General features: G+C 36.1%; 11 protein-coding genes, 8 long non-coding RNA genes and 1 pseudogene across 28 annotated transcripts; 10 read left to right on the top strand and 10 right to left on the bottom strand.

The window, feature by feature from the left end:
* Nucleotides 1–29,202: 29,202 nt before the first annotated feature.
* LOC146723830 (uncharacterized) lies at nucleotides 29,203–35,340 on the bottom strand. Its single transcript, XM_085481019.1, is given in 6 exon segments — nucleotides 29,203–29,545; nucleotides 29,547–29,791; nucleotides 31,955–32,107; nucleotides 32,110–33,107; nucleotides 33,797–33,984; nucleotides 35,300–35,340. Coding segments are annotated over 6 exon segments (1,968 nt in total).
* On the top strand, nucleotides 35,339–37,171 carry LOC114944885 (uncharacterized). The gene has a single exon (XM_029320933.1). The coding sequence runs from the start codon at nucleotides 35,339–35,341 to the stop codon at nucleotides 37,169–37,171; it is 1,833 nt and encodes a 610-aa protein (XP_029176766.1).
* A 70-nt stretch (nucleotides 37,172–37,241) lies between these two features.
* LOC146723829 (uncharacterized) lies at nucleotides 37,242–39,311 on the top strand. Its single transcript, XM_085481018.1, has one exon. It carries the CDS (start codon nucleotides 37,242–37,244, stop codon nucleotides 39,309–39,311), a length of 2,070 nt encoding a protein of 689 aa, XP_085337144.1.
* A 29,868-nt stretch (nucleotides 39,312–69,179) lies between these two features.
* Nucleotides 69,180–73,592, top strand: LOC146723828 (uncharacterized). Its single transcript, XM_085481012.1, is given in 3 exon segments — nucleotides 69,180–69,535; nucleotides 70,282–72,734; nucleotides 72,737–73,592. Coding segments are annotated over 3 exon segments (3,312 nt in total). The 5' UTR covers nucleotides 69,180–69,348; the 3' UTR covers nucleotides 73,409–73,592.
* Nucleotides 73,593–76,264: 2,672 nt separating this feature from the next.
* On the top strand, nucleotides 76,265–77,236 carry LOC146723827 (uncharacterized). 2 transcript variants are annotated; one of them, XR_014924340.1, is made up of 4 exons: nucleotides 76,265–76,524; nucleotides 76,609–76,808; nucleotides 76,903–77,074; nucleotides 77,152–77,236. It is a non-coding gene; the product is annotated as an uncharacterized LOC146723827 (long non-coding RNA). The 2 variants fall into 2 exon arrangements; XR_014924339.1 differs by having other exon boundaries at nucleotides 76,271–76,524; nucleotides 76,958–77,074.
* Nucleotides 77,237–77,364: 128 nt separating this feature from the next.
* LOC146723826 (uncharacterized) lies at nucleotides 77,365–78,445 on the top strand. Its single transcript, XR_014924341.1, has 3 exons — nucleotides 77,365–77,654; nucleotides 77,856–78,089; nucleotides 78,212–78,445. It is a non-coding gene; the product is annotated as an uncharacterized LOC146723826 (long non-coding RNA).
* Nucleotides 78,446–80,721: 2,276 nt separating this feature from the next.
* On the bottom strand, nucleotides 80,722–216,206 carry LOC146723817 (uncharacterized). Its single transcript, XR_014924338.1, has 2 exons — nucleotides 215,879–216,206; nucleotides 80,722–80,864 (listed from the first exon to the last, which is right to left on the bottom strand). It is a non-coding gene; the product is annotated as an uncharacterized LOC146723817 (long non-coding RNA).
* LOC146723825 (very long chain fatty acid elongase AAEL008004-like) lies at nucleotides 114,188–139,235 on the top strand (the record flags this gene model as incomplete). Its single annotated transcript, XM_085481010.1, has 3 exons — nucleotides 114,188–114,514; nucleotides 115,960–116,262; nucleotides 138,844–139,235. Coding segments are annotated over 3 exons (813 nt in total), but the record flags the coding sequence as incomplete, so codon positions are not given.
* LOC146723824 (uncharacterized) lies at nucleotides 153,794–155,472 on the bottom strand. The gene is made up of 3 exons (XR_014924335.1): nucleotides 154,435–155,472; nucleotides 154,208–154,344; nucleotides 153,794–154,115 (listed from the first exon to the last, which is right to left on the bottom strand). It is a non-coding gene; the product is annotated as an uncharacterized LOC146723824 (long non-coding RNA).
* Nucleotides 159,748–163,107, bottom strand: LOC114945795 (uncharacterized). Its single transcript, XR_014924334.1, has 4 exons — nucleotides 162,905–163,107; nucleotides 162,609–162,692; nucleotides 160,534–160,892; nucleotides 159,748–160,433 (listed from the first exon to the last, which is right to left on the bottom strand). It is a non-coding gene; the product is annotated as an uncharacterized LOC114945795 (long non-coding RNA).
* LOC146723823 (uncharacterized) lies at nucleotides 167,429–170,453 on the top strand. The gene is made up of 7 exons (XM_085481015.1): nucleotides 167,429–167,475; nucleotides 167,842–167,940; nucleotides 168,205–168,378; nucleotides 168,869–168,995; nucleotides 169,128–169,326; nucleotides 169,464–170,195; nucleotides 170,285–170,453. Exons 1-6 carry the CDS (start codon nucleotides 167,429–167,431, stop codon nucleotides 169,970–169,972), a joined length of 1,155 nt encoding a protein of 384 aa, XP_085337141.1. The 3' UTR covers nucleotides 169,973–170,195; nucleotides 170,285–170,453.
* Nucleotides 193,829–196,337, bottom strand: LOC146723822 (uncharacterized). Its single transcript, XM_085481013.1, has 5 exons — nucleotides 196,160–196,337; nucleotides 195,854–196,051; nucleotides 195,501–195,739; nucleotides 194,304–194,463; nucleotides 193,829–194,026 (listed from the first exon to the last, which is right to left on the bottom strand). Exons 1-5 carry the CDS (start codon nucleotides 196,326–196,328, stop codon nucleotides 193,920–193,922), a joined length of 873 nt encoding a protein of 290 aa, XP_085337139.1. The 5' UTR covers nucleotides 196,329–196,337; the 3' UTR covers nucleotides 193,829–193,919.
* LOC146723821 (uncharacterized) lies at nucleotides 196,483–197,107 on the bottom strand. The gene is made up of 2 exons (XR_014924336.1): nucleotides 196,778–197,107; nucleotides 196,483–196,670 (listed from the first exon to the last, which is right to left on the bottom strand). It is a non-coding gene; the product is annotated as an uncharacterized LOC146723821 (long non-coding RNA).
* Nucleotides 197,710–199,587, bottom strand: LOC146723820 (uncharacterized). Its single transcript, XM_085481020.1, is given in 2 exon segments — nucleotides 197,710–199,162; nucleotides 199,165–199,587. Coding segments are annotated over 2 exon segments (1,224 nt in total). The 5' UTR covers nucleotides 199,193–199,587; the 3' UTR covers nucleotides 197,710–197,966.
* Nucleotides 199,935–200,813, bottom strand: LOC114930168 (uncharacterized). Of its 2 annotated transcripts, none has more exons than XR_014924343.1 (3): nucleotides 200,707–200,813; nucleotides 200,481–200,547; nucleotides 199,935–199,980 (listed from the first exon to the last, which is right to left on the bottom strand). It is a non-coding gene; the product is annotated as an uncharacterized LOC114930168 (long non-coding RNA). The 2 variants fall into 2 exon arrangements; XR_014924342.1 differs by having other exon boundaries at nucleotides 199,941–200,406.
* Nucleotides 201,895–204,051, bottom strand: LOC146723819 (uncharacterized). Its single transcript, XM_085481014.1, has 3 exons — nucleotides 203,874–204,051; nucleotides 203,190–203,368; nucleotides 201,895–202,575 (listed from the first exon to the last, which is right to left on the bottom strand). Exons 1-3 carry the CDS (start codon nucleotides 204,049–204,051, stop codon nucleotides 201,895–201,897), a joined length of 1,038 nt encoding a protein of 345 aa, XP_085337140.1.
* On the top strand, nucleotides 214,521–215,011 carry LOC146723818 (uncharacterized). The gene is made up of 3 exons (XR_014924344.1): nucleotides 214,521–214,617; nucleotides 214,712–214,883; nucleotides 214,961–215,011. It is a non-coding gene; the product is annotated as an uncharacterized LOC146723818 (long non-coding RNA).
* Nucleotides 216,207–224,302: 8,096 nt separating the features above from the next.
* LOC114938684 (fatty acyl-CoA reductase 1-like) lies at nucleotides 224,303–227,703 on the bottom strand (annotated as a pseudogene). Its single transcript, XR_014924337.1, has 7 exons — nucleotides 227,267–227,703; nucleotides 226,620–226,869; nucleotides 226,259–226,404; nucleotides 226,082–226,191; nucleotides 225,491–225,686; nucleotides 224,790–225,038; nucleotides 224,303–224,642 (listed from the first exon to the last, which is right to left on the bottom strand). The product of XR_014924337.1 is annotated as a fatty acyl-CoA reductase 1-like (transcript).
* Nucleotides 227,704–233,252: 5,549 nt separating this feature from the next.
* On the top strand, nucleotides 233,253–255,772 carry LOC114933651 (acyl-CoA Delta-9 desaturase-like). 7 transcript variants are annotated; one of them, XM_085481009.1, is made up of 8 exons: nucleotides 248,948–249,153; nucleotides 249,217–249,333; nucleotides 250,145–250,430; nucleotides 251,850–251,980; nucleotides 252,050–252,255; nucleotides 252,441–252,623; nucleotides 252,744–252,967; nucleotides 253,056–255,772. In XM_085481009.1, exons 3-8 carry the CDS (start codon nucleotides 250,163–250,165, stop codon nucleotides 253,082–253,084), a joined length of 1,041 nt encoding a protein of 346 aa, XP_085337135.1. In that variant the 5' UTR covers nucleotides 248,948–249,153; nucleotides 249,217–249,333; nucleotides 250,145–250,162; the 3' UTR covers nucleotides 253,085–255,772. The 7 variants fall into 7 exon arrangements, with proteins under 7 accessions (XP_085337134.1, XP_085337133.1, XP_085337131.1 ...); XM_029306255.2 differs by having other exon boundaries at nucleotides 253,053–255,772; XM_085481004.1 differs by having other exon boundaries at nucleotides 248,946–249,153; nucleotides 252,744–255,772.
* On the top strand, nucleotides 236,704–244,922 carry LOC146723816 (uncharacterized). Its single transcript, XM_085481016.1, has 2 exons — nucleotides 236,704–236,875; nucleotides 244,270–244,922. Exons 1-2 carry the CDS (start codon nucleotides 236,704–236,706, stop codon nucleotides 244,920–244,922), a joined length of 825 nt encoding a protein of 274 aa, XP_085337142.1.
* Nucleotides 255,773–265,084: the final 9,312 nt, after the last annotated feature.

Below are 265,084 nucleotides of genomic sequence, written 5' to 3'. Positions count from 1 at the left end.
CCAACAACGATTTTAAAATTTCCCAAAAGTTGGGGCCCCCAAACAGTCCCCATTTCAAAAAGAAAAGGGGCACCAAGTTTCATAAGTCTCAAAAATAAAAGCGGACGGGGGGAAATAATGGGCCCGAATCGCGTTACATCGTATTTTTTGAGCTCGATTCATCTTCATCTTCATCTTCATCATTATTGTCATCGTCATCGTCATCGCCGTCTTCATCAAAAGGGTACGATATCGACCTCCATCTCCTCAATGTCATCCAGGACGTTGTTCGCCTCCCTGTCGTACACAGGGTCGTACATCGCAACCATCACTGTCGCTTCTCGCGTCGTCGTCTGAGATGGTTAGACCTCCATCTCGTCATCGGGGCGACGACCACCTCCATCTCAATCGTTTCCCTCTTACCGCGCTGCGTTTTCTCCATTTTTTATCACAAAAAAAAATTTATTCTCGTCATACTATGCCGAAAACTGTCACCTTACTTCCCCGGGCGTGGCTGGGTCCCATTATATACCCCCATCCCCCTTTTGTTCTTAAACGATGACAATTATCTCCGAAAGATTTGCTATTTCCCGAAAGATTTGCTATTATCTCCAAAGTTCTTCGCCGAAAAAAAAAAATAGGGGTGTTGTCATCGACATTTTTTTCCCTTCCGCAAAATCATACATATCTACTCCAAAAACTTTGACATCTCTTCACATTTTTTAAACCCCTATTTAATCAACAAAAATCCCCTGCAACAGAAATTGACGATGAGATGATGACGAAAATGGTTGGCTCTTTTCTCTCCATTGACCCTTTTTTCTTGGCCCGAATCATATCAATATTGTGTTTTGCATGATACCGGGGGTAAGGCATATCCTGTCGGCAAAATAAAGGGTTTTCACAGTAAATTTTCCGCAAATTTTTTGTAGCGCCCGCTGATAACATGCGACTCCTTGTTCGTTTAAGCGATTTGGTGCATTTGGATAACCCACCAGTCACTTTTAAAAATGTCTTCGTGCTTTTCCCGGGGAAATAGGAAACACCCTTTTTAATGCGGTTTGTGCACCCATTCGCGATTTCTTACAATTGCAAAACCGAAGTCACCGCTTCACTTTAAAATAAAAGGGGTCTTTTTTTTTTTTTTCATCTAAACATTCATCGGAGTCTTCCATCTCTAAACATTCTCAAAACCCCTCGAATATCTTTTTTCCCCCCGCTTCTCCTTTTTTTTGATTCAAACTTTTTTCACAACTTTTTACCTTGTAATTTTCCCCCCTATTTTTTGGACATTCGCGCAAAACCCTTATCATCGGTGCTGGGCCGTCAAATATGCTTTTTGCTCCACGGCCGATTTTAGTGTTGGGGGCGACAATGTCTGAACCTCCGGCCTCTTTAATTTGCTCCCGGGAGTTTTTCCCACAAATGCTCTACAAAAATCCGCATTTGCGTAAACAATCTTCGAATTTGTAAATGTTCGGCACTTAAAATGAGAAGTCGAAACCTTGATATTATTAAAACCTTCTGCACCCCGAAGAAAAAACGTGCGTCGCCAGTGGTACTAGGCCCGGCACTGCATCGGTCCTCATTTTATCCCGATCATCCCTTGTTTGGGTGATGATGCTTGTAATTTGCGAGAAATATTTGTGCTACTTATCTTGGATTTTCAAGAAATTTTAAAATCGCTATAATTCTTAAAATACATAGAAAGGCCGCCCGTTACCTTTTATTTTTCACCCCGTCGGTTGACACGTCGGGGTCCAAACCTGGATTGACATTCGCAACCCTTTTGGACATGTTCCAACCCGTTGATTGTCGGCAAAAACCCTTTTTTCTTATAAATTTCCCAAAATTTTTTTACTTTTCTTGGATTTTTGGAGAAAATTTTTGATATTTCTGTAATAGATATCGCTGTAATAATATCGCGTAATAATCTTACTTGGGGTTTTCAAAAAAAACTTGATATCCAATTTTCGGCGCTTGATCCCGCTTGGATTAAGAAACGGCGGCGCCATTTTTTGAATTTTTTCTTTTCTTTTTGTTTATGAAAATTAGATATCGCTCAAGCCCTTTCTTTTCTTGAAAAATCCCCCAAAGCGGCCGCTTTTCTTTCTTATCTTTTTTAAACATATCGGTAAAATCCCCTTTTCTTCTTGTTTCAAACATTCATTTTAAAATGATCTCCTTATAGGTTAAAAATCCCCTACAGGGAATCGATAGTTTTATAAACAAAAGATAAGCTTATCTACTGATAAGACCCCCTCCCCCGCGTGACGTCACCCTCCTCGCCCCCGATTCCCCCCGCCCCGCACCCCCCCCCTCATTGCCCCTGGGTTAGAACCCCCATATTATATCTACTGCCGTCTATGTCCGGGTCACCAAGCGAGATGGCCCGGGTGGAGGTGACATTGCTGACCGCCAGAGCCAAGGTGGCTTCGGTCAAGAAGCAAAGTTTGCCTTGCTTGGAACTATGCGGAGCTGTTCTAGTGGCTCGCTTGCTGCACCGGGTGGCTCATGACCTGGATTTGGAGGACGTGCCTGTCGTTGCCTGGACAGATGCTAGGGTCCGTCCTTTGTTGGCTGCGTTTCCATGCGTCGCGCTGGCGACCGTTTGTGGCGCATCGAGTGGCAGAGGTACAGAGTCTGGTACCGGGCGAACGGTGGAGACATGTTCCGACTCCCATCAAACCCGGCTGACGTGGCAACCAGGGGATTCCGGTCTCGGAGCTTCTTGGTTTAGACTTGTGGTGGAGAGGCCCCGTCTGGCTTCGGGGACCAACCACCGCGTGGCCTGTGGTGGGTGATCTCGGGTGCCCATCACGAGGAAGAAGAAAAAAGGGCGGTGCACCTGGCCGTCCCAAAGAATCCGGAGGATCTCTTTGAAGGGAGATTCTCCACTTTGACGCGGCTTGTACGCGTAGTAGTCTACTGTTACAGGTTCTATCACAAGGCTCGAGGTATGAGGGACCAAAGCGATTTCCTGTCCGGCGCCGAGTTGGAGGTGGCTCTATCTGTGATGGTGAGGCGGACGCAGCGAAGGGAGTTTCCAGGAGAGCTGGGAGCGCTTACGGCGGGCGGCCTATTGCCCGGTGGCTCGTCTCTCGCGAGCATTAAGCCCGTTCTTGGACGAGGATGGGTCCTTACGAGTGGGCGGTCGACTTCAATCGGTTCACCTGCCTTCTCAGAAAAGCACCCGCTAATACTGCCAAAAGAGGGTTACTTTACCGAGCTGGTCCTTCGCGACGCGCATACGGCGACCCTGCATGGAGGCCCTCAACTCATGCGGAGCTATCTTCTCCGTCGCTTCTGGGTCGTGGGGGTGGGCCACTCGGGCCCCGAAGGATCGCCCGGGACTGCGTGCGCTGTGCCCGTTTCCCCGCGCGGAACTAGCGCAACAAAAGATGGGTCAGCTGCCGCCGGAGCGCGTACGCTCCACCAGACCTTTGCAATCGGCGGGGGTCGACTACGCAGGCCCTCTGCGTATTCGAGCCCACAAGGGACGAGGCCACGCTGCTAGCAAGGACTATATTTGTTTTTTTGTCTGTCTAGCAACCAGGGCCGTGCATCTGGAGGCCGTATCGAACCTGTCGACAACCGGCGTTTTATTGCAGCATTCCGCCGATTCATTGCCCGTCGAGGGTCGTTGCCGTCTGCTGCTCAGCGACAACGCGACTAATTTCCGGGAGCTGACGCCGAATTGAGAGCCAGATTCCCGTGCCGCCTCCGACTTCTACAAGGAGGCCGGAGAAGTGCTAGCCAAGCGACGGGACCGAATGGAGGTTTATCCCGCCTCAGGCTCCTCACTTTGGAGGCCTCTAAGAAACAGGGATCCGTTCGGTCAAGCATCATCTGCGCCGCATTCTCGGGACCATGCCTTGACCTACGAGGAACTATTGACGCTGCTATGCCAGATTGAGGCCTGCCTTAATTCGAACCGCTGAGTCCGTTAAGCGCAGACGCCACGGATCTGGTGGCGCTAACGCCTGGTCACTTCCTCGTGGGCGATGCCTCGGCACTATAACCGGAGGTCCCGGTGTCCGATCTCCATCCAACATCGCGCTGGCGGTTGATCTCCGCAATTAAGGAGTCCTTTTGGAAACGATAGCACGAAGAGTACCTGCATCAATTGCAGCAACGCTCCAAATGGACCCGAGAGCGGACCAACCTTACGCCGGGCATGCTGGTCTTGGTGAAGGACTAAACTGCTGCCGCCGGCTAAGTGGCCACTGGGTCGGATCGTCCAAGTCTTCCGGGGCCGGACGGCTGCGTGCGCGTGGTGACGATCCGCATGGCAAGCGACGGAGCTGAAGCGGCCCGTCGCTAAAAATCTGTCCTTGCCGATCGCACCGGACCCGGTTCCTCCAAGGAACTTGGACCACCCGCCTGACGCGGACATGGAGCTGGACGCGGCATTGCCCTGACGGAGGCGTGATGCTCGCGGAGACGCCACGTCGTCTATTAATTTTTTATTGTATTAAAATTTGTTTTTTTTTTTGTTTGTTGTTTTTCTTCTTGATTTTATGTATGAGTCGCGAACAATTATTCTAAGTTTGTCTCTATTTATCGTTAGTTAGAGTAGTTTGCCATCAATTTCTGTTTATAGTTAGCTTATAGATAGCTAAGCCAGCTTGTATTTCGTCGACCGGACGAGGCGGGCGGCATGTCCGTTATTGAACGGATTTTTTAAAATTTAAGCATTCGTGTCATATTATTTCGGTCTCTATTTGTCCGCCTCTGCCTTCTTCCCTGTCCTCCCCGTCGTGCTCGGTGGATCGAGGAGCTGGGAGCGATGGGCGAGGCGGGGAAGGGGAGCATCGCGAGTGTCGCGCGTTGACGGCACTCACTCTCGTTTTGAGACGATCGAGTAATTACACGCGACTCGCTCTTATATTACGTTTCGATCCTTAAAAAGTGTTAAGATTTCCTATAATCAAGACGAAACAAAATCTTGTTGCGCTTCCGCGCAAGGTGTTCAGTTTTTTTTCGCTTATCTTTTGTTAATGGCAAATAAGTGAAGTTTGTGAAACTAGAACATTAGTGTCTCTTATAGATACTCCTTCAACCACGCGGACGTTCTCCAAGCTCAAAGCCATTTCGAACCGAGACTTTACGCGAACAGTGTGTGTGAGACAAACCTCCATAGCGTACGAATCGTTCGGTTTTACTCGAGATCAGTCGGAAGCTCGGAGTTCGTACAACTATTCTGGTCGGCCTTTGATCGGTCTAGAGAGCCTTGTCTTGTTAAATCAATAGTGTTATTCTGGTGTTAAATATATAGGTTTGGTTAATTAACCCCATGACTCATTATTATCCCACCCGCGACAAGTGACAAACCGGTAATAATAAAGGTGTTTGCGCGTACGCTCGATTGCTGACGTTGAACGCTCACAGCACCGAAGCTACGGCATCCTGCTGACAATACGGGTTTGTAAATCCGATCGTCGATATCCGTCCTCGTGGTATGTAAGAATGTGCACAGGAAGATTCAAAGTGGACTGTATCTTAAGGAGGGTGGACGCGCTCCGATTGGTGCGCAGGATGGGTAACGATTTAAGCACCACGTGCCGAATCGAGAACCAGAATACGGGAATTATATGCACAATTACACAAAAACAATCCAATTTATTAACTAAATTTTGTCCGAGAGTCACAATGTACATAAACGCAAATTAATTTGAAACCTTTACATAAAATCTTTATCTATTAACGAATAAAATAGTCACCGCGAAAACACGTATGACGTGGTTGTTAAGCAGTCCGAATGTCTCACTATATGGTATCTAGCATGTGGTTGCATGGACACCACCGACAAACTATTTGTTGCATAACAATTGCTAGTTACGATGAACACGCTCGAAACTCGTGTATCGAATCGTTCGAATCTCACATTAAGATTCGTACACGTTGCCGATTGCGGCGAATGCGATATTAAATCGCGAAACGAAATGTTTCAATTAACATGGAGAATCACTGATCACATAAATGTTACAGTGCGTTGAGCACCACGGGCTCGAAGGGATGAAAAAAAGGAACGCAAACACAATCACGACATCAGGTATCAGTCCCAGATGACTGATCACGTGATCTGCGCGCTCCAACTCACGTGATCTACGCGTGCCAAGCGAACACGCGCGAGCCTCATGTATACAATTATTACGTTCGTGGAAACAATCGGACTTCGGCCACCTTGATTATTTCACCATTGCGTGAATTCTGGTCCCAAATCACTGAATTCCGCCTCGTTAACACTGTTTGAGCGGCAAACTTTATGTCGCGTATATAACGGCCGCACCTTGTTGCTACCGTTAATTAGCGAAATGTCCAAGTGAAACGTATTTTTTCACTCTACACTTATCACGAATCACAGCAGAATATCAATCGATTATTTTTTTTAATTAATCAAAAACGAACTACCGAACAATTAGAATCGCGACGGAAAACCCAATGTGACTAATCGCAAAGCCGTGCAAGGAGCGAATGCCAGGTTCGATGACGAGGCAGTAAGCCCGATAGATTCGATAATCGAACGCTGACGCGCGGCGCGTGTAGGTTCAGTGCGTGCTGCCCCGTGCCCGGATTAACTCCAAAAAATATAGAATTTCAAATTATCGACCTACTTCTTCATCTCTTTGAAAAATAAAAAGTATTGATCCTGGGTCAACTTATTCTGAACACATACTTGTTCTTTTCTATTTCATTATTTTATGAATTTATGAGAATCTAAAGAAATCAATACATGTGTTCCTTACCTAAAGTTATTTGGAGACTCGAAAGGAAAACGGTTACTGCACTGCGTTTAATCTCTGTCGTTTCTTTGTTGAATGCACACCGTCCTTCCAATTCCAATCTACCCTTCCCCCCTTCACACAATTTTCCCTCACTTCGCCTAATCTTTAACTGGATCCATTTTCTTTTTATACATTCCTATTTTTCTTTAATTAAAAACAAATCACTCAAATTTAACCACTAATTTATTATATATATTTCCCCTTTCCTTTTCTTAACCAATTTTTCTCAGTCACGGGGTTTGAGTGGTGTGTGGTGTGTGACGATCACAAAAAAAAGAAATAATTAATATTGTTAATATCAAATATTTTCTATGTAGATGTACAGTTATTGCACATGTTTTATTTATATGGACATGTAAAAATCTTATTTACTACGCGAGATTTATTCGGCATATATGTATATGAGTATAGAATATGCATATATTCTTCTTATGAGTTTAGTATACATTAAAATTAATGAAATATTTAGACAAAGAAATATTTTTAGATTTTTTTTTTTGATACATTTTATACATTTATTATTATTAATTTTAAATATATAACATTTTACATACTATTTATATATCAATATAAGTATCAAAAAAAGTATGAGAAAAAAAGTAATATAACCCAAGTATTGTAGTAAACAAATAAAGGTATATAAAAATGTTTAAAAACTCATTTAAAACTGTATTTCAAAGATATTTTAAAAATGTGAAAATATTTGGTCCCTTTTTATTCATTAAAAGAACGTTTATTTTAACGTCAATGTAATTAAATATTTATTACGTTTATTAAATATTTATTTTGTTAATGTAGTCGGTTAGATGTGATTTGATATAGGAGAAGACCCGGATAAATGACGGAGTCAGGGTCAGGAAAGAATTTGGATCAAATAGGAAATTATTATTACAATATAATCTGTTTATTGCGAATCAAGATGCTTTTGTCGTCCAAGTCCGAAATGTTCTCGTATCTTTTTCTGTCACCCTCGATATCGGTGATTTTCTGCTGATCGTAAGAGAGTGTTCGGAGAGTCCGTGAGTAAGTGTAAGTGTGTCTATACCAAAAAATCGCCGATATATATATCGCTCCTAATTTTTATCCCTCCTGTCAGGCTTGGGCCAATCGCTAAGCGACAACTAAACAGTGCTCTGATTTGTTTTTCGAATGGTCGCCATCTGTTGTTTTTTTCCTAAACTGATCAATTTCTTATTGTCGCACACCAGTAACATAAATATAAATAATCGAATACGAGGACAAAACGACAAGGCGCATTCGGCAGTAAACGTGATAGCGCGACACGACAATACATTTTGAGAATAATAATCGCACCGCTCACATTAATATTTTTTGTTAATATTTTATTAATAAAATTAAATATTTAATAACCTTAAATAAATAGTTATATTCCAGTACTGTTAAAATAAATGTTTTTTTATTTTAAAAAGAAGGGACTTAATCAATTTTTTTCACATTTTTAAAACTATCTGAAAATGAGTTTTAAACATTTTGTTTGCTATATTTGTTTGTTACCTCGGAATATTAGTAAAAATATAATAAGGATAAGATATAATAATGAAAATAAGCAAAAAATGGTAAGTATTATAAATAGTAATAATTATTTTCAACCATCCGTTAGTCATAATATTTTCTCTTTATTTTCTTTTGCTTAAAAAATTTTCTTACACAAAAATAAAGTACATAAAAATAGTAAAAAGACATTGATAAATAGGATGGTATTAGAATGGATAAAAAAATCGAAATGTTAGTAATATGGCTTAAGGGTCGACAGGTCGGTCGCCAAATTCCGAATTGATGTTGGAGACCTCGCGCGTGACAACGCGAAACTCCGATTTCAGTGTTGCCAACGCCGAGAACCAATTCTCGGGTTTTATGTAGTGGTGCATGTCTGTACACGTACATACACCATTGCATTGCTCACGCGGACGCACCGTAGAGAGACAAGGACCGATAATCACGTGTTCTCCTTGTTCCTCTACCGTGCCGTTATACGCGAGATGCCGCTGAAATGCTTTCTGGCCTTTCCGTAGCAAAGGCGTAGCGTAACAAGTGTAACTAATAAGCAACCCACTGTTTGGAAATTGTATATATGGGTTGTCACATATGTGCAGACGTATATATTGAACCTATTATATAAGGCTTAATCAACGACTTGACACGCGACTTAACTAGCATTTAATTTGTATTATTTACGACGTTTCGACCATTTAGGTTGTGGTCCTTTTCAAGTTAAATTTTAATCAATTAAACCGGGTTAACATAACTCACACCGTGTGTTATTTGAAATGCAAGTGTTAAAGACGTTAAAAGAGGAACCAGCGTCCCCTCGTAATGATGTTCTTCAACGACTTCATCAGTCGTTGACGAAACCTCATACGATGGACCGTGTTCCGGTCTTTTAAAAATGTTTGTCACTTTACATCATAACGATGGGAACGTGTTCACTCTTTTAAACGTTTAAACTTCGATTTCAAATAACAGGGGGCGGTGTGATGTTATGTTAACCATCGATTAAATAAAACTTGATGACATTTCCTTGAAAGGACCACAACCAATGGTCGAACGTCGTGAAATAAGCAATAAAATTGCGAGTACGTTTGTATCAAGTCGTTTAAGCTTATATTTCACCACTAGCGACAAATATTCGCTTTTGTCTTGATATTCCTTTTAATTGAAAAATTATACTATATATCGTAATATCTAATCTCTCTTCATACCTAAAAGGGATCTGTTTGATTATATCTTGTTCTTTTGATATTTGAGGTTCTCTGTATAAATTTTCTCCAAATACTTCTAACGTACCTAACTTGAGTACATTGTATAACATGCAAGATGTATTCAGTATATCAGCCCTATATAAATAGAGTTCAAATAATAGTCAATATCAATTTTTTTAATAATATCTATATAATATATATATATATCATATATATATATTAGAATATAGAAAAAAAGAAAAAGGTGTAAAAAGATGATATTCGGCGATTTAAAATTTTTTAATATATTGAAAATTTTTAACGTACATACACCTATATATAAGTGTAACCTCAATTCAGAAAATAAACTTTAATAAAAAGTCCACATACCAGCTGTGGGCATGTGTGCAATTTGTGATTTATTACTATTACTTGAAATTTATTTAACGGAAGTATTTTTTGCATTTATATAGTTTTATAGTATCTGGTAATTGTAAATGATTAAAAATATTTTCAATAATCGAATTTTGTAAGTTTTATCGCCTATATAAAAAAATATATTTCTATGATTGTCTATATTCCAATATAGTTATAAAAAAATTGATATTGAATATTTGAACTCAGAGTTTTTTACGGTGATTAACAATTTCTTTGTGCATGAGCCATCATAGCGTACTCGTAATTCTTTCAGCTTCACGTCATAAGTACTTATGTAAGCAGAGAGAAAAAAAATGAGAGTTATCTACATAACATCCATAATCTTAGATATTATAATCTTATATATTAATAGGCTATATAGATATTTCATGGTTATTTATAAAATACACTTTATAAATAAGTAAAATATTCCACAGACAGAATTTTACCAGATGTTCAGTTGGTTGCCATAACACGCTTCAATCAATAATTACATTACGCCAATGAGTAATAATTCACAATAATGTTGGTTTATAAATAGAAATAAAGATATTGAATATATAAACTATTTTTCAACAATTTGTTTTCCCACAATTAATTTAAAGAATATTTACCTAATTTTTTTATATTTTAAAATATTCCTTTGCCCTCAATTAAGCTAAAAAATATTTTAAAATCTTTAAAAATCTTTAAAACTCAACTATATATTAATATAAAAATATTGTTTGATTATTAGATTGGATTATTAATAATGAATGAAGCTAGAGCTTTTAAATATGGCAGTAGCGTTTTTTTTTTTTGTTTTTAAGTGGGGGAGACCTTTCAAAAAGGCATTCCCGTTCTTTTTTCCGGAGTAGTGTGAGTATCTTACGTCACTGACGCGGCCCACTATACATAGGCGTTTACCTGCCTACGATATAATGGCGTAATGATCAAGATACCAGCTCCTCCTTCATTGAAAGTGATCCGCACCTTCATACTCCTAAATCTATCTGCACAAACAACTCTATGCTGCAGAAAGATAATAAAATAAAAAATAGTTATTATAACATCTGAAAAAAAAACAATGTAAATATATAATATTAAAATATTAATTACTTAAAATCGACATCCAATTTTATTGCGCTTATCGGAACAACAACAATAAAAGCGCTACAACAAAACATATTGTTAACATATCTTAAATCTATCACCGAAAATGTTATATATAATATTTAAATACAAAATATTTTTAAAAAATGTACTATAAAGATACAAAAATAAATAAATACAGAAATGTTAATAAAATCTGATATTTCCTTTGTTTTCAATGCAATAAACATCTATGAATTATATATTGAGTGTATTTTATTTTTGAGATCTTTTTCATTTTAAGTTTTTAAATGTAGTACGATTGGGGAATACTCCTCAAATAATAATGTGTTGTGGGACATAAAGATATATGGGATAATATGTATACAATGTACGTAAACATAGCAACAATGAACATATTAAACTACATTTGTAGCCAAATCTTTTCTAATAATTTGAAGTTAATAAAAACTTAAATTTATATGTAATTGCTATTGTTTCTATATCATATTGAATAAAACACACGCATTAATATAATTCGAGGGATGGATCGCATTTAAACTAAGTTACATGATTGCGGGTCAGCACAGTGACCTCAACCATATTATGGGAAGTATTACTTGAATATAAAAATATTTTTTTACGTGTATATGCACTTTGTGTTATTATGTTTTTCTATCTATACTTGTACTTGTAATTTATCTATCTATTACTAAATATTTTTTGAAAATAGTAAGGTTGCAAAACAAAACCTATTCTGATATATTACACTTTGCCGAACGCAATCACCTCAGTTCACATTGCGAGTGGCTAATAATTTTGCAATGCACTTTATTCGAAACAAACGTAGATACATAAATAATTGTCACAATAATTAGAGGACATATATATATAGGAAGGAGTGAAAGGACAATAATCGCCTGTTCCCCCGCCAACGCCCATTCTCGGGAGACGCACCAATATGTTTTATCGTCCTCGGCTCGTTTGGATGGGAGCCTAATAGGGCGATACAATGACGAGTGCAGATCACTTCTAACCATCTTATTTGTAGATTGCTTATTTTTTGTATATGGCAGTCCTAAAAGCTTTACAAAGATAATGAAAAGAGTAATTCGGGAAAGTCAATATTTGTTACTTTCTAGAATGTTAATTAATGGAGTCTCATGCATTATAACGTTAGTAGAATATTTTTCATTACAAGAAATGTCCTTTCAAGGCTACATTTGTAGCGAAGCCGGGCAGCACACAGGAACGTCCACAGAGAGGGTCTACAATCCGGTTGTGTTTTGCCTTCTTCGAAAATTATATCATATTTGGTGTCTTCCGGATAACGAAGGCGAATATTATTCTTTGGGGGGTAGTCTTTAAGCAGCCAATGTGTCGTACGTAGTACCAGGATAGACCTTGTCGTTACACGTGAAGTTTGTGCCATCAAAATAAATACATCGCCAATGAATCTGTGCAATGTCCCCATACTTTGTAAGCTTTTTATTACTACTACGACTAGCTTTCCAATTATATGCGGGTAATTCATATATAACACACGTGGGTTCAAAGCAAGAAGTTTCCCTTATTACGCGGAAAAATAGATCTAACGATTCATCATTTAATTTCTCTTTATGGGCAATACATTTTTTCTTCACTAATAAAAGCGAAGTATTATTTATCTAAAACATTTTTCTTTGCTTATTTTTTTATATCATCCTCAGTGTAGATCTCGTTTGCGTTGTGAATTAATCATTTATAATGCAATCGTTCCCCACATTGCTCCATTTTCTGGATAGCAAACAGTGGGAACGTAGTGTTTTCATAACAACTGTCCACTTTTGTCATTTTTTTTAGGCGACTTGTGCTTCGATGACATACTGGCGGTGCTCGAATATGAATATTTCTTGCCGCTCTACTATCCTATTATTTCAGGAACCAAGCAATCTTCGGTAGAAAATCGTGTAAAGCTGTGATACCATTTTTTGTTTCCCAAAAATCCTGTTATCACGCTCGACCATCGTGTACGTTTCAATCCAAGGGGTTTCCCACACAGCAAAATCAATAATTTCTTTGCGTTATGTGGAGCGTCCCTGACTTGGAAGTAGTAACATGTGGTCTTTATTCTTCTAAGTGTCATCCTTTTAAAGAAAAAATCAAATATTCCTTATGAATGTCTGAAATTCTATTGACATGCCATGCGGTGGGAGACACTTGCCTGCGCCGGTATAAGACAGTTTAATCTACAACGATAGTATCGTCTCCGATACGCCATCAGGCGTCGCAGCAAGAATGGAAGATTTTCACTCAATAAATTTCCACCATTATAATGTTGATATCCCCAACTTCCTCCTTCAATTGCTCACTGCTACATTTCTTTTTCTTTAACCCCACTCAACACCCGCATTCCATCAGTGAGGAGGATAAGAATTGTTTTAACTAAATTTTTTGCACCGAAGTTGTTTTTCTCCTTCTACTACAAACTTTTCCAAAGTGTGAAGCAGTGAGCAGATTTTCGCCAGTATGTTGTGCCACACCGGGTTTTTCCATGCTGATCCCGTGTAGCACACTCCAATACAGCAACGATTACTTAGCTTGCGTTTTGAGCTTTTACATTTGATAAGATGTAGATGTTCACTGTGTCGTACATATAACTTTCTTACATCTGACCGTTCCGCATTTGGTCCATAATTCTTTATCAGATGTTAAGTTGTAGCAAAATATTTAGATGTACGAACCGAGAGAACTAATTTTTGCTGCGTGTGCGCGTTCCCTGGGAAGTATTAATTCTTTTTTATATTTCGATTTTTTGTTTTCTACTATTTTGGTACGGTGCTGGTGGTTTCTTTACCCTTACCTACTAAGTAGACTCATGCCTTCCCCAGTATTAAATTGTACTACAGAAGCTTTTAACGGCGTGGTTTCATAAGATCCTCTCCTGCAAAATGAATGTACGTTTTCCGCCATATTTACTACTAATTCCTTGGCAACTTTCTCTACGGAATTACTAGTAATTGATTAATAAACTATCATCATTTTGTTCTAATGCTTTCAATGGCAACTTCTATGTTTAAAATATAAGCCTGGCTTTCCTTTTGTAATTTGGGCACAAAGATTTCTTTCTTCACCTTCTTTTCGTTCACCAGTAAAAAATATTGAAGAGAAGGCAATCTTTATGTCACCAAATACATGGCCTAGGTATATTTTGTAAATCTTTAATTTAAATCCAGCATTTTTTGTTTCCAATATGCGTTTACTATTGCGGCGAAACGTTAACATTACAAAAACAACAAGCCTGTACTATAAGCGTTTCGAATTTTCATCGAGCTGGTTCGAAAGATTTGTCTTAATTTTGCGATATTTCTACCACCACTACTACCCCGCTGCGCGTACTTTATTACATAAATTGGCGGAGAATATGATTGGTGCATTCCAGTCTTCTCCACAAAATATTCGGGTAATGGTTGAAAATCTCTTCTCAAATTTTTTTGGCTACATTACTATCCTCCGCGCCAATATTTTACTATAATTTCCTCATTTCCTAAGCTATGTCGGAATGCCTTCAAGGATTATATCACTTTCCATCCTTTGTCGAGCTTGATTCATTTCCCCATTTTATATAACATTTTATGTTTCTTTTGGTTTTAAAAAAAAGTTTAGCTGCTCTTGCACAGAGGATACAATATTTATTTCGGACACCGACAAATAAACTTTTTTTTAATAATATCCCGTAAATAATAGCTACTCCAGATGGAGAATCGTAACTACCAGAACGATAGAATCGCTCATTCCTCATCCACGAGCCGTCTGTTATCACGGTTATATGGCGGACTGCCATCTATTAGACAGCTCCTCTTTCAAATTGCCAAACGTTTTTCCCTCTTCGGCCAGCCACGCGCATTTCTTCTTCCGCGGCGGCGGCCGAAGGCTTTCCGACTTTTCGTTGTGATGCTTTATATATTTTTTTATTGTTTCTGGCATGCAATATCTGCAAGCAGCAAGAGTTCTTCAAGCTGCTTATGACCAGTCCCTGTCATGATAGTACCGCATACTATACCATATTGACATCCAATTTTTGTCGGTCTTTTGTGTTCCTCAAAATTCCCTGTGGTGTGACCCAATTCGACATTTGACCAGAAAATTGGGTTTTCAGACCGTCAGTTCGTTTATAGCGCAATACGAGTCAGTAAAACGACATCGCCGAGCCAATAGTGGAGTCTTTTTGCAATTCAGCAAAAACATGCCCAAAATCGACGATATGTCGTCCACTAATCTCTTCAGAATATAACATGATCGTCATATTCATCCTTCTGTATGCACACAATATTTTCGATATCTCTTCGACGTCTTCAACATTTCAACGTCTTCGATGTCTTGAACGTCTTCGACATTTTTTTTTCAATGTGTTCAGTGTCTCGGATAATCTTTGAGATTGTTGGCATACTTTCTGATTCTATTCATGAATTTGCAGAATGATCAAGAAATGTAAAGACTGTGGTGTCAACGCCATCATTATCTGTCCATGACATTGTGCTCACATCTGTATATACGTACGGCTTATATATCGACAAACTTGTCAATTCTCAAAAAATTCCACGAATATCTGATTAATGATCCCACAGAAGAAATCATCATCGAAAATACTTTTGTCTGATTGAAATTTTTGGTGTGGGCATCCATCGCAGATGATTGAGAAATGTTTTCAGAAAAGATAATGATGTCGACATGGTGTTTATCTACATTTCTGTTATCATCCTCGCATCTAATAATTGGTGTGATTTACCCTGGAATTTCTAAATACGATCCACAATCTAATGATTTTTTTCGGAGTCCCTCATCATTTCTCTTTCTTGAGTCGTAAAAGAATTGTCACAAAAAATTTTGTCACGCGCTTTGTCGCAATGCGACTCCATTTTTTTGTGATATAGACACACTTTGCACTACTGTTTTATTCTAACTAGATTTAAGGCATAATGATTGTACAATATTCTCTAAATAATACTAATAAAATGCTAATAAAAGATAGAATACTCTGCTGCACTGAACAACAAACACTACTCTGTACAACACAATACTCTATGCTACTAAATCACCATAAAGGTAGGTCACGCTTACGTTGTATGAACGATATATACTGCACATCGAAAACCGAAGACATATGTGTTTTGCATAATGGCGAACCGTGAACGTGGTATTAATTGTTCTCCTTCATTTATATATGTCTATTATATATACGTACATATTATTCCAAATATTTAAAATATTGCAACATTTATAAAGTATTCATTTATAGGATCTTTTCTTTCTTCCCCCTTCTCCGTATAGCAATGATTTTGTCTACCTGTATAACCTCTATTTGACCTTTGTATATTTATATCAATGTATATACATATATGTATATAAATACATATGCAAATCATATTGTATGCATTATATAAATTAACAATTTTTTGGTCAGGCAATACCGATTGCCGCCCATTCCGGCGACTTGTCCAAGTGAATTTTGTGCCGCCGTTCCTGCCATATACCGTTGCCCCGAGGATGCATAATTTTTGTGGGTGCAAGCACCTCCAGCGTTAGATTTTTATAAAATAAATGTATTTAGAGAGAGAGAGAGAGAGAGGAGAGAGAGAGAGAGAGAGAGAGAGAGAGAACGAGAAAGAATAAATTTTACTAATTATTTTTTTTAGACTCATCAAATGGATCGTCGTCGACGTTATCGCCAAGTCGTCGTGAGCGAGGCGACCAAAAAACAAAAAAAAAAAAAACCCAAAACAATCAACGGAGCAAAATGCTTTCCGCTAGCCCAGCCGCCGCCAGCACAATATATCCGCCGCGCCGCCACCGCCAACAATTTCCGTGCCGCTGCCACCACCAAAGTTCCGCGCCGCCATCACAATATCCACCACCACGCCGCGCCCCCACCGACAATTTCCACCGTCTCCGCCACCGCACAATTCCAGCCTCCCGCCACTCCACCAATCCAATTTTGAAAATAGGGTTGGGGGGGAAAGAAGGGGACAAGAGGTCGAGGTGAAAACCAAGGGAGAAAAATGTTTCAATTCCATTTTCATTATATTATTACATAAAATAATATTAATTAAAATAGAATTAAAAAATTTTTCTTCCTTACCTTAACTCGCCTTCTGCTGATGTCATAATAAAAATGATGATATAATAGTATAATAAAAATATACTTTGTATACAAGAACTGAAAACCTTATTTTCTTTACCAAGTCCGTATAATTGCATGTTAATGAAAATTAATGTGTATATGCATTACAATATATTTAATACAATATCTCTTAATTTGAACGAAAATTATAAATAACTTATGCGTAACATATATTTTTGGACTCCTAAATAAAAATATATTATATTATTTACAAAAATAAGATAAAATATTTTTTATTTGAATAGTCTCAACTGCTCTTTTAGCTGAATGTTTAGAAGCAATGAAAAAAATCGAGAATCTACGAAAAATTTAAGTACATTTCTAGAATTTTTTATATGATAAAAAAAAATATATGGTATATAAATTGATTTTTTAATTTTTTTATTAATTTTTAATTACACACAACACACACAAAATAGATTCTTATTATTTAAAATAGTTTTTATTTTTGTTCTTTATTTACATATGCATACATATACAAAAAAATAAAAATAATATGATAGCCTTTTTGCTGACATTATCTCTCAATATTTGCATCCGTGTGCTCACGTATTAGTGTTTGTACCTACATGGACGCTACTACATATGCGATGTAAGAGAGACAAAGATGGAATGATGCTCTCTCCTTGTCAAGCAGTCAGCATGTTATCACAGACATTTCCCCTGCTCCTTATGAATCTAGTGAGAATCTTATCGTCCAGATATTTCATAAAATAAGTGACATATCTTCGTGAATTTTTTTTAATATATTCTTTATATAATAAAGCAGTCCTCTAAAAGGCCGGATTTTACATTTTCGCTCTTAAAAATTTATAATAAATAAAATACGGACTCGCGGCTAACCCAACCTTACCCGTTCCTAGCTGTGCATTCCCCCAAGTTTATTAAAAATTTTTATTTTTATCTTTTTTTTATAAAATAGCTCTTTAAAGGACTACAAATGAGCTTACTGATTAAGAATATCCTAAATTTAATAAGATTTATTCAATACTTTCGCTAATATCTGGAAAATAAGATCCGTAATTCCCGGCCGGCCGATAGGCGTCTCCACCATGTCGCCTGTCGACCCTTAAAATAATATTTAAGGGGATGCTGGAGCGTTGGCCGAACTCCGACGGGTTAGCGCCCTCATTTGAGAGGAACTAAAATTGTCGATAATTACCGACAATTTTAATTCCGCTATTATCGACAGTAATATATATATGTCAAAAAGCCATTTTAGTGTGTTCAACATATTAAATCAGACAACATAATATATTTTACTGTCAAATCATCTCGCACACGCATCTAAGCGTGTCAATGACAGTAAACATACATATATAAATGTGTCTCTTTATGACATAGTTGAACACAATTTCAATATTGCTCTTTTATATATTTTGGGTGGAGTTCCGAATAGGTGAACCCTCCGATTTTTTTGAAACTACACTATTTTTTATATTTTGAACGCTGATTACGAATATGATAATGAAAATTTGCGACTAGGTCATTTTCAAGGTCAAAACATCAAAAAAACTGACATGACCAATATAAGTTTGTTAGAACATTATGTGTTAAATATTTAAATGTAAGAAAAAAATGTGTTAAAGAAACAGTTGTAGGTGTAGTTCTGTGTAAAAAAATACATCATTATCTCCGTATACATTTTTTGCGTAAAAACTGAAAGTTTATTGAGAAAATCGATGTTAAAGACTAAAAACGGCGGGTAAAGTTCCGAAAAGTGCTCTTCTCTGATTTTTTGAAACTCAGTATTCTTACGTAATTTTTGATGCACTGATTACGACATTATAGTGAAAATTGGCGCACCTTTCATTTTCATAGTGAAAATCAAGAAAAACCCATAAAAATTATAGTTTTTTAACAGTTATTTTAGAAATACGAACAAAATCATGATAAATATTTTAGACAAAAGTTTTAGATGTCTTACAGAGAAAAACAGTTTACGGTCCCTATTAATTTTTACGTACGAATGATAGTTTTCAACAAAACGATGAAATCTAAATACTTATATCTGTTCTCTCCCTCTAAGCATGTACTTTGCAATACATATACGATTCTACATAGGTTTACAAACTTTCCAACGTAGAGTGAGGTTCCACGCAAACCTATTTGTCTATTTTTTCGATAGTGGAGCCCCTCGCAGGGGGGGCGGAACGCACTGTTCCACGCATAAACTTTTCCACGCGAAGCGAGATTCCACTATGGGGTTGCAACTTTCCACGCAGAGCGAGGTTCCATCGCAAACCTATTTGTCTAGTTTACGGTAGTGGAGGCCCCCGCAGGGGGGGCGGAACCCACTGATTCCACGCATATACTTTTCCACGCGAAGCGAGATTCCACATGGGTTTGCAACTTCCACGCAGAGCGAGGTTCCACGCAAACCTATTTGTCTAGTTTTACGGTAGTGGAGCCCTCCGCAGGGGGCGGAACCCACTGATTCCACGCATATACTTTTCCACGCGAAGCGAGATTCCACATGGGTTTGCAACTTTCCACGCAGAGCGAGGTTCCACGCAAACCTATTTATCTAGTTTTACGGTAGTGGAGCCCCCCGCAGGGGGGCGGAACCCACTGATTCCACGCATATACTTTTCCACGCGAAGCGAGATTCCACATGGGTTTGCAACTTTCCACGCAGAGCGAGGTTCCACGCAAACCTATTTGTCTAGTTTTACGGTAGTGGAGCCCCACGCAGGAGGGGTGGAACCCACTGATTCCACGCATACACTTTTCCATGCAAAGCGAGGTTCTACGTGGATTTGCAACTGTCCACGCAGAGCGAGGTTCCACGCAAACACTTTTCCATGGGAAGCGAGATTCCACGGAAACCTATTTATCTAGTTTTGATTCATGATACATTTTTCGTTGCGTAGGGGTCTTGCTAATATTTTCTGTACCTAATACTTTTAGTATATTGTTGACTCATCATATTTTTAGTAAGGTAAAGATTTAATAAATATAAACTCTTTGCGCGCACATATCTTGCGACTTTTCATGCAAAGCAATGCTTACCATCCATCGTTTGATGCAAAATTTATTATTACAACTGCTTTACATGGGTTTGCGACTTTTCTTGCAAAGTAAGGTCTACCTCTTATTGTTCTGTGCTTCGGATGCAAAACTAGGTTTATAATTATAGATAGTTTATATAGTTTTGCGACTTTTATGCAAAGCGTAAATTTCGAATAAAAGTTTTGGAGCCTAATTAATAAGGTTGTTTCTTTTAATTTTTTTTGTTACGAAAAAAATGGATAAAACATACAATTTGTTTTTATTGGCGTCTATTTTCAAAATCGTTCATCAACTCTTCAGTGGTTGAGAGAAGTTGGTTTGATTCCAACACAAAGGTTCTGCAGTCATCATAAAAAATACATGAATTTGCTAGAATCTGATCTTGAATGCGGAAGATTCCTTTGTATGAAAAAAGGAAAGTATCGACATACTGCGACTGTTGCAGAGGATACATGGTTCGAGAGGTGTCATATTTCTCCTGCGGCATGTATTCTCATAACGTACTGTTTTTCTGTCAATATGTCGTTTAATCAAACGATTCGAGAAAGCAGTATTATTGATGGGCAGTATATATCTCGTGAAACTGTAGCCGATAGATTTTCTTTTGTCGAGAAGTCTGCATGGCTGCACTTGATGAGGAGTTTCAGGAAGAGGGTCTTTTGGGAGGTGGAATCATAGAAATTGACGAGTGTAAGATTGGTCGTCGGAAGTACGAACGAGGACGTGTTGTTGAGGGATCATGGATTCTCGGAATGATTTACCGTGGACATGCTACTAATTATCGGCTCGAAATTTGCCCGGACAACAAGAGAGACAAAGATACTCTTGTAGCTTTAATAAAAAAACATGTGATGCCTGGGACTGAGATCCATACGGATTGTTGGAAGGGATATATAGATTTGGAACATCATGGATATGTCCACAAGACGGTGAATCCATTCTGAATTTTTTGTAGATCCGGAAACTGATGCTCACACTCAGAATATTGAGTCGTCCTGGCGCTGGATGCGTCGTGAATTATCTCGCGGTGGTGTTCAAAAGAGTTCTATCGCTGATCATTTGTGTGAATTTATGTGGCGTCGTCGACTTCGACGATTGGGTCAAGATCCTTTCAAGCAATTGATTATCGATATTAAAAGATGTTATCCGGGAAAGGAGTAATATATTTAGCGTTTTATAAATAGTTTTGAAAAATAAAAAAGCGTTAAAAAAAACAATTAAAAATGTAAAAAAATACAAAAAATATAAAAAAATTATAAAAAATATTAAAATTATAAAAAAATTATAAAAAAATATAAAAATTATAAAAACAAAAAAATGGAGTCAGTTCTTCGTCACGTCCTCGTCGTTGACTCCGGGTTCGGCTGAGAACGAAGAATATATTAATGTTTGAGAGGGTTTTTCTTATCTAATTTTTTTCGAAAACTATCAGTTTTACGCAAAAAATTTATAGGACATAAATGATGTATTTTTACAAGAACTACAACTTTTATTTGAAACATTTTTTTCTTACATTAATATTTATCAAAATAATGTCTAAAAAGTTATATTTTTGTCAATTTTTTTGAGTTTTGACCTTGAAAATGACCTAGTCGCAAATTTTCATTATCATATTCGTAATCAGTGTTCAAAAATACAAAAAATAGTGTAGTTTCAAAAAAATCGGAGGGTTCACCTATTCGGAACTTTATCCTATATTTTGATGATATATGCATATTTTCATGTATTTTTCAAAGGAAATATACAATCTACCATATATATATATATATATATAGTGTTACGTCCCTGGTTTACATCCCCTGAGCACCTTCATCCCTTTTCATCTCCTAGGAGGGTTGTTTATAGACAACCGGCGTTCAAATGTTTTGGGGCGCCATGATTAGATTTGGTCTAGCTGTCGCACTGAGCGGACGCTTACGAGACCGATGGGCATTTTGGCCTATTATATATTGTATTTCTTTGCTTTATTGTATTGGGTCGTTTCATTAAAACTCCTTTCCTCATTACGAGAATTTATTCATTCCGGACGCGAGTGAAAGTGTGAGTGATATCTTTTTGTGAGACAGCGCAAGAGACGTCGCGAGGACGTAACAATATATATATACAAGGTGGTTCAAAAGTCCGGCAACGGTCAATTATGTCCAAGAAATAGTGGTCTTATGAATAAAATATAAAAATTGCAGGGTTCAACCCGGGAAAAATTTTTTATATATAATTATATCTAAATAATTATATAATTATACATAATTATATGTAAAATATGTTTATTTTATATATAATTAAATTTATTTATAAATAAAGTATGAAGTTCATGTATAATCTCATGTTAAGTTATATATGAAACATTATATATATTTATATATGTGAATACTTATTTATTATATATACAATATATATATATATATATATATATATATTTATATAAGTATATGTATATAAAAAGCTCTTTTATCTAATTATATATAGACATATTTCATATTTAATTTTGCAATTATATGTATAATTTTATATATTTCTATATATAATTTTATATTGTTATATATAAAAATTGTTTCTAGGAAAAATAAGATATTTTATGGTGACCTTGACTTTGACGTAGGGGTCAAATTTAGAGGTCATTTCAAGATCAACTTTTATTAAACAAAACCTATTTTTATTAGATATTTTTGTAGCTTATCTCGAGAATTTTACAAAACACTAATAAAATATTTTTTATGTACTTATTGAGTTATAAAGGTTTGAAGTGAACAATTCTTTTATAAAATTGACAATATCTTGTAAAACATTCAATTTTTATTATACATTTATACTTTTTATGCACGGAATAATAAGACCAATCAATAGGTGCAAAGAAAACACAGTTGCAAAAGACGTATGTAATTTTCAAGAAGCAATTGCCCAGCAAACATTATAATTGCTATATAACACGTAAATAACGTGCATGTAACATGTAACATACACGTTAGTTGTAATTTCCCACTTATGGATTCTATTATTTATTGTAATTATAGATAGAATAGTGACTTAGCGAAAGATTATATTTTGGCATCCTACAATATCGATGCTATCTGGGATGTAATTACAATATATAAATAACATATGTCATATTACAAATGTTACATCTATAAGTGAGAAATTACCGTATATGTTACATGTAACATGCACGTTATATAGTATTATATACATGTAACATAGCAGTTATATTTTGTGTTTGCTGGGTGCATTTTCTTTACACCAAATTGGTTTCATTATTATGTGCATAAAAATAAAAAATATGATAACGTAAAACTGAATATTTTACAAAGATATAATTTAATAAATTAATATAAATTGTCGCTCGTGTATTGAAAACAAAGTGATAAATATAAGGCCAACTTATCGAGCTGAATATTCGAGATGTTCAGTCAACTACCATTTATTACATGTATAAATTATAAAACTACAGTCATTATATTATATTAAAACTAACGCAAATTAACGCAAATTACAATCATTCTATAAACGTTTCGACCGCACGCGGTCTTCTTCAGTATAATTATTGAAAAATAAATTCTTACAATTCACATGATATCGAAATTTAATTATAGTTATTCAGAATCGAGAGTTTTTGAGCAATTAACGCGTGTTTCAATCCGTCCTGTCCAACAATGTTCGCCTCGATATGATCTCTGATTTTGTTCAGATCTCGGATGATTTCATCGTTAATATGCGAGAAATTAACCCGTACCGTAGGCGCTGCGATTAATAAGAAATTACCGATCAACGTATGTCCAAATTATAATATATATCCCCTACAATTGGTAGTATGCTTACCTATCATCGTTCTTCTTGACAATTTTGCTACTTATTAACAGTTATTAAGGATGACACTTAACAAACAACAATACAGAAAGACAGCTCATTTTAAACTCTACTTGATCGGAGAGCGTGCGTGTTTATATATGATCTAATATCTATGTTTTACTCGTTAATGTCCTATTTGTCCTATTATTATTTATTGTTCGCTAATATATCCAAAATATCAAAATACGACTCGCTAAGTAACTCAGTATCTTTGTTTAAATTTAGTCCATTTTTTTGTTCCTTGATATGTAGCATCTCAGAAATGAGTCTTTTATAATAATTATTTTCGTTGTCCATGATCTTAACATTGTCCCAATTAAAAGTATGATGTTCATTTGAAACTTCACAACCGACGAAAATATCACAAAATTCTCTCAGGGCAATCACTAATGATGCCAAGGAGATCAATATACACATTGAAGCCAATAAATTTCTCAATGATACAATTAACCCTTTGGAAAATACTAATAAAAAATGGTTTGTTAATCTATCCAACACAGACATTCCGCCTAACGTATCTAATCTGTTGCAAATGGGTGATAAATTTTGTCTTCCGAATATTAGTAAAAAAAACAGCGATACATGAATTTATCAAGGACATAGAGAGTAATAGCAAACGAAATAATATTAATAATCTCACAACGATCAGAAATATCGCGGTTCCAAAATTTGCACAACTTCTTAACACGAAGGATAAAAATGACGTAAGTCAACAAAAATTACTTGGTGCACACAGAGATTTAAAAAAATTTTGTAAAGACAATCCGAATGTTCTATTCACACGCGCGGACAAAGGTAATGCTACGGTCGCGATGGATAGATCTTATTATATTAACAAAATGAAAAACGTTTTAAAAGATGTCAACACTTACACTATTGTCAAAAAAAATCCGTGCAAAAAAATAGAGAACGATTTGAATGGTTTGTTGAAGAGATGGCTTAAGGAAGATTATATTTCAAAAAACGAATATTATAAATTACGTTGTAGTGATTCTCTCCTTCCAAAAGCGTATGGATTACCTAAAATCCATAAGGAAAACTATCCGGTTAGAATCATAGTTTCATCGGTTGATACGGCTCTATACTCGCTGGCTTCGTTTTTACAAAACACCTTACGAACTAGCCTACCCAAAGCGAAAAGTCATATTAATAATAGTTTTGATTTGTACAGCATATTGTCTGGTAAAAAGATTGATGAGAATGATAGGATGTTTTCCTTGGATGTGGTGTCTTTGTTTACGAACGCTCCTCTGGATCTTGCGATTGACGGTATTAACGATAGATGGGATCACATTGGAATAAATACTAAAATACCGAAAAACGAATTTTTTGGGGGTATAAAATTCATATTGACTTCTACATATTTTACATTTGATGACATAATTTATAAACAGACGTTTGGGACCCCTATGGGGTCACCGTTATCACCAATTATTGCAGACCTGGTTATGCAAGATCTTGAGGATACAGTTCTCAAAGCGTTGAATTTGGAATGTTTGTTTTATTTTCGTTATGTGGATGACATAATAGTGGCCACCTCTATGACTAATATGACTCAGATTGTGAATAATTTTAACAACTATCATGAAAGACTTAAATTCACGGTCGAACAAGAGGTTAATCATAGCTTGAATTTCTTAGATTTATCACTTAAAATTATTAATAACAAAATATATATAGACTGGTATCAAAAAGAAACCTTCTCAGGAAGGACGTTATCATTTTATTCAAACCACCCATTATGCCACAAAATTGGAATAATATATAACCTTGTAGACAGATGTCTATTGCTATCACATCCACTATTTTTTAATAAAAATTTGGAGTTAATTATTAATATACTCAGAAGCAATGGTTACCCTCTTGATCTGATTTTTAACAAAATTAATCATCGGATAGAACACATCATATCTAAGGGGAGCATTTTAGAGAGACAGGCCAACATAGAAAGAACAAAAAGTATAAGAAATGACTCGGTTAATAAAAAATTCTTTGTCATTCCGTATATAGATAGGGTCTCAGAAATGATTGTTTCCTCGGTGAAAAATAAAAATTGTATGGTAGGGTATAGATGTCTCAACAAACTGGATAATATTATTAAAGCACAGAAAGATAAAACTAAACATCCATGCAATTCGAATGTGGTTTATAAGATCAGTTGCAATAATTGTAATGCATCTTATGTAGGCCAAACAAAGAGGCAATTGCAGACGCGAATAAAAGAACATAAAAATAATATTAGGTTGGACTCAACGAAACATTCAGTAATTTCTGAACACATAATAAATGAACATCATACTTTTAATTGGGACAATGTTAAGATCATGGACAACGAAAATAATTATTATAAAAGACTCATTTCTGAGATGCTACATATCAAGGAACAAAAAAATGGACTAAATTTAAACAAAGATACTGAGTTACTTAGCGAGTCGTATTTTGATATTTTGGATATATTAGCGAACAATAAATAATAATAGGACAAATAGGACATTAACGAGTAAAACATAGATATTAGATCATATATAAACACGCACGCTCTCCGATCAAGTAGAGTTTAAAATGAGCTGTCTTTCTGTATTGTTGTTTGTTAAGTGTCATCCTTAATAACTGTTAATAAGTAGCAAAATTGTCAAGAAGAACGATGATAGGTAAGCATACTACCAATTGTAGGGGATATATATTATAATTTGGACATACGTTGATCGGTAATTTCTTATTAATCGCAGCGCCTACGGTACGGGTTAATTTCTCGCATATTAACGATGAAATCATCCGAGATCTGAACAAAATCAGAGATCATATCGAGGCGAACATTGTTGGACAGGACGGATTGAAACACGCGTTAATTGCTCAAAAACTCTCGATTCTGAATAACTATAATTAAATTTCGATATCATGTGAATTGTAAGAATTTATTTTTCAATAATTATACTGAAGAAGACCGCGTGCGGTCGAAACGTTTATAGAATGATTGTAATTTGCGTTAATTTGCGTTAGTTTTAATATAATATAATGACTGTAGTTTTATAATTTATACATGTAATAAATGGTAGTTGACTGAACATCTCGAATATTCAGCTCGATAAGTTGGTAATATAATTTAATGTCAAACAATTGCTTCGAATCTTTATAATTCAAAAAGTACTTCATGAAAAAATGTTTTATTATAATGCTTCGGAAAGCTGTCGAGATAAGCTACAAGAATATCTAATAAAAAATAAAGGATTTTAAAAAGTTGACCTATAAATGATCTCAAAATTTGACACCTAGGTAAAAGTCAACACCTTTAGTATTTTTTTCATAAGACCACTATTTTCGGAGATAATTGGCCATTGCCAGATTTTTGAATCACCATGTACATATTATATATATGTTTATGCATGGATATATGCATCTATATACATGTATATATATGTATATATTTCTTACATATATAAATGCATGCATAAATGCATGCATATACATATACAAATACATATACACATACATGTATACACATACGTGTATGGTATAAGCATACGTGTATGATACGTATATTGATATTACCTGTAATTTTCTATAAATTACAATGTATGCAGTACGCACAATTCGCTTTTCTTCTCTTATCAATAATTGAGAAAATAGCAAATATATTCAAATAACCAGCTGTATATTTTTATAATATAACAGAATATTATATAATATACAAAACATTTTTATGCATATATAGAATGAAATGGGCCTTCCATCGCCCATTCCCGTGAGAACGCAACCATAATATATGTATTTTTTTCGTCTCTCCGATTTTTGCAAATGAGACATTTGTATTAGACACTTTTTTGCAACAATATTTATTAGAATTACACATTTCTAGTATAATGATAAATTTTCATTAGTTAGGAAAAGGTGACAGTTTATTTTCTGCTATAATTTTTAAGAAATGTTGTCTCATACGTTTAACATCAGCAGAATATGTCTCATTACAAGGATTTCCTCCTAAAGCTATAGTTGTAGCAAATGCGGCAGCAAAGATTCCACAACATATACCATCAGGTTGTGTTTGAACGTTTTCAAATATTATATTATTTTTATTTATTTGTGGATAACGGCGATGAATGTAATTTTTTTTCTTTAGCCTTTAATGTTTCGTATGTACAGCCAGATAGACTGTCGTACACTCAAAGCTTGGTGCCGTCAAAAGAAATACATCGCCAGTGATTACTGCAATTTCCTCTAATAATTTGTAAGTTTTTATAGAAAATTAAGAATTCTCTCTTATGACGCGCAAAAATTGGTCCAATGATTCGTCATTTATTTGACTATCTAAAGGTAATACATTTTTCTTTACTGAATCAAAAGGAACAACCCAATTATCAAAAAATTCTTTTTGCTTTGCCATATCGTATTCTGTTAGTTCTGTATTATTTGAGTAACTAACTACGATGCAATCATCTTGTTCTGCATTCAAAGCAGTTGCTTCCATTGATGAAATATTTGATTCGATACATTTTTTTTTTTTGACAATATTTTTATCTTCTACATTACACTGTGGAAGACTCGTTTGTTTTCTTTTTTTAGCTACTTCTTGTTGAGCTTCTATTATATAGCTTGGATTTCTAATTGGCATATGTCGATTATGCCGACTGTCCAAGATTTCCGGAAGCATGCAATGGTAATAGAAACGTGTTAAAAAAGGCAGCATTTGATTACTCCAAAATACAGTGTCCCTATTAACACGTACTATTTTCAAGCTTTTTGGCGTCCACACAGCGAAAATACAATAATCTCGCTGCGTTATATTTAACTGGCCTTGAATTTGATAGAAAAATCGGTGATTTTGATTCATTTTATCTGGATTTTTCTTATCAAAGATGCCTTTCAAATGGGGCAATATTTTTATGGCCTCTTCCGCTGTTAAATGCTCAGCTGATAAAGGACATTTTATTTCTACCAGGCCATCTTCATCTATGAGTCCGTCTGGAGAAGCACCCAAACACGGATTTTTAATATCAATAAATAATCCGCAAATTTTTATCTCCTTTTTTAATGTTACGGTCAATTCTTTTCTCGCAATTTTTTTCCATTTCGCGGCCATATTTTATAGCCGCAGTATCAATAGAGGGAGGAAATAAAATGTTTTTTACGGTTGCGGCGCAAGACGTTGTCGGTCTCATGCGACATACAGTTCCAAAATTAGACGCCGTCAACAGTTCCTGTCTCAGTGAATGCCACAAATCTGAATCACTTTGCTCTATTGTATTACGTTCAATTTGTTTCCAATTTTTCCCATTTTCAAACAACTTTTCCAAATGATTTTGTAGAAGTTGTTCAAAAACCTCGGGTAGAAGATCAGGTTTTTGTGATTGCGGACCGTAATGACAATCTGTTCCTGACTTTCTTTTACATTTTTGTCGTCCATCAATTTTCCGAGATTCTCTAGTTCTTGCAACTTTAATTTGTCGTCGCTTTTCCAGAATCTCGACAGTAGGAGGAACATTTTTATCCATGCTTTTATGCATTTCCGTAAGATCTTGTTTCGAATTATATTGCAAAACTGCCCCCGCAACTTTAGCATTGTAAGAGCCTCGGTTACTAAAATTAATGCGCTTACCAGCAATTTCTTTGCAGATTATCGAATTGAACGACTCTACAGGATTGTTGGTGTATTTGTACAACAAACCGTCGGAATAAGCGCTTAAATATATGATAGCCTTCTCTACTCTTTGGTAAAGATCGTGTAATTTGAGAAACGGTACATAATTTTTCTTCGTTTCATCAAGGTCACATATACGACCGCGTTCCTTACATCGTTTATGTTCACCAAATATATGACTAGGAATGTTTAATATCCCCCAAAGTGGAGAGGGCAGCAATGGCACTACAACGCCTGCTGCCCAATCTCGGGGGACCTGGCGGAAGTGTAAGGAAGTTGTACGCCGGGACTGTACACGCCATGCTGCTGTACGGGGCCCCAGTATGGTCGAAATGCCTGGGGGCTGCCCGCGGTCCCAGAGATGCACTGAGACAGGTGCAGAAGCGGGTAGCCAACAGGATATGCAGGGGCTACCGTACGGTTAGCTGGGCGGCGACGGGGGTGCTCTCCGGAGTGCCCCCCGTTGAGATGCTCGCCCGCATGTATGCTGAGGTGTACACGCGCACGCGTGGATACCAGCGGGCGGGCATCACTATGACGGAAAGTCTCCGGCGTACTGTGAGGGTCCACTCCCGACGGGCGCTGATCCAAAGTTGGAAGGAATTCCTGGCGGACCCAACACTGCCAGGACAGCGCACCGTCGGGGCCATACAGCCCTGTCTAGAAAACTGGTTAGACAGGGCCAAAGGTGGGGTATCCTACCACATGACGCAGGTGCTCACCGGACACGGGGTGGTGGGGACCGGGGGGGGGGGGTACGACTTCCAAAGGAGGAACGCACCCATGAAAGGAGGGGCCGGGCCCTCTCTTTCCGCGCCGCCGATGGGCTTGCCCGTTCGTGGCGGCGTGGATCGGGGGGGGGGTTTGTCCCAAACATACCCGCGTCAATAATTGACGCGAGATAAGGGTTCCGGGAAGGGGCGGGGACAACTAAGTCCCAAGGGCCCTCCCCCCGGGAGCCTCACGCGGGCCGGGCGCGTGGGCGCGTCACCCCACTATGGGGGGGCGCCCTATGTGCCCGGCTAGGGCAAACCCCTCCGGCCGCGGCCGATCACTTGCTCTCAGAGGAGCGGGGGGGGGGACGCGGCTGGGGGGGCCGAGGGGGAGCCACGCGTCCCCGGCGGGTAGGCGCTGTCTGTCAGGCCGGGGCGCCTGGGTCCCCCTCTGTGAGGACGTGACGCGCGGGGCCCTCTCGCCGGGAGCCAGGAGGCACCGGCGGGAGGGCAACGCCGTCCACGGAAGGGGGTTCCTCTCCTTCAAAGAGGAGCCCTCTGGTGAGGGCTCCCCTGGTGGAACGCCGAACCGGGTCACCCTCTAGGGGGTCCGGGGGTCGCGACCACCGGGGGGGCGGGGGGCGATGGCTCGAGCGGGAGTTCTCGAGCCATAGCCCCGCCCCCAAACTCTTTGGGAGGGCGCGGTGTGGGATCGGTGTCGCCCTGCGCCGCAACCAGGACGGAACCGCGCAGTCATTGACTGCGCGGTCGGGGAGGGGTCTTGGCCGCAAGGCTAAGGCAGCTCCCCGGAGATGGCTTGGCGGGGGGGGCGGCGGGACGGCATGGGATTCCAGCATCCTCGCCGTCCCCTATCCAACGCCCGAGATGGACACCCGCTGAGGTTTTAGTGAGGTAGGTCTTGGGCCCCCTGGTCGAACCATTCGTGGCTCGACCAAGGGGAACAAGGAGTCCCACATAACCCACACTCCTACCCGGGGGTGTGTGGTACCATGACGGTTTCCCCAGCGTCACAAAAAAAAAAAAAAAAAGGAATGTTTAATATAAATATAAATTTAACATATATAAGATAGGCAATAAGAGCCAAATCGCGGATGACAGTGCGTTATTCTAAACGAAACTAAATTTTTTCGTTAGAATTAAATACCTGTGCACAAGGCACCAAATTTTTTACTTGGGCACGGCCAAGATATAAAATTGGAATAATCTCTACAAGAGATTTTTAATTCCATGTATCTCCTATTCCCCCTAAAGAAATAAAGTGCGAGAGAAAAATATAGATCCGAAAGTCGCAGAATCGGGAATCGAACCCGAGACCTTTCGCTTGCCGGGCGACTGCTCTTCCAACTGAGCTATTCAGATCCTTTCGATTCTATACTTTTCTCTGTTATATATATTAATGTTGGTAAATAAACGCCTTTAAGCCAGCGTGTATAAATTAAGAGTTTAACTAGGCTCTGTAATATAAATATAAATTTAACATATATAAGATAGGCAATAAGAGCCAAATCGCGGATGACAGTGCGTTATTCTAAACGAAACTAAATTTTTTCGTTAGAATTAAATACCTGTGCACAAGGCACCAAATTTTTTACTTGGGCACGGCCAAGATATAATATGTTTAATATATCTTTTTGTAATTCTCTAGCTTTATCATGGTGAGGTTGCTCTTGTTTATTTCGTAAATCAATTGCTTCTATCACTTTTGTTCGTATGTTCATAATGTTGTTCTTTACAACATTTTGTAGCTGGACAAAACCGCGCTTTCTATGCATTTAGTCGGCTGAGTTGTCCCTGCTACCGCCTGCAGCTTTTTGCATAGATTGCGAAGCAAATGATTGGTGCATTCTATTTTTTTCACGGTCACCATTTGTTCCCGATATGGTCTGCTATCAATGATGGCCTGATAGACGCTGCTATCGCCATCGGCAATAACTGTTCTAAAAATTAATCCATGCATTTCCAGGCTACTTTTAAAGCCTTCTGCAATGGCGTCGCTCTCCATACTTGTGGAGCTTGCGTTACGATCGAAATTTCTATAGCATTTATGGTTTTTTGGTTCAATTCCGTTTCGTTCCGCTACATCGCATATCGTACAATATTTATTGCGGATACCGATAAAAAGAACTTTTTTCGTGTGGTAACCAATTAAAGTACCAACACCGGAAAGAGAATTGTAGGCGTGGCCGTACAATCTTTTACTCCAACTACCATCAGCTATTACAGTTATGTACGGAATACCGTTTATAACATCGTTCCTTTCGAGAGCCAGTTGCTTTTCAGTTTGGCCAGCCATTTTCATATTTTCCATGGCTGTTTTCTCAAACTCGTCTACTAACATATCTCGATTTTGAATATAACTTTTATCGGACATACATTGAATATTCATAGCTGCACACAGCTCTTCCAATTGGACATAGCCAATTCCCACTGTAATAGTTCCTATTGCAGCAGCCATATCAATACTTAATATTTTCGGATCTTTGGGTTCTGACCAGAATTCGGCTTCAGTATTGCACATTTGGCATTTGAAAGTAAAATGCGTCTTAAACTTTTCGGTTTTAGTTTTTATGAGTTTCCAATCTTTAAATTGGCACTCTATTCTTTTTATATTATTATTGAATACTCTCTGGAGTTCTTTCCATACATGAGAAAAGTCGACAATGCGACGGCCTTCAGGCAAGCTTTCCTGGATACGATTTATATCCAGAAAGCCTTTCTCGATAACAAAATAATCATCTTCGCAAAGTTCGATATCTTCATTACAAATATCTGTTTCAGAAATTGACTCCAGACATTGCACTTTTTGAGTACTAACTTTAGAATCTATTGTATCGAAATCCAATTCCACCGATTTTTGAAAATCGATGGATTCATTGCTAGTATTCTTATATGTGCTATTCCTAGAGTTATTTTCCTCTTGGCCTTCGGTTTTAGTTTTTATGATTTGCCAATCTTTAAATTGGCACTCTATTTTTTTCATATGATTATTGAATGATCTCTGGAGTTCATTCCACATATGAGAAAAATTGACGCCCTTGAGGCATGCTTTCCTGGATATTATTTATATCCAGAGGGCTATTCTTGATAACAAAATGATTGTTATCTTCGCAAAGATTGTCATTTTCATTACACATATCTGTTTTTGAAATTGACTCTAAGCATTGCACTTTTTGAATACTAACTTTTGAATCCATCGTATCAGAGAATTCCACCAATTTTTGAAAATCGATGGATTCATTGCTAGTATTCTTATATGTGCTATTCCTAGAATCATTTTCCTCTTAGCCTTCGGTTTTAGTTTTTATGAGTTTCCAATCTTTAAATTGGCACTCTATTTCTTTCATATGATTATTGAATGAACTCTGAAGTTCATTCCACATATGAGAAAAGTCGACAATGCGACGCCCTAACAAAATGATTGTTATCTTCGCAAAGTTCGACATTTTTACTACACGTACCTGTATTTGAATTTGACTCCAGGCATTGCATCGCGGGTACTAACGATTGGATACTAACTTTTAAATTTATTGTATCAGATAGCAATTCCGCCGATTTCTGATTATCAATGGATTCATTGTTAGTATCCTTAAATGTGCTATACCTGGAGTCATTTTCCTCTTGTCTCTCTTTCTTCAGCATCCGTCGCCTGCAAAAAAAAATAATGTTAAAATATTGTTAAAAAAATTAAATGTATCAATTATTATATAATTATCAAAAAATTTTTGAAAAATAAATGCAGTCTCTTGTTTATAAATCTATATCTTATTCAAACTATATTATATTATACAATAAAGTTTCAATATAAATGTTTTATTTTTATACTAACAATAAGCAGAGGATACATAAACCGTATCTGATGTAAAAAAGCAGTTTACGAATAAATAAGTCTGGCATAAAATATCTTCCAGAACGCACATGCAAATCGTTCTGGGAAAAGATATTTTAGAAGCAACTAACAGACGAATAAATCGTCTCTGATATAAAATATCTTTTTTTAATAACCAGAACGCACATGCAATTCGTTCTGGGAGAAGATATTTTTAAAGCAACTAACAGACGAATAAATCGTCTCTGATATAAAATATCTTTTTTTAATAACCAGAACGCACATGCAATTCGTTCTAGGAGAAGATATTTTTAAAGCAACTAACAGACGAATAAATCGTCTCTGATATAAAATATCTTTTTTTAATAACCAGAACGCACATGCAAATCGTTCTGGGAGAAGATATTTTTAAAGCAACTAACAGACGAATAAATCGTCTCTGATATAAAATATCTTTTTTTAATAACCAGAACGCACATGCAAATCGTTTTTCTTTTTTTTGTCACTACTGCAACTTTATAACTATTAGTATTACTATTGTACTATTGTAACTACTACTTATTATTACTATAATATTTCTACTACTAGCAACTATTTAAAATAAGCAAGAGACTGCTTTATATTTCAGAAATTGTTACTTTAGAAAATATGTATATAATGTAAAAAAAATTTATAACAATTGAACTCCATAAATATTGAATAAGAATATAATCTATATATATATATAAATATATATACACACACGCGCGCGCGCGCACACACACACACACACACACACACACATATATATATATATATATACAGAGTATCCCAAAAAGATCGGAACACTGAAAAATCTCGAAAAGTATACGTTTTACAGAAAAAAGTTTTAGACAAAAGTTATAAAAAATCTATTTATTGATCTGATCAGTTTGACCTTGGACAGTGTTACCAAGGTCAGAATAAGGTTACCTTAAATTTCTTAGATGTAATCCTATATTTTTTATTACATATTCTTGTAACTCCGCCGGTCGAAGCGAGAGGTAATCGCGGCGCGGTGGCGTTGTTTGCTTCGCAAGAATTATCGCATCGAACTCCGGTACTCCTTGCGACGGCGCGAGTCACGGTTCGTTCACCGGCGGGTCGCGACGCGAACGTGCGAGCGTAGCTCGATCCGGGATCGGAGATAACCTTCATGTCCGCTCGGCTTGCGCAAACCTTAAGACTGCGTCGTTTTCAAGATCAGTTTTCACTCTCTGCCATCTGCGGTCTTAAAGCGGGTAACTGCAAGTTTGCAACTCAAATTACGATCTCGCCGCAAAATAAATCTGAGCTGAGTCTCACAATCACTGCGTCGATTTTGCCTTCACTCGCTGATTACAATTCGGGGCTCGATCGAGCCAGATGCAACTGGAATCATCTCGCGGATTTCGCTCTAGCAGATCCTCACTTCAAAGGTTCTGATCCCATTGAGCTCCTCATCGGCGCCGATATCTATGGCGAGATATTCCTTGGCGAAATGCGAAAGGGACCTCGCGGGCAGCCCTATGCATTAAATACCATTTTTGGATGGGCAGTATCCGGCCCTACGAGTGTGTCAATTCAATCCCGCCGAACAATCACTGTTCAACATTGTTTGGCCTCAACGTCGCTTGCGCTCGATCGCGAACTGAGAAGATTTTGGGAGATCGAGGAAGTTCCGCGACAGACTGTACTCGGCCCGGAGAAACAACGATGTAAGGATTTCTTCATGACCACTCATTCGCGTTGTTCCGACGGCCGATACATTGTGCGCCTTCCATTTAAACGTGATCCTCCCATTAATATCGGTCGTTCTCGCGATACCGCTGAGCGATGTCTAAAAAGCTTACTTCGACGCTTTGAAATTAACGCCGAGCTAAAACAACAATATTTCAATTTCATGCGGGAATACGAAGCTCTGGGACACATGCGAAAAGCCTCACCTCTCTCAGAATTCTTTCAGTGCGTGTATATTCCTCACCATCCCGTCTTTCGCGACGGTAGTGCGACCACACACTTGCGCGTGGTATTCAATGCGTCGAGTCTAACGTCAAGCGGGAAATCGCTTAATGATAATTTGCTTCCAGGACCGAAACTACAAACGGACTTGGCGGCAGTCGTGATGCGATGGCGACAGTTTCGCTACGTATACTCGGCCGATGTCGAGAAAATGTATAGGCAGATCGTCGTTGATCCGCGTGACACAGATTATCAACGCATATTATGGGTGGATACCGAGACGGAGCGCATGCAAGATTATAAGCTCTTGACCGTGACGTACGGTATGGCGTCGGCGCCGTTTTTGGCGTTACGAGTGCTGCGCCAACTGGTCCGCGATGAAGAGCATTCCTATCCGTTAGCCGTGTCCGTCCTGACGGATAACATTTATGTTGACGACGTCTTGTTCGGCGCCGAAGATATCCCTCTGCTTCGGCAGGCGCGCGATCAAGTATGCTCACTGCTGCGCTGCGGCCAATTCAATTTGCGCAAGTGGTCCAGTAACTCGTCGGCTCTTCTGAGCGACATTGATGACAGCGATCACGGTTTAGCCTGCAGCAAGGACCTTCAACCAGGCGAAAAGGTTAAAGTCCTCGGGATATGCTGGCACCCCGCTCAGGACGTGTTTCAGTTCCGCATTTCCTGCCCTCCCTCTGTCTCGATAACGAAGAGATCGATTCTCTCGAATATCGCGCGAATATTCGACCCGTTGGGGTGGAGTGCTCCGGTCACAATAACGGTAAAAATCTTTCTTCAGCGACTGTGGCAATCACAGCTCGACTGGGATGACCAATTTCCCACCGATCTCGCTGATGAGTGGGAAGTTATTCGGGCGTCGCTCCTGTCCCTTGATGGCCTTCAGCTCGATCGATGGGTTCGACGCGGATCGGATACGACGGCCTGCGAGCTGCACGGGTTCGCGGACGCGTCCTCTCAGGCGTATGGTTTATCTGAGGCTTCTTTCGATCTCCGGAGAGGTCTCCTCGATGCTCCTCGTCGGAAAGTCTAGGGTCGCGCCCGTTAAGTCACTGAGCATTCCGCGGTTGGAGCTCGCAGCAGCGGTGCTGCTCTCCAGATTAATGGAGTTCGTGATCACGTCCCTCCACCTTTTCGAGGTTCCGTGTTACTGCTGGACGAACTCCACGGTCGTCCTTGCGTGGGTTACGCAACATCCGTCAAGGTGGCGAACGTTCGTGGCAAATCGCGTCGCGGAAACCCAGACCCGACTTCCCTCCGCTTCGTGGCGACACGTGCCTACCATCGACAACCCCGCCGACTGTGCGTCTCGCAGAATTCCCGGGCATCAGCTCGCATCCCATCCGTTGTGGTGGCATGGTCCATTGTGGCTTAGGCTTCCGATCTCCGACTGGCCGGTGACTGTCGACCCTCACCCTGAGACCTCAATGGAACAAAATGTAAAGACGCAGGTTCTCGTCGCAATGCCGAGAGACCCTGTTTTGTGGGACCTAGCCGCGCGCCACTCGTCGTGGCCGAAGCTAATGCGCATTACCGCCTACGTTATGCGATTTATCTCGCGTACTCGCGGACGTATTACTTTGCCGGCTGGGCGCATCGAGAGTCCCTCATCCTTGACGGTTCACGAAATTCAACGCGCGACGAACTTTTGGGTAAAAACCATTCAAGCGGAGCTATTCGCGCGCGAGCTGACCGCGCTTCGAAGGGGAGACGCGCTCTCGTCGAAAAGCGTACTGTTGCCTCTCGCGCCGTATTTGGACGAAGATCAAATAATTCGTGTGGGTGGGCGGTTGTCGCGGGCGCCCATCCCGGCTCACGTCAAACATCCGATCGTTCTCGCGTCCCATCCTCTCGTCCAGCTCCTCATACAGGATATTCACAGGCGATATCTCCATGTCGGCATCCAGCTTACTCTAGCTACGCTGCGGCGAAGGTACTGGGTGATCCGAGCTCGCGGTGCGGTCAGATCGGTCATCCATCGGTGTGTCGCGTGCACTCGCGAGCGAGCTGCCGTCCCGACACAGCTTATGGGGAACCTCCCGCAATTCAGAGTCTCTCCTCCCGCGCGCGCATTCATTCACTGCGGAATGGATTATGCCGGCCCGATACTAGTTCGAGCGATGTCTGGGCGCGGAGTGGCCTCCCGAAAGGCCTACATCGCCATATTCGTGTGTATGGCAACGCGCGCAGTACATTTGAAGTTGGTCGAGGGGTACGCCACTCCGGCATTTTTGGGGGCCTATTCGCGATTCGTGGCTCGACGGGGTCTTCCGACGGCGGTGTACGCCGATAACGGGACCACCTTCGTCGGAGCGGATCGCGAACTCACGGTCGCGTTTAGAGCGGCTCTTCGCGATCCCGTGTTTTTGAACAGGACAGCTTTGGACAATGTTGAGTGGCATTTTCTGCCTCCCTCAGCCCCTCATTTTGGCGGCCTATGGGAGGCCGGTGTACGAAGCGTGAAGCACCACATTCGCCGGGTGGTCGGAGCGCACACGCTGACGTTCGAGGAGTTCTCCACGCTTCTTTTTAACGTCGAAGCATGCCTCAAATCTAGGCCCATAGCACCGCTCTCCGACTCGATAGATACATACGATCCGCTGACCCCCGGGCATTTCCTCATTGGTGCTGCTTTTAACTCGAGTCCGGAGCCTTCCCTGTTACAAGTAAAAGAAAATCGCCTATCTCGATGGCAGTTGGTTCGGCAGCTCACCGAGCGTTTTTGGAAGTTGTGGCAAAGCGATTATATTAACATGCTGCAACAGCGGGGAAAATGGCGACATATTGAGAAGCCAAATATTCGGGTGGGACAGTTGGTTTTGCTTCGCAATCCACTGCTTCCACCGTGCAAATGGGAGCTCGGCCGCGTTGTTTTGTGTCACCCGGGTCTCGACGAATTGGTTCGCGTTGTTACGGTAAAAACGGCGTCGTCCGAATACAAGTGTCCGATCGGTAGACTGTGCCTTCTGCCGATCGATATTGAGCAGTCGGAAAGCGCCGACAAGCGATGTCAAGTCTCGCCTCGACGTGCCGAACGCCTCGCTCAATTCTACTCGAAACCTTTCCTGCCTCATGAGTCACTCGCATCTTTCTTTCGAAACTATTATTTCAAGGCGGGCGGTATGTTGAGAAACAGACAAATAATTTTGAATGGTAATTTCGTGTTAAATTAATTGTAAGTAAAAATAAGCGTTAGAGGTAAGACCCCGCTTTTTCAAAACAAACTTGTTATTCCCCGCCAGCGAGGCAAGGACAGCAGTTATCAATATTGATCGGTATGAGCCATCATCCTTTGACCGCGTGATTTTGGTTCCTTCACTCGGTCGGAAATCAATACCGGCCAATCGTGATTCTTTGAAAAAACGTGCGTCTCCTCCAAGAGGTTCGTGTCGAGATCTCGCGCCTCTGCGAAGAACGCCCCGACTCTAAGCGTTCTCTTCTTCGTCAAACTGTAAAGTTAGCGACACCGAAAATCAGAACGACTACAGATCGGTTGAGTAATTTCGGAAATGATTTATAAGACTGAACGTGCCCTCGATAAATAAACTAATTTGTGATACTGCATTAGGAGTGTTATCTCCCAAAAGTCCTCTTGTCATCGCAAATACTTGGTCTCGCTGAAAACTACCGGTGCTCGCTACGACGGTTCCGTGCTACCTGACCACGCGTGTCACGATCGGCAATCTCACGGATCCAAGGGTGGCTCGCTCTTTGTCGCCCTCTCAATCAGCTGCTCAGTCCTTCGCGCTCTTTCTGAGCGACACCGGCGTCCGCGGTCAACGCGAAGAAAAAAAAAGGGGAAACCCACTTTGCGTACGCGACAAATATAATGATTACAAAGTTTTAGTAGATAATTTTTTGTAATAAATAAATGATTTATATGATTTATTCTTATCTAAATACTGCTCTGTTTTGATAATAATAGCATTATTATGTATTCAATCTCTAAAATACTTTTATATAAATCATTACAAAGAATTATTTACTTTATAATCAATTATAATTATTATAGATAGACCTGTTTATACATACACAGACATATATATATTGTGTGTGTGTGTATGTGGATAAACAGGCTTATCTATAATAATTATAATTGATTATAAAGTAAATAATTCTTTGGAATAAATGATTTATATAAAAGTATTTTAGAGATTTAATACATAATAATGCTATTATTATCAAAACAGAGCAGTAGTTAGATAAGAATAAATCATATAAATAATTTATTTATTACAAAAAATTATCTACTAAAACTTTGTAATCATTATATTCATAAAAGATTTTTATATATTATTAGATTATAAATTTAATTATTTTTACTTTTGTAATGTACATTATTTTTAAAAAATTATTATATACGTGTACATATATAAAAGAATGCAATGTAGAAAAGAGAGAAGAGATAGATAGATCGATCGATAGATAGATAGATAGATAGGTTGATCAATAGATGATAGATAGTTCGATAGATAAACATATTGCTAAATAAATCAATAGGTATGTGTATATATTATATACATATATATATATAGATAGATAGATAGATATTTTTACACTCTAATATATATGTGTATATATATATATATATACAAGGTGTTCTGCAACGTAATGTCCACAGTAAAACTTTATATTCTTGGGATCATTCTAAGTCAAAAAGTACACGTATGCCCTAAAGTCGATTACAGCGAAAAGACGAAATTGCATATAATAAGATAAATATTATTTATTGAAATTAATTAATGAAAGGCTCGTATAAATTAAACAAAATTAAACAATCATATATAGTAGGCCAACTAAACGAGCAAATAAATAAGATGTAAAAAAATTTTTTTATTAATAGTTAAATCATTAAATTAACATTCCGTTACAGAATCGATATAAATTGTAAACGTTTCGACTGCACTACAGTCTTTATCAATACATAAAAATGAAATATTAAAATATAAAGTTAGATGTTAAAAATACAAAGTTAGTTAAATATTAAAATATAAAATTGAAACGATTCTTCGCTGTTGACCAATAGATATGCAAGGCGATTGGTCTGAGATGCCAAGTTATGCGACATTTGAGCATGCTACGGATATAATACGTGAATTAAATCAATGTCAGAGAAAATTAAAAAATCTTTCAACTTACATTATCGTTTTAACAAGTCCTTTTCCCCGATATTTCAAGTGTGTGTTGCGAAGTCTGAATACCAAATGTCAAAATAGAGAGCGTGATGTATTTATTTATTACCAATGTTTTTTTTAAATTATGATTCAGCAAATTTTTTAAGTATGTCAAAATAACTACTGTCTAACAATTCGGTGTCTGTATTTAAATTAATTCCATTTTTCTGTTCTTTAATGTGGATCATTTCAGATATTAGTCTTTTATGGTAATTCTTTTCATGATCCATAATTTTAATATTGTCCCAGTCAAATGTATGTTGTTCGTTTAGAATGTGTTCCGTGATAACCGAATGTCTAGCAGAGTCTAATTTAATATTATTTTTATGTTCTTTAAGTCTCGTTCCTAACTGTCTTTTTGTCTGTCCGACATATGTGGCGTCACAATCGTTGCAATTCAATTTGTAAATAACGTTAGAATTCGTGGGGCAATTATTTTTGTCCTTTTGAACTTTTATGAAGTCATTTAATTTTTTAATGCAACGATATCCTACCACTACGTCAGGTCTTCTTATTGCTGAAGCAACTTTCTCAGATATTGATTCTATATATGGTATGACAAAATATTTAATGTTAGTATTAGTATTATTAGTATCTGTTATATTGTTATTATTAGGCTTGTTAAATTTCTTAGTTGAGAGATTTTTTAATCTGCGTTTTATTTCTGTGAAAATTAGATCAAGAGGATAACCGTTGGATAGCAAAATGTTAATAGCTTTCTCTATATTTTTTTTGTGAAATTGCGGATGTGATAGTAATAAAGCTCTATCTACCAAGTTATAAATTGTTCCTATTTTATGACAAGTCGGATGATTTGAAAAAAATGAAAGTAATCTACCTGAGAATGTCTTTTTGTGATACCAATCTAAATAAATTTTGTTATCTATTACTTTGATCATTATGTCTAAAAATGTTATATTATGTTTTCTTTGTTCAACCAAAAATTATATCTCATACATAAGAAAAAATTCCTATGGCTACGTAAATCGCATGAAACAGAGTACATTAAAAATATTGATCCTATCGAATTAAAAACAACATCATCGACAAATATTGTTGATAACACTGTTTCTGCCAACAGTTTTCGTTATGCTACACATAACCCTTTACAACAAACTAACCAGAAATGGTTTATTAATTTAACTGATAAAAAAATTCCCCCCAATGTAACCAATCTATTACAATTGGGAGGTGAATTTAGTCTCCCAGTTAACTTAAATAAAAAAGTAGCTATACACGAATTCATCAAAGATATAGAAAGCAATTCTAACGGGATCAGAAATCTTACTTCGATTCGTAATGCTGCCATTCCACAATTTTCATTATTTTTAAACAATAACGACAAAAAAACGGACATACAAGAAAAATTATTTCACATGCATAAAGACACAATTAAATTCTGCAATCAAAATCCTAATATTTTATTTACTAGAGCAGATAAAGGCAGCATTACAGTCGCACTAGAAAAAGAATTTTATATAAAAAAAGTTGAGAGCCTCCTAGAAGACGATTCTACGTATACCATAGTTAAAAACAATCCATCAACAAAAATAGAAAAAGACCTCAATATTTGTTTAAAAAAATGGTTGAAAAAAGACTTCATCAACAAAAAAGAATATTATTATTTATTTCCAAGCGACTCTCTTCTTCCTAAAGCTTATGGGCTCCCCAAGATCCACAAGGAAAATATTCCTTTTAGATTAATAGTTTCCTCAATAAATACTTCTCTATATAATATTGCTTCTTTCTTTCATAAAATTTTAAAAGATAGCCTTCCTAGAGCGGACAGTTTTGTAAATAACAGTTTTGATATATGCAACATTCTATCAGGGAAAACAATACAAGATACCGACATAATAGCTTCATTGGACGTTGTTTCATTATTTACTAATGTTTCCGTAGATCTTGCATTAAACGGTATCAATAATAGATGGCATTTTATAGAGTCACACACAAAGATTCCCAAAAATGAATTCATAGGTATGATAAAATTTATATTAACTTCTACATTTTTCACTTTTAATAACATAACTTACAAACAAATTTATGGGACTCCTATGGGTTCCCCACTTTCTCCTATCATTGCCGATATAGTCATGCAGGACTTGGAAACATTAGTAATTAGTAATTTAAATTGCGAAATGACTTTCTATTTCCACTACGTAAAAAAAAAAAAAAAAAAAAAAGGGTCATTATTATTATAAAGTCTATTCCTTCGCCTTTCGCGATAAAGTGGATTATTACGAGATCTCCTTTCAATGCTTATAATTTGTTGATCAGTAGGATGGCGGCGATTTGGGAATCGCTCCGCATAAGTACGGGCAGTAAGTCTGTAATTTCTACCACATTCACCAAAGGTTATAAGAATATCGACTACTTCTGTAGGCGTATAATTTGCCATTTTACCAGAATTTTATCAGAGTACAAATGTTAAAAAAATACATAAACACTTGTGACTTTGGCACTAAATGGAGTGCGCACTGAGTGTGCACTCGCCGCAGGTAATTGGGCGTTTCTTGTGCGGTACTTTGGACCATTCAAGTTGCCTAAAGGGCAGGTTACGCTAAAAGCAGTTTCTTGAGAAGTAATTAATGAGTAATAAAAAATAATGAGAAGTTTGTTTTAAGACTTATTTCGAGTATTAACAATGCACACTAGGTCTCTCAGGGAAAAACGCCATTAGTATCTCTCCAAAATTTTGTCCATTTAGTGCCAAAGTCACAAGTGTTTATGTATTTTTTTAACATTTGTACTCTGATAAAATTCTGGAAAAATGGCAAATTATACGCCTACAGAAGTAGTCAATATTCTTGCCTTCACTGGCTGGGTCACTACTTAACCTTGCCTTAACTGGTTGGATCACCACTCGATCTTGCCTTAACTGGTTGGGTCACCACACGACCTTGCCTTCACTGGCTGGGTCACTACTTGACCTTGCCTTAACTGGTTGTGTCACCACTCGACCTTGCCTTCACTGGCTGGGTCACTACTCGACCTTGCCTTAACTGGTTGGGTCACCACTCGACCTTGCCTTTACTGACTGGGTCACTACTTGACCTTGCCTTAACTGGTTGGGTCACCACTCGACCTTGCCTTCACTGGCTGGGTCACTACTCGACCTTGCCTTAACTGGTTGGGTCACCACTCGACCTTGCCTTCACTGGCTGGGTCACTACTCGACCTTGCCTTCACTGGCTGGGTTACCACACGTTCAAGCACCCCGAATTGTGAGAGGCGAGGGGACTCACATTAATCAAGCACCCCGAAGGGAACAGAAAACTGCTACGTCCACGTCGTTGTTCCTGGGTTACGCTAAAAGCAGTTTCTTGAGAAGTAATTAATGAGTAATAAAAAATAATGAGAAGTTTGTTTTAAGACTAATTTCGAGTATTAACAATGAAAACGTGGTATTTTTATTGTTAATGTATTATGTGTGTAAAGTTAGCCCAGCACTTTTTGAATTTTGAATTTTTCTTGATTGTGCTGCATTGAGCTCCGTTTGTACTGTATTGTGCTGCAAACGGCAACTCTCTAACTCAAAGCATATTCAAGAAAAAAAAATTTTTTTTTTGCTAGCCCCGCACTTTTCGAATTTTGAATTTTTCTTGATTGTGCTGCATTGTGCTACGTTTGTGCTAATTTGTAGCGCAAATGCAAGATCGATAACACCAACAATAAAAAAACTTGTGCCATATTGTGTCGTTGGAAAAATTTCAATATCCCATTTTATTTCGATAAAACAAATTCACAAAAATAGATTAAAAAAATATTACAAAAATTAAAAAAACAAATCACACTGCAATGCAAATATAGAATTTCTGCAAGTTGTGTTGAGTTGTGCCACTCAAAATCTACAAGACACATGCATAAAAAGCAGGGATTAGCTTGAAGGGATGAAAAAATTAATAAAAAAGGGATGAGAATAAATAAAAAAACATTTTATACATCTAATTTTAATATGTATAAATATATGTGATAAATATATTTAATATGACACATACACACACACACACACACACACACCGCTTTTTGCGTTACCCGGAACCAACGATGTGAACGTAGCGGTATTCTGGTTCCATTTTGTTTTTTTTATTTTTGTTTTCTTAATTTTATTAATTTTTTATATATTTTTTGTGTTTTATATTTTTGATGTTATTTTTTATATTTTTAATATTATAGATGTACACACACACACATATATATATTATATTTGAAAATAAAACTAGATAAAATTGTGAATATTGTGAAAATTTTTGTTGTAAATAACGATAACATAAAATTTTTATATGTTCTTAATATACCGCTACGTGAGAGACGAACGGCGAACAGTGCTGGCGCGCGAGGGGAATGGTCGAAAACAAATGCATGCGCTCGAGCCTTAGTAGTGGAGGAAGAAGCTTATCTATAGAGCGACGACTGACCGACGAGGGCTGATTTAATAAGTCACGCGTAAGACGTCTGCTTACGTCTACTTTCAGTGCAAATTTTGGCATTTCCTTCATAAAATATATTTAAATTTATTTTCGATTTTATTCTATACCTCTCATTTTATTCGTACAGATTTTCTTTTATGACTGAGCATGGCGCCAATAGATGTATTAGAAAAAATATTACTATGTTCTAAATATAGATGCGTTTTGGATGAAAATGGAATAGTAGTTGTTCCAAAATCTACTATATATAAAGAATTAAGTTCTTTATTAGAGGGAAAGATTTCCCCAAAATACATTTATACTATATTGTTGCAAAATAGATATGAGTTATATGACAAAGTTTTAAAATATCACAATTTAGATAAACCTATTAACACTAAACTTGATATATCTACTGATGATGACGACGAATCATTTAATTTATCAATTACGGAAAAAGATATAGAATTTAATGTCAATATACCTTTAAAAACATGGCACAATATAGATTGCGAATCAGTAATTTATAAATCTAATAGCAAGGTACAGAGAAATTATAACACATTACGCCGCCGTAGGTAGACAAATATAATTTTCGAACTTATATATGAAACTGCAAAGTTACCATGTGCATTTATATTTAAACGATGTTCAATATCTGAAACGGGCATTTATGCTACTATTTATGCAAAATGTTCGGATTGCTCGTCAAATTTTATTGGTAAAGTTATTATAAAACCTAATGGTAACACAGATGTTCAAATGGAATGTCGTGTGACAAATTTTAATGCGGACATCAAACACACAAAGAAACGTCCTCTGAGTGGACAAAAAAGAGTAGAGATATCACAATCTCTTTCAACGAGTGCGTTGTCGGCAACAACATGGCGAAGGCGAGAAGCTACAAAAATAATGAATTTGTATGATTTGTATGAACCTCCACATCTATATAAAGCTACTACATTGAGAAAGGCAAAACAAGAAAGACAAGATCTCGACTTGCAAGTTACAAGATCATGTGCGTATACCAATCTGCAAAATATGAAATATATAAATCATGCAGGTTCCATCCATGGTATAGGCTATGATCCATTTTTTGTCCATTATTGGACAGCTGAACAGATGCTTGTTTATTTAGAATATCACAATACGCTTTACATAGATGCAACTGGTTCGTTAATTAAAAAATTTCATTTACCAAATGGAGAACTATCATCTCATATTTATTTATATCAAGCCGTCACAAATACTCCTAACTATAAAATGCCAGTCTTTCAAATGTTGAGTGCTGTGCAAAATGTCAATGCTATTCAGTATTGGTTAAGTGAATTCTTGCGTATTGGATCGATTAAAAAAACAAATTTTCCAATTCCTAAATCGGTCATATGCGATTTTGATATTGCATTACTTAATGCCATTGTGAAAGCTTTCGTGCAATACTCAAATTTAAAACATTATTTAACAACCTGTTTTTCTCTAATTTTAAGAGAACATTCTGTTGAAATGCCAAAGTGCTTCATACGGCTTGATATTTACCATTATATGAATATGGTGTCTAAATGGAAATTCTTTTCACAATTAAATCCAAAAGTAAAAAAATTTTATATACGAGCTATGGCTTCATTAACGAAGCAGACGAACTTTTCTCATTTCGTCGAATTAATAAAGAGTATTATTTTATTATCTCTCAGTGAAGAATTTGGGAAAAATAATGATGGAAATGAGTCTCTATCGGAAGCTGCTCGTATCCTTATAAGGAATCATATAAAAGGTATTGAAGAAATTGTTACATATGAAGATAATGACAATAATACACAAGATGAAGATTTTGATTTGGAAATAACAAATTGTAATATTGCATCATGGTCTAATAATCTTGTTGAAGAGTGTCGCAAAACGCTAGTAGAAACAAAAATAAAATGTGATATAGCAAGTTCATATTACGTTCCGCAATTAAGCCAAAAATTAAAAACATTTCTTTGCTACTTTCCACTATATTCGGGAGTAATGATCCCTATTTTTAAATATAGAGAGATAAATGCTAGCTCATCATCCGTAGAGTCTGAGATGAAAGATATTAAGCATATCTTATTAAATAATAAAGAACGGCCGATGAGAGCAGATAAATTTGTAGTCACTCATTTAAGATCGTTTGCAGGTAGAGCACGATTGGCTATGTCGGCACATGACTCTCCGTCTTCTGCTAAAAATAATGAGTCAGTCACAAAGAATGATGTCATTAGTAGTTCGATAAGTGAAACTGAACACATTATTCCGACTATTATTAAAGAAAGCAACCAGTCTGGAGACATATCAAATTTTCCAATTATGCTCAATCAATCAAAAAAGTTTAAAACCAACTCTAATTCTCCGACAAATATTGGAGTAAAATTTGATTCTCAGGATAATATATTGGACGATATAAACGAATTAAATTTAGAGCATAATTGAAGAAATAAAAACACAACGCAAACAAACAAAAGAAAAACATATTTGGATAATTGTCCAGACTGGGATATAAGTCATACAGGAAAGACGCGCATGGGAGTCGCAAATCTGCAAAATGGTAGTCTATGTCCCTTTCTAACTATCGATAAAAAAAAGTTGTTATTACCAATACGTGCGGATTTGATAGTATCGCATCTATAATTGCATGTGCATGCATTCATAAATATTATAAAAATAGTATTGAAACAAATGATACTAACATCATGCAATTCATTAAGTGTCTTTTAAAAAATGGTTGCATTCAAAATACGTATAAATTAAGAACTGAAATATTAATGGGTGTTAATAATTTCAAAACTCAAATCGATAAAAATTATATAACTATAGACTGTCTTTTAAGCATAGGAAATGTTGCACAATATGTTTTTAAAGACAATCCCAGTTATGCAGAAATAAAAAATTGTGTCATATGTTCACGCATTATCATGCGTCAATCTTTATTGATTCCTATTAATATAGATATTATTATAAAGCACGGATATTGTAAACTATCCGCGGCTATATTAAAAGGTATGCCAAATAATAGATCCATCTGCTGTGAAAAACCTATGAATAAAAACATAAAATACGAAAAACAAATATTGATAGAATGCGACGCAATAAAAAATGATATAGAGGAAGAACATTTTCTTGCAGAATTTTAGCCAAAAATACAGATTGGCGATACTTTATTTCTTTTAGCAGGCACTGTGGCACGATACGGTGATATTGAGAACAGACATTATGTAGGATTTTCTTATCAAGGATCTCAATGGATAGAGTTCAATGATTCATTCTCATCCCTTTTTTATTAATTTTTTCATCCCTTCAAGCTAATCCCTGCTTTTTATACATGTGTCTTGTAGATTTTGAGTGGCACAACTCAACACAACTTGCAGAAATTCTATATTTGCATTGCAGTGTAATTTATGTTTTTTTAATTTTTGTAATATTTTTTTAATCTATTTTTGTGAATTTGTTTTATCGAAATAAAATGAGATATTGAAATTTTTCCAACGACACAATATGGCACAAGTTTTTTTATTGTTGGTGTTATCGATCTTGCATTTGCGCCACAAGTTAGCACAAACGTAGCACAATGCAGCACAATCAAGAAAAATTCAAAATTCGAAAAGTGCGGGGCTAGCAAAAAAAAATTTATTTTTTTTTTAATATACTTTGAGTTAGAAAGTTGTCGTTTGCAGCACAAACGGAGCTCAATGCAGCACAATCAAGAAAAATCCAAATTCGAAAAGTGCTGGGCTAGCAAAAAAATTTTTTTTTGTTTTTCTTGATATGCTTTGAGTTAGAGAGTTGCCGTTTGCGGCACAATACAGCACAAACGGAGCACAATGCAGCACAATCAAGAAAAATTCAAAATTCAAAAAGTGCTGGGCTAGCAAAAAAAATTTATTTTTGTTTTTTCTTGAATGTGCTTTATGTTAGAGAGTTGCCGTTTGAGGCACAATACAGCACAAACGGAGCACAATGCAGCACAATCAAGAAAAATTCAAAATTCGAAAAGTGCTGGGCTAGCAAAAAAATTTTATTTTTGTTTTTCTTGAATATGCTTCGAGTTAGAGAGTTGCCGTTTGCGGCACAATACAGCACAAACGGAGCACAATGCAGCACAATCAAGAAAAATTCAAAATTCGAAAAGTGCTGGGCTAACTTTACACACATTAATGTATTGCAGAATCGTAAGCATGGGTTCTCAGTAAGAGAAATCGAAGAAATTGAATTTTGTCGATTACAGCGCCATCTATCTTGAATCGAGAAAAATGTTTCAGACAAATTGTATGTGTTTTTAGCCAAAGATTCCGAATATGCAATAAAAAATAGGGGTTCCCATTTAAGATTTCAAACTTGCCCCCCTCACCGCCCAGGGGGAGAGGTGGGGGGGCTGATGTTAACGTCATTGTACGTCCTCCTCGAAATGACGAAATTTTGATTGTAAACATTTTTTCGTAGTGTGCTTATTTTTCGAGTTATTTGGCTGCCTAAGTTAAAATGGGTCACCCTGTATATATATATATTTAGATAGATCGATAGGGAAATCGATAGATAGTTGAATTAACAAATACCTAAATAGATAGATTGATGGATAGATATGTATATATATATATATATATATATATATATATATATTTACATATCTATATATCAATCTATCTATTTAGGTATTTGTCTATTCAACTATCTATCGATCTCCCTATCGATCGATCTATCTATCTATCTATCTGTCTCTGTTTCTCTGTCTCTTTGTATTCCTCTCTGTCTCTCTGTCTTTTCTCTCTCAACATGCACACGTAAAAATAAAAATTTTGTATGATTATAATTGATTATAAAGTTTTACTAGATAATTTGTAATAAATAAAAATTATTTTTATGAAAATATTTTATAATACTATTATAATCGGAACAGAGCAGTAGTTAGATAAGATATTGAAAGGAATAATTTTATTTGATTATATAGATATTGCATATATACAAGATGTTTTCGTAAAAGTGAATAATTTTTCATAGACATATATCCGTTTTTATACAAGTATCGCGATGCGTTATAAAAAAATTTTATAGGAACTTACAAGATTATTTTTATCCGTTTTATTTATATTATATTTTACTACTTGAGATAGCCTGCTTTTATAGAAATTATAAATGTTTATTGTGCGCATATAGTAGACAAATATAAATAAATATATAAATTTTATATATACATATAAATACTCACAATATCTATATAATCAAAAATAAAATCTATCTCTTTCAATACAATCTTATCTAACTACTGCTCTATTCCGATAATGATAATATTATTATCTGCTTAATTTCGAAAATACTTTCATATAAATCATTTATTTATTACAAAGAATTATGTACTTTATAATCAATTATAATTATTACAGATCGGTCTCTCTTTTTATATATATATACAGGGTGTCCTGCAACGTAATGTCCACCGTAAAATTTTATTTTCTTGGGATCATTCTAACAATAAGTCAAAAAGTACACGTATGCCCTAAAGTCGATTACAGCGAAAAGACGAAATTGCATATAATAAGATAAATATTATTTATTGAAGATAATAATTTTATTTATTGAACAATAATATTAAAGAATTACTTTATAAACTGTGCGATAATATAGATCATAAAGGTGTTTTTCTCACACTTGTGCGGTAAAATAAGGCATACATTGAATCGTTGAGAAATTCATCTTCCGCACGCTAAACGCAATCGAAATTGGAACTTTCGTTACTGGTATTACAAAAAAAATTACATGTGTTATCATAGTAAAAAAAAAGAATAATAAATAAATGTATAAATAATAAAAATTAATGTTTGTAATAATAATTAAAAATTATTTTTTAATTATTATTTACACATTTATTTATTATTTATTTTTTACTATGACAACGTATGTAATTATTTTTTGTAATGCCAGTAACGAAAGTTCCAATTTCGATTGCGTTTAGCGTGCGGAAGATGAATTTCTCAACGATTCAATGTATGCCTTATTTTACCGCACAAGTGTGAGAAAAACACCTTTATGATCTATATTATCGCACAGTTTATAAAGTAATTCTATAATATTATTGTTCAATAAATAAAATTATTATCTTCAATAAATAATATTTATCTTATTATATGCAATTTCGTCTTTTCGCTGTAATCGACTTTAGGGCATACGTGTACTTTTTGACTTATTGTTAGAATGATCCCAAGAAAATAAAATTTTACTGTGGACATTACGTTGCAGGACACCCTGTATATATATATATAAAAAGAGAGACCGATCTGTAATAATTATAATTGATTATAAAGTACATAATTCTTTGTAATAAATAAATGATTTATATGAAAGTATTTTCGAAATTAAGCAGATAATAATATTATCATTATCGGAATAGAGCAGTAGTTAGATAAGATTGTATTGAAAGAGATAGATTTTATTTTTGATTATATAGATATTGTGAGTATTTATATGTATATATAAAATTTATATATTTATTTATATTTGTCTACTATATGCGCACAATAAACATTTATAATTTCTATAAAAGCAGGCTATCTCAAGTAGTAAAATATAATATAAATAAAACGGATAAAAATAATCTTTCAGCGTCAATTGGATTTTGAGCCCTATTGTTATTTCAGATATGTTGATGACATTTTTCAATTATTCCGAAATGTAAAGTGGAGGATATGCTTACGATTTTTAATAGCTTTCACACTCGACTAAGGTTTACGTTTGAATTGGAGAACAATTGTTCCTTAAGTTTTTTAGACACAAACGTTATACGAGTTAATGGCAAATTGACGACTGACTGGTTCCGTAAGCCTACGTTTTCAGGCCGTTATATAAATTTTCTTTCGAACCATCCGATGCGTTATAAAATTAGTGTGATCACAAGCCTCGTGGACAGGGCTATTTTACTCGCGGACCCTATGTTTCACGAGAAAAACATCATCTTAGTCAAACGAATTCTTCGTAACAATTGTTACCCGTCAACAGTCATAAACAAAATTATTAACAGGAGACTTAGGGCGATTAAATTTGGCGGTAATTTTGGTGCGTCTAATCGAGATAAATTTGATACACGAAATGCTATAGCGTTGCCGTATATTAGAGGTTTGAGCGAAAATATTACTCGTTGCATAAACAAAAATGGAATCGGTGTATTATATACCGTTCCTAAAAAATTAGACACATTGATAAAAAGAGGAAAAGATAGTATTGACAACTTAAAAAGAACCGATGTCGTTTATAAGATCGAATGCGCGAACTGTGACTCTACATATATTGGACAAACAAAGCGACATTTAGAAACACGTATTAAGGAACATAAAAATAACATCAAAAAAGACACGACATCACACTCAGTTGTTAGTTTGCATCGGACTTGCAACGATCATGAGTTCCGTTGGGATTCTCCTGTGATTCTGCATCAAGAAAAACAAACAAGAAAAAGAGAAATAGCAGAAATGTTCTATATAAAAAACCAAAGAAAGAGCATTAATTTACAAAAAGATACGGAGAATTTCAGTGGGATTTATGATCGCGTTCTTGAAGCTATTTAATATATTATATTGTCATATGTTACATATTTATTTATTTATTTATTTGACTTTGTATTGACGTTTTAAAAAATTGCGAAAGACACAGTACTCTGGTTTTCTATTTTCTCAACGCGTTAGTGACTAAGTTTTCTGCTAACAGTCAACATCTATTTTTTCGTGCTCACTTCTGTCAGTTATACATTGTTCAACAAAACAATGGTTAATTTTGTCGGGGGTTTGCTGTTGTTACGTCTCGTGGGTTCGCGGCTGCGAAAATTTGAATGCAGAGCTCGGCTTTTTCCACGAGACACGATCGCTATTACGGGTACGCGAATCTATGCGATTCTCCCCGGGGATACCCGCGATCTGAGGTTATTCGCGCTGGAACTGAGGTGATCGGATTATTGCGAGGGACCTACCTGTGACTCTACTGTAATAAAGATAGCTTCGTCGATTGCTCTATGCGAAACGTCGTTGGGGTTGCGTAAATAGTCTTCGTACGTAAACTGACAAAGCTCGCACAAATCACCGATTCGCGTGAGGGTAAGTCGGAAGTTGCAGACTCCGCAATTTATTCCGATAGGTGTTCCGCCTATGATTAGAGTATGCTTCCGAATCCTTGTCCAAAGTAATTTCGAGACTCTAGGTAAGGTGGAGTAGCATGAAATGCAGAGAGCTGCCTTAGTCTCAAAATGGATGTACCCGACACCAACTTGGCAATAGAATAAGGGTTCAAACGGTACGAAGAGATTAACTTCTGGAGGAGGAGTTATACCTCTAAGGGTGAGTGGGCACATTTGTGTTTGTTGCGTAATCGAATTGATAATGCGTCATTCGCTCGTAGATCTTCGGTGAACCCGGCAGTTATCGAGAAGTTAGTAGTCGTCGGCAAAACCGTCGGTAATTGTTCAGTAAAACACTGGTAAGGTGCCAGTAAGGCGTCGATAACCCGTTGGTAAAAGAACGTATGTCGGTATATGGTTGGTAATGTCGGTATAAGAACGTATGTTGGTATATAGCCGGTAATGTCGGTAAAAGAACGTATGTCGGTATATTGTCGATAACGTTGGTAAAAGAACGTATGTCGGTATATCGTCGGTAATGTTGGCAAATCGAAAGTGTTCTCAATTGATTATTGTTTAAATGACTACTTTGTTGTACGGATTTACGAAGTTATTTCTTGAGACACAAGATTTTTAAGAGATTGAACTATTTGCGTTTTTCCGTGTTAGAATTCCGAGAGTGGCACCGCATGTGGTGGTCGACCCTAGTTTTATAGCCCGACCTTTTTTTATAGCTTCCGCAGTGACGATGGAAAAGAGGAAAAATGCGTCGGAGATTTTTCTAGAATGTTCTCTTCCACGTGGTAGAAGCGTCTCTGAATTTGCTAACACGCGCGATTCCTTAGGTTAACGTGAATTTCACTTACCTTTAGTAGCACTTTCTTGATCGTGTCGGCTCGTACTTGGAGGTAGTGCGTGCGGCGAGGGTCGTTCACTGGGATGTTTGGCGGCGGCAGGCGTCGTGGTTGGAACGTTATTGGTATGCACTTCCACTGTATGAGTTCGTCGTTGTTATTATTTTTAATGTTGAAAATGTTCTCGTATTCAGGATCGGCCTGATATTCCACTCCGAGGAATTGAGAATATTCTTCGGTCGCTGATTCGCGATAAAGTCGGTTTAGTTTTCGTAATTGATTCTTCCTTCCTGCGCGTCGCGTCTTAGGCATATTGAATTTGATGCATCCTCTGAATGATTACTCAAATAAGGAGGGTTGATATGCGGCGGACCTCACTATCAATTCCTTATTTTGGCAAATGCTGAGAATGTTAATTCTGACTGTGATGAGCGGTGGTCCGCTCCAAACACAGTTTGAATTATTCTGAATTCAAACGCCGTATGACAAATTTAAAACGCTATCGTATTTTATCACGGAAGTGGAAGTTTTGAAGAATACTGAACACTAGTTCTCACACATGAATACACTGATTTATTCGTATAGTAGTACAAAATTCGAGACTAAAACTTAGAATTAGAATTTAGATTTAGACTTAGAATTTAGAGTTAGAATATTATACTTAGAGTTAGAATTTTAGAATTAGAGTTAGGATTTAGAATTTGGACTTAGAGTTAGAATTTAGGAGTGCGACTATACTGTTCGGTGTCGCGCAGAGAACTGCCGAAATTCGGGACTGCTCTGAGGTCCTTCGTTTCGGCGGCTCGGGCCTGCGGCGGCCTGGAGAGGGGGAACTCTCCGGAGTAGGGGCTCTCACCGTGGTGGGAGATCCTTAGGCGCTACGAAGCGCCACGCTTAGTTTCTAGGCGGAGTTAAGCGTCATGGCCGGCTTTGGCGCGCTTTTCAAATAGCGTTTAAGGAACTTGGAGTAAACGAAAAAATTTATACGGCCGGACGTGACACTGTAAATTTGATTTATTGTATTAATCTGGTACGTAAACATATATATTTTTGTAAATTTATAATTATTTGTATGATTAAGCGCATTAAGAGTATATTTATATGTATATAATTGTTCATAGATTACTTGAAAAGGGCTGCAATGACAGCCGAAACGTTGTAATTTAACTACTTTTTTAAATAAATTATTGCCAGTCTGGTCGACTTTAAAATTGGAGGAGAGATTTTCAAAAATAATCTTGTAAGTTCCTATAAAATTTTTTTATAACGCATCGCGATACTTGTATAAAAACGGATATATGTCTATGAAAAATTATTCACTTTTACGAAAACATCTTGTATATATGCAATATCTATATAATCAAATAAAATTATTCCTTTCAATATCTTATCTAACTACTGCTCTGTTCCGATTATAATAGTATTATAAAATATTTTCATAAAAATAATTTTTATTTATTACAAATTATCTAGTAAAACTTTATAATCAATTATAATCATACAAAATTTTTATTTTTACGTGTGCATGTTGAGAGAGAAAAGACAGAGAGACAGAGAGGAATACAAAGAGACAGAGAAACAGAGACAGATAGATAGATAGATAGATCGATCGATAGGGAGATCGATAGATAGTTGAATAGACAAATACCTAAATAGATAGATTGATATATAGATATGTAAATATATATATATATATATATATATATATATACATATCTATCCATCAATCTATCTATTTAGGTATTTGTTAATTCAACTATCTATCGATTTCCCTATCGATCTATCTAAATATATATATATACAGGGTGACCCATTTTAACTTAGGCAGCCAAATAACTCGAAAAATAAGCACACTACGAAAAAATGTTTACAATCAAAATTTCGTCATTTCGAGGAGGACGTACAATGACGTTAACATCAGCCCCCCCACCTCTCCCCCTGGGCGGTGAGGGGGGCAAGTTTGAAATCTTAAATGGGAACCCCTATTTTTTATTGCATATTCGGAATCTTTGGCTAAAAACACATACAATTTGTCTGAAACATTTTTCTCGATTCAAGATAGATGGCGCTGTAATCGACAAAATTCAATTTCTTCGATTTCTCTTACTGAGAACCCATGCTTACGATTCTGCAATACATTAATGTGTGTAAAGTTAGCCCAGCACTTTTCGAATTTTGAATTTTTCTTGATTGTGCTGCATTGTGCTCCGTTTGTGCTGTATTGTGCCGCAAACGGCAACTCTCTAACTCGAAGCATATTCAAGAAAAACAAAAATAAAATTTTTTTGCTAGCCCAGCACTTTTCGAATTTTGAATTTTTCTTGATTGTGCTGCATTGTGCTCCGTTTGTGCTGTATTGTGCCTCAAACGGCAACTCTCTAACATAAAGCACATTCAAGAAAAAACAAAAATAAATTTTTTTTGCTAGCCCAGCACTTTTTGAATTTTGAATTTTTCTTGATTGTGCTGCATTGTGCTCCGTTTGTGCTGTATTGTGCCGCAAACGGCAACTCTCTAACTCAAAGCATATCAAGAAAAACAAAAAAAAATTTTTTTGCTAGCCCAGCACTTTTCGAATTTGGATTTTTCTTGATTGTGCTGCATTGAGCTCCGTTTGTGCTGCAAACGACAACTTTCTAACTCAAAGTATATTAAAAAAAAAATAAATTTTTTTTTGCTAGCCCCGCACTTTTCGAATTTTGAATTTTTCTTGATTGTGCTGCATTGTGCTACGTTTGTGCTAACTTGTGGCGCAAATGCAAGATCGATAACACCAACAATAAAAAAACTTGTGCCATATTGTGTCGTTGGAAAAATTTCAATATCTCATTTTATTTCGATAAAACAAATTCACAAAAATAGATTAAAAAAATATTACAAAAATTAAAAAAACATAAATTACACTGCAATGCAAATATAGAATTTCTGCAAGTTGTGTTGAGTTGTGCCACTCAAAATCTACAAGACACATGTATAAAAAGCAGGGATTAGCTTGAAGGGATGAAAAAATTAATAAAAAAGGGATGAGAATGAATCATTGAACTCTATCCATTGAGATCCTTGATAAGAAAATCCTACATAATGTCTGTTCTCAATATCACCGTATCGTGCCACAATGCCTGCTAAAAGAAATAAAGTATCGCCAATCTGTATTTTTGGCTAAAATTCTGCAAGAAAATGTTCTTCCTCTATATCATTTTTTATTGCGTCGCATTCTATCAATATTTGTTTTTCGTATTTTATGTTTTTATTCATAGGTTTTTCACAGCAGATGGATCTATTATTTGGCATACCTTTTAATATAGCCGCGGATAGTTTACAATATCCGTGCTTTATAATAATATCTATATTAATAGGAATCAATAAAGATTGACGCATGATAATGCGTGAACATATGACACAATTTTTTATTTCTGCATAACTGGGATTGTCTTTAAAAACATATTGTGCAACATTTCCTATGCTTAAAAGACAGTCTATAGTTATATAATTTTTATCGATTTGAGTTTTGAAATTATTAACACCCATTAATATTTCAGTTCTTAATTTATACGTATTTTGAATGCAACCATTTTTTAAAAGACACTTAATGAATTGCATGATGTTAGTATCATTTGTTTCAATACTATTTTTATAATATTTATGAATGCATGCACATGCAATTATAGATGCGATACTATCAAATCCGCACGTATTGGTAATAACAACTTTTTTTTATCGATAGTTAGAAAGGGACATAGACTACCATTTTGCAGATTTGCGACTCCCATGCGCGTCTTTCCTGTATGACTTATATCCCAGTCTGGACAATTATCCAAATATGTTTTTCTTTTGTTTGTTTGCGTTGTGTTTTTATTTCTTCAATTATGCTCTAAATTTAATTCGTTTATATCGTCCAATATATTATCCTGAGAATCAAATTTTACTCCAATATTTGTCGGAGAATTAGAGTTGGTTTTAAACTTTTTTGATTGATTGAGCATAATTGGAAAATTTGATATGTCTCCAGACTGGTTGCTTTCTTTAATAATAGTCGGAATAATGTGTTCAGTTTCACTTATCGAACTACTAATGACATCATTCTTTGTGACTGACTCATTATTTTTAGCAGAAGACGGAGAGTCATGTGCCGACATAGCCAATCGTGCTCTACCTGCAAACGATCTTAAATGAGTGACTACAAATTTATCTGCTCTCATCGGCCGTTCTTTATTATTTAATAAGATATGCTTAATATCTTTCATCTCAGACTCTACGGATGATGAGCTAGCATTTATCTCTCTATATTTAAAAATAGGGATCATTACTCCCGAATATAGTGGAAAGTAGCAAAGAAATGTTTTAATATAGATCCGAAATCGCTGATGGGATATTGAATTAAATCTCAAAATATGAGATATTCATATTTAAATCTTGCGTTCCAAGTAAAAATTTTGCCTTGTGCACCGGTATTTAATTCTAATGAAAAATGATTTAGTTTCGTTAGGATAACGCATTGTCATCGCGATTTGGCTCTTTTTGCCCGCTTATACTTAATTTAATATTATATATACGGTCTTGTTTAAAAACTCTCTTTTATACAGCTGGCTTAAAAAATCGTTTGTTTACCAACCATTAATATATATAACAGAGAAAGTATAGACTCGAAAGATCTTAGCTCAGCTGGAAGAGCAGTCGCCCGGCAAGCGAAAGGTCTCGGGTTCGTTTCCCGATTCAGCGATTTTCGGATCTATATTTTTCTCTTGCATTCATTTATTTATTTTCCGTAGGGGGGTTAAAGGGGTATTGAAATTAAATCTCAAAATATGAGATTATTTCATATTTAAAATCTTGGCCGTGTCCATTTATTTGGCTTAATTGCGGAACGTAATATGAACTTGCTATATCACATTTTATTTTTGTTTCTACTAGCGTTTTGCGACACTCTTCAACAAGATTATTAGACCATGATGCAATATTACAATTTGTTATTTCCAAATCAAAATCTTCATCTTGTGTATTATTGTCATTATCTTCATATGTAACAATTTCTTCAATACCTTTTATATGATTCCTTATAAGGATACGAGCAGCTTCCGATAGAGACTCATTTCCATCATTATTTTTCCCAAATTCTTCACTGAGAGATAATAAAATAATACTCTTTATTAATTCGACGAAATGAGAAAAGTTCGTCTGCTTCGTTAATAAAGCCATAGCTCGTATATAAAATTTTTTTACTTTTGGATTTAATTGTGAAAAGAATTTCCATTTAGACACCATATTCATATAATGGTAAATATCAAGCCGTATGAAGCACTTTGGCATTTCAACAGAATGTTCTCTTAAAATTAGAGAAAAACAGGTTGTTAAATAATGTTTTAAATTTGAGTATTGCACGAAAGCTTTCACAATGGCATTAAGTAATGCAATATCAAAATCGCATATGACCGATTTAGGAATTGGAAAATTTGTTTTTTTAATCGATCCAATACGCAAGAATTCACTTAACCAATACTGAATAGCATTGACATTTTGCACAGCACTCAACATTTGAAAGACTGGCATTTTATAGTTAGGAGTATTTGTGACGGCTTGATATAAATAAATATGAGATGATAGTTCTCCATTTGGTAAATGAAATTTTTTAATTAACGAACCAGTTGCATCTATGTAAAGCGTATTGTGATATTCTAAATAAACAAGCATCTGTTCAGCTGTCCAATAATGGACAAAAAATGGATCATAGCCTATACCATGGATGGAACCTGCATGATTTATATATTTCATATTTTGCAGATTGGTATACGCACATGATCTTGTAACTTGCAAGTCGAGATCTTGTCTTTCTTGTTTTGCCTTTCTCAATGTAGTAGCTTTATATAGATGTGGAGGTTCATACAAATCATACAAATTCATTATTTTTGTAGCTTCTCGCCTTCGCCATGTTGTTGCCGACAACGCACTCGTTGAAAGAGATTGTGATATCTCTACTCTTTTTTGTCCACTCAGAGGACGTTTCTTTGTGTGTTTGATGTCCGCATTAAAATTTGTCACACGACATTCCATTTGAACATCTGTGTTACCATTAGGTTTTATAATAACTTTACCAATAAAATTTGACGAGCAATCCGAACATTTTGCATAAATAGTAGCATAAATGCCCGTTTCAGATATTGAACATCGTTTAAATATAAATGCACATGGTAACTTTGCAGTTTCATATATAAGTTCGAAAATTATATTTGTCTACCTACGGCGGCGTAATGTGTTATAATTTCTCTGTACCTTGCTATTAGATTTATAAATTACTGATTCGCAATCTATATTGTGCCATGTTTTTAAAGGTATATTGACATTAAATTCTATATCTTTTTCCGTAATTGATAAATTAAATGATTCGTCGTCATCATCAGTAGATATATCAAGTTTAGTGTTAATAGGTTTATCTAAATTGTGATATTTTAAAACTTTGTCATATAACTCATATCTATTTTGCAACAATATAGTATAAATGTATTTTGGGGAAATCTTTCCCTCTAATAAAGAACTTAATTCTTTATATATAGTAGATTTTGGAACAACTACTATTCCATTTTCATCCAAAACGCATCTATATTTAGAACATAGTAATATTTTTTCTAATACATCTATTGGCGCCATGCTCAGTCATAAAAGAAAATCTGTACGAATAAAATGAGAGGTATAGAATAAAATCGAAAATAAATTTAAATATATTTTATGAAGGAAATGCCAAAATTTGCACTGAAAGTAGACGTAAGCAGACGTCTTACGCGTGACTTATTAAATCAGCCCTCGTCGGTCAGTCGTCGCTCTATAGATAAGCTTCTTCCTCCACTACTAAGGCTCGAGCGCATGCATTTGTTTTCGACCATTCCCCTCGCGCGCCAGCACTGTTCGCCGTTCGTCTCTCACGTAGCGGTATATTAAGAACATATAAAAATTTTATGTTATCGTTATTTACAACAAAAATTTTCACAATATTCACAATTTTATCTAGTTTTATTTTCAAATATAATATATATATGTGTGTGTGTGTACATCTATAATATTAAAAATATAAAAAATAACATCAAAAATATAAAACACAAAAAATATATAAAAAATTAATAAAATTAAGAAAACAAAAATAAAAAAAACAAAATGGAACCAGAATACCGCTACGTTCACATCGTTGGTTCCGGGTAACGCAAAAAGCGGTGTGTGTGTGTGTGTGTGTGTGTATGTGTCATATTAAATATATTTATCACATATATTTATACATATTAAAATTAGATGTATAAAATGTTTTTTTATTTATTCTCATCCCTTTTTTATTAATTTTTTCATCCCTTCAAGCTAATCCCTGCTTTTTATGCATGTGTCTTGTAGATTTTGAGTGGCACAACTCAACACAACTTGCAGAAATTCTATATTTGCATTGCAGTGTGATTTGTTTTTTTAATTTTTGTAATATTTTTTTAATCTATTTTTGTGAATTTGTTTTATCGAAATAAAATGGGATATTGAAATTTTTCCAACGACACAATATGGCACAAGTTTTTTTATTGTTGGTGTTATCGATCTTGCATTTGCGCTACAAATTAGCACAAACGTAGCACAATGCAGCACAATCAAGAAAAATTCAAAATTCGAAAAGTGCGGGGCTAGCAAAAAAAAAATTTTTTTTTCTTGAATATGCTTTGAGTTAGAGAGTTGCCGTTTGCAGCACTATACAGTACAAACGGAGCTCAATGCAGCACAATCAAGAAAAATTCAAAATTCAAAAAGTGCTGGGCTAACTTTACACACATAATACATTAACAATAAAAATACCACGTTTTCATTGTTAATACTCGAAATTAGTCTTAAAACAAACTTCTCATTATTTTTTATTACTCATTAATTACTTCTCAAGAAACTGCTTTTAGCGTAACCCAGGAACAACGACGTGGACGTAGCAGTTTTCTGTTCCCTTCGGGGTGCTTGATTAATGTGAGTCCCCTCGCCTCTCACAATTCGGGGTGCTTGAACGTGTGGTAACCCAGCCAGTGAAGGCAAGGTCGAGTAGTGACCCAGCCAGTGAAGGCAAGGTCGAGTGGTGACCCAACCAGTTAAGGCAAGGTCGAGTAGTGACCCAGCCAGTGAAGGCAAGGTCGAGTGGTGACCCAACCAGTTAAGGCAAGGTCAAGTAGTGACCCAGTCAGTAAAGGCAAGGTCGAGTGGTGACCCAACCAGTTAAGGCAAGGTCGAGTAGTGACCCAGCCAGTGAAGGCAAGGTCGAGTGGTGACACAACCAGTTAAGGCAAGGTCAAGTAGTGACCCAGCCAGTGAAGGCAAGGTCGTGTGGTGACCCAACCAGTTAAGGCAAGATCGAGTGGTGATCCAACCAGTTAAGGCAAGGTTAAGTAGTGACCCAGCCAGTGAAGGCAAGAATATTGACTACTTCTGTAGGCGTATAATTTGCCATTTTTCCAGAATTTTATCAGAGTACAAATGTTAAAAAAATACATAAACACTTGTGACTTTGGCACTAAATGGACAAAATTTTGGAGAGATACTAATGGCGTTTTTCCCTGAGAGACCTAGTGTGCATTGTTAATACTCGAAATAAGTCTTAAAACAAACTTCTCATTATTTTTTATTACTCATTAATTACTTCTCAAGAAACTGCTTTTAGCGTAACCTGCCCTTTAGGCAACTTGAATGGTCCAAAGTACCGCACAAGAAACGCCCAATTACCTGCGGCGAGTGCACACTCAGTGCGCACTCCATTTAGTGCCAAAGTCACAAGTGTTTATGTATTTTTTTAACATTTGTACTCTGATAAAATTCTGGTAAAATGGCAAATTATACGCCTACAGAAGTAGTCGATATTCTTATAACCTTTGGTGAATGTGGTAGAAATTACAGACTTACTGCCCGTACTTATGCGGAGCGATTCCCAAATTGCCGCCATCCTACTGATCAACAAATTATAAACATTGAAAGGAGATCTCGTAATAATCCACTTTATCGCGAAAGGCGAAGGAATAGACTTTATAATAATAATGACCCTTTTTTTTTTTTTTTTTTTTTTTACGTAGTGGAAATCCTCATGGATACCCCCGCTCTCCGGGTAGAGGGCGGGCGGTTATGTGGGACTTCTTACTCCCCTTGGCCGATCCACGAATGGATCGGTCAGGGGGCGCAAGACATACCTCACTAAAACCACTACGGATACCTTCTCGGGCGTTATTAGGGGGCGGCCAGTATGCTGGTATCCCATGCCTACTAGCCGCCCCCCCGCCTTAATTCCTCCTGAGGAAGATGCCACTGAAGGCGGCACCCTCCCCCCCGCAAGTGCAGGTCTTTGCGGTTGCGACCCAGGGCGGTATCAATCCCACGCCGCGCCCTCCCGTTAGTTTTGGGGGGCGGGGTCACGGCTCGAGTAATATAATAATCCTAGATTGCTCGCAGTTTTGGCTATGGTTCATCAAAATCCCCATATTAGTACTCGTCAAATAGAACGAGAACTGGGAATCCCTCAAACTACGGCACATAGATTGTTACGATCAGTCAATTACCATCCGTATCATATTACTCTGGTACAGGAATTAAGTGAGGCCGACTACGTACTCAGAGTGCAATTTTGTAGATGGGCTCTTGAGATGTTAGATCAGAATCCAGATTTTTTTTAGTAATATTTGTTTCAGTGATAAAGCAACATTCATCAGCAATGGTAGTCTCAATAGGCATAATTGCCACTATTGGTCACCAGAAAATCCACATTGGTATCGTAAGGTGCTTAATCAACATCGTTGGAGTTTGTATGTATGGGTAGGCATTTGCAATGGCCAAGTCATTGGACCTCATTTTTTTGAACGTCCAATTAATAGTCCAATGTATTTAAACTTCCTCGAAAATGATTTGCCAGCATACCTAGAGAATGTTCCCCTTGCAGTTAGACTAAATTTATGGTATCAAACAGATGGTGCTCCTGCTCATTATGCTCGTCTTGTACGGATGTTTTTGAATCAAAGGTTCCCAAATCGGTGGATAGGGCGGGATGGACCAGTTGTGTGGCCTCCGAGATCACCGGATTTGAACCCCCTTGATTTCTTTTTATGGGAATACGTTAAAGATGCAGTGTATAGTGAAGCTCCAACGACAAGATTGAATATGATGGAAAGAATAAGAAGAGCTTGTAAAGCTATAACTCCTTTAATGCTAGAAAATGTACAACGTAACTTTCGCTGTCGATTACTGTTATCCTTAGAAAATAATGGTGCACACTTTGAGCATCTCCTTCATGCGGAGAGAGCTGATAACAATGCAATCTTGCCTTAACTGGTTGGGTTGTGACCGAACCTGTATGGGTAGGGATCCCTCCTTCGGACTTACCGATCACAGGGGCCACCGCTTTCACCGGAAAGGTCGCCAGTTCTTTTATCCTATACAAAGAACAAGGTATTGAGTGCCGCCGAGGACCCTTTGTCGCCGCCGTCCTTTGTGACGCCGCGCGCCGCCTTTGATGGTCGCCGCCGCTGCGTTGAACGTAGTCGAGTCGGGATGACGCAATCCGCGCTCGAGGCAGGTAATCCAGGTACGTACTCACTTTCTCACTTATTTCCAGGTCGACGCGAGATCTTTCACCCCTACGCGGTTAGGAAAAATTCGAGAGAATATGACGTGGGATGCGCAATGAAGATAAGTATGAAAAACTGTTAATGTCCAACACAATATTTATTGACGTTTTTACTGAGGACCAGTTCTTACACTTGTTTAGTCCGAACAATGCACAATTATTTCTCACGATCCTTTTTTACAATTTAACGACAGGTGTCTTTGTCCTGAGACGCGCACAAGTCGGACAAGTCACTCAATTGTTACACTACTAGCATTCATGTAACAGACTACGCGAGACTTACAGTATACTGTCCGTAATCAATAGAATTCTCGTCGCGATGTACTAAGTTTCTCGCCAAAGTACACGAACTATCACAATGATTACGCGTTGAAGTACGCGGGACATTAAACAACGAAACGTAGGAAGTCTTTGTTAATACGCGGAACGACCGTAGTTTAGCGTTGGAAATATCCGGAGAGACTGTGTCGAGTCCGCTCGGCATCGCGCCTTATATAGTAGTCGGTTAGTAGCGCGCCCCACTCTTGGCCCGCCGGCCAATGAGCGCGCGGCGCCCCACCGCTGAGGCTCCGGCGTATCGCGGCGCTCGGGAGTAGAGTATACTCGACTAGAGTTCCCGAATTGGATTTTCGCTATGCAAAGCCGACTCAACAAGAGTTCCTATTTTTATATAATTTTACAAAAACGCTCGTGGATAATTAATACGTGCATGGACATGCTGTTAACGCTATTTACACATATTTACACCTTAAATACTAATATGTTTTTGTATTTTATTAATTATATATATTTTTTGGGTTTTATGTTAATTTTAACTTTACGAATTAAGTATCGCGCGATCGAAAATAAATAACTTAAAACCAAAATCGTTATATGACATTATGAAATTAAATAAAGAAAGAAATGTTTTACTTTCAGATCAAGACATAAAATAACTATTGTTAAAATAAAATATCGAATATAGAATAATGTCATCGAACTGTTTTATTTCCACTAGGGAAACGGAACGTTAAAGGAAAATACTAACCGCTCGATGATTCGCGCGTGTATTATTAATTAGCGAGTTTTTACTTCACGTCAGTTCCATAACGTGTCCGCATGATTATACTAATCAATAGAAACTTTAATTATAGATTTTTTATCCATGAATTACTTCCGGATACGTTATGTACTGGCGCAAACACTCGAATGGTAAGTTTTATATAACATGTAAATTCTATGGTTGTCTTTCGCTTAACGGGTGTTTAACTGAAATACTAATGGATCCATGGATTAATGCGATTCGAGCAATTCCGATGTTTGATCGAAACCTTTGGGTGGTTGAGCTTCTTGATTTGGTACGATCTATTTCTTTCGATCAAGGATGATGGTTGATCATTTATTTATCCATACGTTATTGATTCTAGATGCGTTTAATTCATCGGAATTGTTTGTTTCGCGAAAACAAATCTAAACCAAAACTTCGCGGTTTTTCCTCCATGGGATTGATAAAAATAACTGACCCGTTATATTCAACCATAGTTCTTCGCGATTGAACCATGCAATCGATTTGAGCAAGGTAGCTGTCCATAAGAATAAAAATGTATAATAAATAACTTGTAGTTACCTTGTTCGCTCTCTTGCTTGGATGTCTGTGGATCGCGAGACTTATTCTAACTTAATCTAAAGGTTAAATATTTATTTACATTTTTTGTAAGGGTGCGAGTTGCTCACTCGGTATGGGAGGGATCCTGGACGAACTGCTGCTGGACCATCGGATCTGCTGGGCTGGTGGTTTGCAGTGTCGGCGAAAGCTGGATCTCCGGACCGCGACCCTCCGTCGGTCGCAGGGTCACCACTCGACCTTGCCTTAACTGGTTGGGTCACCACACGACCTTGCCTTCACTGGCTGGGTCACTACTTGACCTTGCCTTAACTGGTTGTGTCACCACTCGACCTTGCCTTCACTGGCTGGGTCACTACTCGACCTTGCCTTAACTGGTTGGGTCACCACTCGACCTTGCCTTCACTGGTTGGGTCACTACTCGACCTTGCCTTAACTGGTTGGGTCACCACTCGACCTTGCCTTCACTGGCTGGGTCACTACTCGACCTTGCCTTAACTGGTTGGGTCACCACTCGACCTTGCCTTCACTGGTTGGGTCACTACTTGACCTTGCCTTAACTGGTTGGGTCACCACTCGACCTTGCCTTCACTGGCTGGGTCACTACTCGACCTTGCCTTAACTGGTTGGGTCACCACTCGACCTTGCCTTCACTGGCTGGGTCACTACTCGACCTTGCCTTCACTGGCTGGGTTACCACACGTTCAAGCACCCCGAATTGTGAGAGGCGAGAGGACTCACGTTAATCAAGCACCCCGAAGGGAACAGAAAACTGCTACGTCCACGTCGTTGTTCCTGAGTTACGCTAAAAGCAGTTTCTTAAGAAGTAATTAATGAGAAATAAAAAATAATGAGAAGTTTGTTGTAAGACTAATTTCGAGTATTAACAATAAAAACGTGGTATTTTTATTGTTAATGTATTGCAGAATCGTAAGCATGGGTTCTCAGTAAGAGAAATCGAAGAAATTGAATTTTGTCGATTACAGCGCCATCTATCTTGAATCGAGAACGTCATTGTACGTCTCCCTCGAAATGACGAAATTTTGATTGTAAACATTTTTTCGTAGTGTGCTTATTTTTCGAGTTATTTGGCTGCCTAAGTTAAAATGGGTCACCCTGTATATATATATATATATATATATATATATATATGTATATATATGTATATATATATATATATATGAATGTATGTATGTATGTATGTACGTGTATATATACGCAGGATGTCCTGCAACGTGATATTCACAGTAAAACTTTGTATCATTCGAAAAATAAAGATGATTTTAAAATTTGCAAGATTTTCTCTATCTATATATAAAAATTTTTTGCGATATTGTAATGACACCTCCTTCATTCTTATTCAATATTTATGGGATTCAATTGTTATAAATTTTTTTTACATTATATACATATTTTCTAAAAGTAACAATTTCTGAAATATAAAGCAGTCTCTTGCTTATTTTAAATAGTTGTTAGTAGTAGAAATATTATAGTAATAATAAGTAATAGTTACAATAGTACAATAGTAATACTAATAGTTATAAAGTTGCAGTAGTAACAAAAAAAAAGAAAAATATTTTCTCCCAGAACGATTTGCATGTGCGTTCTGGTTATTAAAAAAAGATATTTTATATCACAGACGATTTATTCGTCTGTTAGTTGCTTTAAAAATATCTTCTCCCAGAACGATTTGCATGTGCGTTCTGGTTATTAAAAAAAGATATTTTATATCACAGACGATTTATTCGTCTGTTAGTTGCTTTAAAAATATCTTCTCCCAGAACGATTTGCATGTGCGTTTTGGTTATTAAAAAAAGATATTTTATATCACAGACGATTTATTCGTCTGTTAGTTGCTTTAAAAATATCTTCTCCCAGAACGATTTGCATGTGCGTTCTGGTTATTAAAAAAAGATATTTTATATCAGAAACGATTTATTCGTCTGTTAGTTGCTTTAAAAATATCTTCTCCCAGAACGATTTGCATGTGCGTTTTGGTTATTAAAAAAAGATATTTTATATCACAGACGATTTATTCGTCTGTTAGTTGCTTTAAAAATATCTTCTCCCAGAACGATTTGCATGTGCGTTCTGGTTATTAAAAAAAGATATTTTATATCAGAGACGATTTATTCGTCTGTTAGTTGCTTCTAAAATATCTTCTCCCAAAACGATTTGCATATGCGTTCTGGAAGATATTTTATGTCAGACTTATTTATTCGTAAACTCCTTCTTTACATCAGATACGGTTTATGTATCCTCTGCTTAGTATAAAAATGAAACATTTATATTGAAACTTTATTGTATAATATAATATAGTTTGAATAAGATATAGATTTATAAACAAGAGACTGCATTTATTTTTCAAAAATCTTTTGATAATTATATAACTGATACATTTAATTTTTTTAACAATATTTTAACATTATTCTTTTTTGCAGGCGACGGATGCTGAAGAAAGAGAGACAAGAGGAAAATGACTCCAGGTATAGCACATCTAAGGATACTAACAATGAATCCATCGATAATCAGAAATCGGCGGAATTGCTATTTGATACAATGGATTCAAAAGTTAGTATCCAATCGTTAGTACCCGCGATGCAATGCCTGGAGTCAAATTCAAATACAGGTACGTGTAGTAAAAATGTCGAACTTTGCAAAGATAACAATCATTTTGTTATCGAAAATAGCCCTCTGGATATAAATAATATCCAGGAAAGCATGCCTCAAGGGCGTCGCATTGTCGACTTTTCTCATATGTGGAATGAACTTCAGAATTCATTCAATAATCATATGAAAGAAATAGAGTGCCAATTTAAAGATTGGCAAATTATAAAAACTAAAACCGAAGGCCAAGAGGAAAATGACTCTAGGAATAGCACATTAAAAAATACTAGCAAAAATCCATCGATTTTCAAAAATGGAATTATTCTCTGATACGATGGATTCAAAAGTTAGTATTCAAAAAGTGCAATGCTTAGAGTCAATTTCAAAAACAGATATGTGTAATGAAAATGACAAACTTTGCGAAGATAACAATCATTTTGTTATCAAGAATAGCCCTCTGGATATAAATAATATCCAGGAAAGCATGCCTCAAGGGCGTCAATTTTTCTCATATGTGGAATGAACTCCAGAGATCATTCAATAATCATATGAAAAAAATAGAGTGCCAATTTAAAGATTGGCAAGTCATAAAAACTAAAACCGAAGGCCAAGAGGAAAATAACTCTAGGAATAGCACATATAAGAATACTAGCAATGAATCCATCGATTTTCAAAAATCGGTGGAATTGGATTTCGATACAATAGATTCTAAAGTTAGTACTCAAAAAGTGCAATGTCTGGAGTCAATTTCTGAAACAGATATTTGTAATGAAGATATCGAACTTTGCGAAGATGATTATTTTGTTATCGAGAAAGGCTCTCTGGATATAAATCGTATCCAGGAAAGCTTGCCTGAAGGCCGTCGCATTGTCGACTTTTCTCATGTATGGAAAGAACTCCAGAGATTATTTAATAATCATATAAAAGGAATAGAGTGCCAATTTAAAGATTGGAAACTCATAAAAACTAAAACCGAAAAGTTTAAGACGCATTTTACTTTCAAATGCCAAATGTGCAATACTGAAGCCGAATTCTGGTCAGAACCCAAAGATCCGAAAATATTAAGCATTGATATGGCTGCTGCAATAAGAACTATTACAGTAGGAATTGGCTATGCCCAATTGAAAGAGCTGTGTGCAGCTATGAATATTCAATGTATGTCCGATAAAAGTTATATGCAAAATCGAGATATGTTAGTAGACGAGTTTGAGAAAACAGCCATGGAAAATATGAAAATGGCTGGCCAAACTGAAAAGCAACTGGCTCTCAAAAGGAACGATGTTATAAACGGTATTCCGTACATAACTGTAATAGCTGATGGTAGTTGGAGTAAAAGATCGTACGGCCACGCCTACGATTCTCTTTCCGGTGTTGGTACTTTAATTGGTTACCACACGAAAAAAGTTCTTTTTATCGGTATCCGCAATAAATATTGCACGATATGCGATGTAGCGGAACGAAACAGAATCGAACCAAAAAAGCATAAATGCTATAAAAATTTCGATCGTAACGCAAGCTCCACAAGTATGGAGAGCGATGCCATTGCAGAAGGCTTTAAAAGTAGCCTGGAAATGCATGGATTAATTTTTAGAACAGTTATTGCCGATGGCGATAGCAGCGTCTATCAGGCCATCATTGATAGCAGACCATATCGGGAACAAATGGTGACCGTGAAAAAAATAGAATGCACGAATCATTTGCTTCGCAATCTATGCAAAAAGCTGCAGGCGGTAGCAGGGACAACTCAGCCAAAAATGCATAGAAAGCGCGGTTTTGTCCAGCTACGAAATGTTGTAAAGAACAACATTATGAACATACGAACAGAAGTAATAGAAGCAATTGATTTACGAAATAAACAAGAGCAACCTCACCATGATAAAGCTAGAGAATTACAAAAAGATATATTAAACATTCCTAGTCATATATTTGGTGAACATAAACGATGTAAGGAACGCGGTCGTATATGTGACCTTGATGAAACGAAGAAAAATTATGTACCGTTTCTCAAATTACACGATCTTTACCAAAGAGTAGAAAAGGCTATAATATATTTAAGCGCTTATTCCGACGGTTTGTTGTACAAATACACCAACAATCCTGTAGAGTCGTTCAATTCGATAATCTGCAAAGAAATTGCTGGTAAGCGCATTAATTTTAGTAACCGAGGCTCTTACAATGCTAAAGTTGCGGGGGCAGTTTTGCAATATAATTCGAAATAAGATCTTACGGAAATGCATAAAAGCATGGATAAAAATGTTCCTCCTACTGTCGAGATTCTGGAAAAGCGACGACAAATTAAAGTTGCAAGAACTAGAGAATCTCGGAAAATTGATGGACGACAAAAATGTAAAAGAAAGTCAGGAACAGATTGTCATTACGGTCCGCAATCACAAAAACCTGATCTTCTACCCGAGGTTTTTGAACAACTTCTACAAAATCATTTGGAAAAGTTGTTTGAAAATGGGAAAAATTGGAAACAAATTGAACGTAATACAATAGAGCAAAGTGATTCAGATTTGTGGCATTCACTGAGACAGGAACTGTTGACGGCGTCTAATTTTGGAACTGTATGTCGCATGAGATTGACAACGTCTTGCGCCGCAACCGTAAAAAACATTTTATTTCCTCCCTCTATTGATACTGCGGCTATAAAATATGGCCGCGAAATGGAAAAAATTGCGAGAAAAGAATTGACCGTAACATTAAAAAAGGAGATAAAAATTTGCGGATTATTTATTGATATTAAAAATCCGTGTTTGGGTGCTTCTCCAGACGGACTCATAGATGAAGATGGTCTAGTAGAAATAAAATGTCCTTTATCAGCTGAGCATTTAACAGCGGAAGAGGCCATAAAAATATTGCCCCATTTGAAAGGCATCTTTGATAAGAAAAATCCAGATAAAATGAATCAAAATCACCGATTTTTCTATCAAATTCAAGGCCAGTTAAATATAACGCAGCGAGATTATTGTATTTTCGCTGTGTGGACGCCAAAAAGCTTGAAAATAGTACGTGTTAATAGGGACACTGTATTTTGGAGTAATCAAATGCTGCCCTTTTTAACACATTTCTATTACCATTGCATGCTTCCGGAAATCTTGGACAGTCGGCATAATCGACATATGCCAATTAGAAATCCAAGCTATATAATAGAAGCTCAACAAGAAGTAGCTAAAAAAAGAAAACAAACGAGTCTTCCACAGTGTAATGTAGAAGATAAAAATATTGCCAAAAAAAGAAATCAAATATTTCATCAATGGAAGCAACTGCTTTGAATGCAGAACAAGATGATTGCATCGTAGTTAGTTACTCAAAAAATACAGAACTAACAGAATGCGATATGGCAAAGCAAAAAGAATTTTTTGATAATTGGGTTGCTCCTTTTGATTCAGTAAAGGAAAATGTATTACCTTTAGATAGTCAAATAAATGACGAATCATTGGACCGATTTTTGCGCGTCATAAGAGAGAATTCTTGTTTTGAGACACAAAGTGTGCAATATTTGGAATATCCTCATATAATTGAAGCAAGTTGTAACGACAAAAGCTTACAAATTATTGGAGGAAATTGCAGTAATCACTGGCGATGTATTTCTTTTGACGGCACCAAGCTTCGAGTGTACGACAGTCTATCTGGCTGTACATACGAAACATTGAAGGCTAAAGAAATAAATTACATTCATCGCCGTTATCCACAAATAAATAAAAATAATATAATATTTGAAAACGTTCAAACACAACCTGATGGTATATGTTGTGGGATCTTTGCTGCCGCATTTGCTACAACTATAGCTTTAGGAGGAAATCCTTGTAATGAGACATATTCTGCTGATGTTAAACGTATGAGACAACATTTCTTAAAAATTATAGCAGAAAATAAACTGTCACCTTTTCCTAACTAATGAAAATTTATCATTATACTAGAAATGTGTAATTCTAATAAATATTGTTGCAAAAAAGTGTCTAATACAAATGTCTCATTTGCAAAAATCGGAGAGACGAAAAAAATACATATATTATGGTTGCGTTCTCACGGGAATGGGCGATGGAGGGGCCCATTTCATTCTATATATGCATAAAAATGTTTTGTATATTATATAATATTCTGTTATATTATATAAAAATATACAGCTGGTTATTTGAATATATTTGCTATTTTCTCAATTATTGATAAGAGGAGAAAAGCGAATTGTGCGTACTGCATACATTGTAATTTATAGAAAATTACAGGTAATATCAATATACGTACCATACACGTATGCTTATACCATACACAAATGTGTATATGTGTAGCGACTTATAAATAAATTCACCAGATCTTTAAAAAAATAATGTTTATTCATTGAAAGTATAAAGCGAAAGAACAAAAAGAATTAATATGTAACAAATAAATGAATGAATGTGTTGTTATGGAAATATTGATTTTTCTTAAAAACATTATGTATATTAATGAATTGAAGTTATTACAAAAGTATAAAGATGTAAAAAGTGTAAAAGTGCAGTGAAAAGTATAAGGTGTAATAAAAGTGTAGAGTGTAAATGAAAGGTGTGGATGATGAATGCTACAGTACTCCCCTCCAAGTGACGATATTCGTTGCGAAATGGACTTTCTTCTTCTTTGGTGGGTAGGTGCGTAAAGCTTTTCCAACAGTAGAAGAAGAAGAAGGATTTGAAGTAGCAGAAACAGAAGCTGAAGTAGCAGGAACAAGAGCTGAAGTAGCAGGAACAGGAGTTGAAATAGCAGGAACAGGAGCTGAAGATCTGGTAGAAAGTTCAGTAGAATCTGAAGTTCTAGGAATGAAGGCTGGCTTGAGACGTTCTGTCGAAATATTGACAACTCTTCCTGAAACATTAACTGCAAATAAATGATCAGAGATACGTTTCTCAATAGGAAAAGGGCCAGAATAAGGAGGTTGTAGTGACTTCCTAACAGTATCTTCTCGAATCCAAACATGAGTACAATCAAAAAGATTCTTGTGAACGAAAAGTGATCTTTTGCAATGATGACTTGTAGGAGATGATCTGATATTCCTCATATGAATCCTGTGTTTTTCAAGAAAGATTTCAGGATCTGCAGGAAAATCTTCTTCAATGAAAAATTCTCCAGGAATACGAAGAGTGGATCCATAAAGAAGTTCTGCAGGTGAAGCTTTTAAATCTTCTTTGAAACACGAACGTAATCCCAAAAGAACTGAAGGTAAAGATTCTACCCAGTTGGTTGTTTCGTGGCACATAATCGCTGCTTTCAAAGTCCTATGCCATCTTTCCAGAATTCCATTTGAAGCAGGATGATAAGCAGAAGTTCTAATCCTTTGGCATCCAATTAGGTTTGTTAAAGCTTTGAATAAAGCTGCTTCAAACTGAGGACCTTGATCTGTTGTAATGCTGATAGGAGAACCAAAACGTGCTACCCAATGTGAATAAAATGTTGTAGAAATAGTTTCAGCAGAAATCTCAGAAATAGGAACAGCTTCAGGCCATCTGGAAAAACGATCAGTCATAGTAAGACAATAACGGTAATTTTGACAAATAAGAAGTGGTCCAACAATGTCTAAATGCACATGCTGAAAGCGTTGATCAGGAATTGCAATCTTAATTGGAGAATTCTTGGTGTGTCTTGAAATCTTCGCACGTTGACATGAAAGACAAGTTCGAGTCCATTCCTTCACATCTTTCTTCAAAGAAGGCCAAATGAATTTCAGTAGTAATTGTTTAGATGTCAATCTGCCGCTGGGGTGAGCGAGTCCATGAACAACATCAAAAATTCTCTTGTGTAAGAGTTTAGGAACATATGGACGAATTAATTCCGAAAAGCAATCACAATAAATAGGTATGGTTGATCCTGAAAGAATAAGTTTCTTCAACAGAAGTGAAGAATTTGAAGAAAGTAAAACTTGAAGTTCTTCATCTTCTTTCTGATAATTAGCAAGTTCTTCTAAAGAAACTATAATAGGCATTGAAATAGATTCAATTCTTGACAGAGCATCAGCAACTGAATTCATTTTTCCAGAAATATAGGTAATATTTGTAGAGAATTGAGCAATAAAGTCCAATTGTCTGATCTGTCTTGGTGACGCTTTATCCAATTTCTGACGGAAAGCAAAAATCAAAGGTTTATGATCAGTTCTGATAATCAGTTGTCTTCCTTCAACAAAATGCCTGAAATGTTTAATAGCCAAATAAATGCTAAGAAGTTCTCTATCATAAGTGCTATAATTTCTTTGAGCTTTGTCTAGTTTCTTTGAGAAAAATGCTATTGGTTTGATATCGTCGTCAATAGACTGTTCAAGTGATGCACCAACAGCAAAGTCAGAAGCATCACAAGTTAAAATAAGAGGAGCATGAGGAGCAGGATGAGAAAGGGTAGTAACTTGTAAAAGTTCTTCTTTACATGACTCGAAAGCTAATTCCGCTTCTTTAGTCCAAGAAATAATTCTTCTATCCCTCTTGCGACTGTCCTTTAAATATTCTGTTAACAGAGCTTGATGATTTGCAGCATCCTTGAGACAGCGACGATAATAATTGATAATTCTTAAGAATCTGCGTAATTCATGAAGTGTCTTAGGTTTAGGATAATCAATAATTGATTTCACTTTTTCGGATGTAGGTTTAACTCCTTGGTTAGAAACTAAGTAACCAAGAAAAGAAATCTCGCTTTGACCGAAAAGACATTTAGCGACATTGATTGTCATTCCAGCTTGTTGAAGACGATCAAAAATAATGCGTAAGTGAGCAATATGTTCTTTTTCATCTTTAGAAGCAATAAGAATGTCATCAAGATAACAAAAGGCAAAACTCAAATCATTAAGTAAAGAGTTCATGAGCCGTTGAAAAGTTTGGGCTGCGTTTCGTAAACCGAAAGGCATTACGACAAATTCAAAAAGCCCAAATGGAGTAGTGACAGCTGTTTTGTGAATATCTTCTTTAGCGACGGGTACTTGATAGTACGCTTTAACTAAGTCGATTTTAGAAAAGATATTCTTACCAAAAAGTGAAGAAGAAAAATCTTGAATATGAGGTAAGGGATAACGATCCGGGATAGTCACTGAATTGAGTGCACGATAATCACCACACAGTCTCCAAGAATTTTGTTCCTTTTTAGGTACCATATGTAGAGGGGCTGCCCAGGAGCTGCTTGAAGGCCTGCAAATTCCTTGCTCCATCATAGACTTGAATTCTTCCTTGGCACATTTAAGTTTCTCAGGAGTAAGTCTTCTGGGAGTCGAAAATTTAGGAGAACCTTCCGTAAAGATATGATGCTCAACACCATGCGTTTTTACCGAGGAAATTGGAGAAAAACGGGTGAGTCCTGGAAATTCGGTTAAAAATTTGTGGTACACAGAATCAGGAGATGTGGTAAAAATTGACAAATGCGCAATTTCTTGAATTTTTCCAGTATTCATAAGACCGGTAACGTTATCAATCAATTTCTTGTTTTTAATGTCAATTAGGAGATTAAAATGACAAAGGAAATCGGCGCCTAAAATAGGACGTTGAATATCCGCGACACAAAATTTCCATTTGAATTCTCTCCTTAAACCGAGGTTCAAAATTAAAGTTTTAGAACCGTAAGTATTAATTTGAGTACCATTTGCGGCAAAAAGTTTTAAATTAGTATGCCACGGCTTCAATAAAACCTTTTTAGGTAACAACGATATATCAGCGCCCGTATCGACAAGAAAATTCAAATTTGAATGTCTGTCGAAAATAATGAGGCAATTGTTAGAAACACCGTCGTAAGCAGCCTCAGTCTTAAGCGGCGTTTTTAGTTTTCCTGTGAAGCCAAGAATGTTTTGGACATAGAACAAGGTAAAGTACATCGTTTAGCCTTATCACCAAACTTCTTATGGTAAAAACAAATTGATGTATCTTTAATATCTTTATTTGATTTGTCTTTGTTACGCGATAACGATCTAAATCTTCTATTCTCTCTAGACCGGCTTTTGGAACGATCTCGACGACGAGAAACTTCAAGAGCTTCGATTCTTCGTAGCAAATCCGCGAAATCCGAAGATTTATTATTTGCATTATTGGAAACTTCCGCGACTTGCAAACCGCCGTCCCGATCAGCAATTTTATCGGCTAATTCCGCAAGTTTAACAAGAGGAACATCCTCTACTACGGCTAAAGTCGTTTGAATTCTATGTGGTAAGCGTTGAAGCCAAATCATTTGCAAAACACTATCTGCTAAAGATCCTCCAGACAAATGACGAATTTCTCGAAGTAATTCCGAAGGCTTTTTATCATTAAGTTCAATTCCAGCTAATATTTGTCTCAAACGTTTTTCCTCTGAATCCATAAAGCGATTTATTAATATTTTCTTTAAATAATTATATTTATCTGTTTCAGGTGGATTTTCAATGACTTCAGATATGTTTACTAAGGCTTGTTCATCAAGATGACGAATGACAGAACTATATTTAATATCATCTGATCGAATTCGATAAACCGTAAACTCACTTTCAATAGAAGCAAACCAGAGTTTAGGTTGTTTATGCCAGAAAGTCGGTAGTTTTAATAAACGAAACTCATTTGAGTGAATTTGTAACATAGGATCACTCACCTGATGTCCAGTTTGAGAAGGTAAAATATTAATATTATCTGATCCAACCTGATTTGATCCGCTCGCCAAATCCATATCAATCTGTGTATCCGAACAGGGTCTAACTAGTGATCTATCGATTGGCATTTTCCTCTTGTTCCAGGAATCCGATAAAATGATTTGAGAATTTCCGTGAAGGACTAATCCGCCTCTGATGTTTCAAAGATCCGGAGAATGAATCTCTTAAAATCAGAATATCCAGCAATTCTTCCAAGCGATGATAATATTTCGCAGACTTCAAATACGACGATCACTTGGCACTTATTCCGCATCAGCCTTTAAAATGCGTCGGCTTTAATATCACGTCGGCTTTAATATCACGTCGGCTTTAATATCACGTCGGAGTCACCAAAAATGTAGCGACTTATAAATAAATTCACCAGATCTTTAAAAAAATAATGTTTATTCATTGAAAGTATAAAGCGAAAGAACAAAAAGAATTAATATGTAACAAATAAATGAATGAATGTGTTGTTATGGAAATATTGATTTTTCTTAAAAACATTATGTATATTAATGAATTGAAGTTATTACAAATGTATAAAGATGTAAAAAGTGTAAAAGTGCAGTGAAAAGTATAAGGTGTAATAAAAGTGTAGAGTGTAAATGAAAGGTGTGGATGATGAATGCTACATATGTATTTGTATATATGTATGCATTTATGCATGCATTTATATATGTAAGAAATATATACATATATATACATGTATATAGATGCATATATCCATGCATAAACATATATATAATATGTACATGGTGATTCAAAAGTCTGGCAATGGCCAATTATCTCCGAAAATAGTGGTCTTATGAAAAAAATACTAAAGGTGTTGACTTTTACCTAGGTGTCAAATTTTGAGATCATTTATAGGTCAACTTAAAATCCTTTATTTTTTATTAGATATTCTTGTAGCTTATCTCGACAGCTTTCCAAAGCATTATAATAAAACATTTTTTCATGAAGTACTTTTTGAATTATAAAGATTTGAAGCAATTGTTTAACATAAAATTATATCTTTGTAAAATATTCAGTTTTACGTTATCATACTTTTTATTTTTATGCACATAATAATGAGACCAATTTGGTGTAAAGAAAATGCACCCAGCAAATACAAAATATTACTGCCACAGATTAATAGACAGATCGCCAAAGGTCTGGATGAAGGAGAGACCAGCATTTCTCACTGATTTCAGCGCCATATCGTAGTAGTGGTCAATGCAGTAACTATTAATACGTTCCCAAGATAAGAGCGTCTCATGCTCATGAACTCGTCCGGCGGCATGTACGAGATTTATCTTTTCGTAGCGTTCGCGTATTTCGGAAAGGACAGAATTTTATGATGTTATAAATAAATAAATAAATAAATAAATAAAATATTAACCTGATCTATTATAATTATTTTTTAATAAATGTTTCATTATTATTATCATCTAAGTCTAAGTCGTTTAATTAATTTTTAGTTTTTTAATAATTAATTTAATTTATTCTAATCATTTTAATATGTGAAAAATACTAATACGTATACGTTTTATAATGAATTAATATATTTCGAGAGTCGAATTATATATTTTTAATAATATAAAAGTGTTCAAAAATTATATTTGACTTTTAATTTTAATTATTTTTAGCAAAGAGTTCCGAAATCTCTTACACACATAATAGGGATTTTGTTCATCCATATAATTCGCAATTAAGTATATATGTTAATTATTAATTTTAATAAAATACAAAATTAAAATTAAAGGTCAAATATAATTTTTGAACATAAATATATTTAATTCGTTATAAAACGTATACCCGTGATAGTATTTTTCTCGTACAAAAATAACTAGAACAAATTAAATTACTCATAAAAAAATAAAAAAATAATTAAATAATTTATATTAATGATAATAATAAAACATTTTATAAAACAAACAGATTCAATAAATATAAGTATATATATAACATGTACTTATATTTATTGAATCTGTTTTTTAATAAAATGTTTTATAAGCTTAGAAAACTTGACTTTGACGTAACTTTTATTTTTACTAAGCAAATTTTATTTAATTATTTCACGACGGTTTGACGTAATAAAATGTTTTATTATTATTATATAAAATATAAGTTTAAATTCTTTAATTAATTTTTAATCTTTTATGATTAATTTAATTTACTCTAATTATTTTTGTACGAGAAAAATACTATCATAGGTATACGTTTTATAATTAATTTAATATATTTGTGTTTAAAAATTATATTTGACCTTTAATTTTAATTTTTATTTTATTAAAATTAATAATTAACATATATACTTAATTGCGAATTATATGGATGAAAAAAAATCCCCATTATGTGTGTAAGAGATTTCGAAACTCTTTGCTATAAAATAATTAAAATTAAAAGTTAAATATAATTTTTGAACACTTTTATATTATTAAGAATATATAATTCGGTTCCCGAAATATATTAATTCATTATAAAACGTATACGTGATATTATTTTTCTCATATAAAAATGACTAGAATAAATTAAATTATCTATTAAAAAACTAAAAAGTAATTAAACGACTTAGACTTAGATGATAATAATAATGAAACATTTTATTAAAAAAAGATTCAATAACTAGTAGGTCAGGTTATAATTTTTTATTTATTTATTTATAACATTATGAGCTATTAAGCTCATCATCTCGTTCGCTCTCTGTCTTGTTTTCATTCGGCAAGTCACAAACGATATATGATACTCGTATGTTCCTACTTCAACTCTCGAGAATCTGAAACAAACGAAACTCGTGTCCAATATACAGGGTGTCCGGTAACTAACAGACCAATGATTACAAATGGATTCTTTGGTCAATTTGGGAACGATTTTTCCTCAGCGAAAATGTCGAAAAAGGCCATCATTTTTTACAACTTTCCAATCTTTGTCATTATGTATCTTTATAACTAAGCCTTAAATTAAAATTTTATTATAGTAAACTCTACCTGAAATTAACTGAAGAATGTAATTATGTTAGACTTTTAACTCCAAAACGTTTAGTTTTCAAAAAACCTATTTTTTTCAATCGCTTATAACTCGAAAATTATTGACTTCTCAACATTTTTGCTAAGGAAAAATCGTCTCCAAATTAGCCAGAGAATCCGCCCTTAATCATTGGTCCGTTAGTTACCGGACACCTTGTATATATTATATAAAAGTGTATAGCACGTCAGAAGCTTGTGAGCTTACAGCGATAAGTAAAAACAATTGCGTATCTATTTCATTGCGTTTATCTGTTTAAACGCGCGCTTTAATTTTTCCAACGTTTTTGCCTGTTTATATTTTAAAGGTCCTCTCTTCTAAAAATCTTGTTTTAAAGATCCTCTCCGCGAGCAAAATTCGAAAACATAAATTATTTAAATTTAATAAGGAAAACAATTAGATATTTAAAGACAAGGCTCGTGTGATATTATAAAATTAAGATTTAGAAAGACAGGGCCAACTATAACGAGCATATTAAATTAGTGAGAGATGTAATGTCAACACATAATTGATTTATTTCTTAGTAGATACAATGATAATAAAAATAATAAACGTTTCGGCTGTTACCTCAGCCTTCTTCAGTAAATATAAAAACAATAAAAATTCTCTTAAGAAAAATTATGACATATTACGCATTAGAGTCTATTTTTTAATGAACATTTTGGTTTAATAAGTCGATGAATTTAAATTGGGTTACGCTTATAACATTTATTAAATTAGATATTTTTTCTAATCGGCTAACCATTTTTTAGTTAAGATGGTAAACTTTTTGATTATGTCAAAAAACATGTAAACGAGTTCCCTGTTGTTAGTAGAACAGGTTGACGGCCCATTCCACGTCATCAATTCTTTTGAACATTATTAGTTAAAATTATCGTCAGAACCGCTTGATATGAGAATTGAAAACAATTAGATGTTATCCAGCATCAAAAAGTTAGTCCCCATCATCAAGGATATTTCCGAGTAAGTTCGTCATTGCAGTATATTTCACCGTGATTGTCTAAGTATATTTTTATTTTTTTGGTATATTAATTTATATTAATAAGTTATTTTTTTTTATGTGAAAGATCTTAATTGTGTTTAGAATTGCTTACTTAAATTGATGAGTAGTCAAGATTCCGCCAAGTTGATGTGTTCACTATACAAAGTCACATAAATTATTTAATATTTTTACTTTATTATTTGTAAATCCTCGGTAATTTCAAAATTTTTCTATTTGAAAATTATTAATTTTCTATTGCCAATTAATTTTATCACAGACTTTACTCTTACTCCCATTGCACTTTCGTTTGCGGTTTTCAGTATACGATTTTTTATCGTAGTTACTGAAAATTATTATTGTGAATTATACTTGTGCAGTGATTTGAAGAATTTACAATTTCGTTGAAATTGTTGATTTTTCAAAAAAATTACGAGATTCGCGGAAATTGCGTGCTTTCTTGGCATTTTCCGTTCGCGGCAGGCGGTTTATTTTTGATTGTTGCAAGTGTTTTTGTTTTCTCTTGTTTTTGTTTCTTTTTTATTAAAATAGATAATAATAATGTGAAATAAATCACGATATTTGACAGATGTGCATATATATAGAAATTGTAATAATAATAATATTATATCATAAAATTGTAAATTGTTTCAATTTTTTATAGACTGCGATAAAAGATTTTACATTTGGATAAGAAACTGCGGTAAGTAAAAATATAAAATTCTTGAAAACGTAAAAATATTTGATAACGTAAAAAGGTGAACTTTGAAAAATAAGGAACTTAAAAATTGCACTAATAAATGGGCTATATATATGTGAGCCGTGCGCGGATGTAAGGTGTGTTATATCGAAATTTAATTAATAGAATTGAGAATTAATCCCAATTTTAAGTCTTACAAATGTCCAAGCTAATTTTTTGTACCTCGTGTACATTTTTGAAAGTTATATCGAAAAATTAAATTTCAATATGCGTCTTACATCTCACATTTCGCATACGGCTCACATATAGCCTATTTATCTCTTATACTTTATTTCAACCCTTATAGAAATTTATTACTAGTAACGCGAATTTATCACTTATTTCGAGTAATTAATCACTTTTATTTCGAATACTTAAATTACTGTATATTATAGTATTTTAAATACTCAAAATAAGTGATTAATTGGCGTAGTGATAAATTTCTACAAGAGAATAAGGAGCCTTTAAATTCTTAATGTAAAAAATTTCAAGTAATTTTCTTTAATAAAATTTAATTAAAAATTTAATTAAAAAATTTTTGAACACTGTGTTATATCACATTTAAAATCGTGATTATTTCAATAAAAAAACATTTTATGTGTAAAAAATATATTTTTTATATTTAATAAATTTTATATATATATATGCATATATGTAAAATATTCTCTCTCTCTCTCTCTCTCTCTCTCTCACACACACACACAAAACAAAAGGGGGGAAAACTCTAAAAAGGCTCGATCTTTTTCCTGGTTGCACCCGGGGAAAGGGTTTTTGGGGAATGTCAAACAAATTTTCCTGGATTCCCGGGGGCAATTTTGGTCGAGTCTACGAATTTAGCAGGGGCTCGAACCGGGAAAGTCTTTTTGGGTTAAATTACGAAAAATTTGAGACTCGAAACCCGGGGAAAATTTCGGTAAGGGGGAAAAATTATCGCACAAAAGGGGGGTCTCTTTTTTGGGGGGGCCTTTTCGTGTCTATTAATCGGTTTTTGCAGTTAAGAATACATATAACGTGCATGAAGAAAATACGGTTTTTTTTTTTCCCCTTTAAGTAAAATTTTTAAAAGCTATGTTTTTTATATTTGAATTTCATCCCAGATGACGATATTTAGGGTGCCGAAGAATCTTTGAAGTCTTACGTATCTAAATTCAAAAAAAAGAATCCTAAAGGGGAAAAATTCAATAAGTGTATTTTTCAGTTCATGCCGAATTACTGTTATAACAATTTTTTGTTGCGGGAGTTTTTTTAAAAAAACAAGTTTTTTGCAATTTTGTTTTTTTTGCACCTATTTTTGGTTCATTATTCCGTCATAAAAAAAAAATGTAAAGAAAATTTTTTGTTTTCGAATTGTCAATTTTTTAAAAAAAATTTTCCTTTCCCTTTTTTCTCAAAAAACTCAAAAAATTTTTTTGTTTTGGAAATTCTCGGGTAATGCTAAAAAATGGGGTTTGTTTTGTTTCGAAAGACCTCTTTTGCCCCCCGCGGGGGTCCCAAAAAATTTTTTTTTTAGCCCTTTTTTTTTCCCAAAAAAATTTTAAAAATTAAAAAAATTAAATTTCAAAATTAAAATGAAATGTCTAATATAATTTGATAAAAACCTTTTTTTATACATTACTTTTAAAAAAATAATATTATTATATAATATATGTAAAAAAAAATTTTTTTTTTTTGGCAATTTTAAAACCCCCGGGGGCGTAAGGGGGAAACAAGGAGGGGCGCCCCAAAACTAAATGGGACGGTTTCTTCATGACCTCCAAACACATTAGAAAAAACTATTTTTTTCTTAAAGTATACAAGTTAATAAAAACCCTTTTTCTCTTCAAGAGACTTCAGTATATTAAACTTTTTTTTTTATGTATAATTGTTAAAAATGGTTAATATTTTCTTTTTTTTTTTTATATATCAAATTTACTATTTTTTTTTAATAAATAAAATACTTAGATTAAAATTTTGATGTGAATGAAAAACTTGTCACAATTTGCTACACTCGCTTGGAATTTATATTTATTTTACCGGGATGTGAAAAATTTTAAACTAAGGGGGACTAATGTGTGATTTGTGTATTAATTTACATATGTCGTATGCAGGACTATGACATAAGATATTGCAATTTTTTTTACAATTTATATAAACATGAAACCAAAATAATATGAATATAAATTTAAAGATATAAGACAGGCAGTAAGAGCCAACTCGCGGATGACAGTGCGTTATCCTAACAAAACTAAATTTTTTTCGTTAGGATTAAGTATCTGTGCACAAGGCACCAAATTTTACTTGGTCACGGCCAAGATTTAAAATATGAAATAATTTCATATTTGAGATTTAATTTCAATAACCCTTTCACACCCCTCTACGGAATCGAAAGGATCTGAATAGCTCAGTTGGAAGAGCAGTCGCCCGGCAAGCGAAAGGTCTCGGGTTCGATTCCCGATTCAGCGACTTTCGGATCTATATTTTTCTCTTGCATTTACTTATTTCCGTAGGGGGGTGAAAGGGTTATTGAAATTAAATCTCAAATATGAAATTATTTCATATTTAAATCTTGGCCGTGACCAAGTAAAATTTGGTGCCTTGTGCACAGATACTTAATCCTAACGAAAAAAATTTAGTTTCGTTAGGATAACGCACTGTCATCCGCGAGTTGGCTTTTACTGCCTGTCTTATATCTTTAAATTTATATTTATATTACAGAGCCTTGTTAAAACTCTTACAAAATAATATGTTTTGCGTTATATATAAAAATGTTGCCAAATAATATTTAGTCAACAAATTTTTTTTTAAAGGATTACTTCACAGTATTATTAGAATATATTCAGAAACTATGATGACTGATAAGTGAATAGTTTTGAAGGAATTTTTAATTATATATATATATATATAATATATAGTTTATTTTCATAGTATATTTAAGTTTTCTTCATTCTGAAACAAAGAGAATAAATGTATAAGATAGACGTGCCATTATTCTACTTTACTCAGTCAAATGACTATCCACAGACGTATTATGTATTTTGTATTCCATATTTGTTTATGATTATTTCGGACATGTATTTTATTTTACATATTGTTGTGCCTCGCGTGAGACACAGAAGGGATGTTGCCGGATTAGGAAGTGGACTTCTGAATCGTCGGGGTTTCTCCGTAGATTTTAGTCTTGTTTAATGTAGTATTACTTCTTTATTCAATATATATATATGTATACTGGTATTGTATATATAATCTTAACAAGACTCGGCGTATGGTTATTTAAAAACCTCTGGTAACTTCGTTTCTCTTTTTCGTTCGTTTGACGCGACTCTAGATTTATTCTGACTTTAGCTAATTAACGACTCGTCTGATTACGAGTCGGGAGTTATCCTCGATGTGTCTCGGTAGGTTGGTCTAATTCAACTCGCTCTCTGTTCACTCCCGAGTTCTTACGTGAACTCAGTTTTTCGTTATTTCATTTGGAAGGGGTGCCTGGCGACAGGCACTCGATTGGTGCGAAGCTTTTGCATACGCGGCTAGATTTTGAGCTAAGAGCTGTTCGAAAGATGAAGCTCTTAGCTTGTGTCTTCGCGGTTTCCGGCCCGCTGCTGCATCAGCGGTCTCCACGCGGATTTTATATCCGTTAACTTGTAATTATAGCCTTCGGGCTATAACATCCCTCCCCCGTTAAAAAGAAAAACGGAGGTACGAAGTTTTTCGTTATACCATTGGTTTTAACAATATTTGATTATGTTGATATCTTATTCTATGTACAATTATAGTTTCTTCCGATACATAGTAGGTTCTATAATCGTTTCTTAAAATCTAGTACTTTGACTTCTTTTAGTATTGATCGCGGTATTTCGAAGTCATCGTTTATTATTACTCTTGGCTATTTTTCGTTTTTATTTTTATTATTTTTTTTCTTTTTATTATTATCTATGCTATAATGGCTATTGCGGGTACTGTCGTTGTTATTCCGATAAATGTCATTGGGTAGACAAATTGCTTCTGTGCAAAAAAAAATTTTGTTCGTTGTTTTGTAAGTCGTTGTCTATAGTTTCTGTCTGTTTCATGTAATTGTCAATTTGCTAGAAATATATTCCTGGACTATGTTTGAATTTTGTTATCTCATACGGTTGACCCTTCTCACTTTTCTTCTTGAGTACTGCAGCGTTGCAGGCTAAGAGTGAGAGTGCCTTGTAATGATATACATATAATTCTTCTTACTACTTTGTCCTTGATTGTGAGTATATGCTTTGTTTGCAATTTTTTATCAAGCAAGAGAAGCGTTCGTTCTATATGTCTTTTGTCGTCCCTTTAGTCTTATGACAACCTTTGCTTTATTACTACCGTTGCGTCGTCTAATACAAAAAAAATGTTTGGTTCTGATATGTGGTTTGATTGCTCGCGATGCCATGTAGAGTTTGTGCCCTGGTGGGAACCGATATGTTTCTTTTGTTCGAGGTTTCTTAGATGTGTGGGCCCAGTTGTGGGGCCGGCATTGCCGACCAACCGTTTTGAACGGGCTGTCGCAAGATATGCGGCTAGCTCCTTTCCGTTCTCTTTACACGTGAGTGTAAATGTACGGTCTGGTGTACGCGTTGTGCGCGAAGTTGCTTTGGTGCCTCCCGAGGAGGGATTCATGATTCCGGCCATGCAAACCCTGAGGGCTCTGCAAGAGGAGCGGCCTCTCCCTTATGGACGTGTATGTCACGAGGACGAAGCAGACAATTAGGTAAGTCCTAATTTTCAATAAATAGTTTTAATTTGTTTGTACATTAGCTTTGTTGTGTGTATGCGTATCGCTTTTTCTTCCTTTCTTTACTGTGTAATTGACGCTTGAATTTTTTTCTATTATTGTATACGGTCCTGCCCATAAGGCGTCAAGTTTCTTTGGTTGTCCTTGTCGTAGCGTTTCATCGTATACAAGTACCTTATTTCCGACTTTAAATTTTATTTCTTTCGCGTTTTTATCATAATAGTTTTTTGATTCGATTTTTTTTTCTTTGTTTACGCGATGTCGAGTTATACGCGTCACCTACTCGTATAGTATATATCTCGTGTGCGTTATCTTCACATATGTCTTCTACAGTTACAAGTGGCGTGTCAATCTCTACGGTAGTATCAGTCGTATTAATTATGCTGACAGGGCATCGAAAATTTTTTGGTTCGACTAGGCATCGTCTGATAAAAATTCCTGGCGCGGTTTGTTCGGCTTTTATCACGCCTATTTTGTTACAATTTGTTGTAGTTTGTACAATAGTTTTACTACGCGGTTTTAATAGAATCTTTTTATACGGGCGCAATTTTATTACCGCGTTTCCTATTTGCAGCTCCTGTTTCCTATAATCGCACGAAACTTCTTGTTTTTTCAGGAAATCTATTCCTATTATCCCATCATATTTTATCGGGAAATCGTCTTTCACGACGTAGATTGCGTGTTTAATTTTTCGGTCGTCCAGATCGATGGTCGCGAAAAATTTTCCTATTGTTCGCGCTTTGTGCCCGGTTATTCCGATCAAAGTAATTTTGTTTTTATGGATTTCGGTTTCGCCTTTTAAAAGTTTGACCTTTATTAGAGAGACAGTAGCACCGGTATCGTAAAGCATATTAATTTTGCCGGTTTTTATTTCTCGTATCGGTAGGGTTATCAAGTTTAAGCTTGCCTTCTCGCGAAGCGTCGAACGCACATGAGTCACCTGATATTCGAGCGCGCGAGTCTCCTTAACCTTATCTCCGCGCTCTCCGTCTTCATCGCTGTTTCGCTCGTCCTTGTCGCTGCTACGCTCGGAATCCGTATCACTGTTTCTCGTTTTCGGATTCTTACGACTTTCGGTTGCATTAATGTTACGCGATTTTTATTAATGTTTGTTTTATCGTGACTTGATGTCGTTTTTGGCCGTCTATTTAAAGTCCAGCACTCGTCGCGGTTATGCCCACGCTTCTTGCAATAGTTGCAAAATTTTTCTACCGTAGTTACGCGATCTTTCTTCTCCGGTTTCGGAAACGCGTATTTACTATGTAACGGTTCACCTTTCTCGACGCCGCGGATCGGCTCGCCGGTTCCAGGATTCGGGAGGAAGGGGGAAATTTAGACTCGCTTATTCCTTAATATAAAAAAAACAGTGGGTTTATTCAAATAAAAAGAACAACGAAAAGAATGTTTAACAGCAGGCTACAGGTCATCCTACGGGTTTAGCGGATCGCTGGTATACGTAGTGAACGGTGATCGCACGGAGCGTCCGGTGGCGTGAAGCCTGAACAAAGAACTTAAGAGCTACCCGGTATATGTACAAAGCGTGAGGATCGAACGGAGCGTCCGGTGGCGTAAAGCCTGAACAAAGAACTTAAGAGCTACCCGGTATATGTACAAAGCGTGAGGATCGAACGGAGCGTCCGGTGTATTTACAAGCTCGGAGACGTATAGCCTATAACGGTGTCCAGATGGGACTTACAAGTTACCCGGTATACGATACTGGAGATACAACAGGTGGAGGCGCATAGCCTATAGCGGTGTCCTGATGGGACTTTACAATTTACCCGGTATACGATACTGGAGATACAACAGGTGGAGGCGCATAGCCTATAGCGGTGTCCTGACGGGACTTACAATTTACCCGGTATACGATGCTGGAGATACTAGGTACGGGGCGTAACGCCTTTATTCAAAACGGGGAGCTGTGAAGCCAACGTACGGCGGCATATAGCCTTATAATGATGTCCGGAAACCGGGAAACCCAGTATAACGACGAGAAGCCCATCGCCCGGATGTTAGCAGGATGAACCGGAAACCGGGAAACCCAGTGTAACGACGAGAAACCCGTCGCCCGGCGGATAGCAGGATGGACCGGAAACTGGGAAACCCGGTGTTACAACGAGAAACCCGTTGCCCGATACTAACGGTAGGAACCAGCGACCGAGAAACCCGGCACTTTCACAACGAGAAGCCCGTTGCCTGGTCTGGGAGATTTGGAACGGGACTGGTGCCGGCTCGTCCGCCGAGCCGGCTTATATACCCGTCCGTCGGTCCCCTACTCCGCGTCGAGTCCGTGGCGGGGGTGCCGCGCCGGATCGCGGTGGGGCGCCCCCGGGGTGGGGGCGGCCCGTGTGGAACGATTAGGGGCGCCTTTAGGCGCCAAAGCCTCACGTGGCGGGCGGCTGATCGGCCCGCGAGGCGTTAGTAACGGCTGCGCCGTTACATTACCCCCTCTCAAGACGGCGGATCATACGCGGCCGACCGAAACGGTCGAACCGGATGATCCACCGCCCGAAAGGGGGGTGGGTGTGCCGGAGGGGGTTTGTGCCCACGCTAGGCGGTCTTACTTTTGTACCGGCCGAGTCGGGAGGTTGTTATGGAGGGTCGCGAGATGGCGGGGGGGGGGGCGGGGCGGTGTGCTGGAGGGGCTGCGGCTGCTGGTCCGGGGGCTAAGTCCCGCTAATGTCCTCGTCGCCTTCCTCCGGTGCCGTCTTGAGGTCCTGCACGTGGATGTGGCGGTGCCATCGTCCTCGGGCGTCCTTCAGGTCGACGATCACCGGGGATATAATCCGTCGAACCGTCATCGGCCCGCTATATTTCGGGGCTAACTTGGCGTTAAATGCGTCGGCCTTGTTGGATAGGGGGCGGTCCCGCTTCCATACGCGGTCGCCCAGCTGCGGTCGCCAGTCTCGTCGCCGCATGTTGTATGGTTTTTCTTGTCGGTGGAAGGTCCGTGCGAGGTGGATCCGGACCACTTCGTAGGCGTCCTCCAGCTGGGTCTGGCGGGTGCTGGGTCCTGGGGCCGGTGCGGTTCCCGGTCGGTCCTCCGGGTGCGGTCGGGCGAGCTCCCGGCCGTGTATTATGTAGGCCGGGGTGTATCCGGTGGCCTCGTGTCGGGCGGTGTTGATGGCGAATTGCAAGGCGGGAATTCGCTCGTCCCAATCCTTGTGCCGTCGGCCGACGTATTGGCTGATCATTGTTTTGATCGTGCGGTTGGCTCGTTCTACTGGGTTACATTGCGGCGTGTATACGGGGGATGTCCGATGCTGGATCCCATAGGCGGCTAGCAAGGACTCGACGCGTCGTGCGATGAATTGGGTCCCGTTATCGGACACGAGGGTGGTCGGACATCCGTGTCGGTATATTAGACGGTCGGTAAGCGCTCGGGCCACCGCGACGGCGGTGGCTTTCCGGAGTGGGACCATCTCGACCCACTTGCTAAATCGGTCCTGGATGGTTAACAGCCAGGTATGGCCGCTATTCGATCGAGGCAGGGGGGCCGATCAGATCTACGGCGGCTTGTTCCCACGGTGTTCGGACGGGGGTGGCCATCATCCGCCCAGCCGGTCGTTGTTGGCAGGCCTTATGCCGCGCACAATTAGTGCATCCTCGGACGTACCGGGCAATCTCCCGAAACATGCCGGGCCAATAATAGAGTTGGGCCACCCGAGCAAGTGTTTTAGAGATGCCCAGGTGTCCGGCGGCCGGGTCGTCGTGCATTCGTCGCAGTAGCGCAGGCCGTTGATCCGTAGGTACGCACCGCTTCCACTGTTCCTCAGCTGGCGTCTCCCGGAAGTCCAGATCATGGAGGATGTGCCGATATAACTGTCGGTTCTGTACCTTGTAGTCCGTGTGCTCGGTCGGGTGTCTTTGTACCTCGGTTAATTTTCGGTGGTACCACCGGCATTTCGGCCGAGTCACGGCTAAGGCTTCCGGGAGGCGAGAGAGAGCGTCCGCCACTTGGTTGAGCGTACCTCGCCGGTACTGGATATTGAAGTCGTGCTGTTGCAACTCGAACATCCAGCGGGCCAGTCGCCCGGTAGGGGCCTCGATTCGTTGCAACCATTTTAGAGCTTGGTGGTCGGTCACGACGGTGAACTTGTAGCCCTCGAGGTAATCCCGCATTCGGCGTATGCCCCACACGACGGCCAAGCATTCCAGCTCGGTGGCGCTATAATTTCGCTCTGCCGCGTTGAGGGTTCGGCTGGCGTACGAGATGACTCGTTCTCCCTCGCCGAGGTGCTGAGTCAGCACGGCCCCTAACCCGTGGGTGCTGGCGTCGGTCTGGAGTACAAATGGTTGGGTAAAATCCGGACAGGCGAAGACGGGTGCGGTGGTTAGCGCCTGTTTTAACTTCTGGAACGCGGTTTCTTCTTCCACGGCCCAGTTCCAGCGTGCCCCCTTCTTGGTGAGGCGAGTGAGGGGGGCGGCGATGGTGGAGAAGTCGGCGATAAATCGGCGGTACCACGACGCTACCCCCCAGGAACTGTCGTACCCCTGCGGAGGGTCGTGGGGACGGGCCAATCGGTAATGGCCCTCACCTTCTCCGGGTCTGTCCGGATTCCGTGACGATCGATCACGTGCCCGAGGTACCGGAGACTTGGTCGGCAGAAATGGCACTTCTCCGGGTTGAGGCGCAGTCGGGCGTCTCGCAGGCGACGAAAAACTTCGGCCAGATGGCCCAGGTGTTCCTCGAAGGTGCGTGATGCGATGACTATGTCATCCAGGTAAACGAGGACGTGGGGTTCCAAGGCAGGTCCCAGCACGGTATCGAGTAATCGCTGGAAGGTGGCTGGGGCTGAGTGCAGTCCGAACGGCATGACACGGAACTGCATCAGCCCTCTCCCTGGCACAGTAAAGGCGGTTGCGGGGCGGCTCTCCGGCGTCAGCGGTACCTGCCAATACCCGCTGCGTAAGTCCAACGTGGATAAATAGTGTGCGCCTCGCAGCTTATCCAACGTGGCGGTAATATGAGGCAGCGGGTAGGCATCTTTCTCGGAGGCCGCGTTTAGCCGGCGAAAATCGATGCAAAACCGGTAGGTCCCGTCCTTTTTCTTGGCCAATACTATCGGGGAGCTCCAGGCGCTGGTGGAGGGCTCAATGACCCCTTCGGCCTCCATCCTTCGGACCTCCTGGTCAATGACGGTCTGTATGGCCGGATTGCGGGGACGGTACCGCTGTTTGATGGGCGGCCCCGGCTTGAGCCGAATTTGGTGTACGGCTTTGTCAGTCGGGCCGCGGACTGTTTCGAATTTTGGGAGCTCGCTACTCAGGAAGGCTTGTAGCTTTAGCGCTTCACTGGCGGTGCCCGGCCTGATGCTGGCCGTGGCGGCCCCCTCCTTGTTCGTGGCATGAGTGATGGACTTGGGCGGTGGGCGCAATTCTACCCCTAGTTTTGCCCAGAGGTCCACGCCTATCAACACGGCGTTGTCCAGTTGCGGGAGCACGGAGAAGCGGTGTCGGTGCGATTTTCCTTGCAACTTAACCGTTGTCTCGATAGTCTCGACGATAGGGACCTGGGTCCCGTCGGCCAGGCGTATCCCTGTTGCCCTGGGGTCTGGACTCGATGATGTGCGGCTAACTCGGCGGGCTGTGTTGGCATTAAGAAATGATATCTCCGAGCCGGAATCGAGGAGGCCCCAATACTGCTGCCCGGCGATCTGGATCAGGAGGTGCGGTCTTGGATTATAGTTTAAGCAGAGTCGGGCTGGACGACGGCCGCGACGTCTCCGGCCCGCGTCCCGTTTCCCGTCGGGGGGTGACAGTCGCGGGTAAGGACCCCGTCTTTGCCGCATTTGGAGCAGAATTTCTTCGGCGGTTTCTTACAATTTATGCGGGTATGCCCTCGTTGTTTACACCGCCAGCAACATTCCTCCCGACTATAGGTCGCGGAAGCTACGAGCGGGGTGTGACTCGGCGGTGTGTCCTTTCGCCGTTCTTGCCTGTGTCGGTCGACCTCCTCGTATTCGGCGGCTCGGAAGCTGAGGTCTCCGACGCTGAGCACGTCGGTTCGACGGATGTGCAGTTGGTACTCTGGGTCCATGTTCTCATATAACTGTTCTAATTGATCCAGGGGTGAATATCCCCCAGCCCGTCTTATCATTGTCAGGACCTCGGTAGCGTACCTCTGGAAGGACTCCTTCGGGCGTTGTTGTCGTCCCTGGATCGTTCTTTTCATTTGCCGTTCGTACCCGCTCGGCAAGTATTGCCGACGGATGGCTTGTCGAAAGTCGGCCCAGCTGGCTATGGTATCGCGGATGTTGCGATACTATAGCAGGGCATCTCCCCGTAGGAGTTCTGGTAGTCCCAGTAGCATCTGGGCGTCGGTGTATCCGTACCCCAGGCACAGCTCTTCTGTGCGTTCGAGGAACGCCAAGGGGTCTTTGCCATCAAAATGGCACCCCCATTTCCGGATCTGATTCATGACTTTGGCTGGTTCGATGAGTGTCGGGGAGGTAGGTCCTTCGTCCTTGGTTGGGCCTTCAGTGGCCATCCCGATGCGAATAGTGGGCACAGCCATACGAGTTTGGAATAACGCGGAGTTTTGCCCGACAAATCGGCGGAGGAGTCGGCGGATCTCGTCAAGAGTCCCCTGACTCTCAAGCCCGTGCCTCTCGGCCAAGGCAATGGCTTCGGATTTTGACAATCGGTTAATCCACGCGGGCATTTAAACAGGTCTAAGCGAGTCGGAATCTCCACTGGGCAGGTCCCTGTTCGGGCGCCATGTAACGGTTCACCTTTCCCGACGCCGCGGATCGGCTCGCCGGTTCCAGGATTCGGGAGGAAGGGGGAAATTCAGACTCGCTTATTCCTTAATATAAAAAAAACAGTGGGTTTATTGAAATAAAAAGAACAACGAAAAGAATGTTTAACAGCAGGCTACAGGTCATCCTACGGGTTTAGCGGATCGCTGGTATACGTAGTGAACGGTGATCGTACGGAGCGTCCGGTGGCGTGAAGCCTGAACAAAGAACTTAAGAGCTACCCGGTATATGTACAAAGCGTAAGGATCGAACGGAGCGTCCGGTGGCGTAAAGCCTGAACAAAGAACTTAAGAGCTACCCGGTATATGTACAAAGCGTGAGGATCGAACGGAGCGTCCGGTGTATTTACAAGCTCGGAGGCGTATAGCCTATAACGGTGTCCAGATGGGACTTACAAGTTACCCGGTATACGATACTGGAGATACAACAGGTGGAGGCGCATAGCCTATAGCGGTGTCCTGATGGGACTTTACAATTTACCCGGTATACGATACTGGAGATACAACAGGTGGAGGCGCATAGCCTATAGCGGTGTCCTGACGGGACTTACAATTTACCCGGTATACGATGCTGGAGATACTAGGTACGGGGCGTAACGCCTTTATTCAAAACGGGGAGCTGTGAAGCCAACGTACGGCGGCATATAGCCTTATAATGATGTCCGGAAACCGGGAAACCCAGTATAACGACGAGAAACCCGTCGCCCGGCGTATTACAGGAGAAGACCGGAAACCGGGAAACCCGGTGTTACAACGAGAAACCCGTTGCCCGATACTAACGGTAGTAACCAGCGACCGAGAAACCCGGCACTTTCACAACGAGAAGCCCGTTGCCTGGTCTGGGAGATTTGGAACGGGACTGGTGCCGGCTCGTCCGCCGAGCCGGCTTATATACCCGTCCGTCGGTCCCCTACTCCGCGTCGAGTCCGTGGCGGGGGTACCGCGCCGGGATCGCGGTGGGGCGCTCCCGGGAGGGGGGCGGCCCGTGTGGAACGATTAGGGGCGCATTTAGGCGCCAAAGCCTCACGTGGCGGGCGGCTGATCGGCCCGCGAGGCGTTAGTAACGGCTGCGCCGTTACAACTACTACGGCATTCTCGCCCGATGTGGCCTGGTTTTCCACATTTGTAGCAAATAATTTTTTCGATATCTCGCAATGACGACTTTATATCCCGGTGGTTATTTTTAGTCAATCGGGTCGCATTTGCGTTTCTGACCTTTTCTTCCGTTATTGCTGCGTTAATAGCATCTTTCAATGTACGATAATCCCGTGATCTAACGATGGTTTGAATTTCCTCGCGTAGTCCTGTCTGGAAATTATGCAACGCCTGACTTTGTATCGTCTCGAGGATAACGCGTTTTTCCGTCGTGGAGCGCGCTCGTCCCTCAATCATTGACTCATAGAGCTCCATTGCAATAGTCTCGACGCGAATTCCGAAAGCTTGTAAGTCTTCGTTTGCTTTTTGTTTAAGGGAATTAAACTCGATTTGTAAATGGGTAGTCGTATGCTTGCTTTGATACGTTGATTCTAATTGTCTTTTTAACTCCTCGTAAGTACGTATATCTCGCGTTTTGCAATCAAGCCAAGCCTTTCCCTTGACTTTTGTGCTAAGAATGCCCCAAACGAGACTGTCCTCGTCGCGTCTATCTATATGATTGATAGCATACGTGCATGCATCTAGGAATTCATTGAGTTCGCGCTGTGACTCGCCGTGGAAAGTGGGTATAAGTTCCCTTGCTTCCTTTAGTGTCATGTGTCTTCCGCGCGTATTTCTACGGTTTTTTACGTCGTACTCGCTGCGTCCGTATGCGATGTCGGATCTCTCTTCCTCACGTCTGTCCAGGACTCGGTCGCGTGAGCATTCTCGCGAGTCGCGTCGATTGTCGTACCTATCGTTCGCGTCTCTACCATATCGATTTCTGTTCGCGTCTTGATAGCGTACATCGTCGCGTATGTTCTGTCGATTGTCGTACCTTACTATATCGTCCCGGTCGTTAATGTATTCGTGGGAATTTCTTGGGTTATCGCGATCCGGTATCATGTTTCGGTTGTGCATACGCCTGTGGAATTCTCGACGGCTGTCATCCGATTCCTCTCCGCGAGACAATGACGCACGTATTTCTCTACGCATTTCCTCGCGCATTGCATCTATTTCCGCACGCACATCTGTTTGTATTTCGCGCATACCCTGTATTAACTCGCGCAATAAAGGACTATCGGCGTCTACCCTGCGATTATCAGGTGATCTATACGCGTCATAGTCGCGTGCTACAGCATCACGTAGGCGGTTGATTTCACGGTCAACAGCACCCTCGGATACGTTCTTGGCACCGTTTGGCGGTGTTCGCGACATGTCGTTCTGATATTCGTTAGGATCAAAAATGCTGCTGTCGTAGGACGTAAGCGAGAATTCTCCGCGTTGCGACACGTTACTAGGAGTTCGACTTACGCGTACTTTAATTTCTCTTCTTATCAGGGGACGCGGTAGTGTCTCCGGCCATGTTCAAACCCTAAAAGACCTTAAAAGACACTACAAGTCTCCTTATCCTGCACCATCAAAGTCCATTTTTTGGGGGTGTAGAACTACTAAAATATAAAAAATTTTGAATTGCACGTAACATAACCTGAAAAGCGGCATCGCCACGAGTAATTTGAGCCAAGAAAAAATAAAATCGGTCAAGCCGTTCCGGAGATACAAGCGGTCAAAAAGTGACGTTTTTCATGAAAAATTAAGAAACGTCGTCTTCTTCTTCTTCTTCTTCTTCTTCTTCTCTGTCCGCGTATAAATCTCTTCTCACCTTTCACTCACACCTCCCTCAACTTCCACCCACCCCTTTCCCTCCCACATCCCGCCCCACCCCCACCCCCACACAACCCCCACCTCCACCCCTCTTTCGCCTTTTTCACCATCTTTCATTACCTCTCACCCTCTTCGTCCTCTTTCGTCCTCTTTCACCCTCTCTCGTCCTCTTTCACCCTCTTTCGTCCTACCTCACCCTCTTTCGTCCTCTTTCACCCTCTTTCGCCCTCTTTCGTCCTCTTTCGCCCTCTTTCACCCTTTTTTGTCTTTTTTCACCATCTTTCGCCTCTTTCACCCTCTTTCGTCCTCTCTCACCCTCTTTCATTCTCTTTCACCCTCTTTCACCCTCTTTCATTCCCTCTCACCCCCTTTCGTCCTCTTTCACCTTCTTTCGTCCTCTTGCACCCTCTTTCGTCCTCTCACCCTCTTTTGTCCTCTTTCACCCTCTTTCGTCCTACTTCACCCTCTTTCGTCCTCTCTCACCCTCTTTCACCCTCTTTCGTCCTCTTTTACCCTCTTTCATTCCCTCTCACCCTCTTTCGTTCTCTTTCACCCTCTTTCGTCCTCTTTTACCCTCTTTCATTCTCTCTCACCCTCTTTCGTCCTCTCCTCACCCTCTTTCATTCTCTCTCACCCTCTTTCACCCTCTTTCATTCCCTCTCACCCTCTTTCATTCCCTCTCACCCTCTTTCGTCCTCTTTCACCCTCTTTCGTCCTCTTTCACTCTCTTTCGTCCTCTCTCACCCTCTTTCATTCTTCTCACCCTCTTTTACCCTCTTTCGTCCTCTTTCACCTTTTTTCACTCTCTTTCGTCCTCTCTCACCCTCTTTCATTCTTTCTCACCCTCTTTTGCCCTCTCTCATCCTCTTTCGACCTCTTTCACACTCTTTTGTCCTCTCTCACCCTCTTTCGTCCTCTTTCACCCTCTTTCGTTCTCTCTCACCCTCTTTCGACCTCTTTCGTCCTCTTTCACCCTCTTTCGTCCTCTCTCACCCTCTCTCACCTCTTTCACCCTCGTACGTCCTTTCTCACCCTCTTTCGTTCTCTTTCACCCTCTTTCGCCTATCTCGTCTTCTCTTACCCTCATTCGTCCTCTCTCACCCTATCTTCAAAAAATCATAAAAATGAAAAGGTCAAGCCATGTTCAAAAGAAGGTCCTCAAAAATTTAAACCTAGTCTGTACAATAAAAAATAATCACTCGTAATTCCAGAGTTCCAATTTGTTAATATCGAATAATGTATTTGTTTCAAGTAATGGCAGTAGAGTCAAATACATACCTACGTATATGCAGTTTTTGCTGTTAATTGTACTTGAACAAAAAAAATAATTAAATGATTTAAATATAGCACATTTTAAATCAAGAAACTTATATAATAGAACTCTGTTTAGGAAAAGGTAGAACATTTCATTTGCCTCTGCCTTTACAAGAAACATTGGATAAGGTATGTCCTCCGGAAGATCCTATAAATTTGAATCACGAGTTGCACATTCTCGTTCGAGGTATACCCAAAAAATCTAAAGTGGTTTGGGAAAATTTGGTAGATATTAATAAAATGTATAAGGCTTTGCAATGGTTGAAAGAAAATAATCCTCATTACTCAAAAATTCGTCTTCCAGCGTCATCTGATGATCTATTAAAGGATAAGTTGCAGGAAACAGAATATAGGATTGTCGATGAGAAAAGCGACAATGACGAAATAAATGAGGTGGTTGAGGAATTACCAGCATTGAATTTGTACAATGTACAGCAAAACAAAAATAATGATGATCAAACCGTTTTAAAACTTACGGCTTTTCTCACACAAATCACTGAAAATTCGGATATTAACGATCAGTATACCATATACCCAATACACGCGAAAAGAATCGATAACGAATCTGCATTGAAGCTTTATCAAATGGTGAAAATGGAAGATTTTCCAATGGATAATCGTTATAAATATCTGGATGTCATGTGTTTCCCTGATTTATATCCTGATGGTGTCAATGGACAACGAGAAGATAGAAACTTTGCATTGCCGGAATATTTATTTATTAGAACACGATTGATGTCGAAACATAGTAGATTCAGGTTGAATCTGCAGTATCTGTTCTTCCTTCTCAATGATGCTAACTACCGACAGTTGAAAAGTGGTATCTATTATACGATGATGGTTACTAACCCACGAGAGAGATACACTGCTGGTAGATACTTGAACGAATTGAAAGGTTACGAATTAAAATCAAATTTAATGAGTATTTTTGCAAAATTGAGAAATACGGATCAATTTTGGCGACAACCGTCCAATAATGTAAAATGCATGACTTTGCATTACGGTCCAGTGACGTGGTTTTTGACTTTGAGTCCTAGTGAATGGAAATGATCCGATTTGGGTGAATATTTACGAGATATGAATCCCGATAAAGAAAAGTTGGGCATCAACGAACTAATCGCATACGATCCTGTAAGTACTTCTAGATTCATGTGCATAAAATTCAAAGCCATGATTGATTTTATTTGTTCGTCCGATAATCCTATAGGAAAGGTTATTCATTACTTCTGGCGACTGGAATATCAACGTAGAAGTATCCAGCACATGCATTGTATAATTTGGATAAAAGATGCTCCAGTATTAGGAAAATCGCCGGATGAAGAAGTTGCTACGTTTATTCAAAAGTACGTAACGTGTGAAATTCCAGATGAAAATGTTTCGCCAACGTTGTACGATACGGTAATAAGTGATCAGAATCATAAACATAACTCGTATTGCATGCGTACGAAAAAAACGGAAACTAATATATACAGAAAGTGTCGGTTCGATTTTCCTCGGCCAGTTACTGAGAATTTCGTTTTAAGAGACGTTATCACTTCGATAGTCGGTAGAAAAAATTTACGCAGTAAGAGCAGATTGTACGATCTTCCTCGCAAGAAGTCGGAAAGGTTTATAAATGATTATAATCCGTCAGGCCGAGCAGGCCGCCATGTTATTTTTCTGAGTCATTAACAAATTGGTACTCTGGAATTACGAGCAATTATTTTTCATTGTACGGGCTAGTATGAATTTCAAATCAAATCTCTATAAACAAATATTATATTTTGTGCACTAAGAATAACATATCGCACTTATTTTCTAGAATCAAATTGTAATCAGTTTTACTTATATGTATGTATATCCAATGTGAACTTGCACCTTGAATAAAATATCACAGTTACTTTTCATGGTAATATATTATTACTAAATTTAGATAATATACACTTTACGTATGTTCACTTTGAACTGGCACCTTGAATAACATATCAGTTACCTTTCGTGATAATTTATTATTAGATCGTTTAAATTTTTGAGTACCTTCTTTTGAACATGGCCTGACCTTTTCATTTTTATGATTTTTTTAGGATATATATATATAAATCTCTTCTCACCTTCCACTCACACCTCCCTCAACTTCCACCCACCCCTTTCCCTCCCACATCCCGCCCCCCACCCCCACCCCCACTCCCACCCCTCTTTCGCCCTAACTCACCCTCTTTCGTCCTATTTTTTCAGTCTTTTTGTTCTCTCTCACCCTCTGTTGTCCTCTTTCACACCTCTTTCGTCCTCTTTCACCATCTTTCACCTCTTTCACCCTCTTTCGTCCTCTTTCGTCCTCTTCGTCCTTTTTCACCATCTGTCGCCTCTTTCACCCTCTTTCGTCCTCTCTCACCCTCTTTCATTTCTCCTCTCAATCTTTCATCCTCTTTCACTCTCTTTCGTCCTCTTTCACCTCTTTCGCCCTCTTTCACCCTCTTTCGTCTCTCACCCTCTTTCGTCCTCTTTCACCCTCTTTCGTCCTCTCTCACCCTCTTTCGTCCTCTTTCACCCTTCTTTCGACCTTTTTCAACATCTTTCGTCCTCTTTCAATCTTCAACCCTCTTTCGACCTTTTTCACCCATCTTTCGCCTCTTTCACCCTCTTTCGTTCCTCTCTTCACCCTCTTTCATTCTCTCTCACTCTTTCATCCTCTTTCACTCTCTTTCGTCCTCTTTCACCCTCTTTCGCCCTCTTTCACCCTCTTTTGTCCTCTTTCGTCCTCTCACCCTCTTTCACCCTCTTTCGTCCTCTCTCACCCTCTTTCGTCCTCTTTCACCCTATTTCGCCCTCTTTCGCCCTCTTTCGTCCTCTTTCGTCCTCTTTCACCCTCTTTCGTCCTCTCTCACCCTTTTCGGACCTCTTTCACCCTCTTTCGTCCTCTTTCACTCTCCTTTGTCTTCTCTCACTCTCTTTCATTTTTTTTCACCCTATTTTCATTCTCTTTCACCTTCTTTCGTCTCTTTCACTCTCCTTCGTCCTCTCCTCACCCTCTTTCATTCTGTCTCACCCTCTTTCATTCTGTCTCACCCTCTTTTATTCCCTCTCACCCTCTTTCGCCCTCTTTCACCCTCTTTCGTCCTCTTTCACCCTCTTTCGTCTTCTCTCACCCTTTTTCGACCTCTTTCACCCTCTTTCGTCCTCTTTCACTCTCCTTTGTCTTCTCTCACTCTCTTTCATTTTTTTTCACCCTATTTCATTCTCTTTCACCCTCTTTCGTCCTTTTTCACTCTCCTTCGTCCTCTCACCCTCTTTTATTCTCTTTCACCCTCTTTCGTCCTCTCTCACTCTCTCTCACCTCTTTCACCCTCGTACGTCCTTTCTCACCATCTTTCGTCCTCTTTCACCCTTTTTCGTCCTCTTTCACCCTCTTTCGCCCTCTTTCGTCCTTTTTCACCCTCTTTCGTCCTCTCTCACCCTTTTTCATTCCCTCTCACCCTCTTTTACCCTGTTTCGTCGTCTTTCACCCTCTTTCTTTCCCTCTCACCCTCTTTCGTCCTCTTTCACTTTCTTTCGTCCTCTCTAACCCTCTTTCATTCTTTCTCCCCCCTTTTAATTGCAATGAGTTTAAAAGTAACAATTTAATTTTAATATCATTAGAATATTATTTAGCAGCGCGCCCAGTTTTTTTAACTAAAATTTTAATATTTCTTTTTATTTTATATTAATTTTAAATTTGCATAAGTTTTTAAATTTTAATTTTTGACTTGGCATCTTGCATTTTAGAGCAGATAAATTTTCCAATTTTTGCTGTATCAAATAATTTTACTTTTTTTTTTAACTTTATCGGTGTGTACACACAAAACAATTCTTTGAGTAACATAATTTTATATTATTTAATTTTCTTTCTAAAATATTTATAGCTGATTTCATAAATATTTTAGATCAGTTTTGACATAGCTTATACATCTTTTTTCGGACAATGATTTATAAATCGCTTTTTTTATTTACTCTTATTAAAAGTACATTTATTTTAGTAGTAATAAGAAACTACAAATTAAGTAGAATATAAAAGTGACCTCCTCTGATATTATTAATGAAGAATAATCATGTTTCTTTTGTTACATAACATGTCAAAATATCAAAATTGATAATTTATATATGCCTCCTTAAATGTGTAATAGAGCATATTATAACTTCTACATACATTTCTAAATATAAGAATTAATATTTCAATGAGAAAAACTGCTGGTCAAAAATAAACTCTTCAAGTTTTTTTGCTTTACTCTAAATATAAGAATTAATATTTCAATGAGAAAAACTGCTGGTCAAAAATAAACTCTTCAAGTTTTTTTGCATTACTTACAATAAATTGATATACATCTCGTTCAAAGTCAACATTTGGTAAATCTGACATCATGTGAACTATCATCACTTTGAAGACTTTAAATATTCTGATGTATTCGTATATTATGTGATATATTTTTTTATATTATATATAATTATTATACATATATGCAGTATTGCATATCACATGTTTAGTATATCATAAACATATTCTTTTATAAATATATATTTATATAATGATATTTGCAACTTTTTGATATTTATTAAATACTTTTATTATGTTACGTTATCATTTTATTTATACTATTTTTTCATAATAATTTTCTGCAACGCTATCCACATGTGGATAGTCCGCGACACGGGGACTAAGTTAAAACATTTAATGAAATTAAAGCTCTCGATGAAAATTCTACGAATATTTACTGTTCGTCACTCATCGATGATTACTATCCATATAGACCTCAGGAATTAGAATCATTAAATTTGTACGATTTTGCCAAATTCTGGGAAATTACGAAACAGATGTCAAATAATGACGAAGTCAAGTGTTACAAACTGGCATCGGGTTTATTTTTAAAAAAACGAAAAAAGGGTTATTTAATTAACCATTATCGATTTAATATAAAAACTGAGCCCGAAAAATACTTTTACTCGCTGCTTCTTCTGTTCAAACCATGGAGAGATTTGAGTGAACTCAAAGGTGCATTCGAGACTTACACGGATGCCTTTAAGAATTCAGAGTCTGTTTTAACGAAGGCAATGAAATATCACGAAAGGCTCGAAGAAATACAGAAAGCTTTTGAGAACGTTGCTGAATTAATCGAGAAGCGCGAAAATGATCTGAAAACAGCAGACAGAGACAAATCCGATGACGATGAACTGGATTGTAATCCGATAGAAGCTGACGACGCGATGAAAGATCTGGAAGATTTTGGTAAGATTGACGACCCGATTGATTTATCGCAAATGATGTCGCAATTGAACGAAGACCAGAAAAGAGTCTTTGATGGAGTATGCCAAGTTTTACAAGATAAGAATCAGATTCTGCGACTGTACGTAAGTGGCGAGGGTGGTACAGGGAAAAGTTTTCTAATTGAAACGATTAAACATTGGATCAGAATAAATTTGGAAAAAACGACTGCCATATCTGCTCCCACGGGTATCGCAGCATTCAATATCGATGGCTTGACAATCCATAGAATGTTTCAACTACCCGTTAGTCATGAATCTACACCAAAATATACGCAATTGTCAGACATGGTCTTGAAAACTTTGAGAGACAAGTTAAAGAATGTCGAATTATTTATAATCGATGAAGTATCCATGATTTCAAATGTGACACTTATGTTTATCAATCTACGATTATGTGAAATCTTTGATACGACAGATACAGATGATGGTTTCTTTGACAGAAAACACATTCTCCTGTTTGGGGACTTGTTGCAGCTTCCTCCTGTAAAAGGACAATTTTTGTTTGTTAAAATGTCTCGATCAGAGATTCAGAAGTATTTAGGTACCATGGGTGGATGTGATTTGTGGAGATTGTTCGAGTACGACGAACTTTTGATTAATATGCGACAAAGATGCGATAATACATATCGTGATATACTTTCTAGAATACGAATAGGTTTAGTAACGGATTCTGACATCAATGTTCTTCAGTCTAGAAGAATCAATTTTAAAGAAAGTAGTTGCGACGAAAGATTGAATGAACTTTGCACTTATATGAATCAATTACCGATTGATACAATTTGTTTATTGCCCACGTGTTATTTGTGCAAGGTTTTGAACACAGCAATGCTCGATAAAATCGACAGCGATGAAATTCTACTGATAGCAGAAGATGATGTCGACTGTGCTCCAGCAATGAAAAAAAAGGTGCATAAAATTTTAGAAGACAAAGATGATAAAGTGTCTGAAACAGCTGGCATTGAAAGAGTAATAGCGATTAAAATTGGCGCTAAAGTGATGATTCGACGAAACATTGACGTAACTTTGGGACTTGTCAATGGAACGATAGGCAATGTAGTTGCAGTTAATCGCTCTGCTGACGGCAATCGTATTGATTTCATCAAAATAGTTATTTCGGGTAACAAAGAAATCGCAATAACAAAAGTAGATATTAAATTTGAAGTATTCCACAAATTAGTGGTACATCGGAAACAATTTCCATTGTCTCTCAGTTATGGAATAACTATACACAAAAGTCAAGGAATTACATGTAACAATGCAATGATGGATTTAGGAACGACTGTATTCAGTGATGGTCAAGCCTATGTAGGTTTGTCACGAGTAAGTAAATTGGAAGGCCTACATTTGATAAATTTCAATCCAGCATCAGTTAAAGCAAACTCGAGAGCCATTGTGGAATATAATCGACTGAGATCTATATTCAAATCTGAACTGCCACAAATCAATCGGTCCGAGAAAAAGGTTGTGAAAATATACGATCGTCGATGGGCTATCCCTAATATCATTGATGATGTGCAGAATTATGATTGTGAGGAACCAGAAAGTATAGTTACGTGGAAAATATATGGCCTTTGCAATAACGATGCTGTTTCGTGTTACGCTAATGTAATATTACAATGTGCGTTTCATTGCGTACGTATTAGGCAACAAATACTGAAAAATAAAGCATCGAATGAATTTTTTACGGCTCTAATGTCGACGTATTCCGATGATGTATTAGATCAATGATGTATTAGAACTCGAATTAAAGCACGTAACATGTTGCTCGAATGTCAAATGTAATTACAATGTAACTAAGCTGGAAAGCAGTAGTTTGCTAATATTACCTATACATTCGACATTAAAAAGGAAAAAAGGTGTCACTCTACAAAGTTTGATTAATGTAGAATTTTCTAAATGGGAAACGATAAACGGCAATTGTAACGAATGTAAGGGTACCGTGTTGAAAAGGAAAACCGTAATCGAATCAACTTTATCCGTCGTAGTAATACAGCTCAATTTATATACTTTTGTAAACGGTGCTTCTAAAAAAATTATCAACAATCGGATTAACGCCGTGCCGACGAGTAATATCACGATTAATGAAAAAAAGTACAAGCTAATAAGCGCTATATTTCACGAAGGTGAAGAAATAAATCGTGGTCACTACACGTGTATGTTGAGAGCTGACACAAAATCGGAATGGTATTACTCTAATGATATGGAAGTGTTCAAGAAAAAATGGCCCAAAGGAGCACAAGGGGCATACATATTGTTCTTAGAACAGATTAAATAATGGCGCTGTATAAAGGCTGCCGTAAGCGCCGAAATGAAACATCGGCTGCTCTGGCGCTGTATAAAGGCTGCCGTAAGCGCCGAAATAAAACATCGGCTGCTCTGGCGCTGTATAAAGGCTGCCGTAAACGCTACATTAAAACATCAACTGTTCTAGCGCTGTATAAAAGTTGCCGTAAGCGCCAAAATAAAATATCGGCTGCTCTGGCGCTTTATAAAAGCTGCTGTAAGCGCTGCGTTAAAACGAGTGCAATAAGTTTCTAATTTGACCTAGGCTTCATGACATTTCAAAAAGTATCATCAAGAAAAAAATTATCAGACAGAAATATGTATGTCGTGTTAAAATCGGAGAGACGAAGAAAAATATATGGTTGCGTTCTCACGAGAATGGGCGATGGAGGGGCCCATTCTTTATTTTCAATATTCATACAAGAATATAAATTCATTCTGTTGCAATTGAAATAAATGTGCAATGTATCGTTAAAAGTTATTACAATTATACAAACATTTACATATATGATTAAATAAAATATATATGTATACTATAATATAATTATATATTTTATATATGTACATATATACCATATATTTCAATTATTTTGAACTGTATTGCATAAATTGTTACTTATACAATGTTATGTGATAAGAATCGAAAATACATATATTTGTGATACTTGAATTACTATTAATTTATACATGAATTACTATTATAGAAAGCTGCTCTATATATCTGTACTTTAAAAAGTAAGTGATATCCTAAAAAAATCATAAAATTGAAAAGGTCAGGCCATGTTCAAAAGAAGGTACTCAAAAATTTAAACGATCTAATAATAAATTATCACGAAAAGTAACTGATATGTTATTCAAGGTGCCAGTTCAAAGTGAACATACGTAAAGTGTATATTATCTAAATTTAGTAATAATATATTACCATGAAAAGTAACTGTGATATTTTATTCAAGGTGCAAGTTCACATTGAACATACATACATATAAGTAAAACTGATTACAATTTGATTCTAGAAAATAAGTGCGATATGTTATTCTTAGTGCACAAAATATAATAGTCGTTTATAGAGATTTGATTTGAAATTCATACTAGCCCGTACAATGAAAAATAATTGCTTGTAATTCCAGAGTACCAATTTGTTAATTACTCAGAAAAATAACATGGCGGCCTGCTCTCAAAAAACTATGATGTTTCTCGATGTCCATTTAGAAATAATGTCGAAGCTCTTACAGAATAATTACTACAACATTTGAAATACGAAAAGTATTACATTAGAAGAAGATTAGATTAGAATAAGGATTCAACGTATTTTTAAAAGCTCTACACACAACGAAGTGAATATACAAAACTATATACAAATACCTTTTTCTTCTGTGTTTCTGAAGAAAATTGTAAGTCAAATGAAACCTTGCACTTTGAGAACCATATCACTTACTTTTCAGAGTCAAATTGATAAATTTTTTTTGTATATTTTAATGATATTTATTTCTCACTTGTATCTTGAATAATTAATATGTAATTTTTTATTGTATATTACGACAAATAATCAGTAAACTTTTTAAGCGTATAGCTTTATTGTAGTTGACCTGAGAACTGTACATTTATAAATTTTACTTAATATACACCCGTTTCGAGCAACAAGGCAAAGTTTTCTGATCAATAACTTACTCCCTGAAAATACGGTATAACACAAATCGGAAGTTGATACGAAAATTCGAAATTTTACTAAAGAAAGATTGGAGGTTTTTAATTTATACAATTTTCACATTAAATGTGTGATTTGCTGGCTGACCGGGATACTTATACTGTTGTTAAAAAAGATCCGACTAGGAACCTAATTAATCAATTACACGGGATTTTAAATAGATGGAAAATGAAGAATTACATTTCTTCAACAACATATAAATCCCTGAACTGCACGGACGGGGTTTTACCGAGAGCGTATGGTTTGCCGAAGGTGCATAAACCGAATTGCCCTTTACATGTCATCGTGTCATCTAGGAATACACCTGTTTATTACTTGGCAAAATTTTTACATAAGATAATATATAAGGCAATTCCGAAACCTGATTCGGCTATTTCTGATAGTTTCCAATTAGTGAACAAATTAAATGGTTTATGTGTGGATAGTGATGTAAAGTTAGTTTCACTAGATGTTGCATCATTGTTCACCAACGTACCATTGGATATGGCTATCGATAGTTTAATTAACAGATGGGGGTATATTGAAAAAGAGTGTATTATTCCACGGGATGAATTTTTATTGGCAATTCGTTTTATTATGAATTCGACTTATTTTATGTTTAATAATGTATGTTATCAACAGACCTTTGGCACGCCTATGGGTTCCCCCCTCTCACCGATCATTGCGGATATCACGTTGCAAGATTTGGAGAATAGAGCGATTGCTGCGATTCCAATGTCATTTCCATTTTATTTTAGATATGTTGACGATATCACGTTGGCGGCCCCTCCCTCCATGCTTAAAATTGTTTTAAACACTTTCAATTCTTTCCATCCTAGATTGCAGTTCACCATGGAGGAGGGGGTTGACAACCGATTGAATTTTTTAGACGTCACTATTATTATAAATAATGGGAGCATTGAGTTTGATTTATTTCATAAGCCGACGTATTCAGGTAGATATTTAAATTTTGAGTCGCAGCATCCTCTCTGCCATAAAAAAGGCACCATTATCAGCCTCATAGATAGAGTTTTTTGGCTATCTCATCCGAAATCCCAGTTTTTTTAACTAAAATTTTTTTATTTCTTTTTCACATGGCGCATGGACTTGGCATCTTGTTTATCTTTTTTTTTGAATTATAGTTCCGTATATAAACAAGATTTCAGAAATGTTTGTCTCTTCGATAAATGAGTAGCATACATTTGATTGGAATAAGGTTAAAATTTTAGATCATGAAATAAATTACCAAAAAAAAAATAGATTTCTGAAATGCTTTATATAATAGAACAAGAAAACGGTATAAATTTAAAAAAAGATACAGAGTTACTCAGCGAGTCTTATTTGGATGTACTTGAAAAATTAGCTAACATAGAAAAGAAATAAACAAAATAAGAATGTCATGTAAAAAATAATGCCTTTGTAAACAACCTGTGATATAAGTACCAAATATAAGTATAACCGTTCTTCATAATGGCATGTAAAGTGATAAGTAACTGATCTGTGGCGTGAACGTTTATAAAGTCATCGATTTAGCAGATTCAAAAGTAAGCAATTTTCATTGTAACATTCAAAAAATTTTTTCTAACAATAGTCATTTAAAAAAAGTGTGTCATTTCATATAGAAACGTATCATAATTAAGGAAAACTAAAACAATTCCACGCTTTCAAACGATGGAATGCCAAGAGTTTTCCACCTTTAAAATCATCATTGGAAATAATCCGCATTAACATCTGGAAATGATCCAAGAACAATATAGAGATGTATTCAGTCTCAAAATCATACACGCTACATATCATCAAAAGTTGTAATCGTTCGCATCACCCAAATTATTTTATATATGATTATAATGAACAGTAAGAATTGCAATCGTTAGCATTGTCGAAATGTTTTTTAATTTTATAATTGACTAATATTATATGACTCCACTGAAGAAGACTGCGTACAGTCGAAACGTTTGTGATTTAATGTATTATTATGTGATGGTTTTAAAATAAAAAATTATAATATTTATTAACATCCGAATAATTTTATGCTTTTTAGTTGGCCTGTACTGACATTAATTTTTACAATATTATAAAACTTAACATTTAATAACAAAATTATAAACAATTACTTTAAATTGTGATGTAAGATAAGAGATACGTGTATTATTCGTAACTACGGTTACACGCTAATTTTCCGTCGACAGCGCCGCCACGCGAAAGTTCAGATGGAATAAAAGGGTATGTTGCCTTGTCTTTGTATATCTATCTCCCTTCCGCAAATAACTGATTTGATACGCCTAAATGTAATTTTTTTAGGTGTGTGAATTAATATTTAATTGATAAACGTTTGGGTTTGTAATAATAACATCGTGTTTATCTGATTCGAAAATGTCAAAATTAAACCAAAACAGCATTATATGCGACAAGTTCTCATTTTCTGTTTTTATTTGAAGAAAACAGCTGCTGAAACTCATTGAATGCTCGTAGAAGCTTATGGTGAAAGTGTTCCCACCGATAAATCAAGCAGAGAATAGTTTCGACGTTTCAAAAGTGATAATTTCAGTGTCGATGACAAATCTCGTCTAGGTCAGCCGAAGAAATTCGAGGACGAGAGCCAAAAGGGTGTAGTGTATCATGAGCTATTAAAACAGAGCCAAACCATCACTGCCGAACTTTACTAACAACAATTAATCCGTTTAAACAACGCATTGAAGTATAAGCGGCCGGAATATGCAAAAAAGATATGACAAAGTGATCTTCCAGCACGTTAACGCTTGGCCATATGTTGAAAAGATTGTGAAGGCCACCTTGGAAGCACTTGGCTGAGACATTTTGCTTCACCTGCTATATTTACTAGACATTGCTCCATACAATTATCACTTGTCCAGATCGATGGCACACGGGCTTTCGGATCAGCACTTCAATAATTTATGAAGAAATAAAAAAATGGCTTAACGGATGGAGCCAAAAGATGCTTCAAAGTACAAATCGTTTTTCCGTCACGGAATACAACAACTGCTAGACAGATAGGAAAAAATAATAGCAAGCGATGGCCAATACTTTGATTAGTATACTTTTTCTGTCTTTTCACACTAGTCTTTTTTGGAAGAAAAAAAATTCACACACCTAATATTAGCAGCGTTTTATTTTAGATATGTAGATGATTACACCTTGATAATTCCAGAAACGGAGATATCACATACATTAGGGACTTTTAACTTTATTCACCCGAGGCTACAATTTACCATAGAAATTTCAGATGACAAGTTAAATTTTCTCAACGTCACAATGGTTTTATTAAACAATCATGTTATTTTTTAATTGGTATCACAAACCAACATTTCGTTATTTAAACTTCTATTCGTAACATTCGATGTGTCAAAAAAGAGTTCATTTATGGCATTGTATAGAGACTTTTTTTGCATTTATCTTTTGCATCCTCTATTTCATAGAAAAAATTTAGAATTTAGTATAAGAGTTTTATTTAATAATAGTTACCCGTTGGAATTTATTTTCCGAACAATTCTAGATTGAAATTTTTAATAAATAAAAATAATGCTAATGTGGACAGTCAGCTCGTTTCTAGTGATAATCGGATTATACCATTATTTTTTTACGATTCCTTATATACCGCTAGTTTTGGTTAGTTTTAAAAACATAATAAAAGATCTTAATTTGAGAATTTCATATTTTAGTAAAAATAAAATGAATAAATTTATTAAGGTCCACAAAAATAACATCCCCAAAACAAATTGTTGTAACGTAGCTTATAAAATTAACTGCTTGAATTGTAACGCCCTTTATGTGGAGTAAACAGGATGACCAGTTACATACAAAAATTGAACATAGTAATCATATTAACTAAAAGAATAGGACTCACTCTGTTATTACTAAACATAGGTTTAATTCTGATCATCAGTTTGACTGGAACAACAGCTCACTTTTAGATGTGGAACCTATCTATGGAAAAACTTATTCTGAAATAACATATTATGAGACAAAAAATGGTCTTAATTTACAGACGGACACAGATAAATTAAATAAGAATCTCATTAATTTAATCAACCGTTTCTCAAAGATTAAAAAATTTTGATATATTTATACTTATAACTCTATTTGTATCAATTTGTGTTTAACCTTTTAAAAAAATTATTTTTAAATTTATCAATAATACTTGCAACATATTTTCCCTCGGAAATAGAAAAGACGCGCAAATTCGTGTCACCTTTGTGCTATGCACGCTCCTCACTCTCGATATCTAAGGTTTGAACGTCAGGTACGGTCAGGCCGCACCACTCGGAAGAAATCACGAAATTCTCGTAATACACGACGGCTCAACCTCGGTAACTCAGTATCTGTATCTTGGTAGAGTGGCGTGGTTCTTTTTCTAAAGAGTACTTAAATTTCAAGTTCCGGACAGAGAGAGAGAGAGAGGGAGGGAGAGAGAGAGAGAGAGAGAGAGAGAGAGAGAGAGAGAGAGAGAGAGAGGAAACAGGAATATGATTAACACTTTCAGACATAAGATAAAAGAGTAAAATATATACATATTTCCAAGAAATGTGTACAAGGTCTCGGTAGAATAGGATCGAGGAGCTAGTCGGAGATTGTTGTTCCTTCCGACGTAATTTCACGATTTTACAGTAGTGTCGGTACTAGCTCGGTACTTTTGATATTCTATTTTCTCCATATACTCTATAACTTCTTACAGCGTACTCGATATCATTACTTAATAAAGACTCGATATTACAATGTGTGACAAACGAATTTCACGCGTACAAACGGACTGTCGGTTCGTCGGCGCCCCTCGGAGAGGCTAGGAAGGCGAAAAGAATACGTAGTTACGCGGATTTCCGACGCAGGTCCCGTGCTTCGTAATTGCAATTAACTCAGTATTACTATTAGTCATTTTGAGCTCATAGACTCGGTACGCAATATCTCCTCGAATACACGGGTCCCGGTCGGGTCCGCGCTTACCGGAATGTCGAAGTGGTGGCCTTATAATTCTATGGACGTGGTCCGATGTTCCTCGTGTCGGGATTACCGTCTAGCCGAACAGTGAGCGGCGTTGGGCCCGGCGTTACGCCGGTAGCCTCGCGCGGTGGCGCTGTAGTCGCAACACGCGCCGCTCCGAGTCAGCAATCAATCCTGATATCGATGTCCTCCTCGCCGCCTTTCACGGGCTCCTAAATGCTGCAGGATCTCGAACTCGCCCTCGGGAATTCATCCACAGAAGGTCTCTTAGGCGGCCCCGTGTCTATCCCGGATGGTCCTTGTTTTCCTTTTCGGCGGACCAATATGTTGCAAGGACCGTCTCAGGATGATTAAGCCCGAGCGATCCCACTGTCCTCTCGGAATGGTGCCGCGGGCCCCTCGGGAATGGTCATCTCTGTCTTGAGATGCAGGCGCCTGTTCTCTTCCTTCAATACTGCAGATGGTCGGTTATCCGATGCTGCAAGGAATATAAAAGCAGTAACAGCCCTTACGCGACTCGGTACAATGAATTTTTCTAATTCGACTTACGTAGCCGCGCGTGTCTCGGCTCCGTGCGCACCGCCTCGACCACGCCGCTCCATTCTCTTCTTCTGCTCTTCTCGGGACCTCTTCTTCCTAAAACAATTCCTTTTCAAGACCACGCACCTCGACCTCCGCCAAACAAATTGATAATGGCGAGTCGACGACAAAATTGTCGCTCGTCCGAGAAAATATTAAAATTGGAGCGCTCTCCGCTCCTTCCCAGCCGGGCGCATCAGCCCTTGTAACAGGCGTAAAATGCCACGTCACACACTTTCTATTTTAGTCTGTTTAAATTTGAACATCTCAAGTTCGCCTTCCGTTTGAGAAGGTTGTATAATTTTTTAAACATAAATTCTTTGTGATGTAGTTACAATTACTTGACCATATCCATTATAAGCTGTGTATATTTTTTGTTTTTGGTGTCCGATTATGAGTAATAAAAATTAGTTATTTACTTTGACTTCTTGAGTAACTACAATTATAATTTATTGCTTAATTTCTTAAATTTTATGATACGACTCTAATGAGTTTCTCATTATGGTGGCCTGTGTTTTTCTGCTCCTGGCTTATCAATCTTGAAGGAATTTAATATTGTGTGGGCGTTATGATGACGATAATTAGAGATTTGATTTTAATTACTCTATCGGATTGGCGGATTTGTTATGGATTTTTTAATGGAAAATTTGTCTGGGCGTAGATATAAACCTTTATTTTTTATCTTCTAATTTTTGTTTATATGGGATGATTTAGACTTTATTAACGCTGAAGATGGCCCTAAGAGGGATTCGAAATGTCCGCTATTATTGTTGAGATTATGTGTGAAACATTTGTCTACTTGTATGAATAATAAATTTCGCGATGTCAACTTTAGATAAGTGTGTCTTTAGATAAGATTGTCATTTTTATTAAGATTTTTTGCACCTGACGTACGGTGCTAGGCTCCTATTGCCATTTACTCTATTTTTTTATGTTGAGAGCTATTTATAACAATTTATTTTAATTTAAATTTTATTATATAGGATTTGTGCACACTGTATATTTTATTTCAAAAACTGTTGCATTTTTTACAGCTCCGTTAAGTCGTGAATGGCCATTAATATCTTCACCATTTCCATTAATGATGATAATTTTTGGATATTTGTATTTTATTCTTTATATTGGACCTCACTACATGATAGGTCGATCGCCATATAAATTGAAAACCTTGATATTGCTTTATAACTTTATACAAATTTTAGCAAACTTATGGATGGTACAAGAACATATATCTTTTGGCTGGTTTTCAAAATATGGCGTATTGTGTTCAGAGCCATTTCCGCATTCTCCCAATACGCTTAAAGTATATTTTTATTATATGTAATATTATAATTAGTTATAGATTATATATTGTCTGTTTGAAAAATAAGTTGTAAATAATTTTTAAATATAAATAGACAATGTGAAAGCGAGTAGAGTAAATATGATAATATGGAATATAAGATTATGAGTGGCCTTATATTCTACTCAAGAAATTGTCAGCTGTTTAAAAAAGAAGTTCTAAGATCAAACTTTTGGTTCAATAGAGCCTTCATATTATTTCTCTACTTACACATTAAATGTTTGCAAATTACAAATATATAAATTTTAAAAGTCGTAATAATTTCAGTTTCGAAGAGAGAAAATTAAGACAGTGTTAGAAAAGTATTATATTAATATAATTATATTATCGATAATTATTGAGCAGATCATTATTACACAATTAAGTAATTTTTTTCATTTAATATTATACTAACTTAAAATTCTTTCATTTCCGTTTTTAATCAGATATTTTTGTGATAATTACTGTAAGATATTTCCTGTTGTTTGTTATTATTCACATTTTATATATATATTGTCTATGTATGTAACAAAATATTGTCTATGTATATATATATATAAATATATATATATATATATATATACAGGGTAGTCAAAAAGTATCGGACCCCCCCCCCCCCCAATATTTCCGTTCCCTTGCATTTTACAAGAAAATGTTTCAGACAAAAGTTGTAGGGTTTAAAAAGATCTATTTACTGATCTTATCAGTTTGACCTTGGATGGCGTCGCCAAGGTCAGATTACATTAACTTTTTTAAATGGAACACCTAACTTTTTATTGCATATTCTTGTAGCTTATCTCGAGACCTTTCCAAAACACTACAAGAAAGTTTATTTTCGTTGAGTACTTTCCGAGTTGTGAGGCTTGAAAGCTACAGTGTACTGTAGTGTGGGTCCAGCCAGTTAAGGCAAGAGTGGCGTGTGGGTCCGGCCAGCTGGACCCACACGCCACTCTTGCCTTAACTGGCTGGACACACGCCACATTTGCCTTAACTGGCCGGACCCACACGCCACTCTTGCCTTAACTGGCTGGACCCACACTACAGTACACTGTAGCTTTCAAGCCTCACAACTCGAAAAGTACTCAACGAAAATAAACTTTCTTGTAGTGTTTTGGAAAGGTCTCGAGATAAGCTACAAGAATATGCAATAAAAAGTTAGGTGTTCCATTTAAAAAAGTTAATGTAATTTTGATCTGACCTTGGCGACGCCATCCAAAGTCAAACTGATAAGATCAGTAAATGGATCTTTTTAAACCCTACAACTTTTGTCTGAAACATTTTCTTGTAAAATGCAAGGGAACGGAAATATTGGGGGGGTCCGATACTTTTTGACTACCCTGTATATATATATATATATAGACAATATTTTTTTTATTTTTTTTTTAATAGCACTTTGTGTGCTTGATTTTATCAAAGTTTTGTTTCAGATGTTCAATTCTTTATGGTGGCTATTTATATTAAAAATATTCGATCTGATAGAAACTTGTATATTTGTGTTGAGGAAGAAACAGAATCAAGTTTCCACTTTGCACGTCTATCATCATGTCTCTAATATTTTTTTTTGTTGGGTTTATTTAAAATACATTTTGGACGAGAGAGCGTTATTAGTTTCTCTACTTAATTGTGGGATACATGTAATTATGTATGTATATTATTTTGTTTCTGCATTGGGCCCGAAATATCAACAAATGATATCTTTTCTCAAACCTGTTATAACTAAAATACAAATGGTAAGTTGCATTATATTTTATTTATAATAAAACTTTATACACACACGAGTGACTATGCATGTAAAAATATATTAGGGGTATTCTACACAAAAGTTTTAGTCTTTCTACATATTGATACAATTTTTTAAGATATTAATAAATTTTTACCCTTTTGTGTTTTTGAAATATTAACATTAACATTTTCAAAACGTTAAATATAATTAATATTAAACATCATTTCACAAAATAAGATGAGCGACCAAAAGTTTTATAATCGTTATGTACATTTGATATGAATTTCAATAAGGAAAGAACGTCGCTATAAGTATATACATAAATTAATTTATTCTGCTCTTTGTAAAAATGTTCTATCCATAATACTTGCAAATAGTAATTTTGATGTTAATTGTCAATCACACTTTAGAATGCCACAAAAACTAAAAACTAATGATTTGCAAGTGTTATATATACAAGGTGTTCCAAAAATAACGGACCATTCTAATAATTCTTCAGTATTGAAGTTTCAAGAAAAATGACCTGAATAAAAGTTGTGAGAATTTAAGTAAGCTACCTTATGATGACCTTGACTTTGACCTTGATCTCCATTTTCAAAATTATTTGAAGGTCAACTCATGTTTATTAAATAGAAACCCCTATTTTTGATCTCAAATTCTGAAAGAGCGGAAAATTTCACGTTCAAATATGTATCTATGAAAATCGAAATGAACTGTAGCGGTTATTTGAAGATCAAATAATTATTTGAGAGCACCGTGTAGTAATGGAATACGTTCCCAACGTTCACTTGATTGAACAAAATATTAGGTAACCATTGCCTGCATAGCAAGCTGAATTTTCAGACCCCAAATCTAGCCACTGAAGTAATGATCCAGCCATTGAAGGCAAGATCTAAGTTATTCGGCCAATAAATGCAAGATGGAGGTCGCTTCTGGGATTGGATTCTCACTTATGTGTGAATGGAAAACTAGTGGATTAAATAATAATAAAAATAAAATATCGACGGCAATCGGAGCCTGTGCGGATGTCATGCACAAAATTAATAAATTGAAATGAGATCTCAAATAAAACTCATTTATTAAATTCTAAACGTTTTGACCCACTTCGGGTCTTCTTCAGTAGAATCCTCAAAACAAATTATGTGCGGATTTGATAAAGGAGCGAATACTAATGTAGTATATAAAATCAACTGTAAAAATTGTGATGTCTCATATGTAGGTCAGACTAGCAGAAAATTGAATACTAGGATATTGGAGCATAAAAAAATATCAATAGAAATTGTTTTAATAAGTCAGTTGTTACTGATCATAGAATTGAGTTCTGATTTTGACATTCCATGATTTTGACTGGGATGAAGTAAAAATTTTAGATAAAGAACCGTATTATAATAATAGATTAATATTGGAAATGTTATATATAAAAAGACAATCTAATGAATTGAATCTACAAAATGACACTGAATATTTACCTGATATATATAATAACATTTTAGAGTCTCTACCAAAATCATCAGGGTCAAAAAACAAGCCTTGATATACAGGGGTTAAACACTGAGTTACTGTCTCGTTTGATATCTGAGAGCCGTGATGGTTAGACGTTTTGTTTTGTCTTTACTTGAAACATCTAAAAAAATGTCAGACCTAATACTTGAAACATCTATATAAAAAATCACCAATTTGTTGGAGTAAGTGTATAGTGCATTTTTCTTAGTATATCATAATGAATAATTAGATATTGTTTATATAGATCTCAATCAAATACTTAACATTATTACATCATGAAAATTGAATCAAGATATTTTCCTTGACCATTAAAGGGTAATACTTATAAATAATTGTATTGTACGGTCGCTTGAACTCAGTATGTATCAGCATTACTGGTGTTATACTCGATAACTTTTTTAACAACATATGTAACGAGATCAATAACTGTTTTGATATTTATATGTTTTCTTGACATTGTCAATAACCGTTTTTAATATTTAATGTTACAATCTCTTTTTAAATTTAATTTGTAAGGTTCAATTTATAATTAAAAATCTATGTATTGCGCTGAAAAAGGCTTAAAATGTCAGCCGAAATGTTCGCAAATGATGACTTTTTATGTAATTACTATTTGGTTTAAATGAATTTTCTTAATATCAACTGTTAACTGTCTTACGTTTAATAGCTCTTACGGCCCTTCTTTTTTTATAATTAATACTATTTTTAATGCTTAGATAGAAATAAGCTTAAATGTTTAGATAGAATAAGAGAAAAGTATTGTTTCGTAAGTGTCTGAATAGCTCAGTTGGAAGAACATTTGCGCGGCAAGCGGAAGGTCTCGGGTTCGATTCCCGATTTTGCCAACTTTCGGACCAATATTTTTCTCGCCTATTTCTTTAGAGGGGAAGTTAGAAGAGGAACAAGGAGAATTCTTGAGATCTCAACCATAAGATACAGATTCTCAAATTCCTTAATTTTTTGGTTAATTTTCGCAATAACATCGCGTTTGGCTCTGTGGCCGAGAAGAAGGAGGTGTACATCGTGTTTATATTAAAAGAGCCGATCTAATATTCTTATTATTGTTTATTCGCGTCTGAGCCTAATTACGACGCTTTAGGGGGTGAAAGCATTGAGAAAAGTATTGTTTCGTAAGTGTCTGAATAGCTTAGTTGGAAGAGCATTCGCGCGGCAAGCGGAAGGTCTCGGGTTCGATTCCCGATTTAGCCAACTTTCGGACCAATATTTTTCTTGCCTATTTCTTTACAGGGGAAGTTAGAAGAGGAACAAGGAGAATTCTTGAGATCTTAACCATAGGATACAGATTCTCAGATTTCTTAATTTTCTTGCTTAAGTTTTGCAATAACATCGCGTTTGGCTCTGTGGCCGAAAAGAAGGAGGTGTATATAGTGGATTAAATGTTCAAATTAAAGGCCTCCAATCTCTTGACAATATGTCGTACATTAATAAAAATCAGAAGCAGATCTTCTTATCATATCTTGGTTTATCAAGATACACTCTCGGATAATATGATTTCGGAGCTCATATATATCATTTGGCTTTGTTTCATAGATTCTACTCTTCAGATAACCCCACAGAAAATAGCCAAGAGGTGTCAGATCTGGGGATCGAGGAGGCCATTTGATTTCACCTCTTTTTCCAATCCAATGATGATGAAACTGATTATTAAGAAAATTGCTAACAATTATGGCATAATGAGGTCCTGCTCCATCTTGTTGAAACCAAATTTGTTCAAATTACCTGCAATCTCTCTTATTATTGGTATTATTTGATTCCTTAACATATCCAGATATTTTGCGGCGTTCAAATTACCATCAATAAAAAAAGAACCTCTATTAAATTATTCAAAATACCTGCCCAGATATTCATTTCTGTGGATATTGAGTAAGAGATTTTTGCATCCAGCGTGGATTGGTGTCACTCCAATATCTGCAGTTGTGTCTATTCACTTCGCCCTTTAATGTGAAAGTATATTTATCAGAAAATACTACATTGTAAGAAAAATCTTGGTCCTTGTCGTGCAAATCCATCATCACAAAATTCTATTCGACGATCGGCATCGTCTTTATTGAGTTTCTGAACTAAGTGAACTTTATATGGATAAAATTTAATTAACTTCAAGATTTTATGAACAGATGCTCGAGTGTTTTCATGCTGTTCAGCTGCGTTGCAAATAGAAAGATGAGGGTTTTCTACAAATGTTTGTGCAATCTCCATCTGATTCTCCTCATTTGTAACTGATTTAGGCTATCTAGATATCTGGCGATCTTTTACTCCACCAGTAGTTTTATATTGCTGCATAGTTTGAATGACTGTGGATCTCAAAATTAACAGTTGATCATCATTTCAGAACGTTTGATTAAATATTGTTCGAGTTTGCGAGTAAGAACGTTGAAGATCACTCCAACTTCGTAATAGTGTTAATCGTTCCTACTCACTAAGTTGTACATACGCCATAGTTTAGAGATAGAAATTGACTGAACATAAAAAATTGTAACGAAGCACCTTTCCCGACGCCACGGATCGGCTCGTCGGTGCCAGGATTCGGGAAGAGGGGAGACTCAGATTTACAATGACACACGGTTGCTCTGGTAAAAGTAGAGTTTATTCGGGGCCACCTTCCTGTGGTTCTCCCGTGATTCAAACCATTATACACAGCACAGTATAATCGGACGAAACGCGACCAGATGATACAGACGCGTACACGACTTATTGCTAGGATTGACAGATAGAAATATTACGGACGAGACGCGACCAGATTATACGGACGCGGACACGACTTATTGCTAGGATTGACGGATAGAAATATTACGGACGAGACGCGACCAGATTATACGGACGCGGACACGACTTATTGCTAGAGTTTCCAACGCGGACACGCGTACGGGCGCCCTGAGAAGGGCGAGCTCCGTCGGGCGCCGGTGACTTTCAGGTAGGACCCGGTGACCGAGGACGCTCGGCCTGCACGACGAGAACGCTCGTCGGCCGGGGTGATTTACGGACAGGACCCGGTGACCGAGGACGCTCGGCCTGCACGACGAGAACGCTCGTCGGCCGGGGTGATTTACGGACAGGACCCGGTGACCGAGGACGCTCGGCCTGCACGACGAGAACGCTCGTCGGCCGGGGTAATTTACGGACAGGACCCGGTGACCGAGAACGCTCGGCCTGCACGACGAGAACGCTCGTCGGCCGGGGTGATTTACGGACAGGACCCGGTGACCGAGGACGCTCGGCCTGCACGACGAGAACGCTCGTCGGCCGGGGTGAGTTACGGACAGGACCCGGTGACCGAGAACGCTCGGCCTGCACGACGAGAACGCTCGTCGGCCGGGGTGAGTTACGGACAGGACCCGGTGACCGAGAACGCTCGGCCTGCACAACGAGAACGCTCGTCGGCCGGGGTGATTTACGGACAGGACCCGGTGACCGAGGACGCTCGGCCTGCACGACGAGAACGCTCGTCGGCCGGGGTGAGTTACGGACAGGACCCGGTGACCGAGAACGCTCGGCCTGCACGACGAGAACGCTCGTCGGCCGGGGTGAGTTACGGACAGGACCCGGTGACCGAGAACGCTCGGCCTGCACAACGAGAACGCTCGTCGGCCGGGGTGATTTACGGACAGGACCCGGTGACCGAGGACGCTCGGCCTGCACGACGAGAACGCTCGTCGGCCGGGGTGAGTTACGGACAGGACCCGGTGACCGAGAACGCTCGGCCTGCACGACGAGAACGCTCGTCGGCCGGGGTGATTTGGAGTGTGGGAGTTGAGGAGTGATCCCTGAGTACGCTCGAGGGACCAGGACGGGACTGGTGGTGAAGTCTCGGCTGCGCCGCTCTTTATACCCGTCGGCCACCCCACTCTAAGACTAGCTTGGAGGGGGTCGAGTGACGGGTGGGGGCGAAAAGGCGGATTCCCAACGTATTCGTGTGGTGGCCCCGAAAGGGGCCGTTTACACGAGCGCGGGCGACTAGTGACGGCTAATCGGGTCGTCACATCACCCTCCTTTTCTAGGGGGGGGTGGCTATTCGACGGATCGTTCGCGGTCTTCCTCGTCGGTCGAATCTGATGATCCACCGGCCCGTCGGGGTGCGTACCTTATACCGCCGTGAGATGGTGGCGGCGTGGTACGGTATGTCGACGGTTTGGCCATCCCCCAGAGTGACCTGGATGGGTCGTGGCGGTCCCGGGCGTGGTGCTGGCACTGGTGGGGCCTGGCCGGTTGGAGGTCGGCGTGGTGCCGGTTGGGGTGGCTCCCTGGCTGGTGGCGCGACAAGGGATCGCACCTGTTGGCCTGTGTTGGCGCGATGCGCTGGCTGGTCCGCTTCGTCAGGCGTCGCTGACTGGCGCGTGGTGGCTGGCGGTGCGACAGCGGATGGCGTGTGTCGGCGGGTGCCGGTTGAGGGAACCGATCGGTTCGCGGATGGTCGAGCGGGCTGGTGTGCGCTGGCCGGTGTCGTCGTGGGCCTGGTGACGCCGGCGACGGTGGAGGCCGGGGAGTCGGAGAGGACCGGTGGTCGTCGATGCCGGGTGTTCACCGGGATAGGTCGGCGTCTGCCCGGGGGAGGCGGAGGTGCCTCCAAGAGCACCAAGTTCCGACGTCGCTGCTCGGCGTCGGACCGCTGGATGCGGGTCCCTATTCCCGGTACTGGCCGGGTGGTTCGCCCGGAAACGGGCAGATTTCGTCCGGAAACGGACGGATTTTTTTTTTGAGCGCTGGTTTGCTTCTTCGTTTGGTGTTTCCATCGTGACGGGATGAGTTCCGACCCAAGGGTGCCCGTTCTTTATACCCCTCGGTGATCTGGACGCGGACCATGAAGAGTGCCGCTCCCGGTGCGGGACCGGGTGGCAAAGCGCGGACCATGAAGAGTGCCGCTCTCGGTTCGGGACCGGGTGGCAAAGCGCGGACCATGAAGAATGTCGTTCCCGGTATTCGGCCAAAGATTTTCGACAAGACGCGGACCATGAAGAGTGCCGCTCCACGTATTTTGATTCGAAACCGCGAACATGCCTAACGGTTGACCGGCGGCGTTAATCGGCGCGCGTTGCTCGGGTATCGGACTAGGGTTCGGTCGCAGGACGCGGTTCGGAGGCGGATTTCAAGTCCCTCACGTGGACGTGCCGATGCCATCGACCTCGGTCGTCCTTCAGGTCCACGATGACGGGGGAGATGATGCGTCTGATCGTCAACGGGCCACCAAATCTTGGTGCTAGTTTGGCATTAAAGCCGCGCTCTTTGTTCGATAACGGGTGCTCCTTTTTCCATACTCGGTCTCCAACTTGTGGACGCCAGTCGCGTCGACGTAAATCGTAGTTTCGCTGTTGATGTTGGAAGGCGCGGGCCAGGTTGATTCTGACAATTTCGTAGGCGTCTTCGAGTCGACGTCGAACTGTTTCAGGAGCGTTGCTGGTCGTTGCCGGGCGGCGGTCGTCGGGATGCGGTGATTGTAACTCCCGGCCGTACATCAGAAAGGCCGGGGTGTATCCCGTGGATTCTTGTCGTGCGGTATTGAAAGCGAACTGGAGCTGGGGAATGTGTTCATCCCAACGGCGATGTCGGCCTTCCACATATTGCGCCACCATGGTCTTTATGGTGCGGTTGGCTCGCTCGACCGGGTTGCACTGCGGTGCGTAGGCGGGGGCGGTTCTATGCTTGATCCCGAAGGATCGTAGTAATCCCTCGAGCTGGTGCGATCTCAACTGAGTCCCGTTATCAGAGACGATGGTGTCCGGGCAGCCGTGACGATATATAATACGTCCAGCTACTTCTCGTGTGACGTTGGCGGCGGTGGCTTGGCGGAGCGGCGTCATCTCTATCCATTTGGAGAATCGATCCTGCATGGTCAGCAGCCAGGTCTGGCCACTGGTCGATCGTGGCAATGGTCCGACCAGATCAATGGAGACCTGTTGCCACGGGTGCGTGACGTTGGTGGCTCGAAGTTTCCCGGCCGGCAAGGTTTGTGCGGCCTTGTGGGTGGCGCAGTTTTCGGCAGTCACGGACGTATCGAGTGACGTCGCGGAACATTCCTGGCCAATAATATAAGCGCGCTACTCGTGCGATGGTCTTCGCAATGCCAAAGTGTCCGGCGGTCGGGTCGTCATGCAGTCGGTGCAGTATTTCCGCGCGCTGGGGTTTCGGGACGCACTGTTTCCATTGCTCCTCGCTTGGCGAGTCGTGGAAGTTGAGATCATGCAGGATGTGTCGATGCAACTGTCGGTTCTGGATGCGGTAGTCCGCATGTTCGGCCGGGTGTTGTTGTACCTGGTGATAAAGGCGGCGGTACCATTGACAGTCTGGAGCGGCTTGTATGACACAGGCCTCGGGTTGACGAGAGAGAGCGTCGGCCACGATGTTCAGTTTTCCTTTACGATACCGGATGTCATAGTCGTACTGCTGAAGCTCGAATACCCATCTCCCTAGGCGACCGTGGGAGCTTCCAGTCTCTGCAGCCATCGAAGCGACTGGTGATCGGTGACAACCGTGAAGTGATAACCCTCCAGATAGTCCGCGCATTCGACGGATTCCCCACACTACCGCCAGACATTCTAGCTCTGTAGCGCTGTAGTTCCTTTCTGCGCTATTTAGTGTACGGCTGGCGTAGGCAATGACGCGTTCGCCTTCGGATAGTTCTTGGGTGAGCACGGCACCTAGCCCACACGTGCTGGCGTCGGTCTGGAGGGTGAATGGTCGGCTGAAATCGGGACAAGCAAGAACTGGTGCGGTGGTGAGCGCCCGCTTCAGCTCGTCGAAAGCCTTTTCTTCTTCTGGTCCCCACGCAAAACGTGCTCTTTTTTGGGTCAAGCGTGTCAACGGTGCGGCGGTGGTGGAGAAGTCTGGTACAAAACGGCGGTACCAGGAGGCGACGCCGAGGAATTGGCGCACTTGACGTACGGTTGTCGGGGTCGTCCACGCGGCTACCGCGCTGACCTTGTCTGGGTCAGTTCGAATGCCGTCTTGTCCACTATATGCCCCAAATATTTGAGACGGCTGCAACAGAAGTGCACTTCTGTGGGTTAAGGCGGAGGCGCGCTTGTCTCAACCGTCTGAAGACCTCGGCCAAATGTTCCATATGGGTCTCCAGTGACGAGCTGACTACGATGATGTTCGTCGAGGTAGACCAATACGTGTGGCTCGAGTTCCGGGCCGAGGACACATCCAGCAACCGCTGGAACGTGGCCGGTGCCGAATGTAACCCAAAAGGCATGACTTTAAATTGGTAGAGTCCTCGCCCAGGAATTGTAAAGGCGGTGGCTGGACGGCTGACCGGATCTAGTGGCACCTGCCAATATCCGTCCTTTAAGTCTAGTGTTGAAAGGTACTGGGCCCCTCGGAGCTTATCGAGGGTAGCGAGGATGTGCGGCAGTGGGTAGGCATCTTTTTGGGGGGCTTTTTTAACTTGGGAAAACGAACAAAATCGGGTTTCCCCCACCTTCTTTTTTACGAGGGTAGGGGGAACCCGGCGCTGTTGGGGGGTTGACACTCCCCGGTTCCAAAATTTTTACCGATCAAGAGGCCGCATGGCCCGGGTTTGGGTGGTTCTTCTTTTTTGGGGGCCCCGGCCGCAACTGATCTGGGGTTTGGTGCGATGGGGGCCCCTGCACGGACTCAATAACCGGAGTTTGGTATCCCGAACGCCGGAAAGTGGGGTTTTCCCCGGTGAGGGGGAGATTTCCCGGGGGAAGTTTCCGTAGAAGCGCCCTGGGCGGAGCGCCCCCCCTTGCGGTTTTGGTGGGGGAGGCGGCGCGTAATGCGAACCGGCCCATCGACTCCGATTTGTACCTGTGGAGGTTACCCCGGCCTGGGAAACGGTGGGGAAGGCGAGGGCCCCCTCGGATGGGAAGCGGATGAACCCCGGGGGGGTGCCTTGGAGCCGTCGGTAATTGACCGGTTTTGGAGGGGAGGGGGGCCCCCATCAGACAAGGTTTGGCCAGGGGGTCAAAACGACACTTGGATCGGAACGAGAAGGCCAGGGTTGAATCGGGAAATTGGATGGTAAATGCGGGGGTTGTATCTATCGGGAGCGGGGGGACGATGGCCGCCTCGTTTCCCCCGCCGGCGTTTCCGTCGGAGGGGGCAGTCCGCGTTGGCGCCATCCTTCCCCATGCGAGAAAAATGGCTGGGCGGCGAAGTCGAGTGTGTGGCCCTCGCGTTTGCATCGCAAAAGAACTCGCACGGTCATAGGGTGGGGAAAATTTTCGCCTCGGTGGACCGTAAGGTTCGCGGGTTTTTCTGGCGACCCCGGTGGATTCCTCCCACTGGGGGGAGACTGCATAGCGGGAAACGGGGGGTTTCTTTCCAACGAAGTATAGCGGGGGTTTCCCGGGGCGGCTTTTTCGTTAATTCTCGACCTTCCTGGTGTGTAGCCGCCAGCCCGAGATCTTTTCGAGGGCGGTAGGTACGCGTAAGCCTTCCGGCTTTTGTCGCCGGCCGATTTCCTCTAATTTGTTTGCCCCCGGGGATAGATAGGCCAAAAATTTTTTGGAACCCGGCCCATGGGCCAGTTTTTTGGGTTTCCCACCCAGAAGGGGGGTCCCCCTTTAACGTCGGACAGACCGGTGAGAAGATTTGGTTTTCCAGACCTGGGCCCACAGGTTTTCCCCCAGATGTCGAGGAACGAGGGGGTCCTTTTCCATAAAATGGCCCCCCCCTTTGCGTATGGTTGGGGGGCCTTGCCGGGCGGCTTTGGGGGTTTGGGGGGTTTCCCGTGCCCCCCAAAAATTCTTCGCGGTAAGCGGTGCGGGGGGGTTTTTGGCCGCCCCGGGTTTGGTGTTTGGGCATTGTGGTCTTTGGGGGGGGGGGTGATTAACCCTTTGGGGCTGATCGGGGTGGGAGGTTGGAGGGTTCCCTTTATTGGGGGGAGATCCCCCAAGATGGTTTAAAAACCCGGGTCTCGACGGGGTCGGGCCCCGTTCGGGCCCCTGTAACAAGCCCCTTTCCCCCACGCCAGGATCGGCTCGTCGGTCCCCGGATTGGAAGAGGGGGAACTCAGATTTAAATGACACAGGTTGCTTGGGGAAAATAGATTTTTTCGGGGCACCTTCCTGTGGTTTTCCTGTTTTTAAACCTTATACACAGCCCGTAAAATCGGACGAAACGCGACCAGTGATACAGACGGTACGACTTATTGCGGATACAGATAGAAAATTTTCGGACGAGCGCGACCGTTTTAAGGGGGCGGACAGACTTTTGCTAGGATTGACGGATGAAAATTTTGGAAGGGGGCGACCAGTTTACGGACGCGGCACACTTTTGCTAGAGTTTCCAAGCGGACACGCGTACGGGGGCCCCCAGAAGGGGAGCCCGCGGGCGCGGTGCTTTGGGGGACCGGTGACCGAGGACGCCGGCCGCACGAGAGAACGCTGTGGCCGGGGGATTTACGGACAGGACCCGGGACCCAGGCGTCGGCCCCCCCCAGAAGAGAACGCTCGTGGCCCGGGGTATTTAGGAAGGACCCGGGCGAGGACGCTCGGCCTGACGCGAGAACGTTCGGGGGTAATTAGGAAGGACCGGGACCGAGAAGTGGCCGCCACGAGAACGCCGTCGGCCGGGGTATTTTGGACAGGACCCCCGGGACCGGGGGGCCGGCCTGCACGACGAGAAAGTCGGGCGGGGGGGTAGGACAGGACCCCCGGGACGAGAACCCGGCCTGCACGACGGAAGTCGTCGGCGGGGGGGGTACGGACAGGACCCGGTGACCCCAAAAGCTCGGCCCCCAAGAGAAAGTGTCGGCCGGGGTGATTCGGAAGGACCCCGGGGACCAGGACGCTGGCCTGCCGAGAGAACCTGTCGGCCGGGGGAGTTTGGACAGGCCCGGGACCCAGAACGCCGGTGCCGACGAGAACGCTGTCGGGGGGTGAGTTCGGGGGGGCCCCCGGGACCGAGAAGCTGGCCTGACAACGAGAAGCTCGGGCCCCGGGGATTTTGGAAGGGGCCCCCGGGGCCCCGGACGCTCGCCTGCACGAAAAAGGAAGCTCGTCGGCCGGGGGGTTAGGACAGGACCGGGGCCCCAAAAAGTGGCCTGCACGACAGAAGCTCGTGGCCGGTGATTTGGAGTGGGGTGGGGGTATCCCCCGGTACGCCAGGGCCAGGACGGGCTGGTGGGAAATTCGGTGCCCCGCTCTTTTACCGTCGGCCACCCCCCTCTAAGACTAGTTTTGGGGGGGTCGAGGCGGGGGGGGCGAAAGGGGGTTCCCAAGTATTGTTGGTGGCCCGAAAGGGGCCTTTACACGGCGCGGGCGCCCAGTGACGGTAACGGGTCGTCAAAAAACTTTGGGAAAATTCCAAAAAAAATTTTTTAATTCGAGGAAAAATTTTTAAAAGAAGTGCTCTAAAAAATACGTAGTTTTTTCAAAAAAATGCGGAGAGTATAGTCAATTTTTTTATATATTTCTAAGAAACATGAGGTAACCTCTACTTTTAAACATTAAAATACAATTTTATTTTGACAAAAATTTTTACAGTTGGTTTATTTAGCAATTAACGGAAATCTAGAACCCCTTCTTTTTTTAATTAAACGTGGATTTAAATAACATAGCAAAAGCCCCTAAAAAAAGGAGGAAGTGATCAGACGGATTAAAAAAATGACATGTTTTTCGGTGGAATTTTTACCATAACTTTTTTTGGGAAAGGCAAAGCGTTTTGTGAGTTTTTTGAGGTCAAAGTAGGAAGAATATCAGAAAACAGCTTATCGCGGTTTTAATTTTTTAAACAATTAAAAATTCTTGGCGTGAGAAATTAACCGTGGGACGAATCTTTTTTAGAAAAACAAAAAACAAAAAAACTGCCCCCTTTCCGAAACTTTCCAGAGTTCCAGCCGGCATTCTCAATAGTGGCGCGGAAATTTAAATTTCAGGGGTTTTAAAATAAAATTTTCCGTTTTTTGAGAACAAAATGGCTATTGGGAAATTAAATCTTGAAAGATATATGGTCCCATTTTTAATCTTGGCCGTTCGGACGTGACCAAGTTTAAAATTGGTGCCTTGAGTGTGCACAGAGGATTTGATAATAACGAAAAAGAAATTTAGTTTGGTACGTTACGAGGGCAGAAGACGACTAGTTCATGCCGCGCCGCGATAGTATGGCTATTATTGACTTTGTCTGCTCTTACAGCCTTTAAATGTTTTTATCTACAGGAAGCCTTTTGTGACATTATGACATTTCATTTTGATATTTTTGTACTTTTTTTTTTATTTTATTATTGTAATAAATCGGCAAGATAAGTCATTTTTTATTCTTACACGTCGCCGTCTTTAGTTTAGGGTTTGTTTTTATGTGTTGTGCGTTTCAACACCGGGAGAGAGGGATACAGGGAGAAAAAAAGAGAATAGAAATTCGTCGCGGACCGAATTTCGGAATGTCCAGAGGTTCCGGTATCCTTTGCGTCAATCGACACCTTGGCCCCATCTACCGTTTTAGCGTGAGCAGGCCGGCCCGTTGCGGAAACTTCCGGCCCGGGATTCGTGGCGGAGATTTTCGGATTCGCGCCGATTTTGGGATTATTCAGGTGTCGCGACATTGACGCGATGAAAGATCGGTCTTGGCGCCAAAGAAAATTAAGCAGAAAAATTAGAGCATTTGCGCGTATCAGTCAGGGTCTGGAGGTGCGTGCGGCACTGCGCGGATACGAGCGACCATCAACCTCAGTTCGATCCCCGCGTTATGAATTTTTAAAGAAAGAAATATAAAACAATTTCTATTATTTCCTAATCCCTTTCTTTTGACCGACGATACTAGGCCTTGCGCACTTTTGGTGCTCCAGAAAAATGGCGAGAAAAGTCGTCGCAATATATATAATATTAATATGTCCGTGTTTGAAACTTACGTCCATATCCGACAACAAAATAAACGAGACTGACATTAAACAAACTAATACTAACATCTAAACAGTCATATACTGTGATAAATTTTTCTGTACCTTTCTGTAAATTAATAGTATTCGCTGATTTTTTAATGAAATACATTTCAGCTATTTTTCTTTTTTTCCAAAATTTCTCTTTGTGTAGTATAGTAGGATTTTCCCAGTGAAAATGTTGAAATGTAATGCGGTATTTATATATTTGGGTCTTTAAAATGTAATGCGGAGTTTATATATTTGGGTCTTTTAAAATGGGACATTCTGTATAATCTATAAAAGGAGCAAAAATCTAAAAAAATGACTAAAACTTTTGCATACATCTAATATATGTATATATTTATACAAATTGTTATTCAAAAAATATATTTATCATGAATAAAGAAGTTCCCAATTCCTTTTTTTGAAAAATATCAACTTGAACTACTAACTACTTGATTACTGCGTACTGAAAGCACAATAGGAAGACGGTATTTGAAGAAATTAGAATAGTTAATTAAAAACAATCTTAAAAATTGTTGAATGTAGAGAATTGTTATTCCAAAACCAAAACGTGGATATGAACTTAACAATATCTTTATAAAATAATTAAATTATTATAAAAATAAATGAGCGTAAAGATTTTTCAATTACCAAGCTTAAGGGGATCCTAAATGCACGGGCGAACTCCGATAGGGTCGATAATGAAGATTTTTTAAATATAATTATCGACAAAACTCTACAGATGTCGCAATAAAAAAGTTGTCAATCGACACACACATACATATACAGGGTGTCCCATTTTATATAATTTATAATTATATAAAAATTATATATACACAGGTTGTTACACATACATATACACATATGTATGTGTGTGTGTATTTATACAAGGTGTCCCATTTTTACTACCCCTAATATCTCTTTGTTTCAATGCATTTTATAATAAAACAACAAAAGTTATACGGTTTCAAAGGAACTATAAAATAGTACCATTAGTGTTGACCTTGCACAGTCATAAAGATTACGTGAAAGTCACTATCACATGATAAGTTATAAAGTTTCAACATTGCAATATCGCTTCTGAGAATTTTGCGCACATGCAAACTGCATCTGGGGTAAAATATTTTGTACAGTTATCAGCAAACCAATAGATCGCCTGTGGAATTATTTTTTAAAACAACCAGCACACGAATAGATCGCCTCTGGAATTATTTTTTAAAACAACCAGCACACGAATAGATCGCCTCTGGAATTATTTTTTAAAACAACCAGCACACGAATAGATCGCCTCTGGAATTACAGTTTTAAAACAACCAGCACACGAATAGATCGCCTCTGGAATTATTTTTTAAACCAGCACACGAATAGACCGCCTCTGGCACTAACTACTATAAAAACTATAATAATAATTATCAATTATACATGAAAAAATAAACAAAGGATTGCATTATCTTTCAGATAAAAAAAATTGAGAATTGCATTTTAATAAAAAAAAATTAAAATAAAAATTAAAAATAAAAATAAAAATTGCATTTTAAACGTCTATTTGAATGTTCTTATAAAATTACACCTACATACATACATACATACAAATATATATATATATATATATATATATATATATGTGTGTATATATATATTTATATACAGGGTAAACCATTTTAATCTTTGCACTAAAATTTCTCAAAATTCAAAAGTTTAAGACAAAAATGTTTCAGATAAAAGTTGTATGGTTTCAAGGGGGACATGAGATGGTGTCATTGATTTGACCTTGAATAGCCATTTGAAGGTTACGTGACGGTCAACTTCAATTTCTTAAATGGAACACTATATTTTTTCTTGCATACTTTTATAGCTGACTTTAAGATCTTTCCAAAACACTACAATAAAATATTTTTTCATTAAGTATTTTTCGAGTTATAAGGCTGCAAATTTGCAGTATTTTGACATAAAATAGAAAATATCTTGGGAAATATTCATTTTTCGATTATCATACCTTAATACTTTTATGCACAGAATAATGAGACGAATCAATTGGTGTAAAGAAAACACATAGTTGTCTTAAAGAAAAATTATCTAATTGCTTATTGCAATTTTCATATTTTTTTTAAAGGTAAATATGTGTTTTCTTTACACCAACTATATATATCAATATATATGTATCAATATATATGTATCAATATATATATATATATTAATACGATGTTCAGCATAACAATACGTACGATTTTTGAAATGTTTGCAACAGTTTAGAAAAAAATATATATTGTAAAAATTGATCTGTTTTGTGCAATCTATTACAAGCAATAAAAAATGAGGAAAAAAAATTTTTATAAAAAAAATTAGTGTTACCTTGAATTTTTTTTAATAAAATCATATTTTTTTATATAAATCGATTCTCAATATTCTGCATAAGTTGTAATGTAGGATGGCCAAAAAAGCGAATAGCTTATGAGATATATTATACTTTCATAATGTACATAAACTATGAAATATCTCATGAAATCATTTTCTGATTATTTTATTCCAATTTTAAATCAATTGGTGTAAAGAAAACACAGATATAAATAAAGATATAAATTGTAAACCAGCAGCTACATATTTTCTCTAAAACTCAAATATCTCGTAAACTTTTCACTTTTTCACAATTTTATCTTTATAATTTTTGATGCAGAATATTGTAACAAATTGATTTAGATTGAATATGATGCTTTTATTTAAAAAAAAATTATGACATTCATTTTTTCATGAAAACATTTTTTTTTTAATTTTTCTGTTACGTAATAGCTTTGAAACAAATTCATTTGTACAATATAAATTTTTTAATTATCAGAAACGTCTCAAATATCATGCGCACTATTATAATATATATATATATATATATATATATATATATATATAATACATACAGCATACATAATACTGTTACATACAGCACAAATACACAAAATATTACATACCTATTTATTATGCACATAAATGTATATAACAATTAGATATACAAAAAAAAAGAAATAGAAGAAAAAAGAAATAAATAGAAAGAGAGCGAACGAGTGAGCCTTTTTATAAACGTCGACAAGCAATATATTATTATGTATGTATACATGTATGTGTGTATGTATATATACATATATATATTGCTTTATGATATATATTTATAATGTAAAGAGGCTAGAGAACTCATACTCACTATCTTTCTCTTTTTTTTCTTCAGCTTTCTGTATCTATTAATTTATTCATTATATCCATGTATGTGTATAACAAATAGATGTATATAATTAATGTTTATTTGTACTGTTTATAATGTTATATATATATATATATATATATATATATATATATATTTCTTTTTCTTTTTGTCTATCTAATCGTTATATACATTTATGTGCATAATAAATAGGTATGTAATATTTTGTGTATTTGTGCTGTATGTAACAGTAATTCTGATATTGAATCAATTTTATGATATGACATAATACTAACCTTTTAAAACATGCTCCCTTTCTACTCAATCTGCGACCAGATAGGGGCAAACGTTTATTTTTGTTTGCACCCATTATACACTATATATTTAATAAATATAAAAATATTACTTTTAAAATATCACAGTATGTCTATCTATCACAATATTCGACACGTTATCACACGTTATAACGGTCGAGTCGCGCACTGCGTGTAAGCACGTATAGTACGTACCGCGTGACAAGTGAACCATCCCGCGCAAATATATGTCATTGCGCGCACACGATTTTGTTTACAAATATGTATATATAGGGTGTCTACATGCTACATTTTTAGCATGTACCCAATTTTTGTTATTTTTCGCAAAATTATAATTACACAATTATTTAATATAATTATATATAAAAAATTTTTCCCGCGTTGTATGTGTCGTAAGGAGATATATGTATAATTGATCGTTTGCATTGAATGTCACTATTTTCTGAAAAGTAAAAAAAGAGAGCTCTCTCTCTCTCTTTCTTGATCCTTTATGCTTATTGTTAGTATTCTATCAATTAGTAATCAATGCAATCAATCATATCGTTTTACGGCAACAGCCAGTTACTCGTTCACTCACTCATTCATTCTTTTAAAATATGTCCATTTTTATACATAATTATGTAAATTTATATATAAAAAATAAGGGTGCATATATAATCATGTCAAATTTGTATATAAAACATATATATTTATATATATAAAGAAATACTTATTTATTACACTTGTAAATATATATATATATATATATATATATATATATATATATAAATTTATATAATTATATATAACAAGCACTTTTACTTAATTATGTATAGACATATTTCATAATATAATTCTGCGATTATACGTATACTTTTATATATTTCTATATAATGTTATATTATTATATACACAAATTTTTGTCCCGGAGTATTTTAAACTTTTATTTTCTTTTTCTTTCCCCATTCTTGTCTGTCTTTACATGCATGTTATTATGTTGTATGTGTATCATGTATAATTTGGATTTGTATGTATGTTGAGAAGATTGGAATAGATAAAATTTTATTACTTCATGTTTTTATATTATAAATGCAGCTTTTTGTAAATATCCGAAATAAATAATTTTTCTACAAATATTTTAAATTTATCAAAATATTTTTTACTGCACAATTAGACTAAAATATTTTGCATTATTCTATCTTTATTAATTTATTTCATAATAAAATGGATTTTATTGAACAAATAATAAATAGTAAATAGAGAAAATATAAAATATCGAAAAGAATATATTCATATAAACATATATTTGTGAAATCGAAATTTTGTTAAAATTGACTTTCATAGAAATTGTATTTTATAAATTTAATTTAAAAAAGCTGCATTTATCAGATAGAAACATAAAGTAATAAAATAATATATTCCAATCTTCTCAACACACACACACACACACACACACACACACACACACACACGCACACAACTTCTTATAACAAATGTTATATAAATTATACATATACAGGATGTAACAACGATCATATCAGGAGTTTTTAGAAGAAAATACGTATTTTATTGAAAAATGTTTTATTACCAAAGTTATAAGGGTTACTTATCATTACATAGTAGTATTAGTATTATGTTGAATAGCATTATCAAAGTCACATAAAGATTATTTGGAAATAATGGAAACCCTCATTTTTTATTGCATGTACATACATGTAGCTTACTTTGAGAGCTTTTCTAAATAAATTTTTCATTCTGTGCAACATAATTAAGTAAAAGTGCTTGTTATATATAATTATATAAATTTATATATATATATATATATATATATATATATATATATATACAAGTGTAATAAATAAGTATTTCTTTATATATATAAATATATATTTTTTATATACAAATTTGACATGATTATATATGCACCCTTATTTTTTATATATAAATTTACATAATTATGTATAAAAATGGACATATTTTAAAAGAATGAATGAGTGAGTGAACGAGTAACTGGCTGTTGCCGTAAAACGATATGATTGATTGCATTGATTACTAATTGATAGAATACTAACAATAAGCATAAAGGATCAAGAAAGAGAGAGAGAGAGAGAGAGCTCTCTTTTTTTACTTTTCAAAAAATAGTGACATTCAATGCAAACGATCAATTATACATATATTTCTTTACGACACATACAACCCGGGAAAAAATTTTTTATATATAATTATATTAAAATAATTGTATAATTTTATACATATATAATCGCAAAATTATATGTATAATTATACAATTATTTTATATAATTATATATAAAAAATTTTTCCTCGGCTGTACGTGTCGTAAAGAGATATACAATTCACCGTTTGCATTGAATGTCTCTATTTTCGGGAAAGAAAAAAAAGCTCGCTCTCTCTCTCTCTCTCTCTCTCTCTCTCTCTCTCTGTCTCTCTCTTTTTGTTTTATAGATTGCATACAATTTATCTTACATTTACAGTAAAAGTAATTTTTATAACAATTTACAGGTATATGCGAACAAATAAAATTCGTTAGAATCACAATGTCTATCAAATATATATTTCAGTAAAATCATTACTCGAATTACTTCGATGTATGAAAAATAAGATTTAGTTTTTATAAATTATAAATGCATATACTTATTATCTATAAAAATCATGTGAATATTATTGTATTATACAAATATAATTAAAATAAAATTGTATGTCATTATATATTTCATGTGTTTGATAATATAAATAACACAAAATTTTTTCTGTTTTATATATAGTTTTTTATAGAAAAAAATTGATGTATTATTTAAATTATCAAACATAAAATATATAATGGCATACATTGGCTACACTAATTCAGAGGTTATCTTTTTCCTTCCAATGTCGAACAAAAAAGACAACCTCTGAACTAATGTGGCCAGTGTAGCCAAAACGAACAGACCTTATAAAAAACAGAAAGAGAGAGAGAGAGAGAAACACGTTGCAGCTCCATCTATCACGATATCACGCAACTAATCTACTGCTCTGTTTTATTCCGCAGCCTCGATTTGCACACACACATATGCGTGAAATGTTTTTTTATATATAACTTTTTTATTAGACTTGCAATCTCACTTTTAATTGCTTACTAATATTTCTTCATATAATCCTTACCGCGCATACTATATTTCATGCACAGACAAACTGCAAAACTTTTTTTATTAAATAAGTATTATTACGAACTGACACAAAGCAGCCGATAACAAAACTGTAATTTTTGATTTTTATATGATTTATATATGCAAACATAGCTAGCGCGGTCCGTTTTTATAAGTACTTTAATCGTGGAAAAGGATTTATTGATCAGTATAGTCAATAAAAAGTTATATGAAAAAAATAAATATTCTCGCATTCGGTCGGTAAAAACATCATTTAGGATCACCTTAAAGATTTGATAAAAGCTAATTATTGAATAAAAAGTTTTGAGTAAAATCGACCCACTGGCAAGTACTGATAGGTGTTTATATTTTTACGTTTTGACCACGTTTCAACCATAAGGGTTATGGTCTTCTTCAAAAGTTAAAAAAAAAAAAATAAAATACGCACGTATAAAGAAACTACATATTTTAACATTAGAAGGTTGTTAGTTGAATATATTATTAATTTGAGTTATCATATTAAAAAACCGAATAAGATAAAATATACGAACAATCTAAACTCAATAACGCCAATTTTTATATTCCTAATTATTAAATATCTAACCTACAACCAAAAATTAAAAAGTAAATATGAAACTGCCTCAGTTGTATTTCAGTTAAAAGAAAGCACACAGAAGAAATAAATATTAATAAAATACATACATTACAAAGATATACATTGCTGAACTGAAAACTTCTATTATTTATGGCTAACCTGTTTTACTATTGTGGCGCGTTTGTAATGACAGATTTTCAAAGGTTATACGGTTGTATGTGAATAAAATTAATGAGTATGGTTGAAATTCTGGTGCGTCTAAAAAAATGATATTTTGTAAAATGGATTATTTCAAATTAATACACTGTCTTTACCATGAAAAATTTTAAAGAATTACAATACAGAAAAACGAACAAGTGAATCATGTAAATTTTAAGTATATTTTTTTATTAGCAAAGTTAGCCTTTTTAAAATCTAATAAATAATAAATTTAACGTATAAGACGGGCAACAAGAGCCAAATCGCGGATGACAATGCGTTATCCTAACGAAACTAAATAATTTTTCGTTAGAAATAAATACCGGTGCACAAGGCACCAAATTTTAACTTGGACACGGCCAAGATTTTAAATATGAAATAATCTCATATTTTGAGATTTAATTTCAATACCCCTTTAACCCCCCTACGGAAAATAAATAAATGAATGCAAGAGAAAAATATAGATCCGAAAATCGCTGAATCGGGAATCGAACCCGAGACCTTTCGCTTGCCGGGCGACTGCTCTTCCAGCTGAGCTATTCAGATCCTTTCGATTCCATACTTTTCTCTGTTATATATATTAATGTTGGTAAACAAACGCATTTTTTAAGCCAGCGTGTATCAAATATAAGAGTTTTAACAAGGCTCTGTAATTTAATTCTAACGAAAAATTATTTAGTTTCGTTAGGATAACGCATTGTCATCCGCGATTTGGCTCTTGTTGCCCGTCTTATACGTTAAATTTATATTTATATTACAGAGCCTTGTTAAAACTCTTATATCTAATAAATAATATATATCTCGACGAGAAGAAACGTCCTACTGTAACACGATACACAGCGCGCGGCAAAGCGGAGAGAGGAGCGACGCTCGGTGTATCGGGTTATAGTTGAACATTTCTTCTCGTCGCGCGCTTCTATTCGCGTGGATTGGCCGATCCTTTTTATTTAATAACTCAATAATTATTGCAAAAATCACAAAACAATAAAGGACTTTCCTATTCGGTTTAACTCACTCTACCTACACACGACAGTTGAGGCGACAATTACCGGATACCCTGTATATTATATATAGCACAATAAGCTTTAAATATAATGACAAACTCAAATATTAAATCATCATTTTATTTCTTCTCTATTTGCAATGTATTTACGATTGAGAAATATCAAAGAGATGTTGGAAAAAAATAGATCTTCCGAATGTCTGGTGACAAATTGCTCAGTTTAATAAAAACACCGCAAAAAAACAAATACATTTATAATAAGAAACGGAAAAAACTGAAATATCTTGACAAAGAGCTTGTAATTATAAAACGCATGTGTAATAATGTACTGGCTAGAAGTTTATACACCTGAGCTATACAAAGTGAGAAATACACTTCACGAAAATTAATATCCTTGTTTGTAAGATTAGCAAACAAACTTTTGTCAATGACGCTCTTTGCAGATCTCATTAAGCTATAAATCAATGAAGATTTTTACTTGATGAAAAATATAATCAGATGTCATTCGACAGTGCAGAATCGTAAAAAGCATTATGTATATTCCATATACATGTTTCTCTTTTTTGTGATTAGCTATTATTATTATAATTATACTTACATAATTATCTTTACATAAAATGATAGTAATAAAACATACAGCAATTCAAGTTGATATTTCTCGAAAAAAAAAAATTGATGACTGTCATTTTTTTCGAATAAATATATATTTTATAAATTAAATTTTATTATACTTTTACACTTAAAACACATATATTTTAATTATTTTGATGTTTCGATAAGCAATATAATGCGCATGTGTATCATTTTTATTTTTCTGTTTGCGCAATTAGGTACAATTTATTGCAATAATAATATACGGTCTGCAAATTTTTAATCCAGTTTGTCAAGTGCAAGAGAAGTTTCATTCAGTTGTAGCTGTTTTTTTTATGGGAAATATATTAATATTTCTTTATTTATTTTATGATTTTTATAAAAAAAGTTATACTACTAAAGGTAAAAAAAAGAATAATTAAGCTTAACATCAAACAATTAATATGAATTAATTAGTTATTTAAGTTACTACTAATAAATTAATTATTAAATTACTTAGTTGTATAAGTAAATTATTAATTAGTTATTTTTAATTTTTCCAACAACTTACATATGTATACATGCAGTCATATGTATTTCATTACATATATATGTTAACAAAATATGTTAAATATAAATTGAGCATAACATATGTTGTGTTATTTATTTGTTACTATTTATTTGCTATATATTCATAAAAACTTATCTTTTTTAAAAGAGAGTAATAAAAACCGTCAAATGTATTCAATATCCAAAAGTGTTATATAAAAAACTGTTATTTCTAAATTAATGTAAAAAATTGTTTATAAAATGTCAATTGAAAACTTTACAAATTAATTATAATATCAAAATATTGCGTCATAAAAATAAAAATTTATTTAAAATAGATTTTATTACATTTTATTATTTTAAATTGTTATAGCCCGAAAGGCTATAATTATAAATATAGCGGATATAAAATATAGAATTACTATACTTTCCGCGAGGAGACCGCTGATACAGCAGCGGGCCGGAAACCACGGAGACGCGAGCTAAGAGCTTCGTCTTTCGAGCAGCTTTGCGCTCAAAATCTAGCCGCGTATGTAAAAACTATTCACCAACTAGGTGCCTGTCGCCAGGCACTTCTTCTAAACGAAATAACGAAAAACCGAGTTTACGTAAAAACTCGGGAGTGAACAAAGAATGGGTTCAAAAAGATCAACATCAGAGTCGCATCGCGAATAAATTGAGAGTCGCGTTAAGCAAGTAAAAAAGAAAAACGGAGTCACACGAGGTCTAGAAATAATCATACTCAGAGTCTTGATAGAGTTTATATATCAATATATTGAATAAAGAAGTGAACTTAAAATCTATCAAGACTACAAATTATTGAGAAAACTCCGACAATTCGGAAGTCCTCTTTCTAATCCGGCCTACATCCCTAAGTGCTTTACCCGAGGTACAACAAATTGGTGGCAACGGTAGTATGCCAGAGATCGCCGAGGTTTCCTTATAGAAAAAAGTCTTGTAAAAACACAAAAAATATTTATAAAAGATGTTAGACGGGCACGTCAATAGTCAATAACGCTGACGGAAGCAAGCAGAAGCCACGGCAATAACGAGAGAAAGAGAAAACGGACAACACAAGCAGTGCAACGAGTGATAAGTAGCTGAGGATCAAAAAGGATCGTCAACATCCAAGGATCACAACGCTAAACTACGACAACCTCACGGGCAGCGCATCACCACGAGCGACAATTCGCCGTATCTATCACCAACATGGAGCAGCTGTTATCAGCTCACAAGTGATCGAGTTGCAGCAGCAGCAGCAGCCGACCCGTATAGAGCGTAACGATGCGAGCAGTAATACTGTAAGTTCAAATTTTATTATTTGCGTGAATGTCAGAGGAACACGAAACCCCCCAGCAATCGATAGCAAATAAATCGTGGCTGTTTAGCAATTTAGCCGAGCGGGCAATAAAGGCATTGCCACTGTCCTTAGAAACCCTCGAAAAGGTACGAATAGAATTAAAAGCACATTATTCGAGCGAGAGCGACTCAGAATTATCTACTCACATGATAACCGAACGAGCGAGTTCCCGTTTGATACTTTTGACGAAAGTCTGTTTGCGGGAAAAGAAACCAATGCCAATATCGAAAATAAAAATAAAATTAAAGTACGCGTGAGCCGAACTCTCAGTAACATATTGCAATGCAGAGAGTTTTTATTAACATCATATGACAACAGTATTTTCGATTCAAACGAATGTCAGGTTAACATGTTGCAGATACCGTCGAACGGTGCCATGAATGTGTCCAAAGATGCCATCAACCGCGAAATTAACCGCCTTTACTATACCATAATCCGCGACAATAATCGATTCGTGGAAGTTGATGTACATAAACCACTTGCTAATCGCGATATAGAGACCGACCATCCCCGTGATATTAGACGATACACAAAGGAACGCGTTGTAGAAGCCAAGGTGCACAAAACGTTTAATCATAGGGGGTGCGTTTCGTTTCGCGCATGGAAAGCATGAATGCCCTACGCAGAGCATGAAGTGCAGAATTTGTTCCGTTTCTTCATGCATTTCATGCATGAACCATGTGTCTTCTAGTAACGGAACAGATTTCATGCACTTTATACATTAAACATGGACGTGATAGACGCTGACACTGAATCCTGTTTGGTTTCAATTATTACTGTTTCATCTTCTTTTATGATATTAGGAGATAAAATATCAACAATCAACTCATGCTTGTCAAGCATTAGTGAAAGTAAAAATGGAAAGTAAAAGTGACAGTAATGAAGAAACAGAGTAGTATAGTGGCAGGTATTGTCCGTCAAAACAAATCCCCACCACCGGCCCCTCTGGCGCCGTGGGCGTGGCTTGTCTTTTCCCCCACCACCAGCGTCTGGTTTTTCCGACTGCGAGTGTTGGGGGAAAAAAAATGGCGACTGGCCCCGAAAGGTGAAAATATTTTGGATTAACTGAGCCGTCGGACCACTCGATACCGTGATAATTTCGTGAGAGCCAATTGTTTTCTTGTCTTGCTTTTGCGGGTAATTTTCCAAACGCGTATGGTGGCATCATAATCCAATGCTCGACAATCGGAGCATCGATTGCGACAACGGCGACTTCCTTCGCGATAAATTTATTGGCTTCATCGCGGAAACCTTGTATGTCGACGACTATGTCCATATTGTGAGATTTTTGTTGGTGAGGTAGAAGCTCTTAGCGAAACGTGCGCGTTTGTTCGTGTCTCGTACAAAACTGAATTCATTTTAGCACGTTACATAGTTTCCACTTCGTGAAAAGCGTCATTGAAATTTCCAAAGAAGAGGAGAGGGAAAATTTTCTAATCGCGTATTACATTACGGTGTATAAATACATGTTGGTGAACGAGCGATAAAAGCTAACCGGAAAAATCGACGATAACTTGACGCGATGCGTCGATTTCTGACATTATCGAATTCGGCGTAAACAATACAATTAATTGTTTCGGTAAGTGCCTTCTCGAATCTCACTTCTAACCGTAGACTTCCGTGTCTCACGAGATTCCAATGACCGGCGCAATTAGCGGATAGATCGGGTGTAAGATCAAAAGTAAATAACGTATATCCCCGGGAATAATCATCTCCAGTTACGGACGGTCCCACGTTCAAAAAATGGATACCCGTCCCCGAAAAGAGCGTATGATAAACTTCGATGTAAAGCGGTTCGCGAGACGAGAAAACCGGTTGTAACGGTCTACTGGGTATTTGTGTACCGTCGACGTAAAGTGAGAAAAAATTTATTCCGTAATTTTGGAAATTAAACGGATTCAATTTTCTGTTACCGTTAAACGCTTTATTATCGACGAAACCTACTTTATTTGTTTCGGTAATTGTCCCAGTATTACATTATCTAACGATTCACCCACAACCCCGCTGTAAATCGTGAATGTTTTAATTTCAACTCTCGTAAGCGGATACTTGGCAGTAACTTTGCTCAGCATTCTAGCATGCGCTAGTAATACTCCGGAGCTTATTTTCGTTCTTCTCACCATTAAGCTTGCATCGAGCATACGAATTTTCGACGTGCAATTAGTTTCTATGAAACAAAACGTATCTTTCAAACGCACGAGTCTCAACCGCACCTCGACGCCATTAATTAAGAATTTATCCTGATTGAAAACGTCGCAATGGAGGTGACCTATAAAATCTAGCGCGCGCCCTCCGTGTATGTAACGAGCTCGTCTTGCTATAGCGGTATTGCTTTCCGCTCCTACCGTATCGTCCATGTGGCCGGGTGTATCCGCGTCCCATAAGCATGAGGTAAGATGAAAAGTTTTTGCGAATGATGAATAATTTAACAATTCTTCGATGTACGCGCGGTACGCATAAGCGTTGTTTGGAGGCGACACGAGCTTTTAATTGAAATACACGTCAATTTGATTGAAAATGGAATGAAGAAAATGATTTACGGGGCCCACGTTGACGGCGGCTGCGGAGACGGAGGTTTCTACGCGTACCAGAAGACTTAGTAACGTGTATGTGAGATCTAAATATTCTTCTCCGTGACCTGGGATAACAAATTCTAGCGGGGAGTCGTCCGAAAGCGAGGTCACGGGTTTGTAATGAATCCATTGTGAACTTTCGATGCTAGTTTGTGTGGGCGGTAAAGAGAAGAGCTCGAGCTCGCTCTTTAAACACTCGCTCGAGTGTGTGTGAAGAAATGACATTCTTTTCTATCGCCGCCCGCTCTACCAACGTTATTGTCACGGACAAACGTATTTAGAATAATGGCAATTATGAAAATATATCGTATACTGTGCGCTTTTTACCGCTATTAGCTTTACGCCGTTTCGCGGACGACTTGAGTCTTTTTACAGTCGAACAATTTTTCCTCGTATTATTTTTAGTTTTTTTTTGTATTTGTTCTTTTTTTCCCACGCGACTTGATTTTCGATAAACTTTTTTTTTTATTTGTCTTATGCCGTTTACGCGACGCGGTTCCGAGGATTTAGCGACGTGAGTCTTAAGCCCGCCGAAAGGAAACTGCGCTACATGAATTTTTTTCATCTGATTTATATCCCGTACCTTTCATTAGACTACTTATTTTTTCCCTAGCTTTTCTCTTAAGATTGTTACACGATTGTTCAAAATAATGTTTGACAACTACCTTTAACGGCATTTTATTTTCAACATCCGCGATTATATTAACCACGGCCCGCAAAGCTTCTTTACCCACTGCCCCTAAACCTCTAGTTAAATAAAGCAATACACGTCCGAACATTCCTCCGAGAAAACTACCTATTCCATGACCTCGTTGATAGGGTAAACCGACAAAAACTCGTGGAATTCCACCGCCGTGAGTTCCACCGTTTTGTAATTCGTTATAATACTCCGAATAATAATCTATATTAATTGACAAATCCCTTCTTTCTTATAAAGAAAAAATCTTTACAGAGTATTTTTAAAAATCTAATCGATACGTTTAAAATGTAAAGTCACCGTTAACGTGCCGGATTCAAATGGTATTTTTTTCCAGTATTGTCTTTTATATCGATTTCAATCCGTCGGAAATTCGTTAGGCGCACCGGAATATAATGCGGAGGTGAGAAATGTTTCACTTGATTCGTTCCAAATTTGTAATCGCGCCCTCCCCCCGTAACAGGCACTATTAGGAGAAGAAGAGTTTGCACATCGCCTGTTATGTAAGGCTCTCAAATATCACAATAAACGAACAGTTTATCGGGAATACCCAGCGCCAAACTACACGCTTTGTAACTATAGAATCCCTCGCGACGTATTCCATTTTCGTCAAAAGAACTGAGTTTAAGAAATATTGAAGTAGATTTTTCTTTGGAATTAAGTTTAGATGTCGTGAGCATAGAACAATAGTGACTTTTCTTCTTAGGAGCGTTATAAAGAAAATCAGCTAAACCGAGCATTTGCAGAAGTCTATCGGAAAATGCATATAATGAATCAGATTGCAACCAGCAGGACACACGAGGGAGAACAAAATACTACCGCCTGTAAATCTTGCTCCAAACGAAAATGGGAACCGACTTTTTTGCATGACGAATTAATCATGGAGACGAACTCTTCCATGTTATTATAAACGCCACACGGTATTACGGCTTCTTTCGAAGTTTCGGATTGAAACACCTCGATTTTTTTATTTTTCTCTTTAACTTGAGGGTCGATATCGACGAAACTGAGTATATTTTCTTCGCGCCTTATATGAAAAAAGGTATTAGGGAATTAAATTTTGCTCAACGCGACTTCCCATTCACCGTGTAAGTGCAGCGATTGAGGTAATTCCGTAATAAACGACGAGGTTTTATTGTTGGAAAAATAGCGCATACTGCTATTGCTTGGAAGAACCAGAAAAAATTGATTCGCCCTCATTTCAAAGAATAGTTAAATTCGAAGCGGGTATCCAGGAGTTAAATTTAGAAGGATAATCTTGCCAGCTAACTAATAATTGTTTATTGTTACCGCGTCCTCTGCTTTTTATCACACGATCGACGATAAATTCCTCGTCGCGTAAGTCTTTAATAACCGGTACTAATTTTTGTTCGTAAAAAATTCTGTCTATTACTTCACCCGATAAATCGCTTAATTCATATACGCGGGGTTTTCTCCATTCGAGAACTCGATGAATTCGAAATATCTCCTCGCTTCACTTCGCCTCGTATCCATTCTTGAAGGTTACTTTTGCTCTACTGACGCGTACGAGATCGTCCACGCGATATTTAGTCTTTTGTTTACGCCCACGCTTCTTTTTCTTTCCTTTATCGTTATCCCATCGTTGTTTCATATTTTCACACGCAGTACGAGCATTTTCTTGCGTAACGACAGCAAGTTGCATTTTGATGGTGGAATGACGAGTATGATTGTAAGCGTGAACAATATCTTGACGCGGTGACGTACCTATGTTACGTAGTAATCGAGCAAACTGATTTTTTCCGGTTGCTTCTACCGTTTTTTTCTCGCGTACCGCATCGTTTATAAGTTCCGCGATATTCGAACTCTCCACAATGTCGCCGTCTATAGTTACGAGCCCTTGTCTATTCCAGCCAATCTTAGATGACGGAGTATCGAGCAGATGTTTCATTAGCAAGCGTGCTTTACTACGATAACTTTTCGGAACACTATTAAGTATTTTTTGGATTATTTCCGCTGATTGAGTGCGTTTTTTCTCGAAACTATTACTAGTGGCACTAATGTTACCGTCGCTGCTAATTAAAGTTTGCGTTTCCATAAGTTCATCGTCATCATCGATGTTATCATCCTCTTGCTCTTTCGTGTCTTCGTTCTGCTCTCCATCGCGTTCACCGCTGGCGTCCACGTCTTTGCGTAAACGTTTTCTCGCAGCACGAACAAACTGGAGATAACGCTGAAGTACCTCCTTATACATTTTCCATCTTTCGTCCTCGCTGACCTGAGGCGTGAGATTCAGAATACGCCACATCTCTGCACCAAGCCGTGACAAAGGAGTTCCCGGGGTCCGTACGGAATTATTATTATTATTTTCCACATTCGATATCTTGGTAATTTTATTCAATGAATTATCAGCCGGCGCGTTAGAGGAAATTTCCGGATGTCGCTGCAGTCTTTCCAGATTTTCCAACGAAATCAAAATCATTTTTTTTGCTCTTTCCATTATTGAATCGTAAATATTTTATCTTTTTCACATTTGGCGCAACAAATATACACAGAATAGCGCCCTTTTTTAATCTCCAATGATCCGGGATAATATAGCTTCGAGAATAGGAACAAGATAGGGTAAGAATTCGCCGCGCTGCACTAATAATTTTCTCTTAACTTTCAAATTACCTTTTTTCGCAGCAATACGCCGTAGGATCGATTTATGTCTAGCAAGGCGTTTCTTTTCACTACTTGCAAACGGTACGTTACCTTTAAAAGTATTGAAAACGCACTCTTGAATACACTTTATGAGATTATTATCGACGGTGCGTAAAAACGCTGTTCTTTAATTTTTTTTTCAGATAACATAAAGTTTTCAAAAGACTCGTGTTTTTTTTGCCGATAGAGCGATTTGTCTTGCGATTTTTACCGCCCCGTCGGATGAATTCTTCGACGACGATGATGCCGGTTGCGATTTTTTTTCTTTTTTTACCATCGCAGTGTAATTGCACGAGTGACAAGTTGTGTGTGAATACAAGTCTTTTATACGCCTCCGCCTCTTTTGATCGATCTACGTGGAATGTACGCGTAATGCAACTTATTGTTGGGAAAGATACACGTCCGAAATCGATATTCATTTGGAGTCGATTGTTTTAAATCGAGCAATAAATACCCGTGAAGCTTCAAGGTACCGTCGTAGTACGCTTCTTCCATAAACTTAGAATCGTCCGGATATACTTGACGCGCTAAATGCCGAATTTGCGCGCGATCGCGTGGATTTTTGAAAACTACTATGTAATTCGCATTGAGAGATATGTCGCGTTGTCCGCGTCCCTGATGGAAGAGATTTTGCGAAATGAGAATAACACTGAGATTTTATGATGGCTTCCTTTAATAAACAGATCTACGATAACATCGCACGATGACGACTCTCTCATAAGATCGTCGATTATCACTAATTTCGGGGTGAGTGGATCGTAAGAATAATCTTCCGGGCGCGGTAAACCCTCGTGAAATTCGATTATATTTTTCTTCGAGTTTATCGGAACGTTATTTGCATATACGTTCTTTTTTCTTACGCTACTCTTCTCTTCTCTTTCATTTTCATCGCATTGCAGGCGTTGATAGGCATCTTGCCACTCGGCGTAATAAAATAAAATGCTCCCGAATCGAGCATCGGACACGTCGGACAAATAACGAAGAAATGTTTTTACGAAAATTGTTTTTCCACATCCCGTAGGCCCGTAGACAATTGACGTCCAAGGATGTTTCCAGCGTACATCCATTTCTCCAAAATGAACGCGATATTCACCGTTTACGTACAATCTCGTAAATGAAAGAAACTCTAATCCGGGACGTTCTTAAAAACAAAAAAATAACGTAAAGAGCGTCCGCGTATTTAAATTTTAATATTACTCATAGTATGAAATGAGTATGACGGAAAAAGCTTATTCGGGGGGCCAACCCGCGGCGCTCGCATGCTCGCGCTAGCGAATAGCGCCGATCAGCTGATGAGCGCCTAGTTAGCTCGCAACTACCGATCAGCTGATGAGCGCTACGTTGCGCTGCTCACAATCAGCTTTTAATCAAATGTTCTTGTTGGTGTGTATGTCTTGCGATAGTGGACGTAAGTAGTATAATGGCAGGTATGGCCCGTCAAAACAAACCCCCACCACCGACCCGTCTGGCGCCGGGTCTTATCTTATCTTTCCCCCACCACCGGCGTCTGGCTTTTCCGAGTGTGGGTGTTAGGGGGAAAGGGTGTTGGGGGAAAAAAAATGGCGACTGGCCCCGAAAGGTGGGGATGAGAATTTTTATTTTTTATTTTTTCTGATTTTCTCTGGATTTGAACCCGGGACCTCCGTGTTTCCGAGCAGGGTCCTAGTATGTTGAGCTAAACGAGATCTTACTAGTCTAAGGATTAGATGTGGTATTTAAGCTAAAGTTGCGTAGAGTACGGCATGGGGGTTCGGGTATACGTATGGCAAGGATAGCTCGTCGAATCAAATGGTCGATATTGGACGGGGGTGGGGTAAAAACAGTTCGGGTATACGTATGGCAAGGATAGCTCGTCGAATCAAATGGTCGATATTAGACGGGGTGGGGTAAAAACATTTTGGCCAAGAAAAGCGTCGTGCGGTCGACCGGTGGCAGGTAGTAAGCTGACAATGGCGTAGGGTAATAAAAAAGAACACGCAAATATTTGTACAGGCGAGCATTCCGACTCGCGTCACGATAAAAAATAATAATACATCGTCGTAGATTAGAAAGATGTCAGATAAAATTTTATTTTAAAATAACTCGCTGCTTAATGAAGGTAAACAGGAACATGCATGTGGAGGAAATTTCTGGAAAGAGGAAGTGAAAGAAAATTGAACAATAGTTTTAAAAGTACAAATATGGATTATATTTAAAATTTTTTACAGAACAAAATTTATTTATTCATACTAAATTCATTTTATATATTGTTATAAATTCGCTTATTTTTTTGTGAGTAAAAATTTTACGAATAAGTGTATGATTAAACGATCGTTATATTCACAATCTTCGGAAAAAAGAGCGAGAGACTGATAAGATTATAACCGTGCAAAATTTTGTTAAAATTTAATATTTCACTAAAATAAAAATGATTTTGCTTAAAAGGTTAATTATTATTATTAAATACTAGGGTAGGGAAACAATATTTTTTATTAAAATATATAAATTTTATTACTGAACAATATTTTTTATTAAAAATATAAATTTTTGTATTTATATTTACAGAGTATTTTTTTCTTATTACTAATATCTACATCTTCTAACTTTAGTTTAAATTATTCCTTGGTCCTTCCTATTATAAAAATAAAATTAAAACTACGGGTATTTTATAATTAAAACTACGATTTATAAAATATAATATAAAGTATAATATTTATAATATTTATGAAATACATTTACTTCTACAATATTTACACTTTTACATAATATTTGCATTTTTATGCAAGTGGCGGAAAACCCACAGCGTATCTCCGCAAAGATAGAAAAGTGTGAAGAGAGAGCGATGTCATGTTCTGGTAAATAACTGTATGGAAGAGAATATCGATTTTTGATAATCTTCGTTTGAATAACACAGGCTTGTATATTTTTGTTTTGTCACGCGTTATTATATCGTGAAATGCGGTTCGCCGAATGGCTTTAAAAACAAGATTTATCGATGTCCCAGGAATCGCCTCTTCAACTTGCTCTCCGCGCGCTCCCTCTTCCCGTTCCTCTTCTTCTTCTTCTTCTCTTTTTTTACGCAGCAATAATTCTCTAATACTATTAAAATTAACTAAACGTGAGTTTTCAAAATTCAAGGTTATACCCTTTACTTTGCAAACTTCGCGTGTGAGTCTTTCGGGTGTACGGACCACATATGCGTAAAATTTCGGACCACCGGATACGAACGACTCAATGTAACTAACTTGTCCGTAGCTAGCGAGTTTATCCGCCATGTCGCCTAAAAAATTACCCGTATGCGGTTCGTATTCCTGCGGATCTCCGCGACTTACATAAATACAGGAATCCGTGTCGTAATATAAAACGCGCTTGTCTAATTTTTCTAAATAATCATACATTTTTAATCGCGCTTGAGCCGTCGTGTAAGCCGCTATTATAACATTAGTAAGAAGCGAAGGTACGATCGCCTCCGCCTCTTCTCGTAGTCGAAACGAAACATATATCACCTCATCGTTTACAGGCAATATATCGGTTATTTCATGTTGAAGGCTAGTGAGCAAACTCATTAATCGTTCTTGTGTTTTGACAATCACGGTATTCGGTAAGTTTGCACGTTGACCAAATTTACCCCAAAAAGAATTCAAACATAATTTAGCCACCGAGCGTAAACCGGTATTGAGTGCAATGTTATCTTTTTCCAGAACGATTCCTTCTACTTCCTCATACTCGCGGATGTAACGCTCTTTAGCAACGTTATCGACACAGTCGCTTGGCCATCCGCTAGCTTCTTGCTTTAATTGTAGAAATGTATTGATGTATTCCGTAAATAGACCCCCTTGTCGCGTACCGAGTTTGTAACGAGTAATGTTATATTGCCAAATCTCACTAACCCTTGTCACAAAATATCCTTTCTCGATTGCTTTTCGTAATTCGCACGATATCCATGTACCTTCGAATTCGTCGTGAGCTTCGTGAGTACACGCAATCTGAGAAAATGTTTCGCAGCAACTACGACATAACGCAAATAATAATTTACCCCGCACGCGATAGGGTAATACAGGATGAAAGAGATCGCGGGGAGGAAGTATTTTACATCGCACAACCCCCCCGACTGAATCGAAATTATATCCCGGTGATAATCCGATTAACTCCTCGCATTCCTCACCTACGTATATTGTCGGGTGACCAATCGGAAAACCACCGGTCTTCAATACAAACGGATACAGAGAACATACATCCACGTAACGTATCTTTTCCGTACCCGTGATCTCGTATCGCGTTACGATATTTCCTGTGCGTCCGCCGTAAAATGAGTCTCGGGGATCGAGCGGTTTGGTGTCTATCATTTGATGTCGATGTAGATATTCACGCATTTCGACATTTTCATTTATCTCGCGATCAAAGTCGCATTCCCATTTCTCAATCACTCTATATCCGCGCTTTCGAAAGCGAAATGTCGTTGCAACGGTGTGCTCGTAACGTGAATCACACATATTAGTACGATCCGTCAAAAGCAGTCTATCGCGATTTACCCAAAAACATCTTGGACAACCATGCCAAAAACAACCGTGAAACTAATGCGTAATATTGCGTAACATTATTTTCTACCAACTCGTAGTATCCATCGACTAGCGTACCATCGCGTAATCGATATTCTCGAGCGCGACCGCCATGGATAATATGATGACCGAGCTCCCGCTCTTTCCATATCAACCATTGCAGGGCTTGACGCGAGTGAATATTCGCATGTCTGTATTCCCCCGTTGGAATGATACCGATCTCTCTTTCGCGTAAAAAGTTTTTTCTAAATACTCGCATACACCTTGAGGTGATGGTTGTGCATTCCTCGAATGGACACACGTTTTCACGCTCTAAGAATATTTTTCTAAAAGTCATACACGCTCGTCTAAGGATATCTACATTGTTACGACAATAAAGCAATATTTCACCTTGTTGAAAATCAAACACATAGTTCGCGCGCGTCATCTTGGAGTGCCACGCGAGAAATTTTTTGCGTTCTTTCATCTGCATAAAATCGGGTGAATAATATTGAACATCGGGTAACGCATCGACATAAGACTGATTATCGATAGTATTGAATAAATGTGGAAAAATGCCTTTATTCGTACCTTCTGCCAGTCCGAAAGCTTTGGGTAATTCGGATAAACGCATCGGCATGTAATTGATACTATCGATAAATTTCGTATGACCTAGCGTTAATACAATTATTTTCGTACCGTTTAAAATGACTCGAGGCTCTAAGACATGGTTTTCCACGATATATTTCAAAATAAATTGCGCGTCGAATGACTTCGCGTTATGCGCGATGCAAATTATTTGTTTAAAATATTTCGTCGGCCGCGTTACAAAATCTACAAATTCCTGCACGGGGTTGCGACAAAATATAAATTCGCGCACCAACGACATCGCACCGACATTTCATTTATTCCTGCACACTCTTCGCAAATTTGTTGAGCGACGCAGAGCGTAGGTACGTGAATTTTTACATTTGTGCTACCTTGGAGCGTTTTGTTTTGCCTTGTCTCAAAGTCATAAAACACGAATGCGACCCGGCTTTCTACGCGTTCGCGAGTCTGATTAATCGAACCTTCGGCGTCATCGTTGTCGTCGTTTCTCCGCTGATGCTGTTGTTGCTCGCTATTTCCATCCGCGTGTTCGGAAGTGCGCGGATCGGGACGATTATCGCTATGCCGACGAAGGGGAAGCATGTAACAAAGGTGATTCAAAGGTTGAAGAGAACGACACGTAACGCAATAAGCCGTGTCGCATTTGTGTTGTTTATTTCTTTGAATCAAACGTCCGCAATCTTTGCCAAAATCGCATAATTTCACAAACACTCCGACGTGATTTACCATCGTATGATTTCGCCGTGCAATGACGCTCCAAGCAGGCATGATTGAAAAATTCACGTCTACAATTATCGCACCTAATACGATCCGCGAATGATTGCTCACACGGCGGCTCTCCGTTACATCGCGGACATTTATTAGAGCATCGATGCTCTCTTACATCGGAGCGGTAACTTAAATTACATGGGATGCAATATCCCCGCCCGCCTGCTGCTGCATTTAAATTTAAAATTACATCGAAATGTTTATTATTTGAACGGTATAATAGATTTAGACAAGTTTTTATTTCCCGCTGCAGAGTGGTTAGAAATACGTTTCCATCGAATAGCGGATTACCGCCTCGACCAAAAGTATCGTCGTTATATATTATTATCGCGACATTTTCGCTCGCGAGATATTGCTGAAAACGCTCGATTTCAACAATTCCACTCCCTTCCTCCGGAATCGTGACACCGGCATTTCTCGTAAGTTGCAACGCTAACTAGCGCTGTAACACCGAGTTTTGTCTTTTCACCGCATTTCATTTCGCGTGTAACTCTCCCGTACGTAAATTTCCATGCTCGTTAAAAATTAGAGCCGATACAAGCGCGCAAGAAAGACATAAATTATCGGTATTGGAAATTGTTAAAATCGAGCGTTTTGCAATAACATTGAGCGTAAGCTCGTTACGTCCGCGACCAATGGGAGGGGTGACTTTAAAAATCCGAATGTTAAATTCTTTTGCTATATCGTGTCTTCCGCAGCTTTGCGCTAACGAGCTTACGAGTTCTCAAATATTTTTGTAAGTTAAATCTCGCGAATGTCGGAACGATATACCTACGGGGCCGCGGGTTAAACTTGCGGAATCAAAAGACATACCGACGTAATCCCTCGCACGAATGCAACGCGTACTCGTGAAGTTCGCGAAACGCATTTTCTAACCACTCATACGCGTTTGCTCCTTCGGATATCGGCCGAATACGAAAACTAATTTTTCGTCCTTCTACACCAAAAGTTCTAAACCGACGCACGTTTTCCGCTAACATTATTAAATATCTTAAATTACCATTAGGCTCTTGATTCGCTATTTCTTCCACCGCTTCTTCTTCTTCTTCTTCCTCTTGCCCGCCAGCAGCCGCTAAATGTCGCTCTTCGACATCGTCGGATTCCTCACCGGAGCGGGTTTGAGAATCTTCTTGGTGTATTTTGACGTTCCTTCCCCCGCCACTCTGTACTGTGAGAAATAAAAAATTATATTAACAAAATAAAATATTTAATAAAATATTATTCTCTTACGTTTGAATTTTTATTAATAATGTAAAATGGTTATTAATAATTATGTTAAGTTCATTTACGTTTTAATATTCTTTTACCGAGGCATTTGTATCACCCTGCGTGGGTTAATACTTCGGTGAATATGAAATTTTGGGCGCGATGTTAGGAGAGAAAGAAATTCCTAATAAAATTTTATTTTAATTAAAATAAACAAAAAATTTATACGTAGGAGAAGATTAAGTATAAAATATGCAATTATTACCTTCCTCAGTCATCGCCCCGCTATCTTCTTCTTCTTCTTCTTCAGAAAACGTGGCGTTATTTTCATCTCCCACTTCTTCTTCTTCTTCATCTCCCGTTTGTTCTACTCGATCTTCCGGCTCTTCTTCTTCTTCATCTTCCGTTTGCTGTATTTTTTCTTCTTCCAACTCTTCATCTTCCTCTTCCTCCTCCTCCTCCTCCACTTACTCCTCCTCGTTCACTTCCTCTTCCAGCTTCTCTTCATCTTCCGAAATCGAGTTTATTTTCTCGTCGATTTCCTCCTTCTGTTCTCGCTCCTCTACGACCACGTTTTCATTCGCCGCGTCATCTAATATTCATCAGTCATATATTATTAGTATTTCACATAATTAAAAAATATTTTGTGTTGATATATACCACTGTAGTATTTTTCTTACTTACTTTCAATCGAGTAAATATGACCGCTTCATCGAACAGACTTACTTCGCGAACCCGCGCTTCTTCCACGTCTTTGACACTTTCGGCTAAATCAATAACCGGGTGTTCCATCTTTGGCGTTAACACGATGCGTGCACGACCTGGAACGTATAACATTTTTATTAAAAAATTTCTTGTTTAATATAATGTTTTCTAGCAGCGCGATATAATTTATGATGTTAAAAACTCACGCGAAGGCCCGGGCTCCGGCGAAGAATCCGCTCGTCGTCTTCTATTTAACCTTAATCTAAGTGATACGGGGCGATTCTCCAGTACACGCAACCGGTTTCCTGTAACGCATGCGACAGGGCGTACGATAGCTAAAGTTTTAGCGATTTAAATAAATAAATAATTGGGGTAGTTTTAATTAATTTATTTATAATTAAGTGTAATAAAAATAAAAACTTACCATTATTATCTCCTCCCCGCAGAACTCGATGAAAATGTAGGAGGAGATATTCTATGTAACCTGCTGTATCGTTTTCCTTCTCACCATCGAAATAGTATCGCGACTCGATCATCTCACCCGCGATAATCACTAATTCGCGAAAAACACTAAAATGTCTTAGTCGGAATAATACCGCTAGCACAGCGCTGGGACATTCCTCCGCAATTTTTCCAAAAATATTAAAGCATTTCTCTTCACTCGCGCATGCTAATTCATATATATGCTTGGAAAAATTTTTCCCGCATAAACTCTGCGCTAGTGATAGACAAATTTCAATTATTGTACTTTTTTCGAACTCATTATTGAAATTTAATAGTACACTTACGTCGAATACGTGAGTACGCGAGAAACGAAATTCAAAAATGTAACTAGCTAACTTAACTCCGAGAGCCGTATTTATACGTGTTTATGGAAATCAAGATGGGGAATTTTCAGGTATCTTTTCTCGATTTTATTTTTTTTCTCATAGTCGTGTATTTTTACCCATGTTTTATATTCATATATATATACGAGGTGTGTTCAAAAAGTATCGCGAATTTTGAATTTCCGCGGGTTACGTATATTCGATTTTCGATTTTTTTGTGGCGTTATGTTGGTACTCATGTTTCTCATTTATGCCGACAAGTACGGCCATTTTGAATGTTCAGTTAATTTTTGACAGCTGCTTTGCTTGCACGTGTTTTGGCTCGTCTTCGATTTTTGCCTATTCCAAAAAATGGATCAAAGAATCTGTATCAAATTTTGTGTGAAAAACAAAATTAAGTGCGCGGACGCATTCCGAATGTTGACTGTGGCATATGGTGAAGCTACCTTGGACCGAAGCAACGTTTATCGGTGGTACAAAATGTTTTCCGAGGGCCGAGAAGATGTGAACGACGAAGAGCGTGCCGGACGCCCGAGCACGTCAACAACAGACGAAAACATTGATGAAGTGAAGAAAATAGTATTGGTCAATCGTCGAATCACCGTTAGAGAAGTTGCTGAGGACCTAAACATATCGATTGGCTCGTGCCATTCGATTTTTACCAATGATTTGGGCATGACACGGGTCGCCACGAAATTTGTACCAAAATTGCTCAATTTCGACCGCGAATTTTTGGCCAAAAACAACACACTAATAATGCCGCAGCCACCGTATTCCCCAGATCTGGCCCCCTGTGACTTTTTCTTGTTCCCGAAACTGAAGAGGCCCATGAAAGGACGACGCTACGCTACGATTGAGGAGATAAAGACGGCATCGAAGGAGGAGCTGAACAAGATCACAAAAAATGATTTTTTGAAGTGCTTCGAGGATTGGAAAAAACGTTGGCACAAGTGTATAATATCTGGTGGGGATTACTTTGAAGGGGACAAAATAGATATTCATGAATAAATAAATAATTTTTAAAAAACACAAAATTCGCGATAATTTTTGAACACACCTTGTATATATATATGGTAATATTTACTTAGATACAGAAAATATTTAATCTAGGGCGATATTTACTTAGCTACAAAAAGTTTATGGAAATCAAGATGAGGAATTTTCAGGTATCTTTTTTTGATAGCGATAGGAATTTTATATTTTCTCTGTAGTCAGATTTAAAAATTATATCATTTATATTGTTTAAAAAATTTCCCTTCCACATTAAAAATTATATCGTTTATATTGTTTAAAAAATTCCCCTGCCACATAATTTTTATTATACTACGCATGCATTTTCTCCCTACCACTTTTCTATTTTATCTTCCTTCTTATAAATTTTCTTGAAAATCTTCGCTCACTCGTCTTTCATCGCTCGAACTTTCAAGTTTGTTAGTAAAAAGATAGTTAGTTAGTAAAAAGTTCTCTATTTTTCGATTTTACCGCGTCTTTGATTATTAAATCTTTGATTTTCTACGCGGTGGCAACTACCATGAACAATCTTAAGAAAATCGAGCAACAACCGCGCATGTTGCTGTCAACAACATACGGATTAAATTCATCCTACACGACGAAAATTCAAGTGGGTCTTATGACAGAAGACAACGTCGAACTGGATTTTCTGCCTGCTGTTAAATTAACATCTCACGGAGCTGCAGGGATTTGCTTCGACATGAAATCGTGGCAAAAATTTCAAGAAAACATGGATACAATGTCGCACTACTTAAACAGTGATAAAATTAATTTGAGCTCGATCATCTTTAACAAGATAATTATAAATTTCACTACCGCATATGGTGCTAGAGCTATACTAATAACGTATCGTGAAAACGAGCAAGAAGATCTTTCTTCCGAAACTGCGGAGGATGCAAACGCAAACGGACCGAATGCGAAGAAACGTAAAACTTACAACATTGCGATAGTCATGCAGAAAACGACTTTTCAAGGTATAGAAAATATAGTTGATTGTGTGAACGCTAATTTAAATCGCCTAAATTTTATTTCAATTAATGTCAACAAATGTGCTCGATATTTAATTAACGAAATACAGTTAAATCTTCCTGTCAACGGTAGAATCAATAACAGTATCGTGAAACTCACGATCAGAGGTAACAGTAAGGAAATAGAACGTAATGTACGCACCCAGCTGAAAGATTTAATATTTCTCGATGTATACTTTGAGATAACATTTTTAGAAATAATTTCACTTTATTTCGAACAAATTGTACATGCAATCATAACAAAACGTAAATCTTAATAATTATTCGACGAATATTTTCTTGAAATGTTTGTGAATAATTTTGTTCTGTAAAAATATTTTAAATATAAACCATATTTGTACTTTTAAAACCACTGTTCGATTTTCTTTCACTTCCTCTTTCCAGAAATTTTCTCAACGTGCATGTTCCTGTTCACCTTTATTAAGCCGCGCGTTATTTTTAAATAAAATTTTATCTGCCATCTTTTCAACAATAAGCATTCTTTCTAATCTACGATAATGTATTTTTTTATCGTGACACGAGTCAGAATGCTTGCCTGAACAAATATTTGCGTGTTTTTTTTTTTTTTATTTTTTTTATTACCCTACGGCATCGTCAGCCACTACCTGTCACCGATCCCCGTTCGACCGTATGACGCTTTTCTTGGTCAAACTGTTTTTACCCCATCCCCGCCCAATATCGGCCATTTCATTCGACGAGCTATTCTTGCCATACGTATACCCGAACCTCCATACCGTACTCTACGCAACTTTAGCTTAAATGTCTCATCAAATCCTTAGACTAGTAAGATCTCGTTTAGCTCAGCATACGAGGACCCTGCTCGGAAACGCGGAGGTTCCGGGTTCAAATCCAGAGAAAATCAGAAAAATAAAAAAAATTCTCATTCCAAACTTTCGGGGCCAGTCGCCATTTTTTTCCCCCAACACTCGTAGTCGGAAAAACCAGACGCTGGTGATGGGGGAAAGACAAGCCACGCCCACGGCGCCAGAGAGGCTTGTGGTGGGGGTTTGTTTTGACAGGCCATACCTGCCACTATACTACTAAACAGATATGTCCACTATTTATGCTATTATTATGGTAGGAAATACTATAGGAACAAATATTCCTTTCGAAAAATTATTTGATTATGTAGAACGAGTAGACCAGGATATTTGCGACAAGAATTCAAGGAACACCAGATAAAGTTTAATATGATTGCACAAAAAATTATTTATATTTTGTAAGTTTGAATTTGTTTTTCATCATTTGAAAGTGCACTTTCATCATTACCATTTAAAAAAATATAAATTCTGTTTAATTATGAAAGAAAATAAATAGCAAATATAGAAATTAATTGCAGTTTTTATAAAATAGTCAACTTTAAATTGTTTATTTGTGTGCAGGATGTTTCCTGAAACGTTTGAAATGATTATGCAATTGATTGAGCCAGCTTTAACTCTAACAAATACAACAGGAAGAAAACAAATATCGGCAGAAAAACAATTATTAATAACATTATAGTTTTTAGCTACTCCAGATTCTTATAGGTATTTACTTTTATTCTTATACTCTAATAAAATAATAATATAATGACTATTTTAATATTCACTGCTATTACTGAAAATCTATAATTTACGTCATATACATACATACACTATAGATTTTCAGTTTTGGCAATATCAGAATGCAGTTTTTTTGTTATTTTTAAATGTAGAGTTGTGTAGCATATATATTTATTTTCGCAGATCAATACATGTCCAATTTGGTGTTGGAAAAGCAACAGCATTCAGAGCAGTAAGAAGGGTAACTTATGCCTTGCATTGTTTTGCACCAAGATTCATTCGAGTGGCCAAAAAATGAAGTGCTACACCGTACTATTGAAGAATTTGCGAAAGCAAGGTTTTCCTAATGTAATCGGAGCCCTTGATAGATCATATATTAGAATTAGAGCTTCAAAGGAAAATCCTGCTTCATACATATGCAGGAAACAATTTCATGTGATTCACTTGCAAGCGGTATGTAATGCAAAAACAGTTTTTATTCACTGCTATGCAGGACATGTCGGCTCAGTACATGATGCAAGAGTGTTGAGAAATTCTGCATTTGCAGAATTACATTGAAATGCCAAATGAATACTTTCCTTTCGATACTCATTATAGCAGATTCTGCATATGCAATTTTTCCGCATTTAATGGTTCTATTTAAAGATAATGGCCATCTCACAGCACTTCAAAAAAATTATAACTTTTGTTTGTTATCAACCAGGATGACCATAGAGCGAGCGTTTGGATTATTAAGGGTTCCGTATTTTGTTAGATTGCTTACTCCTGACTGATATAAAAAAAAATACAAATTATATTAGCTTGTTGCGTTCTCCATAATATTTGCACTCTAAGAAATGGTGAGTTTCCAGATGTAGTATATTGTCACGTCCTGGGCTTCAAATTCTGCGCGTTTACGCGCGTTCACGAGTACGCATAGTGGAGGAAACCTGAACAAGCGGGGCCGAGCGGTAGAACACGCGTGGTCAGGAGTAGGGGAAGAACTCGCGAGGACAGGATAACAGATGGAATACGGAGATTGGGAAGTATTTTAATAATTAAAATGTATAATTAGTTAGTACTTACTACCGTAATAATGAATATTATTAACTGATAATAAAAGGATATTATAATAAAGTTTGATAATAATTTATTTAATAAAATTTTTAAGTATTTCTCAATATCAATCGTTTAATAAGTAACAAGGTTAGTAATTATGTAAAATAATAAATACATCAATAATTATTTAAATTAGCAATTATGTAAAAATAATACAAAATCACCTAATCTGTAACAATGCTCAAGCTCGTATGTAAACAAACACAATGATAACTTATTAAATATTACGAGGCCATGTGAAACAAGCAATAAAAAAGTATTATAAAACTTGGAAAAAATTTTAATTTAAAAAAAAACCAATTACAAACGTTTCGAACTATACTTAGTCTTTTTCAGTGCGCAATGAAACAATAATAATAAATAAAAAAATAAATAAAAATTCTAATAAAAAGTCGCAATACAAAGTCAAAATAAAATAAAAATTAGATAATTATGTCAAAATTAAAAGGCGAAATACGTTAACAATATATTGAAATTATTAAAAATAGTTCAACACGAGAAGTCCCAATTAGAAGCAAAAATCGAATTAAAATAATTTATCCGGCTAATCAATAAATATTTTAAAATTATTATTCAAACCTCAGAGTGGCACTTAAACATTACTCCAAACCAATCACTCATCGTTAGTCGGCGAAAGACTATCAGTCTGGCAATGATCATGTCCATCCTCTCCAAGTTATTTAATATTTGATATTATAAACTGAATTTAAAAAGAAATTTTATATTATAAAATAGAAATCTACTTATGTATATGTAAAAATTAAAAATTAAAAATTAAAAATTAGTTACTTGTTGCTTACAATTGTTCCGAATAAATTGAGATGACAATGCCTCTAATTGTTGTTGAACTTAGTACTTGACTGATGTCAAGTCATTTAAAAAGTTGAATAAATAGGTGTCAAGTCGCAAAACATAAACATTTTAATAAGTCTAAAAATTCGCTATTTCTTCTAGAATGTCAAAATAAGCGTTGTTGAGCAATTCGGTGTTTGTATTATTATTTATACCATGCTTTTGTTCCTTTATGTGTATCATCTCCGAGATAAGTCTTTTATAATAGTAAGATTCGATATCAAGTATTTTAACGTTATCCCAATCAAAAGCATGTTTTTTATCTACAATATGTTCAGAGACCACCGAATGCTTGGAAGAATCAAATCTAAAATTACATAGCAAGATGAAGGATTATTATAGTTATTTTATTAAAATTCCCATTTATAGCAATAAATATAATATATTAAAAGCAATAAATATATTATATATTTAAAACTTATGATTTTATATCATGAATATTCCACCGCCGACATATATTGCCTAAAATATTATTTTTAAAATCGCCAATGTTTTATTAGAAAAAAATTTCCCTATAAGCGCATGATATTATTTAATATTCTAGGCGTATTTTTAAAATATTAAATATTTTAAGAATATATATTAAATATTCTAAAACTACTAGAATATTGCTTAAATATTAAATAATATTATGCGCTTACATGGTTTATGCACAATACAATTCAAATTATAATAAATATTTTTAAAGTAATAATAATAAATTTATTCTATATAATGTATAATAATATAGAAAATATTGAAAAAAAAGAAAAAGAATTTATAGAAAAAGTGGGACGCGAACTGGCAACCTTTATACTTGTAGTTCGTTGCTAAGTCCGCTGTGAGTCGAAAAAACTAAGGAATGTACTAAACTTCACACCGCGATTTCTCATCAACGCTTGAGAGACGCATTGTCTTCAAATAATATGTATTACTTTTATATGAATACTATATTTCTACAATAGTTCAATAAAATCGGTGACCCGAAGGGTTGAAACTTTTATATATTATAATTCAAGGGTAGGTGCTAATTAACGCTAAGATAGGTTGGATACGTTGATAAGACTTTTATAATCTCAAAACAATCAAATTCATAAAATCAAAGGAAGATTTAAAAATAAGGCATTTTTGACCCAGAAGCAGAATTTAAATCAACCATTGTAAACTATTTTTGAGATTCTATAAAATAAATACTTTAAATACTTTAAGCGCTACAACTTTTGTTTGAAATTTTTTTTTAAATGTATTTTATAAATGCAGTTTATAAAATATTCAATAATTTCCAAACTTTAAGCACATCCTGTAAGTGTAAAGTAAATTATGTAAATCAAAACATTAAATTCTCCACATTACTACTTATTTTTCCATATATAAGTGTATAATTGATTTTATTTTGAATAGACATCATGGCTATAAAGTTTAAAATCTTTATATGACTTCCAATAATCGATAATAAATTTTGATTTTCACAACTTTCCCCGGACCTGGTGAACAAATAATTGTTTTTTTTTGTTTCTAAAAAATTCCAAAAAGTTTTCAGTTGTTGATTTATGTAGGTTCTGCTTTTAGGTCAAAAATAGTTTATTTTGACATCTCTCCTTAAAAATATAATAAAAGAATGGCAATTTCTTGTAGAAAGACCGCGCGCTCGAAAAACGTCGACCAAGAAGGACGATTGGCTTGCTAACACCGAGAACATCGTCGTAAAAAGCAAAATTTTTTTTTACTAGTATCTACGTCTTAAGCGTCGTCTCAAGTGAGGGCGACGTTATGTCGCCGAATTTCTTTCACAAGAGAAAACCGGTTACAAAGGAAATATTTTGAAGATTTCTGAGGATAGCTGATGAAGCTTTGGATGGAGGTTGTGACCCTGGAAAACTGCACATTTTCAATAAGACGGCGCTCTCGCTCACATCAGTCATTTAATTCAAAATTAGCTCTCTAACGTGGATATGTTTTGGTCGAAGGAGGATTTCTAGCCTTGTAATAATCCCGATCTTAACCCTCTCGACTACTACGTGTGGAGTGTAATCGAAAGACACACCTAGTCTAGACATCTCAAAGTTGTTTCCCTTCGGGCACTCATCGAAGTAGCGTATACGATTATAGATCACGAAGACATGTCGCACTTTAGAACAAAAATTTGGGAAAATTGATAGAAGCGTAAGACGACTATATTAAATAAGAAATTTTATAAATGGGATATAAAAACTTTTTTTGTATTTTTCATATTAAATAAAATAAACTTTTCCACGTAACGAACTTTTCTATAAAACATTTTTTTTATATTCTAATAGGATTATATACCAATACATCTGTCATTGACATCATGTTACTTACCTGCTATTTCCGTCCAATAATAATGAAATATTTTCGACACGTTCATTGTGTACTTCTACTCAATTCTGTGAGCAATTGATATGATTATGTTCAGTTTGTACCTCGAGAAAGAAAAGGATTTAATATAAAAAAAACTTATTGTTAGCTACAACTAATATCTAAAAAGTCAAACATTCAACACTATTCTGTCTGATTAGCTTATTGTTCTGTCTTTTATAACTAGTGAAAGATAGAACTTTGTACTTGACGATCCATGTAATTTATATGCAAATATATGTATCTTAAGACTTTATGAAAAAAAATTAAAAGTAAAATATCTTTCGGGATCAAATAAAAATGTAATAAAAAATATAAAGGCAATGAGAGCCAGCACGGTTAATGGGGCACACAAATTTATTAAATTAATAATAATATAAATATGATAATTTAAAATCAATTGATACAAAGTTTTGCTCGTATATTGTAAATACAACTAGTGATAAATAAAAAGGCCAACTTATCGAGCAATTATTAGAGTTGTTCTGTCAAATAAAATTTATTCCATGTATAAACTAAACATAAAACATTATGTAAAAGCTACAAACATTCTATACTCAAACTTAAATAAAAATTACAATCATTATAAAATAAACGTTTCAACCACACGCGGTCTTCCTCAGTATTATATTACAGTAATTATTAAAAAATACAAAATCATACAAAAATTCCACATAATATCGAAAATTAATGTTAGTTTTTCAATAAGAGTCGAGAATTTATAAGCAATTAAAGCGTGTTTCAATCCGTCATATCCAACAAATGTTCGCTTCGATATGATCTTTAATTTTAATCAAATCTCGAAAAGTTTCATCGTTAATATGCGAGAAATTAATACGTTCCGTAGGCGCTGCGATTAATAAAAAATTGACGATTAACGTATGTCAAAAATTAAAATATATATCCTTAACAATTAGCAATATGCTTACTTGACATCGTCCTTTTTGACAATTTTAACCACGTTTTTTTGAAAAAGTTATTGAAGATGACACAAGATAAGACCAACAATATAAAAAGACACCTCATTTCAAACTCTGCCTAGTTTATACATGGAATAAATTTTATTTGACAAAACAACTCTAATAATTGCTCGATAAGTTGCCTTTTTATCTATCACTAGTTGTATTTATAATATTTTAAATTGGCCAATAGAGCTCAAGCGCGAAAAATTAATTCCTCGGAACTATATCTCTTGGTTTGAGATTACTAAGTTCCATATATAAATTAATCTCGAACTTACATATGGAGAAATAAGCGAGAAAAATATAGGTCCAAAAAGTCGCTGAAGAGGGAAACGAACCCTTCACTTTTCATCTTTCACTTTTGAAAAGTTGCGTTGAAAAGATGCGGGTTCGTTTCCCGCTTCAGCGACTTTTCGGATCTATATTTTTCTCGCTTATTTCTCCATATGTAAGTTCGAGATTAATTTATATAATGAACTTACAAGGGGAGTTCGAGATTGACTATTCACCGATTTTGATCTCCTTTGGTGTGTTGAATCTACATAAAAAAAAAGTTGATCCATGTTCGAGGTTTTCGTCCAATGCGCCTTCTAAAAAGAATTTTTTTTCCTCGGATTTGAAAAAATTGCCAGGTTCGTTTTTAGGCTTAAAGAAAGATACACTTTCGATCTGTGCCGCTAGTCCAGTGGTAGAGCGCAAAAATAGTAATTCCGGGATCCCGCGTTTAGAACTTTGGGCTGCCATAATGTTTTTTTATTTTTTTAATATTTTTTTATTATTTTATAACATGTATTATTTATTATGATAAATAAATATTTGGCATACTAATAATGTTAGAATAGAATGTATATTCTAACATTATTAGTATGCCGAATATTTATTTATTACAATAAATAATACATATTATATAAATATAAGTATATACAATAATAAAAAAATATAAAAAATTAAAAAAATTAAAAAAATTATGACAGCTCAAAGTCCTGAACCCGGGATTACTATTTTTGTGTTCTGCCACTGGACTAGCGGCACCGATCAAAAGCGTATCTTTCTTTAAGCCTGATAACAAACCTGGTAATTTCTCCAAATGCAAGGAAAAACAATTTTTTTTTTTTTAGAAGGCGCATTGGACGAAAAGCTCGAACACTCAATTTTTTTTCGATATAGATTCACCACACCAAAGGAGATCAAAATCGGTGAAGAGTCAACCGCGACCTCCCTTTGTAAGCAAATAAACAGATAGAAAGCGGTAGGTCGGACTCGGTGGGCATGCCGGACGGCTTATTTGTTATATGTTGCTGAGTCTCAAACGTATCATTGAAAGGATAATGTGAAAGATGGTCTTCTCGTTCTTCTTTTTACAATTGTCAGGTAGGATGGTATGTTTGAAATAAAGATAACTCGAACACTCGAAATTAAAATATAAGAAAAGACTCGCAAATCAATTTATTCTCCAAGTACAGACCAAAAGACTCCCGCACGTATAATTTTCCCAACCGTATTATAGCGCTTCTCAAAAGAGAGTGACAGTTAGTCGCCGGTCTTTTTTGGAGCAGGGTCTTCGAACAGTGCCCCACTCCTGTTACGCTCCTGTGTTGCGCCTGCTCGGATGCGCACGCAATAAACAGCTGTGTAAGACGCATGGTACGCAATATGACGAGTTCCGCCGGACGCATATATTTCTTACAACTCGGCCAGCCTGATTTGAACTTCGTCTCGAAGTTAACTACATTACGTACAAATCGGTAAGTCGTTAGATAACTATGATCATTACTAATCCGCCGCTAGCACTTTATACATATATCGCGTTGAGGTTATCGTGATACATTCTTTTCCCCTTTTTTTTTTTTTTTGTTCGTTTACTATTCTAACTACGACTTAAATCTAATACACATATTCTATTTACAACTATGAATTAATTTTCAGGTTTCTTCGGCGCCTTGATCCACGGTTTTATTCGATCGACAGACAGTATTGTATCTAAGGGTTTTTGCTTAATGTTAAAACCTGGAATATCTTGGATCACGTATCTATGGTTCCCGAGGACCTTCGCAACCTGGTAAGGTCCTTTGTAATTAGGTTTCAACTTTGAATTAATTCCAACTTTATTTCGGTCGTCCCTAATTAGAATACGATCTCCAATTTTATATATCGTTGGTTTCTTACAGTGCTTGTCTCGGTACATTTTATTGTAATCCCTTACTACCTCAGTCGCTCGCAACGCATTTTCCCTGCTAATATCCCTTTCTTTTTCAAGGTTCGCATCGATATCTACAAGAGCTTGCGTAAACCTGGCTAGGGAGCTATCGCCGTGGCTACGTTGATCGAAGCCAAACATGATCTTTGCCGGTGTAACCTTGATTGCGGAATGGTATGTATTATTGAGCACGTATTGCATATCATTTAGACGCTCTTTCCATCCACTCGGTGTCTCTATTAATTTAGTGAGGGACGATTTGATGAAACGATTCACCCTCTCAACCATACCGTTTGCCCACGGGGCCGCCACCGCAACCTTTCTATGCTTGATGTTTTTCTCTTTCATGACTTCTAAGAATTCTTTTGACGTAAACGCTGTGCCTCTATCCGAAACTATTTCTAGTGGATTTCCAAACACAGATATAATGTTGTCGATGCAATGTAGTGCTTCTTTAGTCCCTGTAGATTTTGTAGGGAATAACCATGTAAATCGCGAAAATGCATCTATCACAACTAAAATGTGTTTGAAATTATCCGCAGTTTCTTGAAGCGGACCAAAGTGGTCACCATGCAGTACATCAAGTGGCAACGTGGGTAAAGGGTACAGCTGTGTTTCCCCCTCCAAACGATTCGGAGAGCTATTCGACATAATGCAGGTGAGACAGTTATTCACGTATTCATATATTCGTTTTCTCATGGTCGGAAACCAAAAATTTTGACTAATGCTTCGGAACGTTTTCTCAGCACCGCAATGAGCCAATTCGTCGTGGTGGACTCGCAACATGTTCGTCACCATTGACTCGGGTACCACAAATTTTAATCTGTCATCTATTTTTCTGTAAACTAAGCCGTCACTTAAGGCAAATTTTTCACTATCCTCTAGCTCTAAGCTCTGACTAATTTCTAATATTCTAGGGTCTGTCAGCTGTAAAAATTCTAAGCGCCTTTCCAACGGGAGCTCGTCCACATGGGCCACGCATCTGCTGAGGGCATCAACGTGAGCCATGCGACTCCCTGGGCGGTGCATTATACTAAAGGTATAGTTTTGCAGAGCCAAAGTCCATCTGGCTATTCGAGGATTTAGATTTGCCTTATTGATAGCGTACACGATTGCATTACAGTCTGTAATGACTGCAAAATCTATCCCGTACAAATACACGTGGAATCTTTCTATTGCACGCACTATTGCTAACATTTCTAATTCATAACTATGGTAATTTTTTTCAGCCGCATTCGTGCCTGAACTAAAGTACGCTACTGGGGACCATTTCCCCTCCTGCTGCCGCTGCAACAGAATCGCCCCGTACCCTAGACTGCACGCATCTGTATGAAGCTGAGTCTCTGCGGAGGGATTATACAGACTCAACACCAGAGGTGAGGTCAGTTCATTCTTTAATAACTTAAACGCCTCTACGCACGAATTATCGAAAAGATACGGCACGTTTTTCCTCATCAAATTTTGTAATGGTCTAATTTTAATCGAATAATCCCTGATGAATTTTCTAAAATAATTTGTAAGGCCTAAAAATCTTTGTAATTGAAGTCTGTCCTTCGGAGGATTGTAATTTTTTATAGCCTCCGTGTGCCGCGGGCTAAGAGTAATTCCCGTCCCTGAAATTCTGTATCCTAGGAATTCTATCTCTGACCTTAAAAATTTACATTTTGCATAATTCAGTTGAAAATCGTAACTTTTCAGAATTAATAATACTTTCTCTAAAATTTCCAGATTTTCCTCAACAGATTCAGAAGGAATCAGAACATCATCGATGTAAACCAGGATCTTGTCTGCACGAATCAACGGGTTAAGGATCCGTATCAACCTTTTCTGGAATTCCGCGGGTGATTCCGAATAACCTAAAGGTAAACGCGTATATTCAAATTGCCCATCTGGCGTGGCGAAAGAAAAGTACTTTGTTGAATCCTTATGAACTCTAATCTGGTAAAAGCTGTCTTTAAGATCTAACAAAGTAAATACTTTTTTATTACCTAGTTTCGCGAGACAATCTTCTATTATTGGGAACGGATATTTCTGTTTTATTACGCGACTATTTAAAGGTCTCAAATCCACGCATAACCGTAATTGCCCGTTCTTTTTCCTTATAGGAACTACTCGAGCGCAGTACGGGGAAACGCTGGGCTGGATTATTCCCCGTTCCAGCAGATCGTCGGTGATCTTTCTGAGTTCCGCTCGCTCCGCGTTTGCAAAACGCCTCGGCGCAAAAGCATAAATCGACGGGTCTTTCAATTGCACTTGGACGGTGTTTTCGTCCTCGACAGGTATAATATTTTTGTCTCTTATTCGACAAACAAGTTTACTTAACCGATCTTTTGCTTCTATGTCAAAGTCTATATTATGTTGTTTAATTATGTTTTCCAGATTATTTTCGTCGCTATCAATACACAGCGGTAAATACGAAAACAGATTCGCCTTATCTCGGTCACCCTTCGCGCCTGGCTCATATACAAAAGTGAGTTTTTCTTCGATAATGAACTCGCGCCCTAATATTAGGTCTCCTTGAAACGTGTTCGAATCGAGAACATATAAATTCACTGAAATTATTTTATTCTTTAGACATTGTATTCCTATGCGACTTTTGTAAATTCCTAATATATTTAATGGCTCGTTGGTTAAGTTTCTCAGCGGACTCTTAATTTTTATTAACTTATTTCCCGGTTGTATAAATTTTTCGAAAATACTATTTTTTATAAATGACACCGGACTACCCGTATCAATTAACGCTGTCAAATTACATTCTCTGTCTTCTAGGAAGTTGATCTTAACAAACGGATCGGTGACGGACAACAAAGTACGCTCCGCCTGTACTACCGCGACGCTATTGGACGCCTGTATATCCGCTGACACGCTCGCCGCCGCTATTCCAGAGGAATTCGGTGTGCGCCCGGGAGTCTTGGACTCTTTCTTTTTCAAGATCGGGCAGTCAAATCGCCTATGCCCTTTCTCTTTACAATAAAAGCACGATACCTCATTTCTGCACTCTTTGTAAGTATGACCTTTCTTTCCGCAGTTCCGGCAGGCTCCATCCTTCGGCTTCTGCGGCTGCCCTTGGGACGACGGCTTCCTTTCCCAGTCCGAGGTGCCCTGGGTAATCGTCCGCATCCGCGCCAAGAAGCCTTCCAGAGTGTCGTCGGATACTGCCAGTGCCGTCGCTCTGAGTGATGTCGGCATTATTCCGCTCACCAGCAACTGGATCCTGTCCCGATCAGGTAGGTCGACTTGGTGCATCAGCGCCAGCTTATCGATGGCGTAATCATCGAAGGATTCCTTATTGGAAGTCCACTTCCTTGCCTTCAATTTTCTGCATTGCCCTATAAAACGGAATTTTCCTATCAAATATTTTTAGCAACTCCGACCTCAGGCCGACCCAGGATTCAACGGCCAGATCCCCCTGGACGTCAAACCATCTCCTGGCCGACTTGGTCAGCTTGCTCGATGCGGCCAGCAATGTCGCTCCGTCTGTCGCTCCGTGGACCTGAGCAACTTTGTCCACTCTCCGGACCCAGGAGTGGACGTTGTCGTCCTCCGTGCCACCGAACTCCGGGATTTGATGGGCCAACGCCTGCACCGCCGATCCTGACGACCACGACTCCGTCGAGCGCCGTCCTGCTTCCTCCGACGGGGACACCCGAGGTGAAGTATCTCGCTCAACCTCCCTCGCCGTGCCTACCTGTGTTTGCGCTGATCTCGCCTCCCTCTGGTCGGTTAGCAAATGGAGTATTTGCCCTAACGTTTCGTGTTGCAGCTGCATCGCTGCTCCCATTTGCTCGTGCTGCTTCTGCATTGCCACCAGCATCTGTTTTAAGACGTCCGCCGATTCCTGGGAGTCTCTCCGTTGCTGCGAGGCCTTCGTGATCTTCGGAACCGCACCCGACGTCGTCGGTCTCGGAGAGGCCAGCTGCATCATCTCCTCGACCGGCCCATGAGTCTCCAGATGTGTCATGATCACGTCGATGAGCGAGTTCCGATTTCCCGAGATTGGCAACCGATACTTCGCTGCCTCTAATCTCAGCTCCTCGTGAGAGAGATTTTCCAATTGTGCTCGTTCCATTTTACCGCGAGCTCGAGTTTTCACCATGCAGGTAGAACCTTTTACCGTTAAATTTTAAAAAAGCCGTTACCTGTGTTTTAACAACTTTTTTTTTTTTATTATTTTCTTTGTCCCAGATGACCTCTGCTTCTGATTCTCCTGTGAAGCCTGAGCAGTATCCCACTTCTGAAGTTGAAAGGATAATGTGAAAGATGGTCTTCTCGTTCTTCTTTTTACAATTGTCAGGTAGGATGGTATGTTTGAAATAAAGATAACTCGAACACTCGAAATTAAAGTATAAGAAAAGACTCGCAAATCAATTTATTCTCCAAGTACAGACCAAAAGACTCCCGCACGTATAATTTTCCCAACCGTATTATAGCGCTTCTCAAAAGAGAGTGACAGTTAGTCGCCGGTCTTTTTTGGAGCAGGGTCTTCGAACAGTGCCCCACTCCTGTTACGCTCCTGTGTTGCGCCTGCTCGGATGCGCACGCAATAAACAGCTGTGTAAGACGCATGGTACGCAATATGACGAGTTCCGCCGGACGCATATATTTCTTACATCATCTTACTTTTCTGCGCCGCTATATTGCTCATTGTTCGCTGCATGACGCCGCCTCTCGATCAGATAATGCTTCTTTCCGCTTATTTACTTAGATATTTTAATAAATAACTCAATAATTATTGCAAATATTGCAAAATGATACAGGACGTTTCTATTCAGTTTAACATGCTTTATCTGCCCATGAAAGGTGGGTCGCGAATTATTGAACACTATGTATAACATTTTTCATTAATATAATGCAAATTAACTAATAAAATTTTTGAAATAGTGTATGTTTAAGGTATAAATACTAATGAATGTGTATGTGTAAAGTGTAAATGCTAATAAACTATAAATATTAATAAGCTTAAAAATCTTGACTTTTGTATTTATCAAAATAGAATATGCAAAATAAAATAGATTATTCATTCAATTTAAATTAACATATTGCATGCGGTATCGAAGTTTAACGGATATTATGAGAATTTTGAATTTAAATAGGTCAAAATAGATATAATGCGACACAAATATTTTAATGCTGCAAAGCAACTTCTATTGCATTGCAAGAAAATGTACTTAAATAAATGTAGAATTTACATAAATCAAAGTTTAACGGATATTATGAAAATTTTGAATTTAAATAGGTCAAAATAGATATAATGCGACACAAATATTTTTATGCTGCAAAGCAGCTTCTATTGTATTGCAAGAAAATGTATTTAAATAAATGTAAGACTACTTCTATAAAAAAACTTACTTTTTTTAAAAAAGGTAAAAAAGAGCCAAGTAAAAATATTATATAAAAAAAAACAATGTTATTTTTTAATTACTAAAAAATTGTCCCACAAAAAATTGTTCTACAAAATTTAGTTATATAAATTCTACAAATTATATATATTCTACAAATTATATATATTCTACAAAAGAATTATGACATCAAAAAACTGCGCCAAATAAATAAAAATTAAAGTATATAAACAAAGTTTTATTATTTTAAATATTTAGAAAAGCTACTCAGCCATATATTTTGTATTACTTTTGCAAATTCTAATTTTGCAGATCTGATCTGAAAAATTTATCACAAAGTCACCTATGTATTTTTATGTATGATGTTATCATCTATATAGTCAAAACGATTTATCACAAAGTCACCTATGTATTTTTATGTATGATGTTATCATCTATATAGTCAAAACGATTTAGATCTTGTATTAAAAATTGATGTCATTTTAATGTCTCGACCCGGGCTAAATTTTTCGTCCTTTTAATCCTTTCAATGTCAGGTCGTTTTGACTATGCATCCTTCAAAATACAAAAGTGATTCTATATATCAAATCAAATAATAATTTGCAAAATTGATACAAGTTTATATTTGGCTGACAAGGAACGTTCGGTAAGTTGAAAATTTTAAAAATCTGAAACTCAGCACAATTTTAGAGGGTAATAAGTCTAATAACGAAATCATTTTTGTTATAGTGCTAAAAATGGGTTTAGGGGTGCAACCAATCGTCAGAAAATCTGTTTTTACATTCCGAAGCGAATATTGTCGAGACGAATAGAAATATAAAAGATTTTAATGTTACACTAAAGTTTGGATTCAAATGTACTTTACAATGGCGTATTTGGATTTTTTTTAAATAATACAATTTTTCAAACTACCCTTTTCCCACTCAATATTTTTTTATATTTTGAGAAAATTTTTAAATTATATATATTTTAAAGCTTATGTATTACGCCAAATTTAACTATATATGTATAAATATAATAAAGTTATGTTGCGGAAATTAGTTCTTGAGAAATAAAATCAAGACGAAATACCAAAGAAAAAAAAGTCTAAATAATAATCCTTAAGGTTGCCAGTAATAATTAATAAAAAACCACTCCTCAATGTTTAAAGTCGACCAGACTGGCAATAATTTATTATAAATAATTATTTGAAATACAACAACAACGTTTCGGCTGTCATTGCAGCCCTTTTCAAGTACATCTATAAAAAGTTCCATCAAAATAATTATAATTTAATACACTTATTCGCAACAATTAATTATACATTTAAAAACAAAAATGTGTTACATACCAAATTTAAAACAGTAAATCAACTTCTATGCAAACTACCGACAATGTTGAAAAAAAAGTCTGTTACTGCTTGATTCATGGACATTATTTGGAACAATTAAAAGAATTTATTCCGGCAAACAAAGAAGTAAATATATATAATGCAAAATAAAATTTGGCTTGTGTAAAATTAAAATAAGTTATAAATTAAAAGGCCAACTTAATGAGCTAATTAATTAGGTGTTAACAATTTATTCTACGTCATAAAAATAATACAAATGATAATTAGTAAACGTTTCAACTGTACGACAGTCTTTATCAATACAAATATCGCTTTGCTAACATATCCATAAATTAAATAATTTGGAAAGACAGAACTTATCATACATGTAAAATATATAGACTTATAATATGAAAAAACGCAGTAGAACACATTATGTTTGCGCGTACGTGTGAAGGAGAGCGCGTATTTGAAGGCCGAAAAGAATTGATCACCCTTTAAAAAATAACACAGAGTTTACTTTAACACAGTTTAGCCGATACAGTAATTTTACAAAAGTTCCAGTAGATAAGCCGAGATCGATTTCAAAGTGTGTGTGCGGTTAATAATTGCGGTAATTTCTAAGCGGTTTGACAGCGGTTTGTACGTACTAAGATTCGAGAGACTAGCCCCGCAATTTTGGTGGGCGCTTCTTTTATCGGTGCGGTACTGAAGCCCCACTAATTTTTGCTTCACCAATTAATTTCGTTTGTTTAAAAATGTTCGAAGGTGACGCGAGGGCGCCTGTCTTTATTGGCCGCCCCGTAATTTGCGCGAAACAAGCACGCACCTGACATGCGCGAAACGCTCGATAGCGGGATCGATTGGCTTTCGGAAGCCACGTGATCGAACGGCGCATGTCTATTACATCGATAATCAATGCGGAAATCGTTGCTTTCGGTTGAGCAATGTTGTTATTATTGACAGCTTGTTAGGATAATCCTGATTTATCGCCTACTTGTTTATATCGAACGAGCCCTTTTTTCCGCGGTTTTTTTTTTCATATTCGTGTAAGAAAATATCGATTTTTAGACTGAAATTATAGACTTAAACAATTATTAATTTTCTTCTCAATTTTGAACACATTATAATTGTTGGCTTCAATTACGGCTGATCATTCGAATTAGTCGTTAAAGAGCCTAATCCCGAACATCAAATTTCTGTAGTTCTTTTTAAATAAACGTCTAATTTTGTAATCCATGATGTAATAATGATATGTAATAAGCTGTAAAATAATTAATGTGTTAGCCTGAATATTGAATATTTGATTTTTAAATAAGTAGTGATCACTTAATCTATGTCGAGACGATAAAAATTCTTTAAAATATTTCTTGTTGAAAAACATTATAAACAATGTATACTTTATAAGAAGCAAACTCAATATCTGTAAATTACAATGTCAGAACGCTGTATATATAGTACCGCCATGCTAAGATGACATTTTTTTTAAAACATCAAAATAAGAACCGTCAAGTCGCTCGGTGTCCTTTTTTAAGTTGATACTGTTTTTTTTCTTCTTTAATGTATATATCATTTCCGATATCAACCTTTTATAATAATTCCTTTCGTGATCCAAGATTTTTGTGTTGTTCTAATTAAAAGTATGTGTAAACTTTACAATATGATCAGAAATCACCGAGTGTCTTGCAGAATCCAATCTGATATTATTTTTATGTTCATTTACTCTTGTGCCTAATTGTCTTTTAGTTTGCCCTACATATGTAGCATCACAATTATTGCATTTTTATATATGACACCCGAATTATGCTGACAATTATCTCTGTCTTTTTGTGTTTTTATGACTCTATTTAATTTTTTCAAACTTCTGTATTTTACTGTTATATTAGATTTCTTTAACTCTGATGCTACTAATTCCGAGATTCTTTCAATGTATGGTATCGCTATAAATTTTTTATTGTTGTCATTATTTATGTCATTGTTATTCGTATTATGAGTCATTTCGGTGTTTAATCTATTAACTATGAGAAACTTCAGTCTTCTATTAATTTCTAAGAAAATGAGATCGAGAGGATAACTATTACTTAATAAAATCTCTATAATTAATGTTAAATTTTTACTGTGAAAAATAGAAATGTGATAATAGGTATTGATCGGTCTGACTAGATTATATATGACACTTTTTTATGATACATAGGATGATTTGAATAATATAAAGTGTTCTACCCGAAAATGTTTTTTTCTGAAATCAATCAATGTGAATTATGTTATTTATAATTTTGAGTGAAATGTTCCAAAAAACTTATGCAACGGTTGTCCTCTCGTTCTATTGTAAATTTTAGTCTATTGTGATAATCATTAAATTTTTCAACTAAATATGAGACCTGATCCTCCGGCATGCAAACTAAAATGTCATCCACACAGCGATAGTAAAATCTTGCATTAATTGTATCAAGTATCGTAGTTTCTAAATCTTGCATGACAATATCTGCTATGATTGGAGATAGAGGCGATCCCATAAAGGTTCCATAAATTTGTTTATAAATAGTATTATTAAGAGGATGCCGGATGATGTTTTTACCGACCGAATGCGAGAATATTTAGTTTTTTTTATATAACTTTTTATTGACTATACTAATTAATAAATCCTTTTCCACGATTAAAGTACTTATAAAAACGGACCGCGCTAGCTATGTTTGCATATATAAATCATATAAAAATAAAAAATTACAGTTTTGTTATCGGCTGCTTTGTGTCAGTTCGTAATAATACTTATTTAATAAAAAAAGTTCTGCAGTTTGTCTGTGCATGAAATATAGTATGCGCGGTAAGGATTATATGAAGAAATATTAGTAAGCAATTAAAAGTGAGATTGCAAGTCTAATAAAAAAGTTATATATTAAAAACATTTTTATGCGTATGTGTTGTATACGTGTGGTACTAACCTATCATGTGTATATGTGTATACGTGCATATGTTTAGATATGTGTGATGCTAACCTATCGGAGTTCGGCCGTCGCTCCGGCATCCCCTTAAATATAAAGAAAGTTGAAGTTAAAATGAACTTAATAGCATTAACAAATTCATTTTTGCCAATTAATGTGTGGTTTTCAATATAATGCCACCTGTTATTTATACTGTCTATTGCAAGGTCCAGAGGTACATTCGTGAACAACGATATTACATCCAATGATACAATTATTTTATTGTTGTTGAATTTAAGATCAGATAATCTGTTACATAATTCAAAACTATTATTTACATGACTATTCGCTTTAGGTAAATTTGTCACTAAAATGTTGTGTAAATGTGTAGCTAAATGGTGTAATGCTGTGTTAACTGATGAAACTATTAATCTGAATGGAACATTTTTTTTATGAATTTTAGGCAAGCCATATGCTTTGAGAAGCAGTGAATCACTAGAACTTATAAAATAATATTCTTTTTTAGTGATCCAATCATTTTTCAACCATTGTTTTAAGTTCTTATTTAGATCTTTTTCTATTTTTACTATTAGATTGTTTTTAACTATTGTGTAATTACATTTGTCCTTTAATAATTCCTCAACTTTACATACATAAAATTCTTTGGTCATCGCTACGGTCGTGTTTCCCTTGTCTGCTTTTGTGAAAATAATATTCGGATTTTGTTGACAGAATTTTATAGTTTTTTTATACATAAAAGTAAGTTTGTCATGTATCTTGTTTGTCTTGTGTAACGTCCAGACAAATTTTAAAATTTCAATCTTTTTCAAAAATTTATCCTTTAACATATTAGTCATGACAATCTCTAACCTACATGAAAGACCGGTATTAACAAATATTTAATCACACACATAATTACTCATAAGTTAAAACTTGTTTTCTCACAAATGACAATGGGAATAGCAACCCACTTTTAAATAATATCTCCATCATAAAAAGCATAATTAACAAGGATGCTCCGTTCCGGATCATTCGTTAGGAAACATACAGGTTAGAGAATAAACACACCTATAGCAAATATATTATTAACCTTAAAACTCCCATTCATTAGGAGACTAAAAATTCATGTGCAATATAACATTATATCCGTCGTACGCTCAAAAGTACTACTAAATAAGGATATCGTAGTTCAACCATGAATATATAGGTATTTTATTTTGATTACGATTTTTTCTATAATAAGCACCAATTTACATCTAGCTACAAAAGATATATGTAAATTGAGTGTTAAACTTAGTCAGGGACAGTTGGCGAATAACCTATAAATCACATGTAGCCGCAGGCACGGTATAATAGCACAAAATTAATACGTTATTCTCCATATGAGTTTTCCATCAATTTACACGTAACTATGGAATAAAAATGTAAATTGATAAGTTTTAACTTTCCATCGCGATTTCCAAATGATAGATATAAATATTAGAAAAAATTAGAAATCCATAGAAATTCATTCCTGACGCGAATTACCCATCAATTTACATATAACTATGGAATGTAAATGTAAATTGATAAGTTTTAGCCGTCCATCGTGATTTTCAAATCATAAGTATAAAATATTAGAAAAAATTAGAAATCCATTCCTGACGCGAATTACCCATCAATTTACATATAACTATGGACTGTAAATGTAAATTGATAAGTTTTAGCCGTCCATCGTGATTTTCAAATCATAAGTATAAAATATTAGAAAAAATTAGAAATCCATTCCTGACGCGAATTACCCATCAATTTACATATAACTATGGAATGTAAACGTAAATTGATAAGTTTTAGCCGTCCATCGTGATTTTCAAATCATAAGTTTAAAATATTAGAAAAATTAGAAATTCGTTCCTGACGCGAATTACCCATCAATTTACGTATAACTATGGAATATAAATGTAAATTGATAAGTTTTAACCCTCTATCATGATTATTAAAATCTAACTATAAAATAATAGTAAAAGTTACAATTAAACTTTTCTACAATTTACATTCAAATATGAATATAAATTAAGGCAAATAAGATTATTTTAATCTATATTTACGAAGTAATACATTTTATTTCAAATCACAAAAAGAATCGACATATTCTAAAGAATAATACCTAAAATATATATATATATACCGGTTATAGAATAGCGTACTATAATGATTGGACAATTATATGTGAAACCCGCTTTATTATGTGAACTCGGCTTTACTCTCAAGGAAACATCTAGAAGGTTCTAGAAGGTTCTAAAACGACGCATGATGCAACGCTGAAACCCGTTGCTAATATCACTACCAAGAATAAGATAAGGAAGGCCCGTTGCAAGCCGCATAGCGATGAGTCACCAAAGAAGCACCGCTATCGCTACTAAGAATACGATAAGATAAGTCGGAGCGCATAGCCAACAAAGGCATACCGCTATCGCTACCGAGAATAGGATAAGAAAAGTCGGAGCGCCCGGCGATGAATCATCAAAGGAACGCCGCTATCGCTACTAAGAAGCTATCTCTCCGGGACTTAACCGTCGCAATCTCTACCAGGAACAGATTGTCTCCGGTACTTCCCCGGCATATCTCTTTTGCTATTGGCTAAGCCGCATCGCCCGATGGGAGGAGCGAGCCACATTTTACGGTATATAAACCCTGCACCCAGCACGGAACGGCAGTGATCCGCCGAAAGTTGTTCCGCCAGCACAGTCAAGTTCAGTACTTCTAACAGCAGTCAGCTAACCAGCTATTACTACGGGGTCCTGAAGACAACGAGACATAGTCGCCATTTTGGTGAGGCATAGCCGCCATTTCGGACCGAGGTACCGAGGCTCCTCAGATCTTCAGACTCATAGGGAAGAACACAGTAGCGAAGTGTACCATAGCAAGGCACATTAGACATAGTCTAACCTTGTGAGTATTTAAGCCAGTTCACATATCCCTAAATAGTAAAGCGCGACGGACACTCATTATACTTAATCATTTTATTTAATCAATTAATTTTAACTCAATTCCACGTTACATTCCAAACTCTGAATTTTGAATATAGATATAAGCCATATATTACCCTGCATTCTCGATATTATTTCGATCCACGAATTGCATCTGCACACGTCTGCGTTACAATCGTCGATTTATTCAATATTTTACCCAATACTATTTGATACTATTTAACCAATATCGCATATTTACCTAATCTATTATAATAAATATACTTATGTATTTTATTGTATTACTGCTTACTTATACATGTATGTAACCTTGTATCCTACCACATATTAGCGAATTGAATGCCGCTAATTCCTCTGTACACATTAGAAACTATATCCTGTCAGAAGGTACATTCGCAAGTCATCTCTGAGGTGCACGTTTAGTAAAGTGAACGTCGCATTAGCCTATTAAGACAAGGACCAGAGAACCCGGCCTAGCCGGATGAACACCTATCTCTCTATTCTTTTACGCTTTTATTACCTTGCCTTTTCCAATAGTTGCGAATACTTTACCACACCAACTGACAGTGATCTTGCATATTGATATTCGATTCATTTGACAAGTGTACACCACCTAACCCCATTTACAACTAATAGAAATATACCCTGTCATAAGGTAAATTTGTTGCTACGATTCTGAGATGCACGTTTAGTAAAGTGAACGTATGCATTAGCCTTTAAGGACCAGAATTCACACGGGATAACCGTGTACTTTTTTAACCTTCCCTGCTTACTCTCTCTCTGCTCTACAAACCAAACGAATCACTTTACCAAACCAAATGACAGAGGTCTTGATAATTATTAAGAACTATTATTTCAATATTTAAGATTTTAATTATTGATGTTTGAAATTACACGTATTAATATTCTTGATATAGATATTAATGCATATTCAGAATCCTCTTCTTTTTCCACATTATTATCAATCCTAGCTCTATACCATTTAATTACAAGATCGATATCGTTTAATTATAATAATTATTGACACAAAACGTAATTAATTAACAGGTAAAGGGCATTTTAGCATAGACTAACCTTTCATCTTATTTCGATTTCATTAACGAGTAGATCACGATATAAACGTGATTCTTATTCAATTATTCTAAATTATAAATATTCCCCCTTCTATAAAACTTACTCATATAAATTATCCATCCGTTAGATGGTCTCTCCCTTCCGAACGAGGAATCAAATTGATCGTAACGAGCAACATCTCCATAGGCTACGTGAACGTAGAACGAGAAGGCCCCTCAATTTACATGTCCAAATCTTTCCCACGCGAATAATTATTCGATCCCCTTCTCCAGACGTATACTCACCTATAAATAATCTTCCCCCTTATATCGATTATTCTCACTCACAATTTCCGGATCCGTCATACTCTGAATCAAATACGAATCATAATTTCTTACCCGATCCCGAATATCATATTCCGGATCCAAGCCGACATATCGCATCATCATACAACCCCTCTTTACAACCTCATAACGAACAAGACCTCAACATTTTCGACGAGGACACCGCTAACCTCACAATCAACGATACTCGCGATTTCATCCCCGAAGGAGCTCAGGACAACTTCGCTTCTTTCCTTACTTACCTTAATCAGCCTGACAACCCGGAAGAGGAACTTAGTAATATTATAACTCGATTTCAAATTCCCCACGAACCACGTCAGGACCAATAAACTTTATATCGACGTAAAGGTTTTATGAATAAATAAATGACATTATACTTGTAAAATATCTTTATTTATCGACCCGACCCGTCAGTTTCCTTCTCTGTCCGATACTCTCAACTGAATTTCAAGCTCTCGGCTTCCCTGGGTATAGCCGGCCTAGCAGGTTGTTTATAAAACAAATAGAGAGCAGCTTCTTAAACGTCCACCGAGGTAGACGCGAGAGAAGACCGTATTGTGCAAAAGGTAATTTATCGCCAGATGAATTATTGGACGTAACACTTGGTATTATTATTTAAAAAACAAAGAACTGTGGAATGGTAACATTCCTTATTTTCGTGAGATTAATTATGTTATTAGAATTACTTTCTATGTCCTTAATAAATTCATGGACAGCTATTTTTTTATCCGTGTTAATTGGAAGACTAAAATCACTGCCTAATTGTAATAAATTTGTGACGTCAGTTGGAATGTCTAAGTCTATCAAGTTAATGAACCATTTATTATTAGTTTGTTCTAGTGGATTGATAGTTTTATTGGTAAATTTCGTTGCGCTAATGTGGTTATTAATATATTTATTGCTTTGTGTGTGCGGGTTTACTATTTATATTATTCAGAGAACAAGAGAAATCAATGGGTTTGATATTTTTATAATATTCGGATTCTTTTAAATGTAATAACCAGCAGAATTTTTTCTTGTGTGTGTAATGTAAGCTGTAAATTTGTTTTTTAAACAATCTGCTGTGATAGTTATAAATTTCTTGCCATACATAGGGTAAGATATTATTATTTAGTCTTTGTGAATATTTCATTATGTTTTTGTTAAAATACTCTATTTGTCTGTACAAGTCAAATATCTCTATGTTTAATATTTCAAATCTAAATTTATGTAACACACTGTCAAACCTTTTTTTTTTATTTATAATGATATACATTAATATTGTTTTTGTCCGATAGATGTTTAGGTAAAATTCTGAATATCTTACATTGTTTTAAAAATATTAATTTTGAAACAGTTCTTATCTTTCCATAATTAGCATCTAGCCAAGATTTTGAACCTTTGAAACTTTGTTGTCCATAATTATGTTGTACGAAATTAAAATTAAATTGGTGGAACTTAAATTGTGTATAATTATTACGCATTGTAAGGCCAGCGTGAATTAAATATATATAATAAAAAATAAAATTCGACTTGTGTAAAATTAAAATAAGTTATAAATTAAAAGACCAACTTAACGAGCTAATTAATTAGGTGTTAACAATTTATTCTACGCCATGAAAATAATACAAATAATAATTAGTAAACGTTTCGACTGTACAACAGTCTTTGTTGATACAAATATCACTTTACTAACGTATTCATAAATTAAATAATTTGGAAAGACAGAACTTATCATACATGTAAAATATATAGACTTATAATATGAAAAAAACGCAGTATAACACATTATAATTGTTGGCTTGAATTACGGCTGATCGTTCTAATTAGTCGTTAAAGAGCTTAATCCATCAACTTTCTGTAGTTCTTTTTAAATAAACGTCTAATTTTGTCATCCATGTAATAATGATATGTAATAAGCTATGAAATAATTAATGTGTTAGCCTGAATATTGAAAAAAATTTAAAGAAGTAAATATTTTAACAATACCAAAAAAATAGTTTTGTACAACTTTTAAATGTTTTCGGTTTTAGACTTTGGAAAAATTTTGTTTGATGTTTTTCTGAAAAAAGGTAAAAAAAGCGCACAGTTAACGGCATGCTAGTAACAAAAAATTACCTATGCAAAACTCATGTAGAATTCTATGAAAAATTAATCATTGCAAATCTAAAATCGCAAGAAAAGCGTAAAGAGCCATACGCGGATGTTGCTGCGTACATTTTCAACGAAACTAAGTTTTCGTTGGAAATAAACCGTGCACAAGGCACGTATTATTCTGGGTGTACTACCAAGACTTAAAATTTTCGAAATAATCTCATACTTGAGATTTAATTTCAAATACCCCCTAACCCCCCTACGGAAATAAATAAATAATTGCGAGAGAAAAATATAGATCCGTAGAAAATCGCTGAATCGGGAATCGAACCCGAGACTTTTCGCTTGCCGGGCGACTGTTCTTTTAACTGAGCTATTCAGACTCTTCGATTTTATACCTTTCTCTGCTTATACTCTAAATGATGCCTATTCGCCGGCGTGTATACTACCAAGACTTAAAAATTTTAATAAAATTTTAAGTCTTGGTAGTATACACGCCGGCGAATAGGCATCATTTAGAGTATAAGCAGAGAAAGGTATAAAGTCGAAGGGTTACCAAGACTTAACAATTTTAAGTCTTGGTAATACACCGAGAATAATACGTGCCTTGTGCACGATTTATTTCCAACGAAAACTTAGTTTCGTTGGAAATGTACGCAGCAACATTCGCGTATGGCTCTTTACGCCTTTCTTGCGATTTTAGATTTATATTTAATATATTACAGAGCCGTAATTTAATCTTAGTTGTTAATCATTGCAAACCTATGTAGAATTCTATGAAAAATTAATCATTGCAAACCCATGTAGAATTCTATGCAAAATAAATTATTGTAAACCTATGTAGAGAATTATATGAAAAATTATCCATTGTAAAGCCATATAGAATCTTACTACAAAAGTAATGACATAAAAAAATTGCACCAAGTGAAAGTAGAAACTTGTACCAGTGGAAAATTAAAATTGCAAACATATATAGAGTCGTACAATAAACTAGTAAAAATTAAAAATTGCGTAAATAAATAAAAATTTTTACAAAAAATTAAAATTTAAAAACTTATGCAAATTTATAATTAATATAAAATAAAAAAAAATAAAATTTTAGTTAAAAAACTTGGCGCACTACTAAATAATATTCTAATGATATTAAAATTTAATTATTTGTTACTTTAAAACTTATTGCAATTAAAATATATTTTAATATATAACGATAAAATTAATGAGGTCGCCAGTGATGAGTAAAACCATACAAATTTATTGAAATTTCGACCTAACTGGCCAGTACAATTTAATTACAGAGAACCCACTTTTTCTGGCAGATATCTAAATTTCCTTTTTAACCATCCCCTTCAATACAAAATCAACACGATTAGAAGTTTAGTCGACAGAGCTTTATTACTCTTAAATGAATGCTTTCACACTGATAACATCAGAATTATTACGGATATTTTGGTCAACAATTGCTTCCTGAAACCTTTTATTGAACTACATATTGAGAAGAGAATGAAAACTCTAAAACACCGTAGAGAATAGTTGATGGTTAATGACAATGGATGTAAAAAGTTTAATACAATATTATTGTTACCTATATAAAATACCTTATATAAAAAACTTGAGCGAAAATCTGAGTATTGCGTTAAAAAAATGTGGCTCCGACATTGTTTATACTATCCCGAAAAAATTAAATAGATTAATCAAGAGAGGTAAAGATAAGATCAACCATATGAAAAGAACTGACGTTGTGTATCTGATAGAATGTAACGATTGCAATGCAACATATACAGGGTAAACAAAAAGACAATTAGCTACACGCGTAAACGAACATTGTAGAAATATTAAACAACATCATAGCAGTTTTAACGTAATTAGCAAATGTTGTGTATGTGAGGATCACCAAATAACAATATTCAGTATATTGAAAATAGATTTACTTTAAACAGAAAGTCCGTTAAACGGGTACAGTATTTTTCGCGTGTGTGTCGCTCGACTGCTCCGATATATCTCCTCCCTTCGAGCTCCCTCCTGAGGGCTCTTCCTTGTCTTCTCGGCATCGCTATCGTCACGCACGTGTCGTGAACTTATTCGCTGAGCCTACACGCGTGCGCGTATTACTTTAAGCGCGCAAATATAATAATCTCACGCATATCTAACACCCTCTCTTGTTATCGAAAGCTTCTACTTCTCTGTACGCTCGGAAAAGAAATCTGGGCGTCTCTTAGTTCTAGCAGAGCGACGCTGAGTTTCTAATATAGTTTCCCTATTAACATCTTGGTTGGTCTGTGAGGAAACTGGCGCAACATTTTCTAGCACCTCTGGAGGATTCTCCGTGTCTGGCGTTACAGGACTGTTCGAGCGTACCGGTTCCTGAGACTGTTCAGAATCCCAATAATAGTGGTCGTTTTCTAAACAGCTTGTAGGAGTATCTTTTCCGATTTTGCGCATCTGATTTACGTGTCTTTCCCAAGAGCGGCCATCGTCTAAACGGATTGTATAATGCAGTTTTCCCTTTCTTGCCGATACTACACCGAACTTCCATTTTTCTCCCCCGGAATAATTCCGACACGCAACTCTCTCTCCGCATGCAAATGTTTTTACATTTTCTATAGTATCATACTGAGTATTTAAATTACTGTTTTGCGGAATCATTAGGTCTAGTCTAGTGGATATTTTCCGATTTAGAAACATTTCCGCTGGGGTTTTGTTAGTTGACGCATGCGGCATTGTTCTATATTGTAATAATAATTTGTTTAATGCAAAATTAATATTTTTAGCTTCGCACTTCATTCGCTTTAGTGCTTGTTTGAACGTTTGAACAAAACGTTCTACCTGACCGTTTGTTGCAGGATTAAAGGGTGAAGTACGTTTATGTTCAATTCCATTGATTTGTAAAAATCTTTGAAATTCTGAAGAAACAAAAGTTCTACCGTTATCGGTTACTATTACTTTTGGTAATCCGTATGCTGCAAACATTTCTCGACACTTTGCAATTGTCGTTTTTGCAGTAATGTCTTGGACTATATGTACCTCGGGCCATTTTGAAAAAGCGTCGACCATGAGCAAGAACATTTTTCCTAAAAATGGCCCCGCAAAATCAATATGTACGCGTTGCATTGGCGCTGATGGCGCTTCATATAAATGTACTTCTACCTTTGGAGGATTGTTCTTATGACTATTACAGTTTGCACAATTTCGAACCAAATTTTCTATGTCTTTATCAATGGCTGGCCACCAACAATGGCTACGAGCCAACCCTTTCATTTTTACTACTCCAAAGTGTCCTAAATGCAATTCTTTTAATACTTCAGCTTGTAACGTTTTTGGAATGTAGACACGCGATCTACGCATAATTACATTGTTTTGTAAACTAAACTCGTTTTGCTCGATATTAAAACGCTTTGATTTGTGTATTACTTTCCCGGTCTGTAATGCTTCTAGTAATTTTCTTATTGTTTTATCCTTTCGTGTTTCTATCTCTATTCTACTCGCCGTTACAGGTAAGGTTTCGATTACTTCCAATTGATACGCATCTACCGTATCCGCTACCGTTTGTGGCGCGTCCACGGGAAGTCTGGATAAGCAATCCGCATTCGCATGCCTCTCAGATTTTCGGTACTCAATTTCGTAATTATATCCTTGTAGAAAAATAGCATAGTGCTGCATACGCATCGCTGAATATATAGGCAGACTCTGAGAAGGCGAGAAAATTTGTACAAGCGGTCTATGATTTGTTATTAACGTGAACTTGTTTCCGTATAAAAATTGAACAAACTTTTTAACACCAAAAATAATTGCAAATGCCTCCTTGTCGATTTGGGAGTATTTTGATTGTACCTTTGAAAATGTTTGTGACGCGAATTGAATAACCTTCTCAGATCCATCAGGATATCGGTGTGACAACACGGCTCCGACTCCGTACGAGCTCGCGTCGGTTGCTAAAACCAACGGTAATTTCGGGTTAAAATGAACCAGCATTTGTTTACTTGTAAACGCTGCTTTAGCCTTGTTGAATGCCGTTTCGCATTCTTTAGACCATACAAAACGTACCTCTTTTTGCAATAATTTATTTAAAGGATGTAAAATAGAACTTAAATTTGGTATAAATCTACCGTAATAATTTATCATGCCTGTAAAAGCCCGTATTTCTGATACATCTTTAGGCCGTGGCATATTCTGTATTGTTTCGATTTTTCGATTATCCTTATGAACACCTACCCTATCGACTACGTAACCACAATAATCAACTTTATCTAAAAAGAATTTCGATTTCTCTAAATTTATTCGAACATTGAACTTGTGTAATCTACTTAATACTTCCTCAAGTCGTGTTAAATGCTCCGTATCTGTACTGCCCGTAATTACAATATCATCGAAGAAAATTGCCACGCCCGGTATTCTTTGTAAAATGTTTTCTATTTCGCGTTGCCATATGGTCGGACCGGGCGCAATTCCGTACATCATACGATTTACTTTGTAAAGTCCCTTACTTGTACTGATCGTTAGCAACTCGCGATCCTCGGGTGCTATTTCTAGTTGTAAGTACGCTTGTTTCAAGTCGATTTTTGAAAATTTTTTTCCATTGGCAAGTTTCATAAATAACTCGTCAACTGCAGGAAAAGGGTACTCATCAACTATTAAATGCCGATTTAGCGTAGCTTTGTAGTCACCGCAAATACGAATTTTTCCATCCTTTTTCAAAATTGGCACGATGGGCGTAGCCCACTTAGATGACTCTACTTTCTCAATAATACCCGCTTGTTCTAATGTGTCTAGCTCCTTTTCAACCAACATTTGTAATTTAAAGGGAACTGGTCGAGCTCGCACGAAAATCGGGGACGCGTCTTTTTTTAGCTTTAAGTGTACTTGTATGTCCTTAATTGAAACAAATTCTGAAGAGCGAATATTTCGATACTTCTCTAATATTGCTTGTAGCTTACTTTTTGCGTCTACTGTTACTGTATTTACTTGAGCATTACAGGCTAAAAAAACGTGCCCATTAAATTGCCTAATCCATTCGCGTCCTAATAATGGCTTTCTGACTCCGCCTATTAAATAAATATTCAAATCGTTTACAATTGAATTATTGTACTTAGCTCTGACTGTAATATATCCTTTACATTTAAGCGCGCGCCCGCAAAATGAAATTAAACGCAAATTTGTATGACGAATGGTCGCTGTTGGGAAAAGTTTGATCGCTTCAGACTCACTCATTACTGTAACCGCCGCTCCACTGTCTAACTCGAACTCGACTTTTTTTCCTTCAATCTCCATTGACAACAGAAATTTGTCGCAATAGTTCGTATGCTCCAAACTGAGCATTTCCTCTAAATTGTTAGTGGAGGACGTATTCTTGAAGCAGACCACACGTAAGTGCCCCAGTTTCCCACAGCTATGACAACGTATGCTCCTGTCTATATTACATTTATTTGCCAAATGACCTTTATCGCACCTAAAACATTTTACATTAGTATTTTTGTACTGTTTATTTTCTTTACTCGCCTGTCTCGAATTTTCGAATCTCGTGACCTCCTGCTTCGGCCGTTTATCACCTGCATTTTTCCTTGGAGGTTTCTTCCCTGCCTTGAGATACGCCACGCCGGCTGCCTCCGCACTCGTTTCCTTCATCTGCGCTGAGCTCTTGTCGGAGAGTTCCATTGTAACCGCCGTCCTGACAGCCTCATCGAAGTCCAGGTCCGTCTTTTCTAGCAGCCGACTCTGAGCCTTTTTATTGCGCAGTCCAAAAACCAGTTGATTCCGTAGTGCAGTGTTAAGGTAGTTGCCGAACTTACCATGTATGCTAAGTTTCCGTAATGCGGCAACGTATTGTTGTACAGACTCATCCTCTTGCTGTTTCCGCTGGTGGAAAGTAAAATTCTCTGCGATTTCCAGCGGCGCCGGCGCGTAATATTCTTGTAGACATCTCACTAAGTCGTCGTATCGACCAGTGAAAGGATCGACCGGATCAAGTCGATCACTTAGCATGTCAAATGCCGTGGGCCCCACGTAATGCAGCAAATACGGGACCCTAGCCTGGTCCTTGATTCCGAAAATCATAAAGGCTTCTTGAAGGCGTTGCAGCCATCTTTTCCACGTCGTATTCGCCGAGTCAAATGCTTCGATTGCAAGAGACCTGGGTATGGTAGCCTGTGCCATGATCTGCCCCTAAGCGGTTTTAAAATCTTCGCTCCACAATTTGGATTTTGACTTACGTCCTCGTATGACAGCGTCGCCGTTATCCTCGTATCACGACTCGTAGCACGAGCCGTTGTAGCCCGGAGCACGTGGCGATCACGCACCGATCAGTCGAATCCGCCGCAGCGACGAAAATACGTCTTGCACAAATAAATCTTTCTACGTACGCGAGATTAGAATAATCCCATCCTCGTCGCCAAAATTGTTGTGTATGTGAGGATCACCAAATAACAATATTCAGTATATTGAAAATAGATTTACTTTAAACAGAAAGTCCGTTAAACGGGTACAGTATTTTTCGCGTGTGTGTCGCTCGACTGCTCCGATATATCTCCGCCCTTCGAGCTCCCTCCTGAGGGCTCTTCCTTGTCTTCTCGGCATCGCTATCGTCACGCACGTGTCGTGAACTTATTCGCTGAGCCTACACGCGTGCGCGTATTACTTTAAGCGCGCAAATATAATAATCTCACGCATATCTAACAGCAAACATCGAAAAAAATATGACCATGATTTCAAGTAAATGGAACCTAGGATTTTGCATTGTGAAAAACATAGAAGAAAGAGAGAATTAGCGGAGATGTTTTTTATTAAAATATATAAGAATAACATTAATTTGCAAAAAGACACAGAAAATCTAAATCTGATTTGTTGATCTGATAAGTTGATCCACAGTATATAATTGTCTATTTATTTATTTATTTATTTCGTTGTATTGTAGAACTTTGATATTATTGTGTTTTTAACGTTTGACTTAAATTGATTTACTTGTCTCCGGTTTAACATTAATAATTTTACTGTTGTCTAATCAACATCTTGAAAGGTACATTACATTATTTTTATATTATTTTAAATTTCTTCGTTAACAACTTTGTAAATTATTGTTTCATATCTTAATCATTGTATATTTTTATTGTGCAGTTACACTTGAAAAGGACCCGTACTTAAGGGTCGAAACCTAGTGTTTCTAATTAAATTGTACTGGCCAGTTAGGTCGAAATTTCAATAAATTTGTATGATTTTAATATATATTGCAATTTTAATTTTTCCCTGGTACAAGTTTCTACTTTCACTTGGCACAATTTTTTTTTTTATATCATTACTTTTGTAGTAAAATTCTACATGGGTTTACAATGGATAATTTTTCATACAATTCTCTACATAAGTTTACAATGGTTTATTTTGCATAGAATTCTCTACATAAGTTTACAATGGTTTATTTTGCATAGAATTCTACATGGGTTTGCAATAATTCATTTTTCATAGGATTCTACATGGGTTTGAAATGGGTAATTTTTTGTTACTGGCCGTTCCCTGAGCGCCGTTAACTGGGCGCTTTTTTTTTACCTTTTTTTTTAAAAAGTAAGTTTTTAGAGATTATATCATTCATTGTATATGATAAACATCTAAATAAATGAGCAAAAAACCCGTCACCACCTCTGTCATATTTCAAATTAAAATACGACGGTCCTCTTTGCTTACTATAGATAAAAATAACTATCTTGTACAACCATTTTTATTAAAAATATTTTTAAAAGATTTACAATTAGTCTTAGAATTTGCAATGGGTAATTTTTTGTTACTGGCATGCCGTTAACTGGGCGCCCCTTTTTCCTTTTTTAAGGGATTACACAAATGTAAATATGAATATGTATTTATATTTGTATTGCAACGTCTTTTCTTGCTCCGAAACGCCAAGTTCGGACAGGGGAGCGTTCAATTTAAATATTCTACTAATTTGAACCCTAATACGGTAAAATTTGGTAATGAAAGAGTTAATTATTCGTACTTAGGTACGTTTGGTACTCACGGTACAGTTGGGCGCCAGGCGCATGTAAACGCGCCACGATACTAATGTGGACGGGACTTAAAGTCACTTCTCCAAATGTCATACAGAGTCGCGGGTCTATAGGATTGATGGGTCTATGGGTGAGAGAGAGGTATAGAGAGTCATACACGTGGTGTTAGAATTTGAGATATATATATATTTGACACTTAAAACTAACAATGGTACATATGATAAGTATAATTGGACAATATAAAAGTAGGATAATATTAATATATAAATTAGCGGTATGAACAACAATTATAGTAGTAATATTTCGGCGACTATCACGGAATGACGGAATTACGCTATTAACGTTTTATCAATAATAACAATGTTTAAATACTTTAACTAAATTTTTGATAATATTATACTAACAGAAATTATACGGAACAACAAAACAAGATCGGTAATTGATATACTTTTTAAACTTCTTTTCGCGGACACGCCCCAGATAACACAAACATATTCTATAAAGATTCTATAAATATTTTTCGAGAATATTAGAATATTCTGAGAATGTACTGATATAATGAAAAGAACATTATATAAATGTGCGGAGAATAACAAAATGGGACTACTTATAATATGCGGAATACATTTACAAAATATTCTTTGCAATATTCTTGTAATATACGGAATACATTCACAAAATATTCTTGTAATATGCAAAACAGATTTTAGAAATATTTACGAAATATTCATAGGACATTCTGCCTGTATTCGTTTTCCTTCTCATTAGGAGCTATTGGGAAAATAAAATTTATAATATATGTTATGTATATGGGAATAAACGATCACAAGCTATATGTGTTTCTATACTCTATACTCTATACGTATAGAGTACGTATAGAGGCACATAGCTTGTGTTTGTTTTATTCCTATATACACACATAACATATATACAATATTATAAATTTTACGAAATTAAACAATCATATATAGTAGGCCAACTAAACGAGCAAATAAATAAGATGTAAAAATTTTTTTATTAATAGTTAAATCATTAAATTAACATTCCGTTACAGAATCGATATAAATTGTAAACGTTTCGACTGCACTACAGTCTTTATCAATACATAAAAATTAAATATTAAAATATAAAGTTAGATGTTAAAAATACAAAGTTAGTTAAATATTAAAATATAAAATTGAAACGATTCTTCGCTGTTGACCAATAGATATGCAAGGCGATTGGTCTGAGATGCCAAGTTATGCGACATTTGAGCATGCTACGGATATAATACGCGAATTAAATCAATGTCAGAGAAAATTAAAAAATCTTTCAACTTACATTATCGTTTTAACAAGTCCTTTTCCCCGATATTTCAAGTGTGTGTTGCGAAGTCTGAATACCAAATATCAAAATAGAGAGCGTGAAGTATTTATTTATTACCAATGTTTTTTCTAAATTATGATTCAGCAAATTTTTTAAGTATGTCAAAATAACTACTGTCTAACAATTCGGTGTCTGTATTTAAATTAATTCCATTTTTCTGTTCTTTAATGTGGATCATTTCAGATATTAGTCTTTTATGGTAATTCTTTTCATGATCCATAATTTTAATATTGTCCCAGTCAAATGTATGTTGTTCGTTTAGAATGTGTTCCGTGATAACCGAATGTCTAGCAGAGTCTAATTTAATATTATTTTTATGTTCTTTAAGTCTCGTTCCTAACTGTCTTTTTGTCTGTCCGACATATGTGGCGTCACAATCGTTGCAATTCAATTTGTAAATAACGTTAGAATTCGTGGGGCAATTATTTTTGTCCTTTTGAACTTTTATGAAGTCATTTAATTTTTTAATGCAACGATATCCTACCACTACGTCAGGTCTTCTTATTGCTGAAGCAACTTTCTCAGATATTGTTTCTATATATGGTATGACAAAATATTTAATGTTAGTATTAGTATTATTAGTATCTGTTATATTGTTATTATTAGGCTTGTTAAATTTCTTAGTTGAGAGATTTTTTAATCTGCGTTTTATTTCTGTGAAAATTAGATCAAGAGGATAACCGTTGGATAGCAAAATGTTAATAGCTTTCTCTATATTTTTTTTGTGAAATTGCGGATGTGATAGTAATAAAGCTCTATCTACCAAGTTATAAATTGTTCCTATTTTATGACAAGTCGGATGATTTGAAAAAAATGAAAGTAATCTACCTGAGAATGTCTTTTTGTGATACCAATCTAAATAAATTTTGTTATCTATTACTTTGATCATTATGTCTAAAAAGCTTATACAACGATTATCCTCCTTTTCCAATGTAAATTGTAGTCTATCGTTATAATTGTTGAATTCGTTCAAAACATATGTAATATTGTCAGCGGAAGTGCATAAAATAATGTCGTCTACATAACGGAAATAGAAAGTCATTTCGCAATTTAAATTACTAATTACTAATGTTTCCAAGTCCTGCATGACTATATCGGCAATGATCGGAGAAAGTGGGGAACCCATAGGAGTCCCATAAATTTGTTTGTAAGTTATGTTATTAAAAGTGAAAAATGTAGAAGTTAATATAAATTTTATCATACCTATGAATTCATTTTTGGGAATCTTTGTGTGTGACTCTATAAAATGCCATCTATTATTGATACCGTTTAATGCAAGATCTACGGAAACATTAGTAAATAATGAAACAACGTCCAATGAAGCTATTATGTCGGTATCTTGTATTGTTTTCCCTGATAGAATGTTGCATATATCAAAACTGTTATTTACAAAACTGTCCGCTCTAGGAAGGCTATCTTTTAAAATTTTATGAAAGAAAGAAGCAATATTATATAGAGAAGTATTTATTGAGGAAACTATTAATCTAAAAGGAATATTTTCCTTGTGGATCTTGGGGAGCCCATAAGCTTTAGGAAGAAAAGAGTCGCTTGAAAATAAATAATAATATTCTTTTTTGTTGATGAAGTCTTTTTTCAACCATTTTTTTAAACAAATATTGAGGTCTTTTTCTATTTTTGTTGATGGATTGTTTTTAACTATGGTATACGTAGAATCGTCTTCTAGGAGACTCTCAACTTTTTTTATATAAAATTCTTTTTCTAGTGCGACTGTAATGCTGCCTTTATCTGCTCTAGTAAATAAAATATTAGGATTTTGATTGCAGAATTTAATTGTGTCTTTATGCATGTGAAATAATTTTTCTTGTAAGTCCGTTTTTTTGTCGTTATTGTTTAAAAATAATGAAAATTGTGGAATTATAAATTTTATTTTCTCAACAGCTTCCAATGGAAATAAAACGAATGTAGACTCCTATAAAGTAATATGAATTTTTGTGTATTAGGAATAGAATTTGTAATAAGATTTGAAAGAATTATAAACTTTAAATTTTTTATTGCACATGTATTTCTTAGTATAAAAAACGTTATAAATATTAATATTAAATTAATTTTCATACGTAAATATTTATAACAAATATATTATAAAATAAAGAATTACTAAAGAATTACTAAGAATTACTAAAAATACTAAAATTAAACTCAAATACTAAATTAATGATTCAAGGAATTGATAAATATTGCATCTCTTTTAAAATAATAATGAAAAAAATTACTTCTAAAGAAATAATGAAGTTAAGAGATACTTCGTAACAAAATTAGATCACAACTGTTAAAAAATCTAATTAATTAATTAATTAATTAAAAATAAAAAAGTTAATTTTAATTTATTTAAATTAATTAATTTTCGTTCCTTGAAATAAAATTAATTTTTCATCGTATTCTTAGAGTTTCATTTCACATTCTTGATGTGTGACCACTTTATTATAAATCATAATAAATGAATTAGATTACGTCGTCTTTTTAGTGTTTCTAAACTTTGCTTTGACAAGCCATGCTTTGATAACTGCTTCAATGTCACACAGCGTGATTGAGCTATGTGTTTTTTGCACTGCCGCTGGAATATAATATTTAAATAATTAAATAACTACAATTATATTAATTATTTATACTTAGCACATTGACCCACATTAATTAAGTCTTTTTTAAGTGCATAGATGTTACTTCAATAGCCAATAATTAATATATAGGATTTCTAGAATCTGTATTTGATATCCAATTGATATGGCAGAACAATTTTTTATACTTAAAAAGGATTCGATTATTATGGATCATTAGTATAATATACACACTGTGCACGTGTGTGCATGTACATATATGAGTGTAATACTTACTTATTATAACAGCTGCAATACGTAAAAGAGAGAACTTATTTTTTCCTTTAAATCCAATCCAGCTATAGCCTTCTGCTACTTCATTGGAAAATAATTTAGACATTATTCTTTTTACCATATGCTTGTAAGTAAGTCCACCAATTTTTGTTAACTCCTGTATCTAATGTATAATATACTATGTTATATAATATACTATGAAAATCTCTCCTCCAATTTTAAAGTCGACCAGACTGGCAATAATTTATTTTAAATAATTAGTTTAATTTACAACGTTTCGGCTGTCATTGCAGCCCTTTTCAAGTAATCTATAAACAATTATATACATATAAATATAATCTTAATGCGCTTAATCATACAAACCGAAACGTTGTAAATTAAACTAATTATTTAAAATAAATTATTGCCAGTCTGGTCGACTTTAAAATTGGAGGAGAGATTTTCATTATTTATTACTGGCGACTCTTAAGGATTATCATTTATAATATACTATGTTATAATTATATATATATATTATGATAATTATATACTATGATAAAAATAAAAGAATTATTATTTTAATCATATGTGATGATCATATGTAATTTTGTCTCTGATATGCAAAATATATTATTTCACTTAAATTCTTGCATTTGAATCCGGCCTTTATACATTTGAGTCTCACAAATATTTTCAAATTTTGGAGATAAATATAAGAGTAAAATGTGAGAAAAAATTTTTTAAAAACTTTTTATTGTAAACTTGAATACATATATTTTTTTATCTTTTATTCTCTTATATTAGAAAGCAGTTATAAACATAAAAAATATAAAAAATTTAATATAAGTTTTTTTGTAGATCAATGATGATTACAACATTTGTCATTTATCATTTGTCATATGTCTATACCATCCTTAAAAAATTGCATTACAAAAACAAATAAATATACATTTTAAAGATAAGATTATGCTTTCAAATATAAAAATCAATATAGAAGTGCAGATTGTTTATGAAATCTATAAATAAAGAATAAAGTAAAAGTTGCTAAAGAAAGATATTTTTTGTTTAACTTCTAATTTTTAAAAAAATTTTATGTAATGTGTAAATTTAAAGGCTTTTTGCATTTATATAGAGAACAAAAATTTATGGGAAATATTGTATTAAATATCAGAGATAAAATAAAATTAATTCTATTTCACAGTATATTATCTCATTACTTACAAGCAGATTATAATTAGTTTCATCACTTAAAAACTCTTCTACTGTATCAAGTTCGTTTATACTTTTTAAAGGAAAAGCAAATTTGTTAAAGATACTTTCCTTGTCATGTTTTGTTAATATTTTATCATTATCTTGCATAACAATTTTAGTCATAATTGTTTGTATATCTTCTGACATTTGAGTTTGTTTTAAATTAATAATTTGTAATTGACGCAGAACTTGCCTTTTAAATTCAATATCTAAAAAATTTATAAATTATATACACAAAAGCGTTGTTTGTTAATTAATTTTTACAATAATTAGCATTATATTCAGTATTCATAATTAAAAATTTAAAATTTTAAATAATTTACCTGTCTTATCACTTTGATTGCTATAAGTTTTATTCTCATTACAATGAACTGTTTCTATTGTATCTTCAGGTACGTTTTTAACATTATTAGATTTGATCGGTTCATTGATTGTAGTTTCTACATCTTTGGTAATAGTTATTGATTTTTTATCTTTAGACGTTGATGGTTCTGTTTGCTTATACATGTTAGTTTTTGTTTCTAAAATATAAAATTATAGTGGTATTGAAAAATTGTTAAATTAAAAAATTATTTCCAATGCTTTTTTTTTAACAAAAATTAATTAAATAAAAGATACTGTATACTCACGTAAAACAGGAAATTGTACAGGCTCTGCTATTGAACTATCAGACGAACTTTCGGACAATGTACTTTGTGTTTCATTTGTATTATAAAGATTTTTGTTTTTCTTTGGGATTCTTTTGCCATCGATTGTAGTTTCTATATCTTTGGTAATAATTATTGATTTTTTAGACATTAATGGTTCTATTTTTTTACATACGTTAATTTTTGTTTCTAAAATATAAAAATTATAGTGGTATTGTTAAAATGTGGAAAAATTGTTAAATCATTAAAAATTATTTTCAATGTTTTTTTTTTAAATTAATTAAATAAAAAAACTATATTCTTACGTAAAACGGGAAATTGTACAGGGGCTGCTACTTCACTATCAGACAAACTTTCCGACAATGCATTTTGTGTTTCAATTGTATCATAAAGATTTTTTTTTTCTTTCGGATTCTTTTGCCATCAAGATCAGATGCCAGATCTGATGTATCCTCTGCTACAGAGGCCTTTGCTCTTGCTTTCAACAAATTATCTGTAATAAATAATATACATAGTACATATATGCACGTATAGCCAAATAATGTAAAATAAATATGACAAAGTTTATTTCTTTCATGTAATGGAATGCATCATAATTACCATAAGTACGTCCATTTCCCAATTGTCGAATTTTAAATAATCGCCAAGTTCCAAATACTGGCTCCTCACAAGTAGAAATAGCATGGTTTAATTTTTTGCCAGTATATGGTGGCCAATAGTATACAATATCTTGCAACCATGTTATTGGTACGGCTTCAACCATATCTTCATCCACAAAATGTACTACAGTCCATTCTATTATAATATTATTCTATATCTTCTTATCTTAATCTATTTATAAGTATTAACGTAATATATGTGTGCGCGACGGAAGGCAGGATAAGGATGTCGGAAGCGAGAAGACGGCGAAGCACTACACTCGACACACACGTATCGTTTAATATAACTATATTTGAAACTAAAACAAAGAAAAATACAAATACTGAAACCGGACAGAATTTACAAAAAGATAACTGATTAGGAGAATCCAAAAGAAATAGCCGAGTCGGTAATTAATAATTAAATGTTCCGCAAGCAACGGTAATTAAACGTGGTAAAACGAAAAGGACAAGCGATCTTTTTCGTACAGTAAAAACACACTCTTGACGCGACGAGCAATCGGAAAAGAGCGCCGCGATCACGAGAGAGGAGGTTTTTATAGGCCCGTGTTTCTAGAATAGTCGAGAATAATTCTCTTTATTCTATCGTTCGGCTGAGGTCGAAAGAGCGTTTAGTGTAATTATTTACTTTTAGAAAAATAATCTTTTTGTTGTTATCGGGGCTAAAGTGTATCTCCTCTCGCGCGACCGCGGTGTTTACAATTATCGGTGATTTGACGTAAGCGCTTTCTTTTCGCAGGCGCGGGGTATACGTATACCGGTGCGGCCGAGCGCTATTTTAAATAATGTTAATTTAAAATTATGCATGATGCATGTTGCATGGGGATGAAACGGCTGCATGAAATTTAACGCAATGATGTTTTAATGCTCTTAATCCTGCAGGTTCTTTAAACGTTCGAATCTCGAACAATATGTATAATATTTAAATTTCAGTTAGCATAAGTATAAATCATTATTGGTCGATTAAATTTAAGAATTACCAATTGTAAAGCACAGAAATCTTATTGTAAATGTAAACTTTACCCACATTTACAATAAGATATGTCTGTGCTTCGCAGTTGATAATTTTGAAATTTAATTAGCCGATTAAGTCAACGAGAGATAGTAAAACTGACCCTACTACACAAAGATTAACAAAACGTATGAATAAGAGGTAACACAACATGAACATCATTATATGGAAGAATTACAAATTTGTTTTCAATATCTTTCACTGACCACATTAATAATTCACTAAGGTTATTTACTAAATATATATTTAAAATTGAAGATTTTAACGGTTCATCAATAAAATCTGTTATATTAATAAATTTCCTTCCAATTATATAATAGTTATTGTTGTCTTGTACAAAATTTTCTATTAATATAATACTTTTATCTTTAAGATAACAACAGTTATCTCCAAAACGTAAACTGAATGAAATATCATTTATAGTTAGCTTTCTGTATTGAGCAGAAAAATTTTCTGCTAGCAAAGGACCTGTACAATGTTCTTGTTCTACTCGTAATTGTATTTTTTCTTGTGGTTTAATTATTAATATATTTTGTGATTCTTGAATACGATTTATAATTTGCACTAATGGAGCATCAGGTTTTCTAACACATTTTTTTAAATATTGTAAATAATTTTCAAAAGGAAATGCACTATAACAATCTAAATTTCCAAAAATTCTACTATCATCAACAATATGAATTAATCCATGTACATTGTGTGAAATATATTCTTCTCCATAAATAACTATAAATTGTTTTATAAAATATTGTAATAATGATTGTGCATAATCTAGATATTTTGCGTAAGCTTCAAGACTAATTAAAATTCTAATAGCGGCATGTAAAGATAGAAAATGTAAATATTTATCAAATGGTAAAATATTTTTTAAAACAATTGGACCACAATATAATAAAAAAAATCTAAATTCAGTTGCTTTCCAACGTTTACATTCATTTAGAGAACGTGTTTTTCTTGCAAAATCGGATGGAATATAAGATTTTATCTGAATAAGATAATTTGAAATTTCTTCTATATGTGTTTTTGATAATTTATGTGCAACAGGTCCAAAAAGCCATATATTCAAAATCATTTTTTTTACTATACCTAAACATATTAAATGCATGTAATCAAGAGGAAAGCTGTTAATCATATCAACGTTAGGTATATTTTCTAAAATTGATCTTCCTAAATGATGTTCAGGTTGAATTTTGTCACAAAAATTTTCATTTGTTCTTTTTTCACAATTAATCTTAGGAAAACTAACTCTTCCTTTTACATATTTTCCTTTCTGCATACATTTGGTACATGAGAAAAATCCAATATGACCTTTGCAATAAGTAATAAAGGATTTAGCTGGAGCATCACAAATAAATGCTTTGATCAAAAATGGTATATTGTGATTGTCATATGTAAAACCTTGTTGCGATAATTCTATAGCTTCTATAACAAAGTCTGATAAAAAGTCATTAGCACTTTTAAGTTTCTCATAACCATGATATATACCAATTACAGAAACATATTGAGGATATTCAGCTAATGAGCATAAAATAGGGTATATTTGACTGCTTGAACTTTTACTAAGAGGCAAACCGTCAATGTTAATTAATAAATTAATTCTTTCTGGTTTGTTATCTGAGAAATTAATAAGTTTCTCAACTGCATTTTTAATCCCAATATGTGAATAAATTCCTGGTGCTACAGATTTGGAAAATATGTGTCGAGGAGTACAAAGTAATGTCCTAGGATCTTGAGGTAAATTAATATTTGGTGTTGATTGTAATAATTTTAACAGACTTTTTAAAGCATTATGTGGAATTTTATAAGATACTGCCCATGTTGAGTAATTCGTGGACCGTTTCCGTAAGTAAAGAAAATAAGTTTATTGTGAAATATTTGGCGACGACTCTCTTTACATTGCACACACGAGGTAACACCAGCGGGAGAGTAATACACAAGAGAAATATATAGAGAGCGCGACCGCCTCACTAGAGCATGAACATTTCGTGATATAGATTGCTAAACGATCGTATACAAATCAATCCAATTCGCGATTGGTCCGTACGTCGACCGCGAATTATCGCCTTATCCGAGCGATTATCCTTCAGCCCATAATCGCAGTCTGTTACTAAAACTATCTTGAGCATTATCTTCTACAATAGTGTGTTCCAAATACATTGGATTATTACAATCAATAACATCATTAGAATTATCACAAGATTGGCTACTCGAATCATACAAATTAAAATCATCAAAACAGTCCACATTCGTAGAAGAATGTAATTCATCGTTATCATCAATATATTCTGAGTCTTCTACATTTTCTGCGATTACATTAAGTACCTTTTTATTATTGCTATTCGATGTTAATAATAAATCGTTATCATCAAAGGAGCAATCTTGTGATAACTCTAAGCATGCAGTTGTTCCTCTTTTTATTTTTCTGTATAAAGTAGTCTTAGAATAACGACGTTTCATTTTTAATTTCAGTAAGCAAATTATTTTTATTATTAAATTAAGTTTATATTTTACTAATATTTTGCTCTAGTAGTATTTTTTTTATTTTTTTATGTTCTCAGCTAGACAAAAAATAAAAATTAAAATTAAAAAATGCTTGTAATTAAAAAAGAAATTTATTTATAATAATTCTTACCATAAAAACGTCTCACATTCTTCGGTTTTCCTTATGATTGCGATAATAAAGTTTCCTTGTATTAGTGCTACAATAAAAAGAAATATTTTATGTCCGACTTTATAAAAATATAACCTTATATTTACTGAAATGTTTGATTCTAACAATGATGTAAAAATTATAAAAATATTCTTAAACCTTATTTAATTTTATATAATAAAATTAATAAAAGTGAAAAGACACTTACCTCTGATTAAAATGTGATTAAAAGTTTCGTATAAGCAGCAATACGAAGCAACACAAGAATAATATATGGACATGTAGCACGGCAAAGAAGACCGGTATCGAGTTAAGTATATCATCATAAGGATGATAAATGCGCATGTTGCACTTAACAATGTGCAATAAATAAACTCGAAAAATATTCTTAGAACGTTCTTCTTTGTTGAAATAATCCGATTCTGATTATAATATTCTATGTATATTTATATAATATTCAATTAAAATATTCCGAAATTAAGAATATTTGCATTTTTTAAGAATATTTATAAAACATTATGTGCTATCTGGGAATATTCTATGTATATTTATATAATATTCAATGCGAATATTCCGAAATTAAGAACATTTACATTTAATAAGAATATTCATAGAACATCGTGTGTTATCTGGGGCGGTACATATAGAGGACAAAATTATAAATTCGAGACACGGCGCGGTATCCAAAACAAAAGGTAACAAATAAACAACGGCAATTTCGTGACTCTCTCGCTCGACTCTCTCGCCGAGTCGAAAAATAAAATATTTAACAAACTCGCGAAGAACGGCTGCACGCAAATTCCGAAAATCTACTGACAAGGGGACACTACACCCAGTACATCGAGAATCAGGATGCCAATTTTTTTGGTGATCCTAGAGGTCAAAAAAAGGTATACGTGTTTCGGCGTTTTGTCGAATGCTCCGTAGTTTTCGAGTAAAAAATTTTTAAAAAATCGAAAAGTGCAGCAGCGATTAAGAGCTAACTCGTAGGTCGCAAGTTCGAGTCCGTGTCTTGTTACTTTTTTTTTGTTTTATCTTACTAGTTTTGAAAAAGTATTGTTGTTTAAATATATTTATTTATTTATTTAATAAAATTATTACGTTAAAAATTTTTTTTTCAAATATTTTGTTTTTATATCTTATTTTTATTTAAATTATATTTGTCATTATTATATATTATATATATGTATATGTATATATAATTTAAATTTTATTTATATTTTGTAATTTTATTATTTTTAATACTATCTGCGTTTGCTCAATTTGTTTGTTTTATTTATTTCAAACACATATTCGGTAAATATTTTTAAAAGAATTATTAGTTTAATTAATTGTATACAGTACAAATACATTGGGAAAGAGAAATAAGAAAAGATAAGAATTTGTTTACAAATATTTACTGATTAACACTTGTTGCAGAACATTTACTGGGGTGATATACATCGTAAAAACAGTTGAAACAAATAAATCGGCGACAATTTGCGCAATGAATAAAAGAAAGTTCCCCACATGTACATTTATTTTTTCTTACTTCCGGTGGAAAGGAGATCTGATTAACGTTTGCGAATACGTTTCTCGTCGGAATTAATTTTGACGCAAACCACGCGTACTCAATTATTTCATTAAATAAGTTTGAAGAAAGTTGCGAGTGAATTAATGAGTGTATTTTGATAGCATCTTCGCGCGAAGAGAGCTGTCGGTTACTTTGCAGAACTTCTACAGAATTTTGAATTCTTTTGATGAAATTTTTCACCTGCCGAAAAAAGTACACGTCACATGGTTGGCAGTATGGCGTACAGTGCGGAGGAATAATTTCCACCGTTGAAGTACAATTGCTTTCATCATCAGTGAAGACACTGTTGAAGTGTGCTGTGTCTGTTTGTCCTCCCCACGGATCCAAAATGAGCAGGAACTCCTCTTGATTGCAATAGAGTTTGATGATGTGATTGACGAATTCAACAAAATGGGCTTTCGTCAATTTTCCTGATTTTGAGGCGGTAATATGTACATTGGCATAGATTTCTGATATTATTTTAATCGCCTCCGAGACACGAGACCCAAACGTTCTCTTCGGTTCCTGTATACACAAAAATACTTGTGGCAAAATTTTTCCTGAAGCAGTTATTGCATATTGGGCCGTATATGAATGCGTAATTTTATTAAATTCTTCTAAAAAAACTTCTGTAGTTTTTTCGCCTTTATCGGAGAGAATTCGTCGCACATTAGCGCGGTACTCGCAACCAGTTTGATCAGTGTTTATAACGAAGTCCCTTTGAAATTTTACAATTTGTTTAGCGATGCGATTTTGAAATATTTTCGCTTCATTTAATATTTGTGATATATCTAATGCATTTTTAGATTTAATGTATCGCGTTACTTTTCTTTGCCGAATCCTAAATGTTGATTTAAATTTGATTGCCCATGACTCGGATGCTGCCAACTCGAAATTTTCAAATTGTACTGCTGCTTGGGAATCCCATTCTCTCAACATCCTCGTTGTTACTGGCTTCTTTTCCTTCCTGGCTTCTCGAAAACGATCAAAAGTCCATTCGTTTATTGTATCATATTTTTCTGTATTGCCACCACCACGCTCGATGTCTCGACGCCATGCAGTTAACTGACTTTTACTTTTAAGCGCTCTTCCTAACGTTCATGAATGGTCTTCAAATTCCACTTGGGGTGTTCTCTTACCATACTGACGATTTTTATTTTTGTTTCTAATGGGATAAAATTCACAATCTTTTGCTTCTTTTTTTCCGGTTCGTAATCACTTTCTTCTTGCAAGAGAACTGACGTACTGGATGAATATGTGCTACAAGTACCTGCTTCCTCCGGTGATGAATTGCATGGTTCCGATTCTTCTAATTCGTCTGCCGAAACAAAATGTGACTCTGAATACAACGGTAAATTACAATGCACGATAATCGCTCGCGAAAACGATTGACTGTTGGCGGCATTTTTCGGAGAGGGCTCGGTTCGCGATCTCGGAGTCGGCCGGCCCCGCGGTACGGTACTCAGAGTGAGAGAGAGACCGCTCTCTCCTACACAAAACGAGACGATATTGAGAGACGCGGTACTGACGGTAATTACTCTAAGACTCCAACACACACGGTACCGACCAACATCTATCTACGGCTACCTGAGAGGCGGCTTACAATTTTCGGCGGCGAAGAATCTTCTCTCGGTCTTGTATTCGGGATCTCTGGAGGCACCCTCTCTGTCGTGTAGCACACCGAACAGTGAAGAGCCGGGCCTCGCGCGTCTTGGTATCTTCCGTACCGCGCCGATCTCTCGCGCATTCCCTCGATGATAGGGTCGATGGCGAGGGCCCTAAAGTCTTCCCCGCCTCCCCCTTTAGCGGGGTAATTCACTCGCCGGTATCTTCATGCTGCTCGAGAGGATTTTTCTCCGGGTTTGTTCCTGCGGCATTTCTCCTGGGGGAACAAGCGGTAGGCTGGCCGGGCCCTCCGTCGTCCTTCTCCAGGAGCGGTTTAGGGGTAGGTGTGACTCGGAGTCCTCTCGGTATCCTAGAATATTTGTACGGCATTAACATTGCGCGAGAGATAATAAATTGAATTCGGCTACTCGATACTTAACTGCGCGAGGTCCCGTGCTCTCTCTCTCTCTCTCTCTCTCTCTCACTCTCGATTTATCCTTCTCTCTCGGCTGCGGTATTCCGGCATCCTCCGTCTCTCTCCCTCTTGCTTTACAACTTCTCCTGCCGCTCTCTCGGGCCGTCTTTGTCGCTCTCTCTACGAATCGTTTTGCACGCGCATCGACAGGCCGACGCTGCGTGCAACTGCGGTTCTCGCAAAAAATACGGTAATAAAAAACGAAATAACGCAAACGGATCGTACCCTCCCCGAAATGAGGGGCGCTCCAGATCCCCGCGTCCTACCCGATCGGGCTTTTCGCTCTTGTGACGGCGCTCTAAAAGCGTCACGTCACAGTATTTATACACTTATATACGATTTTACGACATTATTATGTATAAAGATATATCTAGAGAGAACGCATTTATTATAAAAATGATTAAATTTTTGAAGTTTATTTATATCATTAGACAAAACTTATATATATTTCTTTCGACAAATGTTGGTGTAGGTTTTAAGATAATAAAATGTACTTATGTATATAATGTATATGTACATATGTATATAAAGATGTGGCCTGTACACATTTGTGTTTTCATTTTTATTCTATTATTTCTCACGTACAAATATAACTAGTTTTGCTTAATTAATACATTGTGCCAAAGATCAGAATATCTTTATGACGAGATTGTAATTAATTTTCTGCAAACCTATCAGTCCCAACTGCCATACATATGTATGTGAGAATTATGGCCTGTACACTTTCGTATTTTTATTTTTATTTTATTATTTCTTACGTACAAATATAACTAGTTTTGTTTAGTTAATACATTGTGCCAAAGAGTCGCAACTTTATAACGATTAATTTCCTAGTGCTTGTAATCAAATGATATATATCCATTATTATTTTCGTGATTCACATATTTTATGAGATGTATTATTGATCAAAAAGTCATTTTATTTTATGTCATAATTCGACTACTATACTACAATTCTACTCCATAAAATATTGTACATGCGAAGGAAGTACATTATCCTTGTTATAAAAAGTTGTTATAAACAAGAATAATGTACTTTCTTCGCATGTACAATATTTTATGGAGTAGAATTGTAGTATAGTACTCGAATTATGACATAAAATAAAATGACTTTTATTATAATCATCGTGACTCTTTTGATACAAAAAAGATATCATAGTCTTTTACATCGCACAATCGATGTTATATATCGATTTTTACCGAGGTAAGAGTTGTGCGATGTAAAAGACTATGATATCTTTTTTGTATCAAATAAGTCTGACGATGAAAATAAAATAGCTAATTCACAAAATATTCTATTTTGCTGATTTTTTATTATTGTTTCACTGCAGATTGGCAAGATTTATGAGACAGTTCCTCGAAATTAAACAAGTTTATATTTTATTTTAAAACAACAATCATATATATATATATATATATATATATATATCTATTGCATTAATGTCTGTTGTAAATTTTAGAATTATAGAATACGTTAATAATTTTCCTGGTAATAAGATTGTTGTTTTAAAATAAAATATAAACTTGTTGATAAACTTGTTGATAAATATATACTTGCAAAACATCAATGTGTATGAGAGCACGGACTATACTGTGGAACTAGGGACCGAGTGTTGGAACGTTGGGGAATTCTAGTTACTAGTGAAAAAAGGATTTCTATTAGCAATTCTTTCTAAATTATCTAATAAATTTATCAATTGATCGATTGTAATTTCCCCATTTAAATAGTTGTTAATTAATAAATTCAATAGCGAAAATATAATATTACTCTCAAATTTAAGGTCTTGAGAATTTCTCATGGGGTCTTATTATTAAACAATTATTTAAATTACACGAATTATCGGTTTTCGTGAAGTCTCGCGTTTATCGTGTGCAATGGATCTAGAATGTTATCTAAACAAACGAGAAATTAATCTAAATCGATGTTTCTCTCTAAAACGTCTGTTAGTAGGGCGATAATTATACTTATTATTGTATGACTTTCTTCGTTAATTAATTTCCGATTTTCTTCAATAGTACATTCTGATGACATTTGAAAAATAATTCAAATATTTAAATAACTAGCATATTGATTGGTTTATTGATCGAACACTGTTCTTCTAAGAATTTTATTAGATCTTGGGAGATTTCCTCCTCTATTTCCGATACTAAATCGCACAGTTCTGCGAATAATGATGATTCGAAAATGTCGTCGTTAAAATCAAAAGAATGAGGTAGTTCGTCAATTGAGGATTCGATCTTTGTGCCTGGGAAAGTTCTTTCGTCCGTAAAGAGGGTTTTGTCAAGGGCTTGTCGCTGAAGCCAACGTAAAGTAGATGCGGCGCGATTAGCACGAGTCTTTTTACCCGCTCTATAATTACGTTTTTTTTATATTTGATCTTCTGTTTTCGCGTCTTCATGAGGCATAGAATGGTAGTAATATATCTAATTTAATAAGGGGATATTGTCAGGGAGATATTAATAAGGAAAATATACTGATGGAGATTGCATCAATGTCGTATTAATATCTTTGTTAATTTACCGCTGGATCCCGTCAATTGTATTTAGGTAGACATTAGGAGAATAGTTAAATATCTAGATAATTAGCATATTGATCAATTTCAAATAAATTGTCTGAACACTGATCTTTTAATGATTGTATCAAGTTCTTACGATGAGTTTGTTTCTGAGAAGTATCCTCTTCTATTTGTGATACTAAATCACACAGTTCTGCAATTAGTAATTGTTCTGAGAATTGGTCTTTTATTGTTTGTACTTCGTCCGTAGGATAAAATTGTTCCGGGAAATTATTTCTTTCTACTTGCGATACTAATTTGTGTAATTCCGTGATTAGTAACTGCTTTGAAGAATCAGTTTCTGAACTAAATTTATTAGATGGTTTGTCTGGCAAGAATTCTATTCCGGAGTCAGGGGAAATTCTTTTGTCTGAGATTGGTGATAACTTTGGGAAGTTGGTTCTGAGATCAAAATAATTAAGAGTTTCTTCTATTAAGGAATTGATTGAATTTGGTAGTTCGAGAGTTGATAATTCAAAGAAATTAATAGATTGGTTGATCGAAGATTCGGTCTCAATATGAGAGAGAGTTCCTTTGTTAGCTACGAGCTTATTGTCAAGATTTAGCTGAATAGATAAAATCTTCAATCTTTTTATAGTCTCTGGAGAAAAGGTAACTTTTTCACACAATTTGACGCGAGGTTTATTATCTGGTGACCGTCGCCTGAGCCAACGTAGAGTAGATGCGGCGCGGTTAGTACAAGCCTTTTTCCCAGCCCTGTGATTACGGTTATTCCGACGTGCGATCTTATGTTTTAATCCTTTCATTTATAATACCTTATAGAATATTAAAAAAATGGTTATCAATTTAATATAAGGATACTAATGAGAAGGAAGTATTGAGAGAGATTGCGGTTATTGAACCAAATCCAATTAACTAAAGAATTTATCAAAATAATATTTGTTAAATTATTGATCTCCTGGTATCATTTTATTAGAAAAAAGAGAAGTTGAGGAAAATAATCTACGTCAGGGCGGCAAGGCGCGCGACATAGACGATAGTAAAGGGTGTGGAGGAAACGATCCACGTCAGGGCGGCAAGGCGCGCGACATAGACATTGTACTTAAAGGGTGTTGATGGGAGAATGGCTTTTGGTGCGTTATTCGGTGCTCGGGGCGATGGAAATATGAGAATAAAAATGAAGGGGATTATTAGAGTAATAACAGGAGATCTGTCGTTAAGTTACAATCTATTATCTAATATTGATGTATTTTTTTATTGATAGGACAATTGGATAATGATTCAAGGAAATCTGCGCGACCTTCGAAACTTGTTCGAATTTTTATGTAATGTCTGAGTGTTAGATGATCTGTGTGATTAACAGATTCTTACCTTAAAGACAACGAACTCTTCGTAGACCTGTGATGTGCCTGGGCAGTTTCGCTCCCTCGCAAGGACCTCGGTCGTGGGGTGCTTATGGCAAAATCACTAGGTTGTACGATGCTCTGAAGTTCTTTACGAGTCTCTATGTATTTTATGCCCACTATCTGCTGTCATTTAATTCTTTATATCTCTCGTTTCTACTTCTTCTCTCTGACTCTTTCCCAAAATTTTCACTCTCACTTTTTATCTCTCTTCCTCCTCACACTATTTTCTCCTTTCTCACTGCACTCTATATTCTCTAATCTCCCTCAAATATCCACACTCACATTCTACGTGTTCCACACGTCTGCACCGGAAACGGAAGTCCTTGAAAAGAATTATTTTTGCTAATTTCTGTTTATGAAAGATATACTTAGCGTTATTTTTTTATATCTTTGAGGTCTTTTCGGATATGTATGTTCAAACGCGATCCTATGATTTTCGTGCGCGACTATTAGCAATTAAATATTTATTCTCATTTGCTATTTATCCGAAAGGGGCTGTTGAATTTAACAGGTTTTTATTTTCATTTATGTTCGCTCACGTCGACTTTATTGTGAAATACATGTTCCTTGCGAAGACGATAAATAAAAGTTATAAAATCTCTTGTAAATCAAGCAAATAAGATGTATCAAAGTGATAAGTTACGACCACGGTCTTGTATACAGGTCTTGCAACTCGGCCCAATCACGAGTGGTGGGAGTGACTCCAAGATTAAAGGCATTTTTAACTTTTAATGTTTGCACTTGACGTCGCTGCTATCGACAAATGTTTTAAAAACATAAGCAGAAAGTGCAAACAAAAGATAAACTGCATAGTTTTCGGTTTTCGCTGTGCCAGTGACATAACCGTAAACCGTTTATATTATATGATTGCAATTAATTCGCAACAATGACGAAACCGTGTTGCGTACCAAAGTATATATATATATATTCTAACTAATTCGCTCTGTTTGACCTAAATCTCTCTCTTTATTTTGATACACATCTTAGCGCTGGGACAAATAGTCCCTGTGTATTACATGTGATGTGCTCGTGCAAATGATTATCCGCTCGGCTCTGTTTCCCGACAACAACATTCCGACTCTCGAAAATAATCGCGCGTATAACAGTCCAAGAGAGGCAGTCAAAGCGTTCGTGTCGATTTTCAGCATCGTCCTTTTGATTCGATAATTTCGTATCTCTCGTCATCGAGTTATACCGCGTGGGTCATATCCTGCATAAAATTTTGGGCATGAGAAAGCCGTCGGCGCAATGGGTGCCGCGTTTGCTCACTCCGTACAACAAGCGCAACCGTGAGACCACTTCAGAGCAGTGTTTGACGGTGTTTAAGCGCAATCCGAAGGAGTTTCTCCGTCATTTCGTGACCGTCGACGAAACATGGATCCACTGGTACGCACCAGAGACTAAGGAACAGTCGAAACAGTGGACTTCACCCGGCGAACGTGCTCCGAAGAAGGCGAAGACTGTCCTATCGGCCGGCAAGGTGATGGCCACCGTTTTCTGGGATTCACAAGGTGTGATCTACATCGACTACCTGAAGAAGAGCAAAACGGTCACAGGGCTTTACTATGCCGAATTATTGGGCCGATTCGACGCCGAATTGCAGAAAAAACGGCCCCATTTGGCGAAGAAAAAAGTGCTTTTTCACCATGACAACGCACCGGCTCACACCTCCGCCGTCGCCACGGCCAAATTGGTCGAATTGCACTACGAACTGCTGCCCCATCCACCGTATTCTCCAGATTTGGCCCCGTGCGACTTTTTTTTTGTTTTCAAACTTGAAAAAGTCACTCGCCGGGCAAAAATTTTAGTCAAATGAGGAGGTCATCGCCGCCACGGAGGCCTACTTTGCAAACCTCAAAAAAACGTATTTTTCAGATAAGTTAAAGAAGTTGGAGCATATCTGGGTCAAGTATATCGAGCTAAAAGGAAACTATGTTGAGAAATAAATCGCCACTTTTCCAAAATTTTCGTTTTTCTTTTGTAGGCTAAGTACTTATCGGACCGCCCATATGTACGTACATATGTATATGTTACGACATCCCTCGATTGTACAGCTCCTTGCGCCTGTACGCCAAATGAAATCTAACTTTGTCAAGCGAACCCTTCCTTCCATCGGAGTTGCGAGACCTGTATACAAGACCGTGGTTGCGACAAAGTCGTATCAGGCCGAATGTAACCAAAACACACGCGAAGGTAAGATCCCGGAACACCGAAAATATCATTTTCGGCCTAAATATCATTTTATGTTTTAAATAATTTGATTATAAACATATATTTATAAAAGAAGTAGAAAGGTTTTTTGATATACTGCAAAATATAATAACTATTTGTTACTAAAAAAAATGTGATACAACTTATGTGATATTCCTTGTTTCGCTATCATCCTGTTATTCCTTTATAAATATGTAATTGTTAATATAATAAGGAAGTAAATAAAAGCTAACGATAAAATAAAAAATAACGTAAAGAAAAAATTATAAAAATTTGATAACTTATTAGCACTGTTATGTATTAGTGTGCCTTCAACTAGCTTTCAGCTTTCAAAAATGCATATTATGACGTTTTTTTTACATTATTTATACATAGTATTTACTGTAAGCAAGGAGACTGTCGTATTCTGATGAAATATGACGAGGTTATTGTGGGTTTTCTGCTTTTATATTTTAAAATATGTAAATAATAAATATATACTACAAAAAAGAATGATATCCATAAAAAATTTATCTTTAAAACAAAAAGTAAAAAAGGCGACAAGTTTACGCGCTCACATAAAAGTGTTATAAAAAAAGTGTTTTTAAATTTACTGTAAAAACTGCTCTAAGAAATGTCATTTTAATTTTATACAATATATTTTTACTGTACAAAATGATGAAATATTTCTAAAAAACAATAATGATATCAAAAGATTGCGACAAATAAATAAACAATCCTATAAAATCTTTTATTATTATTTTATTAAATTAATTTTTTAATAGACATTTTTATAAAAAAATGTTATTTAAAAAAACTTGGTGCTAAATTAAACAGCGCTATAAACAAAATTACATGTATACTAAAGTTAATTTCGAAATTTAGCAGCGCCAATTTTTTTGAATTTAAATGTTTTTCCAATATTATTAATAGCAGTCACTAGTGCTTAAATAGGAGTTGTAGAAATTAATCGACCAAACTAGCGAGTAAATGATTTATTCAGCTTCACGACGTTTCGACCATGTGATTGTGGTCCTTATCAAATGAAATCTGAAGATTAGAATCTGACGATCCTTCGACGGGTTATGATGTTTAATGTTTCGCTTTGCTTTATTGATTGACTTATATAGTTTTAAGAAATGTGACTGACAAAATTTATATAATAATGTGTTAACTTTAATTGAATTATTTTTATTTTACTTGATAAGGACCACAATCACATGGTCGAAACGTCTTGAAGCTGAATAAATCATTTACTCGCTAGTTTGGTCGATTAATTTCTATAACTCCTAAAATTTTTGATTCAAATATTCCGATTAAAAAATTAATTTAATAAAATAATAGATTTTATATGATAAACTCTTATTCATTAGAATAAACTTATTTATTTGTCGCAATTTTTTAGTATTATTTTTTTGGTAAATATTTAATTATTTTGTACAGTACAAATATATTATATAAAATTAAAATGTCATTTTTAGAGCAGTTTTTTTTACAATAATTTAAAAATAAATTTTTAGCTGTTTTTTTATATAACAGTTTTTCACGTGGATGTATAAACTTGTCTTTTTTTATTTTTTTTTTAAAAAGGTAACACTGTTCTAAAAATTGTCATTTTAATTTTAAACAATATATTTTTACTGTACAAAATGATTAAATATTTACCAAAAAAATTATATCGAAAAATTGCAACAAATAAATAAAAATTTATTCTATAAAATCTTTTATAATTATTTTATTAAATTAATTTTTTTAATAGAAATATTTTAACCAAACAAAATTTTATGAATATGTAATAACTCTGCGAAAAAAAATTGTACGAAGCATTTATACATTTTTTAAATGATATCTTTTTATATTTCTAAATAATCTCTCTCTCTCTCTCTCTCTCTCTCTCTCTCTCTTTCTCTCTCTCTTTCTCTCGCTCTCTTGGCACGGTCGCTCGGCTTTACGGCCCCGCGTCGGGACGTGAACGGGCGTCGGGACGACCACGTCACACTGTACACCACTTTTTCGAAGATATTTTCCCATATTTTTCCTCATTCTATATATTCGATTTTAAATATCTTATAAAGAGCTGTTAAATATGCATTTGTTATATTTGCATAGTAATATTTATAACTTTCAATATTTATAATGTTCGAAAATCGAACGTTTAAAACCTGTAAAGTAAGATTATTAGAAAATTCATGCATTACTTTCATGCCACATGCACTGCTGGTGAAGCTTTTAAATCTTCTTTGAAACACGAACGTAATCCGAAAAGAACTGAAGGTAACGATTCTACCCAGTTGGTTGTTTCGTGGCACATAATCGCTGCTTTCAAAGTTCTATGCCATCTTTCCAGAATTCCATTTGAAGCAGGATGATAAGCAGAAGTTCTAATCCTTTGGCAGCCAATTAGGTTTGTTAAAGCTTTAAATAAAGCTGCTTCAAACTGAGGACCTTGATCAGTTGTAATGCTGATAGGAGAACCAAAACGTGCTACCCAATGTGAATAAAATGTAGAAATAGTTTCAGCAAAAATTTCAGAAATAGGAACAGCTTCAGGCCATCTGGAAAAACGATCAATCATAGTAAGACAATAACGGTAATTTTGACAAATAGGAAGTGGTCCAACAATGTCTAAATGCACATGCTGAAAGCGTTGATCAGGAATTGCAATCTTAATTGGAGAATTCTTGGTGTGTCTTGAAATCTTCGCACGTTGACATGGAAGACAAGTTCGAGTCCATTCCTTCACATCTTTCTTCAAAGAAGGCCAAATGAATTTCAGTAGTAATTGTTTAGATGTCAATCTGCCGCTGGGGTGAGCGAGTCCATGAACAACATCAAAAATTCTCTTGCGTAAGAGTTTAGGAACATATGGACGAATTAATTCCGAAGAGCAATTACAATAAATAGGTATGGTTGATCCTGAAAGAATAAGTTTCTTCAACAGAAGTGAAGAATTTGAAGAAAGTAAAACTTGAAGTTCTTCATCTTCTTTCTGATAATTAGCAAGTTCTTCTAAAGAAACTATAATAGGCATTAAAATAGATTCAATTCTTGACAGAGCATCAGCAACTGAATTCATTTTTCCAGAAATATAGGTAATATTTGTAGAGAATTGAGCAATAAAGTCCAATTGTCTGATCTGTCTTGGTGACGCTTTATCCAATTTCTGACGGAAAGCAAAAATCAAAGGTTTATGATCAGTTCTGATAATCAGTTGTCTTCCTTCAACAAAATGCCTGAAATGTTTAATAGCCAAATAAATGCTAAGAAGTTCTCTATCATAAGTGCTATAATTTCTTTGAGCTTTGTCTAGTTTCTTTGAGAAAAATGCTATTGGCTTGATATCGTCGTCAATAGACTGTTCAAGTGATGCACCAACAGCAAAGTCAGAAGCATTACAAGTTAAAATAAGAGGAGCATGAGGAGCAGGATGAGAAAGGGTAGTAACTTGTAAAAGTTCTTCTTTACATGACTCGAAAGCTAATTCCGTTTCTTTAGTCCAAGAAATAATTCTTCTATCCCTCTTGCGACTGTCCTTTAAATATTCTGTTAACAGAGCTTGATGATTTGCAGCATCCTTGAGACAGCGACGATAATAATTGATAATTCCTAAGAATCTGCGTAATTCATGAAGTGTCTTAGGTTTAGGATAATCAATAATTGATTTCACTTTTTCGGATGTAGGTTTAACTCCTTGGTTAGAAACTAAGTAACCAAGAAAAGAAATCTCGCTTTTACCGAAAAGACATTTAGCGACATTGATTGTCATTCCAGCTTGTTGAAGACGATCAAAAATAATGCGTAAGTGAGCAATATGTTCTTTCTCATCTTTAGAAGCAATAAGAATGTCATCAAGATAACAAAAGGCAAAACTCAAATCATTAAGTAAAGAGTTCATGAGCCGTTGAAAAGTTTGGGCTGCGTTTCGTAAACCGAAAGGCATTACGACAAATTCAAAAAGCCCAAATGGAGTAGTGACAGCTGTTTTGTGAATATCTTCTTTAGCGACGGGTACTTGATAGTACGCTTTAACTAAGTCGATTTTAGAAAAGATATTCTTACCAAAAAGTGAAGAAGAAAAATCTTGAATATGAGGTAAGGGATAACGATCCGGGATAGTCACTGAATTGAGTGCACGATAATCACCACACAGTCTCCAAGAATTTTGTTCCTTTTTAGGTACCATATGTAGAGGGGCTGCCCAGGAGCTGCTTGAAGGCCTGCAAATTCCTTGCTCCATCATAGACTTGAATTCTTCCTTGGCAGATTTAAGTTTCTCAGGAGTAAGTCTTCTGGGAGTCGAAAATTTAGGAGAACCTTCCGTAACGATATGATGTTCAACACCATGTGTTTTTACCGAGGAAATTGGAGAAAAACGGGTGAGTCCTGGAAATTCGGTTAAAAATTTGTGGTACACAGAATCAGGAGATGTGGTAAAAATTGACAAATGTGCAACTTCTTGAATTTTTCCAGTATTCGTAAGACCGGTAACATTATCAATCAATTTCTTGTTTTTAATGTCAATTAGGAGATTAAAATGACAAAGGAAATCGGCGCCTAAAATAGGACGTTGAATATCCGCGACACAAAATTTCCATTTGAATTCTCTCCTTAAACCGAGGTTCAAAATTAAAGTTTTAGAACCGTAAGTATTAATTTGAGTACCATTTGCGGCAAAAAGTTTTAAATTAATATGCCACGGCTTCAATAAAACCTTTTTAGGTAACAACGATATATCAGCGCCCGTATCGACAAGAAAATTCAAATTTGAATGTTTGTCGAAAATAATGAGGCGATTGTTAGAAACACCGTCGTAAGCAGCCTCAGTCTTAAACGGCGTTTTTGATTTTCCTGTGAAGCCAAGAATGTTTTGGACATAGAACAAGGTAAAGTACATCGTTTAGCCTTATCACCAAACTTCTTATGGTAAAAGCAAATTGATGTATCTTTAATATCTTTATTTGATTTGTCTTTGTTACGCGATAACGATCTAAATCTTCTATTCTCTCTAGACCGGCTTTTGGAACGATCTCGACGACGAGAAACTTCAAGAGCTTCGATTCTTCGTAGCAAATCCGCGAAATCCAAAGATTTATTATTTACATTATTGGAAACTTCCGCGACTTGTAAACCGCCGTCCCGATCAGCAATTTTATCGGCTAATTCCGCAAGTTTAACAAGAGGAACATCTTCTACTACGGCTAAAGTCGTTTGAATTCTATGTGGTAAGCGTTGAAGCCAAATCATTTGCAAAACACTATCCGCTAAAGATCCTCCAGACAAATGACGAATTTCTCGAAGTAATTCCGAAGGCTTTTTATCGTTAAGTTCAATTCCAGCTAATATTTGTCTCAAACGTTTTTCCTCTGAATCCGTAAAGCGATTTATTAATATTTTCTTTAAATAATTATATTTATCTGTTTCAGGTGGATTTTCAATGACTTCAGACATGTTTACTAAGGCTTGTTCATCAAGATGACGAATAACAGAACTATATTTAATATCATCTGATCGAATTCGATAAACCGTAAACTCACTTTCAATAGAAGCAAACCAGAGTTTAGGTTGTTTATGTCAGAAAGTCGGTAGTTTTAATAAACGAAACTCATTTGAGTGAATTTGTAACATAGGATCACTCACCTGATGTCCAGTTTGAGAAGGTAAAATATTAATATTATTCGATCCAACCTGATTTGATCCGCTCGCCAAATCCATATCAATCTGTGTATCCGTACAGAGTCTAACTGGTGATCTATCGATTGGCATTTTCCTCTTGTTCCAGGAATCCGATAAAATGATTTGAGAATTTCCGTGAAGGACTAATCCGCCTCTGATGTTTCAAAGATCCGGAGAATGAATCTCTTAAAATCAGAATATCCAGCAATTCTTCCAAGCGATGATAATATTTCGCAGAAGTCTACGACGATCACTTGGCACTTATTCCGCATCAGCTTTTAAAATGCGTCGGCTTTAATATCACTTCGGTTTTAATATCACGTCGGTTTTAATATCACGTCGGCTTTAATATCACGTCGGCTTTAATATCACGTCGGCTTTAATATCACGTCGGCTTTAATATCACGTCGGGGTCACCAAAAATGTAGCGACTTATGAATAAATTCACCAGATCTTTTAAGAAAGTAATGTTTATTCATTGAATGTATAAAGCGAAAGAACAAAAAGAATTAATATGTAACAAATAAATGAATGAATGTGTTGTTATGGAAATATTGATTTTTCTTAAAAACATTATGTATATTAATGAATTGAAGTTATTACAAATGTATAAAGATGTAAAAAGTGTAAAAGTGCAGTGAAAAGTGTAAGGTGTAATAAAAGTGTAGAGTGTAAATGAAAGGTGTGGATGATGAATGCTACATCTGTTGCGATACTGGCACCATCGGGCAGTGAGGCTAAGTACTTATCGGACCGTCCTCGTATATTCATTGATGTATTTCATATCCTATTGCCAACCCATGTAGAATCCTATGAAAAATTAATCATTGCAAACCCATGCAGAATCTTAGGCAAAATTAACCATTGCAAACCCATGTAGAATCGTACCCATTGTAAACCTATGTGGAATCCTATGAAAAATTAACCATTGCAAACCCATGTAGAATCCTATGAAAAATTAACCATTGCAAACCCATGTAGAATTGTATTAAAAATTATCCATTGCAAACTTATGTAGAATCTTACATTGCAAACCCATGTACAATAGAATTGTATGAAAAATTATCTATTATAAACCCATGTACAATCGTAACAAAAGTAATGAAATAAAAAAAAAATTGCGACAAGTGAAAGTAGAAACTTGTACCAGTGGAAAATTAAAGTTGCAGACATATATATAGTCGTATAATGAATCAGTAAAAATTTAAATTTGCAAATGTAGAATCGTACCATAAAAAAACTTATCTTCTAAAAAAAAAGATAAACAAGATGCCAAGTCCATTAATATAAAATAAAAAGAAATAAAAAAATTGTAGTTAAAAAAACTGGGCGCGCTGCTAAATAATATTCTAATGATATTAAAATTAAATTGTTATTTTTAAACTCATTGCAGTTAAAATATGTTTTGTGTTTAAATTAATTAATGTTACTTTAAGGTGCTAAATAATATTCTAATGATATTAAAATTAAATTGTTATTTTTAAACTCATTGCAGTTAAAACATGTTTTGTGTTTAAATTAATTAATGTTACTTTAAGGTGCATTGTAATTTTGAAACTTAGCAGCGCGCCCAGTTTTTTTAACTACAATTTTTTTATTTCTTTTTATTTTATATTAATTGACTTGGCATCTTGTTTATCTTTTTTTTTAAAAGATAAGTTTTTTTATGGTACGATTCTACATTTGCAAATTTAAATTTTTACTGATTCATTATACGACTATATATATGTCTGCAACTTTAATTTTCCACTGGTACAAGTTTCTACTTTCACTTGTCGCAATTTTTTTTTTATTTCATTATTTTTGTTACGATTGTACATGGGTTTATAATCGATAATTTTTCATACAATTCTATTGTACATGGGTTTGCAATGTAGGATTCTACATAAGTTTGCAATGGATAATTTTTAATACAATTCTACATGGGTTTGCAATGGTTAATTTTTCATAGGATTCTACATGGGTTTGCAATGGTTAATTTTTCATAGGATTCCACATAGGTTTACAATGGGTACGATTCTACATGGGTTTGCAATGGTTAATTTTGCCTAGGATTCTACATGGGTTTGCAATGATTAATTTTTCATAGGATTCTACATGGGTTTGCAATAGGATAGGATTCTACATGGGTTTGCAATAAATAATTTTTGTTAATGGCGTGCCCTTAACTGGTCGCCTTTTTTTACCTTTTTTTAAAGGTGAGTTTTTAGAGATTATATCATTCATTTTTGTATATGATATAATAACATTACCGCAATGCCATGACTGTGTATGTTTTACTGTTTAGACGTTTTGATGCTTTAATCAAAGATACTTGATTCTATATATATGTTTATACATAATTTAAGAAATATTTTCAATATGTTAAATCATTTCTTTCCTTATTTGCAAACATGTTTCAAATAATATTTGATATCATAGCTTTAAAAGATATGTATTAGAACACGTATTATCATATTAGCACAAATGCGTAATATCATATACGATAAATATAAAATATATTTTATTACTGCATATATTACTTTAATGCAGTTTACTTTATAAAGTATCTCGTTCGAGCACTCGTTATTTGGGATCATATTATTGCTTTATATGATAATATAATATAATTGTGTAAATGATATTTTATTGTACCGTATGATCATATAATTTTAATTGATCAAGTAAAATATAAAAAAATATTTTTCTTATTAAATATATATTGTACATATATATATATATATATATATATATATATATATATATATAATTAGACTTAAAAGCTTGATTTGAATTACTAATATTTATCACGAACATCTGTTTAAGAGAGTTATGCCGGAATATAATTCTGTGATATGATCTATATTAATTTGATCAATTTTTTTTAAATAATATAGTAATAAATATTAATAAATATAATAAATATTAATTAATAAATATTAATAGATATTAATTAATTTATAATTTTATAGTATATAAAACTGAAGATATAAAGAAAATGGAATACAAATAAATATTTTTTTCCGTCAAGCTATCACTACATTTTGCACATGTCTAGTGGATTTTAGTAATTATCTTAATTATTTTATATCATATTAATATAATCATTTTTGTTATTATATTGACTTTTAATTTAATCATCCCTTTTATGAATCAAAATTTTGCAATGTAAAAATACGAACATAACGTTGAATAGTAAATCGTAAAAAAATTAAATGTGAACTTGTATGCATGTATGTGTATTGCTATTTTTCATAAATATTTAAGTGATCACAAATTTTGTTTGTAACAGCTCTTTTCTCAAAACTCGACACATAAGCCTGAATAATACCTTTTTTCAACAATAGAAACTATATTATAGTGAATAAAGGAATACGCAAAAATTTTGTATAATGATATGTATTATGTATTATACATAATTATTCAAAAACGTTTGTTACAACATTTTATACTTTTCCGTCTTAAGAGAATATATATATATTTATTAAACAAAGTTGTATTTTGTACGTCCTGTTTACCTTAAAATATCATAGAGATTAATTTAATAATCTTGTCACATTCTGTTGTAATTAAATATTCGTTATTATTAAGTCAATTACAATCGTGGTCATTTTAATATAATTAATTTTCAATTCTCACTCCTTTACAATTGATACTGATTTTCGTTGGCCTACTGAAATTCTTCATTTCTAAGTGCAGCCAAAAATTTGCCACATATATGCTAGCATGGTTCGGTGATAGCAGAGTGTATACATATTTACTAGTAAAACCTGTAAGTTTTCCCGCGTATTTATATTTTGTAGCAATCAAGCAAATATGATCAAATTTCTCAGCAGACAAATTATATTCTTTCAACAATCGTTGATTATTTGCAATGCATGACGTGACTTGATCACGCTGAAAAAATATTAGTTATAAAACAGATGTAGTTCCTATTAGTTAATTATGTATTGCAGAATCATGCAAACGCAGCAAGACTAAAGAATATAATATAATAAATTGAATAATATAATTGTTCAATAAAAAAAACCACTGAATTAATGTCAGCAGAAGGCTCTTGATGTAATTGGACTTGTCTGATGATATTACTTAGTGAATAAAGTTTATTATACATATCTACTGGCAAGCAGCAAAGAAGAGAAAGAAGAAAGGAAGACCGATGGGGGGAATGATCATGGGGGTAAAGGAGGAGAGGGGAAGGATAAAAGTATCAGGAATGGGAGAAAAGGCGGAGGGAATAATGATGGCGGATTTAGAGGTAGGAAGAGAGAAGTGGAGGGTAATAGGTATATACATTAACGGGGACATGGAAAGGAAAATGGAGGAAATGAAGGAATGGATGGAAGAGAAAGAAGAAGACAAATGGACGATTTTAGGAGGAGATTTCAACGCAAGGACAGGTAGAAGGGGGGAGTGATAGGAGGAGAGGAGGAAGAGGAAAGAAGATCGAAGGACAAGAAGGTAAATGAGGATGGGAGGAAGTTGATAAAAGAGCTAGAAGAAGTGGGATGGGGAATTTTTAACGGAGGGATTAGAGGGGATAGGGAGGGGGAGTACACATATACAGGAGGAAGAGGGGAATCGGTGATAGACTATGTGGTGGGAGAGGATAGAGTAAAGGAAAAGATAAAGAGAATGGAGGTGGGAGATAACATAGAGTCGGACCATCACCCTTTGATTGTAACGTTAGAAAGAAGAGGAGGTGCTAAAAAGGGGAAAAGGAAGGAAGGAAAAGGAATAAGAAAAAAGGGGAGATGGACGAAGAGGGGAGGAGAAAGAATAAGAGAGGAAATAGAATGGGGAGAGGGGTGGAAAGAGGGAATAGAAGAGGAGCTAGAGGAAAAAATAGGAAGGATAGAAGAGGAATTGAGAGAAGGAGAAAAAGAGAGTGGAGAAGGAAAAAAGAAAGGGTGGTGGGATGAGGAATGTGAGGAGAAGAGGAAAGAAGTGAGGAGAAAGCTAAGGGAATGGAGGAAGAAAGGAGGAGGAGGAGAAGGATACAGAAAAGAAAGGGCAGAATATAAGCTAATGTGTAAAGGAAAAAGGGAGGAGGAGAGGATAAGATGGTACAAGGAAGCGATAGAGGCAAGAACGGAAGGAGAGGTATGGAAAATTATAAACAGGGAAAGGAAGAAGAGAGAAGGAGTGAATGAGGAGATAAAAGCGGAGGAGTGGAAGGAATATTTCATGGACTTATTGGGAGGGGTAGAGGTTAAAGTTGTAAGAGGAGGAAAAGAGAAAAGGGAGAGGGATGAGGAGCAGGAGATAAGCAGGGGGGAAGTAAAGAGGATATTGGGAAAATTGAAGAAAGGAAAAGCAGCGGGGGAGGATGGGATACCGAGTGAGGTATGGAAATATGGAGGAGAGAGGGTAGAAGAGTGGGTATGGGAAATGTGCAACAGAGTCTGGAGAGGGGAAGGATGGCCGGAGAGGTGGAAAGAGGGGATAATAGTACCACTGTTAAAAAAGGGAACGGGGAATAGGGTGGAAAACTACAGAGAGGTGACTTTGATGCCAACGTTATATAAGGTGTATGTGGGGATTCTAACAGAAAGGTTAAAGGAGGAAATAGAGAGGGGGAATATGTTGCCGGAGAGTCAAACAGGCTTTAGGAAGGGAATGGGGGTGATTGACAGTATATATGTGCTAAACTACCTGATCAATAAAAAAGTGAAGAAGAAGGGAGGTAAGGTAGTAGCGGCCTTCATAGATCTGAAGGCGGCGTTTGACTCAGTGGATAGGGAGGTGTTAATGGAGGCGATGAGGAAGAGGGGGGTAAGAGAAGGGTTAAGTAGCAGGATAGAAGAGGTATACAAGGAAACGAGGAGTAAAGTAAGAGCGGGGAAGGAGGAAGGAGAAAAATTCTGGACGGCAAGGGGTGTGAGGCAAGGTTGTCCAATGAGCCCACACTTGTTCAATTTGTTGATAGCGGATATAGAGGAAGTGCTGAAAAAAGGAGGCTGGGGAGGAGTAAAGTTGGGAGGGGAAAAAGTGCACTGCTTGGCATATGCGGATGACATGGTGTTGTTGGCGGAGGAGGAGGAGGGGATGATACATATGTTGGGGAAAATGGAAAATTACATGGATAAAAAAAGGCTAGAGGTAAATGTGGATAAGACAAAAATAATGAGGTTTAGAAAGGGGGGAGGAAGAATGAGGAAAATGGAGTGGAGATGGAAAGGGAAAAAATTAGAGGAAGTGAAAGAGTTCAAGTATCTAGGATATAAGTTACAAAGGAATGGAGGACAGGAGGCGCAGGTGAGGGACAGAGTGAGGAAAGCAGGAGCGGTGATGAGACAAGTATGGGGTATGGGAAAGAGAAGATTTGCAGGAGACTGGATGAAAAGAGTATGGTTAATGGAAAGGTTGGTGGGAACGGTGATGGAGTATGGGGCGGAAATATGGGGGTGGAAGGAGAGGAGAGAAGTAGAGGCAATGCAGGAAAGATGGATTAGGTGGACGTTAGGAGTAGATTGGTGTACGCCGGGGTATATGGTAAGAGAAGAGATAGGAAAGGATTAATTCAGGATAAGAGCAGGAAGAAGAGCGATAGGGTATGAGAGAAAATTAGAGGAGGGAATGGGAGGAAGTTTAGCGAGGAAATGCTATGAGGAGATGAAGGAGAGGGTAAAGGAAGGAAAGGAGAAAACGGTGTGGGAGGAAGAGAGGGCAAAATTTTTTGAAGGAAGGGGGATAGAAGAGAGGGAGATGGAGGAAAAAAAAAAAGGGGGGAGGAAGTATATGAGGGATGGGAGCAGAAGGACAGAGAAAAGCAAAAGGAGGAAAGATGGGAGAAGATAAGAGAGTCGAGATACAATAGATGGTATGGAGAATGGAAGGAGGAGGGTTTACCGGAATACTTGAGAAAGGGATGGGGGGAAAGCAGATGGAGAAGGATAGTGAGGTATAGAATGAACAATGAAATGAGGGGGGCGAGATACTGAGAAGAGGGGAAAAGAAGATGCAGACTATGTGGGATGGAAGATAAAACTTGGGAACATGTAATAGGAGAATGTGGGGGAGAGGGGAATAAGGGAAACTGGTGGGAAAAAATGAGGGAAATACTGCAAGAAGGAGGAGAGGGAGAAGGGTGGATGAGGGAATTAGAGAAAAAGAGGATGGAGGGGAGGGTGGAAGGGGAAGAGGAGGAAGGAGGTATGAGGAGAATGTGTGAAAGTATGAATGAGGTGTTGGGGAATGTATGGGGAACTGGAAGCCGAGGCGAAGCGAGGAATAGGTTAGGGACAGCTCTTTCTCTCTCTTAATTAGTAAATAGGTAGATTAAGTTAGAGATAAGATAATTGTTAAGATAGATGTAAGAGTAGAATGTAAGAGTAGTCTATAAGTTAAGATTGTAAGAAATTTGTAAGGTTTGGGTACGCTCCTCAAAAGCGCCTTTAATCCCTGAGGGGGCAAATAAAGTATTGAATGAATGAATGAATGAATACATATCTACTGTCGCGAGTTCTAATCTATTTAATATAGAATTAAAATCGAGAGCATTATCGTTTAGCTTTTCCATTTGCTTTATTTGCTTATATACATCTTGGCAAAAATTTGAGTCGATTAGTAGAATATCCATTTCTTCCATACGCGTGGATTCTATATAATTACAACTAATATGTAACATGACATTGTAGGGAATGTAACCTACATACATGTTACATGCAAAGAGGTTACATGTCATCAAATCTGACATCTGATCTGACACATATACCTAACATCATGGATCATGGAACGACATACTATCGCCGTCTGTTGTAAAACGTGCGAGATGGACATTTCCAATACATGAATAGATATTCATGTGTTGTGTACGTGTGATATATGTGTGCGCATGTGTTGTATACGTGTGAATACGTGTAGCACGATACTACTATGTTTGCGTGGTCGAAAATGATGACGGGGACGTTTCTTAAAAGAAATTTTTCATATTTCGACTTTGCAATTATATATCTCTGCTTACAAATCACGTAGAGCAGAAATAAAGACACTTTTATTATATAATTCAAACTCAATCTATCGATTAAGTCTAGTATAAACTCGATTGCTTTATCCGTTATTGAGAATTCGAAATATTATAAAGACTCAAATGTCCGATTCGCGTTAAGATACACGGTGTCTCGGCTACGCCCTTAACTGGTCGCGAGACACTACCGTGTCTCTTGATCTCCGATTTTTTATCTCTCTCTTTCTCTCTGTTTTGTTCTCTGATTAATTTTTAGAATCACAATAGAGGCTGTGTAAAATTATATATCTTTCGATCTCGCAAAAATGATATAATGATATCTTTTCGTGTGTTTCTAAGTACGTACATATGTATCTGTGACGCGAGTTTTGCAACGAGATACGCATACCATCGTCGATAAAATCGATCATTTGTTAAAGACAGATATTTTTTTAAGAACAAGCAAGCTCGAAATGAGCGAAAGGAAAATATGCAGTTCTGCGACCGAAATCCGTTCTCCATTTCATTAAGTGCATGTTACCTCTTTCGATGCAGTTTCGCTGCATCCAGGTGATTCATATCTTCATTCAGTAAGTAAATTTTTGCACCGATTACGCTGTTTCGAAAGTAATGCACTATATTGAAATTTCTGTAGTCAAATCCGAAGTCTTTATTATTCTCGGGTGACAGATCATCGAAGAAATGTTGTACTTTCCTATTCGTAAATTGCCATTCATGCGTCAAAAAAAAAACGCTAGAGCACTGTTTGCGCAATAGACCTTCCTCTGCAATTTTAATAGCCTAAAAGAAAAGAGTACTTTGCTAAATATTTTTTTTTACATTTACATATACTTAAAGATTTCACTTCTTGTTATAAAATAAATAAATAAGATATATATGTATATACAATGTTCATAAACTTTTCCTAATCTATAAAATAAAGCTTACATGGGACGTGCACGGAATAATTTTAGGATTGAGTCTATGAAAAGTGCAGGCAAGATATGCATAATAAGTACAACTAAATAGTAAAACAAACGGCTATTAGTTGTAGTTATGCCTGGGGACCAAATAATGTTTTCCAAAGGTACTTCTTCAGCGAGTTTAAATTCCAGTTCAATCAGATGCTTTATGTTTATCCCTTTTACATCATGTCCCGAACAGTTATAAACATGAATCGTATTGTCTTCGGTAAAGCTGAATAAAAAAATAATGTCATTAATGTAATATCAGTGTGATAGATATAGACAAAATAATGTAAACACCTGTGAAAAATATTTGTTTATTAATAAGATGTTGGCTACCATTTGCCATTAATTCTTGGAATTCTTGGAAGAGAACATATTTTATTTGAATAGTCTCTATTAAAATGTTGTTCCATTCTTTTATCTGCCTTTAAAGTTTCTCTTTTTCAAAATTGCCTACAGTCTGATGATATTAGATTATTCTGATGATATTAAATTATTAAGAAAAATTGAAGCTGTATTAAAGACAAATTGTGGTTCAAGATCATATTAATAAACAAATGTAGTGTATTTTTCACAGATGTTCACATTATTTTGTCTGACCTCTGTATATTTACTTAGAGCTTTAGAAAATAACAAGATTGATAGACGATTTTATTATGTGTAAAGCACATATATGCATACGTTTTGATTCCACGTTTTCACGCCACTATTAACATTGTCTTAATGGCTACGTCAACAGGCATAAAATTCGATGTAACGATAGGATCCCCGATAAACACAACACGAAGAATACCTTTGCCGCCGCCAATCAACATTCCAACAGGACCGTTAAAATTGTCTAGCCAGCCTTTTACTGGATCAAACGCTGTAGAGATAACTAAAGAAAGAAAAAATCCTATATAATCCATCATTATTTTATCTATTTTTATATCGTTTCTTGGCAAAATAATTTTATTATTCAACTATAATTTTTTAAAACCACAATCTCCACTTGATTCCTCTTGACCATATAATTTTTTATTTTAATTGTGACACTGTAGCCAGCCTTTTACTGGATCAAATGCTGTAGAAATGACTAAAGAAAGAAAAATCCTATATAATCCATCATTATTTTATCTATTTTTATATCGTTTCTTGGCAGAATAATTTTTTATTTTAATTGTAACACCTAAATATTACAATCATCTGCTTTGTATACTCTTTTAAACAGATTCCTTTGAACAATTCAAATTCTAATTTTGATTCCAAAACCATCGTGAAAGTGTTACGTGCCTATGGATGGACGAACGATGACGCAAGGCAATGACTTTGAATAGTCGCTTACAACTTGCTCCGCCAATCTTTTTGTGAAAGTATACGTGTTTGGCATCGTTCCCAGATATCTAAAAGTGAACGTGAACGTATTTTAAGAGACAAAATGGACGCTATGCGGTGTTCATTAACTCTTACTTTGCTGCAAACGTGTTCAAAATATGCTCGTCAAAATGTTCGGCGCCGTTAATCACTTCTCTCCAATCCAAATCTGATGGATAAAGTGTCACATCAACCACTGGCTTGTCTGTTTGCGTATACGTAGAACTGACGTGTAGGAAAACCTTGAATCATTTACGCACAAATTAAATATTATACAAGAAAAATACATATATAAATTATGAAATTTATTTTTGATAACACATGATAACACATGAAAGATTTTATTACTCAAAATTATATTTAAGTGAAATTAATTTAATCTCATATATTTCACTTATTTGTATAAATACTGCAACAATTTTGATCTTAAAAATTGATAGGTAAAAAATATATATACTACGAGTTTTTTCATTTTTTCGGCTAAAATGCAAATATCCCGCGTTGACCTAGTATTGTTGAAAACAGCTTCACGTAAACTTTCATCAAATCGAACAGAAGCCGCGACATGGAAAATTATAGACACTCTTTCGATCAACATTTCTCTATCGATCGGTTGCAATCCTAAGCCCTCAAGACTTACATCACCGTGAATTGGCAATTAATTTATTAAAAGCAGATGGTCGCTCACTTCGCAAAACGTCAAAAAGCTAAAACAATCGTCAATAATTAGTAATATATTCTATATTGCAATTTTGATTTTACGATTTCAATCATTTTATTTATATTTCATCCCAAGAGGATTTCTTAGTTAGGAGAAAGGGAATTTTTTAAAGCGAAAAATTATAATAAAATAATTCTCTTTAAATAAGAAAGGAAGATGATCTTCTTTATCACTCTCTTTTTATAAAAATGTATTTTCAACAATTTTTGAAAGCTGCTCTTTAAAGATTATAAACTGCTCATTAGAAATTATATATGAAGTTTTTATAAACTTTTGAATAAAATTTTAAATTTTGTCGCATTTACAAGTTATAACAATTTTTTTATAGATTATTTAACCGTTGCTCAAAAACATATATACATGTTTATTTTTTATAACTTTACCTTGTTATCCAACATTTTTTTCAGTTTTTCGTTTATGTTCAGTCCCTTCTTCGGTCTGATCAAAACAAAAATTTCACCAACATCGGGACAAGATCGCAGTAACTTTTCACATAGCGCTTTGCCTATAAATCCTGTACCGCCCGAAATTAAAATGCTACGACCTGCATAAAATGCAGGTATAAACGTATTTGGTGCACCTTTGTTCATGTCTATAAATGCAACTACTTCCGATAAGACGAATAAAGTATAAAAAGATAATGTGTTTAGTTATAAAACTGTAACAAAAATAGCAAGATTTGATTTAAATGTTAATTTTTAAAATCAAGAAAAACATATAAAGTAAAATTATTTTAAACATAAGCCAAACGATTGAATTTGAAACGAGAGTCGAAGTACTTCGTCTTCGATAAAAGATGGAAACGTGAATGAGCACAATGAATTTTGTGAACAGGAAATGACATAAAAATTATTTAATGGTAATGATATGCCAAAGATGTTCAAAGAAGCAAGTTCTTCCATATTCATGTGTTTATATATATCATGTTTATATATATCTATATATATAAGTATATCCGTCCGTCTGTATGTATGTACGCGAACTACTTCCGCATTTGCGAAAATTATTCTGCCAAGAAACGATATAGAAATTGTAGGCGATTATATGTTTTGTATTATTTTGCACACGTGTCCTAACCGTGATGCGTGAGATCACTTTGCGCATGATCATCGAATGATTCCGTTTCGCGACAGCATGTATATCAAGCGAGAGAGTCGTATTAGAAACATCGACCGAGACACATGTGTATTATTATTTTTGAGTTGACCTACCTGCCTCGGGTTAATATCGAGTATAGTAAGTGCTTATATAAACTGTATCCATATATCAAATACATCCTGACGAGCTCTTTATTTTATTTTATTTTTAATTTTATTCATGTTCTGAAAACCCCCACAAAATTCAGAAGTGGGATTCAACAGTGAATCTATAATTTCGGTCGATGAATCTTCTCGGCCTGCAGGTAGAAGAACTCCGGTCCGCGCTTTATTGAGAATTTTGACGCGTGTAATTGCGACACCTTTAAAAAAAGGTAAAAAAAGGCGACCAGTTAAGGGCACGCCATTAACAAAAATTATCCATTGCAAACCCATGTAGAATCCTATCCTATTGCAAACCCATGTAGAATCATATGAAAAATTAATTATTGCAAACCCATGTAGAATCCTAGGCAAAATTAACCATTGCAAACCCATGTAGAATTGTACCCATTGCAAACCTATGTAGAATCCTATGAAAAATTAACCATTGCAAACTCATGTAGAATCCTATGAAAAATTAACCATTGCAAACCCATGTAGAATTGTATTAAAAATTATCCATTGCAAACTTATGTAGAATCCTACATTGCAAACCCATGTACAATAGAATTGTATGAAAAACTATCGATTATAAACCCATGTACAATCGTAACAAAAGTAATAAAATAAAAAAAAAATTGCGCCAAGTGAAAGTAGAAACTTGTACCAGTGGAAAATTAAAGTTGCAGACATATATAGAGTCGTATAATGAATCAGTAAAAATTTAAATTTGCAAATGTAGAATCGTACCATAAAAAAACTTATCTTTTAAAAAAAAGATAAACAAGATGCCAAGTCCATTAATATAAAATAAAAAGAAATAAAAAAATTGTAGTTAAAAAAACTGGGCGCGCTGCTAAATAATATTCTAATGATATTAAAATTAATTTGTTATTTTTAAACTCATTGCAGTTAAAATATGTTTTGTGTTTAAATTAATTAATGTTACTTTAAGGTGTTAAATAATATTCTAATGATATTAAAATTAAATTGTTATTTTTAAACTCATTGCAGTTAAAATATGTTTTGTGTTTAAATTAATTAATGTTACTTTAAGGTGCTAAATAATATTCTAATGATATTAAAATTAAATTGTTATTTTTAAACTCATTGCAGTTAAAATATGTTTTGTGTTTAAATTAATTAATGTTACTTTAAGGTGCATTGTAATTTTGAAACTTAGCAGCGCGCCCAGTTTTTTTAACTACAATTTTTTTATTTCTTTTTATTTTATATTAATGGACTTGGCATCTTGTTTATCTTTTTTTTTCAAAAGATAAGTTTTTTTATGGTACGATTCTACATTTGCAAATTTAAATTTTTACTGATTCATTATACGACTATATATATGTCTGCAACTTTAATTTTCCACTGGTACAAGTTTCTACTTTCACTTGTCGCGATTTTTTTTTTATTTCATTACTTTTGTTACGATTGTACATGGGTTTATAATCGATAATTTTTCATACAATTCTATTGTACATGGGTTTGCAATGTAGGATTCTACATAAGTTTGCAATGGATAATTTTTAATACAATTCTACATGGGTTTGCAATGGTTAATTTTTCATAGGATTCTACATGGGTTTGCAATGGTTAATTTTTCATAGGATTCCACATAGGTTTGCAATGGGTACGATTCTACATGGGTTTGCAATGGTTAATTTTGCCTAGGACTCTATATGGGTTTGCAATGATTAATTTTTCATAGGATTCTACATGGGTTTGCAATAGGATAGGATTCTACATGGGTTTGCAATAAATAATTTTTGTTAATGGCGTGCCCTTAACTGGTCGCCCTTTTTTACCTTTTTTAAAGGTGAGTTTTTAGAGATTATATCATTCATTTTTGTATATGATATAATAACATTACCGCAATGCCATGACTCTGTGTATGTTTTACTGTTTAGACGTTTTGATGCTTTAATCAAAGATACTTGATTCTATATATATGTTTACACATAATTTAAGAAATATTTTCAATATCTTAAATCATTTATTTCCTTATTTGCAAACATGTTTCAAATAATATTTGATATCATAGCTTTAAAAGATATGTATTAGAACACGTATTATCATATTAGCACAAATGCGTAATATCATATACGATAAATATAAAATATATTTTATTACTGCATATATTACTTTAATGCAGTTTACTTTATAAAGTATCTCGTTCGAGTACTCGTTATTTGGGATCATATTATTGCTTTATATGATAATATAATTGTGTAAATGATATTTTATTGTACCGTATGATCATATAATTTTAATTGATCAAGTAAAATATAAAAAATATTTTTCTTATTAAATATATATATATATATATATATATTTATGTATGTATATATATATATTTATATATATATAAGGGTGTCCTGCAACTAATGTCCACAGTAAAACTTATACTATTTGTATTCTTGAGATTATTTTAAAAATAAACATGATTTTGAAATTTTCAAGATTTTCTATTTCTATAAATTTTTTGCGATATTCTAATGATACCCCCTTTATTCTTATTTAACATTTATGGGGTTCAATTTTTATAAAATTTTTTTACACAAATAAAAATATATATATAATTTCGAAAAATAATTTTTGAAAAATAAAGCAGTCTCTTGCTTACTTTAAATATTGTAGTTGTTAGTAGTAGAAATATAGTAGTAATAAATAGTAGTTACAATAGTACAATAGTAGTAATAATTGTTATAAAGTTGCAGTAGTAACAAAAAAAGATGTTTCATGCCAAAGACGATCTATTCGTCTGCTAGTTGTTTTTAAAATATCTTTTCCCAGAACGATTTGCATGTGCTCTCTGGAAAAAGATATTTTATATCGGAGACGATATATTTGCCTGCTAATTGTTTCTAAAATATCTTCTCCCAGAACGATTTGCATGTGCGCTCTGGAAAAAGATATTTTATATTAAAGACGATTTATTTGCCTGCTAATTATTTCTAAAATATCTTCTCTTCTCCCAGAACGATTTGCATATGCGTTCTGGTTATTAAAAAAGATATGTTATACCAGAAACGATATATTCGTCTGCTAGTTGCTTCTAAAAATATCTTCTTCCAGAACGATTTGCATGTGCGTTCTGGTTATTTATAAAAAGATATTTTATACCAGAGACGATATATTCGTCTGCTAGTTGCTTTTAAAAATATTTTCTCCCAGAACGATTTGCATGTGCGTTCTGGTTATTTATAAAAAGATATTTTATACCAGAAACGATATATTCGTCTGCTAGTTGCTTCTAAAAATATCTTCTCCCAGCACAATTTGCATGAGTTAGTACCCACGATGCAATGCCTGGAGTCAAATTCAAATACAGGTCCGTGTAGTAAAAACGTCTGATATAAAATATCTTTTTCCAGAGCGCACATGCAAATCGTTCTGGGAGAAGATATTTTTAAAAGCAACTAGTAGACGAATATATCGTCTCTCTCTGGTATAAAATATATCGAATTTTGCAAAGATAACAATTATTTTGTTATCTCGAGAATAGCCCTCTGGATATAAATTGTATCCAAAAGCATGTCTCAAGAGCGTCGCATTTTCCACTTTTCTCATATGTGGAATGAACTTTAGAGATCATTCAATAATCATATGAAAGAAATCAAGTGCCAATTTAAAGATTGGAAACTCATAAAAACTAAAACCAAAGGCCAAAAGGAAAATGACTCTAGGAACAGCACATATAAGAATACTAGCAATGAATCGATTTTCAAAAATCGTTGGAATTATTCTCAGATATGATAGATTCTAAAGTTAGTATTCAAAAAGTGTCGCCTTTTTCTAAATAATAAAAATTTATCAAATCAATAATTTGTTATATTCCAATACATATCGTTGCAAAAAGACGCCTCAATGCAAATGTTTCGTTTGCTATAATCGGACAAAAAAAAACATTTTGTGGCTGCGTTCTCACGGGAATGGGCGATGATGGAAGGGCCTATTCTATCCTTGATATTTTAAAAAATATATAATATTTTTTCATTATCGAGTTACATATAATTATCAATATAATTACTTATTATTCACATGTGTGTGTATGAATATATTTACTGAGCATTCACATGTTTGTGTATAAATATATTTACTGAGTGTTCTAAATAAAACGTTACAATTTTTTATTTCTAAAAGTATAATTTTTAGAAAATAATGCTGCAAATAAAAGTTCCAGTATTTCAACAGAGATATACATACTTTGATCTTACAGAAATGTTTGTAGAAGGCAATTTTCAATATCATTAGTAAAAAAATGTAATATGTTGAACACAATAAAATTGTTTTTTTTTTGGACATGCATGTAAATTTATAATATATGGAAACTGCCGAAATCTATTACTTTGATCTAATTGTACACCGAAATTTTCACCTAAACTTGAAAAATCCAAAATTTCTCGTTCCCCTCTCCGCGTGACGTTATTCTCTCGCACTGCACTAAAAGTCCCTCTCGCCCCGCATCCCCGTCGGAGCTCATGGGTTAGAAATCTTCTTATATCACTATTAACATATGAGTACATTATTTCTTACAAAATAATTTTTGGAATTGTAATCAATTTCATGTGAATTATAGATAAAATTAGAGCTCTCGTTTTATATTAAAATTCGCAATGTGATATGTGATTTTGCAAACTTATATGAATATATGGTAATTGTAGTGTAAAAAAAATGGTTTACATTATATATTTTAAGAACAAATAATATTGATTAAAATAAATAACAAATGTGTAATAAACATGGATCCTACGTACATTAATACCTTCGAAGGTACAGGCCATCTTTCTATTTGAACTTAGTAGATTTTCTTTCTGAATTATGAATTTACTTTTAAAGCTCAATTTTTATGCACATTTATTTGCTAATAACTTTTTAATAAACAATGGTTGAATGATAAGAATGACTATTAAAATCTTTAGAAAGTGACTCTATATACAATACGTCAAAGTCAAAGCTACTTGCATTATGTATTACATTAAAATTAATATTTATTCTAATTTATTTTACCCTATTTTACAAGAAAAATATTCACATGATTCGTACTTTTTTAGCGGATGTGCTGATAGGCTCTTTCTTCTTCTCTCTCACTCTAAACACTGACAATAATATATAATTCGACATATGATATCTGTGCCTCACAGTTCTTTTATCGTCGTCGCTCGTTATCGTAGATTGTTTGTTTATCTCAATTTACTTATATCTACAGGCAGTGAAGTTAATCGATGAAACTATTAAAAAAAGTAATCATTGCACCTTGATTAAAAAGAACAACATCTTGCTGTCAGTTTACTTGTTTGTCGTTCCGACAAAAGAAACAATTCGTTATCAATTTTAATATCCCAAAGCAGCTGTGAGAGTTGAGTGATAGGAAAGTGGTAAGTCGATACAATTTAGGAGATTATCTTTTGTTATGCTGTCTGTCTATGTGTATCAGTGTCAGTCTCTAATTTTTAATTTCTTGATATGATAATCGCGTTTTCATCTATCGTAATAAATAATGAAAAATCAATATGCAATACAGACCAAATACTATTTTGTTATTGAATCGTGACGAAAAATTTTCTTATTTGAAAGTATTACACATTTTTTTAAAATTGATCGTGATATGTAGAACCTTTTTTAGAAAAAGATAAAAAAAGAGCGCTAAATCTACGCGCCATGTGAAAAAGTGTTCGCAAAACACAGTGTTTTTGCATTATTGTAAAAATTTGCTTTAAATAATAATATTATTTTATCTTTGCGTAATATAATTTAGTTGTACAATATAATTATAATTCTAGAAAAATAGATATAAAAAATTGTCAATTGACAAAATCTTATGTTGTAAAATTAATACTTCTAAAAACTAAAAAATAATCATATAAAACATTTATACAAAAAAAAACTTGGCAAACTTGATTTCGACCGACGTAACTAGCAATTTTATTCAATACTTTCACGACGTTTCGACCATTTGGTTGTGGTTTTTATCAAGTGAAAATTTTATCAATTAAAATGAGATTAACGCAACATAACACCGGTCTTATTTAAAATTAATAGTTAAAAGAGGAACACGTCCCATTCGTCGTTGACGAAACATCATAGCGATGGGACGTGTTCCTCTTTTAACTATTAATTTTAAATAAGACCGGTGTTATGTTGCGTTAATTTCATTTTAATTGATAGAATTTTCACTTGATAAGGACCACAACCAAATGGTCGAAACGTCGTGAAAGTATTGAATAAAATTGCTAGTTACGTCGAAATCAAGTTTGCCAAGTTTATTTTCACCACTAGCGTCTAATATTAATTTTGATTGATTTATACAAAACATAAAAAATTAAAAATTTATGCAAAAATTAAAAATTAATACAATACAAAAAAATGTTAATTGAAAAATTTGGCACTCTAAATTGAACAATATGCTAATATTCGCATAACGTATTCTGTATATTTATGTTTCAGTTAATTGTTTTATTAATCAGAAAGAAATATTTTCATCGGCTTCTCAATATTAAGAATATAAATATGATGTTTTTTTTAAATCGGCCAACAGAGCCAAAGCACGAAAAATTAATTATTCAGAACTGTATTTCTTGGTTTCAGACCACTAAGTTCTATATATAAATTAATCTCGAAACTTACATATGGAGAAATAGGTGCGAAAAATATAGGTCCGCAAAGTCGCTAAAGCGGAAATCGAACCCGCGTCTTTCACTTTCCGGGCGACTGCTCTTACCAACTAAGCTATTCAGACCCTTTCGACCCTATTTCTCCATATGTAAGTTTCAAGATTAATTTATATATAGAACTTAGTGATCTCAAACCAAGAGATACAGTTCCAAATAATTAATTTTTTGTGCTTTGGCTCTGTTGGCCGATTTAAAAAAAAAAACATCATATTTATGTTCTATTAATGTTCCAGTTATTATGAAGTAATATTAAAATTAATTATTTACTATTAACGTAATGTTTACATAAAATTAATATTTGTTACTTTGAGATATATTACAGACAAGGTACATTGCAGTACATTTAAAATTTAACAACGCCAAGTTCTTTTAACTAAAATTTTTATATTTCTTAATTTTTATTATTTTTCAATTTTTGCATAATTTTTTAATTTTTAATTTTTGTATAAATTTTTATTTGGTGCAATGTTTTGATATTTTTTGGAATTTTTAATTTTACAACATAAGCTTAAACAAATTGACTACGACGTAACTAGCAATTTTATTTGATTATTTCACGACGTTTCGACCATTTGGTTGTGGTCCTTTTCAAGTGAAATTTCTACAACATAATGTTACACAATATTTTTTAACATACGAAAACTCATTTAAGTGTTAAATTAATAAAATAAGTATAAATTTTTATAAACATACCATCAATTAAACCGAGGTTAACATAACATCACACCGGTGTTATTTGAAATCGAAAGTTAAACGTTAAAAGAGGAACACGTCCCATCGTTATGATGTTAAAAGTTAAAAGTTAAAAGAGGAACACGTCCCATCGTTATGATGTTTCGTCAACGACTAAACTTGAAACGCGCCACTAAACAATCTTTATTATTTTGTCGTAAATGTTTGTCAAATTCTCGGTGTCTTTCTGTAGGTTAACTGTATTGTCATGCTTCTTTATGAAGAACATTTCAGCAATCTCTCTCTTTCTTACATGTTTCTCGTTATGTAAAATTGTCGGTGATTTCCAATCAAAGTTATGCTCAAAATCACATCTGTGTTTGCTCAAAACCGAATGATTAGACTCCTGTAATTTAATATTGCTGGCATGTTCCTTCACTCTAGTGCATAAATGTCTTTTTGTTTGTCCAATGTATGATGCATTACAATTTTCACAATTAATCTTGTAAACTACATTCGTTTTAATATCATTAGTTATTAAATCTTTACCTCGTTTTATCAGCCTATTCAACTTTTTTGGCAAACTATAAACGACATTTATGATAGCATTATTAAGTGACCTCTTAATACTGTCGCTAACGTCTTTAACGTATGGGAGTGGAATTACATAATTCTTATCTTAAGCCAAATTCACATTGACGTTATTATCTAAATTATTACTCAAACTGTCGTTATTATCCGCATTGTGACCGTTACCATTCCTGTTGTTATTCAGTACATTAATTCTTTTATTTACTGTGACGTGACAAATTGAAATTGTCCGTCACAAGGGCTGAATGGCCCGATCGGGGGAGGGCACGGGACCTCTGCTCTCCCGAGACAGCGAGAGAGAGAGAGAGAGAGAGAGAGAGAGAGAGAGAGAGAGAGAGAGAGAGAGAGATGCGTTGCGAAAAGCGCGGGACCGGGACGCGATCCCGCTGCTACGCGTTTTTGTATATTTTTTTGTTGAGAGTTAGGATTATTTCCGGCGGCAGACAGGATGTGCGACGAGTCTCAGCCGAAAAGAGAAACCCTGGAGGAGAAATAGGAAGGCATAGGAAGCAGGACGACGGGGACCCCATTCGTCAGGGACACGCTCGGTAAGCCCAAGATCCAAATTTCTTCACTGAACATCCGACAACGGAGTAGGTGCCACTGCCCTAAAAATTTGTACCTTCCAGGAGCGAGCGGGGGATGGCCACTCGGGTGCAACAAGCACCCGAGTCCCCGCATACGGAGCGCCGGCAGGAGAGCTGCCGCTCCCGGGACATCGGAATCCCGAAGGAGAGCAAGGAGTGGCCCTGCCGTGCGCTGCCGCGACGACCGCCTACGAAGGGCAAACCCGCGGATCAGGAGGACTCCGCGGGTAAGTATAATTAAGCGCGCGGCCGCAAGGATCACCGAGGCCGCGCGCGCGGGCCCGACCTGATAGCGCCGCGAGTGGCCTATCTAGGTAATTGGGTCACCGACGTGTCTCCTGAGGGCCCCCGGTTCGGCACTGTCTAGCGAGCGCCCGACGAGAGTGGAGGTCCCGAGACGGAAGCGCAACTTAGGGAGAGCGAAAGAGGAGAGGACGATAAGGATCGTTATAGGACTGGTGAGACGACGTGGTCATCCTGCTGTCGCCGAATTAAGGTAGCAGGGTGGATGGGCCCGAATTACCTATCGTTAAGAGATTATGCCGGACTTAGTTGCCGGCCCGTTATAAAATTGCGAGAGATTAGTTTTATTGTCGAGTCGCGGTATTAACGTAACGAAACTCTATTGGGAGAAACTACGACCCATCCACTCTCTTGCGTTTCCGCATACATATTCTCTCTCCCGCGTGGACAGTCTTTGCACGTAACATTGTCGCGCGAAAAGTACCGCAATTTACGCGTTGCCGAATATTGTTCGAGGCGAAAAATCGGGGAGCTCATAAACGCTTTCGGGCTCATTAAAGTATTGATGTTGTCTTAAAAGAAAAGGCGTGATTACGTTTAATTTTGTGTATGGAATTTATGTACGGCGCACGCGGTGCGCCCTTACGCCGGCCCCTTTGTTGTCGCGCATACCGCGCGGATCACGCGCCCGCGGCGTGGAGTAATATACCCGGTGGCGCATCGCCGATTTAATTAATCATTTTTTTGTTATTGGAGACACTACCTCGTTGCCGCGAATTAGTTAAATATTATTCATAACTCGGCACAGCGAACCACCGGTCGTATTGCCTCACCAAACTCTCAATCGTGCGTCTGTGCACGCCGCTTATTTCTGTATATTATATACTCATGTGTTGTGTCTTATGAACAAAATTTAAATATATGTTTTATTAACTTTAATTCCTCGGGTTATTTCTCGCCGCCACGCACCCGAACCCTTACCCGTACAGAGGCTAGCCGAGCGGGAAAGTTGCCGTCGCGATCTCTCTCTCTCCCGTGATTGACGCCCGCGAGAGGGCTGGGACAATAAGTCCAAGTAAATCAAGACTTAGCGTCCCGCGAATTTATTAATTGAGAGACGGTGCGGCTGCCGCACCTGGCGCCCAACTAAATCAAGATTTTAGTTTTCTTTTTTTATTTTTTTTGTTGTTATAATTTTTTTTGTGATCGGACGGAGAGATCGCGCCGAAGGAAACCGATATTCCGCAGGAGACTTTTCTCCTTACGCGACGAATTGATATTCGCTGCGAATTCCGCGCGATACGGTTATATTACATACTTATTAATAATATGATCCGGAAAACAATTATTAATTAAAATGTTCTTTACAATCTCAATATTCGTATTATGAAATTGTTCGTTAGAAAGTAAAATTGCATGGTCTACTAAATTGTAAATCGTATTAATTTTGTACTTAATAGGATGACTCGAAAGAAAATTGATGTATCTGCCAGAACATGTAGGTTTCCTAAACCAATTAGTTGTCAATTTATTTCCATTGCGGATAACTGTAGAATTTAAAAAATTAATAGAAGAATTGGTCTCTATTTCATGTGTGAATTTTAAACGTTCATGATAGTTATTAAATGTACTTAAAATTTCATTTATTTTAGAGCTAGGTAAAATAACCAAAATGTCGTCCACATATCTATAAAAAATCTGAACTTTAAAACTTAAAGAATTTAAACAATTTGTTTCCAAGTCATCCATTACTAAGTCAGCTAGTATCGGTGATAGAGGGGATCCCATAGGGCTTCCATAAATCTGTTCATAATACTGCTCGTTAAATTGAAAACTAGTTGAAGTAAGTATTACATCAACAGCGTATAGGAACTGTTGCAAATTAAATTTAGTTTTTAGATTTATGTCACTCCAACGACTTTCAATTGCAGAAAAAACTAAATTTTTTGGAATATTTGTAAACAACGAACAAACATCTAAAGAAATCATTACGTCATCGTCATTAACCCTTGTATTTTTAATAGTATTCACAAAAGTCCAAACATCTTTAACATTTGAATCCGGTTTCTTAACAGACTTAACTAATATCTCATGAATGTAACTGGCAATATTATAAAAGAGACTGCCTAACGATGACACAATGATTCTCAATGGATACCCGCTCTTATGGATCTTCGGGAGTCCATAACATCGTGGTAAATTACCATTTGTGCAATTCAGAAATTTATATGTTTGACCGTCAATAATCTCATTATTATGCCATGACTTTACTAACGTATGAAGTTTGTTCGTCAGACGTGTAATCGGATTTTTATTTAATTTTTTGTATGTCATCGAATCACTTAACAATAATTCCATATTAGTCACATAATCATTTCTATTCATATTCATAACCACTGTCACTTGTTCTTTGTCAACTTTGGTAACAATTAAATCTTTATTATTTATTATTCTGCAAATATTTATTAGAAATATTAAACGCATCCTGAATAAATCTGTCACTATAATTGATATGTTATTTTATTAATTTAACACTTAAATGAGTTTTCGTATGTTAAAAAATATTGTGTAACATTATGTTGTAGAAATTTCACTTGAAAAGGACCACAACCAAATGGTCGAAACGTCGTGAAATAATCAAATAAAATTGCTAGTTACGTCGTAGTCAAGTTGTTTAAGCTTATTTTCACCACTAACGACAAATATTAATTTTGATTAATATTAATTTTAATTTTACAACATAAGTTTTTGTCAATTTACAGTATTAACATATTGATAGAATTGATTATATTGATAGGATTGATTACAAAAGAAAACAATCAATACAATAATGCACTGAAAGTTTATTTAGATGCACAACAAAAACTTGAGATAATACAAGTAAAAGATAGAGAAAATCATGATAACGACAAAAAGCGCGATATTACTCGTACGAATGTTGATCGAAGACAAAGATTTTTAAACAAACAGTAGACACGATAAAGTTGAATTTATTCGGTACACACAGTAGGTCGACGATTTGAGTCAGCTAATTTTCGCTATGAAGGTAGAGTAAGAAGCGCGCGTGCGGTAAGACGCGTGAGACAAGAAAAACCGCTTAAATACAAAGAAAAGATACATCGGCGATGCGGTGATTTCGAATGAAAGCTATACAAATAGAATACAATACCGAGAATATAAGAGAGATTACAATAGAAAATTTAGCAAAATGAGATAATAATTTTATCACTTGAAAGATTATATATAATATTAAAGGGAATAATGAGAATCAAATAAAATTAAGAAATTGAAATTGAATTATTAACAAACAGAACTTTTTACATCTATTTTTTTAGATAAAGTATTACACATATAAAAGGCTAATAAGAGCAGAAGTAATATTACGGTTATAAAAACTAATTTATTACAAATTTAACGTATAAGACGGGCAACAAGAGCCAAATCGCGGATGACAATGCGTTATCCTAACGAAACTAAATAATTTTTCCGTTAGATTTAAATACCGGTGCACAAGGCACCAAATTTTACTTGGACACGGCCAAGATTTTAAAATATGAAATAATCTCATATTTGAGATTTAATTTCAATACCCCCTTTAACCCCCCTACGGAAAATAAATAAATGAAGAGAAAAATATAGATCCGAAAATCGCTGAATCGGGAATCGAACCCGAGACCTTTCGCTTGCCGGGCGACTGCTCTTCCAACTGAGCTATTCAGATCCTTTCGATTCTATACTTTTCTCTGTTATATATATTAATGTCTAATTTATTACATTTAATCAATTTGTACTGATAGAAACAATAAAGTTTAAGTTAATCTAAAATTATAAAAATAAAATCGAAAGTTAAAACGAATGAGAAAGCGAACGTTTCGATCCAATTTTTCGGATCTCCTTCAGCGCAGTACAAAAAGCAAATTAAAATTACCAAAGTCTAAATGTTTTTAACGTATAAATGTCTAATAAACATATTTAGACGCGGTTACATCAGTAAACGAAATAAAACGTAAGATTAATATGACTCTCACTAAGCCATCACATTTACGTTACTGTGGGAAGCGATCCTCTCTAGTTTTTTGACTACGAGATTGGCAGGTGTTAAAATATAAAAATTAATCGCATTCTATAAATTAAAATAATTTTCTCATTACACCTCACTAATTATAAGATCCACAATCAAGTGCATTATGAAACAATAATCTAACAATTGGTATAAAAAAATGCTAACAAAAACTTACATATATTTATGATGTGACAATATTTTAGTTGTAACAGTAGCAAAAGTGACGCTAGTGTAATCCTCATGTCAGTAGAACGGCTCAGAGGAAACTGAAGCTCAGTTGGAAAATAATACTCGATAGCCACATTTTTACATAAAATCATTTCAAATAGTATTCCTACGGGAAAAAGTAATGTAAATAATAGTTTTGAACTTTACAGCAAGCTAGCGGGTAAGAAAATTGGTGTGGAAGATATTCTAATATTATTAGACGTGGTTTCACTATTCACTAACATTCCGATAGATCTTGCAATAGAAAGTGTGAGCAATAGATGGAATTATATCAATACACATACATTAATTCCAAAAAATGAATTCATTTCCATGGTTAAATTTATATTGTCGTCAACATACTTCACATTCAATGACATTGTATACAAGCAAGTTTATGGCACACCTATGGGTTCCCCGTTATCGCCAATAATTGCTAATATTGTTATGCAAGATCTTGAAGAATCAATAATTAATGAATTGGACATTGGTATCGGAATATATTATAGATATGTAGACGACATTATTATGGTGGCACCAAAGAATAAAATTGATAGTGTACTAAATAAGTTTAATAGTTACAATCAACGACTACAATTTACGATTGAATACGAAATTAATAGAAGCATAAATTTTCTAGATTTAAACATTAAAATAATAGATAACGTCATACACTTAGATTGGTTTCAAAAAAAGACATGTTCAGGTAGAGTACTATCTTTTTTATCGAGTCACCCTATGTGCCATAAAATAGGAGTAATTTATAATCTTATTAATAGGGCATTGTTATTATCTCATCCCATATATCATAAGAAAAATTTAGAACTGTGTATTAAAATATTATTGGACAACGGTTACCCTATTCATTTAATCTTTAAAGAAATAAATAAGAGAATAAGAGTTTTAAACAATGGTCAGTTTAACAACAATAGAAAAAAAGAAATTGCAGAAGATAATAGCAAGAAAACATTTTTCGTCATTCCATACATTAATAACATTTCCGAGACAATAGCATCGACAATAAAAAAATCAGATTTCAGAGTAGGATACCGTTGTTTAAATAATCTTAACAAATTAATTAAAGTCCACAAGGACAAAAACGTGCATAACAATAATAGTAATGTTGTCTACAAAATTAATTGTAAGGATTGTGAAGCTTTGTATGTTGGGCAAACCAAAAGAAAATTACGCACTAGACTAAAAGAGCATATGAATAATATTAAATTTGATTCCTCCAAGCATTCTGTGGTCTCTGAACATATTATAGATAAAAAACATGCGTTTGATTGGGATAACGTTAAAATACTTGATATTGAATCTAATTATTATAAAAGACTTATCTCGGAAATGATACACATCAAGGAACAAAGGCATGGTATAAATAATAACACAGACACCGAATTACTTAACAACGCGTATTTCGACATATTTGAAGAAATATCGAATTTTTAGACTTATGTAAATGTTTATTTTGTGAGATCTGACACCTATTTATTCGACTTTTTAAAAGACTAGACAACAGTCAAGTACTAACAATAAGGCCAACAACAATTAGAAGCATCGTCATCTCAAGTTATTCGGAACAATTTGTAAGCATAAAGGTTCAATATTTTAGTAATTAGTTTAATTTGTAATTTTTAATCTTTTACATACACATTAGTGGAATCCTATTTTACTATTGAATAAATTCTTTAAATTCAGTTAACAAATATCAAATAATTTGGAAAGGATGGACATAATCATTGCCAGATCGAGGGACTTTCGTCAAATAACGATAAGTGGTTCGTTTGGAGTAATGTATAAGTGTCACTCCGAGTTTTTATTAATAATTCTAAAATATTTTATGAATAACCGGACGAATCATTCTGCTTCTAATTGGGTTCTTACTTTGTTGAACTATTTTAATGGTTTCAATTCATTGTGAATATATTTTGCGTTTTAACTATGACTTAACTATATAACTTATATTGACTATGTATTGCGGATTTTTTTATTAGAATTTTATGTATTTATTTATTATCGTTATTTATTATCACTATTTTTTTGCGCACTGAAGATGAGCAAGTAGAGCTCGAAACGTTTGTATAATTATTATTTCAAATTAAGAATTATTTTCTAAATAATAAAATAATATCGTATTGCTCGTTACACATGGCCTTAATTTAATAATTTTATTATTGTTTTTATTGTCACACGAGCTTGAGCAATGGTATGTGTTGGTTTGATTAGGTATTAATTTTGCATTGTAATTGGATATTGTTTATTTAGATCTCCATTTAATGTCTAACAACATTTCAATATGACGATTCAATCAAGATATCTCCCTTGACTAATAAATCAGGAGGCCTATACACAGTGATTACATGGCACTGTCGCTCGATCTCAGTATGTATCAATTTGCACTTGTCACACGCGATGACTTATTTAGAAACATATGTAATGAGACAAAAAACTGACTTTTTATTATCTTGACATCGTTAATTGCCGTCTTTAATGTTCAATATTACATTTCAATTTATATAATATTTGTATTGCGCTGAAAAAGGCTCGAAATGTCAGCCGAAACGTTCGCTCTAATGTGTATTTCTTATGTATATATTATATTATTTTGTTAAAATGCGAATAAATGATCACTTCTTATTTATTTCTCGCTACGTTCAAATGAAGTTTTTTTTTTTTTTTATATTTTTTAATATCAACTGACAACTTGTTAAGTTTAATAGCTCTTATAGCCCTTCTTTGTTTACAATTTATTAATTTAACAGAGCTAATTACTAATTTTATTTAGTAATAATATATTACCATGAAAAGTAACTGTGATATTTTATTCAAGGTGCAAGTTCACATTGAACATACATACCGTTCAGAAGTAAGTTGACCCCAGGTCAAGAACTTTATTATTTGTTCAAAGAGAATGAAGAAGATTGGTCAGCGATTATTCAACGCCAGCATTTTTGAACGCATTTCAACGATTTTGCGCCAGACGAGGCTTGCCAGCAGTTATGTATTCGGATAACGGTACAACATTCAAAGGAGCCGATAAAGAGCTATCCCGCGCGTATCGGGATGCTCAACGCAATACGGATTTTCTCAATTTAATCGCAACAGATAGGATCACTTGGAGTTTCATCCCGCCTCATGCTCCTCATTTTGGAGGACTATGGGAGGCAGGAGTGAAGAGTGTCAAACACCACCTTCGTCGAATTGTAAGCTCACACGCATTGACATTTGAGGAGTTCACGACAGTGTTGTGCAAAATTGAGGCTATCCTCAACTCAAGGCCGCTTTCTCCACTCAATGATACTCCAGACGACTACGAGTTCCTGACCCCAGGTCACCTTTTGATTGGGACTGCCATTACTACGAATCCGGAACCTTCCGTTCTACAATTGAACGAAAACAGATTGTCGCGATGGCAATTACTCAGACAGATTACGGAGCGTTTTTGGAAGCAGTGGCAGTCAGATTATGTCAATACTCTTCAACAAAGATCAAAGTGGCGTCGAGAAACGCCTCCGATTCAGGTTGGCTCAATGGTTTTGATTCAAAACCCCCTTCTCCCACCGTGTAAATGGGAATTAGGGCGAGTTATTCATTGTCATCCGGGCTCTGACGGGTTAACTCGAGTCGTCTCAGTTAAAACAGCGACGTCCGAATACAAGCGACCAGTAACTAAATTGTGCCTACTACCTATCGATATTAACTTAATCGATCAACTGTCGGAACGTAAGACAGGTACTGCGGAAAACCCAACTCCATAATGCGCATGCAACGTCTCAATCGTTCGCATAATTAGGACAAGTCAAGTCCTTCGTAGTTAGTTAAGGCGGGCGGCGCTCAATATCCTTGACTACTCAAGACCACTCGCGTCGCGTTAATGTAAGTTTAGTAAGAATCTATGTCTTAATATTGTTATTCAATCATGTAAGCAACCAAATGCCTGTTATTGTTCAATATGTAATCACTGAATCTCACTCGAAAAATCATTAAGCGATTAACGTTTTATTTTTTCTTTTTTTTTTCTCTTTATGTAACAAAAAAAAACCCAAACCTGGGGTAAGTTCTTTAGTTACTGTAAGACATTTCGAAATCTTTATTTCGAGGCGGGCGGTATGTTCAGAAGTAAGTTGACCCCAGGTCAAGAACTTTATTATTTGTTCAAAGAGAATGAAGAAGTAGGTCGATAATTTGAAATTCTATAATTTTTGAGTTAATCCGGCACGGGGCAGCACGCACTGAACCTACACGCCGCGCTTCAAGCGTTCGATTATCGAATCGATCGGGGATGAACTGCCTCGTCATCGAACCTGGGCATTCGCTCCTGGCACGGCTTTGCGATTAGTCACATGTGGGTTTTCCGTCGCGATTCTAATTGTTCGTAGTTCGTTTGATTAATAAAAAAAACAATCAGAGTGATATTCTGCTGTGATTCAGTGATAAGTGAGATGTGAAATATGTTCACTTTGACATTCGCTAATTAACGGTAGCAACAAGGTGCGCCGTTATATACGCGACATAAAATTTGCGCTCAAAACATTGTTAACGAAGCGGAATTCAGTGATTTGGGACCAGAATTCACGCAATGGTGAAATATCAAGGTGCCGAAGTCCGATTGTTTCCACGAACGTAATAATTGTATACATGAGGCTCGCGCGTGTTCGCTTGGCACGCGTAGATCACGTGAGTTGGAGCGCGCAGATCACGTGATCAGTCATCTGGGACTGATACCTGATGTCGTGATTGTGTTTGCGTTCCTTTTTTTCATCCCTTCGAGCCCGTGGTGCTCAACGCACTGTAACATTTATGTGATCAGTGATTCTCCATGTTAATTGAAACATTTCGGTTCGCGATTTAATATCGCATTCGCCGCAATCGGCAACGTGTACGAAATCTTAATGTGAGATTTCGAACGATTCGATACACGAGTTTCGAGCGTGTTCATCGTAACTAGCAATTGTTATGCAACAAATAGTTTTTCGGTGGTGTCCATGCAACACATGCTAGATACCATATAGTGAGACATTTCGGACTGCTTAACAACCACGTCATACGTGTTTTCGCGGTGACTATTTTATTCGTTAATAGATAAAGATTTTATGTAAAGGTTTCAAATTAATTTGCGTTTATGTACATTGTGACTCTCGGACAAATTTAGTTAATAAATGGATTGTTTTTGTGTAATTTGTGCATATAATTCCGTATTCTGGTTCTCGATTCGGCACGTGGCTTAAATCGTTACCCATCCTGCGCACCAATCGGAGCGCGTCCACCCTCCTTAAGATACAGTCCACTTTGAATCTTCCTGTGCAATCTATACGCGAGACCGATATCGACGATCGGATTTACAACCCGATTGTCAGGATCCGTAGCTTCGTGCGTGAGCGTTCAACGTCAGCAATCGAGCGTACGCGCAAACACATACATATAAGTAAAACTGATTACAATTTGATTCTAGAAAATAAGTGCGATATGTTATTCTTAGTGCACAAAATATAATAGTCGTTTATAGAGATTTGATTTGAAATTCATACTAGCCCGTACAATGAAAAATAATTGCTCGTAATTCCAGAGTACCAATTTGTACAAAATTCCCCTTGTTCGTGTTTTAACCCTGTAAAGAAATAGGCAAGAAAAATATTGGTACAAAAGTCGGCTGAATCGGGAATCGAATCCGAGACCTTTTGCTTGCCAGGCGACTGCTCTTTCAAATATTCTTAATATTGTTTCTTTGCGTCTGGGCCTATTATTACAACGCTTTGGGGTGAAAGCATTGAGAAAAGTATTGTTTCGTAAGTGTCTGAATAGCTCAGTTGGAAGAGCAGCCGTCCGGCAAACGAAAGGTCTCGGGTTCGATTCCCGATTCAGCCGACTTTCGGACCAATATTTTTATCGCCTATTTCTTTACAGAGGGTTTAAAATAGGAACAAGGGGAACTTTGAGATCTCAACCATAAGATATGAATTCCTAAGTTTCTTAATTTTTCACAATAACATCGCGTTTGCCTCTATTGGCCGAGATGGAGATGGAAATGTTATATATAATAATTATAATTCTAAAAAAATAATATAATAATTAAATGCTCTTAAATTCAAATAAAGTATTACACATATAAAAGGCTAATAAGAGCAGAAGTAATATTACGGTTATAAAAACTAATTTATTACATTTAATCAATTTGTACTGATAGAAACAATAAAGTTTAAATTAATCTAAAATTATAAAAATAAAATCAAAAGTTAAAACGAATGAGAAGCGAACGTTTCGATCTAATTTTTCGGATCTTCTTCAGCGCAGTACAAAAAGCAAATTAAAATTACCAAAGTCTAAATGTTTTTAACGTATAAATGTCTAATAAACATATTTAGACGCGGTTACATCAGTAAACGAAATAAAACGTTGTAAGATTAATATGACTCTCACTAAGCCATCACATTTACGTTACTGTAGGAAGCGATCCTCTCTAGTTTTTTGACTACGAGATTGGCAGGTGTTAAAATATAAAATATTAATCGCATTCTATAAATTAAAATAATTTTCTCATTACACCTCACTAATTATAAGATCCACAATCAAGTGCGTTATGAAACAATCATCTAACAATTGGAATAAAAAAATGCTAATAAAAACTTACACATATATATAATGTGACAATATTTTAGTTGTAACAGTAGCAAAAGTGACGCTAGTGTAATCCTCATGTCAGTAGAACGCCTCAGAGGAAACTGAAGCTCAGTTGGAAATGTAAGGTGACAAACAATCAGTAATTATTTTGTTGTTTTGTAAAATTAATGTCAAATCTAAAAAGTTTATTTTATTATTATCGTCAGTTTCCAGAGTGAATTGGAGTCTATTATGATAAGAATTAAAAATCATAAGTGTGTGGTCAATTAAAGTCAAATCATTAATAACAGACCACCGCGTTAATTTTAACCATGAATTTGATTGGGAGAACATTAATATTTCAGATAAAGAAATATATTACGGAAAAAGATTAGTATCAGAAATGATATACATAAAAAGACAAAATAATAGTCTCAATTTACAGACTGATACTGAAAATCTATCTGATATTTATATCGAAACTATAGAGAGACTACCTAAACTCTAAGGTTAAATAATCGGTCTGATTGATAGGGTAATTTTATTATCTCATCCTTCATTTCACCAGGATAATATAGAATTGATTATTAACATCTTAATAAATAATAATTACCCGGTAAAATTCATTTTTGACACTATTAACGACAGACTCAAAACTCTTTTTTATACTAGAAGTAATGTTAACAACAACAGTCTAAATCAATCGAAGGATTCTCATTTGTTTTTTACTGTGCCTTACTTACCGAAGGCCACTGAACAATTGATAGGTATTACAAAAAAAGTCGATACTAGACTCTCCTACATGAGTATGAATAAATTAGGTAAATTTATAAAAACACATAAAGACAAAATACCTAAAGGAGCGAATACGAATGTAGTTTATAAAATTAACTGTAAAAACTGTGATGCCTCATATGTGGGTCAAACTAGCAGAAAACTGAATACTAGGATAACTGAACATAAAAAACACATTAATAGAAAGTGTTCCAATAAATCAGTTGTTACTGATCATAGATTAGAGTTCTCTCATGAATTTGATTGGGATGAAGTAATAATTTTAGATAAAGAACCATATTACAATAAAAGACTTATATCAGAAATGTTATATATAAAAAGACAAACTAATGGATTAAATCTACAAAACGACACTGAATTTTTGCCTGATATATACAATAATATTATAGATTCTTTACCAAAATTGCCAGGGTTTGTAAACAGACCTTGATATGTATAATAAAGGTGAAACACCGAGTTACTGCCTCATTTGGGATTGGGAGTTGAGACGGTAAAGACGTTCTGTCTTTAGTAAACTTTTGTTTGTAAAAACTGTGTCTATAAGATCTCGTAGCTGATACTTGTAACTTCTATAAAATAATCGCCAATTTTATTTGAGTAAGTGTACAGTGCATGTTATTTTTCAAAAGTATAGTGAATAATTGGATATTGTTTATTTAGATCTCCATTTAATGTCTAACAACATTTCAATATGACGATTCAATCAAGATATCTCCCTTGACTAATAAATCAGGAGGCCTATACACAGTGATTACATGGCACTGTCGCTCGATCTCAGTATGTATCCAAAATTTGCACTTGTCACACGCGATGACTTATTTAGAAACATATGTAATGAAACAAAAAACTGACTTTTTATTATCTTGACATCGTTAATTGCCGTCTTTAATGTTCAATATTACATTTCAATTTATATAATATTTGTATTGCGCTGAGGAAGGCTCGAAATGTCAGCCGAAACGTTCGCTCTAATGTGTATTTCTTATGTATATATTATATTATTTCGTTAAAATGCGAATAAATGATCACTTCTTATTTATTTCTTGCTACGTTCAAATAAAGTTTTTTTTTTTTTATATTTTTTAATATCAACTGACAACTTGTTAAGTTTAATAGCTCTTATAGCCCTTCTTTGTTTACAATTTATTATTACTAAATTTAGATAATATACACTTTACGTATGTTCACACTTTGAACTTGCACCTTGAATAAAATATCACAGTTACTTTTCATGGTAATATATTATTACTAAATTTAGATAATATACACTTTACGTATGTATGTTCACTTTGAACTGGCACCTTGAATAACATATCAGTTACTTTTCGTGATAATTTATTATTAGATCGTTTAAATTTTTAAAGGTTTAAATTTTTGAGTACCTTCTTTTGAACATGGCCTGACCTTTTCATTTTTATGATTTTTTTAGGATCATTGCGTTCCCCTAAATCATACCTACCCCTATGAGTAGGCCCACGTAGGACTTGCCATCAGAAAATTTAATTTAATTTGTATATCGTTTTCTAAAAAAAAAAGTCGCACTCTGCTTTTCAATAGCATAAAGTGATATTTTGAATTACCGTTTCAGTGATTTTCGTAAATAGAGATGGCACCCAATATCTCGAGCAAAAATTCTGAAATACACGCGGAGAAAGATTTTCAAAAAGAGGAATTTTTAATCATCACGAAGAGGACGGATAATGAAAATAATATACAAAATCGAAACGCGACACATATAAAATTCGAAGGATTATTTAAGTTCAATACGAAGTTGAAGTGGTTGAATGTCATATCCATTATTTTTCTTCATATGAGCATGATTTATGCCTGTTTCACTTTTAAATGGTCCGAAGATCTCAGGACTAACATTTGGAGTGAGTATATTCTTTGTGGAGTATTGTACAACATTAATTTTAATTTTTGACTTACAGAAGAATAATTAAATAGAAAATTAAATAAAAATTTTTTAATTAATTGTTTTTAATAAAACTGATTATTTTTTATACTTTTTATACGAATATGTAAAAGCATGTATAACAATAAGTTGATTGAAAGTGTACACGCGCGTTTACTAAAAATACTGTAGTTGTCAATTGCTGAAATCGACAATAACTGACATTAGCCGAAAGCAATCGATTAGTTTTACATGATAGAAGAGAAACATGATAAAAAGCTTGACAGAGGACAAGTCAAAGTTTCATTTTTATTGTATAACTTTTATTTGATTGCAGACATTGCATCAGTCATCCGCGTCAATTATCACAAAACATATTGTGAAAATAATTCGGTGTATACATATATACATATGTATATATGTGTATATATATATACATATATATGATTCCAATTTGAGAATATTAAAATTAAAAAAATAATATACTTGATTTTATATAAAATTCTTACAAATTTGAAATAAATTTTTATATAATTTTATATAATTTTTTGAAAAAACGACTTGCTTTATGTTGAATAAAAATATAATTTGTTAAAACAATGTGATAAGCAAGCTCGTATCAAATAAAAATTAATACAATAGAAAAAGGCTTTTACACAAGCAAATATGGATGAATATATATATACAGTATATATATATATATATAATTATTGTATTTAAATATAAATTTTACAATAAGTTTATGCAAGACGTTTTGTCATTTACTTGTGACTTCTCAATCGCTAAATTCAATACAATTACATACAATAACAGTCTATAAATTTCATCTTAAAGCTATAGTTGTCTTGTTGGCAATGTAAAATATACTAATATGTCCATGTTCTTCGTATTAATTTCAGTGGTCGGTAATAATTAATGTTCGATCTATATGTAACAATAGCGTACAGTTAAACTTTTATACGGATATTATTAGATATAATTAATATTAGTTAAATTGCAAACACTTACAACTTTTTATTTTTCGCCTCGGTCTCCATAATAGTGTGTTATTCTTTATCAACTATTAGGCTGAATATACGCAAAATCTTTCTCTCAATCTTTATATATTATTTAGAAAAAGATGAAATTATTTATATTTTGTTTATTTTGTCTAAAATCGGGAAATAAGCCTTGTCTAATAAATCAATATCATCTATAAGATTCAAACTGTTTTTTTGTTGTTTAATGTGTATTGTTTCTGATATTAACCTTTTGTAATATAATTTGTTAATTTATAAGTGTTTTTATAATAAACTTCTTGATACACTACATTTGTGAGAAATATGTGTTACATTATTAATTATAATACATTAATTTCATAAATATCCTAATTAATTTAACTGACTCTTCTTATATCAAGTGCTCGTCATGTGTATAATACCAGCGATCGGTGTTACTGCTGGTGCTCATCGTCTTTGGACTCATCAAGCTTATAAAGCAAAATGGCCACTCAGAATTATACTTTTCATCTATTTAGCTGCGGCTGGTCAGGTAAAAAAGTTTTCAGTTAGTTTTTGTATTGCAAAAAGAAAAAACTTTACGTTAATCTTTTTTTTTTAGAATAATCTTTATGACTGGGTGCGAGATCATAGGGTGCATCATAAATACACGGACACAGACGCGGATCCACATAATAGCAACAGAGGATTTTTTTTCTCCCATGTCGGTTGGTTGATGATGAAGAAACATCCAGATGTCATTCAAAAAGGTCGTCAAATCGATATGAGCGATATATTAGCCGATCCTATCACCGCGTTTGGTTGCAAGTAAGACTACATGTGTTAAAGAGTTAATATTATCTCGCATTATGTCCAAATAGCTATTTGAGAGGCAAAAGGGAACATAAGATGTGTAAATTTTATTTGTACTTATATAATTCATTTCATAAATGCATATTACGTTACGAGAAAATGTACAGATATACTGATTAATAAGTTGTGTTATTTCACAGATATTTCTCGATATTTCAATTCGTCTTTGCCTTTTTGCTACCGGTAATAGTGCCTGTTTATGGATGGAATGAAACTTGGTCCAGAGTCTTTACGTCACAGATTATACGTTACGTTTTAAGTTTAAATTGCATATGGAGTGTTAACAGTGTGGCTCACATCTGGGGTTCAAAGCCATACGATGCGTAAGCAGATAAATGCGTCCGAAATGTTACGAAATTATCTATATATAAACTTAATAGAAAGAAACTTCAATGTATCTTTTTATTGCACAAATAACTTTATGTAATTTATTTTAATGACAGATACATAAATCCGACAGAAAACAAATTCGTCGCCTTTGTAGCGCTCGGTGAAGGCTGGCATAATTATCATCACGTGTTTCCGTGGGATTACAAGACGGCCGAATTAGGAAATTACACGCTCAACATGACCACGATGTTCATCGATGCCTTCTCAAAAATAGGCTGGGCGTATGATCTCAAACAACCTTCCAAAGAACTCTTAAGAACCGTCGTAATGAAGAAAGGTGATGGGAGTCATTCTCTGCAAAGTGTATCGCATCCAGATAGCAAAATGGATTAATAATTTCTGTCACGTTTTTTTTAATTCAGCAGCAGATTATCCAATGACGAACGATGATTAAGCTGAACATTTATTATCAACAGATTTATTATATTTTTCCAGAATTAAAAGAATCAATGATTCTATTAAATCGACTATATATTGTTACGTCCTCCAGACGTTCTTTCTCGCAAAAGACGTCTCTCGCACACACTCTCACTCACTCGCGGCTCGCGAAATAAATACACTCTCTTATGAAGAAATGATCCTTTATACAATGATGAAATACAATGACCAATGTACACGCGAAAGAAAGAAGATTGCTCTCTGGTCAAGTCACGTCCGTACGAGATGACAGCTAGACCAAAACTGTCATGGAGCCTGAAAACAACCACCGGGCGGTTGTCAATAAACAACCCCCCTTAACGATGAAGCTCCACGACACAAGGGATGATATTCAGGGGATGAAAGATCAGGGACGTAACAATATTTTAAAATAGAGTAATATTTAATGTTTTAAAGAAATTGAACAATTCGAGCAGACGAATTTCGTAATCGAAATTTAAATTATTCATTTAATTTGAGAATATATTTGAATAGTTTAATCAGTTCAAACTGATTTCGAGAAAATATACATACGATGTAAAACTAGAGGAAGCACTGTAACAAAGAAATAATAAATTTATTTTTTATTTTTTGTCTACAATAAATTATCGTTGAAAAATTTTTCTTAGAATTTAAAGTATTTATATAGTTTTAATGAAATCAAATAGACTATTAATTTCTGTTCAAATTATTCGAATTTGAAGCAAATTGTTCAAATAAAATAGAAATTTCTTCAAATTTTTTATCTAAATTCTGGTGCGACACATAATTTTTGTCTTTACATTTTTTTACCAATTAATTTACTGATTATATAATATTGTTATGCTTCTTCTTTATTGCATGTATTTAAAAGAAATGTTAAATAAACGGATATTATATATAAGATAAGCACGCTTTCTATCTGTACATCATAGTTATTTGATTAGATTTAAAAATTTGTTGAATTTTTATATTATTTTAATATTGTTTGTAAGAAAAAGGGAACATTATGGAATATTTTTTATTATTATAATATATAATGTCATATATGTCAAACAAGCAATAAGAGCCAAATCGCGGATGACAGTGCGTTATCCCAACGAAACTAAATTTTTCGTTAGAATTTAAGAACCTTAGTGCTTTGTGCACAGGTTTTTAAATTCTTTTTAATTTCTAACGAAAAATTTAGTTTCGTTGGGATAACGCACTGTCATCCGCGATTTGGATCTTATTGCCTGTTTGACACTCTCAATTGATATTTATATTTATTATAGTAAACTCTACCTAAAATTAACTGAAGAATGTAATTATGTTAGACTATATTAACTCCAAAATGTTTAGTTTTCAAAAAACCCATTTTTTTCAATTGCTTATAACTCGAAAATTATTGACTTCTCAACATTTTTGCTAAGGAAAAATCGCCTCCAAATTGGTCAGAAAATCCGACCTTAATCATTGGTCCGTTAGTTACCGGACACCCTGTATAACGTCTTTTATATATCTCTGTCTCAGTAGCGCTCAAAGCTGTGTTATGAAAAGTTGTGTGTTTATTATATCGATGCTATAAAAACACAGTCAAAATAAGTACTTTGTGTTTTCTTAATTTCTCAATATTGTATTAGAAGTTTACCCCTTTATTTATTGTTTATTATAAATGAGTCACTATTCCTTTAAACAGTTTGATGCATATTTTGAGTTTAATTCATTTTATAACATTAAATATTTGATCAATTGTGGCAAAAATCTAAGTCGGGACAAAAGTAACAGACTATTACTATCATGAGATAGAATAGATTTATTAATAAACAAACAAATTGATTGTATATGTAGCATCACAATTATTGCTACATATGTAGGGCAAACTAAAAAACAATTAGGCACAAGAGTAAATGAACATAAAAATAATATCAAATTGGATTCTGCAAGACACTCGTGATTTTTGATTATATTGTAAAGTTTACACATACTTTTAATTGGAACAACACAAAAATCTTGGATCACGAAAGGAATTATTATAAAAGGTTGATATCGGAAATGATATACATTAAAGAGGAAAAAAACAGTATCAACTTAAAAAAGGACACCAAGCGACTTGACGGTTCTTATTTTGATGTTTTAGAAAAATTGTCTATGTCATCTTAGCATGGCGGTATATATACAGCGTTCTGACATTGTGATTTACAGATATTGAGTTTGCTTTGTATAAAGTATACATTGTTTATAATGTTTTTTAACAAGAAATATTTTAAAGAATTTTTATCGTCTCGACATAGAAGTAAGTGATCACTATTTATTAAAAATCAAATATTCAATATTCAGGCTAACACATTAATTATTTCACAGCTTATTACATATTTTTACATCATGGATTACAAAATTAGACGTTTATTCAAAAAGAACTACAGAAATCTGATGTTCGGGATTAGGCTCTTTAACGACTAATTCGAACGATCAGCCGTAATTCAAGCCAACAATTATAATGTGTTATACTGTGTTTTTTCATATTATAAGTCTAAATATGTTACATGTATGATAAGTTCTGTCTTTCTAAATTATTTAAATTATTGATATGTTAGCAGAGCGATATTTGTATTGATAAAGACTGTCGTACAGTTGAAACGTTTACTAATTATCATTTGTATTATTATATTTTCATGACGTAGAATAAAAAATTTTTAACATCTAATTAATTAGCTCGTTAAGTTGGCCTTTTAATTTATAACTAATTTTAATTTTACACGAGCCGAAATTTATTTTTTATTATATATATATATATATATATATAATATATATATATATAAGTAAAGAAGTATTAATATATTTCTTATTAAAAAAACAGCTACAACTGAATAAAATTTCTCTTGTATTTGACAGACTGGATTCAAAATTTGCAGACCTAATATTATTATTGCAACAAATTGTACCTAATTGCGCAAACAGAAAAACAAAAATGATACACATGCGCATTATATTGCTTATCAAAACATCAAAATAATTAAAATAGGTTTTAAGTGAAAAGTATAATAATAAAATTTAATATGTAAACATATATATTTATCCAAAAAAGATGATAGTCATCAATTTCTTTTTTTGAGAAATACCAACTTGAATTGCTGTATGTTTCATTACCATCATTTTATGTAAAGATAATTAAGTAAATATAATAATAATAGCTTGTTATAGTCTGAATGACTATAACTATATTATATTAAATATAGTTTTAATAATAAATTAGTAAGTCGGCTATTATGCAATCATTTGAGAAACGTTCTCACGCTCTCGCGAAGCGCTTATCGCGAAAAAACGCAAACGCGATGAAATATAAGCGTTACACCGAAAACCGCGGATCGCAAGCGAAGAATCAACCTGCTTCGCTTGCACCTAGATAAAAGCGTGTGAATAAAAATTAGCCAATAAAAGAGCTTTTCAAGGAGGCACAACAATTTGGTGGCAGCGGTGGGATCTCAGCCACAGGGCCGACGTCGTCTCTAAAATCCTTACGGCGGCGAAGACCTGTAAAAACACATAAAATTATAAAAAGTGTTAGACGGGCACGTCAGTAACTCTGACGGAAACAAGCAGAAGCCACGACTAGGAGAGAACGAGAGAGCGCACAACATAAACAGTGCAACGAGTGATAAGCAGCAGAGAATCGAAAAGGATCGCCGACGTCCAAGGACAACGCCGACCTACGACAACCTCACGGGCAGCGCATCATCACGAGCGACGACCCGCCGTGTCTATCACCAACACGGAGCAGCCGTTATCAGCCCACGAGCGATCGAGTTGCAGCAGCAGCAGCCGACCCGTATAGAGCGTAACGATGCGAGTCGTAATACTGTAAGTCCGAATTTATTTAATTGCGTGAATGTCGGAAGGTGACAAAACACCCCGACAAGCGATTAAAAACCAATCGTGGTTGCATAGTACGGTTAACGACGCGAGTATTGCCTTTAACTAGAAATTTAGACAGCGACTTGTCAAACAAAAATAATACCGAGTTACCTCCGAACGTAATAAACGAACGAGAATTTCCGTTTACTAGTTTTGACGCGAGTATATTCGCAAATAATCCGAGCGACTCCGTTCAAGTAACTCAAAACGAACCGCGTCGTTTGCGACCGTATATCAGCCGAACTCCGAGTAGAGTATCTTCGCGGAGAGAATTTTCATTAACGTCATACGACAGCGAAATATTTGATCCCAAAGAAATTTATAGTAAAATAAATATGGCAGAAAATACAAACGCGAACGCGATTATTCCGCCAACCGCGATAGATGCCGAAATAAGCATACTCCGACAAACCCTTGCACAAATGGGATAGAATTTAGACGTCACGTCACAACAACCCTCCGTCGTAGCGCCCGGAGAAACTTCACAAATGCTTAATATAATACAAGCTATACATGCAGAGCTACATACACTAAACACACGTATGAATAGGATAGAAGCCGCACAGGCATACACACACACAGACGAATGACAGGAGTCCGATTACGAGCCTCGTATGACTTACGGACGGACTGAGCACGACGTACAAAATCGACGGAGTACTGCACGACAATATATGTCTCTAAAAGAAGCGCGAATGATGATACCCGAATTCGACGGTACATCGCGACACCGCTTTTAGGAATTTCTGAACGCATGCACATATACAATGCAAAACATACACCCCGGAGACGAAGAATCTTTGATACAAGGCATACTATTTACTATATTAAAGGGTAAAGCCATGCAAGTTGTCGAAACGCGAGACATACAAACGTTTAAAGAATTAGAGCAACAACTAGAGACTGCATACCAAAGCAAGCAAAGTACTGCCCACTTACAATTAGAATTCAATTCACTAAAGCAAAAATATAAGGAGTCAGCACAAAGTTTCGGACAACGCGTCGACCAACTCGCTATGAATTTATACGATTCAATGATAGAGAGAGGAAACCAGGCGAGCTCAGAGAAACGCACTATCTTACAAACGATCCAAACACAAGCTTTATTAAATTTTCAATTAGGGCTACGAAGCGACTTAAAAGTACTCGTACACTCACAATGATATACGACGCTTCAAGAAGCGATAGCCGGCGCGAACGCGGAAGAGAGATTTATCGGACCTAGCACGTCACGGGCAACTAATTCCTCGCTATATAAACCTGAATCAACGCGGTCAAGACAGCGAACGACGGGACAATGTTATAGATGTGGAAAACCCGGACATTACGGACGAGACTGTCGTAGCAAAGTCAACGTTCTGCCGAAACCGGAAAAATCCTCGCGCGTATCCGCCATCGAAAAATTTTGCAATCATTGCAAGAAGCGTGGACATAACCGCGAAGAATGTTGGGAATTAAACGGGCGACCGAAAAATAAGACGCCCCCACGGAACAAGCCAGAGGATCAAAAAAATCCGCGAAAGATTAATAAAATAGATAATCAAAGAATCCGGCAGGAGAGAAAGTCCGAGTCCAAACGTAGCAGCAATGAAGACGGAGAGCGCGGAGATAAGATTAAGAAGACTCGCGCGCTCGAATATCAGGTGACACACGTGCGCCGAACGCCGAGAGAAAGAAAGCGAGTTTAAATATAATTACTCTGCTCATGCGAGAGGCAAAACGCGGAAAAGTAAATATGCTTTACGATTCGGGAAGCTACGATTTCATTGATAAAAGTGAAACACTTGAAGGGCGAGACCGAAATTTACAATAATAAAATAACCCTTGTTGGAATAACCGGTTATAAAGCAAAGACAATCGGAAAAATGTACGCGACAATTGAGCTAAACGGAAACAAAATAAAACACGCGATTTACGTCGTGAAAGATGATTTCCCTGATGGAATACGACGGAATCATAGGAATCGATTTCCTCCAGAACCAGCAAGTCACGTGCGATTACAAAAAACGCGAATTACAAATCAGAAACACCGTCCTAAAATTGCAACCGTATAACAAAATTATCTTAAAGCCGCGTAGTGAAACAATTATACACGCGATAACAAATGATAAGACAAAGATTCATTCGAGTCAAAAAAACCGCCCCAGGAATCTATATAGGACGATGTTTGGTAAAACCGAAAAATTACCAATGTCCCATCAGTGTAATTAATACAACTGATAAGCCGGTCGAGATCCACACACCCCTCGTAACCGTAGAAGAAATGAGGAAGAAAGGAAAGCGATACATAAAATATGCGAAGAATATAGCGACGTGTTTTATTTAAGCGGAGAACCACTGTCATGCACAGCAACGCTAAAACACGAGATAAGCACGCGCGCCGATACCTCATCCGTTAATGTGAGACCGTATCGCCTTCCCGAGAAACACAAATCAGAAGTGAACAAACAAGTACAGGAAATGCTAAAAGACGGAATTATTAGTACAAGCATTAGCCAATGGAATGCACCGTTATTAGTAGTGCCGAAAAAAGCTGACGCAACAGGCAAACCGCGATTAAGGGTAGTAGTCGATTTCCGGAAGTTAAATGAATTAACTATAGGCGATTCATTTCCACTGCCAAATATTACCGATATTTTGGATCAGCTGGGAAACGCGAAGTATTTTACGACGCTCGACCTCGCATCTGGATATCACCAGATACCGATGGCCGAGCGCGACAAAAATAAGACAGCCTTCTCGACTCCCTACGGACACTACGAGTTTAATAGAATGCCGTTTGGACTTAAAAACGCGCCTGCGACTTTCCAACGACTTATGAACTCAGTGCTAACCGGGATACAAGGGCTCCGATGTCTCGTTTATATCGACGACATTGTTATATACGAATCCAGTTTAGAGGATCATATCGGGAAGGAAGCGCACGAATCGGGAAGGAGCGCACGACGCGGTGCTATCACTGCGGCCACGAGCGCGATACCGCTCAGCACACACTCGCCGAGTGTGTCGCCTGGGCGGGTGAAAGAGTGGAGCTCGTGGCCGCGGCAGGGATGGATCTGTCATTGCCCTCAATAGTGGGGGCAATGACAGATAACGAAGATGTTTGGAGGGCGTTCTCCTCCTTCTGCAGCAAGGTTATGCTGCAGAAGGAGGAGGCCGAGGGGGACAGAGAGAAGAGAAGAAAGGGCACAGGAAGGGGACGTGCCCCCTCTTTCCCCGGCACCGGCGGGCCTGCCCGTTTGTGGTGTCGGGGATCGGGGGGGGGGAAGCGCCCCCAGTGGAGGAAAAAAAGAAGGAGAAGACACGAAGGGGGGAGGTGTGCCCCCTCCCCCTCCCCCGCCCTCGGCGGGCTTGCCCGTCGATGGCGGCGGGGGTCGGGGGAGGGGGTACAACATCCAAAAAAGGAGAGCAGACGTGGAAGGCGGGGCCCTCCCTTTTCGCGCCGTCGGCGAGCTCGCTCGTTTGCGGCGGCGGGGATCGGGGGGGGGTCCGCCCACAACACACCTGCGTCAACTTTTGACGCAGGATGAGGTTCCCAGGGGGGGGGGCTGGAGACAACTAAGTCCCTAATGCCCCCCCCTGGAGCCTCACGAGAACCGGGGGCGTGGACGCATTACCCCACCGGGGGGGGGGGGTCTACGCACCCGGAAGGGAAATTCCCCCGGTTGCGACCGAATCCCAACTCCTAAGGGAACGGAAGGAGTCGCAGCCGGGGGGACCGAGGGGGGCCACGTGTCCCCGGCGGGTGGGCATTGCTCTCCCGCTCGGGGCGCCTTGAGTCCCCCTCTTTGACGAAGACGTGACGCACGGGGCCCTCTCACCGGAAGCCACATGGCACCGGTGGGAGGGCAACGTCGTCCACGGAGGGGGTTTCTCTCCTTCTGAGAGGGACCCCCTGGTGAGGGCTTCCGGAGTGAATGCCGAATCCCCCACTCCCTTCGGGAGGGGGAGGGAGCACCACTCTGGAGGCGGCTCGAGCGGGACACTCGAGCCGTGACCCCGCCCCCCAAACTCTTTGGGAGGGCGCGACGTGGGGTTGATACCGCCCTGCGTCGCAACCGCGAGGACCCCGCACGATGCAATTCGCGGGGGGGAGAGTGTTGCCTTCCGCAACACTCTCCCAAGGAGGGATAAGGCGGGGGGGGGGCGGCGAGACGGCATGGGATCCCAGCATCCTCGCCGTCCCCCTTAAACGCCCGAGAAGGTATCCGCAATGGGTTTAGTGAGGTATGTCTTGAGCCCCCTGACCGATCCATTCGTGGATCGGCCAAGGGGAGCAAGAAGTCCCACATAACCATCCGCTCTCTTCCCGGAGAGCGGTGGTATCCATGAGAATTCCCACTGCGTCAAAAAAAAAAAAAAAAAAAAAGTTTAGAGGATCACAACAGAAGACTCGCGGAATAATTACAACGCCTACGGAAACACAGTCTCAAAGTACAGCCTGACAAATGCGAATTTTTACGAAAAGAGGTAATATACCTTGGACATATTATTTCCAAAAACGGTATACTGCCAGATCCGTCGAAATTAGAGGCGGTAAAAAATTTTCCGACACCGCGGAAAGTAAAAGACGTACAATCGTTTATCGGACTAGCGGGTTATTACCGAAAATTTATAGAAAATTTTTCATGAATCGCAAAACCGTTAACAAAATTAACGAAGAAAACGGAAACGTTCAAATGAAAAAATGAACAACAAATCGCGTTTGAAAAATTAAAAGAAAAATTAACGACAGCGCCAGTGCTAAAGTATCCGGATTTCAATGAAGAATTCAACGTGACTACCGATGCCTCGGACTATGCAATCGGAGCCGTACTATCACAAGGAACAGTAGGCAAGAATAGACCTATCGCATACACCAGCCGAGTATTATCTCGCGCGGAACAAAATTATAATACTACGGAGAAGGAACTATTGGCTAATGTATGGGCTGTTAAACATTTTCGACCATACATTTATGGCACAAAGTTTAAAATAATTACCAATCATAAACCTTTGATATGGTTGTTCAATGTAACTAATCCCGGGTCTAGATTAATCCGTTGGAGATTGAAACTCGAGGAATATGATTATGAAATCATACACAAGGCCGGACGAGCAAACGCGAATGCCGACGCGCTAAGCCGACAAGCAACCCGAGATATCAACGAGGAGACAAAAAATAGAATCTTCATGTTAGAAGAAGACGAAGAAAAAAAAAGAGGAAGAATTCGCCGATAATACAAGAAAATATTCTGAAGAGGAAAAGAATCAAATACTCTACGAATATCACGATGCACCCACAGGAGGGCATCAAGGAATCGAACGAACAATCAAAAGAATTCGATTAAATTATAACTGGCCAGGATTGACAAAAGATGTCGAACAATATATCGCCAAATGCAAATCTTGCCAAAAAAATAAATTATCGCGCCGAATAAAAGCCCCTCGTGATCACAGATACTCCGAATAAACCATTTGAAAAATGTGCATTAGATATCCTCGGACCTCTAACAGTTACCACTAACGGAAACAAATACTTGTTAACATTTCAGGATAGCCTGACAAAACTCAGTAAAGCGATACCGATCGCAAATCAGGAAGCAAATACCGTCACGAAAGAGTTCGTTACGAAAATAATTTTCGAACACGGCATTCCCGAGAAAATTTTAACAGACCAAGGCACAAATTTTATGAGCGAAGTATTTAAAAACATATGCAAATTATTAAGAATAAAAAAGATACAAACAACCGCGTATCATCCCGAGAGTAATGGAGCATTAGAAAGTTCGCACCGCACATTAGTCGAATATCTGCGACAATATATAAATGCTGACCAAACCGACTGGGATGAATGGGTGCCATACGCAATGTTTACATATAATACCACTCCTCATACAGCTACGGGATATACCCCATTTGAATTAATATACGGACGACAAGTCGAACTACCGACTGCATTGACAAAACCGTCTAAACTGACGTATAGTTACGATGACTATCTACAGGAACTAAGGGAAAGAATACGTGCCTCGAATCAACTTGCGAAGGAAAATATTAAAGAGGAAAAAATAAAATCGAAAGAATACTTTGATAAATCCGCAAAAGAAACCAAATTTAAAATAGGCGACAAGGTACTCGTATACGACGAGACACTCCGACGCGGACGATCCAAGAAATTGCACGCATTATGGGCAGGACCGTATACAATAATAGAAAAAAATTCAAGCGTCAATTACACAGTAAAGAAAGGAAAAAGAGCAATACGCATGCACACAAACAGATTAAAATTATTTATTGAAAATTCGGACTTACCTAATTGTCTGCTTCGTCCTCGTGACATACACGTCCATAAGGGAGAGGCCGCCCTTCTTGCAGAGCGCTCAGGGTTTGCAAGGCCGGAATCATGAACCCTTCTTCGGGAGGCACCAAAGCAACTTCGCGCACAACGCGCACACCAGACCGCACATTTACACTTACGTGTAAAGAGAACAAAAAGGAGCTAGCCGCATATCGTGCGACAGCCCCCAAAGCCCGATCAAAACGGTTGATCGGCAATGCCGGCCCCACAACCGGGCCCACACATCTAAGAAACCTCAAACAAGAGGGACACATCGGTTCCCACTAAACACAATTTATAACATTTATGTTACCTAGAAGTAACACGTAATGTAACAATTGTTATATTAATAATTTATATGAGATATATAACTTGTTACTTTGAAGTAATATTACAATAGTTACATGTAAAAATATGTAAAAATATGTAACTTAACTTAGTTACTTTAGAGTAATATTACATAAATGTATATTTTAATATAAATATAATGTAACAATGTTATTTTCTTTTAGAATATATTTTATTTAATTATTTTGTTTTTCAAATATCAGATCGAAGTTTATTAGTTGCATCAGTATTAATTGCAGATTTTTGTGAATCAAATAAGTTTATGCATTTTATTATATTAAATTAATTTTATATTAAATATTTTATATTATATATATATATTATAAATAAGAAACACAAATATATTTTCTAAAATATTTCAACATATACGAGGGTCACTATTTATATTTCGGGAATTGGCAACACTGATGTCATGTGAGTCCATCTGACGGTTCCATCGTAAAGTTTGACATTTTTGACGATATACGTACTCAGAACATTTTGTCATACGGACGCTATTTGTTTATTTTATATTTAGTTGAAAGTTTCGTCTCGGCAAAAAATGGAACTGAATCGTGAACATTTTCGTGCGATGATTTTTTACGACTTTCGACGTGGATTATCACAACAAGAGTGCGTCAATCAACTTAATTTGACTTTTGGCGATAAAGCTCCATCAAAAACCACTGTGTATCGCTGGTATAGTGAATTCAATCGTGGTCGTAGTTCGCTGTCCGACGAGTTTCGTGAAGGTCGTCCAAAATCGACTGTAGTGCCAGAAAACATCGATGCTGTGCACGAAATGATTAAGCAAGATCGTCATGTAACCTATTGTGAGATTGAGGCATCCCTAAGTATTAGTTCCACCAGCATATATGCGATTTTACATGAACACTTAGCTGTGCGAAAGTTATGTTCGCGTTGGATCCCACATAATTTGACAATCGCTCAAAAAGAGGCTCGTGTCGATTGGTGCAAAGAAATGCTTAAGAAATACAATCGCGGTGCTTCAAAAGACGTTTATAAAATCGTGACAGGTGACGAATCATGGATATATTCGTATGAGCCCGAAAGTAAGCAGCAGTCGACTGAATGGGTGTTCCAAGATGAACCAAATCCAACAAAAGTTGTTCGCGCACGAAGCACTTTAAAGAAAATGGTGGCCTGTTTCTTCGGAAAAACTGGTCATATTGCAACAGTGCCTCTAGAGGATCGTAGAACAGTAAATTCTGAGTGGTACACAACCATCTGTTTGCCAGAAATCTTCGGTGAAATAAGGAAAACAAACTAAGAGACGTCGGATTGTTCTTCATCATGACAATGCGAGCTCTCACACATCGGCTCAAACAAGAGACTATTTGAGCACTCAAAACATCGAATTGATGGGTCATCCGCCGTACAGCCCTGATTTGGCACCCAATGATTTCTTTTTGTTCTCATCCGTGAAGAATAAACTGC

Source organism: Nylanderia fulva, unplaced genomic scaffold (genome assembly GCF_048542155.1).
Source record: "Nylanderia fulva isolate GAGA-0341 unplaced genomic scaffold, ASM4854215v1 Scaffold166, whole genome shotgun sequence".
Lineage (NCBI taxonomy): Eukaryota > Metazoa > Arthropoda > Insecta > Hymenoptera > Formicidae > Nylanderia > Nylanderia fulva.
The sequence above is the reverse complement of the archived record's forward strand: the minus strand, read 5'-3'. Positions and strand labels throughout refer to the sequence as shown.

Excerpts from the sequence above, each read along its gene's own strand:
- LOC146723819 (XM_085481014.1), bottom strand. The coding sequence starts at position 204,051 with ATGTTAATGCCGTACAAATATTCTAGGATACCGAGAGGACTCCGAGTC. Across the intron at positions 203,369-203,873 it reads CGAGCAGCATGAAGATACCG|ACGAATTAGAAGAATCGGAA; the intron begins GCGAGTGAATTA and ends TTGTTTCGGCAG. Across the intron at positions 202,576-203,189 it reads AAATAAAAATCGTCAGTATG|GAACCGAAGAGAACGTTTGG; the intron begins GTAAGAGAACAC and ends TTGTGTATACAG.
- LOC146723816 (XM_085481016.1), top strand. The coding sequence starts at position 236,704 with ATGGCCACTCGGGTGCAACAAGCACCCGAGTCCCCGCATACGGAGCGC. Across the intron at positions 236,876-244,269 it reads GGATCAGGAGGACTCCGCGG|ATAGGATCACTTGGAGTTTC; the intron begins GTAAGTATAATT and ends TAATCGCAACAG.
- LOC146723822 (XM_085481013.1), bottom strand. The coding sequence starts at position 196,328 with ATGTCTAAAAAATCAATAATTATTACCAAAGATATAGAAACTACAATC. Across the intron at positions 195,740-195,853 it reads CAATCAAAGTGATAAGACAG|ATATTGAATTTAAAAGGCAA; the intron begins GTAAATTATTTA and ends TAAATTTTTTAG. Across the intron at positions 194,027-194,303 it reads TATTGCAGCTGTTATAATAA|CGGCAGTGCAAAAAACACAT; the intron begins GTAAGTATTACA and ends ATTATATTCCAG.
- LOC114944885 (XM_029320933.1), top strand. The coding sequence starts at position 35,339 with ATGTCCGCTCGGCTTGCGCAAACCTTAAGACTGCGTCGTTTTCAAGAT.
- LOC146723829 (XM_085481018.1), top strand. The coding sequence starts at position 37,242 with ATGGAGTTCGTGATCACGTCCCTCCACCTTTTCGAGGTTCCGTGTTAC.
- LOC114933651 (XM_085481008.1), top strand. The coding sequence starts at position 250,163 with ATGGCACCCAATATCTCGAGCAAAAATTCTGAAATACACGCGGAGAAA. Across the intron at positions 252,256-252,440 it reads ATCACCGCGTTTGGTTGCAA|ATATTTCTCGATATTTCAAT; the intron begins GTAAGACTACAT and ends GTTATTTCACAG. Across the intron at positions 252,624-252,743 it reads GGTTCAAAGCCATACGATGC|ATACATAAATCCGACAGAAA; the intron begins GTAAGCAGATAA and ends TTTTAATGACAG.
- LOC146723823 (XM_085481015.1), top strand. The coding sequence starts at position 167,429 with ATGAAGCTGAGTCTCTGCGGAGGGATTATACAGACTCAACACCAGAG. Across the intron at positions 168,379-168,868 it reads GGTGTTTTCGTCCTCGACAG|GAAGTTGATCTTAACAAACG; the intron begins GTATAATATTTT and ends TCTGTCTTCTAG. Across the intron at positions 168,996-169,127 it reads CTATTCCAGAGGAATTCGGT|TTCCGGCAGGCTCCATCCTT; the intron begins GTGCGCCCGGGA and ends TTCTTTCCGCAG.